The following is a 222401-nucleotide window of genomic DNA, read 5'->3' on the forward strand; positions in this document are numbered from 1 at the left end:
GGGTGGAGAAGCAGATGGGCGCTTCTCCTGTGTGCCCTGGCCAGGAATCGAACCCGAGACCCCCCCGCATGCCAGGCTGACTCTCCACCACTGAGCCAACCAGCTAGGGCATGATTAATATTTTTAATTGAAAACATTAATGTCCAATGAGGAACATCTGTGTTAGGTTGATTCCCCCAAAGTATTTACATCTAAATTTTCTTAATTTGAAACTTTTTAAAACCAGTATTAAAAAATTCCAAACGAATCAGTATTAAAAAAAATTAATGCATATTTATTTAAAAGACTAAGCATGTGGGTGAAGAACCCATTCCCCCTGTACCTGAGCTGTCTTGGGGCTTTTTTTCCCCCCTTAGAATCTGATAAATGAGTCTAAGCCCAAACTGAACCCTTTGCTAGGACTCCAGTCCAGTTCTTCTGGGCACACAAGAAGAGCGCTGCTCCCAGCCCTCAAACCCCATTTTAGAAGGTCTTGGCAGAGGGTTGAGGCAAGAACTCAGTCAAAGAAAGAAAGAGCCAAGCCTTGGTGCCAGAGGATGTACTGAGTTCATCAGAACAGGACACCTTGAGAGCAAAATTGGAAGGAGGAACATTATTACATCCTGTGGCATGTTGGGGTTCAGGCACTTGCCTCTACCCTAATGTACCTCTAAGTGGCCGCTACACACAGAAAAGAACACTTCCCTTCTCTCAGCACCTACAATTTCAGTCCCTGAGAGTAAGAGCAACTATGCTTCTCATTGCTGTGGGATCTTGGTCAGATTATTTAGTTCAACTGGGCCTAATTTTCTCATCTCTAAAATGGGGGTGATGATAATATCTATCTCTGAGGGCTGCTTCAAGAATTAAATGAGATCTTGTCTGCAAAGACAAGATCTGTTAGCTGGTTATCTATGGCATACACTTAGGGGCTAATGTTTTATTATGGGTGTGAGGATCAATAAATATACTTGTAGCAGGTTTTCAGGATGTAAATTGTGTGAGGTTCTTAGGTGAGGGGAATGAAATGTTCTTGGCATCAAAAGAAGTTTCTAGTGCAATCCCAATGGGAAGGTGAAGACCTCGAAACAGCATTTACCCTCTGCTAGGGGTGGAAAAGGAAATGGGCCACCATAATTAGAGATTGTGGTTAGAATTTTTTAGTTCTGAGGGCTGGGGGTGGGGAGGGCTATTGACCCTTATAGTAAGAACAAAGAAAACAGAAGCTGAATTTGTGTGGAGAGAAAAGACTGTGGAGGGCAGAGAGAGTAGGAAGGGGATAAGGTCCTTGGGGAAAGTGGGGCCTCTTCATTGGGTACAGCCCTGAGCAGTCAGTGGCCCTGGGAAGGCTGGAGTCAGCAAAGCAGCAAACATCACTAGAATTTCTTCTGGGTGAAGGGACTAGAAAGTGCAAGGGGCTTATGTGGGAATAGACTTACTTTTACAAAATTGGAATCATCAGGCGCTAAGTTGGACTGGCACTGAAAAATCAGTTCCTTCCCTTAATGTGAATCAGGCCCTGCCCAGCACATGTCCTCACATGAGAACTCGGGACACACATAAACTCCTAAGTGGTGACTCTTAAATTTAATCAGCTCAAGATCACCTGAGGTGGTCCTGGGAAAGGGTTTGTGAAGAATGCAGACTTTCCAGTAAGATTCTCACTTACTAAGTCTGGGGTGGAGCCAGGAATCTGCATTTATAGCAGTCACACTGAGATTAGGATACCAACGAAACCTCTGATTACTCCCAAAAACACTGGCAGTGGCCACCCATTAATAGGTAGCAAGTTAATTAAAGGGGTAGAGACCAGCATCTTAAAAATAATAACAAAGCCCTGGCCAGTTGGCTCAGCGGTAGAGCGTCGGCCCCGGCATGTGGAAGTCCTGGGTTTGATTCCTGGCCAGGGCACACAGGAGAAGTGCCTATCTGCTTCTCCATCCTTCCCCCTCTCCTCTCTCTCTCTCTCTCTCTCTCTCTCTCTCTCTTCCCCTGCTGCAGCCAAGGTTCCATCAGAGCAAAGCTGACCCCGGCACTGAGGGCGGCTGTATGGCCTCTGCCTCAGGCGCTGAAATGGCTCTGGTTGCAACAGAGCGATGCCCCAGCTGGACAGAGCATCGCCCCCTGGTGAGCATGCCGGGTGGATCCTGGCTGGGCGCATGTGGGAGTCTGTCTGACTGCCTCCCCACTTCTAACTTTGGAAAAATACAAAAAAATAAAATAAAATAAAATAAAATGTTAAAAAAAATAACAGAAAGAAAAAATAGAAAAATTGTTCCCTGGCCAGTTAGCTCAGTTGGTTAGAGTGTCATCCCAATACATCAAGGTTGTGGGTTCAATTCCTTATTAGGAAAAATACAAGAGTCACCAAGGAATAAGTGGAACTATAAGTAGATGTTTCTCTCCCTTCCTCTTTCTCTAAAATCAATTTTTAAAAAATTGTTCATACTAAGGGTTTTTGTTTGTTGAGTTAAATATATTACATATACAGGTATAAGCAGTGGAGATTGAATGTATTTATTCTTGAGGGTTATGGTCAAAAAGTTTGAATACTGCTGCTCTAAAGTGACCTTGGAGCACTGGTGGGCTTGGGGAGGGCTGGACATGAACTTTAGGGCTTGCCTAAGCAGGACACGCTGAGCTGAAGACAGAGAACAATGGACACTTTCATCCATTCAGACATTACATTTTAGTCATTCAGTAGATTTATTGAGCACCTACCTATGTCCTGGGTTGTATTTAAGACAATGGAAATACAACCATAAAGAAAAACAAAGTCTATTCTTCTGGACAAATAAAACAAATGGAAATGTAACATAATGTCAGTAAGTGATAAAAACTAGGAGAAAGACTCAGGCAGACCAGGAAAGGGAGCTGGATGGAGGCACTGATCTAAAAAGGCTGATGTCCGTGGTCTCTCTGAGGAGTGGTACAGGCACTGTGCCCCGGGTAAACACAGCAAGCACACCTGGACGCTCTCTTGGGGAAGGAGCCTTCCAGACACAGACCAGCCAGGGCAAAACGTCTTTTTATGCCATGAACTCTAATCCCCCCTCACCAAAAAACTGTGTCCAATTTACATTCTGAAAAAGGTGCTACAGGTATATTTACACACTTTCACATATGATAAAATAGTCATTAGCCCCTTACCATGTGACATAGGTGGGAATGTACTTTTTTATAAAATTGGGATTATCTGTAAATTCTGCTCTATAACCTGCCTTTCCACTTGCTCATTTATGACATTTGATTTTGGACTTTTTTAAAAAACTTTTTTGGTGGTAAGCATTTGGGAAAGTCTAATGGAAAAAAAGAGACTGTGTTTCCCCGGCTTTTACTGTTCCTCAGGCTTGCTCTTCAACCTTCAACCGCAGACCCAGCCCTTATCTGCCTGCCTGGCGGAAGCCCTGCTCGGTCGCTGACCCCGCCTCACCCCGTTCCCACGCCTCCTTCCTCTTCAGACCCTGATCCAACCAACGTCTCTAGTGTCAGGGCTGGAAGTCATCTGACTGGGGTTTGCATGGTTTCCAGGAGTGGCAAGAAGACTGTCAGTGCTGTGGCTTCTTTTCTCCTGTGACAGCACAACCGGCATAGACTGTCACCTAAGAACTTGGCAGCCTGCCAGTGCAGACAAACTCAGACCACATGGGTCCCGTATGCAGTGCAGGCCCCCAAGGAGAGAGAGTCCTTTCTGCTCTGGCCGGACCAGCCCAGCCCGAATGAGATCAGATCTCGTCTCCAGAGGGCTCCTAGGACCAGTACAATTCAGAGGACAGACAATACCAAACTGGGCAAGTCCAAGAGAGAAAAACCAGTTCAGGCAGTAGAGAGCCATGAACTAGGATTTTATTTATATAAGGCAGAATTAGAGGCATTGGTAGTGTTAAGTTGAGGGGATGAAATGTGAGGGGGAAGAAAGAGGTACGTGAAATTATATTGCTTACACCCATAGCATTCTATCTTGTATTTTAATTGGCTGTCCATGACTGTCTTTCGCTTTCATTCTTTATTCAAAAACACTCAATGAGGATGTACTATGTGCTAGACCTGTGCTGTCTAATGCCATAGCCACTAGCCATATGTGGCTACTTATATTTAAAGTTAAAATTAAGTACAATTTAAAATTCAGTTCTTCCATTGTACTAGTCACATTTCAGATGTACAACAGGCACATGTGGCTTGGCGCTAGCATATCGGACAGAGCAGATATAGAACAGTTCCATCATAGTAGAATGTTCTATAGCACTTCTGTGCTAGCCCCTGTGTTAGATACCAGCAATAAATACAAATGTAAATAAGACTCAGTCACTACCCACATGGAGCTCACAGGCACATGAGAGAGACAAGTAAATGAAAAATCATACTACAGTATGTTGGGGAAAGTGTGGAAGGGCTTTGGAAACATAAAGGAAGGCTAGCTAATTCAGTCTGGGGGAGAAAGAGAGAGGGTGAAGTTACAAATGACTCCTAGAGCCTTGCCATAGTTGATTGGTCAATGGTAGTGCCCCTGCCCTCAGAAGGAAAAGAGGAAGAACAGGTTTGGGGGGAAGATAATGTTTCCAGTGTGAGTCATGTCAAGGATGAGGTGTCTTTTACACGGCCAGGTGGAGATGGGTAGAAAGCAGGTGGATATACAGGTTTGGGAAAACTCTGGCTGGAGATACACGTTTGGAAGTCTCAGGTGCCTTAAACCTAAAGCATACTGGGGGGTGGGAGTAGTAGGGTGTTATATCCCTAGAGCTGAAGTATCTTGAGGGCAGGGATCTGGTTAATTGTTGCTGTACTGAACCTAGCCCAGTGCCCTAGGGCAAAGCAATCAGCCTCTTCTAGTTGAAGGTTGCCAGGCTGTTATGGGAAAAAGGAACTAAGTTTGTAGGGAGAACACTCAGCTCTGAACTAAGATGAGTGTTGCAGGTAGCATGGGGGGGGGGGTTAGATCTCAGCTTTTGCGAGGAGGAAGTCTAACAAGGAGCCACTGACTCAGAAAGTAATGAGTGCATCATCAAGTGTTAACAAGGGCTGGCCCTGGCTGGTTGGCTCAGCGGTAGAGCATCGGCCTGGCGTGCGGGGGACCCGGGTTCGATTCCCGGCCAGGGCACATAGGAGAAGCGCCTATTTGCTTCTCCACCTCCACCCCCTCCTTCCTCTCTGTCTCTCTCTTCCCCTCCCACAGCCAAGGCTCCGATGGCCCGGGCGCTGGGGATGGGTCCTTGGCCTCTGCCCCAGGCGCTAGAGTGGCTCTGGTCGCGGCAGAGCGATGCCCTGGAGGGGCAGAGCATCGCCCCCTGGTGGGCGTGCCGGGTGGATCCCGGTCGGGCGCATGCGGGAGTCTGTCTGACTGTCTCTCCCCGTTTCCAGCTTCAGAAAAATACAAAAAACAAACAAACAAAAAAAAAACCAAGTGTTAACAAGGGCAAGAGGAACCCCAAGGAGTATGCTGTGGGAAGATAGATCCAATAGCCAACCTTGATGTAAAGCCAGAAGCCACGGCCAGGGCCACCATCAAAGCAGCCTCCCGGCCCATGCAGGTTCGCATTGGATTCGGACAGTCGGTAAAGAAACAGCGGAGCCAAAAACTGATGGGCCATAGTCTTTAATCCTAGCTTGCACCTGGCGAGCAAGTAAAAAACATACACTGGGCTCCAAAACCCAATCACATTCAGTGCTCACAAAGCCACTGACTTATCCGAGTTTCCTAGAATCAAAGGTTTCTAGCTCACCAGACTTATTCACCTCTGTTCCCCATCTCCTTCCTTATCCCAAATACAAACTCTACACAAACTGGCATCTCACTCAGCACTCTGCCATCTTGGCTGCTTCTCCTGGCCTCCTCCACGTGGCCTTTCTCTGCTCTCCTCTGATCTCTCTTCTAATGATAATCTCAGGAAGCAAGAGCCAGGTCCCGTTCTGCCCCCATTTTATAGTGTAGCTTCACAACCTTTAATCCAATATACAGAATAGGGAAGTCTCTAATACAAGGTCACTTCTCTGAGGCATGATTGGATTGTACCGCCCCACATCAAAAAGGGTGGGAAAGGCTTAATCCCAAAACCAAGCCCCAGGCTACAACAATCCTGCCTGCCCCCAACACACATTAATATCACCTGGGCGAAGGCCTCCTTGTGTCGTCTTTAACAAAGTGAGCATAATACATTTTATCTGCCCAACACTTGATATTCTCTAAAGAAGAATTTCCCTCCCTCAACTGTTTCCATAGGCACCTAACTTTCAGAAATTTCACAAATCTTCATTGAAGGCAGTTCTGTTGGGAGATCTGCACTGCAGGAGGCACCTACTATAGCGCAAAAGATATGTTGGCTAGAATCTCTATGTTCGTTCGTTCATTCATTTATTCTTTCATTCATTCATTCAACAAGCCCTTACTGTACACCAAGCCCTGTGCTATGCACTAGGAATACATACATGAATGGACTCTAGTCTGAAAGCAATGCTATTGCAGCTGCAAAAACTTTGGTGGCTTCTGTGAGTTTCCAGAACGGTCTCATCATTGGATTGCAAGAAGGCACTGAGGGATCTCTTTGCTATGGTGGTGGGCCATGAAGGTTTGATGAAAGAAAGAGTGAAAGGATGGCGGTCGCCAGTTCGAAACCCTAGGCTTGCCAGGTCAAGGCACATATAGGAGTTGATGCTTCCTGCTCCTCCCCCTTTCTCTTTCTCTTTCCTTTCTAAAATAAAATAAAATAATTAATAAATAAAGTCTCAAAAAGAAAAAGAAAGAGTGAAAGGAATAGGGGAATGAGGGAGCTGGGGAAATTTCCAAAGGAGGGCTCTCTGCTTGGGTGGAATCAGGGAAAACTCCAAAAAAATAAAGCAACATCTCTACATGGGCGAATAACAGTGTAAAAGGTGACATTTATTAAGGGTTTTCTCCGTGACTATTCCGGTGGTACCTACCTACTTTCCCTGCATTATATAGATTCTTTGACACCGTGGTCTTGGACATATCTGTCCTCAGGAACCTCACCAACCCGTTGTTACAGTAAGAAAGCAGAGCCGGGCGCTCTCGGCTGGGCCGCTGGGAGACATCAGGCAAGCGGAACGACGGATCAGCAGCCCGCGAGGGCGCCCGGAGGCTTTTCTCCAGAACTCTCACTCTAGCGACGCGCACCTCGTTGCTAGGGGCGGAGGCACAGGAGGCTGTGGAGTTCCGAGGTTGCGGACGCCCTCCGTCTCGGCGCCCCCGCCAGCCTTACCTCCCGGCTGGGCAGCCTGCCGATCGGTATGGAGCCCGAGGTCGGGGAAGAAGGAGCTCTGAGGGCGGGCGGAGAACTGGAGCCTCGCGCTCTCCGGACCGCAGACGCCCACCTGGCCGAAGCGAGAAGAGCGTTCCTAGGGTTGGGCTTGGGTTGGGTGGCGCTGGAATTCTATCTTGGACGTCCCTAGTCCCTTTTCACTCACAAGCGCACATCAAGGATAAGCTTTGGCCGTCCACATAGGCTCGGCGAGGGCCATTTGTGGTGTGAAGAGCCAGGAAGGAAAAACTGCACGCAGATTGTCCTCAAAGCTTGGGGCAACCTTGGGATTCTGGCCTAGTACTGAATCCCTGTGTGACTCTGGGCAAGATTCTCTTATTTCCTGCCTCAGTTTCTCTTTTTGTACTACGTATTAGAAGATTGAATCAAACCACCTCTCACACGCTTCTACCGTGATTTTGTGTTTGACCTCTGGTTTACATGCCTTGGTCTCCCAGAGTGTAGGTTAGATGTGTGCAGAGGGAGGACGATATGAAATCATCATTTACATAAACAGTGGACCAAGAGTCTAGGGAAATAAGGTCTGGTTCTCCAGCTCTGCCTCTGTTTGACCTTTAGCAAGACACAACCCTTGAAGTCCCGGTTTCTTCATGGAAAATAATAGTTGAATACATGCTAGAGTCGATCAAGAAACAAGGCACTGGAGAGCTAAAAGAGACTTATCTGAGTTATGTGTTAGGGTGGCCATTGGGTATCTCAGCACCCTTGGAAAGATAATTAGGAAAGAAATGAATTCTGAGATCCATTTTAGGCCCAGTTCCATCAGGAACCAACAAGGACATCCAGAGCCATAACTGAGTTTATGGCTTTCCCAAATTCTTGCCATCTTTTCTGGACCTGAAATTGGAAGGGGTGGGGTAAGTTGTTGGGCAATTTTAAAGGACCTTATATTGTTGGGTCCTTTCCCAGACTCACTCTTCACTTTAGTATGCCTTTGATTCATTCATTGATTCATTGATTCATTCAACAGATATTTGCCTTGCATCCATTCTAGGTTATGATTAAAGCACAGATACAAAAATGAACAAGACACTAACCCTTCTCTCAAGTGTATTACATGTTCACAATATAAACAGTGGAAGATAACTGAATAATACTTCCATTTAGATTAGTCAACTCATAATTAAAGCATAGACATTATCTAAGTGCATATACTTTGTTTTTGAGATTTTAAGTTGCCTTGGTATATAATGTAATAAATTCTTAGCCTTCGTGTGATCAATCACTCTGGTCAGAGGACAAAATTGACTTCAGTTTAATATCCTGCAGATGCATATATCCATTTGTGTCTGTCCTCTGAGTATATTTATGTATGTCTAATATGTGTTTTAAGAGCGGTAGTAATAAGGGTGACTTTTCTACTTTCAGTATTGCTATCAATCATGTTAATAGTCATCATTTACTATCAACAGTTTGCCAGGCTGAATTGAGGGCTTTATGTGCACTACCTTTCGTAGTGATACAGTATAATATGCTGATCAGGAGCAAGGTCTCTGGAGTCAGACAACCTGGATTCAAGTTTCAGCTCTGCCACTTATTTGTTAACATGGGCAAGTTATTAACATCTCTGTGCCTTACTTTTCTCATCTGCAAAATTCCAGAGGTTTGTGGAATAGAGTAAATGAGTTAATAAATATAAAGCACTTGAAATAGTCCTTGGAACATCTTAAGTGCTATTTTCAATCTTCACAGAAGCCTAGTTGTAAAGTTATTATCCCATTTTACACATAGGAAACTGAGACTTAGAGAAGTTCAACAAATTGCCCAAGGCCACAGCAGAACTGTAATTCAGACCTCGTGCTAAAAAACAAGCCAATGCACTCAATCAAAGGTTTTATTTTGTGCTGCTCTTAATTCTTAGAATAAGCTACACTGTCAATCGATCATTAGAATTTTTTTTTTTGTATTTTTCTGAAGTTGGAAATGGGGAGGCAGTCAGACAGACTCCCGCATGCACCCAACCGGGATCCACCCGGCACGCCCACCAGAGGGCGATGCTCTGCCCATCTGAGGCATTGCTCTGTTGCAACCAGAGCCATTCTAGAGCCTGAGGCAGAGGCCATGGAGCCATCCTCAGCGCCCGGGCCAACTTTGCTCCAATGGAGCCTTGGCTGTGGGAGGGGAAGAGAGAGACAGAGAGGAAGGAGAGGGGGAGGGGTGGAGAAGCAGATGGGTGCTTCTCCTGTGTGCCCTGGCCGGGAATCGAACCCAGGACTCCTGCACGCCAGGCCGATGCTCTACCACTGAGCCAACCAGCCAGGGCCCCATCATTAGAATTTTTAAATTTGAATCCTTAGAATAGAGTTGTTAAAATGCAATAAAACTGGTTTCTTCTTTGTAGATGTTTATAATGAAAAATCTGGGCTAGAAGTCAATTGCTTCTCAGTCTTTTGGCTAAGGTGAAGCGTGGATTAAAAGTCAAGAGGTCTACCTAGTTATAATTTTGAGTAAATGATGTTTGTGTCCTCATTCTCCAGATCTTTAAATAAAGGGTTGTTATGTGACTTTTGAAAGCTCTTTCAGTGGTGGACTGGGATGCAGAGGACCCAGGTTCAAAACCCCGAGGTCGCCAGCTTGAGTGTGGGCTCATCTGGCTTGAGTGTGGGCTCACCAGCTTGAGTGCAGGGTTGCTGGCTTGAAAAAGGGGTCACTTGCTCTGCTGTAGCCCCTCAGTCAAGGCACATATGAGAAAGCAATCAATGAACAACTAAGGTGCCGCAACAAAGAATTGATACTCCTCATCTCTCTGCTTTCCTGTCCCTATCTGTCCCTCTCTCTGTCTCTCTCTGTTTCTGTCACAAAAGAAGAAGAAAAAAGAAAAGCCCTTTCATTTAAAATTCTATGGATTTTACTTATTAAGATATTTTTAACAGGAGACATTGCCTTTCTAATAAAAACAGTAAGCTCTGAGGTAAGCAGTTACCTCTGAAGATTTTTTTTTTTTTAACAGAGTCAAAGAGAGAGATAGACAGGGACAGACAGACAGGAACGGAGAGATGAGAAGCATCAATCATTAGTTTTTCGTTGTGCATTGCGACACCTTAGTTGTTCATTGATTGCTTTCTCATATGTGCCTTGACCGCGGGCCTTCAGCAGACCGAGTAACCCCTTGCTCGAGTCAGGGACCTTGGGTCCAAGCTGGGGAGCTTTTGCTCAAACCAGATGAGCCCGCGCTCAAGCTGGCAACCTCGGGGTCTCGAACCTGGGTCCTTCCACATCACAGTCCGAAGCTCTATCCACTGCGCCACGGCCTGGTCAGGCTGAAGATTTTTTTTTTAATTTGTTTTCTTTTAATTTATTGATTTTAGCCAGAGAGGAAGGGAGAGGAAGACAGGAATATCAATCTGTTCCTGTATGTGCCCTGACTGGGGATCCAACTGGCAACCTCAGTGCTTCAGGCCAATGCTCTTATCAGTGGAGCTATCCAGCCAGGGCTAGTCAGGCTGAAGATTTTTGATGAACAGAAGTACTATGGGTAAAATAAAAATATGATATTTAATGGTGCATTTAAATATATCCTATTTTGCATATTTAAATAGATGTATAATTAACATTGTGGCATATTTTCCCTAAAATTCTTGGAATTTTGTAAGATCTCTTTCTTTGTGAGGGAAGACTACACTTAACAATCGCTTTAATTAACAAGGTCCTTAATTTATCTTTCAGTGCAAAGATAGGCTGAGACAGAGAAGAGATTAACTTAAGTGTCTTTTCACTAATTACAGAGATTAGGGAGTGGATGCCTGAACTGGTTTCCAAAGGATGAACATGACAAAGCATTGAAGACCGCAGTGCACCAAGAAGATCCTATTGGTTTGGGGTAAGTAATTCTGAAAGTTATCTTTTCCTTAGAATGTTCCAAGAGTATGCTTTAGGCGGGAAGTATGGCCCTCTGAAGATACCAGTTAAGAATCTAATCAGTTTTAAGCAGAGCCAGTCCATTTATAGCATCTGCAGTTTCCAGTGACCTAGATCTATGAATGGCATCTGTCCTTAGTTTGATGACAATGTTGAAAAATGGGTTAGGCTGACAGATAGGACACCCTGAAACATATCAACCTACAAACAATACAACATCCCAAGCTTTTTGCAAGCTAGCCTGAAATTTTTCCTGTCAGCACATCTTGGGCTTATTATAGAAAACTTGAGACGATCTGACCTAGAAGGGACCTTAGATTAGTTACTTCACAAATGTTTTGTCATACTGTGCAAGCCACTTAAGATACAGAGATGAATATGACAGTCTTTCCTCTTAGGGAGCACATAGTCTTCCAAAAATCATTTAGTCTGATGCCACATTTTATAGATAGGGGAGGGGGTTGAGGCACAGAGTGGGGGATGGAGGAACAGGGACACAGTGAATTGAGGTGGGGGTGGAGGGTAGTGTGCCACACACACTTTCCACTGCATTGTGCTTCTATACTGGTTACCAACTCTTTTCAGAAGGTCAATAATGGCAGCTTCTCAAAATGTAGGCTAACATTCTTCTGGAAAACTATTTGTTAATGGTAAGGAGATGATTGAGAATATTTGCTGAGTGTCAGCTGTTGTCTTACTATAGATTCTTTTTCCTAGAACAAGGCTAGTTGTGCCCATAAGAAACCTATCCCCCAGAACTTCTTTAAGCAGAACCCTAGAAGAGATGGGGACTCCCACTGCCCCAATGACTTCCCTTTACGCCCTGGCGTCTCAGGCAACAGCTAGTTGCAGGGGACAATAGAGTAGCTGAGATTAGCCCCCAGTCACATACCTTTAGTCCCAGCAGATGTCCACAGTGGTTACACTTTCTGTTTTCTCTTTTTCCCCCCTGTTTAACCACTGTAGGACCTACACAAGTTAGGGTTTAGGAGGTGTTTCCTGAATGAATGTGTAGATGAACACCTGTCTTTCTCTTTAGTTGTCGGGGATAATATCATACAACTAAATCTTGAAAACATTTAATAATATTTTCTTCTAATATAGTAGTATCCATTATTGATTTAAAAAATTTTTTTTTTAATTTTTAAATTAAAAAAAATTTTTTTTTTAATTTTTTTTTATTTTATTTATTCATTTTAGAGAGGAGAGAGCGAGGGAGAGAGAGAGACAGAGAGGGGGGGAAGGAGCTGGAAGCATCAACTCCCATATGTGCCTTGACCAGGCAAGCCCAGGGTTTCGAACCAGTGACCTCAGCATTTCCAGGTTGATGCTTTATCCACTGTGCCACCACAGGTCAGGCTCCATTATTGATTTTAAATCCTAGGTATAAGTTCTAGGTCAGTGGTTCTCAAACTTTTTGGCCTCAGGACTCCCTTTAACTCTTGAAGTTTATTAGGGGCCAAAAGAGCTTTTGTATTAGTTTTGTTTTGTTTTGTTTTTATCTGCTAATGCTTGACTGTAGGGTGAATTCACAGGGTCAAAAGAGTGAGGCCGGGAAAGGAGGAAAAGCAGAAGCATGCAATTAGTCTTTTTCAAAAGGATACTCTTCTTCTCCCACAGCCAAGGCTCCATTGGAGCAAAGTTGGCCCCAGCACTGAGGATGGCTCCGTGGCCTCCACCCCAGGCACTAGAATAGCTCTGGTTGTCACCGAACAATATCCTAGATTAGTGGTAGTCAACCTGGTCTCTACTGCCCACTAGTGGGCATTCCAGCTTTCATGGTGGGTGGTAGCAGAGCAACCAAAGTATAAATAAAAAGATAGATTTAACTATAGTAAGTTGTTTTAGAAAGATTTATTCTGCCAAACTAGGCAAAAATCCGACATAAAGTACTTGGTAAGTAATTATTATTATATGCTTTAACTTGCTGTAACTCTGCTTTATAAATTTTATAAAGTTCCTTCCCTACTTTATAAATCATCATTACTGTGGAACCGGTGGGCGATTAGAAAATTTTACAGCTAACAGAGATTCAAAAGTGGGCAGTAGGTATAAAAAGGTTGACTATCCCTGCCCTAGATGGTCAGAGCATCGCCCCCTGGTGGGCATGCCAGGTGGATTCTGGTCAGGCACTTGTGGGAGTCTGTCTCTCTGCCTCCCTGCTTCTCACTTCAGAAAAATACAGAAAAAAAAAAAAAAAAGAAGAAGAAGAAGAAGAAGAAGAAGGCTCTGTTTCTATGTGACCACTGTGGGAAATGAATAAGCTTTCTCTACCCTCAAGGTTCTTTGGCTGGCCTCATAATCAAATAGACATGATGCAGGTTATTAAGAGAAAATAACCAAATTTAGTACATACATATGTGTGGAAACACTGCATACATGAGAGAGTGAGAGACCCCATGTGCATAAGAGGTTCAGAGATAGAAAGGAGGATTGAGGGATATAAGACATCCTGAGCTAGAGATGAGATAATGCACCTTGGGGATAATGACCTCAAAAGGTCATTAACGGATGATAAAGAGAGCAGATTATTTTTTTTAGTGAGAAAAAGACAGTTGGGCAGACAGACAGGGACAGATAGGAAGGGCGAGAGATAAGAAATATCAACTCATAGTTGTGGCACCTTAGTTATTCATTGATGGCTTTCTTATATGTACCTTGACTGGGGGCTGCAGCAGACCGAGTGACCCCTTGCTCAAGCCAGAGACAATGAGCTCAAGTCAGCGACCATGGGATCGTGTCCTACACTCAAGCTGGTGAACCTGTGCTCAAGCCAGATGAGCCCATGCTCAAGCTGGCAACATCGGGGTTTCAAACCTGGGTCCTCAGCATCTCAGGCCAATGCTCTATCTACTGCACCACCACCTGGTCAGGCAAGAGCAGATGTTTAGTAAAAAAAAGTTTGCCCTGCTTGACCTGTGGTGGCACAGTGGATAAAGTGTTGGCCTGGAATGCTGAGGTTGCTGGTTCAAAACCCTGGGCTTGCCTGGTCAAGGCACATATGGGATGATGCTTCCTGCTCCTTCCCCCTTCTCTTTCTCTCTCTCTCTTCCATAAAATGAATAAAATCTTTAAAATTTTTTTTAAAATAATAGATTTTTTAAAATAAAAGCTTGCCCTGACGTGTAGGTGGGTCACAAATGTGATTGCTGATACTATGTTACTATAGGCAAAGCCCCTGATTCAAGTGCTAGGTCAGGGATCGGGAACCTTTTTGGCTGAGAGAGCCATGAACACCACATATTTTAAAATGTAATTTCGTGAGAGCCATACAACGACCTGTGTGCGTTACGCATTATCCAATAAAAATTTGGTGTTGTCCCGGAGGACAGCTGTGATTGGCTCCAGCCACCCGAAACCATGAACATGAGCGGTTGGAAATGAATGGATTGTAATACATGAGAATGTTTTATATTTTTTATTTATTTATTTATTTATTTTTTTTTTACAGTGACAGAGAGAGAGTCAGAGAGGGATAGACAGGGACAGACAGGAACAGAGAGAGATGAGAAGCATCAATCATCAGTTTTTCGCTGCAAGACCTCAGTTGTTCATTGATTGCTTTCTCATATGTGCCTTGACCATGGGCCTTCAGCAGACCGAGTAACCCCTTGCTCGAGCCAGCGACCTTGGGTCCAAGCTGGTGACCTTTTGCTCAAACCAGATGAGCCCGTGCTCAAGCTGGCGACCTTGGGATCTCGAACCTGGGTCCTCTGCATCCCAGTCCGACTCTCTATCCACTATGCCACCGCCTGGTCTGGCTGTTTTATATTTTTAACATTATTATTATTTTTATTAAAGATTTGTCTGTGAGCCAGATGCAGCCATCAAAAGAGCCACATCTGGCTTGCAAGTCATAGGTTCCCGACCCCTGTGCTAGGTAGTTAAGGAGGATGGTACAGAAGTGTTTCTTGAGCCTGAAGCTTAAATTGCCTGTAGCTCAAAACAGTCCACATCCCACAGAAGCACTTCTTGGGGTGGCTCATTCTGAACCCCCACGCCATACTGCCATCATTGTGCCTAACAAAACCAATGGTATGTCTTGGTCCTCTTACTGAACAGGGAACGCAACTTGTCGCAGCCACAAGGGATGCTGCTCCCCGGGCGCCACCTGAGACGGGCTCCTCCTGAGACTCTGTGTGGGTACCGTGCCGTGATGGGAAAACTTCAGAGCAGATTCAAACACAGCACTTACAGATACAGGTACCACCATCCTGCCTTGGCATCCCAGGTTTTATCATGCCCCGTTGAAATTCTCCACTGAAGAAAGGGAAGGCCCAGGCGAGTATCCATGACCTTCCCCAAACTGTCAGTTTGCCGTTTTCTTTTGGATGAGAAAGAGTCAGCTTAGTAGCTAGTGTCTGCAGCCATGCAGAGAGGGGCCCGACGTCTTCTGAATAATCTCTAGAGTGAGTATGGCCTCCTGGCATCTGGCTTTAGGATTCCCTTTTACCAGATTCAGTCATTCGGAGCTTCTACAGAGCTACCACTTCTGGTAATGTCCGTGCGTCCGTTTTTCCTTCTTTCTCCTCCGCCTGGCCTGAATTGCTACCTCCCCCACTCTCTTCTTCCCCTTGCTCCCCTGTGCACTCCCATTCCACTGGGCCTCCCTTCTCTGCCCTCTCTTTAGCAGGCCCGATGCAATTACAGAAGAGAGAATTCAAACTAGAGCCTCTCAAGACTATAGCCCTGCTCATGTGGATGCCGTGTCTGTTGTTGCCGCTCTGAACTCAGACCTTTGTGTCTCCGGAGGAAAAGATAAGGTGGGGTTTGCCGTGTTCCCCAGGGCACCAGCTTCCAGCAGAGAAGGGAAGATGTCTGGCCAGTGAGTGCTGGTGTCTCACCTCGGGCAGCAATGTTGAGTAGTGTAAATAACGGTTTAAGAAGGAGAAAGACTCAGTTGAAATCCCTTCTCTGCCACTCCCTCTTACTTTGAGCAAGTCTTAATTCTTTTCAGCTTCATTCTCTTTATCTATCATATTAAATGGGGATAATAATGCCAACCTCACAGGGCAGTTGTGAGGATTAAATGGTAAAATCCTCAGTACTATGCCACCCACATGCTCTTTATAAATGACGAGTGTTCTTATTCCAGCCAATCCATTTGTATGCCAGCACACAGACACACCAAAAGGAGCCGGCTAGTCCCTTCCTTTGTGTTGCTCTTTTGCCAGAATCTCCATGTTGGTATGGATTGTGCTTCCTCTCACTGTCACCGGAAGCTGGCTGTTTTCTCTCCCTTATACTTGGTTCAATCAATAGCACTCACAGCTAGGATATTGGTAGCAAAAATATTGGTTCTTTTGTGGTAAATAATGCCTCTGATTTTCAATAGCCTTTTAGATTCTTCAAACTCCATTTCACACTGTATTTCACTGACTTTCAGATGTACACATTTTCACATTTTAACACCTCTGAAGTCAGTATGAATTTAAAAATTGATAATAAAGCATAATTTAATTGGCAGCATTTAGTCTTAAAATCTATATCATCTTAGACACATGAAATTTTATTTGTACGAGCTTCCCCTGTGAGGGGTAGAGGAGCAAGGATTAGCATCTCCACTTTGAAGATTAAAAACTGGGCTTTAGGTCAACTACTAACATGCTTTTTACTCTAGCAATGAACTAGAGACTGGGCCAGAGAATGCTTTTAAAATCTTGTTTAGGGGGAAGGAATGATTACAACAAAATATTTCTTTTTAAGATTTTATTTATTGATTTTAAAGCAAGAGGACACAGAAAGAGAAATGGGGGTGGGGAACGGGAAACATCAACTCTTAGTAGTTGCTTCTCATATGTGCCTTGACCAGGCAACACTGGGGTTTCGAACCAGCAACCTCAGCATTCCAGGTTGGTGCTTTATCCACTGTGCCACCACAGGTCAGGCACAACAAAATATTAAGTATATACCTGGTAAAAAAGATGGAAAGAAAAGTTTAACAATCATTTTTACTGACAGGTGGGACATGAATGAGGTTTTTTTGAATTTAAAAAAATGCAGTTTTTTTTCACAATTATACTTAATGCTACTGAACTAAATACTTACAAATGATTAAGAAAATGATAAATTTTAAAAAATTAAAAAAGAAAATGATAGAGTTAGGGGGAAAAATCTATCCTAATAGATTTTTCTATTCCTATCCTATGTGGAACTCTCTTTCAGCATCTACGACCAGACCTCAACCTGAATCAATTCCCATTCAGGAGTGTTATTCCAAACCCATCAGTGAGGTTCAGGGGTGGCCTCGGAGCTGGGGAGAGACAGGGACCCATCAGGAGGAAAGACAGAAACTCAAACTAGGGGGACACGAGGAGGGACAGAATAGAACCTTACTGCTTGATGCAAGTCCCTTGACAGAGAGAGAGAATTAGGTAGAGAATGAAGTAAAGTCTTGTTTCATTCAGTTAAATGAATATTCAGCCAAACTAAAGTATGCTACTGACTCTCCGCAGACAGTCGTGGCCTATAACTGGAAGACCGGAAACGTGGTGAAAAGGTTCAAAGGACACGAACGTGAAATCACCAAGGTAAAACCGTCAAATGATTATTATCATGGAAGGAATTTGAAACCGAATAAAGGAATACCTAATAGCGCTAGATAGTGAGAGTGATTGAATATTCAGTCTCAAAGGAAAATGCAAGGGCTTGGTATTTGATGCTGAAGTCCAACTCCAGGAAAGCAGTGCGGAGCATTCACTTAGCTACTGGTCCGGTATATTCGACATAATTTTTCTTTTGTTATTAAGCCCTGAATAGCTCAGGGGGTAGATAGAGAGTAACTCTCCCTGACCGATCCTAACTCAACAGGATATTCATTGAAAGCTTCCTGTATGTTTACTATAGCTAGAAAAACAACAAAATCTCCATGCTCAGGAATTTTCTAGTCTAGTTGGGAGATTTTTTTTTTAAAAGCCAACAATAGTTGCCTGACCAGGTGGTGGCGCAGTTGATAGAGCGTTGGGCTGGGATGCAGAGGACCCAGGTTTGAGACCCCCAGGTCACCAGCTTGAGCGCGAGCTCATCGGTTTTGAGCAAGGCTTACTAGCTTGAACCCAAGGTTGCTGGCTCGAGCAAGGGGTCACTCGGTCTGCTGTAGCCCCCCGGTCAAGGCACATATGAGAAATCAATCAATGAACTAAGGAACTGCAACGAAGAATTGATGTTTCTCATCTCGCTCCCTTCCTGTCTGTTTGTCCCTCTCTCTGACTCTGTCTCTGCCACAAATAAATAAATAAATAAATAAAAACCAACAATAGTTAATAAACATTAATTTGTTAAATAGCTTCACAGAGTAGAGTGAGTTTCCAGCAAAATGATAGAGAATGCCAATTTATAATAACTCCCCTCTCTGAAGTCTACCTAAGTGAACCAAAAATTAGGACACAAACTATCATAATGAAACTCAGCACCAGCCGTAATCGCATAGCACAGAACAGGATTATTTACCTGCCAGATACAGTGCATTTTGAACCAGACTGAGAGAGAGTATCAGGCTCTAACACACTTATCCTCAGGTCTTTTCCCCACTTTAAAGTCCAACCAATCAAGCACATCAGAGTTTTATTTATTTATACATATTTATTCTGTGTGTCTGTGTGGTTTTTTTCTTTTTTCTTTTTTCTTTTTTTTTGAGCAGATAGCCTGTATTCACAAATCAAACCAGTTCTTCAGCGCCTCTCGGGACCGGATGGTCATGATGTGGGACTTGCATGGTTCCTCACAACCAAGACAGCGTTTCTCGGGCCACGCCATGGTGGTCACTGGATTGGCCGTGAGTCCAGGTAAATAAAGCAGAGCTCCTCCCGGTGCTGCTGTACTTTCTGAAAACCCTATTCCAAGTCCATCTCATGGACAATCTTTTTGCCATTGTTTCCAAAGACTCGTCACAGCTGTGCACTGGCTCTCGGGACAACACCCTACTTCTGTGGGATGTGGGCACCGGACAGTGTCTGGAGAGAGCTTCAGTCTCCAGGAACCTGGTACGAACTCAAACTTGCTACGGAGCAGGGCAGCAGAAGGGAGGATGGGGTGAGGCAAAGGGCCTGGGCAAGAATCAGGAGACAGGCGTTGGCCAGATGCTCAGTTTAGAGCGTCGTCCGGACATGCTGAGGTTGCAGGTTCAATCCGGGTCAGGGCACGTACAAGAATCAACCAATGAATGCATAAATTAGTTCAACAACAAATCAATGTTTCTTTCTCTGTCTCCCTTTCTCTAAACACCGATAAATAAAAATTTAGAAAAGAAAAAAAAGAAAAGACCAGGAGACGCACGACCAGGTATAGAGGCCTGGGTTCTCGTTACTGCTCACTGCTAACTCGGCCTCAGCCGCAAGCCTCTCAGGGTTATCGGATTAGATGGTCTCGTAAGGTCTTCTGCACCAGAGAACAATACCACTGGTTTATATGGGAATCTTAAATCTTTCTTCAAAACACAGTTATTTTATTTTTCCTGTGGGTCAGACACTGTGCTTAGAGCAGGATTTGTGATAAGGACACAGTCTCTATCCTCCAGGATCTCACAGCTCATGTTCTGTGTTCTGTATATATAACATTATGCAGAGAAATAGGTGTTACATATTGTTTTCTGTATAATTTCTGTTTAGGGAGACCAGAGTTTTCCAGTAGCAGACTGGTATTTAAACTCACAGCCTTTGGGATCAGTCATTTCTGGGTTCAAATTATCGATCCATCATGTTTTAGCTATGTTGTCCCAACAAATTTACTTAGTCTCGGTGTCTTCATTTATAAAATAGGGAGAATTATATTACCTGACATGGTAGATGTTCCTTTAGTGGTCATCAAATGTCAACCATAGTTACTGGTACCTTTTCCAGTTTTGTTTTTTGGTTTGTTTGTTTTAATTATTTTTTTTTATTTTTTATTTTTCTGAAGTGAGAAGCAGGGAGGCAGAGAGACAGACTCCCCTGCATGCACCTGACCGGGATCCACCTGGCATGCCCACTAGGGGGCGATGCTCTGCCCATCTGGGGCATTGCTCTGTTGCAACTGGAGCCATTCTAGCGCCTGAGGTGGAGACCACGGAGACATCCTCAGTGCCTGGGTCAACTTTGCTCCAATGGAGCCTTGGCTGCAGGAGGGGAAGAGGAAGATAGAGAGGAAGGAGAGGGGGAAGGGTGGAGAACAAATGGGTGCTTCTCCTGTGTGCCCTGGCCAGGAATCGAACCCGGGACTTACACATGCCAGGCCTACACTTGACCACTGAGATAGCTGGCCAGGGCCTCTTTTCCAATTTTGAAGACAACTGTCGTGGCAAGATGTGCTTTCCCTATGCCTTCCATGTTTGGGGAGGTTCCTGGAAAAAAAAGAAAATACTGTTGTTTTGGGTTGTTTTGAAAAGTCCTGCATGCCTGTCCACCCGGAGGCCATAGGGATACAGTGAAAGGGGAGCACTTCCCGAACCCTCTGTGGCCTAGACTAGGGTTTCAGTGGTCCCACTTTGGGACAGGGGCTGCTCCTCTTCGCTGCCGCAGGCCAGCAGCTTTTTTTAAAACCATGTGCTTGGGGTTCAGGCATTCTAAGAGCACCTGCATGCATTTGGGTACTCACAACTGGCCCAGCTGCTACCACTGGCGCTGCTAACCTAGGGGATGTCGGGAAAGCGTGACTGGTGGGTATCTGCAAAACAGACTCCCTTCCTCTAAGTCCGATCTCCTAGTTCGGCGTCCGTGAGAAGAGGTGCAGAGATGCTTTTTTAGCGCAGTTACAGGAATTCCAGCAAATGAATGACTTGGTATGGAGACGTTTTGAAAATTACACTTCTTCCAGGTCACTCACCTGTGCTGGGTCCCCAGAGAACCATACGTACTGCAGACTTCTGAAGATAAAACCATCAGGTGGGCTTACTGAGCAGCAGTGAAGGTGTTTCTGGTGAAGGTTTGTGGCTCCCGTGCTCACACGATTCCATTCCCACTCTGCTTCTCCGCATCCCCAGGGCCATCTGCCCCTCTGTCCCTCTCTGGTGCTGGGCCCTCTCTGATCTGGCCCCACTGAGTCATCTGGGTAGAGGGTGGATGCCACTCAGGCCAGGAGAAAACTCCCCTGTTCTGATTGGTCAAAGCAGCGGATTGTGCCCACCCCCGCTGTGTGAGCTATGTGAAAGCCTTCAGATTGACCTCAGGACCTGTCACGTGCTCCTGCCGCCCCTTCACACTGCCTGGCTCTGCTTGCTACCCTGCCCAGTTCCTCACGTTCTCAACCACCCAGCCCTCGGGGGAAGCCCTCCCTGGAAAAGCAGGCTCAGAGACTATCAGGGGAGTCAAATGAAGTAAATTGTTCTGAGAGTAGGGAGTGTGACTAGTGGATTTCAGAAGAGATTCTACTTAGAAAATGGTAGGAATGAGACAAGAAGTAAAGTAAAAACCACTCTCTACTGAACCCCGTGGCCCAGGTTGACCAAGGCGTATAAATCTTTTGTGTCTGAATCTGGAAAGATGACCGCTCCTCTCTACACTATCATAAGTTCCTTAAAAAAATTCTTTTTTTAAATCACAGGCACAGAAATATTCTCTTGTCCCAAAAGGCTAGATTAACAAATTAACTTGTACAATTAAGATGCTTGGTCTAAATTTCTATTAACTAGATCTCAAAATAGAAAGCACTCAGACGTCACATTGTTATTTCCTGCCAGCTTTGGAGTCTCTGTGATCTGGTTCGCGCTGCTGCTTTTCGGTATATTATGACTCCATGCTGACTGGCTAAAGTGGCAAAGACCCTAGACGTTTATATTTGCAGGTGGTTACAGATGTATTTCAGATACATTTACTATAAACTCATTTTTACTATAATGTCTTTCAGATTATGGGACAGTCGGGGGCTGCAGATGGCTCATACATTTCCTACAAAACAACACGTTCAGACCTACTGCGAGGTCAGTGAGGACGGACACACGTGCATCTCCTGCAGCAACGGCTTCGGAGGAGAAGGCTGTGAAGCCACGGTGAGGGATCAGGTGGGGTCCAGTGGTCTGGTTGCTGATGACCCAGACCCTCTGGCCTCATGCCTGTACTGGGCTACACAGCAGGTCTACTAATGGCTTGGGCCTATTCCAAGTACATTCTGTAAGGCATCCTTTGCATTCCAGATGCTTCTTTCAAGAAACACCCATTAGCCTAGGGCAGGGGTCCCCAAACTACGGCCCGCGGGCCACATGCGGCCCCCTTAGGCCATTTATCCAGCCCCCGCCGCACTTCTGGAAGGGTACCTCTTTCATTAGTGGTCAGTGAGAGGAGCATAGTTCCCATTGAAATATTGGTCAGTTTGTTGATTTAAATTTACTTGTTCTTTATTTTAAATATTGTATTTGTTCCCGTTTTGTTTTTTTACTTTAAAATAAGATATGTGGCCTGACCTGTGGTGGCGCAGTGGATAAAGCGTCGACCTGGAAATGCTGAGATCGCCGGTTCAAAACCCTGGGCTTGCCTGGTCAAGGCACATATGGGAGTTGATGCTTCCAGCTCCTCCCCCCTTCTCTCTGTCTCTCTCTCCTCTCTCTCCCTCTCTGTCTCTCTCTCTCTCCCTCTCTCTCTCCTCTCTAAAAAAAAAAAATGAATAAAAAAGTTTGGGGACCCCTGGCCTAGGGCTTTCTAAATTGGTCTAGGAATGAGGAATGGGATGAGAGTCAAGATAGGAAGGTGTGATATTCTAGAACTGGCCTGATGTCCATCCTCCCAGCAGAGCTTAGAAAGGGGAAGGAGTGTTTGAAGGACCAAGTGCTGCTCATTGCACATGTGGTCATAGTAAAGGAAGTGCAAGCTCTTTAGGAAGTTTGGAGCTCCAGTGTTTGTCAAAGGTCCACCCATCCCTTACCCAAGCTTTTCTTGCAATTAATTTTGGGATAGGATTCTCCAAAGGACTTTGGATTCCTAATTGCGGAATGTCAGTTAAATGGGTTATCTAGTTTCCAAATAGAGCAATTACAGCTCCCACTTTATCAAACATTGCTTATGTGCGAGGCACTGGGCTGAGCACATGACATGCATTATTTAATTTAATCCTTAAAACAACCACGTGAGGTAAAGCACTATTATATTTCCCATTTTACAGATGAGGAAATAGAGACATGGCGAGTTGAAATTTCTTGTACAAGACTACACCTCTAGTAAGTGCTGGGTTGAGCTTTTAAGTCCCAGGCTATTAATGTAGCATCTCTTCTCCAAGCTAAGCATTTCCAGCTCCTACAACTGTTCCCTCGATGACATGGTGTCCAGTGACTTCATTATTTTTTGGACACAATTCAGTGTGCTCACCTAGCTGAACATTATTCTCTGCGTGTGGTCTGATCTGTATCAGCAAGAGTAGATAGAACTGGCAGGACTGGCACCTCCCTGGCTGGAGACTAATCTTCATATACCAAGGTTTAGTGACTACGCACTAAATCAGAAAGTCTGTGCCTGTCTGTACTTATGAGAAGGTGCCCCTAGCCCTGGGGGCCCACAGGACCCACAGATACCCAGGGACTGTCATAGAAAGGAGGTCACTTCCTGCTGTCTCCTCATGCTGTAGGACTTGGGGCTTCACTACCCTACCCATGGTGTTAGGAAGGCAGCGATCCTCCTGGCACATCCTTAACCGGGGTTGTGTGAGGTATAGCTGAGGATTAAAATCACCAGGTGGGTGGATGGGATGGATGAAGATAAGGGGTAGCTATATAAGTAGGTAAGTGGAGGGAACACGTGGGTCACGAGAGGGCGGGGCAGAGAGATCAAAGAATGAAACTGGAGAAACGTGGACGTATGGCTAGCCTATGTCATTACTTTGCAGTTGTGGGACCTAAGGCAGACGCGGAACCAAATATGTGAGTACAAGGGGCACTTCCAGACTGTTGCATCCTGTGTCTTTCTACCGAGAGCATTGTCCTTGATGCCTGTGATTGCTACCTCATCGCATGACTGCAAGGTGAAGATGTGGAACCAAGATACTGGAGGTAAGGCATGTGCTGTTGGTGCTTCTGAAAGATGCGTGAAGTCCTGAAGGCTTCTTAGAACTTTCTTTCCATTGCTCAGCACAGCCATGCATGTCGTGCCACTGTTTAGCCCCTCGTGGTTAAGACACGACACCAACACCAGATGCCAGAATCTCTGTTCAGCCTTTGGCTGAAGGCCATTACCACAGAACTCCTTGTACCATATGGTACAGACTCATTCTTGAGAGTTTACATATATTTGGCTTTTGTATTTTTTTTACTTGAAATTCCTTTAACTTGTGGTGCTCAAAATGTCTGGAAAAGAACCAAAATAGTCATTGTAAAATATATTTTTCAAGGACTACAGTGAGAGCCTCCACTCTTGGTGGAGTAAGGATGGTTTCAGACGGACTCCACCCTGTTTTGACTCTGCAGCTAAGGTCTGAAATCGCCCTCAGGTCATGGCTCCTCAAAGCAGCGGAGAGAAAGATGTTTTAGGGAGCGCTGATCCCCTCCTGTATGGCCAGTAGCCACGGCCACCATCACAGCTGCCTGGCCCATGCAGATTCACATTAGATTCGGACAGACAGTAATGAAACAACAGAGCCAAGAACTGGTGTGCCATTACCTTTTAATCCTAGCTTGCACCCAGCGGGTGAGAAATACACACAGTGGGAAAACACTTCCCTTTCCATTCAGGGCTCCCAAAGCTACTGACTTATCCGAGTTTCCTAGAATCAAAGGTTTCTAGCTCACCAGCCTTATTCACCTCTGTTCCCCATCTCCTTCTCTCTGCACAAACTGGCTTCTCCTTCAGCACTGCCATCTTGGCTGTTTCTCCTCTCCTCCATGTGGCCTTTCTCTGTTCTCCTTCAGCATGGGCTGTTAAACATTCAGTAATATTGAATATGGTCATAGTGGGAGTATTTAAACCACAAAACTTGGCAAGTGCTATGAATAAAGGCTGTTTTTTTTCATTCCAGGAAGCTGATTTACCAGCTTCCCACTGCCTCCATGATATTCTATCCTGGACACAGGATTCTGTAGACACAGAAATAGCATTCATTTAGAGAACCTCAAACCAAATCCCTCCTACAGTAATCTTCCAGAAATTCCGGCCCCAGCAGCGAAGGGAGGGTCGCTCCTTCTGAGAAGAGAGGTGAGATCATTATCAAGTGGCATGCAGGCTAAACCTCCGTAGCAAGGACAGCCCTGCTGTGCCCTCATCTGCAGTCACCCTCTCTAGTCACCCAGGTGGGACGTTAGTGGGAGGTGGGGAAGCAGCTTTTTGGACTCAGTGAACATAAACTTGAGACCAGGGGGCACAAGATCTGAAGTGCTGCCCTGCCCCCCAGATGTGTGCCTGTAGTTCTGGGAAGGTTCGGCATGCAGGTGGAAGCCCCAGACCGCCCGTCAGGTCCCCCGTTATCCTTGTCTTGATGGTTAGCAAGACCGTGGGAGGCCAGCCACTGAAAGCCAGTCTCCCCGTCTGTTTCCCCCTGCCCTGCCCTGCCCTGCCCTGCCCTGCTTTGTTCCAGGGCAGGTAACCGAGGGCAGCTCTTGAACACGTCCTTGCTGGTGCTGTCTGAACATATTGCTAGGCGGTAGACACCCATCCTGTGTGGTCTGTGTGCCATTCTCAATAGTTGAAGCCTAAGCTTACACCCCAGTTCTGACTTCCCCACTAGTGCATGTTCCTCTGAAGCACATGCTGCCTTTCTTGTCCCGGTCAGATGCATATAGCACGTGCGTTATTTTAATTAGGTGGATTTTTTTAAAGACATTGTATTTCATGATATTGCACTCTTGGCTGATGCTGCTGGTTTTCTGCTTCCTCCCCCAGCCTGCCTGTTCACCTTGTGTTTGGATGGATCAGGACCGTTGACTTCCCTGGCCGTTGGTGACACCATCTCCTTACTGTGCGCAAGTTTCAGCAGAGGAATTCACTTGCTCAGAGTGGACTACAGCCGAGGGCTGGAGCTGCGGGAAGTGGCAGTATTCTGAGGCCAAGAGACGTGGGCTGGACAATATCAAGCCGTGGTTCTCTTTCCCCGGTGTGGCTTTGTGTTCTTTCGTGTTCTCTTCAGGGCAGGGCGGGGTGGGGCCGCTGTTCTTTGCTTAGTTGACTTAGAAGGTATATCAGGGTTAGAAGTCAGTTTAAGGCCAGAGGTTCAAAATCAGGTGCAGAGTTTAGAAACATGGACTAAACATAAGATTCTCCATCTAAGTTAAATTCAGCTGCAAGTTTTAATGAGCTCTTGGGACTGCTTTTCAAAAAAACGTCTATGGCTCAATGTGGCAACCTGTAGGCCTTTGTGATAGGCCTCAATGTGGCAACCTGTAGGCCTTTGTGATAGGCCTCTGTGAGTCAGGTCACAGGCTCAGTCTATCGAACTGACCTTTTCCATGTCTCCATAAAAGGAAAAAGAGCAAGGAGGAGAGAAACTCTGTTTGCTTGTCTCAGAATTATCTACACGGGAAAGAACAGGGCAGTGCCGCAGAGGAAAGAGATTGTGGACACGAGATTAAGCCGCCGTCCGGCTCCTTGGCAATGTGAAGAGAGCGGTCGGGGCAGGGAAGCCAAGGCCGTGGCTTCTACTCAGAGTGATGGCGGGAAGGGCGGCCGTCCCTGCTAGTTCTTGCACCTTCTGGTACCTAGACAGGTGCAGCATTTGCATGAAAAAAGACTCAGGGTGGCTTGAAGAGGCTGACAACTCCAAGGACCTTGCCCAGCATTATAGGACCAAGGTCCTTGGACCCAAACTGGTTCTGTGGATAAGAAAATGGAGAGGTTGTGAGATTAAGGCTTGAAAAAATTTCTTATTTGTGCATTTTAATATTTTTATTTAGAGTTATGTAAACTCTTTCTAGGGCCTGGCCAGAGTGAGGCAAAGGGAATGTTTGTAGTGACAACAGAATATACAGAAAAAAGTAGAGGCAGGGACTCAACTGTGCGCTGACCACTGAGCCCCCCGTAGTGAGGGGGCAGGATGCTCAGGTCTGCCTGTGGGGCCCCCAGGACATCAGTCCCACCTGGTGCTCACAGCCCATCTCCTCCTGGGAAGGTCGGGTTCCTCCTGCCGACAGGCACCCCCACACCCGAGAATCCGCTTCTGATGAGTCCCAGTCAAAGAGAGGTTTTGTGTTGCTGTTCTCTGGCCCCTGTCTGCCCCTGGTGCTCAGGCTGAGAGCCATCTTCCTGTCTCCCTCCTCCACCCTAAGGGCAGCTCCCCCAAACTGTCTTCATGCACTGGGAAGATAATCTTGAGCTACTGCAAAGCGTCAAACCCGAGCTTGAATCTCCACTTCTCCATGTAGCTGGATGATATTGGGCAAGTGAGAAAGATCTGAGTTTCTTCACTTTTTAGATGGGGCCACAATCATATGTTCCCCACAGGGCTGTTCTGAGAACTGAACAGAAGTATATTAAATGCCAAGCAAGGTAGTAGGTGCTTATCAACGGTAGCCACTGTTTTTATTGCCCTCCATCTAGACTGAATGTTCTCTTTTCTACCAAAATATTTATCAGTCTTTCATCCTTTTTTTTTTTTTTTTTTTTGGTGTGTGTGTGTGAGAGAGAGAGACAGAGAGAGGAACAGACAGGGACAGCAGGAAGGGAGAGAGATGAGAAGCATCAATTCTTTGTTGCGGCACCTTAGTTGTTCATTGACTGCTTTCTCATATGTGCTTTGACTGGGCGGGTGGGGATTACACCCGAGCCAGTGACCCCTTGCTCAAGTCAGTGACCATGGGATCACATCTATGATCCCACACTGAATCCAGTGACCCTGAGCCCAAGCTGGTGAGTCCACGCTCAAGCCAGTGAGCCCGCACTCAAGCCGGTGACCTCTGAGTTTTGAACCTGGGTCCTCTGCGTCCCAGGCTGATGCTCTACCCACTGTGCCACCACCTGGTCAGGTCATTCCTTCACCCATTTCTTTAGATCTTATTTTCTAAGTCTTTAGACATTGTTCAGCTTCCCCTTTGATTCCTTAAGTTATGGGTCTGGGCACTCTGGAAGGACAAAGAGGTGGTGAGTGTGGAAGCTGCTTCATTGAGCACCTACAGAAGGCTGAATACGTTCACTCTGATTCTTATTGTTATTCCCATTTCACAGATGAGGAAGCTGAGGCCAGGGACACCCAGTCCTTTGCCTAAGGTTACAACCCACAGGTAGGAAGGGGAAGAACTGAAATTTGAACCTGTGTCAGCCTGACTCAAAGCCAGATTACTTCCTCTCTCTCCCATTGCCTTTGTATGATGTCACAAAGCTCACTTTAGAAGTGTATAGACAGGCCCTGGCCGGTTGGCTCAGTGGTAGAGCGTCGGCCTGGCGTGCAGGAGTCCCGGGTTCGATTCCCAGCCAGGGCACACAGGAGAGGCGCCCGTCTGCTTCTCCACCCCTCCCCCTCTCCTTCCTCTCTGTCTCTCTCTCCCCCTCCCGCAGCCAAGGCTCCATTGGAGCAAGGATGGCCCGGGCGCTGGGGATGGCTCCTTGGCCTCTGCCCCAGACGCTGGAGTGGCTCTGGTAGCGACAGAGCGACACCCCGGAGGGGCAGAGCATTGCCCCCTGGTGGGCAGAGCGTCGCCCCCTGGTGGGCATGCTGGGTGGATCCCAGTAGGGCGCATGCAGGAGTCTGTCTGACTGTCTCTCCCCATTTCCAGCTTCAGAAAAATACAAAAAATACAAAAAAAAAAAAGAAGTGTATAGACAGACCATACGTTGTTTGTATATTTCTGGGCCTGTTATTAACACTTTGGCTCCAAGCAGTAGACAGGTATCTCAGGGAAAGTTCTAGAGCACCTATAGCTGACCCTTTCTTCTAGAAGGAAGGCAGGCAGTAAGGAGCAGGTTGGGAAGGGGTCCCAAGGAAGGGAAAAGGCTGCTGATGGGGAACATACCTGTGAGAACATAGTACAGAAATCAAATTGGTTCCCTAAACTCTACCTGTGTGCTTGATGTATAAATTCCTTACCTGTACATTTTAATAGAAAATAGTTCAATAAATGTAAATGTTAGTAGAAATTTTTAGTGTTATATGCCCTAACCAGGTATTCTTGGCACCTAAGAGACAGGCCACTAAAATGCATTCCCTCGTTCTTTGAACACTTCATTCCAGGGGCTGCCCCTCTAAATCGCATTAAGGAATTTTCCAAAGGCCTTTTTTCCAGGAAAGTGTATAATAAGTTCTTAGAATCTGGATAAATATATATTTAAATTTTAAATTAATTTGTATCTTTATTTATGAATTTATCATTTAAATATATTTATATATTTAAGGAAAGGAATGGTGATTATTAATGGCCTTCATTTTGATACAGGAAACACAAGTATAAAACTCAGTGTTTTTAACCTCTTAACACAGTTTTTAAGTGTTTTTAACCTCTTAAAAACTGGTGTTTTTAACCTCTTAACACTGAGAAGAGGGAACTTAGGTCTCTGAGGAGCCCTTGAAAACATAGTTATTAAAGAACAGCTTCATCATTAAAAAAATGACGGATGGCTTGTTGTTTCCTGAAATGAGCACTTGTGTTTGGCACAGGCTGCCCAGCTGAGAGTGCATTCCCGGTGAGGCATGGCCGCGAGCATGAGGTCTTGTCAGTGGGTGTTGAGTGGAAGTGACAACGTCCACCTTACTCTCTTAGAAGAAACATATTTGTCCAGGATTACCGCTGGAGGTCCCTTCCCACTGGCTGGAATGCACACTGCCCATAACAGCTCAACTGTTAGATGAGGACAAGATGCCGAACCAGCCGGACAGAAGGAACCTGAGTCCCGAATAACCTCCAGGAGCCGAGCTGTTCCAACGCCCGACCAGCGGGACTGGGACTCGATCTGAAGAGAAACCGGAGCATGGACTGGAGTCCCGAATAACCTCCAGGAGCCGAGCTGTTCCAACGCCCGACCAGCGGGACCGGGACTCGATCTGAAGAGAAACCGGAGCATGGACTGGAGTCCCGAATAACCTCCAGGAGCCAAGCTGTTCCAACGGCCCGACCAGCGGGACTGGGACTCGATCTGAAGAGAAACCGGAGCATGGACTGGAGTCCCGAATAACCTCCAGGAGCCGAGCTGTTCCAACGCCCGACCAGGGGGACTAGGACTCGAAAGAGAAATGAACTTCATTCTTTTTGAGTCATTACATACTTCTTTAAACTTTTAATTCAAGTCTGCAATCATAAACCACTTCAGACACCTGAAGTTTATAGCTTGCTGAATTTTTATAAATGGAACACTAGTAACCAGTACCTAGATGAAGCACAGTATATCCGGGGACCTAGACGGCCTCCCTCAGACTCCCCTGCAGGCCTAGCTGCCAAGGAATTTCTAACTAACTGGTTTCGTCTTCTGTTCTACTTTCTATACACGGACTCATACTGTACTGGAGTAGATGCAGAATGTGGCCACAGGTTTCTCCCACGCCTGTATGTCTGACCCTGTGCAATGTGACCTTTTCTCATCAACAAGTAGGACCTATTTCCCCACCCCTTGAATCTGCCCGGTCTTTTGACTTGGTTTGACTGATAGAACACAGGGGAAGGAATGCTGGGCACCTCGTGAGGCGGGGGCTTCAGAGGCCTTGCAGCTTCACGTTCACCCTGTTGCAGTGCTGCTCTGAGATCTCTGTGTCAGGAAGGTGACCTAGGCAACGTGCAGAAGAACCAAGCACCACCAGGTATGTGAGTGAGGCCACCTTGGACCTTCCAAGCCCACCAGATCTGCATCAAACTTCTGCCACAGGTGAAGGTGAAATCAGAAAAGAAACCACAGCTATTCTACACAATCATGAAAAATAATCTTTTTTTATTATTATTTATTTTATTTTATTTTTTTAGTGAGAGAGACAGGAAGGAGAGATATGAGAAGCATCAACTTGTAGTTGTGGCACCTTAGTTGTTTATTGATTGCTTTCTCATATGTGCCTTGACTAGGGCTCCAGCGACCCCTTGCTCAAGCCAGCAACCTTTGGGCTCAAGCCAGTGACCATAGGGACAGGTCTGATCCCATGCTTAAACTGGCAACACCATGCTCAAACCGGATGAGCCCACACTCAAGCCAACAACCTTGGGGTTTTGAACCTGGATCCTCAGTGTCCCAGGTTGACACTCTATCCACTGAGCCACCACCTGGTCAGGCAAATAATCATTGTTCTGAGACACAAACTCTGAGGGTAGTTTGTTACACAGCAATAGATGGAATAGTATATGCTTTTATTTTGGTCAGGCTTCCTTTGCTCAACGTGTTTGTGAGATTGATTCATACTGCTGCATGTAGTGGAGTATTATTCCTTCTCATTGCTGTATAGTATTTGAATGTGGGACAATATTATAATTTATCCATTTCCCTACTGATGGGCTAGTTTCTAGTTCGGGGCCATTACAAACAGTGCTGCTATGAACATTCTAATAATATGTTATTGGTGAACATATTCATGTAATAGGCAGCCTAGAGAATATTACCTCTGATCTGCAGAGAAGGAAAGCGACTTGCCAAAGATCACATAGCATGTGGCAGAGCCCAGGTGGGAGCCTAGGTTTTTGGGCATGCAGACTGGTTCTTCTCACAAAAGCCTTCTACTTCCAATGGTGTTGTCCTGGTGGTGGTAGACACAAAAGCTGAGGCGAGGGGGCAGGTAGGAGGTATTTGTGGCTATGGAATAAGTGACTTAGGTTAAACATCACAGACAGAAGGAAAGTTCAGTCCATTCCTAGCTGTTATCTCCCCAAGGTCAGGAGCACAGCATCCTGCTTAGTCAAAGTCTTGCACACAGCAGATTAAAAAGTCAGATTTGGGGCAATGGCGTTTGGTGTCAGCTAGTACTGTGTGTCCACATATTGGAGTCTCTCAGTCTATCTAGAAATAGCCTTTCGAAAACTGGCCAACTTCACATGACTGATAAGCATGCAGACATCTAAAATGAGGCTGCACAGAATGTTGTCTTTAATTGACCCTAAGTGAAAAGCACAGGTAATAAAACAGCACCATCGGCATCGTCCCATCTTGGTAAAATGTCTGCACATACTTCTCTACAGTTATAGATAAAGGTCTGGAAGAATAGAGCAAAAATGTTAACAGTGATATCTCTGGGTATTAACCTTAAAGATCAATTTCTTTTCTACTTTATGCTTTTATTTTATTTTATTTTTTTGCAATGAGGATGGATCAGTTTCACTTTTATAAATTTACTTTTAAAAAAATAGATAATAAAAAAATAGATAATGCATTCACAAAGTCCCAATCACACGTGCAAAAGGTTATGTAGTAGTCTCTCTCTTATTCATGTCTGCCTACCAGCTGGCTCCCCCTAGAGGTAACCAGTGTTACCAGCATCTAGGGGATCCTTTCTGATTCGTTTTATGCGTGTACAAGCAAATGCATACGTTTATTTCCTTTATCACTTTTACAATCAAAGAGCAAGATTTTTGTGGAAAAAAAATTCTAAAATTTTCAATTACAGTGGATATTCAATATTATATTAGTTTCGGGTTTATAGCATAGAAGACTACTTTCATTTTGAAGAAAATGTTGTAGAAGACTGATGTAGAAAGATAAATTAAAGCCTGACCAGGCAGTGGCGCAGTGGATAAAGCGTCGAACTGGGATGTGGAGGACCCAGGCTCAAGACCTGAGGTCGCCCGCCAGCTTGAGCACGGGCTCATCTGGTTTGAGCAAAGCTCACCAGCTTGAACCCAGGGTCGCTGGCTCAAGCAAGGGGTCACTTGGTCTGCTGAAGGCCCATGGTCAAGGCACATATGAGAAATCAATCAATGAACAACTAAGCCGCAGTGAAGAATTGATGTTTCTCATCTCTCTCCCTTCCTGTCTGTCTGTCCCTATCTGTCCCTCTCTCTGACTCTCTCTGTCTCTGCCACAAAAAATAAAAATTAAAAAAAGAAAAAAATAACTGAACCAAATGGTATGTTAAAATATTTAATAAAATACCATATTAAAAAAAAAAGTACAGCCTGACCAGGCGGTGGCACAGTGGATAGAGCATCAGACTGGGATGTGGAGGACCCAGGTTCGAGACCTCAAGGTTGCCAGTTTGAGCGCGGGTTCATCTGGTTTGAGCAAAGCTCACCAGCTTGGACCCGAGGTCGCTGACTTGAGCAAGGGGTTACTCGGTCTGCTGTAGCCCCACGGTCAAGGCACATATGAGAAGGCAATCAATGAACAACTAACGTGCCACAATGAAAAAAAAATTGATGCTTCTCATCTCTCTTCCTTCTTGTCTGTCTGTCCCTATCTGTCCCTCTTTCTGACTCTCTCTGTATCTGTCAATAAAACCCCAAATAAAACAAAAACCAACCAAACAAAAACCCCCAAAAAGCTGCAAAACAGTACAGAGTATGATATATATATTTAGAGAGAGACAGATAGAGACAGAGAGAGGAACAGACAGGAAGAGAGAGAAATGAGAAGCATCAATTTTTTTTAAGACTTTATTTATTCATTTTAGAGAGGAGAGAAAGAGGAGAGAGAGAGAGAGAGAGAGAGAGAAAAGAGGGGAGGAGCAGGAAGCATCAATTCCTATATGTGCCTTGACCAGGTAATCCCAGGGTTTTGAACCAGCGACCTCAGCATTCCAGGTCAATGCTTTATCCACTGCGCCACCACAGGTCAGGCGAGAAGCATCAATTCTTCAGTGTGGCACCTTAGTTGTTCATTGATTGCTTTCTCATATGTGCCTTGACCAGGGGCTCCAGCCAAGCCACTGACCCCTTGCTCAAGCCAGTGACCTTGGGCTTCAAGCCAGTGAAAATGGGGTCATGTCTATGATCTCACGCTCAAGCCAGAGACCTTGGGGTTTTGAACCTGGGTCCTCAGCGTCCCAAGGTCAATGCTCTATCACTGCCCCACCACCTGGTCAGGCATAGAATGACATTTTTTATATTGAAAATACTGTAGGTATAAGTAAAAGACTGCGAGGCTGTTTCCCAAATGTGTTAGCGGTTATCTCTCAATGTAGGATTTTGGGTGATGGACGCTGGCACCAGGCTCCCTGATTCAAATCCCAGTCTGCCACTTCCGAGCCCTGTGACCTTCGGCACGCGACTTAATCTTTCTGAGTCTTAGTGTCTTTATCGTTAAAATGGAGGTGATGCCCTGGCTGGATAGCTTGGTTGGTTGGTGCATCATCCCAAAGTACTGGTTGCTGGTTTGATCCCCGGTCAGGGCTCATGCAGGAACAGAGCTATGTTCCCCCTACCCCACTGAAATCAATAAAAATTTAAAAAATAAATAAAATAAAATAGAGATGATCATGATGAGGGTGATAACAATGAGGATGATGATAATTGCACCTACCCGTACAGTTGAGTTGTCAGGGATAAGTTATAAAATTCAGGAAGAGCCCTTAGCATGGTGCCTGCCATTGTTCCTGTGTCAGTCATTATTGTATACAGCCGAGTTTCCTAATTGTCCTATATTGGGCATGCATTACAATAGAAGTTCAATAATAAACTCCCACAAGAGAAGGGAAACTATAGGGATAGAGACAGGAGCACAGATGAGAGAGAGTGGCCACAGAGGAGAGAAGAGTGAGACCCCCGAGGGGCAGAAATGAGACCCTGCAGCCCGAGAGAGGAGGTAGGTCTCCAGCTTTCTGATTTTGGCCTCTAGAACAGTGGTCCCCAACCCGCGGGCCGCAGACTGGTACTGGTCCATGGACCATTTGGTACCGGTCCACAGAGAAAGAATAAATAACTTATGTTATTTCCGTTTTATTTATATTTAAGTCTAAACGATGTTTTATTTTTAAAAAATGATCAGATTCCCTCTGTTACATCCGTCTAAGACTCACTCTTGATGCTTGTCTCAGTCATGTGATACATTTATCCGTCTCACCCTAAAGGCCAGTCCGTGAAGATATTTTCTGACATTACACCGGTCCGTGGCCCAAAAGAGGTTGGGGATCACTGCTCTAGAACACCTGTGAGAGGGCTCTTCCTTTGCCGGTGTTGCCTGCTGAGCATTACAAGAGCAGAGGTGGACCTTGGCCCAGGAGCCTTCTCTCTTGGTATTTGGAGATGGCCTTTGAGGTCTTCCGTGAAACTCCCTGGACCTTCCTGTACAAACAGCCTTCAGTCAACACTTTGCCATTCTCTTCTTGGTAGGGCTCATGTGGAGAAAGGGTTTAGAATAAAGGTGAGAATTCCCCTGGTTGTGCCTGAACCAACACACACCAAGGACTTTCATAGTGTCAATTCTAGCCACCTTGATGTAGCTAAATGTCTAGGGGATTGAAAGAGATGCTTCATTCACAGTCCATCTGGAGAAGGAGATGTCCAATTCCAGTTTTGTGTTTCTAAACATATCAGGTAGCACGTGCAGGAAGCATTTTATCCTTCAGACTTCAGCTGGGGCCTGTCCTCTGCAGACACAGCATGGGGACAGCAGGGGAGAAGGCTGCCCAGTGCTCAGACAGGCTGTCCTCAGATGAAGGCAGGGGGAAGAAAGCATAGGACCGGGAGGTGGAGGCTGTGGAGGCCCTGGGTTTCAGCCTCAGCTCAGACATTTTGTGTTGATGTTAGCTGGGGTCAAGCCTTTTTTTTTTTTTTTTTTTACAGAGACAGAGAGAGTCAGAGAGAGGGATAGATAGGGACAGACAGACAGGAACGAAGAGATGAGAAGCATCAATCATTAGTTTTTCCTTGCGCCTTGTGACACCTTAGTTATTCATTGATTGCTTTCTCATATGTGCCCTGACCGTGGGCCTTCAGCAGACCGAGCAACCCCTTGCTCGAGTCAGCAACCTTGGGTCCAAGCTGGTGAGCCTTCTGCTCAAACCAGATGAGCCCGTGCTCAAGCTGGCGACCTCGGGGTCTCGAACCTGGATCCTTGGCATCCCAGTCCGACGCTCTATCCACTGCGCCACTGCTGGTCAGGCAGCTGGGGTCAAGTCTTGATTTCACCAAAATCCGATTGCTCCTCATAGAACCCCTTGAGTTGATCTGGCAATAACCATGCCAGCTGTGACCTGTTTAATGAGATGAAGTATGTGAACTTTTTATTTAAAAGAATATCTAGATCTGGTAGTTCCTGCTAAGTCTGAGGTGAACAAGGGCTGGGAAATAAAGCCCAATCAGAGTTTCTAACAATTCAACTGACACATTCTAGAAATAAAATAGTTCCTAACCCTTATCTACATTCTAAAATCCCCACACTCTGCAAAATTTTTCTTTCTTTCTTTCTCTTTCTTTCTTTCTTTCTTTCTTTTCTTTCTTTCTTTCTTCTTTCTTTCTCTCTCTCTCTCTCTCCCTTTCTTTCTTTCTTTCTTTCTTTCTCTTTCTTTTTTCTTTTTTTTCAGAGACAGAGAGTCAGAGAGAGGGACAGATAGGTATAGACAGATAGGAAGGGAAAGAGATGAAAAGCATCAATTCCTCCTTGAAGCTCCTTAGTTGTTCGTTGATTGCTTTCTCATATGTGCCTTGGCGGGGGGGGGGGGGGGGCTACAGTAGAGCGAGTGACCCCAGCGACATTGGGCTTCAAGCCAGTGACCTTTGGGCTCAAGCCAGAGACCATGGGGTCATGTCTATGATCCCACGCTCAAGCCAGCAGCCCTATGCTCAAGCTGGTGAATCTGAGCTCAAGCGGGATGAGCCCACACTCAAGCTGGTCACCTCGGGGCTTCTAACCGGGTCCTCTGTGTCCCAGTTGTACATTCTATCCACTGCACCACCTCCTGGTCAGGCTGGTGTTAATATTTATAATAGATTGCAGAATATTCATGCATTTGATTGCAGGTTGCTATTCCAAATCCCACTGGGAGAGTTACTTGATACATGATAAATACAAATTACCTTTCTAAAGTATGAAAAATTCTGAAACGCACCTGGCCCTAAGGGTTTTGCTTAAGGGATCGTGGCCTTGTAACTGAAACAATTTCAGACTCCGCATAAAGCAGATGCAGGGTGCCCACTCCCAGGGTGGGAGTCGCCCAGCCCTGTCTAGGGTCTCTTCTTCCTGCTGTCAGGTCTTTGTGAAGTCTTTACGAATCTGAAGACAAATGCAATCAGTACCAGTCAAGGACCATCTATTGGGAATATTTCTCCTAAATCAGTGCTCCTCACATTTTAATGTGTTTCTAAATCTCCTAGGGCAGGGGTCCCCAAACTACGGCCTGCGGGCTGCGTGCAGCCCCCTGAGGCCATTAATCTGGCCCCCGCCGCACTTCCGGAAGGGGCACCTCTTTCATTAGTGGTCAGTGAGAGGAGCACATTGACCATCTCACTAGCCAAAAGCAGGCCCATAGTTCCCATTGAAATACTGGTCAGTTTGTTGATTTAAATTAACTTGTTCTTTATTTTATTTTTATTATTATTATTTTTTTTTTTCCCAAAGCTGGAAATGGGGAAGCAGTCAGACAGACTCCTGCATGTGCCTGACCGGGATCCACTTGGCACGCCCACCAGGGGGCGATGCTCTGCCCATCTGGGGCGTTGCTCTGTTGCAACCAGAGCCATTCCAACGCCTGAGGCAGAGGCCATGGAGCCATCCTCAGCACCCGGGCCAACTTTGCTCCAATGGAGCCTTGGCTGCGGGAGGGGAAGAGAGAGACAGAGAGGAAGGAGAGGGGGAGGGGTGGAGAAGCAGATGGGCGCTTCTCCTGTGTGTCCTGGCCAGGAATCAAACCCAGGACTCCTGCATGCCAGGCTGACGCTCTACCACTGAGCCAACCGGCAGGGCCTATTATTATTATTTTTTATGGAGACAGAGAGTCAGAGAGAGGGATAGACAGGGACAGACAGACAGGAACAGAGAGATGAGAAGCATCAATCATTAGTTTTTCATTGTGCATTGCGACACCTTAGTTCTTCATTGATTGCTTTCTCATATGTGCCTTGACTGTGGGCCTTCAGCAGACTGAGTAACCCTTTGCTTGAGCCAGCGACCTTGGGTCCAAGCTGGTGAGCTTTTGCTCAAACCAAATGAGCCCGCGCTCAAGCTGACGACCTCGGGATCTCGAACCTGGGTCCTCGGCATCCCAGTCCGACGCTGTATCCACTGCACCACCGCCTGGTCAGGCTTGTTCTTTATTTTAAATATTGTATTTGTTCCCGTTTTGTTTTTTTTACTTTAAAATAAGATATGTGCAGTGTGCATAGGGATTTGTTCATAGTTTTTTTTATAGTCCGGCCCTCCAACGGTCTGAGGGACAGTGAACTGGCTCCCTGTGTAAAAAGTTCGGGGCCCCTCTCCTAGGGATTCTGTAAAAATGCAGATTCTGACTTAGTAGGTCTGGAGTGGGCCTTTGTTTCTAACACCCTCCCGGTGATGGCTGTGCTGCTGGGACTGCCCTACCTTCTGGAAAGGACTGAAGCAGGTTCTGAGTGATGACAATGTGGTGCCCCACGGGGAGAGTTGCCCCTGCCCTCGGAGGGGCTGCTTGCTAAACACGATCATCACCTGACCCAAATCTGACTGTCTTTTCTCCATCCTCCACTGCCTCTGCTGCCTCTTCTGCCCTAGACCCCCAGACGGGTTCAACCACTCTGCGCCTCCACTCCAGTCCTTGGATGGGCCCCGCCAAGTCTCATGACTCTCCCATCACCAGGTTCCAAGGTACTGCTCAGATGAGAAGCTTTTCTTGCTGGCTGACCTCACCCTCCAAGCATGAACTAAATTAATTCAACTCTGAAATTCCTGAGATGCCTCATTATCTCTCCTGGGTATTTCCTCAGAAAAAATTTCCATTATTTGCAAAGTATTCCTTGCCCCCACCACCTAGAGTCCTAGACATTAGTGACTCGCACAGCGGCCATGGCTTGTTTGACCAGTGCTTGCAATGCCCTAATTCCTTACACACTTTCCCTGCTTGCTTTTTAAATTCTAGATTCCCTGGTTGCAGAAAACTCACATTTACTCACTTTTCAAGAGAATTTTCCCCTTACAAAAATAATACATATTTATCAATGGAAATTTTAAAAATATAGATAAGAAGACAATGACAACACCAGTAAGCTCCTCACCCAGGGATAACCATTCTAACATTTGTCTTATGACCTTTCAGTCTTTATTTATATATATATGAACTTTGTTTTACAACATGTGGCTCATACTATATGACATTATTTTACAAACTTTGTTTCCCCCTCCATATACAGTATATTGTAACTATTTTCACAAGTCATTATTACTTTTTTTTAAACTTTAAAAAAAAATTTTTTTTAACTTTTTATTTTTAAATTGTATTTATTTATTTATTTATTTTTTTACAGAGGCAGAGAGTGAGTCAGAGAGAGGGATAGACAGGGACAGACAGACAGGAACAGAGAGAGATGAGAAGCATCAATCTTTAGTTTTTCATTGTGCGTTGCAACACCTTAGTTGTTCATTGATTGCTTTCTCATATGTGCCTTGACCATGGGCCTTCAGCAGACCTAGTAACCCCTTGCTGGAGCCAGCGATCTTGGGTTCAAGCTGATGGGCTTTTGCTCAAACCAGATGAGCCTGTGCTCAAGCTGGCGACCTCGGGGTCTCGAACCTGGGTCCTCTGCATCCCAGTCCGACGCTCTATCCACTGCGCCACCGCCTGGTCAGGCTAATTTTTTTTTTTAATTTATTTTTTACAGAGACAGAGAGTGAGTCAGAGAGAAGGACAGACAGGAATGAAGAGAGATGAGAAGCATCAATCATTAGTTTTTCATTGCGCATTGCAACACCTTAGGTGTTCATTGATTGCCTTCTCAAATGTGCCTTGACTGTGGGCCTTCAGCAGACCGAGTAACCCCTTGCTGGAGCCAGCAACCTTGGGTTCAAGCTGGTGGGCTTTTGCTCAAACCAGATGAGCCCGTGCTCAAGCTGGCGACCTCGGGGTCTCGAACCTGGGTCCTCTGCATCCCAGTCCGACGCTCTATTCACTGTGCCACCGCCTGGTCAGGCCACAAGTCATTATTTTTAAATGATTACATAATTCCACATAATTGATGTGCTATAGTTGGGCTTTTACATTTTTTCAATCATTTGTGGTTAAAATAGAACTACAATGAACATCCACACTTAACAAAAGAGCCCTGGCTGGTTGGCTCAGTGGTAGAGCGTCGGCCTGGCATGCAGGAATCCTGGGTTCGATTCCCGGCCAGGGCACACAGGAGAAGCGCCCATCTGCTTCTCCACCCCTCCCCCTCTCCTTCCTCTCTGTCTCTCTCTTCCCCTCCCGCAGCCAAGGCTCCATTGGAGCAAAGTTGGCCTGGGCACTGAGGATGGCTCTGTGGCCTCTGCCTCAGGCGCTAGAATGGCTCTGGTCGCAACAGAGTGACGCCCCAGATGGGCAGAGCATCGCCCCCTAGTGGGCGTGCCAGGTGGATCCCGATCGGGCGCATTCAGGAGTCTGTCTGACTGTCTCCCCGTTTCCAACTTCAGAAAAATACAAAAAAAAAAAAAAAGAGAGAAAAAAAAGACAGGCATGTTCCGATTCTGACACCAATTTCAATGTGTCAAATATCAATAGCATCAAGCAATTCTCCAACACCAAAGGGGTGTCTTGTAATTCAATTTGATTCAATTCTGACACCACCTACCTGGAGATGGTGTCAGTACCCACAGGTTAATGGTTCAGTCCCACAAGACAGCTCCTTCCCACACACACTTCAGACACCAATTGAAAGTTCAGGTTGTCACCTCTGCTGTCATATGACCAACTGGCTATAAATCAGATGTTCCCACAACCCCCTGTTTGGGTTTGATTAATTTGCTAGAGCAGCTCATGGGCTCAGAGAAACATTTATAATAAGTTTACCAGCTTATTATAAAAGATACAAAGGATACAGATGAAGAGCCACCTGGTAGAGACGCACATGGCAGATGTGTGGGAAGGACATTCCACGCTCCCATACTTTTGAGTTTTTTTTAAATTATTTTTATTTATTTATTCATTTTAGAGGAGAGAGAGAGAGATTGAGAGAGAGAGAGAGAGAGAGAAGGGGGGAGGAGCAGGAAGCTTCAACTCCCATATGTGCCTTGACCGGGCAAGCCCAGGGTTTTGAACCAACAACCTCAGCATTCCAGGTCAACGCTTTATCCACTGCACCACCACAGGTCAGGCACTTCCGAGTTTTTGTGGAGTCCTCACTATACAGGCATGCTAGTCTTGTTTTGTTTTGGGGAAGCAGCAAACATTATACTCAGTGTCTGATATCTGTCTTTGCCTATAATTTATTTAGTACAAGTTCATTATGGGAAATATAATTCTTTTTTTTTCCTTTATGTGAGAGTAGAGGAGATACAGAGACAGACTCCTGCATGCGCCTGGAACAGGATCCACTCGTAAACCCCTGTCTGGGGCTGATGCTTGCAACCGAGCTATTCTTAGTGCCTGAGGTAGAGATTTGGCAGAGCCATCCTCAGTGCCTGGGAGATACGCTTGAATGAATCAAGCCATGACTGTGGGAGGGGAAGAGAGAGAGAGAAAGAAGGGGGAAAAGGGGGGGGGTGGAGAAGCAGATGGTCGCTTCTCCTGTGTGCCCTGACTAGAAATCGAACCCAGACATCCACACGCCGGCTTGATGCTCTATCACTGAGCCAACCGACCAGGGTGGAAATTATAATTTCACAAGTCGATAGCATACAGGATAATATTTCTTAAGAAGTCGAATAAAGAAATAACATACTCAAAACAAATAGATTAATGACACTGTTGTTCCAGGCAAGGGGAAGTGAAGGAAGGAATAAAATTCAAATTTAATATGAGGTGTACCTTTTTATACAAATAAGTGAGTCAGCCTGACCTGTGGTGGCTCAGTGGACAGAGCATTGATCTGGAACACTGAGGTCGGTGGCTTGAAACCCCGGGCTTGCCCGGTCAAGGCACATACAACAAGCAAGCAATGAACAACTAAAGTGAGGCAACTATGAGTTGATATTTCTCGCTCCCCACCCCTCTTTTCTCTGTAAAATCAATAAATAAAATACTAAAACAAAATAAGTAGGCGAGTCAGTGACCAACCGAAGAGCTGACTTCCAGCAGCCAGCACAGAAGTTCCCCATGCTAGAGCGCTCTGCTAGGGAATGAGAGGCGGTGTTGGTGGAAAGGCTGCTCTTTCGAGGGCTCCTGCCCTGCTTCTCACACTGTCTTTATCACCACTGTCCGCCAGGACTGCCTCACCAGGACTCCAGCGAGTGCCTGAGGGTCTTCAGAGAGTTTTTTAGCAGTGTTTTTCAAGTGCTGGTCTGAGGCTCTTTCTTCAGAGAGTTAGAGAATAGTTGCCTCACCCAAACCAAAACTCTAAAGCGCTCCTTACAAACTGGGTGTCTACAGTCTCAGTGTCCCCTTGCCACTTACTTCTCTGCCTGTACTTATCAGTAAGCCCCCAGCAGTCTGTCCCCTGATGGGATGCTGGTTGCTTATCAACAGCCGCTGTAGAATGATGACATCCTGGCGTGACTTATTTCATCCCATAACAAAGCAATTCTTTTTCTTTGTCATAAACAAGTGGATTAAAACAACTTAAGTCATAAACGAGTGAAATAATTATTTGAAATAATTTTAAACCTATACACAACTCTAGCAAGTCTGGATTCTGAGCAAGGACTTGACTCTGACTCACAAGTCTGACTTGATTGAGAACCTAGGCTCTTCATGCTTATGCTTAAATACCACTCTCTTCCCCTGACTCTTTTTCTAGAAAAAGTTGGGTTGTTTGCCTTTTTCTTAATAGCCTGCAGGAGCTCTTAGTGTTTTGGTTGTAGGGGCTCAGAGTAGGGAAGTCTCTATCTGAGTTGAGAGGTAGAAGTGGCGTCAGAGATACCCACTGTCCCTTCAAGGTGGTCAGCGTATAGAGGTCAGGTGCACCTGAGTTGATGGCAGGCCACCAACCCAAATCAGGAGGAGGCCTGCAGGATGAGTAGACTCCAACCCACTGAGAAAAACCAGGAGTGACTCATAGGAGGAAGATGAAACCAAAGCTTCCCGGTTTCCCCTGTGACCAGACGGTCCAAAGTCATCAGAAGGAAGAGAAAACCTGAAATAGAGAGAGCTGGCCAGGAGCTGCCTGAACGCTCATGCAAATGAGACCCGCCCAGCACTGCCTGGAAACCAGGCCAGGAGCAGCCAGAGCACATGCTGCAGAGTCACATTCGGGAAAGGAGGAGGAGGAGGAGGCTCTGAGGAGCAGGTAAGGAGCCAGAGAGGGTCTTGGAGGAGGTCTGGGTCAAAGTGCCCCAGAGTCCCAAGGGACAGCCCAGTCCAGGTGAACAGTGGCCTGGGAGGCGGAGTGCCTGGGATCAGCTTCCAAGCTCAGCGGTTCTTTAGTTGTGAAGCCTTGGGCAAGACACTTCACCATTCTGAGCCTTGGGTCCCCGCTTAATCAAATGGGTATGAAAATATTACACTGTGTATTGAGCACCTGCCGTGCCTTGCTGGGCAAGTTGCAGACATTATCTCTTCCTCACAGGAGCCCTGTAAGGTGGGATTGTTAGCCTACTTTACAGAGGAAAATGAAGCTCAGAGGGATTAAGCTATTAGACCAAGATTTCACAGCAAAAAAGTCTCATTTCAAAACCTGCACTTTCTACTCCCCATCCTGCCTTCTTCACAGGGTGGTTTTAAAGAACCAAATGGCCTTATGCAAATGGAAAAACACTGTAAAAGGCATTATACCATCTAGATGTGAGTCGCCACACTTGGATCCTAGCAAGGACTGGGGCTCTGTGTGAACCGTGAAGAGCTATACAAATGCTCTCTCAAGGTTGACATCGTTGGGATGATGCTACAGACACAGACAATAGCTGGCAAACTGACTTGGTCACAGGTGGAGGTGATGACTTTGCGGTCCTGTCTAGCACTTGCTGAGATGTCCTGGCTTAGGGGTGAGTGGTGGGTGAATACTTGGCTAGAGTCTCTCCTGAAGAGAGGCTGGACTCTGACCAGCTAATCTTGAAACAACAGTGGGTGTCTGAGAGCACCCCAAGATAAGGGTCAAGATGCTGATGTAACAGTGATTGTCTCTCCTCTGCACAGCTTGGCCATGGCACTTAGAAATGTAGGTCAGCTTTGGGGGAACTGGAGATCCTTACCAGTAGTAGTACAAGTCTACTGCAGTAGAGGTAGAATTTTCAGATAAGATAATTAAAAGAAACAAACATGTATAATCTTACTGTCAGAAGTAACCATGGTTGACATTTTAGTGTTTGTTATTCCAGACATTTTTGCTATTGTACACATATATTGGAATATATTCTAACGTGGTTTTTATTACTGGTTCTTTTCACTTAATGATATAACCTGAATGTATTTCCATATTAATAGGTGTTTCATCACATCATCTTATCACATCATTTTTAAAAGCTGCAGAAAGTCTCTTTATATGGATGGAGCAGAATTTATTTAAACCCATGTCTCACTATTAGATAATTAGGTAGTTTTCAATTTTTCACAATCAGAGCAGTGCTTTGATAGGTATTTCTGTAATCAAATCTTTGCACAGGTCCTTCCTTGATTATTTCCTAGGCGCAGATTCCCAGTAAGCAAACTGCTGAATCAAGGCTATGTACATTTTAAGGCAAGTTGTAGACATTATCTGCAGATAAGTATTAAGGGTCTGTTTCTGACACACTCTGAAATTTGGGAGCTCCTCAAAGCATAAAATTTTTATAGTCTTGAAGTTGGCCTTGACCTTTCCTCTCTCTCAAATATAATGCCAACCACCTGATCCGTAGTCTTCCCCGGGTGCCAGCATCTAAGAGCTTCATGCTACTGTTAGCTTCCTTTTCAGAAGAAGAAAATGGGAAGTTAAGCAATTCAATCGGAATCACGGCCCTAACAAGCAGTGGATCTGGGTGATGAGCCTTGACAATGTGGTTCCAGAAACTCTGCTGTCCACTGTTTCTCGGGAAGTGCTTTGAACTCCCTTGCCGAAGCTACCTTCTACCCCAGCCCTTTGATCTTCTTCGCCGTTGCCTGACCTACGTCAGGCACCACCGTCCCAGCCTGGACCACGGCTGGGTCCCTCACTGGGCTTCCATTTCCACTCTGTCCCTTTCAGGGTGTCCTGTGCTCTGTTTAAAAATAGAAACAGGCTCAGGTCACCCTCCCTCGACTAGCTTCCACCTGGAGGCAGGGGGGGCCTGCCTCCTCCCCCTCTGGCTTCGTCCCGAGCCACTTCCCACTCCAGCTCCACCGGTCGCACCTCAGTCACCTGGCCTCATTTCACTACCTCGGTCTGGCAGAACTTTCCTCCTTAGGGCTTTGTGGCACATGCTGTTCCCTTGACCCGGGATGTTCTCCCTCCACTCTGCACAGCCGGACTCCTCTTCCCTAGGTCCTTGCTTTCATGTCACCTCCCAGAGGAGCCTTCCCAGTGCTCTCGGCTGAAGTGGCCACCCCCCCACCCAGCCCCTTTTCCTTTTGGTCCTTTATAACATTCATTCCAATTATAGATTTATTTATGGCCCTGTCCTCATTAACTATCTCTTTCTTGCTAGACTGGTCATGCAAAGGTCATGAGATCCAAGGCCAGGTCCATGTTGTTCACTATGACCCGATGCCTCGCACAGTGCCTGGCCTCTGGTGAGTACTCAGTAGCTCAGTAGCTGTTTGTAGAATGGGTGGACGGTCCACAGAAGAAGGCGTCCATCGGGCAGCGTCCTTGGTGACTATCCCAGCTTTGTCAGCTGTTCGTCCTCCCGCAGCTCTTCGCTTCCGCTCCCCTGGTGGAGCAGTGACAGAGGTCTGGAAGAAAACCAGGAAGCCGTGAGAGTGCAAGCAGGTTTCGCTTCAGGTATCAACTCAGTCGGGGTAGATGATGTCATATCAAGGGCACACGGGAGAGTCACTGTCCCCAAGTCCCCCCTGCACAGTTCTCAGGTTCTTACCACAAGAGACTCATGGCCATGAGAACTCTCCTGAGAAAAGACCAACACTGTCAAGTTAATAAGACACACCCAGCAGGTGAAGAGCTTTTGACTCCCTCGCGGAAGCAACCTTCTACCCCCAGCCCTTTGATCTTCTTCGCCATGGATGAGCATTCTGCCTTTATGACAACACATGGTGGTGGACTGGAAGTCCCAGCTGGGTGACCTTGGGTCACAGTCACTTCTTACCTTCCATCTGCAAAATGTGTGGCTGGGACAGAGAAGTGGTTTAAAATTTTTTTTTTCTCAGCAGCTCGCTTCTTCAACTTATTTAAATAATCAAATACGAGAAAAGCTAAGTGTTTCTGGTTGAAATGGAGAAGCAGGGCTGGAGCCTTCCCTCCTCTTTCCTGATTCCCCGTTATAAGTCCCCAAGGGTTGAGGTGGCCTATAAGCGCTCAGCACTCAGTGCCTGCCAGGATGCCGTCTGTGTTCTGGTGGCATCTTCTTGGGCACATGCGATGATCAGAAGGGGACCCGAGAGGACTTACTGAATCTGATATCTCAGATTTTAGGCTGGGTAGGTAGGTAAATTTTACAGCAACTGAAGTGCAGGGTAGGCAGACCCTTTATGCAAGAAGGAGGTTTCAGCCATTTTAGAAAAGAATGAGGGCCCAGGAGAGAGGAAGCCCAGAAGTATCACCCTCCCCACAAGTTAGAAAAAGTAAACCCTACCTTTCCAGCCAGTGATCCTTGATCTTGAAGGGACTGCCCATATACTTGCCTTCCAGGGCTGGTTGCTTGCCAAGCCCTGGGGGAAGTCTGATCCCCCCCCCCCCCCCCCCACGCACACATGTGGGCTTTGCTGCAGGCAGGTGTGCTCAAGAGGTTGCAACCCAGGCCACCTGGCAGCTCCAGGTGCTGTGTGTGTTGCCATGGAGATGGGCCCTGGGGTTGGTGCTGAGAAGGCAGTCTCCCAAAGCTTTGTGGATTCAGGAGAAGGAGAGACTGGAGCCTCCTGTTCTTCAGGGTAGATTGTTGACCATTCTAGTGTCAACTGAAGCCAGGTGGGTGCCCTGGGGGTTTTCTGGGACAAAGGGAGGGAGGAGGAGCCAGGGGAGACCAAGCTTTAGGAGGAGGCTCTGGAAGGGCTCATCTGAGGGCCTGTGCAGAGGAGCCTCCAAGCCTCCAGGTGGAGGGGGAAAGCCTTGGCTGGGGCTCCTTTGCCAGGTCAACATGGTGCCCCGCACAGAGACTGGACAGATGGGCTCCTAGCCCAATGAGAGGAGGGCAAAGGGCCTGGCATCTCTTCCTGGCGGAGGGACAGCCTGGGGAACTCACACAGCCTGTGTCTGCACTAGGCGGGGATTTGAGGCAGCAGGGAAGGAAGTAGTCGTCCTCCAGCACAAACCACTCACTGTGGCTTCCGGCCCTCTCCTGGGGTCTGGGAAGCCAACGGCAGTTATGTGAAGCATAAGGAGCATTTTTCTCATTTCCAAGCTGGGGTGCAGTCTCCTCCAGTGGCAGCTCCCCAATAGTGGGGCAGCTCGGGCCTTCACCCTGATACACGGGATACTACAGGAGCACCAGACAATACTTTGGCCCAGGACTGAGTGTTCTGAAACAAATTGCTTCATCTTTTTGAACTTAAGTTTTTTCTTCTGTGAAATGTGGGTGATAATGTTATAAAGTATTGCACCCCAGATTCTGAAAGTCACCATACTGCATTCCATCGGGTTTATGTAGAGACACCCAGTCCAGATGAATTTTGAGTTTTGTTGAAGGAGGAGATTTATTAAATATGCTGGCCACATACGGCTGTCATGGGGCAGCAGACCCAAATCGTATGCAAACCAAAAATATTTCAGGGGCTGTTTATACACCCTTGATCACACACAGGTGGGTGGATAGCGGACATCATGGCACAAGCTGACAACATTTGTTTAGGGGATACACAGAAACATTAAGACTTTCAAGGTAACACAATCAAAGATGTTTACAAATCTTTCAGGGTTCATCTTTCCTCACTAGCCTAGAGGTATTTTACTCTCAAGATTCCAGGAAGGGGGAGGAACTACAATCAATGTAAGGTGGTATGTAAATTCTGCCTCCTATTGAAAAAGAAGGTTCTAGGTCAGGGGTCTCAAACTCAACTCAGCATGTGGGCCGCAGAGCAAGATCACAGCCGTTCGGCGGGCCACACTAGGTCTACAAAAGGCAACTGTTACGCAACACTTTTCTCACTGCAGTTGAAAACAAACAAAAAAAATCAGTACAACAAGCACAATTGTACATGCAGTTTACTCAGTGTCACAAAACAACCAGAAACTGTAGTTCGCATCACAACTGCTGTTAACTAAGCTAATATCTAGCTAGGATGCTAGAGAAATGAAAAATACAAGTAGGCCCCTAGGCTTACTTAATTTTATCCAAAATATTTTGAACTTCGTGGATTAGTCTGCGGGCCGCACAAAATTGTTCGGCGGGCCACATGCGGCCTGCGGGCCGCGAGTTTGAGACCCCTGTTCTAGGTTAACCTTTATTTTAGATTTAAAACTAAGTTTCTTGCAAGCCAGAAACTTCTACATTCTTCTCCCTATCCCCCCAAAGGAAGGATGGGGCAGAAAAGCCTAACCTTTTCTCCTAGAATATCAATATTAATTTTCAGCTTTTTGGTACCTTACAATAAGACCTTTGAACAAACCCAGAACACAGCCTAGGACCAAGCACAGGGACAGAGATTAATAAATGTTTCTTTGCTCCCTTCCCTTCCCTTCCTGCCAGGACATCTCTTGTGAGGCCTCTAAGGATGGCCGAGCAGCAGGGCCAGGAGCACGAGTGCCCTGTCTGCTGGAACCCTTTCAACAACACATTCCACACGCCTAAAATGCTCGACTGCTGCCACTCGTTCTGTGTGGAATGCCTGGCTCATCTCAGCCTGGTGACTCCAGCCCGGCGCAAACTGCTGTGCCCACTCTGTCGCCAGCCCACTGTGCTAGCCTCTGGGCAGCCTGTCACTGACTTGCCCACAAATACTGCTGTGCTCTCCCTGCTCCGCCTGGAGCCCCACCACGTCATCTTGGAAGGCCATCAGCTCTGTCTCAAGGACCAACCTAAGAGCCGTTACTTGCTGCGCCAGCCCTGGGTCTATACACTGGACCTCGGCCCTGAGCCCGGGAGCCAGACCGAGGCCCCCCAGGCCATGGCCCCTGCCACCACACCTCTGCCCGTCCCCATCTCCAGCCACTACTCTCGCAGGGAGTGTTGCCACAACCCTCAGTCCCGGATGTTTACCTACCTGATAGCTGTCATCCTCAGCGTCACTCTGTTGCTCATCTTCTCCATCTTTTGGACCAATCAGTTCTTTTGGAGTGTGGGGTGAGCACTTGTTCCAGACAAGGAACCAAGCCTATCCCAGCTGCTACTGGGTGTGGGGACTGCGGAGCCGCACGTGTGGTTGTCTTCCTTTGAAGTATTGTTCCTTTTCACAATCCACGGATCAGTGAGGCCATGTTTGCTTCTGGAAGAGTCCTACTGTAATGAGAACCTCTGAAAGCTAAGGGGCTGGGAAGAGATGTGAGGCCTCTGGGTGTGAACCATGGGGTCATGAGGGGCAGAGAAGCAGATCTGTGGGTACAGAGCTAGGGAGCAAGTTGTGCCAAAGGCCTGGACAGCTGTCTCTGGGAACCTGACTAGCCCAAACAAGCAGCTGCATTTCTCACTGGAGCTGCTTCGAACTCGTCCACTTTCTGTGTTGCTAAATTTTTGGAATGAGAGCTTCAATTCTGTGAGCAAATGTGTCTCTCCCCCCTTGCAGTTTTATCTTGCCACCAGTCCCAGTAAAAACGGTCCGCATTCATTCACCCACTTATTCAACCACTGTTTATTTGGATGGTGCTGTGTCAGAACTCAGGCTAAGAGAAAGGTAGGAGTGTGTGTGTGCTGCACATGCGCACAGCAGAGAGCTTTACTAGCAGGTGGAGCATGCTCACACAGCTGCTTCTGTTGCATGGCTGCCCCTTGTGCGTAGGTGGTTTATGGAGTGTTAAGCATCTTTAAGTTTAAAGGTGAAAGCAGGGCCTCACCAGATGGTGGCGCAGTGGATAGAGCATCAGACTGGGACACAGAGGACCCAGATTTTAAACCGAGGTCACCAGTTTAAGCATGGGCTCATCTGGCTTAAGCTAGGCTCACCAGCTTGAGCCCACGGTCGCTGGTTTGAGCAAAAGGTCACTCGGTCTGCTGGAGCCCCCTGGTCAAGGCACATATGAGAAAGCAATCAATGAACAACTAAGGTGTCGCAACGAAGAATTGGTGCTTCTCATCTCTCTCCCTGTGTCCCCCCCCCCCCCCCCACACACACACACTTTGAAAGCAGGCAGGGACACTGGATCAAAAGAAATCTGGGATTTGGAGGAAAAGGATTTTTATTCCTCCTGGTAGGTGCAGAGAACCTGGCGAGAAGACTGAATGCAGGGTGGAGCAAACCTCCTTCCACCAAGCACTGAAATTCTGGCAAGCAGAAAGGCAGCCCTGGATAGAGGGAGCCTCAGCTCCCATTGCGTGCTGTGCAGGACAGGGATGCTGGTCTTCATTTTCCTGGCTGAGTCTAGGAACCTAAGAAACCAAGGTAGAATTTGGATGCTTGGGCTGCAGCTTGACTACAAGTTGCTACTTTTGCTCTAAACATTGTGAGTTTAATGGAATTGGCTTCTATAAACTCTTCAGGTTCTTAAGGTACAAGATATTCCAATTAGCCAAGATATATATTTCACATTTAGTAAAGCCACATGGTCTTAAGATGTAAAGAAAAAGTGACAAAAAAGTTCTCCATTACAAAATTGTAGTCACCAACATATCCCGCCAGGGGACTAGTACCTACCTCTCCATTTGTGCCATCAAAGATAATTACACCAAAGCTGGGACTCATGCTCTCCCCACTGACTCCTTTACACATCCTTGCTCCTTAACCTGTGGCGGGTAAGTTATGCAATGAGCTTACCATGTTCTCAGAGCCAAGACGAACAGGGCGAGATGCTGAGGGGGAAGTTCAGGAAGAAACACTTGCCTCTGCACTACGGCCTACTGCTCCCAAGTTAAGTGAACTTCATCCCCATTCAGAGGAAACAGACTCCACAAGCTTAGCTACCTTGTTCAAGGTCACCCAGTACGTTGTGGAGGACTTTTAGTAAGAATAGGACTTACATACTTGAAATGGCTTATATGCCATCCAAATAAGAAACGGCATTGACTTGAATTTTTTGGATAGAGAAACATTAGAGTCTCTTATTCTCACATTCAGTAGTTCTAACCTGGGGACAGTGTCATCCTCCTATAGGATATCTGGAAATATCTCGGTGTATCTTTGGTATACCAATAAAGTGGGTGGGTTGTGCTTCTGGCTCTTAGTACTCCAGAGGTCAAACAAGCTACAGTGCTACAGTTCCACACAACAAAATATCATCCCTCTCAAAATGCAAATAGTTTTCCTGTTGAATAACACTGTAGGCTTCTCACAGAAACATGAGGTAGAGGTGGGGAAAGTATTAATTCCCTCTGACATGAAGTCAGAGGAAGAGATGCAATTAACTTGTCAAAGGGCAGTATAAAAAGTGGGGTGGTTAAAAAGCTACGTACAGGTTATGCTGGCTGGAATCTTTTTGTCTGGTTAGTGTTGCCAACATACTCAATACAACCCTATGAAATTTCTCCGTAAGGTCAGACACAGACCGGGATTCACTAACATCTTTTAACAGGTCACTCTACTTCTTTGAGCTTCAGTTTTGCTGTAAAAGGAAATAACTAAGTTCTAAGATTCAGAGCATTAAATGAGATGTCTGAATGTGCCTGGCACAATGTCTGCCAGAGTGTCCTGTTACGTGGTTATATGCACCTACCTCACCACTATCCTCAAATGCCACACTTGGTTTATGCTTCTCAGCTCACTGCTTTCTTACATTTGCAGTGAGGAAATGTATATTCCACAAGACACGTTTGGCCAAACTTCGACAAAATGTTTTCACCCAGTTGCTACCTCTAAATCTCTTGGATCCATACCCCCAAAGCCAAGGTTAACGGGACAGTAAAATTTAAATTTGAAAAACTAAAAATCTTAACACATTATATGCACAAGTCCAAACTGCATGCTAATACACTAATGTTCACTCTGAGTTTACACATTCTACAAAGGTAAATAATGAAAGTAATTTCTTTTACAGACAATATAAAGGAGATAGTGACCCTTAATATTTAAACAGCAGTGAAGTTCCCAGCTGAGAGCAGAGCTGAGAATTTAGAAGCTTAACAGGTGCACAGGATATGCAAGATTTGGTTATAACTGAAATCAGATTAAACAAAATACTTAAGCTACCTATCACATAATCACAGCCTGAAGCATAGTTAGGCCACTCTCAGCCCCTCTGGAATAGCAAGTAAAACATGTACTTAACACTTCAAGAAGCCATCATGTAAACCAGTGGTAGTCAACCTGGTCCCTACTGCCCACTAATGGACGTTACAGCTTTCATGGTGGGCGGTAGCAGAGCAACCAAAGTATAAATAAAAAGATAGATTTAACTATAGTAAGTTGTTTTTTTTTTGTATTTTTCTGAAGCTGGAAACGGGGAGAGACAGTCAGACAGACTCCCGCATGCGCCCGACCGGGATCCACCCGGCACGCCCACCAGGGGCGACGCTCTGTCCACCAGGACCACTCTAGTGCCTGGGGCAGAGGCCAAGGAGCCATCCCCAGCGCCCGGGCCATCTTTGCTCCAATGGAGCCTTGGCTGTGGGAGGGGAAGAGAGAGACAGAGAGGAAGGAGGGGCGGGGTAGAGAAGCAAATGGGCGCTTCTCCTATGTGCCCTGGCCGGGAATCGAACCCGGGTCCCCCACAAGCCAGGCCGACACTCTACCGTTGAGCCAACCGGCCAGGGCCTATAGTAAGTTGTTTATAAAGATTTATTCTGCCAAACTTAGCGAATATCTGATATAAAGTACTTGGTAAGTAATTATTACTATATGCTTTAACTTGCTGTTAACTCTGCTTTATAAATTTTATAAAGTTCCTTCTCTACTTTATAAATCACCAATACTGTGGAACTGGTGGGCAGTTAGAAAAGTTTACTACTAACAGAGGTACAAAAGTGGGTGGTAGGTATAAAAAGGTTGACTACCCTGACGTAAACCTTCCTTGAATTCTCCATATACAATCTTTTCTTCTTCCAAATTCCTGTGTTTTTTTGTATGAATTTACTGTGCACTTTCAGAGTTCAGTGGTTGTATACTTGGGGTAGAAAAGGCTGAAGGTAACTGCTGGATAGCCAATGAATAAGAATTAGAGTCCAGAAATAGTGCACTGGTAGTCTGGCCCACATGCAAGAGCCCTCTATTTTAAAATTATTAACAGAGTGCTTACAAGGAGACAGAAACTGGAGTGATCATATCTGAGCTGTGTTACATTCAAACCAAAGACAAGGACCTTAATGGGCCAAAGGCTGGAATTCAGAAAAGATTTAACTATGCAAAACAATTCTTTGAAGGATAGTTTTCCCAATAAGATTTACTCTGTAGCAAGTATATAATAAACAACAAAAGAAATTTATGTTTAGGAATACCCACCAGGGATTTTTTCCCCCAGAATTATCTCAACATGAAGGGCATATCCTTTTTTTTTTTTTTTTACAGAGATAGAGAGTCAGTGAGAGGGATAGACAGGGACAGAGAGGAATGGAGAGAGACGAGAAGCATCAATCATAGGTTTTCCATTGCGCGTTGCAACACCTTAGTTGTTCATTGATTGCTTTCTCATATGTGCCTTGACCGCGGGCCTTCAGCAGACCGAGTAACCCCTTGCTTGAGCCAGCAACCTTGGGCTCAAGCTGGTGAGCTTTTTTTTTTGCTCAAACCAGATGAGCCCGTGCTTAAGCTGGCGACCTCGGCGTCTTGAACCTGGATCTTCCGCATCCCAGTCCGGTGCTCTATCCACTGCGCCACCACCTGGTCAGGCTGAGGGCATATCTTTTAAAAAACCAATAGAAAGGAGGTTGCATAATAGAGACATCATGTTAGCTTTCCAAAAATTTCATTGAATCTTGACACAATGACCTAGTTTTGGGGTTAACACGAAGGATGTCAAACTTCAAACAGAATTGGAAGACATTTTCCAACAAGGCAAATGTTCAGTTGAGCTTCCTGATGCTCCCTGATGCAGGTAGCATTCCAAGTGACCCCAACAGGAAGAGGCAAAATCTTCTTCACCGCATAAGCCCGAGCATGGCTGTGGGCCTTCCTCTTCATCTGCCATTCTCACGGTAGGGCAAGGGCAAAGCTCCTGCTCTGTGGGCATCTTAACTGGTGCGTGGTGAGGCGTGCCTCTTTACTCAAGGGCTTCCGGACTGCTGTGCAGCTGCCTACCCTCTGGGCCACGTGTAGTCCTGAAGCGGGTACCACGGAATGGAAAACCAAGTTTCAAGAATTAAAAATGGAGCCTGCCAAAATCCTGAGTGCTGTGAGGAAGGCAACAGGGTATTTAAACAAAAATCAATAAAAACAATTGTCTACTTAGTTACTGGCAGGGCTTGAAGATGAAATAAAAATTCAGCCACAAAAGGGTTTCACCAACACCCAAGAACTGGGCTGCCTGCCTGGAGTGGGGGCTGACATGAAAATCCAATCTACTGAGAGTGTAAACATGGTAATTGGCAACAAACATGATAGAACAAAACATGCCCATTAATCCTTTTTGAAAATGGCTCTTAAGGGAGAGCTGGAGGTTTGAGTCCTTTTACTGTGGTTCTGCCTATTCAGCCATCCAGAGCTTGAAGGTCCTGTCATACGAGCAAGTAGCTATAAGCTGCCCATCTGAAGAAATGTCTAGGCCCATCACTTTGCCTTCATGGCCAGCCAGAGTCTTCAGTGGGGACCAGCCCGGGTGGGTCCAGATCTTGGCTGTGTTATCATAGGCACCAGTGAGCAAGAAATTCCCATGGATAGCTATAAGAGATAAAAGGGAAGTTGCGTGAGGAATTCAAGTATTCAAGAAGAACTTGAGAACATAACAGCGCAAAAATCTTCTAGAACATACTATTTCAAAAAAGAAGGTTTTCAGGAAAACCCACAACACGGTCTGATCTATATTCCTACTAGGCCTCCAGGAGAAAGGGACAACTACAAGGCAGACTTAGGGAAACAAATAACATTATTAAGGTCTTCTGGTTCTTTCAACAACCGTTCAGAATATTATGACGGATTCAGGGCTTAGGATTTTCATGGAGAAAAGAATGCAGAAAAGCATTCATGAAGTCTTTCCTTCCTAGCAACAAGCAGCACGCTGTGCCAGTCTGTCTGAGTGTAGGGCAGAGGGAAGGGAACTCTAATCCCAGTTCTCTCCTGTTCCACCTCCAGGTTCCACGAACGTGGGACCTGCACTGCGTGAGAAAGCGCACTCCTTCTTATGCTTACGCTCGAACTTGACACCAGTCACTAAGTTATGATGGGCAGGGATGGTGTAGATGCAACGCCGCTGTCGAAGGTCCCACACTTTGCAGGTGTTGTCCCCACTGCCAGTTGCAATGTGGTAGCTGTGGGTCAGATGTAGAATCAAAATGAGAAACAAAGGGTACTTCCTGACCAAGAACCCTCTCCACCTCTCATTTAATCAGCTTATTTTACCCATTAGGGGAGAAATTTATTCCATAGATTTCCTTCAGGTGCCCTTCTAGGAACATTATACAACGTCCTGTGCGCAGGTCCCAAACTCGACCAAATGCGTCCAGTCCCCTGAAAAAAGAATTTACAAATAAACATTCTGAATGAAGTTCTCTATGGAAGCAGCCATCCATAAGAGTTAGATTACTGAGCTGTGTGGAGCAAGTCTTACCCAGTGCCAGCCAAAGAGCCATCTTGATGGAAGGCAATGTCATATACACCCATGCTGTGGCCTTCCTGATGCAGGATCTCCTCTTGAGCTTCTAAGTCCCATAAGCGCCATGAGCGGTCATAACTAAAAAAACAAACTTACAATTAACCAGTAGATAATTTATTCAGTTTCTACAATGTGCAAGGTACTATTAGTTATAACTTCAGTTATGCTTCTGAAGCTATTCATATAATCATGTTCATAAGAAATTATTTTCTGGCATAAACACTGTCTCGATAACTAAGCATATCCGTGTTGGTTGCTAACTGGGAAACCATGACTTCCTGTAAACCTATTTCAGTGGCTATTTTAAGAACAGAAATCCATAAGAATAGCCCAGCAAAAATTCTGTTGCCTTTTTTCTTTCTCAATTGCATTGTTATGTTCTTTCATTCACTGAACACTGATATATTTACTGGGCCCTAAACTGGATGTTGGGGATACAAAAATCAATCAGAGACAAATCAATGGAGTAGAATAGAAAGGGACCCATGCTTATATTGTCAAATGATTTTCAATGAGGGTGCCAAGTGATTTCAACAGAAAAGGAAAGTCTCTCCAATTAATGGTGGTACAACTGTCTATGTCAGGGGTAGTCAACCTTTTTATACCTACCACCCACTTTTGTATCTCTGTTAGTAGTAAAATTTTCTAACCGCCCACCGGTTCTACAGTAATAATGATTTATAAAATAGGGAAGTAAATTTACTTTATAAAATTTATAAAGGAGAGTTACAGCAAGTTAAAGCATATAATAATAATTACTTAGCAAGTAATTTATGTCAAATTTTCGCTAAGTTTAGCAGAATAAATCTTTATAAAACTTACTATAGTTAAATCTATCTTTTTATTTATACTTTGGTTGCTCCGCTACTGCCCACCATGAAAGCTGTGGGCGGTAGGGACCAGGTTGACTAGCACTGGTCTATAAGGATGAACATAAAAACAGGAAAAAAAAAAATTTAAAAATGAGTCAAGCACCTGGAGACTACACTAAAGAGAATATATAAATGGTCAATAAACACATGACAAAGTACTCAACAACGACAGTCATTAAGGTAACAAAAATGAAACCCATGAGGTTTCACCATACATTTGCTAGATTGGGCAGAATGACAGGACGGACAAAAGCAAATGCTGGCAAGGAGGTGCAGCAATCAGAATTCTGGGAACATAAAATGGCACAACCACTTGAAAAGGGTGTGTGTGTGTGTGTGTGTGTGTGTGAGAGAGAGAGAGAGAGAGAGAGAGGAGGGGAGACAGAGAGAGGAGGGGAGCTAGAGAGACAGACTCCTGCATGCTCCATGACTGGGATCCACCCTGCAAACCCCGTCTGGGGCCAATGCTCTGCCCATCTGGGGCCATGCTGGCAACCGAGCTATTTTTAACGCTTGAGGTGGAGGCTCCATGGAGTCATACTCAGCACCTGGGGCTGATGGGCTCAAACCAATGGAGCCATAGCTGCGGAAGAGGGAGGGGGAGAGAAGCAGATGGTCACCTCTCCTGTGTGCTCTGACTGGGAACTAAACCAGGACTTCCACACGCCAGGTCTAAGCTCTACCGCTGAGCCAACCAGCCAGGGCCTTGAAAATTTTGAAAAGTTAAATATACATCTACCCTATGACATTTACATTCCTAAGTATTTATTTAAGAGAAAGGAAAGAAAAATGTGTCCACTAAAAGTCTTATCCAAGAGTATTTATGGCAGCTTTCTTCCGACTAGCCAAAACCTGACACCAGCCCAACTGTGTATCACCAGGAAAACGAACTGTGGCAAGTGATGCAACTGATTACTCCTCAGCAATAAAAAGAAACTGTTGATTAATGCAAACATGAATGAATCCTCTAAACATTTGCTGAAAGAAGCCAGACACAAATGAGCGCACACACTAGGAACAGACAACTTGTGGCAACAGAGGTCAGAGCAGTGGCCGCTCCGGAATGGAGAGGTGACTGGGAGAGGGCACGAGGGGACGCTGTGGGGTGGTGGAAAGGTACCTGCCAGGGAGGTGGGTCAAGTGAGCATATGCAGCTGTCAACACTGATTACACTGTGCACTTAAATCCATTCCAGTGCATGTAAACTTATCTCAGTTTAATAGTTCTTTAACAAATTCCGGCCTCATTAAACTCACAAAACCATAAAGGAAGACTGATTTGTAGAGAGATAACACAATGTGTATCAACTGCCCCCCAGAAAACAAAACAACCCTCCCCAACAACAAATACACAAACAAAAACACATATACTTCTAGTATTGGTCAAGAAAGAGAACAAAGAGTAAAACTTCTAGTTTCTGGACAACTAGCAACTTTCAGATTAACTGCAATTTAAGAGCAAATGCACTTAACCCTAACCATATAATATACTCTATTCAGATTGATTCACTGCTGTCCAAGAAAATCCTTCTTGAAGATCTCTCTTCTAAAAACTTACCTGGCAGTTAACCATGAAGGCTTAACCAGATGTTAGAAGCCTATGCAGTGTGAACAGGAAGGCTTACCAGGTGGTCCCCAAGAAACGTCCGGACGGGTGCCACATTACGCGGGCCACACGCACTGTATGGCCCTCGATATCTGCCACTGGTTCGTCACTGAAAAGGAATCAAATATATTTAAGTATACTGTTTTATACTCCTGTAAATAAATATTCATTGACTCTATTAACTGTTGTACACAGATGCACCAATTGTGTACAGCTCAAGGAGCCAAATTGTAAATAAACTTGTAATTTGCTAAAACTTTAGGGCTAACAATAATTTAAGTCACTTGCCAAGGTTTTAAAAGATTTGAGACTATTTCATGTACCCACAGGGCAAAACTGGCCATAGCACTTCAAGAAACACTCTTTCAGCCCTGGCCGGTTGGCTCAGCGGTAGAGCGTCGGCCTGGCATGCGGGGGACCCGGGTTCGATTCCCGGCCAGGGCACACAGGAGAAGCGCCCATTTACTTCTCCACCCCCCCCCTCCTTCCTCTCTGTCTCTCTCTTCCCCTCCCGCAGCCAAGGCTCCATTGGAGCAAAGATGGCCCGGGCGCTGGGGATGGCTCTTTGGCCTCTGCCCCAGGCACTAGAGTGGCTCTGGTCGTGGCAGAGCATCGCCCCCTGGTGGGCAGAGTGTCCCCCCTGGTGGGTGTGCCGGGTGGATCCCAGTTGGGCGCATGCGGGAGTCTGTCTGTCTCTCCCCGTTTCCAGCTTCAGAAAAAAAAAAAAATTAAAAAAAAGAAGAAAAAAAAAGAAACACTCTTTCTACTTCAATTCACTATGTTAATAAACACTTAAGACTATACCACTTAGAATTTAAGAAAATAAAAGATAAGCAAAAATCTCTCTCTGCACCAACGTAGTACTGAGAGTCTAGAAAGAAAACATACTTTGATAGAAATGTCAGGCTACAAAACAAACAAAAAAATTCAAGGAAAAAAACCCAAGCAGTTTTGGTGCAAGTGGATTATAGCTAAATCTTAACCCTCAGCTTGTTCAAGGATCCACATGGAAAAAGAAACTCCTAAATAGAGGCTTAGTTTCCTTTTGGTAGCCTTTAAATTCTACTACCCAGTAAGCACAGATAGATCTGAAACACCAGCCAGGAAAATAAACAAGAACCCTAAAGAGGGCAATTAAAAAGGGAACTTTGTCAGTGTGCAGACAGAACCAATCAAAGCCCCAGTGGAACAAATACTACTATTACCAAAGCCAATTAAAACATGCTGTGCTTGCAGGTAAGATCACGTCTGGTCAAGGGTGGAGACACTAATTAGCTCTTTACAAAAGCCTGGAATAAAAGCCTCTTGTGCTTCCCCAAAGAAAGAGAACTAAACAGTTGAATTCAGAAGTCAACAAAGTGCTTCCAAAATTTTCTTAAAAAACAATATTCATAAACAATATTAAAAAAACTGCTGTAATTGGAAAATATGGTCTCGGTCAAGGAGGAAGCCACGGGGAGGAGACATCACTTCCCCAGCAACACCTCCCCTGCAGTGGTGCGCTAAGAGCCAACCTGCCGCCAGAAGATGACCTTGCATCAGTCTACCAAACAGTGCATTTCTCCAACGTCAATCTATTGCACAGGAGGTAAAATGGATCTTTCCAGAATAACTGGAGCCAGGAAAAAGGGACCATGACATTAGAGGCAAAAATAAAGGTCTCAAGTTAACAAATAAGAAAAAGTCAGAGACAACTCCTTTGGTGAGAAAGGTGTAAGAAAAATCCTTTATTCTATTTTCATAACACATTTCCTTGACTCTTAAGAGTATCCCTGGGGTTCTATGTCAGATTTTCAGGTCCCAAAGGCCAGCCAATCAACTATTCATTTTAGTGAGCACAGTATGGAGAGAACAGTGATATTCACCTGTCAAGGCTCCAAAGTTTCACAGAACCATCCGCAGCACAAGAGGCCAGGTTGACATCTTTTTGGTCCAAGGAGACAGTGGATTTCGGATGGAATACAATTGCTCCTACGTTTGTGTTATGGCCTGAAGGAGTGTAAGAGATGAAAGTTCAAGGTTCTGCCCCCCTGTAACTTATGTGTATGTGCAGACTATCGTGACTAATTCAGGCGCATACTGTATTAGGGAACACATGATATATACAGAGAGTATTAAAATAACTAACTCTTTTTTTAAAAATATTTTTTAAGATTTTATTTATTTATTCATTTGAGGGGAGAAGGCAGGAAGCATCAACTCCCATATGTGCCCTGACCAGGCAAGCCCAGGGTTTCCAACCAGCGACCTCAGCATTCCATGTTGATGCTTTAACCACTATAGGACAGACTCAACTATTCAACTCTTGAAAAAATAAACTATTTTTATTTAAAGTAATATTTAAATCACATTAAAAATATATATATATATTTTTTAGTTTAGAGGTTGTAAAACGCCAGAATGAGGCTGGACATGAGAGAAAAGTATGTGCATGAAGTCATTATCTTCCCGCCTTGTGGTCAGAGAAACCAAACCCAGTCAAAACAAGTCAAGAATCTTGAATATACTGGGTCTGAGTGTAATGCAGAGTTTCAGAGTTTTACTGGTCAATAGAGTTCACACTACGAATGACAGATTTCTAGAGTTAGATTCTACAAAGATTCTAACTCACCTCGAAGAGTGTGAAGGAGGTTGCAATCAGGAACAGACCAGAGCTTGCAAAGCCCACTCCTATCAAATACAAAGGAAAGCATCTCAGCCAGGGTTGGTCTGGGAAGGAAAAGGTACCTTGGTAACATCACCAAAGGACAATCTCTTCTCACCCCCCATAATCTTTAAAGTGGCAGGAAGAAAAATAAAAAGAAAAGGCTTAGCATTTGATTTGTTATAGAAGAAAGTTCAATCTAGGTCTCATGCAACCAGAGGCTTCTATTCGACTATCATCACACACACGCTGCTATTCTCCTGAACTTCTGGATCAGTTTGTGAAGAAAGGTAGGACAAGTTAAACTATCCAATAATAATAACATTAATAATGATACTATTCCCTTAAATAGGAATAGGATGAATAGCATTTTGCTGCTTACAAAGTACTTAACATATTTTAGACTTCCTTTTTCTATTAAAATTATTTTTCCTATTTTTGTATCGATTCAGCAGATGAGTTGTTACCGATGCCTCAGCAGATCCCGACTACCATGGTCACTGCCCTGCTTCTAGTTTAACATTTAAAAAAAGGCTTATTTCAGAAAATTTCCAACCATTTATTTTTATATCTATCATCTCAAATGATCCTTATTAGCAGACTTGTGAGGTACATAAATTAGAAATGATAACTTCTGCTTTATAATGATGGTAACTGAGGCTTGGTGAGGTGGAAATATTGGTGTCGGTCCTTGGCTTTCTGTTGAATCACTGTCTCGACTTCTGCCTGCTCAATGGAGTTCCTGTACATCTAATGTAAGGAAGTTTCCCCTCTTACTACCTAGTGAGAAATGTCCCCCCAAAACTAAATAGAACAAAACAACAGTTATCATATCCTTAGAGCAGGGGTCTCAAACTCGCGGCCCGCGGGCCTCATGCGGCCCGCCGAACAATTTTGTGCAGCCCACAGACTGTTTTCAACTGCAGTGAGAAAAGTGTTGCGTAACAGTTGCCTTTTGTAGACCTAGTGCGGCCCGCCGAACGGCTGTGATCTTGCTCTGCGGCTCACATGCTGAGTTGAGTTTGAGACCCCTGCCTTAGAGTCTTCTGCAAATATGGTGGTAAATAGAAAATAAAATAAAGATAAAAATAATGATTCATATCTACTTAGTCCTTACACACAGCAGGCACTAGCAAGGTAAAATGTCTTATAAACATCATCTCACTCTACTTTACAGACAAATAAGCTGAATCTACAGAGATTAAGTATCTTGCTTAAGGCACATAACTGAAGAAGAAAAGCTACACTGGGGTGTGGATACTTATGACATGTTCAAAAATACTCGTGTCAAGAACATGGCAGATGTCACATGTCATGATCTCTGGGATCCTTTGTGAACAATCAGAACTGTTCACAGAGACTTTACTGTATAATGCACAGGTAGGGCAGGAGCATCTCTTGCTTGCTGTGATCATGAGAAGCAGAGAAAGGGAATATAGAAATAGATACCTAAGACATGCCGAGTTTTTCCCTGAACCTGTTCCCTATTTAGGAAAAAAAGTCACTGTAAAATGTAACTTACCAACAAGCTGTGGCCAGCATTTTGGAATTGGGACTAAAATGACAGTAGGAGATAGGTCGATCATCCCCAATTTGACTGCAGAAATTATTCAAAGACTTAAAAGCAAGCAAACAAACAAACAATCATTAATAGGCTAATCCAAGAGTTGGCTTTTCCAGTATAAAAAAGCAACTTTATAGTTTTAATACAACCCAAGAGTCTTTTATACTTTTTTATCTGTTAGGAGACATTTATATTGAAGAATGAATGGGTCAAAGCTTATCTGAAACCCCAGCAAACTGTCTTCCAGTCTTAGCATTGCTAGCTTCTGTGTCAGTTAAATATAAAGAAAACCGTGCAGAGATTTACAGTACAGCTCTGACATACTAAAAGGAAGAATCAAAGAGCAGAACCATAGACTTCTGCTGAATACAAACTATAGAAGGTTCCTGCCACCTAAACTGATGGCTTCTCCCAAATGGCAACAGTGCAAGCAGGAAGTAATAATTAGAGCTGCCTTTAGTCTCCCAGAGGTGGGCCAAGAGAGGAAATCTAATAAATATCTAAGAACCTTTAAGATACTGGAAAATTGCTAAGAGCATCTTACCCGGAGAGATTTGTGCAGCTCCTGCATCTGGGAGGTCCTAGTTGTCTCAGGAATCTCTTTATGGAGACGGGCCTCTTCCAAGCGTTTCACTGCCCTGTGACACATAAACACTATTACTGTCATGAGCAAGTGGGTTTTAGACAAGGGGTCTACACAAGTATCTCACCACTCAATTTCATTTAACTACTGACTTTATATTTAGCTGACACATTCTTCGATATAAATGTCTCCTAACAGATATAAAGCAGATCCTCAGTTCCTGAGAGGAAACAAGAAAAAATATGCTTCTTTCTCCTTCCAGAGCAGTGGTAGTCAACCTGGTCCCTACCGCCCACTAGTGGGCGTTCCAGCTTTCATGGTGGGCAGTAGCAGAGCAACCAAAGTATAAACAAAACGATAGATTTAACTATAGTAAGTTGTTTTATAAAGATTTATTCTGAGGCCCTGGCTGGTTGGCTCAGTGGTAGAGGGTCGGCCTGGTGTGTGGAAGCCTGGGTTTGATTCCCGGCCGGGGCACACAGGAGAAGTGCCCATCTGCTTCTCCTCCCCTCCCCCTCTCTTTCCTCTCTGTCTTTCTCTTCCCCTCCCGCAGCCAAGGCTCCATTGGAGCCAAGATGGCCTGGGCGCTGGGGCCTCTGCCTCAGGTGCTAGTCTGGCTCTGGTCGCAACAGAGCATCGCCCCCTGGTGGGCATGCCGGGTGGATCCCAGTCGGGCGCATGCGGGAGTCTGTCTGACTGCCTCTCCGTTTCCAGCTTCGGAAAAATACAAAAAAAAAAAAAAAAAAAAAAAGATTTATTCTGCCAAACAGCAAAAATCCGACATAAAGTACTTGGTAAGTAATTATTATTATTATATGCTTTAACTTGCTGTAACTCTGCTTTATAAATTTTATAAAGTAAAGTTACTTCCCTACTTTATAAATCACCATTACTGTGGAATCGGTGGGCAGTTAGAAAATTTTACTACTAAAAAAAAAAAAGAAAATTTTACTACTAACAGAGATACAAAAGTGGGCGGTAGGTATAAAAAGGTTGACTACCCCTGTTCTAGAGGCTCTCCTTACCTGGGCAGTGAATAATTAGCTATCCACAGTCTAGCAACCCTCAGGCTGTTTGGTCCTTCATGGTACCAGGTTTGCTGATACTGAAAGTTAAATTAAGAGCAAAATATTAAGTCTGAAGCATCCCTGTCCCCACTCATACCTGTCAATTCCCTATTTTAACTGACCAGAAAATAGGGTGAATTAGTTCATTAACAGGATAAAACCGGGCATATGTGCTTTCTACTGCATTTCTTTCTGCGAGGTCTTATTAGATGGTTTCAGGTTCCTTGTTAAAAGTTACACCAGGAATGCTATGGTTCTTTCCTGAATGGGAAACTCACTGGTCTCCACTTACACCGACACAGGAACCACAGACTATTTATTGCTAACACTACTCCTGAACAGTGAGCCTTCAACTCCTCTCCCCCAATCCGAGCACAGCAAACCACTGAAAACAGAAACTGAGGAAACTACTCCCTCATCTCCTTCATGCTTATGTTACAAAGGTAAAGACGTATTTTACCTCTTCTTTTGACTTCTTAGATTTCTCATCGTCCTTTTTGGTCTTTTTTAAGGCGTCAGTCCCGACCACTGAGAGGATATTTCTTAACCTGTAACAAAAAAGATTGAAATTTAAACAGAGTTGAGATGAGATTTTGCAAAGTACATTTAAGAAGGGAGCAAGCTTACTCTATTCTTACCATTCAAACTCTAAGGTGTCATACCTAAACTTCCAATGTGATTGTGTTCAGTCTTCTTTAAGATACCCTAAGTCAGTGGTCCCCAACCCCCGGGCCACAGACCAGTACCAGTCCTCAGAGAAAGAATAAATAACTTACATTATTTCCATTTTATTTATATTTAAGTCTGAACGATGTTTTATTTTTAAAAAATGACCAGATTCCCTCTGTTACATTCGTCTAAGACTTACTCTTGATGCTTGTCTCGGTCACATGATACATTTATCCGTCCCACCCTAAAAGCTGGTCCATGAAAATATTTTCTGACATTAAACTGGTCCGTGGCCCAAAGAAGGTTGGGGACCACTGCCCTAAGTGGAACTATAAGTAACTACCTTATTCAACTTGGAGTTATAGCCCCAACACAGTTACCACTTGGTCTGTGAAAACAGCCAACCCTCCCTCAATGCCACAGGCACGAAGTGTACAATAATGGCTATGAAACAGCTTTTGATTTGAAGCAGCACAGTCCTGGGGGGTGGGGTGAAAGACAGCAAACAGCAGGGAACTATAACACATTGTATTAAGTGTTAATACAGTAGTAATATAGAATGCTAAGGGGACCTATAAAAGAAGTACCTAACCTAGGCTTGGAAGGAGGGTTGGGGAAGGCTTCACAGAGGCGGCGCGACCTAACCTGAGTTCTCATTTAGCCAAGTCAGCAGGTCAAGAATGTGAGAACATTGCTAAGGCACAGGGTTCAACAAACGTAAAGGTCTGAAAGTAAGAAAAATACGTGGAGCTCGGAATCACAAACAGTTCAGTATGACTAGAGCATGGAGTAGAAGAAAAGTGGTCTTCTTCCCTTGTCATTCAAACAGGCCCAACACTGCTGCTTATGTTTAGAGAATACAAGATAATATCAAAGGTTTTAAAATGATTAAATACACAAACTATGCAAACCAAGAAAAAAGATGATGATGGGGAGAGAGGACAGTGAATAGAAAGACAAAAGGAGGGCCGCATAAGTGCATATGACTAGCCTGTCACTGAGAGACTTTGTAACTTTAAAATCACAAGAGGAGCATTATCTGAGGACAGTGCTCCTTCTCAATAACATCCAAAAAACACTTATTATTATGTTTTATGTTGCCGACAAGGAATGTGTTTATCTAAATTTTCAAAGTTCAACTGCAAATGTTTACCCAACTCAAAACTTGACATTGGGGAGGGAATATAGGGAACATGTTAACAACCTCTTCAAAGTTTATAGAGAAAAATTAGTAGTGCAATAAAAATTGGCCTAAGACTCAAATTATGGGTTAAACTATATAAACACAACTTAAGATATTCTGTTAACAGTATCTAAGACATTCTATTCAAGTTTTTGCTATAGATACCAACTGAAATTTATAACTAGAACCTTGTGATTAAAAAAGAAAAAGAGTAGGCTCTGGCTGGGTTGCTCAGTGGATAATGCATCATTCCAGTGCACGGAGGTCACAGGTTCAATCCTCAGTCAGGGCACGTATGAGAAGCAATCAATGAGCGCATAAACTTAATGAAACAATGAGTTGACGCTTCTCTCTCTCTCCTGCCCACTCCATTCTCCCCTCCTTTCCTCCTCTCTTTCCCCCACAATGGAAGAAAAGAAATAGATATTCAGAAAGGGAACCTTTCTCTTCTTTCAGCAGGACCTTCTCCAAAAAGTGTGATGGGCTCCCCCAAGGCTCTCAGGCAAGCCTTGACCTCTGAGTCGTCCGTGGAAACATTGATCTGCCGGGCTCGCTTCCTTCTTTCAAACTCCGCTAACACTTCAGCCTGTCGCTCACTGATGTGCTCTTCAATTTCAAACACTTCCCCTGTAAAAAAGAACAGGTAACATCAGCATAATCATCAGATCTTCAAACAGGGAAAAAAGAAATAATTTCTTACAATTGGAGTCTGTCTGTACCCCTAGCAAAAGTTAACTGTCTGCCTGACCAGGCGGTGGCGCAGTGGATAGAGCGTTGGACTGGGATGTGGAGGACCCAAGTTCAAAACCCCGATGTTGTCAGCTTGAGCACAGGCTCATCTGCTTTGAGCAACTCACCAGCTTGAGCCCAAGGTCGCTGGCTTGAGCAAGTGGTCACTTGTTCCGCTGTAGCCCCCCCCCCCCCCCTTCAAGGCACATATGAGAAAGCAATCAATGAACAACTAAGGTGTTGCAACAAAAAATTGATGCTTCTCATTTCTTCATTTCTCTCTCCCTTCTGGTCTGTCTGTCCCTCTCTCTGTCACACACACACAAAAAAAACACCAAAAAACTTCTGCACTAAAATAAATACAGACTCACAATTTGCATCTTACCAGAGGTTATGTTAATATTTCCTGCTTCAATTCCTGCTTTAAGTCCTTCTTTTCCCAAAATCCCAGACTCTCCTTTGGCCAGACGCTCCCTCTCTTTCTCTTCCAAACTTCCATAGTAGATGTGCGGTTTCTTCACAACAGGAGCGACTAAGTCATCAGGTGCCTTAGTTTTGGTTGCCTGCTAAATCAGAAACCTGGATTAACCTAAGGCTTCAACTTTAGCAATTTACTAGGCTTCCTCAAAGGATAAAGCTCATCTTGAGCTTCGGTTGTAGATGTGTCCTCACTGATGTAGAGTGGGAAGGGGATGTTCCAGTATCTCATAGAGGAAAAAGTTGATAAAAAGTACTTAATTTCTCTTGGTGTCTTTTCTACCAAAGGTTTGCTTCGGAACATGTTTAACTCATTCGATTGGGAGTGCATTCTCTTCTTGGGTTTTATGACACTTCCAGGGTGATCGCTCATCACAAGGGAAATATAAAGAATAACCGAAATAACCAACTCGATGTTAAAGGGGAACAAGTTACAAAGATACTGGTTTCTACACTTCAAACGTTTTCAGACACGAGGCAGTACAAATGAAGTTAGGAGGCCTCGCTACAATGAAGAGGTCTCATACAGACATAAATCTTGGCCAGGACACTACTCCCTTTCAGAGCTCCGTTTTTGGACCAGTCAGAAGAAGTATTTATTCGCGGCTGCACGAGAGGTGCAAACGAGCTTAAGCACATGAAAGCGCTTAAGAATCAGGAAAACGAATTACCAGTTAAGACAAAATCTCGCAGTCTTCCTCCTCGGCCCTCCACTGCCTCAGCCCGACCCTAACGGTCCCATTCTGCAAGGACCCCGAAACCCCTCCGCGCTCCCTGCCAGGGTGAGCTGAGATCTGTACCGTGGAGGAAGCTCGGGAGGAAGCCATGCTGGGCTCCGGGGCCGCGAAACCTTAGCGACAGCCGCGCTCTACGTTTCAGACAATCCACCGCGCGCCCTGAAAAGCGGAATTGCGTCACCAACCGGAAGTGGTCCGAGCAGGACGCAGCGTCCAGGGCGGCGACGGGACGGAAATCGTAGTAAGAAAGAAGCACGACGGGAATCGTAGTAAGAAAGAAGGAAATACTGTGGGCACGTCCTGAGGTGTGACCCCTAGAGCCTACGAGAAAGGTACACAAAGGTCAAGGTTTTATAAGAGAGAGAGAGAGAGAGAGAGAGGAGAGAGAAGGAGAGAGAGAGAGAGAGAGAGGGAGGGAGGGAGAGAGAGAGAGAGAGAGAGAGAGAGAGAGGGAGAGGGAGAGATTGGCTCAGAGCAGTCTGGGAAGTGTAGTCCAGATGGCTTAGCCGGAGATTCTCGGTGGGCCCTGAGGTTCCGGGAAGTGACTGAGCTGGCTTGAAAAGAGGTAGGTGCGTCGCGCGGCTTGGGGCTGAACTCTGGAGCAAATCGAGGGCTTCCGGGGCCGTGCCTCCCTGCCCTACTAGTGGCTTTACGTTGTCCTGGAGCGGGGAACCATGTTGCTATGGAAACCCTTGTCCAGGACCGGTGAGTGGTGCGTTGGGGCTGCCTGCGCTCCAGAGCTGTTTCCGCTGTTGGGAAGTTCTTTCCCGGAGCTGCTTTTGAGCTGGGTGAATTTGGGCGGCAGCGAGAGGTTAAGCTCGAGAGCCTTCTCGCGCCAAAATAAAAGAAAGACCCGGAGGAGGAACCACGGCCTCCTTTGGCTGTTGTCCTTAGCCCAGTCTTTGTATCAGAATCAGAGTGATGTGATGGATGTGAGGCGTCAGGTGCATGCAAACATCTCTGCGTGGTCCTCTGTCCCGCTGGGAGCTGGGGCATGAGAGATGAAAAGGACAAGGTTTTTGTCCTCATGTCGGGTAGAGATGCTCAAAATAGTGGTGTTTCCGAGTTGAACAGGAGTGTTTCCTGTCCCTCTCCACAAGGACAGTTACAATAATAATGGCTGTTATTTATTGAGCGTTTACTAAATGACAGATTATATTCCAGGAACTTAGTCTGCATGACGTCATCCAGTCCATACAATGACGGGGTGTCGCTATGGATATTAAGATATAGTGAAAGATGAAGCTAATTGTTCAAGATAAGCAGTGGATGGTATTAGAACCTCTGTCTCTGCCTCTTTCCCTCCAGAGCAAGCTAAGGTCACCAACTTTTTTTTACAATGAAAAGGACAAAAATAAATTAAGGAAAACAATATTGTAAATAAAAGAAGCATTTTATTCATTTCAACAATAATGCACTATAATATGATAAGTGCATAATAAAAACATCTGTAATATTTTATATTGTAATTATGCTTACATGCCTATTAATTTTTTAATAATAATTGTAAGAAAAAAGTACTCATTTATCTAAATGAGTACTTTTCCATTGAATGAATATTTTTTGTCAATGTATCATTTTGTAACAATATATTGGAAATATCTGAACAAGAAATATCCTTCGTATTGAATTTTACGGCAAGTGCTGCAGCTAGAGTATCAACATTCAGTCTTGATTTCTCACTTTTCCAAAAATCATTAGCAATTGAGAAAAACTCTTTCAACTGCTTCATTAGTTCCAGGGCAACACAATGTAAATTGAACAAGAATAAATAAATTTTCACATGGAATATGTTCATTTTTGAAATGGCTGAATATTTCCACCCATCTTTTATCAATGTCGATGTGTTAATTTTCCCATTGTATTAATTTTTCAGAATTTAAATATACATTCAGTCTTCTAATTTCTTCAGAGACAATTGTCGTCTATTTTGATGTCTGGCATTTCTTTAGATAAAAACTAATGACAAGATTCAATATCTGTCCAATATACTTGCGATGAAGTAAAAAACACCATTGAAAACGGTTATTTCCCATGATGTTTGTTTCAGACCATTCTTCTATATATTGAAAACATGTCTGGTAAAAATTCTGCACTTCTTTGATAAACTTCTGTTATGCCCAGATTTGATTCCTCTAAGAAGAAATTTTTCTTCAAAATGAGATTTATATTGAAGGATACAGTCATTCAAAATAAGACTAACTTCTGTAGCTGAAATGTGTTCACCTTTAATCTTTTGAATCGTTTTGTGAAAAATAGATGCTTGATTATGTACAAAATACATTAATATCTCAGATATTTTATTATTGAAAAACGATTCCAGCCCTGGCCAGTTGGCTCAGCAGTAGAGCGTCGGCCTGGTGTGCAGGAGTCTGGGGTTCGATTCCCGGCCAGGGCACACAGGAGAAGCGCCCATCTGCTTCTCCACCCTTTCTCCTCTCCTTCCTCTCTGTCTCTCTCTTCCCCTCCCGCAGCCGAGGCTCCATTGGAGCAAAGATGGCCCAGGCGCTGGGGATGGCTCTGTGGCCTCTGCCTCAGGCACTAGAATGGCTCTGGATGCAACAGAGCGACGCCCCAGATGGGCAGAACATCGCCCCCTGGTGGGCGTGCCTGGTGGATCCCGTTTGGGCGCATGCGGGAGTCTGTCTGACTGCCTCCCCGTTTCCAGCTTCGGAAAAAAGAAAAAAAGAAAAACGATTCCAGGATTTTAGGACATTTGTCTAAACTTAAAAACTATCAAAGGAGAGGCTCAAATAATTGTAGAACATGATGTATAGCAGGTGTTAGAGCAAGCCATCCAACCTTGAATATCCTAAAAGTTTTTTGTATTCAACATTTGCTTCTTCACAAAATTGTTTTAAAGTAGCAACACGAACGGTAAAATGACTAAAATGCAAATAAGTTATTATTCTACATCAGTAGTAGTGGCACGTGACGCTGTGTTGATTGCATTTGACAAAATATGTGCATTATAACCTATTCCTAGTATATATTTTCTTTTGGAGTAACTTTTTTAATTTTGTGACAGAGACAGAGAGGGACAGATAGGGACAGACAGGAAGGGAGAGAGATGAGAAGCATCAATTCTTTATTGCAGCTCCTTAGTTATTCCTTGATTTCTATTTTTATTTTATTTATTCATTTTAGAGAGGAGAGAGAGAGGGAGAGAGAGAGAAGAGAGAGACAAGGGGGAAGGAGCTGGAAGCATCAACTCCCATATGTGCCTTGACCAGGCAAGCCCAGGGTTTCGAACCGGCAACCTCAGCATTTCCAGGTCGACGCTTTATCCACTGCGCCACCACAGGTCAGGCCTATTCCTTGATTTCTTTCTCATATGTGCCTTGACCAGAGGGCTACAGCAGACCAGTGACCCCTTGCTCAAGCTTGTGACCTTGGGCTCAAGCTGATGAGCCTTGCTCAAACCAGATGAGCCCGCACTCAAGCTGGCGACTTCAGGGTCTCGAACCTGGTTCCTTCACATCCCAGTCCGGTGCTCTATCCAGTGCGCCACCACCTGGTCAGGCTGAAGTAACTCTTGTAATTTTAAATACACATTATTCACCCCTTTGCGTCTTCGCCCACCAAAATTTGTATTTGTATTATCAACTGTTAGTTCAACAACTTTATATTTCAAATTGTTTTTATTTATTACTCTGTATAAATGGTTTGACAAAATTTCAGAAGTTTCGCCCCCATTGGATTCTAAATTTAAAATTTTTACTTGAATGCCCTTGGTAACATTAAAATATCTTACTATTATTGGATACAATTTAAATTTCATTATGATTTGATGCATCAGGTAAAATCATTACAAATGCTGCAGTTTCCAAGTCCTCTGTAAGTATTTGATCACAAATTTTTAAATACTGATTTCAAAATAGCCTTGCATTTTCTCTTGGCACATGAAAATTTTGCTTTGTGAAACTTTTTCAATAATTTAGTTGTACAATCCGTACTACAAAAACTTTCTGAATTATGGTATGAAATGCAAATATTCCCGCCATTGCAGCGAACTGTTTTTCATCTTCAGAATAATTTGAAGTTTTAAAATACTTGTTACTTTACAACTGGAAACTGATGTATCTAATGATTGCTTATGTTTGTTGGTGGTCAAGTGTTTTGTTATCGCTGCTCTGCCCCAAACTGCAATACAAATTCTCTGCTGCAAATATTGCAGAAAACAATGGTATCTTTCTTTGATATAAGGAATGGAAATTCCTTTTTCAATTTATCATTGAAGTAGCATTTTCTCTTTTTTGATTTTTCCATCCCTTAAGTGAATTTTAAAGTTAAAAATAATGGTGAGGTCCCCGGTTCGAAACCTTGGGCTTGCCTGGTCAAGGCACATATGGGAGTTGATGCTTCCGGCTCCTCTCTCTGTCTCTCTCTCCTTTCTCTCTCTCTTTCTCCCTCTCTCCTCTCTAAAAATGAATAAATTTAAAAAAAATTAAAAAATGAAATATAGAGCTACACGAATGATGCAAGCACGTTTAGGAACTGAAAATGTTACATCATGGTAGGCAAATTATCCGGAAGCTAAATTAACAAAACAATATCAAACAAAACCACTAATTTGGAGTGGTATTTGGGTGTATTTATCATTTTCTTATTAAAAAACGTCTGTTTTATGCAACTATTTAATTAAAATGTGTTATTAATAGGTATGGTTTGAAGTTAGATTTCCACTTTAAAACTCGAATTTTGGGAAATACTTGTAAATCAAATTATACGTATTTGGAAATTATTAAATAGATAATGAATTAATAAAATGAATTGTGCTTACCTGTCTGTGATTGAATATTCACTGAGAAAGAAATAATTACGAGTCTACAATGTTGTATGTGCCGTGTCGTGTTTCATTAAGAAGTACACAAAGCCATTTGCGCGTTTGGTATATCGCGCACTCTCTTAAGGTCTCCTGTGAGGAGCGCATGCATCTCATAATCATGTCTCGCTGGATTGTACTGATCCTTGACAAATCGTCATGTCAAATACAAATACGTCACGTCACACGCAGTGGATCAACTCTGCATTGATCGAATACGGACATTTACAGATTAGTCTTCCAATATCAAAAAGGAGGACATGTAGGAGGACACTTTTCGAGAGGATGAAACTTAAAACAGAAGGATTGTCCTTCCCTACAGGAGGACAATTAGTCACCTTAAGAGCAAGCACTTTTACCCATAACTCTATACTGCCCCCTAGTGGAAAGCTTTTCACAGTTTGCAGAAAAGTGAAGACAGTGTAAAGCAATCTTTTCCTTTTAAGCATTTCTCCCCAGAGCTTTGGCTTCCTCTACTATTTATCTGCATTGGAATCAAGATAGTATCTCATTTAATCCAAAGCAGTTTGAAGTGTGATGTGCTGGTATTTAGTGATAATATCACCTTTATCTATCCCAATTTTCATGGGAAGGAGAAACATTTCTTCTTTGTATCAGTATTTCACAATACCTAGCTACATCTTAGACACATGTAATAATAATTTATATTCATAAGTAAAGGAGCTTTCACTTACTCATATTCATTTAATCCTCACTGTGTAACCTATGTATAATTTTTATAGGAGGCTGACATTTAAAAAAAAATTATGGATTTTAGAGAGAGGAAGGGAGAAAGCAAGAGAGATAGGAATATCAATCAATCTGCTCCTGTATGTGCCCTGACCGGGAATCAAACGGACAACTTCTGTGCTCTGGGATAATTCACTAACCAGTTGAACATCTGGCCAGGGCGGGAGGCTGACATTAAGCAAACTGAACAGCTTCAACTTCATCTGTAAAATAGGGATAATTTTGCTACTGTTGCAGGGATTTCGTGTTAACCTAAAAGTGTGAAGAGGAGAATGGGAAAGAATAGCACAGTGTTCACGGAAAAGTCATTTCCCTTTCCTTGGATCTCTGGTTTCGTCAACAACAGAACATTTACTGCCTGAGTATTACAGACACACTCCCGTGGCTGCTCTGGAGGACTTAAAGATGTTGCCATCAATAGATTTTAAACTGAGAGGGAGTTTTATTTTTTTCTTCAAAAAATGTTTTTTGTTGGTAAAAGATTACCTTGGATTTTCAGACTGGATTGTTCTCTTGAGGCCCTTAGCGTCCTTATTCTCTCTGCCTAGAATGCCCTTAATCCTCGTTCTCTGCTTGCCTTTCACAAGTCAACCAAGACATCATCTCCTCCAGGAAGTCCTCCATGTCCCTATCTACCCCACTCTCAACCTAGAGTGGACTGGGCCTGTGCGATGCCATTGCATTACCCTCCTCAACATTCCTAGGACATGATGTTTTCTGTTTACGTGTTTGTTTTCTCCACAGACTGTGACTGTGCCTTTTAACTTGGCAGCTGGAGCACAAGAAGTGTTTGTTTAATGAATGACCTATCTATTTAGGACTATTTAGACCCGGAGGATACCACTGTGAATTGGTGAGTTAGAGGGAGTTTTCAAGAGATTTAGTAAACTGATTTTAGTATTCAGGAATGATCACATATCTCTCATAATTCTCATGTAGAGTTGATAAAATTTAGTGGCTTTTATATTCTCATATTAACATTAATGAATTAAGATGTGATGTTTTAACATTATTCTTTTAGCTAGAAAATGTTTTTGAATGTGACTGGAGCACGAGATTAAAGTGACTGTTGCCTAGAATTCTGTTTTATAGGCAGCCTTCTATTTTAAGTTCATGAGAAGAGTTTTTGGAATTACAGAGCTGTGGATCTCCATCATATAATAAAAAACATAAGGCTCAGATACTTAAAGACTTAGAAGTCTGTGTGTGAATCCAAATCAGTCTTTTGCTTCGCCATTCAGTTTAGCATGCATGCTTACACATTGATCTTACATTTGCAGCTGAGATTTATCCCCTCCAGTTTTTCTTCCTCTCTGTCGTTTTTAACAGCTAATAGTTTTATTGAGTCTGGCTGTTAGTGTTGATTCCATTATGCTGCGACGAAAACCAACCCGCCTGGAACTGAAGCTTGATGACATTGAGGAGTTTGAGAGCATTCGAAAGGACTTGGAGGTAAGGGTACAATTTCAAACCCTTAGGAATATTTGAAACAATAACTAACTTTTGAACTCCAGACTTCATATATCAACAGCTTATTTGGATGCTTTTCAGGCATCTCTGATTTAATGAATTGGTTTCCTGTGGCTGCTGTAACGAATTACCAAAGATTTGGTGGTTTAAGGCAAAAGAAATTTATTCTTTCATAGTTCTATAGGCCATAAGTCTGAAATCTGTCTCACTGCACCAAAACCAGTGTGTCAGCAGGGCCCTGCTCCCTCCAGAGGCCCTAGGGGAGAATCTATTCCTGATTTTCCGGCTTCTGGTGGTCACTGGCATTGTTTGGCTTGTGGCTGCATCATTCAAAGTTCTGCCTCTGTGATCACACTGCCTTTGCCTCTTCTGTCTGGGAAATCCCCCTTTGCCCTCTGACAAGGTTACATGCGATGGCATTTAGGACTTACTCAGTTAATCCAGGATAATGTTTTCATCTCAGGATTCTTAATTTAATCACATCTGCAGAGTTCCTTTTTTTGAACATTTCACTACAATTTTTTATTCATTTATTTTTTTACAGAGACAGAGAGAGAGTCAGAGTGAGGGATAGACAGGGACGGACAGACAGGAATGGAGAGATGAGAAGCATCAATCATTAGTTTTTCGTTGTGCATTGCGACACCTTAGTTGCTCATTGATTGCTTTCTCATATGTGCCTTGACCTTCAGGCCTTCAGCAGACCAAGTAACCCCTTGCTCGAGCCAGCGATCTTGGGTCCAAGCTGGTGGGCTTTTGCTCAAACCAGATGAGCCCATGCTCAAGCTGGTGACCTCGGGGTCTTGAACCTGGGTCCTTCCCCATCCCAGTCCGACGCTCTATCCACTGCGCCACCGCTTGGTCAGGCGAGATCCTTTTTTCATATAAGACAACGTTTACAGATTCCTGGGATTTGGACCTGTTAACTTTGGGTTTTATTATTCAGCTCACTATACTTAATAGGTTAAAATAGAAAACATTTTTTAAAAATAATTGATATGAGAGAGAGAGAGGAAGGGAGAGAAAGGGAGGAGAGAGATAAGAGGCATCAACTCATAGTTGCTTCACTTTAGTTGTTCATTGATTGCTTTCTCATATGTGCCTTGACTGCGGGGCTCCAGCCGAGCTAGTGAACCCCTGCTTAAGCCAGAGGCCTTGGGCTCAAGCCATCGACCTTGGAATCATGTCGATGATCCCACACTCAAGCCAGAGACCCCATTCTCAAGCTAGCATGCCCACGCACAAGCTGACGACCTCGGGGTTTTAGTCAGGGACCTCAGCATCCCAGGTCGATGCTCTATCCACTGCACCACCCCCATTTGGCCACAAAAACTCTTGATTTCCTCTTCAAGCCAATTCCATAGTGTTCCCCATCTCAGTATCTGCATTTGCTCAAAAGGAGTCACTCTTGAGTTGTCCCTTTCCCTTACCCTTTATATACAATCTGTCCATAAACCCTTTGATACTACTTCCAGAATATTCTAGATTCTATCTGTATCTTTTCATCTCTACTGTTACAACTCTGGTCTGAGAAACCATCATATCTCTCTCTCTCTCTCTCTCTTTTTCTCTCTCTCCAGTTTCAGTAGCATCCTAAGTGCTCTTTCTACTTCCATTTTTGTCTCGTCAATCCATTCTCCATCAGGTATCTAGAATGATCTTTTTTTTTTTTTAGTGAGAGGAGGGGAAGCAGAGATAGACCTCCCGCATGCATCCGACTGGGATCCACCTGGCAAGTCCTGTCTAGGACCAATGTTCTGCCCATCTGGGGCCCTTGCTCGTTGCAGCTGGAGCCATTTTTTAGCACTTGAGGCAGAGGCCATGGAGCCGTATTCAGCACCCGGGGCCAACTTGCTCTAATCAAGCCCTGGCTGTAGGAGGGGAGGAGAAGCGAGAAAGGGAGGAGTGGAGAAGCAGATGGGCGCTTCTCCTGTGTACCCTGACTGGGAATTGAACCTGGGACTTTTATACTCCAGGCCCATGCTCTACCGCTGAGCCAACTGGCCAGGGCTTAGAATGATCTTTAAAAAATGTTAAGATCATGTTATTTCCTTGCTTAAAACTCTTCAATGGCCCTGGCCGGTTGGCTCAGTGGTAGAGCGTTGCCCTGGTGTTCAGGAGTCCCGGGTTTGATTCCTGGCCAGGGCACAAAGGAGAAGCACCCATCTGCTTCTCCACCCCTCCCCCTCTCCTTCCTTTCTGTCTCTCTTCCCCTCCCGCAGCCAAGGTTCCATTGGAGCAAAGTTGGCCCGGGTGCTGAGAATGGCTTTATGGCCTCTGCCTCAGGCGCTAGAATGGCTCTGGTAGCAGCAGAGCGACGCCCCATATGGGCAGAGCATCGCCCCCTGGTGGGCGTGCTGGGTGGATCCTGGTTGGACGCATGCGGGAATCTGACTGCCTCCCCATTTCCAACTTCAGAAAAATACAACCCCCCCCAAAAACAAACAAACAAACAAACTCTTCAATGGTTTGCTGCACTGAAAATAAAATCTTAATTCTTTTTTCTTTTCTTTTTTTTTTTTTTTTGAGACAGAGTCAGAAAGAGGCACAGATAGGGACAGACAGGAAGAGAAAGAGATGAGAAGCATCAATTCTTTGTTGCAGCACCTTAGTTTCTCATTGATTGCTTTCTCATATGTACCTTGAAGGGGGGCTACAGCAGACCGAGTGACCCCTTGCTCAAGCCAGCGACCCTGGGCTCAAGCTGGTGAGCTTTGCTCAAACCAGATGAGCCTGTGCTCAAGCTAGCGACCTTGTGGTTTCGAACCTGGGTCCTCTGTGTCCCAGTCTGATGCTGTATCCACTGTGCCACTGCCTGGTCAGGCAATATCTTAACTCTTTATGGCCTGTAAGATTTTGTATGTTCTGGCCCCTCTCAGGTTCACTTCCTGCCACTTGTTGCCTTGCCTTCTGCCCCCCAGACACACTGGCATTCTTATATTTCTTTCTTACATTTCCCTGAACATGCAAAACCATTCATCACTCATGGCCTTTGCACAGATTTCCCTCTGGAGCGCTCCCCATTTCTTCATGTCTCCATTTAAATGTCACTCCCTCAGTCTGAGCAGCCTCCCTGACCCTGTCCACCTTAGGTGTGTCATTCCTATCCATGCTGCCTCCATCTTATTAGGGTCTCTCAGAGCACTTTATTCTTTGATTTTTATAGCATTTATTGTAAGTCATGATGATTTGTTTGTTTATTGTAAAACCATTTACATTAGGAACCTTGATGTAGAAATCATGTTTGTCTGTTTCACCATTGAGTTCCCAGAACCTAGTACATAGTTGGAGCCTGATATGTATTTTTAAGTGCAGCCTTATCCTATAGTCCCAGATGTGCATTAATAAGACTTGAAGTCTTCAGTGGCTTTTGGAATGAAGTCCAGATTCCTTAGGGTGGCATGCAAGGCCCTTGCTCATCTCTCCACTTTATCTTTCACTGCTGTGTTATCTTTATTTAACTTTACTCTGCGTCTGTGCACCCTCTGTTCCCTTTACCTGAAGTGCTCTTTGTCTTTCTTTGTCAGGCTAACTCCTACTCATCTTTTGACTCGGCTCCTCCCAGAAGTCTTTTTGACTACCTGCCCCAGCTGGACTAGTTTCAACTTCTTCCTCTTGTGCTGACCTCTCTCATAGGTCCTGTCAGTCTCTGTTGTAATTGACTGTTTTTCTGTTTTCCTCCACCAGGCCATATGCTTCTTGAAGTCAGGAATGAGTACACTCTTTTCTGCATCAGTCCCCTGCAATACCTGGCTCAATTGAGGTGCTCGATACAAGTCTATTTTCATTTGTTGTCCTTGGTAGATACTTTTGTACTATATGGCAGAGGTCATTATATCTTGTACACATCCACGAACATGATGGCTTTACCATGTATTTTATATGCTTTGTTTTTTTAACACATGAAAACTTATTTCTGAGTTTTAGATTACATTAAGGAATTATTGGTAACTGTGTTAAGTGTAATAATGGCATGACATAGGCTGATCACCAGCCGGCCTGTTTGTTCTCAGATACTTCCTCTGACCTTGCCCTTCTCTGATCTGTATCTCAGGGGCTCAGCCCAGGCCTGTGTATGCTTCTCATTAAGCTTTCTTTTCCTTCTTCCACATCCCGGAGATTTAGTGTTCTCTAAGCATTATAATTTTTTTGCTTTTTAAAAGCTCATGTTGATAGTGCCCTTCCTTTTAAGGATCAACTTTAAGTATGGTTTCAATTTCAGTTACAATGAGTCTCATAAAGTGCTAGCATACTGAACTTTGACTCTGCAGAGTCAGCTTACCATTGAGTTAGTCTTTCTACTAAAGGCAGTATCCAGTGGGCTTGCCCTGTTCTAGAGCAACTTAGGGGTAGATAGTTTTGCCCTGAACTAAAATGAAACCAGAAGAAAACAGATAGTTCATTTGTTATTGAAATTAGTTTGATTACCGTTTGATGACTAGATTCTGAAACAGTGTTTGTTCACGGGCGGGGTGTGTGTGTGTGTGTGTGTGTGTGTCCAGGGGGGGCTATTAAATGATTTTATTCCATTTGGATATTCTCAGAGTTTTTCATGGCTTATAAAATTATAGCATCCTTTGCCTCTTAAAATTTGTGGTCATACAGTTATTTGGGCAGAACTTTCTAATGGTACTTATTGGTAATGTAGACTAGAAAGTAACACAGGGAAATCATATTCATCTCTACATACAGGGTGGGGCAAAAGTAGGTGTCAGTTGTTCATATGGAAAGTAATACAATAATTAGTAAATAATATGTGTACTCACGACTGTAAACCTACTTTTGTTACATCCTGTACGGTGTGTGTATGTAGTAATACCTTATTTGGTTCACTTTAGTATGTGGACAATGGCTTTTTTTAATTTAGAAAATTAAATTTAATGGGGTGACTTTGGTCAATAAGAGTACATAGGTTTCAGGTAAACATTTTTATAGCTTTGAACTGTTGATTGCATTGTGTGCCCATCATCCAAAGGCAAATCATTTTCCATCACATTGGCATTTAAAGGTTCAGCAGTAAGTGGCGAGGTATGGAAGCAACCCAGTGATTAGAGTGAGCCACTCTTCTGGTAAGAAAGTCTAGATAAAACATACACCTGTTCTCTCACAGAAAGTCATCATCAGCTGTTATCCTTACAGTTATGTAGTGGTAGTTAGTTAGGGCATCTCTTTGAAAATGGTCAAACTGAGACCTAGACTTTGTGAATTCTGTAGTCACTTGTGATTTAAGAGCCAAACCTTTTCTCTGAAAACAAAGTGAAACCCCCCAAGCCTTATGATGAGATAGCGCAGAATCTTCTATTCCTGTTACACTTAATCTGTTCTTTTGTGGTGGTTATTGCTTAATCAGTCACTTTATTTTTCCCTCTGTAATCTTGAATTTATTGAAAAACCCTTCTCTCTCCCTTTTCTGACAACTCTTGACTGTCTTCTGATTGCAGTTCCTGCTCTGAACCTTCACTCCGTGCTCCTCACCTCTTTGTGTCTCCTTGGCAGTATGGGCTTTCCTCTGTCATAGCTCAGATCACCCTGTGTTTGAATTGTCTCTTCACCTGTTTTCTCGGGGGGAGTGTGACATCCTGAAGGTGTGATATCTTTTGTCTTTATACAGTAGTCCTCCCTTATCGGTGGGGGATATGTTCTGGGACTCCCACTGGATTCCTGAAGGTGGGGATGGTACTGAACCCTATCTATACTATTTTTCTTCTTATACGTACATACCTGTGACAGTTTAATTTACCAATTAGGCACAGTAAGAGACTAACAACAATTAATAATAAAGTAGGACAATTACAACAATATACTGTAGTAAAAGGTAGATAAGTGTGGTCTCTCTCAAAGTATCTTATTGTACTGCACTCACTCTTCTCACAGTGATGTGAGATGGGAGAATGATTACGTGATGAGATGAAGTGAGAAGAATGACAAGGCATTGTGACAAGTATTAGACTGTAAGGGTGCTGAAGACATGCACAGTGATACTGCAGCAGTCATTCTGACAATTGAGATGGTGACTAAGTGACTAACAGGCAGCTACCATGTACAAGGTGGAACTGCTGGTCAAAGGGATAATTCATGTTCCAGGTCAGTATGCAATTTAAAACTTATAAATTATTTATTTCTGGAATTGCCCCTTTAATATTTTTGGACCTTGGTTGACCATGGATAATTGAAACCTCAGAAAGCAAAACTGTGGGTAAGGGAGACTGCTGTACGCATTTGTATTCCTAACCATCCAAACCTGGGTTTCAGTTTATTGTTCTGTCGACCCTAACCCTATCTTTTACCTTATGCCAACCAAGTACACGGTGGGTGCCAAATAAATATTTGCTCATGGAAAGAATATGGCCTTAATCCTAAAACTTTTATATTTTCAGACCCGTAAGAAACAAAAGGAAGATGTGGATGTTATAGGAGGCAGTGATGGAGAAGGTGCCATAGGGCTCAACAGTGACCCCAAGAACCGGGAACAGATGATTAATGATCGGATTGGTTATAAACCCCAAGCCAAGCCCAACAATCGTTCATCTCAATTTGGAAGTTTTGAATTTTAGAGGTCAATTATTTTTGCTTGCCAGAGCCTGGAATGGTGTAGAACGGTGGCAGAAGTAGTATACAAATAAGACTAGGGAAATGAGTACTTGCAATCAAGCAGAATGTTTTACCTCCTGCAGAGAGATCCTTCTGCTTGGCGATTACTGGTGCTTAACTTTCACTCGAGAGCTGAAATCCAAACTAGTTTGTCTGGAAAATTTGACTCTATAAAACATGTCTGATTTTTGTTTTTAAAAATAAATGTATTTTCGGAAAAGTATGAGACATCCTTAATGAAGTATAATAGCGCTATTAATCCCCAGACTTGAAAAGGTAATTGCTACAGAGGTGACATTATTCTTCTCGTCTTTATTAAAAGATCCTAAGCACAGAACACTTCCAGTTCATCCCTGTCACTGACTTTCATTTAACTCATTCATTCAGCAAGTATTTATTGGGTGCCCACTATGTGCCAGGCACCATTCTAGGCATCTGGTAACATCAGTGAACAAAATTAACAAAGATCCCTGCCCTCGTGGAGATGAAATTTTAGTGATTCTGTGTAAACCTGATTTCCCGTTCTGAACCTTTCCTATGGAACCCCCTCTCCAGCCCCTCTGCAATCATGAGGCTTGGCAGGAGATTCCTCCTTTCCAAACTAAGCACGTCCACTTAGTAAATGGAGTTCTTGTCAGGCAGCTTTCCTTTGGACCAGGCCTCATTCATCCTGAGCACAGGAACAAGCAGGGATTGCGTATTCCACCCCCTGGGGCTTCACAGGAAGCTGGAGTGATCAGCTGGTGAGGAGGGAAAGGAGCATAAAACCAAAGTAGACCTCATGAAGGCTTTCCTGCCCACTCCCATGTGTAGAGTTCCACTCGTAAGGAGTGAATTTTCTGTTCCACTTATTGGATCATATAGCAAGGAGTTAAGATCATGGTCTGGGAACCATGGATTTATCATTATTGGTTGAAACTAAGTGGTGGGTGTTGCTGAGAGGGGTTCTCAATATTTTTCTCTCTACTTTTGTGTGTGTTTGGGGAAATCCTCTAATTAAAAGGATTGTAAATATCATGGATTGTGGACTGAAGTGTCTTGAGCTGAAATTCCAGCACAATCACTTTCTTCTTGTTATCTGGAGCCAATGATTTCAATTTTGTGAGCCTTTGTCTTCATATCAATATGATGGAAATAGTATCTATCTTATAGGACCATTGTGGAAATTGAATGAAATGGTGACATGAGTTTAGCACCATGACTGGCCCGTAGTAAGAGCTGGATAAATGTCATTTTTGCTAGTATTACTGTTTTATCTTTTTAGTATCATTTTGTGAGTTCCTTAGAGCACGTGCTATATAACTTATTGAGCTTTATATTCTTTTATCTAATAACAAATATTAAGCTCCTCCAAGGTCCAGGCATTTTCTAGGAGTTAGTGATATAGCAGTGAACAAAGTAGACAAAAAATAAATTTCTGCCTTTATGAAGATTATATTTTGGTGGGAGTTGACAGGAAATAAAAAAAAAAAAAAAAATATATATATATACTTACTATGGCTTGAATGCCTGTTATATATTGGGGCTTTATACATACTGTTCCTAATTCAAATAGATAGGTACTAGTATTGCCTTCTAATAAATTTTTATTTTTAATAATCGAGAAAACTAAGGCTTAGGGATTATTAAAATAACTTGCTGAAGGTCCCATTTTCTAGTAAGTGGTGGAGCCAGGATTCAAACCCAGTTATGCTTGACTCCAAAGTCCATGCTTATCATACTACACTGTGAGGTTAGAAATGGCGCTGAATGGCAAGATGGCCATCTGCGGGCCAGTAGGAAGGGTGCATAATACCAGCATCCTGGCATTACTAAAGGGACAGGCCAGGCCAGTGCTCATCTCGAGATTCAAGAGTGAAGTTCCTAGAGGCCCAACTCGACCTCTTGCCCAACCACATAAATATAGGGAAGGAATTGTGATACAAATTAGCTTTTAAATTCTGGAATCCTTGGTATACTGAGATGTTTGCAGCTTTGCGAAGACCCTGTCTCCTTTGTTCACGTAGATCTTCTGTTATCTTAGCTTGTCATTTTAAGTTGAGTAGGAGGAGAATGCTATGAAAACAAAGGGATCATGCCACCTCAAGACTGACATCTTAAATACTATGATAATGGTCAAGACTCGGTGCACAAGGATGAGACCACTTATTCTGGTCTCACTCTGGGTAAACACATGCGTAGAATCACAAAATCAAAATATTTATTTTGTTCTTTTGTACATGACACTGTTAAAACGTTCCTACTACAGCAATACTGCTCTCCAGGAGCTTACAGTCTAAAACAGGCAACATTAATTGTAGACCCAGTGATTAAGGCATTGTATCAAATGCAGACTTTGTATCTTTAGATGTATTTTCTAAAAGAAGCAGCTGGAGAGGGCAGGATCAAAAGTTAGTGACATGAAAGTGTACCCCCTGCCCCTCCCCTTCCAGCTCCTAACCCTTTGTGGCTAGAACTCAGGACCAGTGCCCCACAGCCTAAAAGGGAATTCCAGACCATCCTACCATAGTAGTGAAGAAACTTGAATCTCTAATTCCCTGGTGGACACAGAGGATTCCCTGTTTGTCACCACTGAGGGACAGTGTTCCTCCAGCATAGACTGGAGAGACCAACTAAGATTCTATAATTGCAGTCGATACTATGTAGCCCTTTACCCAACCTTATAGAAATTCCAGTGGGACAGTGCTCCTTGAAATGTGCTTAAAGGTCTACCAAGTAATACACTTCTGGTTGGTATCTATTGTCACTGCATAGTAATGTCCACTGCATCAGGAGGGCTAGGGAAACTTAATGAACTAGATATATGGAATAAAAGACATGATCTTTTAGCTATGAAAGACAGGGAAATTGACAGCAAAATAGGGGCCAAAGAATGGGATACAGGTTTCTAGCTGATTTGAACAGGGAAGGAGGAAAAGAGAAATTTGGGTCCAAAAGGAACAAAGAAGTCAGGCACTAATTCCAAATGAACCAGGGATACAGAAATGAAAATCAACAGGATCACTGTATATATGTATCACAATCCAAGTGCTCAAGAAAGAATACGCTTGATTCTTGTTTTCCCTCCTTCACTAGCTTCTTGCTTTGGCAACCTAGTCTAAGAATTGCTGGAATTCAGGTTTTCAGGAGATTCTATCTTGACTACCTAAAAACCAGTCCCAAATGATGTTTCTCTCTGGGAGTTTCAAATTCACACTTTGTCTTAACTGGCCTTGATTTTTTTTTTTTATCTTAATGATAAGCTCCTGTTCCTAAAGGGTATTTTATAGCAGTTCATGCCGTTTTCTAGAGAGCACCAGGGTCACTACTATCGTTCTTACTTTATTTCTCAAGGTGTATTATTCCTTGGCTTCTGAGACAAGAACAGGCTATTTACACCTTAACGTGGGACTATGTCAGTACCTGTCATTCACTCTGCTCATGCTAAATATCAGCATTGCAAGGGGTTGGAATGAGAGAAAAGCATAAAACTCTAAATGTTGGTTCTTAGGTTTTAACCTCAATCCAGTAGGCTCATAACCCTCTCTTGGTTCAAAGCCGTGGACGTACACATTCCTTGCTCCAATATTTAACTGTACCCACAGAGAAAGTACAAACTTCATAACCGCCACAGAGGCCAACAGGATAGCTGTGTTTTGTCTCTTCTGCCCTGAGGCACAACTGGAGTCTAGCACCAAGGAGGGCAGGATTTAATAGACCAGCATAGAAGACTTCACTTTATAGAGGTAGTTTGGACTGGGAACAAAGCTGCAGCATAGACTAACAACTGAATAGATAAAAACCCAATGTGATTCTTCATTGAGAAAAGAGGTTTTGGCCTCTTGTGATCTAATTAAGCCCCCGAGAGTAACAAAGATGGTCAGGTCACTTAGAGAATGAGGATCGTCCTGGTGTGGGCATAGATGTTGTGGGCTAAGGAATATCTGGCCATAAGCAGACCACACCCTAAGCCTCTCCAAAGACAGGGCTAGACTTTTGTCCTTCTGGCCTATGACTGGCTAATTTACATTGCAGATCAAAGGTCTATCTCAACCTTCAAGCTATTTCCAAGAAACTACAGCTCTTTAAAAATAAGGACTAGTGAGTTCATACATGCTGATAAAAGTTACTTTGGCTACAGCCCTTTGTGCCTGTGTGTTTGGGCACACATACACACAGTTGGAGCTGAATAAATGTTTGTGGAATGATTAAGTATTGACCAGCAGCATTTATTACACAAGTGAAGCCCAGACATACCACCTGCCAGTCAGTAATTCAAATTCCCATGCTCACCCTATCGGGTTTAAAGCAGAGATTCTCAAACTATGGTCCCCTGACTATCAGAAGAAGCATCACAACTTGTTAAAACTTGTTAGAAATGCCAATTGTTCTGGGTCCAGGCCCAGCAATCGTTGTTTTTAACAAGCTCTTGCGATGATTCTAATGCATGCTAAAGTTTGAAAGCCGCTGGTTTACAGGCAGACACACATAAACAGTAATGGGAGATAATGATTCAAACTTGCTTCATTCAGTTGTGACAAACCAAGGTACCAAGTCAAAGTAAAATGTCAATGGTTTTATTTTAAAATATCTATTTCTATTTTCTCAAATTGATTGTCACCTTTTTTTTTGACAAGTTCATTCTAATCAAAAATGTTAAGTGGCAACACAATAGATGAGTAAGTCACCCAAGAATGCGTACTTCTACAAGCTCCAGACCTGTATTTAGTCTCAAACCACCGTCTGTCCACATCACACCTGGTGAAAGGCACAATGTATTTCCCCTCATTGAGTCCAAAGACTGGAACTTAACTTATTTTTTAATGTTAAAGTTTGGGTTCTGGCTTTAGTTGGGCAAGAATTTCCCTCAGCTGCTATAAATCCTAGCTGAAGTTAATCCTTTTCCACCACGGATCCAGGAAAAACCCACTAAATTCACAGATTGTCTGTTAAAAATAAAAACAGAAGACTAAGAATAAAGCAGGTGATCAAGTCATTGAACAGGAACCTACCTGGATTAGACAAGAACATGTAACTTGGATCTAAGATAATGGTGGAGGAGAAGACATCTCATGGGTGGCTTCAACCTCAAGAGAAATGGGAATCTCAGCACAGGAAAAAGAACAGCCAGGGGGTTATCACTATAGATCTGGGACTCTAAGTTAAACCTCTGCTGAGCAGGTGCGTGTGTAAGGAGATAAGGAGCAAGAAGGGAAGATTGGAGTAGGAATCATGTCTTCCAGTCTGGAACTGCTTCCCACTGCAATCGATAAGGCCACACCATGGAGTTTGACGTTAATGGCAATGCTCTGTGATGTCCACCACCACTGCCTTCTTCCAGCTGAAGAGAAAGTATCCTGTGCCGGCCCCCGCTGCTACAGCAATGCAGAGGTACCCATTGTAGGTCATGAAGATGAGCATGAGGAAGTAGCTGATGACCACCTGGATGATATGCAGCACTGTTTGCAGGAGGTGAGGAAAGCTCAGCATCTGCTGCCTGCAGAGTAAACAGGGAAACAACAATCAAAGACCCCTGGGAGTGTTCAGGCAGCTCTGCGGAGCAGGAGAAAGGGGGACAGTTGTCATGAAAGTTTAAACTGGACTCCCTCACAGCCACCCCGGGGGCTCATGGGTACTTGTGTGTATGCTGTTTATTGGTCCCTGGAAATGAAACATGATAGGGTGGTCAGGTTTATAAGCAATGCCTCATTATGGTTATATGTCAGCAGGAGGAACCCTCTTTTGAAGTTGGGGAGAGGAAGGAAGGCCTAATTCCCTGACTTACCTCCACCTTGGATCCTTAAGCCTAAACCCTCCCATGCTTATTTGCCTGAACATTTTTAGGCCTTCTACCTTTTTGCAAAGTTCACATTCTAAGAAAATGGAAATAGAATTGCAATGTAATAGAAAGTACTTAATTAGGGATCAGGAGAGCTGGTTACTTATTTCTTCTGTCACTGACTAGTTCTGTCACCTTAGGTGGGTCACAACCTGTTTGGGCCTCAGTGAGCTCATCAGTATAATGGGAATAAATAATACTGTGCTTACTTAAGAGTAGGATATTAGTCTATAGGACTGCTTGAACTCCAATTTAGTTTTCAGACCTACATTTTTATTAAGACTGAAGCTCAAAAAGCATTTGTCTATCTGTGGGAAAAACCAATAATTATCCAAAAAATTTCTTAGATGAAATACAGACATTTTTGTAGTCTTATATTGTAAGCAAAAAGAGATTAGAGTTGGCTCTGACCAGATAGCTCATTTGGTTAGAGTAGGGGTCCCCAAACTTTTTACACAGGGGGCCAGTTCACTGTCCCTCAGACCGTTGGAGGGCCGGACTATAAAAAAAACTATGAACAAATCCCTATGCACACTGCACATATCTTATTTTAAAGTAAAAAAACAAAATGGGAACAAATACAATATTTAAAATAAAGAACAAGTGGCCCTGGCTGGTTGGCTCAGCGGTAGAGCGTCGGCCCGGCGTGCAGGAGTCCTGGGTTCGATTCCCGGCCAGGGCACACAGGAGAGGCACCCATTTGCTTCTCCACCCTTCCCCCTCTCCTCCTTCTCTGTCTCTCTTTTCCCCTCCTGCAGCGAGGCTCCATTGGAGCAAAGATGGCCCGGGTGCTGGGGATGGCTCTGTGGCCTCTGCCTCAGGCACTAGAATGGCTCTGGACATAACAGAGCGACGTCCCAGAGGGGCAAAGCATCGCCCCCTGGTGGGCATGCCGGGTGGATCCCAGTCGGGTGCATGCGGGAGTCTGTCTGACTGCCTCCCCGTTTCCAGCTTCGGAAAAATGAAAAGAAAAAAAAAAAAAAAAGAACAAGTAAATTTAAATCAACAAATTGACCAGTATTTCAATGGGAACTATGGGCCTGCTTTTGGCTAATGAGATGGTCAATGTCCGGTTCCATATTTGTCACTGCTAGCCGTAACAAGTGATATGACGCGCTTCCGGAGCCGTGACGCGTGCGTCCCACATTACCGGAAGTAGTACTGTATGTGAGCGACACCGTGCTTTGGGGCGTCCTGTGTTTGATGCATCCTGTGCTCCTCTCACTCACCACCAATGAAAGAGGTGCCCCTTCCGGAAGTGCGGCGGGGGCCGGATTAATGGCCTCAGAGGGCCGCATGCCTCCCTCTGGCCATAGTTTGGGGTCCCCTGGGTTAGAGCATCGTCCTGAAGTGCAGAGATTGCCGGTTCAATCCCGGGTTAGGGCACATACAGGAACAGATGTTCCTGTCTGTCTCTTTCTTCTCCTTTCCCCCTTCCTCTCTTGCTAAAATCAATAAATAAAAATTAGAAAAAAATCAGACTAGAGCTGGGCAGGTACAGCTTTGTAGAGAAAGGAATCTACTGGATCCTGTCATTCTTCTACACCCTGAATTATTTTGGCAAATATTTTACAATATGGATTCCTTACTTTCTTCCAAAGTACCAATACTTACAACTCAGAACAACTGTTCATGTTTGCAGAAGGGTTCTTATCATTCCTCCTCTGGTCTGCTCATGATCCACAACTATAAGCCTCCAAAGACAATTTTGATCAAGGTCATACAGAATCACTAACTCATGAAGAGGGATGTTACAAATAAAATGGTTGCTTTGCTGCTTAGCTAACCCAGCTCTCCAGAAGTTCTATCTGGATCTGCTCATCTTCTTACCCAACAGTTTTGTGTGTCTCCATAAGAATGGTTCCATTTGGTCCTGGGACAGGCATGGAATTGTAGCGAATGCTGACTTGAGACTTGCGCAGCAGGCTCTCTCGGGCTATCTTGAGTCCTTCATAGAACACTGCTAGTAAAAACACTCCCACAAAAGCTCCGGCCATTTCTAAGTAGGGAAGGAAAAAGATAGTGGTACTGTAAAACATTGCAAAGTAATCAGCTGGCATGCTATCCAAGCTAGAAAGACAACGTAGAAAAGGTACTACTCTCAATTTCTGAATATGTTATGCAAAAGGAGAAGAAAACAACTTATTTATACGTGCTGATTCTATTTCTTGAACAGTCATTTCAATTCTTAGTCTTTCAAACTTGGAAGCACTGGTAATGCTAGGAATGTATTCAAACTTCTGATTTAACATTCTACCGGAATTAACTACTCTTCTTCCCAAATTGATTTTGTGGATCCAAAGATATAACCGCACCTAAAGCAGGCCAACTGACTATTCAGCTTGTGCAATTTGAACTTATGGTACACCAATTCAACATTATAAACACAAAGAAATGGGTGGTTACCCAAAATCTAAGGAGTGACACTAAGATGGGCCATACCAAGCCATCAGAAATGATGCAGAGCACAGTTTTGTGCACTAGAAAGAACACTGGGCTAGGCAGGACTAGAAGGTCTGGGTCCCTGCCCTGGCTCTGACATAGTTATTCTATCTGATTTAGGACTAATCATTTCACTATTTAAAGCTTAATTTATTTTAAAATGGTAGCAATGTACTAGGTCAATAGCTTTTAACCTAGAGTTATTTTGTGGTATGTGTATATTAAATGCTTATGTCATTTTAACTTGACTATAGTCTTATATTCATGACCACTAACATCAAACAAGGAAATACTCTGGAAAAGGATGAAAGGAAACAGACTACCAAAGACTCCTATGTTGTATCTAAATTATTTTTTTAGAAACTCTAAAATAAGCATTGTGTATCCTTACCTAGGAAGCAAGCCAGTCATGGATCATAACCATAATGATTCAGTAATTACAACAGAATGAGATGCTGGGTTTCCAGATTTTCGCCACCTTCACACACCACCTGATGGCTTACTCACCTCCAGCTGTATTGATCACCAGGCCAGAAAACAATAGTTTCACATCGTTAAAGCCAAAATAGAAGGTCATGCTCTGTCAGAAAAACAAAACAAGTTAATTAGAGAAGACTGGAGATTCTAAATGAGAATTCCAAGTAAAGAAGTTTAGAACACTTAAAAGTAGCAGGTAGAAATGAGAGATACTCAATGCCGTGGGAGGTTTTCTCTGTCAGTTTAGCATTACTACTGCAGGTACTCTCCTTTGTCCTCACCATCAACTTTTGTCTTTCTTTTCGACATAAAGCATAAAAGACCAGAACTTAATTCAGAAAAGGGTCAATTTTCAAAGAAAGGAGGAAACAGAAGGGCACTGGAAATACCGTTTCTGGTGTGGCTCTGTAACAGCCTGCCACATGATCCTGGACAAATCATTTGACTTATCTGTGTCTACCTTAGCTTTTTCTCGTCACTAAATTGACCTTTAAAAATAGCCTTCTAATCCCTGGCCAGGTAGCTCAGTTGAACAGAGCATCATCCTGACATGTTGAGGTTATGAGTTCCATCCCTGGTGAGGGCATATACAAGAATCATCCAGCCCTGGCCTGTTGGCTTAGTGGTAGAATGTCAGCCCGGCGAGTGGAAGTCCCGGGTTCAATTCCCGGCCAGGGCACACAGGAGAAGCACTTCTCTACCCTTCCCCCTCTCCTTTCTCTTTATCTCTCTCTTCCCCTCCTGTTGCCAAGGCTCCAGTGGAGCAAAGTTGGCCTGGGTGCTGAGGATGACTCCATGGCCTCTGCCTCAGGTGCTAGAATGGCTCCGGTTGCAATGGAAAAATGCCCCAGATGGGCACAGCATCACCTCCTGGTGGGCATGCCAGGTGGATCCCGGTCAGGCACATGTAGGAGTCTGTCTCTGCCTCCCTGCTTCTCACTTCAGAGAAAAAAAGAAATCATCCAATGACAACATGAATGAGTGGATCAACAAAATCGATGTTTCTCTTTCTCTCTGTGTCTCTCTTCCTTCCTCTCTCTCTAAAAATCATTATATAAATTAAAAACAAAACCTCCTACCGATCTTATAATTCAGTTATTCCTCTTACCCGTGTGTGTGAACAGGCCCAGGATGCCTCTCCCATGGCACTCACCATCATCATCATGTTGCCATCTCCCCCGCCATGGGAGTGGGAGGCTGAAGTGGCTGGGTGGTGGTGAGAAGGTGGCACGGTGGCACTGCTGTGGTCCACAGAATTCATCCCCATATGGTGGGAATGGTTCATTTTTCCAGGAAAACTTGAGTCAGCAGAAGGGTTCTAAGAAAAAAGATTATATATAACTGAAGGATATAAAAATCTTGATTCTCGATACTCAGTTCTATGTGGGATTTCATCCAGTGAATGAATGTTCCCCTAGGCATCTTTACTCAGAATTATTTTTTATAATCTAGAGATGGAAAGAGGAGTAACTGTGCTGATAGGGAACTTCCTTGGAGATTGTGGCAGAAGGGATTTGTACCACGAGTTTCAGAAACCTAACCCTTATTTTCAATGTATGTTCAGAATTAAATATGAGGTAGCCCTATCCATATAGCTCAGTTGGTTCACACTGTCCGGAAGTGCAGAGGTTGCCGGTTCAATCCCCGGTCAGGGCACGTACAGGAACAGATAGATGTTCCTGTCGTGCACTCTCTCTCCCTCTCTAAAGAATCAATAAATAAAAAATTAAAAAATATATGAAATAAGGAAAAGTAGTTTTTTGGGGGTGAAGGAAACACAATTTTTGTAATGATGGACAAATTGATGCCATTAATGAAATTTAACTGCTCTTGAGCTTTCTAATCAAAATGTCAGTAGACGAGGCAAGCACTTCAGATAATTCACCTAATTGGATGGCCTGTGTTCAATCAGGATATTAAGAATACATTTTCACATGTAGAACAACCAGCCTTCAGCTAATTAAATTTGAAGAAAAGGTCTAGTGCTGCCCTAGGCAAGCAGTGTGCTCAGAATTTATATACAATTTCAATCCCAGTCAGGCATTAGAGTTACGAACACTGAAAACAAGGTATAAATTGGTTATTCTATATTAAATTAAGACTAGATGATGGCATATTCAGCCTTCTATTTTTACTACCACATTGCTCCTTTATTGCAAAGGTCCATCTGGGACATAAACTAAGGAGCAAAAACTCCTGCAGCGGGGGTGGGGCTGGGGTGTGGGAAGCTAGAAACTGAGGATGGCAGAGAGGAAGGTGGTGTTGATGGATTCCCTTTTTGTGTCCCTCAACTCCAGCTGGCGGGGGAAAGAGTGCATGAGAAATTCCAAGTAGGCAGTCCCATTCATGAGCCTGAATGTGCCTCTCATTATCCATCCACTCAATCAATAAATATTTATAAAGCTTCTAGTAAGTGCCAAACTCTGAGCTAGGTGCTAGTAATTTAACAGTGAATAAGACAAAGAAGGTACCTGATAGAGAAACAAGTAAACAGAACAATTTCATGGCGTGATTAGTACTATGAAGGAAATAAACAGGGTAATATGATAGTATTACTAAGAAGTAAAGAAAGGCGCACACACACACACACACAGCTAGTGCTCGACTTACAACCACGATTGGTTCCGACAGACAAGTCATAACACAATTTGGTCGTAAGTTGAGGAGGCTATATGTACAGTACTGTGAAATGATGTTATAAAAATCTCTAAATCATATTTTATCATAATTTTCTTTCATTATTATATATCATAATTTTCTTTGTTCGTTTTATGACATTTGTATCATCTCTACACCATTTTGTTTATTATTTTTACATTCATCAGGTTTAAGTAAGACACTGCATTACCAGTACAACTGGTTTAATATTTGCAAAGATAATTTCCTCTTGGTAGACATCTTGGGAGGGGTTTGATGAAAAATATCAAAGACATAAGACCCAAATTGCTGTACTGAGTCTGGGATAACAGTTGAAATGGTGCACGCAGAGATGGTAGTGCTGCTGGAAGCTGGTCTGCACTGTTGTACACCCAGCTGGGCAACGCCTGTGCTGTCAGACGCGGAGCAGTCATGGCTAGTGATTGTGGTCGTAAAGTCGAATGGTCGTAAGTCGATCAATGTGTGTGTGTGTGTGTATACTTATATATATATATTTTTAAAATCTCTGAACTTTTTATTGGCCTTTGCCCCCCAAGGGGTCTCCATTTCTGCTACCTTAAAACCTCAGAACTTTGGTGTTGTTGACCTCAGACACCACTTTGCTGTCCATAGTCCTGTGGGTGATGGTCTTTTGGATGGATAGCATGGAGTTGCTGCTGTCCAGGACATCACCAGGATCCAAGCCCTCCCTTTCTTTCAGTAGACAGAGGCAGCAATCTTGGCCTCCAGCTGGACCTTGATGTTCAGCAGGGCCTCAGACTCCAGGGCCTGGCACTGCCCCTCTGCCCAGGTCTGGGCCAGCTCTGATTCCAGGTGAAGCAGGATCCCATCGAGCTGCTCCATCTGCAGGGCATAGCATATCTCCACCTCCCTCAGGCTGTTCTCCGAGCTGGCCTTCAGATTCTCACTGAGCCCAGGCCGAAGTGCCATATATATGGGGATAACTCATCTCCTAAAGCGATCGAACATACCTAACCCATTCTCTTTAGAAGAGAAATTCTGCTTATAGGAGTTAAACTGGCAGTCGGTTAGTGCTAGTCTGTTTCCTTCGATAGCTTGGATCTAAGAAGATCCAAGCTTAGCTTTTCCAGAATTAAAATGGGTACTAAAGTAAGGATAAACCAAAGAACAGCAATACAGTGATACTGTTTCTTGTCTAAATTTGTAATCTGACAAAAAAAATTAATCTGAAGAAAATGGTTTATTCATGAGCTGTGCTGTTTTGTCTTTGGTTTATTCAAGTTTCTCTAAACTCCACAACCAACTTCAACTACTTGCCCCTCAAGAACTGTTTCCTCTAATTTATTTCCACCCTACTATCTTGAAGAACTGGGCTCAAGATCCACAAAGCAACTGTACTACAGTTTTATGAAATCAAATGTTTTGATTTGTAAAGCAATTACAATGAATGGAACTTGTGTAAAGTTAGTAATGATGAGTGGAACCTTAGCAAAGTTTATTTACTGATTCACTGGATTGCTGGTTTTAGGGCAATCTATGTGCATATATTAATTCCTGGTGAATACTCCTGTTCTTCTTTAAAACCTCCATAGTTCACTTATCCTTATTCTTCCACTTCATCAAATTTAAAAATTATTTTCTAGAAGAATAGTAACAAAAATATTGGAATACATAGTTCAAGAATAGAACTGAAAAAAACTTTAGGATTCTTAACTTGCAATCTATGATAAAATCTACCTACAATATTTTAGTTACCAAATTTCTATAACTAGGTGGAAAGATTAGGAATACTGTATTTCCATTTCCATTTTTGCCCATTTGGGCAAACTAGTTTTCTCTAAAAGAATCTAAAGGGGACATTTACCTTATCTTTAGCTGGGTACTTAAAGTTGGCTATATGCCAACCTGTTTCTATTGTCCTTAATACTATTATATATGGGAAATGAAATGGCACATTTGACATTGAATGTCATACAGCTTTGCATTTCTTTCTGCTTTCCCCAGTTTAATAAGTATGGCACAGTATTTATACAAATAATTTTGAAAACATCCTTGTATTCAAGAATCTATTGTATTTTTCACTCCATAAGACACACCTGACCGCCTGACCAGGCGGTGGCGCAGTGGATAGAGCATCAGACTGGGATGCTGAGGATCCAGGTTCGAGACCCCAAGGTGGCCAGTTTGAGCGTGGGCTCATCTGGTTTGAGCAAAGCTCACCAGCTTGGACCCAAGGTCGCTGGCTTGAGCAAGGGGTTACTCGGTCTGCTGAAGGCCCACAGTCAAGGCACATATGAGAAAGCAATAAATGAACAATTAAGGTGTTGCAAAGAAAAACTGATGATTGATGCTTCTCATCTCTCTCCATTCCTGTCCGTCTGTCCCTATCTATCTTTCTCTATGACTCTCTGTGTCTGTTAAAAAAAAAAAAAAAAAAAAAAGGACACACCTGACCATAAGACGCACCTAGGTTTTTAAGGAGGAAAATGAGAAAAAAAATATTCTGAACCAAATGGTGTGTTAAAATATTTAATAAAATATACCACAATAATATTTCAACAATGTAAACAGCAGTATTAACAACCATTAGCACTGTTATTAACAAGTGAGAAGAGACTTTAATGTTCAAATACTATTCTAGTAGTCTGGGAACCCACAGCAACTAAAAAAATGAACATTTGCTCCATAAAATGCATGGGCGTTTCCCCCTCCACTTTTTTTGGGAAAAAGTGCGTCTTACGGAGAGAAAAATACGGTAATTCTTTCTCAGTTTACTTCTGAGGATCACCAAAAAAGAAGTTTCCTCTATTCCTACCCACCTCCAACCCCCCCAACACAGACAAATTGAAAGCTTAGCTAGAGGGCCAAATTCTTTGTAAAATCTAGCATTTCTAGCAAAATAAACATAAATTAATGGGCAGAATTAGGAAATAAGCGAGAAGGCTAACTTCTGATGGCTATTCTGAGTCTTTGTGCTGACCTTACTTCTAATAGGTTTAGTTTAAACTTTTTATTTTCCTGGCATTGCATAATGATGGATAAGAAACAGTAATCCATAGAGACTATGGAGATTAGCCCTCACAGAAAGATTACAGACATGGTCATACTCTGCCACATGATCCCTCTTCTCTGGCTCAGGCAAATGTAATCTAGAGCTTCAGACAATTCTTTTGGAGACTGCCTACAGTCTTTCCTGACTTCCATGATAAGGAAGATAAAAAAGAAAGTTTTTATTTTTAAAACGATTAGGATCATGTTCCTTATTAGATCTTCGAAAACATTAAACAAGGAGAAATCTATCTAGTTGGGCTTTTGCTTTCTGCAGTCATTATGACTGGTGACATAAGTAAGCTTTCAGCAAGGACAGATGTGGCAAGTTCAAGGTCAAAGATAGTAAACTACCATAAACAGGGATTCATGCTTATGTACTATGTTCACATGATCAAGCAACCAGTTTAAATAAACTAATCCTGTCTTTTAATACCCTGTATGGGGCCAATAGATATTCTGAGAAATGGGAACAGGAAGTACAATTTGATGAATATATATAGGAGAAAGATCCTTCCCCTTGAAGGCTGTGCTGCTGCTCCTTAGGCCCTGGCCTCACATTCCTATTCCAAATTGACTGGTAGAAGCTCTATGGAAATGTTAAAAGGTCTTCTAAGAAGAAGTAGGAAAAAAAGGAGTAAAAATATGAATAATAAATACCTATCTATCAACAATGGAATCTAAAAGACAAAATAAATGAATAAGCAGAACAGAAACAGACTCGTAGATACAGAGAATGTTTTAATGGAAAGCAGATGGGGGGATGGGTGAAAAAGGTGAATGGGATTAAGAAGTACAAATTGGTTGTTACAGAATAATCATGGGGGCCCTGGCTGGTTGACTCAGTGGTAGAGTGTCAGCCTGGTGTGTGGACGTCCTGGGTTGAATTCCCGGTCAGGGCACACAAGAGAAGTGCTCATCTGCTTCTCCCCACCCCTTGCTTCTCTCTCTCTCTCTCTTGCCCTCCTGCAGCCATGGCTCAATCGAAGTGAGTTGGTCCTGGGCGCTGAGGATGGCTCCACGGCTTCCACCTTAGGCACTGAGAAGAGCTCTGTTGCTAAGCAATGGAACAACACCCCAGATGGGCAGAGCATCACCCCCTAGTAGGCTTGCCCAGTGGATCCCGGTTGGGGGGGCATGTGGGAGTCTGCCTCTCTGCCTCCCTTCCTCTTACTGAATTAAAAAAACAAAATAAAAATAAGAATAGTAATGGGAATGTAAAGTACAGCCTAGGGAATATAGTCAATTATATTCTAATAACTATGTATGGTGTCAGGTGTGAGACTTATCAGGATGATCACTTAGTGCTGTGATGGAGAAGCTTTTTATAAAAACCGCCCACTTTTGCAGTGCTGGTCAACCTGGTCCCTGGGAGGGACCAGGTTGACCAGCACTGCAAAAGTGGGCGGTTTTTTTTTTTAAATTTTATTTTTATTTTTTATTTATTCATTTTAGAGAAGAGAGAGAGAGAGAGAAGAGAGGAGGAGCTGGAAGCATCAACTCCCATATGTGCCTTGACCAGGCAAGCCCAGGGTTTCGAACCGGCGACCTCAGCATTTCCAGGTCGACGCTTTATCCACTGTGCCACCACAGGTCAGGCCGAGTGGGCGGTTTTTATAAAAAGGTTTGCCATCATGGACTTAGTGAGTTATGTAATGTCTAGCCACAGGGGTGTATACCTGAAACAAATATAACATATGTCTACTGTAATTGAAAATGAAAAATAATTTAAAAAATAAATACAGTTAAAAAAAAATAAACTTGGCCTGACCTGTGGTGGCGCAGTGGATAAAGCGTCGACCTGGAAATGCTGAGGTCGCCGGTTCGAAACCCTGGGCTAGCCTGGTCAAGGCACATATGGGAGTTGATGTTTCCTGCTCCTCCCCCCTTCTCTCTCTCTCTTGGTCTTTCTCTCCTCTCTCTCTCTCTCTCTCCCTCTCTCTCTCCTTTCTAAAAAAAAAATAAAAAAATAAAAAAAAAATAAAAAAAAAAGAACTTAACTCTTAAAAAAAAAAAAACAACTCTACGGATATAACCATGTAACCCTTTGGATATTTTAGCTTCCTTTCCTTGGCCTGTGTCCTTAGTTTTACCAATTTCATTCCCAAAGGGTATTAGTAATCAAAGTTGAAACAGCTCTAAGCCAGAATTGGCAAAAACTTAGGATTCTGAAAGTTCTGCCATATCAATGCACTAAAAACAGTAAGTGAAGTGATGCAGTAGAAGTAGAGAGAAACCAGGTCAATAAGAAAAAAAAATGTAAAATACCGTAAAATTGCACACATACACACAATTTTCCACAAATTAAGTCTGGAAGGTGATGGAAGTTGTTAGGGCACAAACTACAAATACAGTTTATATACCTAAAACAAATATAACGTATGTCTACTGTAATTGAAATTGGTAAAATTAAGGACACAGGCCAAGGAAAGGAAGCTAAAATATCCAAAGGGTTACATGGTTATATCCATAGAGTTTATTTTTTTAACTGTATTTATTTTTTAATTATTTTTTATTTTCAATTACAGTAGACATATGTTATCTTTGTTTTAGGTATACTGTTTATAAATACAGGTTTATAAATACAGTCTGAATGCAGGAATGAAGGAGAATAACTGCCAGAACAACAACAAATGCTTAGATTTTATCCTTTTAAAAATTCTTCAATAGCCTGACCAGGCGGTGGCGCAGTGGATAGAGCGTCGGACTGGGATGGGGAAGGACCAGGTTCGAGACCCCGAGGTCGCCAGCTTGAGAGCGGGCTCATCTGGTTTGAGCAAAAGCTCACCAGCTTGAGCCCAAGGTCTCTGGCTCTAGCAACGGGTTACTCGGTCTGCTGAAGGCCCATGGTCAAGGCACATATGAGAAAGCAATCAATGAACAACTAAGGTGTTACAACGTGCAACGAAAAACTAATGATTGATGCTTCTCATCTCTCTGTTCCTGTCTGTCTGTCCCTGACTATCCCTCTCTCTGACTCTCTGTCTCTGAAAAAAAAAAAAATCTTAAAAATTCTTCAATAAACAAAGGCTACTGTTTGCCCTTCTAACTTTTTACCTTTATTGATAATAAAAATAACTCTAAGTGATCATCTACAACAAATTCTCACTGCTTTTCTTCATACTGATAGAACTGCAAAGGACTTAGTGATTATTTGCAGATTTCAATATTTTCTCTTTCTTTATCAAAATGAGCTTTTATAATGGAAAGAAACCAAACTATGCATAGTCTGCATACTCAGCAGAGTCTGTGTAGCTGAATTGCTCATTCATCAGATTAACTGGCTGCATCAAAAGTAACCAATTTCCAGAGACATAAAGGGGAAAAGCACTTCAAACAATTACACTTAAAATTTAGAGAGCCTCCATTTATGAGTAGCCAATGATCTAGGCAAACAAGAAATGCTGCATGTACTGACAAATTTTTAGAAGAACAAAGAGCAGCTATGAATTAGTGGAAGGCTCTTTTACTCAGGCTCTTACTTCACTAAGAATATCTATTTTAGTTAGAAGGATGATAATTCAGGAGCTGTCCTGAGGATATTACTCTGTCTATGGAAGACAGAAAGCAAACCTGTGATTCAATTCTAATCAACACTGTGTTTCCAGATATTGGTTCATGGTCACCCCCTTCTATCATAAATTTCATCTATCCACATCTCCACTTCACCTTACTAAGCTGCTCAGGCTGAGCACAGGAGATGAGAAACCTGTTGGGGCAAGACAGATCCTAAAGGAATTGATTACAAGGAGAATTATACAGCTGCGGAGGGCTATCATTTTCAAGAGAAAGCATGCTAAAGACAAACTTAATTTTTTCTTTCTTTTCTTTTTTTTTTGACAAACTTAATTTTTTAAATGAGCACTGTCCAATTTCTGGATCACCTATGCCTTCTAGGCAAACATGAGTGGACAATAATATTACCATACAACAAAACATAAAGGACAGAGAACTAGTTTAACTGTGAAAGAGAAGCAGGTGATAAATATTATACTGGGCAAGGCATTTTATATGTTAGAGCTTCCTTTTCCTTAACTGTATAAAATGATTAGTAAAGTCCCACCCTGAGCTAAAACTTAATTCTACATTGTTTTCAGTTTAGGGTCAGAACAGAATGTTTTTCTATCCCTATCCTTACTATTGGATTGTAAATTCTGTGAGAACCCTGTCTTATTTATCTATGAATCTCCTAGATTTTCTAATACTTATACATAGTCATAGACAATAAGTGTTTGCTGAAATAAGTTACTTCCTCTGCATTTTCCCTGTGGCAAACTTAGACATAAAAAAGAAATTAATTCCTTAATCCGATAATGATACACTGGGTATATTTTAGTGAGTTGGAAATGCTATATAATAATACATGATAGCCTGACCAGGTGGTGGCACAGTGGATATAGTGTTGACCTGGGATGCTGAGGACCCAGGTTTAAAACCCTGAGGTCGCTGGCTTGAGCATGGGCTCACCACCTTGAGTGTGGGGTCACCAGCTTGAATGTAGGATCATAGACATGACCCCATGGTCACTGGCTTGAACTCAAAGGTTGCTGGCTTGGAGCCCAAGGTTGCTGGCTTGAGCAAGGGGTCACTGACTCAGCTGGAGGCCCCTAGTCAAGGACATATGAGAAGCAATTAATGAACAACTAAAGTGCTACAACTATGAGTTGATACTCCTTATCTTTCTCCCTTCTTGTCCATCTGGTCTCTCTCACTAAAAATAATAATATGTGATAGATGCACATAGAAATTATTCAACAGCTCTATATCAAGAAGTAGCAAAATGTAGTTGACATAACAGTAACAAGACAAACTCATTTCACAGAAGCCTAGAGTATAAAACCACAAAGCTGCCCTGGCCAGTTTGCTCAGTGGATAGAATGCTGGCCCAGCGTAAGGATGTCCTGGGTTTGATTCCCAGTTAGGGCACACGTGAGAAGCAATCATATGCTTCTCTTCCCCTCTCTCTACCTCTTCTCTCTCCCTTCCTCTCTCGCCAGTGGTTCAGTTGGTCTGAGTGTTGGCCTCAGGCGCTGAAGATAGCTCAGTTGATTTGAGCATAGGCCCCAGACGGGGTTGTGGGTGGATCCTGGTTGAGGCACATGTGGGAGTCTGTCTATCTCCCCTCCTGTCACTTAAAAAAAAAAAAAAAAAGCCTGGCCTGTGGTGGCGCAGTGGATAAAGCATCGACCTGGAAATGCTGAGGTTGCCGGTTCAAAACCCTGGGCTTGCCTGGTCAGGGCACATATGGGAGTTGATGCTTCCAGCTCCTCCCCCCTGTCTCTCTCTCCTCTCTCTGTCTCTCTCTCTCCTCTCTAAAATGAATAAATAAAAAAAATAAAAATTAAAAAAAAAAAAAAGAAACCACAAAGCTCTTTGGAGAATCTAATATTTACATATTTTGGCCTAATTTGCCTTTGTAAATATTTTTGTGCAATATTTCTTTTGTGACAAATATGAAGAAACTAAACAAAACTCATCCATGTTTCTAAAAGTAGAGGAAAAGAAGACAGTACACTGTTTGCTATTGACCTTTAAGTGGTCTGAAATGCCAAATCCAGATCCTTTATACAAATTAAGTCTCTAGGGCACTAAATATCTTAAGTGCCACATAAAAGGACAGTAGAGAAAACAGAACTGTAGGATAAAATGAACTTTAAAATGTTTTTATTCTGTACATCTACCAAATGAGTAATTGTATGGAACTTGAACAAATGACATGGTATGAAATAATGCTATTTCCCCCCTGTAAATCCAACTCTATTATCTTGTTTTTTTCCTCACAGTATTTTTTCTTGGTTCAGAGGAGCCAAGGCACAGAGGGCTTAAGCAACCTCTTTTTTTTTTTTCTGTATTTTTCCTTAGTTGGAAACGGGGAGACAGTCAGACCGACTCCTGCATGCGCCCGACTGGGATCTACCCGGCATGCCCACCAGGGGGCGATGCTCTGCCCATCTGGGGCGTTGCTCTGTTGCAACCAGAGCCATTCTAGCACCTGAGGAGAGGCCATAGAGCCATCCTCAGGGCCCGGGCCAACTTTGCTCCAATGGAACCTTGGCTGCAGGAAGAGAAGAGACAGAGAGGAAGGAGAGGGGGAAGGGTGGAGAAGCAGATGGGCGCTTCTCCTGTGTGCCCTGGCCGGTAATCGAACCCGGGACTCCTGCACGCCAGGCCGACGCTCTACCACTGAGCCAACTGGCCAGGGCCTTTAAGCAACCTCTTCAATGTTATTCTAGAAAGCTATGGGGATGCCCTGGCTAGAACCTAGGTATCCCCATTCCTGGCTTAGGGCTTATTCTCTATTAAACCTGCCTTACTGTTAACCCAATGTCGCAATTTTGTCTCCATAAATGTCACAATGTTGGTCACTTTTCCTAATCCCAAGTAAATTAGAAAATTCACCCAACCTGCCTCTGGTTTTCACCTCAGCAGTTCTATTACAAACACAGGTTTGCCTAACAGTATCCCTGCCCTCTGTTCATCCTATATGATACATCAGTGACAAATTAATCTACCTACGGCATAGCTCTACTTATCTGCTCGAAAAATTCCACTGTGTACTAACCTTCCCACTGTCTATTAACCTCCTTGTTCTAAAAGCACAAATCTGTAAAACACAGGGCCCAACCTACCTTTCTGCCTACATGTACTTTGTGTTCCAGCCAAGTAAGTCTAGTTGCTAAAGTTTCTACTGTTCCTAGGACATATCTCACACTTCTCTGTCTGGTATCTTGGCTCACACTGTTTCTTCATTCTGGAATGCCCAGCCTTACAATCTCTAATACAACAAATCCTCCTCATCTTTCAAGGTCTAGTTCTAAGACCTCTGAACATCCATATCACTTTTTGCCTTTCCTAATAACTCCAGCTGGGACCTGTCTCACAAAATACCCTGAAATGTTTTTATGATCTTTTCAATCTGTGCCTATTTCTTTCATCATGCTGATAGAACAGTATTGAGAAAAGGTTGGAGAAAGAGTTGAATGGAGATACTGCTCCAAAATTCCTTCTCCCTGTCATGAACTGCAGATATTTAATGAACTTCTCTTGGATACTTCTTGACCCAGCTAAGGAGAGAAGTCTGGCTCCACCCATTAGGTCTGGGAAGATGTGGATGAGCCATTTCTTCATCTATATGTACATAGACTGAAATGGAGACTGAGTGCCCTGTCTCTTATTTGTGGGACATGGAAATCTCACTAAGAATTCGAAGGACCTAGAGTCATTACACAGAGCTCCTCAGTTATATACAAATTCTATAATAACTATTCAGGCACCCATAGGGATTTCTCAGGCTAATGTTGCTCCCTTCCAGAAATACAAGGAAGCAAACCCTCTTTTCAGCTGAGCCAAGTACAGGAATCTGAATCTTGCTATTTAATGGTGATGATGTTGACAATAGAACCAGTACTCCAAGCTAAACTAGCATTTGTCCTCCAGATACTACTTGCAAGTATTTCTCAAGCTTTAATTTGCAATTTAGGCTGTACTCCCAGAAACTAATTTCTGTTTGCAAAGAGAAACCTAACCACCTTCACATCCAACTTCCGACATTGATACATTTATTTTATGCTCACTACCTGGCATTTATGTCTCTTCCATTACAGAATTAGTTTTCCAACCTTATCTCAATCTAATCCTCTTCACATTCAAATATTCCACTGAAACAGATCTACTTGCTTTTCCTTAATAAATTCAGCACTTTCACACTTATATGCCTCTTTGGCTTGTGTCCTTTCCTGTAATTCCTTCCCCTCTCCCCCACCTCTTTCTGTATATACGTGCAAATCCTGCCATTACTTATTCAATATTGATCATGTATGTAAAGTGTCTCAGAATTAGGATAAAGTTAAAACACGGCCCTTGCTCTTTTGAGTTTACAGTCTAGCTCAGTTTTTTGTTTTTTTTTTAGTATGAGAGAGAGACATACAGACAGGCTGGAAGGGAGAGAAATGAGGAGCATCAATTCTTCATTGCGGCACCTTAGTTGTTCATTGATTGCTTTCTCATATGTGCCTTGACTGAGGGCTAGAGCAGAGTGAGTGACCCTTTGCTCAAGCCAGTGACTTTGGACTCACACCAGCGACCTTGGGCTTTGAGCCAGAGACTTCTGGGCTCAAACCAGTGACCATGGGGTCGTGTTAGCTCATTCTTTAAGGCTTGGTTAAAATGCTACCTTTTCCATGGGTTTTCCTTGAATTCTTGACAGAAAAAAATCTCTCTTTTCTGAATTTCTCTAGCAATATTTTCTTATGGAAATTCTTATTTAGTCCTTAAAATACAAGATAAAAAGTGCCATATATACACAGCAAGTTCTTCGAGGGCAAGTATCTAATTTCTAACTTCTTATAACATCTGGAAGAACACTCAACAAATATTCATTCAAAAAAGTATTTAATCTTATCAAATCCACCAAGGTTTCAATATTTACTTATAGAGAGTCAGGTGCAAAGAGACAAGGTTCTTGCCTTTGCAGAGCTTAATCTTAGGATAAAACTCTCATTAAATATGTAAAGTAAATATGTGTGGGAATATATAATTACAAATTGTAGTAAGTGGAAGGAAGTAAATGCAGTATTATGGTAGAGAATAACAGCAAAAGAACTAATTTGTATGGAGTGGGGCAGGTAAAGAGAGAGAGAGAAAGCCCTAAGGAGTTAACATTTAAACAGACAGGTGCATTATTGGAGTTAGGTAAAAAGGCAGGGAGCAGCATCCCTAAGGTAAGAAAAAAACCAATGGCATTAAGGCCAGTATGAATAGAACACATTTAGAGGCTTAAGAGAGGCCAATGAGATTGAAGCAATTAAGTCTTTAAAGATCGTCTTCAGGAGACTAAATTTTATTCCAAGGGCAAATGGAAGCTACTTATGGACAACAAGCAGGGAAGTGATGTGATTAGCTTACATTTTAATACAGTTTGGCTGCTGTGTAGCATAACTGGCCTTTATCTCTTTTTCCCTAATAATACTTCCTGCTCCAGTTCTTCTATGAGGCATTCACAGAAGGAAAAAACAAACAAACAAAAAAAAAAAACAGAGCCACAGGCTATAATCCTTTAATTTGCCAGAATCCAGAAAGACATTAGTTAAAACTTTAGGATTAGGAGAAGCTTCTACAATAACTTCTGGGTTATAAAATGGTTTGAAGGGCAAAACTGAGGTATTCTACAAGAAATATCCTAGACTGTAAGAGCTTCTAAAGTCATATCCCACCCTTTGTAGGTGAGAGTTAAATTGACAGAATATTGTTAAAAGCATGAGTTTGGAATGAGATTGTATTAAGTCCTGGCTCTGCTAATATCCAGTGTCCTGGTGACATTTCCTATAAAAGTTCCATGGATCTTTAGTAGATACTATGTACAGAAGGTGCTAATGGGACCGTGCCCAGATTTTAACAGCACCTGGGTAAATGATTCAAATTTGGTAGTTGCTCAATAAAAAAAAATGATGAAAGTAGACTAAGCTCCCTGCAGAACATGGACAGCAAACTATAAGACACACAGCAAATGCTCAGTAGATTTTTATTAAGTTATACAACCTGTACTACACATGGAAACCTTCCACAGTGATATCAACAGACCCCACTTATCATTCATACCTCCTCCAAATATTAGCAATAAATCTAGAATTTACATAATTCCATTTTTTAATGCCCCATTTTAGGTACAGTGGAGAACTCTACACTGAATCGAAGACCTGGATTCTGGTCCATCCAACTCCATAACTTTGTATTCTTTTGGGCAAAACACCTATGTCAGAGTTTCTCAATCCTGGCATTATTGACATTTGGGGCCGAATAATTCTTTGTTGTATGAGCTAGCCTGTACACTGTAGGATGTTTAACAATATCCCTGGTTTTTTACTCACTAAATGCCAGTAGCACCATCCCAGTTGTGACCACCAACATTGTCTACAGACATTGCAAAAAGTCCACTGGGGGGAAAAATGACCCCACCTCATTGAGAACCACTTTTGATCTCTGAGTCTCGTCCAAACTCAAGGAGACATGGAGAAAATATCTGTTCTATTCTCCTTCAGGGTTGTTCTATCATTAAAATAGCATAATGAATGGAAAGAAATGCTGACAGAAAAAAAGACCACATGACATATGTAAAAGCCTTAAGTACTCTGAGTAATTATTATTATCATTATGCTCTTTGAGTACTCAATAATGAGGCTGAAGAAAACAACTCATCTCTTGTTTACAGAATGCATTGTAAGGTGTAGGTTAAGGCTACATGCAATCTAATATATATATATATATATATATATATATATATATTTTTTTTTTTTTTTTTAATTGAGTGAGTGGAGGGCAGGCAGAGAGACAGACTCCCACATGTGCTCCTATCAGGATCCACCTGGTAAGCCCTCTAGGGGACATTGCTCTGTTGCTCAGCAACTAAGCTCTTTTTAGTGCCTGATGTTGAGGCCATGAGGCATCCTCAGCGCCAAGGGCTAATTTGCTCCAATGGAGCCATGGCTGCAGGAGGAGATGGGGGGGAGGAGAGAGGGAGAGAGGGAGAGAAGTGAAAGGGGGAGGGATAGACAAGAAGATAGGCACTTCTCCTGGGTATTCAATATACGTATATCTGTTTATTGAGTGAGTCTAAGTCTGGGTCCAGTAGTAACTTCATTTACTTTTGTGGCATACTCTCAGTTTTTCTGTTGAGCTACAATAATGTAGTATGTTTCCAAACCTAACTGTACTTGAAAGGCCTGGATTAAACAAGAATGACTATTCACTGCACTGATAGAAAACTGAGGTACAGAAGGTTAACTGACTAGCCAACGTCACGTGGCAGTCAGTCTAGTGTCACTGTGCAATTACAATCCCGATTCTGACTTCAGTCAAGTCCAGTGCTCTTTCTATTACTTGTATCATGGTACTTTCATCCAACCATCTTGCATCCCTGTCTCTTACCATGAAATTAGCTATTTTGCTTTTTGGGGGCGCCCCCACCAAATAAAACTGAAGTAAGGATCAGTTGTAGTTTTGGGAGAGGCTTAGAAAGAAATGTATACCTGTTTCTATTGGGAGGCACAAATGGATATTCCCAACATTTGGGGTCAGTCAACATCAAGTTATCTAAGTGCTCCCTGTCAAGTCTATGAAGTCCTTGCCCATTATGTTGTCTAGGAGGAGCTAAATCTAGTTGTTACCTACCCCAGAGTAGTTGGTCTTGCAATGTTGTATACCATGTTAAAGCATACAATCTGAGCTAAAACTGTTAACCTGCAGTCTTCTTGGCTGCTTCACCCTGAGGTGGCTCTAAGTAAGTGAGAATGTACTTCCATATAACTGAGTGTGAGGACACACTTCAGGATTTTGTTTAAATTTACAAAAGTCCCCAGTGAGATTCTGCTATATTTCTTCAGTGTCAGAAACAGAACTTTTAAAGAATGACTCATAAAAATCTATTTTATTCCTCTAAAATACCAGCTCATATCTGATTATTATGCCACTGTATGTTCTTTTTTTTTTTTTTTTTTTTGTTTGTTTGTTTTTTTTTTTTAAATTTATTTTTATTTATTTATTCATTTTAGAGGAGAGAAAGAGAGAGAGAGAGAGAGAGAGAGAGAGAACGAAGGGGGGAGGAGCTGGGAGCATCAACTCCCATATGTGCCTTGACCGGGCAAGCCCAGGGTTTTGAACCGGCAACCTCAGCATTCCAGGTCGAGGCTTGATCCACTGCGCCACCACAGGTCAGGCTGTATGAACTTTCAAATGCTGAATGTTGTCACAAAATGTCATCATTCCCAACCATTGATTCAATAGTCTTCTGGAAAATTCTCAGGCAACATATGAGTTGAAGCCTACCTTAACCTTTACCATTACTAACTACTGTTTGAAAGAACATAAAACTGGAAATCAGAAAATTTTGGTTCTATCCTGTTTTTCCCCAAAACACTAGGTAATTTAATCTTTATGGTCACAGCTTCTTTAGTGAAGAGAAAGAGTAATTAATCTTTGGGACCTACTTCAGTTAGAAAAATTTAAGTGTGTACAACTACAACATTGTTTCAATGAGAAACAAATGCGTACTTGTCTTTTCTAAACGCATTCTGAATATTAGTTGATATTACTTAAGCCATTCTAACATTTCAGTGGCTTAACACTTACTTATCAAACACATTTGAGAACATACTGTTCATATCACTTCCTAAAAATTTCTAAATTACCAACCTTAAATAATTATCTCTACTAAGAGATACCTTCCAAAAGCCCTCCTGGTTCTGGGACTCAGATTGCTGCCTGTCATCAGCTATGCCATCTCTGGAACTCAGAACAAGTTGCTAAACTTTTGTGGGGCTAATACATACACATAAACTTAGGATTATAAAACCTCACATTTGACTATGCATTATAAAAAAAACATATGAAAGTGACTGACACATTAATAACATACACTGTAAATAATAAATGTTAATTACTTTCCTCCCAATTCAAGGGCTTCTCAAAGTGTGGTTCAAGGATCAGACCTGAATCGGAATCATTTGAGATGTCTGGCTACAAGTAAAAGTTATGGACCCCATTCCAGACTACTGAATCTCTTCTCAGGTATGGGGCCTAAGAATCTAGATATTTATCAAGCTTTGTAGGCAACTCTTATGCACTCAAAAATGTGAGAACCCCAATTCTGAATTATAAAGATATATAACATAGATATGTAGTATAAAGAAGTTAAAAATTGGATTTTTAACAAGCACTTAAAGGGAAAGGAAAAACATCAAAATTCAATCATGCTCTAAAATGAAACATTTCGATATTCCAAAAGGGCACAGAGCTAGCTTAGCCTCACTTAAGTTAACACATACTACCACCTAATAGTCAAAGAACCTTTTGGACTAATACTGAATTACCAATGGCTCATCTTTGGGATTTGAGAGAGTTTTTTTCACCCACTGTGTGAATAAAATCTCTTGAGTTCCAGGTGAAGGGGAAATTATCTATTTTCTGGAGTGTTATTTTTCTAGATTAGTTGTAAAATATAGGAGCTGAACTACCAGAAAGATAAACCTCAAACAGGAATGCACTTCTTTGTATGAAGAAACTGTTGGATGTTATTTCCCCACATGATTCATGAAATTAAGATTTGTTCAGTTTAGCACTCTAGGGTCTGTCCCTAACTATCAATTCCTGCTTTTCTGAGATTGGGAGTTCAGGATGAGATCCTGAGGTCACCAAAATCAAACAAACACGAGGACGAAGCTGTGGACAGAAAAGATACTTCCCATTTCTTTTTTATGGTGACTCTTCTAGTATACAGGGAGCTATATTCATTCTCTAACTGGTAAAACTGTACCTACTGGTTGTGGGCCCTTGAGCAAATTACTTAATATCTCTGTGCCTCAGTTCTAAAATCAGGATAATAAAAGTAGCCTGCCTGCCTCATAGGATTGTTCTAAGGATTATTATGAGTTCACTTAGGTGATATTATAGTGGTCAAGAGGGTATAAAAAAGTTCCCTCTAAAATAGGGACAATAGCACCTACTTCATGACAGTGTGCACCTAAACACTTAGCACAGGACCTAAGCACAGTAAACCCTTGATAAATGTTAATTATTGTTACTTTTTTTGTTTGTTTGTTTCTTTAATTGGAAACGGGGAGAGACAGTCAGACAGACTCCCGCATGCGCCCGACCGGGATCCACCCGGCACGCCCACCAGGGGCAACGCTCTGCCCACCATGGGGCGATGCTCTGCCCCTCCGGGGCGTCGCTCTGCCGCGACCAGAGCCACTCTAGCGCCTGGTGCAGAGGCCAAGGAGCCATCCCCAGCGCCCGGGCCATCTTTGCTCCAATGGAGCCTCGGCTGCGGGAGGGGAAGAGAGAGACAGAGAGGAAGGAGGGGGTGGGGGTGGAGAAGCAGATGGGCGCTTCTCCTGTGTGCCCTGGTTGGGAATCGAACCCGGGTCCCCCGCACGCCAGGCCAACCGGCCAGGGCCGATTATTGTTACTTTTAATCTACTGTTCTTTCTAAACTTGGCATAGGTAAAATCCCTCAAGTCCTTTGATTTGTCCTTCAGCCGTTATGCCATAGCTAACCTTTCTTTCTAACCTCGCTGTCCTCAATTTGGAAGTTCTGAGGGTCTGCCAGTGAATCCTATCCACCTAACTGCACAGGCAGGAACGTCCTTCACATATGTTGTATCAGGTGGTCAGCAATTTGCTTCCAATCTGCATCTATTTTCTTTGCAAAATTTCAGTTTCAGACTTCTTTCTCTCTCTTTTCTAATTATAAAAGATGCTTTTTATGGGGGGGGGGGTGTTTCCCCATACAAAGCAATTCTCCAACACCAGCTGGGTGTCTACAATTCAATGCAATTCTGACACTATCTACCCTGAGATAGCATCAGATTCCAGAGGTGGAGGGCTTAGACAAAAATGACCCCCACTTCAGATGGGATTCATAACCCCAGGTTGTTACCCTTGCTCCTGACCAACTGGCTACAAAATCAGAGGTTCCCATGACCCTCTCTCCTTGGGTTTTATTAATTTGCTAGAGTGACTTAAGGAACTCAGGAAACCCACTTACTCACTAGATTACCAATTTATTACAAAGGATATTAAAGTATACAAATCAACAGCCAGATGAAGGAAGAGATATATAGGGCGAGGTCCCAAACAAAGACGTTAAGAGATACCTTTATTGCGCTCTTCCTGTGGAAATCCCAAGGATTTTGGGAGCTCTGTGCCAAAAATGGTATGAAGACCATATATTTTTATTATAAATCACAATATCATACTTTTCCCTATTTATATTGCTATAGTCATTTCATTAGGGTTTTGCAAAGGAAAAGGGATGTGCTCAAAATGCCAGCTTGAAAAGGAACCATGTTTCATTATATTGTTTTTGCCCATCTTATATTTTCTGCATTTTAGTTTCTTAAGAGTAGCTAAGAGGTAGTAATTTTACCCCTAATTCCAGGCCATAACCTGGCACCATGTACCTGGTGGTATTTCTGAAATCATAATAAACTCTGAAACTCTTTACATGAGTAGTTTCTAGAAAGTTTATGGGCCTTTTACAAGTTGCCTAAATAACAGGTAGAAGAAAAGCCTAGTGAAGCATCTAGTTTGAGCTACTCAGCAGTAATTTTCCCTGGGAATCTGGCATTTAAGAAAGCTTATATTTGGAAAGGAGGGGCCTACCTGGGTGAGCTGAATGTTAATTAAGCCCTATAATTGTATCATCATAGTCCACCAGTAGGCCTGGTTATCTCCTATCCCACAGTTTATCAGAGCTATCCCACAGAGAGTCTATGAGTGTTTAAAGCATGGCCCATAGACAAGTTTCTTTATTCTAAAATAAAAAAGTCAACACTAATTAAATATTCTCTTCTACATATACATTTTTAATCCAGAGTTTAGATTAATCTAATATACACTATGATCCTTATGACTTCATACACATAAGGTGAGATATATGGGAACAAAAAGATACATGTTTATTTTTAGTTGCATATTCCTAGGTTATTCCTACCAAGTATGTCTAGCTCCATAACTATCACTAGTGTGGAGCTAAATAAACAAGGTTCCAAATTTGTAACTGCAGCACGAAGACTGGCAATGAGAGTCAGAAGAATAAATATGCATGCAAACATTTACTTAAACATACAGAGAGACACATACTCCTCTTCAAGATAATTTACCTGGCCCTTTTCCCCTTCCTGAATCATATTAGGTGTGCACAGGATGGGAGGGTTGGAAGGTATGCCATGCATGCTGTACAGGGAAAAGGATACTTTGCTACCTAAGTGAGTAGCAAAGTAGAGGCTGGTCACTGTGAGATCAACCCAAACTCAGTTCAACAAGTATTTATTATGTTCCCTATATATATCTCAGGGGCTACAGGGAATTTGGAGATGAAGAAGATAGAGACTTTGGATGAAACCTGCCATTTACAGAGCAAATTTCACAAATGGCTCAAGGCACACAGAGAGAAAATGATGGGGGTAAGAAAGTGGGGGAAGGAAGATTAGCAGGTATGGTCAAAAAGATATGAGGGAATAATATTAATTCTGATCTGTTTATGTTCCCTAGTTCCTCAAAAAGACAAGTGATTGTTGGCCCTGGCCGGTTGGCTCAGCGGTAGAGCGTCGGCCTAGCGTGCGGAGGACCCGGGTTCGATTCCTGGCCAGGGCACACAGGAGAAGCGCCCATTTGCTTCTCCACCCCTCCGCCGCGCTTTCCCTCTCTGTCTCTCTCTTCCCCTCCTGCAGCCAAGGCTCCATTGGAGCAAAGATGGCCCGGGCGCTGGGGATGGCTCTGTGGCCTCTGCCCCAGGCGCTAGAGTGGCTCTGGTCGCAACATGGCGACGCCCAGGATGGGCAGAGCATCGCCCCCTGGTGGGCAGAGCGTTGCCCCTGGTGGGCGTGCCGGGTGGATCCCGGTTGGGCGCATGCGGGAGTCTGTCTGACTGTCTCTCCCTGTTTCCAGCTTCAGAAAAAAAAAAAAAAAAAGACAAGTGATTGTTATGGTATCACCTATTTCACAAAATTATCACACATTCCACAATCATCAAAAAACCAGGGAAGCCAGTAAGAAACACATGTAAACAGACATATTAGTTAAGCTCTCTTTGTTTATTTATCTCCCCATTTTCCTTCCCCATGTGGACTGTAATAACCCTTATCTTCCAAACCCTCTATGTGGTAAGTACTGGTAAAAGTAGTTGGGAGGCAGTACTTTTTTTATCCTGAGTTAGAAATTAGCTTCAGTAATATCACACTGAACAGAATAAGAAAAATCTATAGGATCACGATGGAGGTGATTTTGTCAACTTTGCAATTCAACATAATTTTGATGAGGTTGCCAATACTTTGCCTTTATTTAAGATGTAGTCTCTGAATAATAATAAAAATGAAGATATTTTCAAGAAAATGATACCTTCTCAACTCTTTCACTGTTCATTAAAATCTCATAGACTATCTGAACTAGCATAGTCGTTAATTATCAGTCTGATGAGCATACCCTTTGAGCCAGCAATTCCAATTACCCCCATCATTTTCTCTCTGTGTGCCTTGAGCCATTTGTGAAATTTGCTCTGTAAATGGCAGGTTTCATCCAAAGTCTCTATCTTCTTCATCTCCAAATTCCCTGTAGCCCCTGAGATATATATAGGGAACATAATAAATACTTGTTGAACTGAGTTTGGGTTGATCTCACAGTGACCTAGCCTGTAGTTTGCTACTCACTTAGGTAATGTATCTTTTTCCCTGTACAGCATGCATGGCATACCTTCCACTTCTAAATATCTACTTACACACATATGAAATGTTATATGAACAAAGCTATTTGTTGCAGGACTGTCTGTAAAAGCAGAAAATTGAAAATATAACCTAAATGTTTATTGATAGGACACTAACAGAATATCGTATGTCCATAAACAAGAATGACAAAGCTCTTTATATACTGATATAGAATGATCTCCAAGATGTATTCTGAGATGAATAAAGCAGGTATACTACATGCTAGCATTAGTTAAAAAAATTTAAAGGGAAAAAGTATATACATATTGTTTGTAAACACCTATACTACCTCTGGGGATGGGGCAACATTGAAGATTCCTAGGAAGGAAACTGTTCACGTGTGAGTTATTTATTTCACTAAATATCCTTGTGTACCTTTTGAATTCTGCACCATGTGAATATAATCCCTACTTTTAAAAATTACATTTTTAAGTCCAACTCCTTTATTTTACAGATGGAGAAACTGAGGCCTGTGCTATTGAATAATGATGTTATTATACTCTTCAGTCAACTGAGCCATAATGTTTGCTTTTCACATAAGGCATCTGTAACACTAGACTAATCACTTTCTCCAGCCCTCCCATTTCTCCAGCAGGTTTGCTGGGAAGCAGCTAAGCAGGAGGGGTTTCTGAACTTTACATATCCTGTTTTAGTGGCAAATAACACTAAAAGCTCCTGTTTCTCTTGCCCACTCTCACCTTTCTGTACAAAGGAGATCAAGTGTACAAGTATATTGTCCTCAAAGGCTTTAGAAAAACTCTTATTTGCCTTGTCCGAATAGGACAACTCAAATTTGATATGTCAAACAAACAAACTGAGAAGGTCTTTTAGTTATGCAATGATAGAAGGGCCTAAGTCCAATGGGGAGTGGATCTCCCAGCTACTATACTCCATTGCTCTTGATACCTTTGTTGTTGACTAAGCCACATATTGGAACAAAAGCAATCACGAGATGTACCCTTTCAAATTCCTCTTACTGGATCCTTTTGTAATCTTGACACATTTCCAGTGTGTTAACCATGAGTACCTTATTATGATTTAGATCAAGTTTTCTGAGAGTTTTATAGACGGTGTGTGATAAGTATGGAGAAAACACTGGATTAGGTAGGTAAAAGAGACTCTGAGCTACAGATACAAGTTTACCCTTATTAGCCATGTGACATTAAACCAATTACCTAAACCCAACAAGTACTAGTTCCTTTATTGCAAAGTGGATATAAAAGTACCTACCCTGCGAATCTGCAGGTTTGTGAGGATCAAATAAAATGTCACAATATTAAGATATAGTAAGTATGAAATAGTATCAATAATAGCTTACTTACTCATTAGATGACAAAATTAATCTCTGAAAGGAGATGTCCATGTCACACATAGGGATCACTTTTAGGTCACATGTAAAGTGTACAGCCTCTTATAGTTTGACTTAAAGAATACTAGCTAATCAGATACATATATACAGTTGACTCTTGAACAATGCAGGGGTTACAGGCACCAACCCCTGCACAGTCAAAAATCCGTGTATAACTTCTGATATCCCCAAAACTTTACAGTCGTTCCTCGGTATCTGCAGGGGATTGACTCCAGAAACCCTTGAGGATAGCAAAATCCATGGACGCTGATGTGACTTATATAAAATGGTGTAGAACAATGTATACAGTCAGCCCTCCTCATCTGGGAAAAGACTGTTTTCCATCAGCGGTTGGTTGAATCCATGGATGCAAAGCTTGAGGATACAGAGGAATGACTATATTTATTGAAAATATCCACATATAAGTGGACTCATGCAGTTCAAACCCAAACCTATGTTATTCAAGGGTCAACCATATTGTCAAAGCACTGCTTTAACTGCTTTCTTGTTATGATCAAAGGCAGGCAAAGGTACCTCTTGATTAAACTTTTCTTAAGTAATATCGGATTTAAATCAACTATTGTTGGTTTGCCTGTAAAGAATACTGGGAATTAACTTGGTGTGAGGCAGATACTAGAAAACATTTTAACTGTCCCCCGCCCTTTTTTTTTTTGACAGAGACAGAGAGAGAGAGAGACAGAGAGAGGAACAGACAGATTGGAAGGGAGAGAGATGAGAAGTATCATTTCTTTGTTGCAGCACCTTAGTTTCTCAGTGATTGCTTTCTCATATGTGCCTTGATCGGGGGGCAACAGCAGACCGAGTGACCCCTTGCTCAAGCCAGCGACCTTAGGTTTAAGCTGGTGAGCCTTGCTCAAACCAGATGAGCCCGCGCTCAAACTGGCGACCTTAGGGTCTCGAACCTGGGTCCTCCGTGTCCCAGTCCGATGTTCTACCCACTGCGCCACCGCCTGGTCAGTCTTAACTGTTCCTTTCTTAATTCTCCCTCCCTTTATTTAATAAAGGATGATTTAATGAAAATGACAAAAGTTGTTCAATACCTCAGATAGAAGCTGCATGGTGTGGTAGAAAAGTACTGGGCTAGGAATCAGAAGACCTGGGCTTGGATCTGGCTCTTGGGGCTTATTATTTATGTGAGCCCGAGGAATTCAATCTCCTCATTCATTCATTCAAATTTACAGTATACATATTGAGTAAAAGTACTGTGATTAACCCAATCCTCAAGAAGCTCAGTCTGATGGAGGGATACATACAAATAATTAAAATACAATAGAAGATGTACTAAGGTATAGATTATGCACAGGTTGTCTGGGAGTTGATAAAAAGCCATCAGGAAAGGTAGGAAATAGGAACAGGGGTCTGAGGGTATATAGTTAGCAGCATTCTTTTGCCTTTCATTTCCTAAGTTGAATGACTATGTTCTAGGTGCTCTAAATTGCTTCAAAATTATTAAAACACTCAGCACGGTTAAATAATAATTCTATTATTTATTTAGGGAAAGACAGCCTGGCTAAAAAAGGTCCTCTAGTATTTCACTGGTTGCTCGAGTTTTGCTCTCTGAGTTCCCTCCAAATCATTCATGTTTACTTTTGCAATGCAGGTTTCCATCTCATTATGCTGTATTGCACAATGTCCTCAGCCTACAAAAGCAGGTTGTATACAAAAGCCTAGGGCCTTTGTGTAAAGGAAAAGAGGTAGGGTGGACCCTTCTCAACCCTTTCCTTCTCTGCAGGGCTTTGCATTCCTAAGGATGGGCCCCTCCTCTGCTTGGGGATGTTACCTAAATTATGAAATATTACTCAAAGCAATGGAACTTCAAAAGCATTTCCTTCCCAGTCCCTTCTATAACATTTCTTTTGGCATAAACTGCTCATTTTAATGTATTAAGTATCAGATTCTTGATGACTTCTCATACTTAAGTCATAAAATACAGAAAACTTTTGATTTTTAGAATGAGTTTATTATGCTAAGAGCTTCATGTGTAAATGGAGGCATCAGCAACTGGCCCTCTTGCCTCCCTTCCTTTTCCCCAATCATGCCTGGCTTGCCAATTTAAATGGCAGAGTTATCTTGGTGCCACCTGGTCACTGACTTATCTGACATCTTCCACTAGTTGAAGTCATCTTGCCACTGTAAACCCTTGCTTCTCCAGTGATAATTATATCATATTTTTCTCTTTTGTAGCCGTTCTGGTGAGGAAGGTACAAAGAAGAATCAACAGCAGTCAAATTGGAACAAAAACGAGGAATAGACTTAAGGATCAGAGAGTCTTAAGAATATGGTATAAATTGTTACCTTGAGAGCAGTCATTTAATTTCATTCACATTCAGTCAAGAACCTTTAATTTTCTCAATTCAAAATTGATCCCAACAAAAAACTGGATTGAGGTTTTTAACAGATGAATACCAGGGTCCCAAGTAGTGTTTACCATGCCAGATCTCCTTCCATCTTTACAACTCCACATTCTAAGGACTATTAGAAAAATGAAGTAGCTACTCACATGAGTGGGGAAACTTTTACTTTCACTTCATACACTCCTAAACTACTTGAAATTTTTTTTTTTTACATTACTGTGCCATTTAGATTTTAAAAAATCCATTTCCTATGCAGGTAAGTACAAACTTATCACCTTGGCCTTCAACGTATTGATAAATATGGCCCTGATCTCCGTTTCAATTTTAATTCACTACTTCCCTATGCGTACTGTTGTCTTGTGCTCTTAGCATACTATCCCACAGAACCCTTTTAACAAACTTTACTGATAACACACCAGCAAGACTATTTTCCAATTCACAGGAGCAACACTTTTCTGGTCTCCCTTTCAGTGAAGTTGTGTGCCAATAAAGGCTATCAGTTGTATTCGTTCACAAACCAATGTATGCCAGCATGCTATTATAAATATATAATTTAGTAAAGTATTGTGTAAAAACAACGAACTATAAATGAGAAGAGAAAAATAACAGCAGCCGCTAAAATTAACTGGGCACTTACGATCTGCTGGTACTATTCTAAGTGCTTTACATGAATTAACTCAGATAATCTTTGCAGGTACCCCAGGAACTAGACTAGTATTGTCTCTATTTTAAGAGGAGGAAACAGAGCAACTGGCCTAAGGCCTACACAACTAATAAATGGCGAAATAATTTGGCTCCAGTGCTTACGAATGTAGTAGTTGTTTCTATGAAAACCAAGATGGCAATGACTAGGCGGTGGTGCAGTGGATAGGGCATCAGACTGGGATGCCGAGGACCCAGGTTCGAGACCCCAAGGTCGCCAGCTTGAGCACGGGCTCATCTGGTTTGAGCAAAAGCTCACCAGCTTGGACCCGAGGTCGCTGGCTTGAGCAAGGGGTTACTCGGTCTGCTGAAGGCTTGCAGTCAAGGCACATATGAGAAAGCAATCAATGAACAACTAAGATGTTGCAATGCGCAGCAAAAAACTAATGATTGATGCTTCTTATCTCTCAGTTCCTGTTTGTCTGTCCCTGTCTATCCCTCTCTCTGTCTCTGTTAAAAAAAAAAAAAAAAAAAGCCAAGTTGAAAGCTTCGGAAGACTAGATAAAGATGATACAACCATTCAACGCTACCTTGCACGTGAAAGTAACCCTAGATAATATGTAAAGAAATTATGCAAGGGGTCCCGGGTTCAATTCCCGGCCAGGGCACACAGGAGAAGCGCCCATCTGCTTCTCCACCCCTCCCCCTCTCCTTCCTCTCTGTCTCTCTCTTCCCCTCCCGAAGCTGAGGCTCCATTGGAGCAAAGATGGCCCGGGCGCTGGGGATGGCTCCTTGGCCTCTGCCCCAGGCGCTAGAGTGGCTCTGGTCTCAACAGAGCGACGCCCCAGAGGGGCAGAGCGTCGCCCCCTGGTGGGCGTGCCAGGTGGATCCCGGTCGGGCGCATGCGGAGTCTGTCTGACTGTCTCTCTCCGTTTCCAGCTTCGGAAAAATACAAAAATTAGCCCCACCGTGTTCCAATAAAACTTTATTTATAGAAACAGGCAGCAGCTAATCTAAGATTTGGCCCTCATGCTGCAGTCTGCAGATCCCTGAGACTCCCCAAGAAAAGACTTATGTTAAAAGAATGGCAAAAACGTGTTGATGTTTTAAGTTAAGAAGAATGTTTAAGGTCTGTGTGTAAATAGCATCTGTATGATTCCCTGTTTTAACTTACTTTTTCAGTTACCTAACTATTCACCCCAACTGTATCACATAAGAGGGCAATTCTTATCTTGTAAGAATTTTCAGCCTTCTTTTATGCATTTTTCCTTTTGCTAAAGACCCCTCAATCTGGGAAGCCTTACTTTCTCAGTTCCACTTGTTATCCCATTCACCTCAAAGCCCATTATCTAACTCCACAACCTCTTCCAAACTAGATATGATCATTTCTACCTTTGAAATTCTGCAATAATTAATTTCTACTTATGGGACTTACTTTGCTATTTCGTCTATTATGGTTAATTGTATACTTCAATCATCCCCACTACTCAACTATTAATGACTAACTCACTTTTCCATCTTTGGTAACACCCAGCACAGTGCCTTACACATAGCAGGTTTTCAGATATTTTCTGAATTGTGTTCTACCATTCTCTGTTTTCACTGACTGACCACAAAGAACTTGATACGATCCCCCCAAACCTGTATTCAATTGATATCTCTATTACCACACTTATGATCTAACTTTGTAAATTATTAATTTTAAAATGCAATCACCAGCATGGATTAGTATGGGTATACCTATATATAAAAATTATCATCTCGTTAGCAAAATTACTGATTTTGAAAGGAACTGTTAAAGCTTCTGCTTCATGGTTAATATTCCGGGGGGGGGGTGGTGTCAATACATTTCATAAGTACATCTAAAAGCTGTGTGTAAACAAATATGCTTAATTCAAACTTGAGATCAGGGTTGAGCCTTACTTACTTTCTGCATCCTCAGCAATACTTAATAGATGTCTGGATCTAATCCACTCCTTCTACAAAGTGTTTAGGGAGCCTGGTCCACGCTCAGAGTGAGTTAGAAAGGCTTGGGATGGAAATTCAGGTTTTCTGGTTCCTAGTCCAATATTCTAATTCAGAATGGCAGTGGCTTTGTAGATGTAGCAATTCTGCAGTTCAAAGACTAAGGAAGCCTCACCACTATCTTCCACTTCCTTGTACCACCGATCAGACCAGCAACTGTGTTCCCACGATAGTGATCTGGGCAGGCATATTTGTGGTGTTCCTATCACCAGAAAGATTGATCCAGATTTTAGGATTCCTGCCTATCTAAAAAAAAGGTTACTTAAACATTCTAGATAAAAACAGCTCCACTCAAGAATGCAAGATAAATGCTCAAATGATTGTTTAGTGTTTTTTAAAAGCACTACTCCTATGTTTGGTACCAAAATGCCAATGACCAGTAAATACTGGGAGAGGGGTTAATTCTTTTTATTTCCTGAGAAGTAACAAGGTTCACATTCTAAACAGAGCTACTATAAAGGGCTCCTGTTCTAGTACTTAGATTCCAGTTGCATCATTGCTTTAACACAATCAACCTTCACTGCTCTAAACATCTTAATCTGTAAAATAAACACAGGAAGCAGACAACAGCCCTACACAGCAGTCCAAGAAAGAAATATGTTACTAACAAAAATCAGAGTGACATATCATATTTCTAGTTACCTTCCTTCCCTCTTTCTCTTCCTTGAGAGCTTTAAACAGCAGTCAAATCAACTTCAATTAACAAAAGAGACTAAGCGATCCAGACAGTTCACAGCTAGTACAGCATTTTTATCTTTCTGGAAGCTACCTATAGCAAAGGCAAGAGCCACTGCTGGCCTCTTTGGGTCAAATGGAAAAGAAAATCCTAAGAGAAATAAAGGAACAAAAGTGTATACCATCACTTAACCTAATAAAGAATTAATAAGAACCTACAGGGACAAGAAGGCATAGTGTTCATGGCACAGGGGACACCAAGATGAATAAAACAATCCCGGTCCTTGAGGAGCTTCCGATTCAGAAGTACACAAATTATAATAAAAAGCTTAAGAAGGGAAGTGTCAACAGGTCCTAAGTTCTCTGGGAAGATCCCGATCACGTCACATCAATTCTGTGCTGACATATGAAAACATTCAGGTAAAGCAGCAGTTCTCAACCTGTGGGTCGCGACTCCGGCGGGGGTCGAATGGCTTTAGGCGACCCCTGTGTTTTGGTCGTTCGACCCCCGCCGGGGTCGCGACTCACAGGTTGAGAACCGCTGAGGTAAAGGAACACCTGTCGTACTGACTTGACTGAGAGAAGCCTGGTGTGAAAGAATCCCGGTGAGATCTGTGGAAATGGACGTTATAGGGGGACATGATCTCCTTATCCCCGCCTCAGCCAAGCCAGGCCTCTCTGGAAATGGGAACTGGAGACAAAGTCGGCAACAACTGATGTAGAACTAGATCTGAGGCGGGAAGACTTAGCAAAACCCAGGCCAAGGTTGGGGCTGGGGATAGGCAGTTCCTCAAGTCTCCTCCTTTCCACCACCCAGCCCCCGTATATCCCAGCTCTCCTGCACGTCACCTGCGTAAGCGGACTCTAGAGAGGGCACTTTCTTCATATGCAGCCCGAGTCTGGCACTAACCACTCAGGGAGGGCACGCCGTGCTGCAGGTCTGATGAGGTCCTTGCATCAGCTCACTACGTCCTGAATCGAAAGACCAGGGATCCAACCCTGGTAGCGTCTGCCCTTTACGCCGCGTGACCTGACACTAGTCATTCAAATGCTTAGTTCTTTCTTTCTCACCTGTAAATTCTGGGGTTATGAGGAGAATGGGATTACAGTCGATGGCCTCGGAGGTCTAGAAGCTTCTGGACCGGCCGGCACACAAAAGCAGTGGACAAATAGCGCGTTGAGTAGTGAGGTCGGTCACAGGGGACAAGCGGTAGGGGCATCAGGCACGTTTCAGAGATGGGGATACTGAGGCACCGAACACCTTGCCTCAAGGTCACTCCATTTCCGTCACTGTCGGGACCGGGCCGAAAGCTTAGATGTCCAGACTGCCAATCCCGGGCCCTTTCTCCTTTCGCCGAGCTCAGAAGAGTGGCATGCAGAGTCCTTGTCCCGGAGGGGAAAGGACTGTGCTCGTGCCAGGGCTGAGAGAGAGGCGAAGGAGGTCTTACCTTCCCAGATCGAGTCCCGCCACCGGCGCCTCCCTTTCAGAACCTTAACCCGTCACACCCTCACGACTCTTCAGAAGCCCCCTCCACTTCTGACCGGCTCGACGTGTACACGACCGCCGCAGAGACCGCCGATTCCCGCCCCTGCCCCGCCCCCTGCCTCATTGGCCAATCCCTGCGCAGGACTTTCGAGCTCCGGCGGATTTCACCGCCTCTGAGGGCTGAAGGAGCCTTACGTCACGCGGCGCGCGTGCCCCCGAGGTCCTCCCATTTGCTTTGCCCCGCCTCCTCAGAGCCTAGTGTCCCCTCTCCTCAGAGTAACCGTGCGAGAGTTCGTCCTGCCGGAAAGTAGCACTACTCTGCGGCATTTCACGACGTGGGCGATATAGGCCCTGGAAACGCTCCGACTTCCCGGCGGCTGCCTTGGCGAGAGACAGCACAATGTTCGGTGCCGGCGACGAAGACGACATCGACTTCCTCTTACCTGTCGGCGGGTGAGTGACTGTGAAGCGTGGTACAGAGGGCGTGGCTGAGGGAGCCGGGCAAATGGAGGGGTTGCTTTTTTTTATCAGAACTCTACCGAACTTCCGGGTCCAGACATTCCCATGCTTTATATACAGGTCTTAGAATCCTGGCAGGGCTCGAAACTGCTGAGTTTGTCCACCTGCATTCTGGCCCTGGCATCTCCCCTGGCACAAGTATGACCCTGGGGTTCGCCTTTTGCTTTCTGGGTCACAGTTTCTCCTGTGAAATGGGAGTGATTGCTAATGAGAATACAGGCTTCAGAGTTTTTATAGGAGCCGCCTGCGGCCAGTATAAGACTTCTGCTCTCGGTGGACAAAGCTGGGACACTTAAGAATGAGCATTGGTGAGTCAGCTCTGGCATCCTTCAAGCACCACCTTTTTGGTGCTTTGTCTTCTTCCACAGCCCCACAGAAAAAAATGCTTTCTCTTCCTTATTCCCACAGCGAGGTGTGATTACTTCTCTCCTTGTACACCAAACCTATTACATTAGGAGTTCTGACAGAACAGGGACCTTTTCTGTTATCTCTGCCTAGTGCTTAGCACAGTACCCGGCATATAGTTGAGTGCCCAGGAGGTGCCAGTTGAATGAATAATAGTTGTGAAATTGCACTCTAAAGCTTAAAATCAATCCAGGAGACTGGTGGCTATCCCCGCCCCTAGTCAGTATATGGACTAACTAGCCTGGAGAACCGTTCTACCAGCTGCAGCTCTTTGTCTCTTCTAGTAATTAGTTTAGCCATTTCCCCTGTGTTTTGTCTGTGCCTAGCATGACCCCCTTCAGACTTGTGAGCTGCCAAGTTCTGATCCTTGAAGAGCTTTTCTCTGAACATCTGTTTAACAAATTTAAGAATGTATTGAATGATGCTGAGTACACGAGCATATACCATACCCTTCATTCTACTAAATGCTAAGAGGTTGCATTGATGATTAAGCTGCTATGCCTGCACTCAAATTGCTTCCAGCCCTGGTGGAGATTCAATACATAAAATGACACTGGCTTTCTTTTGACTTACACTGTGACTAGGTCTGTATTACCTATCCTTAAGTCCTCTTTTCAATCTCACCCACCCCCACTTTAGGTGGCCTTTGTCCACTTAGTTCCACTTTGGTTTTTTTCAGTTGCTCAGTTATTTTAGAGTTAAGCTGTGCTTTGGTTCATTTTTTTCCCTGTCCCACCCAAAACATTCACTGAAATGTCCACACAATACAACTTGCTGCTGTTGACTATGTATTAAGCCTTTTGGGCCCTGGCCAGTTGGCTCAGCGGTGGAGCGTCGGCCTGGCGTGCGGGGGACCCGGGTTCGATTCCTGGCCAGGGCACATAGGAGAAGCGCCCATTTGCTTCTCCAGCCCCCCTCCTTCCTCTCTGTCTCTCTCTTCCCCTCCCGCAGCCAAGGCTCCATTGGAGCAAAGATGGCCTGGGCGCTGGGGATGGCTCCTCGGCCTCTGCCCCAGGCGCTGGAGTGGCTCTGGTCGTGGCAGAGCATCGCCCCTGGTGGGCGTGCCGGGTGGATCCCGGTCGGGCGCATGCGGGAGTCTGTCTGACTGTCTCTCCCTGTTTCCAGCTTCAGAAAAAAAAAGAAAAAAAAAAAAAAGCCTTTTGAATTAATGGTTTTTTTTTGTTGTTGTTTTTTTTACAGAGCCAGAGAGAGAGTCAGAAAGAGGGGATAGATAGAGACAGACAGGAATGGAGAGAGATGAGAAGCATCAATCATCAGTTTTTCATTGGGACACCTTAGTTCATTGATTGCTTTCTCATATGTGCCTTGACCATGGGCCTTCAGTAGACTGAAGTAACCCCTTGCTCAAGCCAGCGACCTTGGGTCCAAGCTGGCGAGCTTTGCTCAAACCAGATGAGCCCGTGCTCAAGCTGGTGACCTTGGGGTCTTGAACCTGGGTCCTCTGCATCCCATTCCGACGCTCTATCCACTGCACCACCGCCTGTTCAGGCAGGGCTTTTTTTTTTTTAGAGATTTTATTTATTCATTTTTGAGAGTGGGGAGAGAGAGAAAAAAAGAGAGAGAAGGAGGGAGGAGCGGGAAGCATCAACTCCCATATGTGCCTTGTCTAGGCCGGCCAGGGATTTCCAACTGGTGACCTCAGCGTTTCAGGTCAATGCTTTATCTGCTGCAACACCACAGGTCAGGCTGGGGCATTCCACTTTCATGCAACAAGCAGTCCACTGCTGACTGAAAATTACAGCATAAGAAATGGCAGTCATGTGCTCTTTTCCAGATTCCTGGCTTGAAATAAGTTGCTGGTGGCTCAGCTATGCTGCTTTCCCAAATAGGCTCATAGGAGCCGAAACACTTTCGTTCCAGGCATGTGACTGTGCTTTTAAACAAAGATAACAGCTAATTGAATGATAAAAGTAGATACTGTCTTTTTTTCTTCTTCTTTTTTTTTTTTTTATTCAGTGAGAGGAGGGGAGGTAGAGAGACAGACTCCCACATTTGCCCCAACTGGGTTCCACCTGGCAAGCCCACTAGGGGGCAATGCTTGCAACCAAGCTATTTTTAGCACCTGACGTGGAGGCCTTGAAGCCATCCTCAGTGCCCAGGGCCAGCTTGCTCCAGTTGAGCCATGGCTACGGGAGGAAAAGAGAGAGAGAGAGAGAAAGAAGTGAGAACAGAAGGAGTAGAGAAGCAGATGGGCGCTTTTCCTGTGTGCCCTGACTGGGAATTGAACCCAGGATATCCACACACCAGGCTGACGCTCTACCACTGAGCCAACTGGCCAGGGCCGATACGTTATTTTTGATTCTAGTAATAACCAGAAAAACCAAATCAGACTTAAGATTGAGGGTATAGAAAGTTTCACCAACATTCTCTGATTCAGCTATTCCTCCTTTGATTTCCCTAAGGAAGTAGACTATATGACAGTAAGCTTTTTACTTCTTCTTTTATGAGTGTAATTTATTGTAATTATATGTGCTTATTAATCTTAAGTATCTTGACTTAAGAAGTGTATGACTTACTTGATTCCATTTAGGATATTCAAGCCTAACAAAAAAAGGAATATTAGTGCCTAAGATGGCTATCTAAATGACTCATAATCTGTGTTCCACGTTTCCAGGCCTCTGATAGTCCATGGTTAACCTAGAAGTAGTAATCAGGGAGTTTGCTTTTTTTGGTCATTGCCTATTCTTGCTAATGTGTACATTTAAGAACACTTTAGAAATAGAAAAATGTGGCCCTGGCCGTTTGACTCAGTGGTAGAGTGTGGGCCTGGAAGTCCTGGGTTCGATTCCGAATCAGGGCACACAGGAGAATTGACCATCTGCTTCTTCACCCTTTCCCCTTCTCTCTGTCAGGATTCCTCTTTCTCTCTCTCCCTCTCCCGCAGCCATGGTTTATTTGAGCAAGTTGGCCCTGGGTGTTGGGGATGATACCATGGCCTCGTCTCAGGAGCTAGAATAGCTTGGTTGCTGAGTAACAGAGCAGTGGCCCCAGATGGGCAGAGCACTGCCCTCTAGTGAGCTTGCTGGGTGGATTCTGGTCTGGGCACGTGCAGGAGTCTTGTCTCTCTGCCTCCTCTCCTCTCCTCTCAAAAAAAAAAAAAGGAGTAAAAAAATATAATCATTTATAAAATGCTTATGTGTAGAATTTATTTTAAAATATTAGTAGAAAATAGAATTAATCTGAAAGATAGTTGGGTTGATACGGCTTTTGGATTGATTTTGCAGTCAGTCATTAACTGGCTGGCCTTTTGAGCCTCTGGAAATATTGTTTATCTATGACACTTGTTTTTTTCCCATGAAAAAACCCGTACCTGCAGAATTAAAACAGCAAATCCTAGTAGTTTACTGAAGCTAACAAGAACTTTACTTTCTTATCAACTATCTGTATACTTACTATTATATTGTAAGTAGGATCTGAACTTTGAAATTTTTTTACTATGTTAAAGGCATTGCCCAGCTCTCTCAGAATCTTATTCTTTCAGGGAATCTGCCCATATTGCCCTGGCTAAAAGGAGAAATCTTGGTCTCTTCTAAATTTTATTAGCATTTGTTAATGTCTTATTTAGGCTAGCACTGCCCTCTCATTTAGTTTTTAGTCCTTTTAAGTAGGCATTGTTGGCCCCATTTATAGGAAACTGAAAGAAAGCTAATAGTATACTACCTTGAGACTACAAGGTAGTAGTTTCAAGTCATATTTCATTTATTTTGCCAATTGCTGTTACATATTATTCATTAAATTATTGGGGGAAAAGGCCAAAAAAGTTGTGGGAAGTTTTAATATTTACTTCACCTAAACTACGGACGCCTTTGGAGAAGAGGAGCTCAGAGCTAGACTAGACTTTTTTGTTATTGAGCCTATTACATACCATAAGCAAAATATACAGTCAAGTGGTGATTAAAATAAATAATCAGTTACCGTGTTATATGATAAATGATTGAATAACTTTTATTAATCATTGTGGAGTATAACTCCATACAATAACTCCCTGTTATATGTCTTATAGTTTGTAATTATTTATTATATAATATCTATTTTTCCTGTTAAGAGTGTATAAGCTCCTTGAAAATAGAACGCGGTTTTGCTCACCAGTGTATACCCAGCACTCAACACAGTGTCTGACACATATTGTGTGAATGAAGTATAGAGTTCACACATATTGTGTGAATGAAGTAAGAGCTCCTAGGAAGATTAACCTTGACTTTGAGAGTAGGGGCAGCTTTTAGGGGAAAGAGGAACAGAAAGAACATTTCAGGCAGAAGGAACAGCATGTCCAAAGGCTGGAGATCAGAAAGATCTTGCCTTATTTAAGAAACTAAACTTGCCTCAGGGTGGCTATCACACACAGTTGCAGGAGAAATGGCCAGGTAGGAAGCTGGGGAAATAGAAGAGGTTAGGTCTTGAAGGGCCTCATAAAGCTATCTTGTGGGGTTTGGATTTTTGGTAATATTGAGGTGTCCTTGAAGGTTTTCAGGAGGAAGGAGACTTGGTCAGTATTTTTTTTGAAAGATTACTGTGGGTGCAGTGGGGAGAATGGATAAGAAGCAGGCATACCCAAGGCAGGGAGATGAGTCAGGAGGTTGTTGTAATACCTCTAGCTAGGTAGTTGTGATGGCCTGTAACAGGGAAGTGGCAGCAAGGGTGGGGAGAAGTAAATGGGTTTGAGCAATGTGTAACAAGTAAAATTAAGTGGACTCAGGAATTGGTTACGAACACCAAGGAAAAGAAGCCAAGGATGATCCCCAGATTTCATTTCCATTGTGGATGTTTGCAGAGATGAGGAGTAGTGTGCGTACTCTTTGTTGGAAACTGATGAAGAAAGGTTGCAGGTAACCTCTTCTGCCCCACGTGGAACGCCTCAAAAACTCTGCCTGCACTGAGGAGGTACTGCCTAGTGTTTTAGCGAGGAGGAAGAGCTGCTTTATACTTCTTTTACCTTGATGGGTTAGATATATGGTTAAATAGCAAATTTCTTCTAACTATGTAAAATAGTAGACCTGAAAATGTTATCCTTAGAAAGTCCTGCTTACAATGTTGGTATTTGGCTGACATCTGGGAACTTCATTGGTAAATAGTTCCCCACAGTGATATAAAGCTTTCCGTAAGTGATAAAATTGGCTCACTTGTCTAAACCGTTTGTACAAACAAAATGATTCATGAACTTTGCCTTCCTTCTAGAATTCTAAAATTTTGTTAGACGCTAGAGGGGTCCTACTTATCAGCCCCCAGAGACTCAAAGCCTGGGGAATTAAGTCTCTTATGGGCTTCCCTGGTGGCCCACACTTCACATACGTTGGTACAGCTCATTGCTGGAAGGGTTAAACATGTCCTGTGTCACTCCACTAGGAGAGGACTCTTGGAAGCTTGCTCCTGGTTTCCTCTGGACTTTTCGCTCCCTGGTTTCGCTCCTGGCGCCTCAGTGCGCCTTTTCCCTTTGCTGATGTAGCTGTGTATCTTTTTGTTGTAGCAGAGTTTAGTCATGAGTACAGCCACATGCCGCGTCTAGGAGTCTTTCTAGCAAATCACTGAACCTGGTGGTGGTCTGGGACCCCACACAAAATGCCGTTCACCGAGAGAGGAAGCACAAGAGTAGGACCAGGTTGTGCTGGGGCAGTAGAGATCAGAAGATAGGAGTTCTGGTTTGGACATGTTGCATTTGTGTTGCCTGTGGAATATCTGTGTTGTCTGGCACTCAGGAGCAAATTCCGGGCTGAGGATACAGATTTGAGCCTCATCAGCATTTGGGTAGCACTTGATACCAAGGTAAATAGTAGATGACAAGGGGTGAGAGTATAAAGTCTTGGGAGCGTGGACATTTATAGATTGAGCAAAGGAAGAAGAGTCTAAAAAGTTAAATGAGGATTCAGAGAGACAGAAAGACAAGAAAGGGATCCCTTTAGCATTTCTCAATGTCTTATTTGGGCCAGTTCCTTTTCCCAACCCACAGGTGTCCCCACAGAAGTCAAGGGAAGATTTTGTTTGAAGAACAAAATAGTTGATAGTGTAAAAAGGCAGTATGAAGACCAAATTAGATAAGGACTGGTAACTTATGCTTCGTGACAAAGAGGTTGTTGGTGACCTCAAGCAAGAGCAGTTTCAATGGGTTGGTTAAGACACGTGACTCATTGCAAGGGATGATACAAAAATGGTTTTGCCTGTTAGATGAAATTGTAGATGGCATATGTTTTAAGGAGTTACTTCGTAGTACAGTTTTATTTGAATTTAATAAACTAGTAAAAAGCAGGATACTGTGACTTGCTAAAGGCAAGAATTTACAGTGTGAAGAGACTAGAGAGAGCATCTGGACCAGTCTCCTCGACTTACAGATGCAGGACTGAGGTCTAGAGAGAAGAAATGCTTTATTAAAGACTTACGGACGGGTCAGGTCAGCTGATGCTGTTGCAACCAGAAATACAGTCTTGATTTCAAAGACCTTAGATTCCACTTCCAGCATTGAATGGTGGGATATATAGTCAAGGAGGTATCCATTCAAGGTTGGATGTGAGCAGCATTTGTGATGAATGATACCAGGTTTGAGATATGTCTAATGAAATGTTATTTTCATTTTCTACTGACAGTGCCAGATTGGCCTCTCTCTTTGGACGGGATGAGATAGCTGCCGGCCATGGAAATGAATTCTTCCAGTACACAGCTCCAAAGCAGCCTAAGAAAGGCCAGGGAACAGCAGCAACAGGTAAGGTAAGAGGTTAGGATTGAACTCTACCAACTTAGCTGTAAGGATAAATAGTCTTCCAAAAGTGATATGCCAGGTTGTTCATCCTTGGTCAGTCTGGCCAAGCTCACTACCAATGGTGCATGCTTCTAAGAATTTGAATTCTGTCAGCAAGAGAGTGCCCTTTGTTGGAAACTGATGAAGGAAAGATGCAGGTAAGTTCTTCTGCCCATGTGGACATCACTCTCAAAAACTCTACCAAGGGCCACCTGAGGAGGGTACTGTCCTGTGTTTTAGCGAGAATAAAGAGCTGCTTTTCAATTTTTTCACCTTGATGGGTTAGTGGTATGATGACAGTGAATTTTTCCCAATTAGACAATGGTGCTCAGTGCTGTATCCCCTGTACCCTTTGTCATGATAGACACAGAAGAAAATTTAGTGAACATTTGTTGAATGAAGGGAGAGAAGGGGGACTAATATTTGTAAAATGCCAGCTATGTGTCTGGTCAGGTGCTTTACATATTTAATTTTCTCAATTCTATGAAATAGATGAGACTACCACCATTTATAGTCTCAGGTTTAGAGACTTGATTGGGGTCACACAGCATTAAGTGACAGAGTTGAAATTTGAATCCTGATCTGATTTACCCCAAAGGTTTTCTTCCCCCTACACTTGGCTGTCTTTGTGTAAGAACCTGAAGAGTAGCGAGGCACTTAGAGAAACAGCCCTGAGCTCCCAGCACCGAAAGGGATGAGGGACATTAAATTAAATATTTATTGAACGAAGATAAAAAGTATTATGTGCCTTTTACATGCTAGGCACAGTTCTGGCACTGAGGATGTTGTTAGTGTATTTAGAGTTGAATGATTGCAGTGTTTACCATATGACCCATAAAATCTAAGATATTTACTGTGTGACCTTTTACAGACAATACTTGCTGACTTACCTGTCACTTTTGGCAGCTTTGCTGTGGATTGCCAGTCCTGTTCTCCAAACCATAACCTAACCAGATTTCTAGTAGAAGGCTATGCCTTTACATTTCCTCTGGCATATCTCTGTCAGCCGTGTGCTTCTGACTCAAAGTGGTTGCATTGGTGGATATAGATAAAAATAAACAACCTAAGGTCCCACCCATAGAAGTAACTTGATTTTTTAAAAATCAGGAAACAACTATGAGTTAATTATACTTTCAAAGAAGAATTATAAAGGTATTTGAACTTAAAAATTACCTATACAGTCTTATGTAGGCATTTACAAATAAAAAGTAAAGTAACAATATAGGAGACCTTTCTATTCAAGTGATATTTATATAAGAAGTCTGTGGGGAAGATGGCTGCAGCATAGTTCTTGAATCTTTTCAGATCTCAATGTAAAAACTGAGCAACAAGATATAAAAAACCTATGGATAATATAGCAAAACCAATTGAAGAGATATCCTTATAAATCAGGTGTGGACAAACCACTAACAACCACAAAGCTGCATGAAGTATCAGCGTTTACGTGGGAGCAAACGGGCACAGTGGAGAATATCTGAGTCTGAGAATGGGAGAACCAGTGAGTGTTCATGGGTAATACAACAGGTCACGCTGAAAGTGGAAAGGGTTTTGCCCACTAATGTGGGCGAGTACAAGGTGTTGCTGAATGGGACTGGAAGTACTAGAGCACTCTTGCTCCTATGAACTTGTGAAACTCGCCCGTTATGGTGACCTTCCAGGACAGGTCCCCGCACTGAGAAGAACCTGCTGGGAGTGGAATGAAAACGGAGGAGGATAGAGATAGTAGAAGTGAAGGAGAGAAGATCCAGATAAGAATAAGGATAGAAGTAGAGTCAGAAAGTCTCAGGGGGAAGCTGCCCTATTTTTGAACTTTATACAAAAAGTACAGAAGAAGGAGCTCTATGAAGTTAGGAAAACCACTCTGAACCTTCTAAGACTTCAGGAAAGCAAATCTCACATAAAAGTGACAATAGAAAAGTCTCAGAGTCAAGCTCCATACAAGGTTATAAGAGCAAAGAGAGCAAGGAACAGAACAATATCACTACAGACAGTGAGAGTTCTCTTCTGTGAGAATGTTTCTTACCAAAAAGATCAAAACTACAGCCACTTATTAACATTAAGGAAATAGCATAAGATAGGAGATGAGAGCATAAATGAGAATTGGAAAATCTTAAGTAGGTGACGGGACTTAGGCAAGAATTAGAGATGTCAGAAAAATAATTTCAGAAATGAAGACTAAACTAAAAAAAGAATGAACAAACACAGCAAATTATGCCTCAAAAGAAATAGAAGGTTAACAGGAGGAAACTTTTAAAGTAAAGAAAAGGTTTCAAAAGAAAGTGATGAATATTGAAGATAGCAAGGACCAGCAAGCATAGTGGGTGGGGGAATGGAAATACTCACCTCCGAAAAGCAGTGGAAAAGAACAGACACCCAAAACAAGAAAACTTTCCTCAAACAAGAAAAAAATGCAACTACTGCCATTAAATAAAAGTCCTTGTGAGTTGGGAATTCAAGAATCTATACAGTGTTGACTTCGGAGAGGAGGAAATGCAAAGCCTGTGGGAAGATCACATGAATGTGAGCATCTGACTCACTTATCCCTCTAGCAAATCCACAACCACCTTCCATTTCCAGGGCATTGGGGAAGGAAATAAGAGTGTACAGGGAGAAGGTGGATGCCAGGCTGATCTCGGGGAGATAGTAATTTTTCTCAGTGCTTTAGACTCATCCTGATACCCTATCTCTGGCTTAGCTACTATTTTCTTGTCATACACTGCTTATGAGGAGAAGAGTTTTATTATAGTATTACGTATAGCTGGAAAGTGCTAATCGAATTAAAAACTAGTGGTAGGTTTTACTAAGTAGTAAGGAAAACATGGACACCAGACTAGGAAAATAAGCAAACAACGTAAATGGACAGTGTATTAAAATAAAGCAAAGCAAATGGCTAATATAAATTGATAGAAAATGTTAAATTTCTGCTGCTCTGTAATCAATAAATGGAAACGAAAGCAACAGTGAGTTGGCACTCCCCTTTCCCTACCGCCTCCCTCCCATTGGTAAAGATTTGAAAAGGTAATTTCCTCTTTCTGGCAGGGAGGCAAAGCTAGTGGACTCTTACTGCAGGTGGGAATGTTAACTGGTCTGGCATTTCTCAAGAGCATTTGGTCAGGATGTAACAAAACCTTAAATATTTTTATACTCCTTTACTCCACAGTTCTGTTTTTAAAAATTACTTCTAAGAAGGTAATTAGAGGTACACACTAAAATGTGCATTTTAAGGATTTATAAATAGAGAAAATTTGGAGACAGCCCAAAGAAATATCAAACAGTAGGAAATTGGATACATGTTGGTAGAGTCAGAACGTAGTATTTTAAATAGCCACTAAAAAACATTTCTAGGACTATTTGTCTTTGTTTTGGTCACTGTTTTGAAGAATAAAAGGAAATGCTTATACTAAGTGAGAAAAGGAGGTTTTCAAATATAACATTAATTTTGCTTCAAAAAGAAAGCTGCAGAAGGGCCCTGGCCAGTAGGCTCAGCAGTAGAGCGTCGGCCCGGTGTGTGGCAGTCCTGGGTTCGATTCCAGTCAGAGCACACAGGAGAAGTGGCCATCTACTTCTCTACCCTTCCCCCTCTCTCTTTCCTCTCTCTCTCTCTCTCTCTTCCCCTCCTGCAGCCAAGACTCTGTTGGAGCAAAGTTGGCCCAGGCACTAAGGATGGCTCCATGGTGTCTGCCTCAGGCACTAGAATGGCTCCGGTCACAGTGGAGCAATGCCCCAGAGGGGCAGAGCATCGCCCCCTGGTGGGCATGCCGGGTGTATCTCAGTCGGGTGCATGTGGGAGTCTGACTGCCTCCCCGCTTGTAACTTCAGAAAAGTACAAAAAAAAAAAAAAAAGATAAAGCTGCAGAGTTTCTCTGTGTAAAAACAGGACTAGGAATAAATGCAACAAATTATTAATGTTTATTTTTGGGTGGTAAGATTACAGGTCATTTTTATTTGTGTGTTTCTGTATTTGCTAAATTCTCTACAGTGTTCATGTACTCTACAATCTGAAAAAATGTGTCAGTACAAAATTAAAAAACAAAATTCAACTGAGTAAATTTTAAAAGATCTCACTGACTTTATTCAACAATTCTTGAATCAGGCAGCATCTAATCTAGCAAATGGGAATGAGCTCCAAGGAGCTGTAAATAATGACATTTTTTTCTTCCCTTTTTTTTTTAGGTGAGAGGAGGGGAGATAGTGAGGCAGACTTACACATGTACCCCAACCAGGATCTACCTGGCAATCCCATCTGGGACTGATGCTTGAGTACCAAGCTCTTTTTAGGACCTGAGGTTGATGCACTCCAACAGAGCTATCCTCAGCGCCTGCAGGGCCATGCTCGAACCAGTTGAGCCACTGGCTGTGGGAGGGGAAGAGGGAGAGAAGAAGGATTTGGGGAGAGGAGAAGCAGATGGCTGCTTCTCCTGTGTGCCCTGACTGGGGATCGAACCTGGGACATCCATATGCCAGACTGATGCTCTATCCACTGAACCACTGGCCAGCGCCAAAAGATTTTGTTATAAGCAGAAGGGAGCAGGAACAAAGAAGTTATATTAGGCAGAAAGGCAGGTTGGTTATCTCAAGATTACTTTCTTAGGGGTTGAGAGAGGTCTGTCAGTCAGATTACCTAATTAGTGCTGTTCAGGCAATTCCTGATTGACTGGTTTAAGCTTCCATTTCTGGAAGAGCCACAATTATAATTAAGTTTCAGTTTGCTGACGTGAGCTTAACCTAAGTGACATGACAGGGTAGGGCAAAAGTAGGTTTTACAGTTCTTTGTATGGGAAAGAAGACAATAATTAATAAATAATAGAAAGAATACAATAATTAATAAATAATAGTAGTACAAGACTGAACCCTATGTTTAATATACAACTGTAAACCTTTTGCCCTATTTTGGGACTATTGTCTTGTTTTTATCAATCCAAAATAAAAAAATAAATCAAACAAGGATGATTTGGAAATAAGTTCCTGGTTGCCTTTGTCCACTCTTATATTCTCACTACTCTTCCATCAACACATTCATGTGGTGAGTGTAAATATGCAAGTTACTCTAAATATACTATTTTGAAACACTAGACTGTGCTACTGTGAAAGGTCAGTAATGGCTGTGATCTGAATATCATAAATTTTCTACTCCAGAAGGGAAGGGGGAATAACTTTATTTTTATTTGTGATAGCTATTGGAAGGGGAAAAGAAAGTAGATGGAGTACGACCTTGTTTTTCAGATAATGTATCTTGTCTGGCCCAAAGACTTGTTTGGAATGGAGTCGGAGTCCTGGGTTCTAGTCCTAGGCTTGCTAGTATTCTGTAAGGGTCATGGATACTTACAGCCTCAAGTTCCTCATCCCCAGATGAGGTCATAAGACTCTTTTATGGATCAAATGAGGATAATGGTCATGAAAGCGTTTTAGCAATAACTATGATATAAGGCATAAAGAAGAATTTGAAGCAGCTTTAATGGTTAAAAAATCAGTCTCAAGCAAGAAATGAATGACAACTTTGTTTTCATCTTCAGGAAATCAGGCGACACCAAAACCAGCACCCACCTCAGCAGGCACTTCCGTGGTGTTATTTGCATCAGCAGTTCATGCATATAGATAGTAAGTAGTTAAGAAGGAATGGGTGGGTTAAGCTCCTATCTTTTCTCAGTAAGCCTCTAGGTTCATTGCAAAATGGCTACTTAGCCTTTTCGAAGAAAAAGTATCAATAATGAGTTTTACAACTTCTCATAAAACTTTTTTTTTTTTTTGTATTTTTCTGAAGCTGGAAACGGAGAGACAGTCAGACAGACTCCCGCATGCGCCCGACCAGGATCCACCTGGCACGCCCACCAGGGGCGATGCTCTGCCGAGACCAGAGCCACTCTAGCACCTGGGGCAGAGGCCAAGGAGCCATCCCCAGCGCCCGGGCCATCTTTGCTCCAATGGAGCCTTGGCTGCGGGAGGGGAAGAGAGAGAGAGAGGAAGGGGGGGGGGGGGGGAGAAGCAAATGGGCGCTTCTCCTGTGTGCCCTGGCCAGGAATCAAACCCGGATCCCCCGCATGCCAGGCCGATGCTCTACCGCCGAGCCAACCGGCCAGGGCCTTCTCATAAAACTTTGAAGAGCCATTATCTTGTCTTCTCCCTCTCTCTCTCTCTCTCTCTCTCTCTCTCTCTCGCTAGAGTGCTTGTACTCACAACTGCCTTTCCAAGTACTTAGAGAAAGCCACTCTATTGTGATAAGAATAGATTTTTCAAGATCAAGAAGTTTTTAACAAGCTTTAAATTATAAACTGCTCACTTCCATTCTTTTCTAGAGGTTGCATGACTAGTATTATTATTATTATTTTTTTACAAAGAGAGAGTCAGAGAGCGGGATGAATAGGGACAGACAGACAGGAACAGAGAGAGATGAGAAGCATCAATCATCAGTTTTTCGTTGTGATACCTTAATTGTTCATTGATTGCTCTCTCATATGAGCCTTGACTGTGGGCCTTCAGTAGACTGAGTAACCCCTTGCTCAAGCCAGCGAGCTTGGGTCCAAGACGGTGAGCTTTGCTCAAACCAGATGAGCCCGCACTCAAGCTGGCGACCTCGGGGTCTGGAACTTGGGTCCTCTGCATCCCAGTCCGACGCTCTTTCCACTGCGCCACTGCTTGGTCAGGCGATTTTCCACTTTTATATGGCAGGAGTCTGGTTCTGCTTAGTTTAGGAAGTATTAATACTTACTCTTTTGTTTTGCTTTTTGTCTCTGCAGCACAAATGGTCAATATGTAAAGCAGGGCAAGTTTGGTGCTGCAGTCCTGGGAAACCACACAGCCAGAGAGGTGAGATTGCCACCGCGTCTCGCGTATATTCCGGTGCCCCATAGCATACTGATGTCCTGGTTTTCTTCCGCGCTTGCCCAGTGTCTCGCATATCCAAGGATTAGAATGATTGTTTTGAATGTAAATTTTTAACATTAGGCATGTAGTAACATTTATGATCACATTTTGCTTACTATTGTGCATTAAAACAAATCCAGCCAACTCAAAATCTTTAAGTTTGACCTTTATGATATGAACCTAGCTTAAGAATATGGAGTTTTAGAGTAAGCCATTTACCAAGAACATCCCTTTGTTAGGAAATGAACAATACTTAGTGTACGACTTAGAGCAGTATGTCTTGGTCCCTGCATTCATGACCAGTGTTTATCCTTTGAAAATTTGATAATGAGATGGACAGCTGGTCACACAGTAAAGTATTGATTTGGGTCGTAAAGAAGCTGTGGCTAGAAGCCCCAACACTGATTTACTTGTGTGGGTTGTATCTAGTTTCAAATTCTGCTCTAGAAGGTTTTGAACATTGTTGAAATAAGCATAAGAAATTACAGACTTTCAGAGGTCCAGAGAGCATGGATTCTATACTCCTCAGAGACTCTGAGACACACAGATAAGATGGACCTGTTCAGGGTAACTAATATAATAGGCAACATTCATTTGTATTAAAAACAAAAACTTAATTATGAAAATTTGGAAACATAAAAATAGTAGGACTAGAATAATGAACTCCTAGATACATTACTAGGCTCTTAACAGTTATTAATCTGGTTTTGCCTTAAACCCAGCCAGTCTTCCTTCTTTCCCCACTCGGATTATTTTTAATCTCCAGCATGCAATTTTAGCTGTAAATATTTTTGTATATATCTCTAAAGGCAAAAGATTTTTTAAACGTTACCATTATGTCATTATCATGCCTAAAAACCTCCCACAATAATTCTTTGAAGTCATTCCCTACCAGCTAATATTCAGATATCTCTGATTTCTTTCCCTCCCTCCCTCCCTCCCTCCCTCCCTCCCTCCCTCCTTCCTTCTTTCATTTTAATCAGGATATGACAAGGTTTATATATTGCAGTTGGTTACTGTGTCCCTTAAATTTGTTTTATCTTTCCATCGGGAGGTAAATAAAGTGTGGTTGTTTCTTATTTCATTAGCAGTCGTCAGTGATTATTATTTAGATCTAGTAATTCATTAGGGGTTGCCATTTGGATCATAAAAATCTGATATTGGGATTTTACCACCCTTCACTACCAGATAGGATGTAGTAGGTTGCGACAGATAACATTCCTACTGTAATAATTATTTTAAAAAGGAGATAAATTGTAAAAATTATATTTTAAAATTCATTGGAGAACTGTGGAAATGCAGAGGACTAGATGAATGAAAATATCAGAGAGGGATGAGCCAATGAGTTGAGTGTTTTCTTCCCTTGAGACTTTTGCTGGTGCCTAAGAGTAGACTAAGAATCAAGTGTGGCCCAACCACTAAGACTGCTGGGGACAAGGACATTGGCAAAAACTAGAGGAGCTCCGAAACACAAGATGGCTCTTTCTCCCTAGACCATTGCTGAGTTCTGGAACAGTGTGGGAGTCCAGGTGCTATGCCAGAAAGGTAGAGGGAAACTTCTGCAATCTTGTGCATAGGAGATGAAGTTATACTACAGGGGTCGGGAACCTATGGTCCACAAGCCAGATATGGCTCTTTTGATGGCTGCATCTGGCTCACAGACAAATCTTTAATAAAAAAAATAATGTTAAAAATATAAAACATTCTCATGTATTACAATCTATTCATTTCCTACTGCGCATGTTCATGGTTGTGGGTAGCTGGAGCCAATCACAGCTGTCCTCTGGGACAACAACAAATTTTTATTGGATAATGCGTAATGTACACAGGTCATTGTATGGCTCCCAGGGAATTACATTTTAAAATATGTGGCTTTTATGGCTCTCTCAGCCAAAAAGTTTCCCGATCCCTGTTCTACTATGAGATGGGAACCTGTAACAAGAATCAAACAACCTTCCTCCAATACGATTGCTAGATTTTGAACTTCATGGGGAGGAGGTTAAAGAACTCAGCTCAGAATCTCTGGTGGGCAGAATGTTCAGGACTGAGTAGTCAGAGACCTTTAAGGCTCTCAGTCAAAAGCCTAGAAAGATAATGCTTCAGAGTAGTGGCAGCCCACAATGGAGTGACTTTTAATTCATGTGTGATGCTTCCCTGACCAGCTCCTAACTGGATTGCATTAAGGTGATCAGCCCCTCACTCCATCTGCCTAACTAACGTAAGATAAGGAAAGACCTTTCTGGAGCAAGATTGTATATGAGCCGTCCTAGTCTCATCCTCCCCTCTGTGGTTGGATTTTAATAATTTGTTTACCTGTGGTTTTATGTGCGTGTTTGTGTGTGGTTATTATGTGTATGTGTGTAGTAAATATATATGAAACATAAAATTTGACATTTTAACCATAACTTAAATGTAATTCAGTGACATGAATTGCATTCACAATCTTGAGCAACCATCACCACTCTGCATTTCCACTTTTTCATCACCCCAAACAGAAAATCTGTGATCATTGAGCAATAACTCCCCATCTCTCCTTCCCTTTTCCCCTGGTAACCTTAAACTACTTTGTCTATGAGTTTGCCTATTCTAGGTATTTCACATAATTGAAATCATACAATATTTGTGCTTTTGTGTCTGGCTCATTTTATTTCACTTAGCTTCCATTGCGTTTCAAGATTCATCCATGTTGTAGCATGTGTTAGAACTTCATTCTCTTTGATAGCTGATTAATATTTTATATAAAATACATTTTGTTTAGCCATTCATCAGTTGATGGACACTTGGTTGTTTCCACCTGTTAGTTATTATAAATAATGATGCAGTGAACATTGGTATATAAGTGTTTTCAGTTTGTTTGGTACCATATTACATCATGTATAAGGTGCACCTTTTTTCAAAAAATTTGGAGTCTAAAAACTGGGTGCGTTTTATATAGTGGTTGTAGTTTTTTTACTTGCATTTCCCATTTTTTTGCACTTGTTTTTGCGCTCATTGTTGAAGACAGTGATTCATCATCAGACACAGATGAGAACAAGCTAGTGGATGGGAGTTTTGTCAGTGATGAGGAGGTGTATGAATTTTATGATGGATAAAACTTGAGTTCAATAAGGTTTATGTAATACATCTTTTTCAAATTTCGGGCCCCCAAATTAAGATGCATCTTATACATGGGGAAATACGGTATATACTAGGAGTGAAATTGCTGTGTCATAAGGTAATTCTATATTTAGGTTTTTGAGGAAATGCCGAACTGTTTTCACCCAGCTGTACAGTTTTTCTTTCCTATAAGCAATGTATAGGTTCCAAATTTCTTCACTATCTTACCAGTACTTCATTAGTTTCTCGTTTTATTTAACAGCCATTTTAGTAGGTGTGAAGTGGAACCTTACAGTGGTTTTACAGTGGTACCTTGAGATATGAGTACACCAACATATGAATTTTTTTTAAGATATGAGCTGCAACTCGGTCCGTATTTTTGTTCGAGATCTGAGCAAAGTTCCAAGATACGAGTCATAATTCGAGAAGCTGACGCTAGTTGACATGTTGGCGCATGGGTCCAGTATTGGCAACACAACACCAGCATCTCGTTCTTTCTCATGTGTTACCCACAGAATCAAGTCAAATCTTGTGTGCTGTACTCATTCTTGCATCATTTTTTTTTCACCATTTTTTTTTTTTTTTTTTTTGTATTTTTCTGAAGCTGGAAATGGGGAGAGACAGTCAGACAGACTCCCGCATGTGCCCGACCGGGATCCACCCAGCACGCCCACCAGGGGCGACGCTCTGTCCACCAGGAGGCGATGCTCTGCCCCTCCGGGGCATCGCTCTGCCTCGATCATAGCCACTCCAGCGCCTGGGGCAGAGGCCAAGGAGCCACCCCAGCGCCCGGGCCATCTTTGCTCCAATGGAGCCTCGGCTGCAGGAGGGGAAGAGAGAGACAGAGAGGAAGAGGGGGGGTGGAGAAGCAAATTGGCGCTTCTCCTATGTGCCCTGGCCAGGAATCGAACCCGGGTCTCCCCCCCCCCCCCCCCCCCCCCCCCCCCCCCCCGCACACCAGGCCGACGCTCTACCGCTGAGCCAACCAGCCAGGGCTGTTCTTGCATAATTTTTGCATTTTTTACTAACTTCTTTTGTGTGCTAACATGGGGCCGAAGAAAGTGAGTGTAGGCCCTGGCCTGTTGGCTCAGTGGTAGAGTGTCGGCCTGGTGTGCAGGAGTCCCGGGTTTGATATCCGGCCAGGGCACACAGAAGAAGCACCCATCTGCTTCTCCATCCCTTTCCCTCTCCTTCCTCTCTGTCTCTCTCTTCCCCTCCCGCAGCCAAGGCTCCATTGGAGCAAAGTTGGCCCGGGTGCTGGGGGTGGCTCTATGGCCTCTGCCTCAGGCACTAGAATGGCTCTGGTTGCAACAGATCAACACCCCAGATGGGCAGAGCATCTCTCCCTGGTGGACATGCCGGGTGGATCCTGGTTGGGCGCATGCAGGAGTCTGACTGCCTCCCCGTTTCCAACTTCAGAAAAATACAAAAAAAAAAAAAAAAGTGAGTATAAAGGACAGTGGTGAGAAGAAGAAGAGCATGATGTCGATAGAAGTAAAGCAAGAAATAATAGAAAAACATGAGCGTGGTGTCCGAGAGATTGAACTGGCAAGGCTGTACAACCATAATACATCTACAATTTGTACCATCCTTAAGCAAAAGGATGCCATCAAAAGCGCAAATCCAGCGAAAGGAACTACAATTCTGTCCCAGTTAAGGACAAATATCCATGAAGAAATGGAGAAGCTTCTGCTGGTGTGGGTGTGGGTGAAAGAGAAAGAGCTGGCAGGAGATGGAGAATGTAATATGCGAAAAGGCACATATTATTTACGGCGACTTGAAGAAGAAAGAACCATCAACCTCAAAAAAGGCAGCAGAAGATACCTTTAAGGCAAGTTACGGCTGGTTTGAAAATTTCAAGAGATCTGGCATCCACTCAGAGGTGAGGCATGGTGAAGCTGTGAGTGCTGACATTAAGGCAGCTGAGGAGTACATCACACGTATTACTGCACTTATCGCAAAGGAAGGCTACATCCCCCAAGTGTTCAACTGTGACGAAACAGGATTGTTTGGGGAAAAAATGTCCTGGAGTACTTTCATCACCGCAGAGGAGAAGAAGGTGCCAGGCCTTAAACCCATTAAGAACCGTCTGACCCTTGCATTGTGTGCAAATGCTAGCGGTGACTGTAATAAAGCCACTGCTAGTGTATCATTCCAAAAATCCTCGAGCCTTTAAGACTCACAAGATTCTTAAAGAAAAACTTCAGGTTATGTGGCACACCAATGCTAGGGCATAGGTTACGTGGCAGTTTTTTATTGAATGGGTAAATCTCGTCTTTGGTCCTGCAGTGAAGAAATATCTTCAAGAAAATAAACTCCTGATGAAAGCATTACTAATCCTTGATAATGTTCCAGCCCACTGACCTGGTCTTGAAGATGACATTCTCCATGAGTTCAAATTTGTGAAATTCCTCTACCTCTCACCCAGCACGACTTCAGTCTTGCAACCTATGGATCAACAGGTCATTTCCAACTTTAAAAAACTTTACACAAAGCACTTGTTTCACTGCTGCTTTGAGGTGACTGAGAATACAGTTCTATCCCTTTGAGAGTTTTGGAAAGATCACTACAACATCGTGATATGTTTACACATTATTGACTTGGCATGGCAAGAGGTTACAAGAAGAACCTTGAACTTGGCATGGAAAAAGTTATGGCCTGATGTTGCAGACAGGGACTTCGAAGGATTCAAACCAGAGACCAAGACCAAGGCAGAAGCGTTGGAGGAGATTGTGTCCCTCAGAAAGTCGATGCGTCTGGCAGTAGATGAGGGTGACATAAACGAGCTCATTGAGGAACATGAGGAGGAACTCTCAACTGAGGAGTTGAAGGAGCTACAGATGATGCAACATACAGAGCTTCTGCAAGAGATTAGTAGTGAGGAGGAGGTAGAGTCGGAGGAAGTGATTTCTACAAGTGAAATTAAAGACATGCTTGCAATGTGGGAGAAACTTTCAAGTTTCATTGAAAAGAAACACCCAGAAAAAATTTCAACTGGTCCTGCGCAGCACTTTTTAATGACACTTGTTTGTCACATTTCCGTAACATTTTAAAAGGCAGGCAAAAGCAAACCTCTTTGGATAGATTTTTATCCAAAAGTCCTACAAGTGAAAGTGCAGCCAAAAAAGAAAAACAGGCGAAGATTAAATGAAAAATACGTAATGTTAAGCCTAGGTTAAGTTTAAAGTTAAGAAAGTGCATTTTTTTATAATTAAGTTTTTGTGGTTTCATTTTAAGGAAAGAAAGTGCAGTCTTAGTTTTGTTTAAAGTAAGGAAAATGCAGTTTTAGTTTACATTTAGTGTTAAGAAAGTGCAGTTTTAGTTTACGTGTCTACAGTGCCTGCATCCCTTCCTTCCTCCCTCCTCCTCCGCCATTCACCTCCGTTAGCTGCACTTGTCTGTCTCCTAGGTAAGAATACAGTACTGAATAACACTTTTTTCTTTTACTTCATATATTTTGTTATGCATTGGTAAAGTATACATGTGTGTTTCTTAATTAAAAACATGTCTTTTTTCATAATTTGGGGTGGTTTGGGGATGTTTCACAGGGCTGGAACGGATTAAATCTATTTCAGTTATTTTAAACGGGAGAAATTTGTTTGATACACGAGTTGACTGACTTACGAGCTCGGTTACAGAACGAATTAAACTTGTATCTCAAAGTACCACTGTAATTTGTATTTCCCTAGTGACTGATAATGTTGGGCATCTTTTCATGTAACTGTCGGCCATTTATTTCTCTCTTATTCATTCCTCATACAAATGAAAACAACAAAATACATTGCTAATTACAATTAGAGTAAAGCCATAGAAAAGAGATTAAAATGGGTAGTGAGAAGATATAATTTAAAATCCAAGCTTTAAGAGATTAACTGGGTTTTTGTTTTAAAATTTAAAAAAAAAATTGTTTCATTTTATTTATGCCAGGGGTCCCCAAACTACGGCCCGCTGGCCGCATGTGGCCCCCAAGGCCATTTATCTGGCCCCCACCACACTTCCGGAAGGGGCACCTCTTTCATTGGTGGTCAGTGAGAGGAGCATAGTTCCCATTGAAATACTGGTCAGTTTGTTGATTTAAATTTACTTGATCTTTATTTTAAATATTGTATTTGTTCCCGTTTTGTTTTTTTACTTTAAAATAAGATATGTGCAGTGTGCATAGGGATTTGCTCATAGTTTTTTTATAGTCCGGCCCTCCAACGGTCTGAGGGATAGTGAACTGGCCCCCTGTGTAAAAAGTTTGGGGACCCCTGATTTATTCATTCATTGGTTGATTCCTCTGTGTGTCCTGACCAGGGATTGAACCTGCAACCTTGGCATGTCAGAATGACACTAACCAACTGAGCTACCTGACTAGGGCCGGGATTAACTGAGTTTTGAATTTTATGCCTGGATGAGGTACAACCCTTGACATCTTACTGCTGATTTCTGTATTGTCTTTTAACTTCTGTTTTCTCTTTTTTGCCCATTGTGGCTTGAGTACAGTATAGGATTCTTCTCTATATCAGCCAACAACAGCCAGTTACTGTGGCCAGGATTCATCTGAACTTTGAGCTAATGGTAAGACTTCCTATATTAGAATCATTAACTCCCTTGGGATAGGTTTATAGTAGAAATTGGTTTGTGCATACCTGTTGGGAATTAGATCTGCTGCTTCAGCCCTGAATATCTTAACAGAGCCTCTTGGAAAGGTCTCTTAGCTGCCTTCTGGAAATGTGGACTAAGGAAGGTGGGAGAGAAGAAGAGTGTTCCCTGATATCTTTCTTTGGGTCCGCCATAGTTACAGCCCTTCTGTATGAGGTTAAGCAGTCGATTTATCTGCTATGTGGCCTGAGGTTGAGTTATACCAACATTTCTCCTTTCCCCAGGTTCGACCCAATAACTATAGCACCTTTTATGATGACCAGAGACAAAACTGGTCCATCATGTTTGAGTCAGAGAAGGCTGCTGTGGAGTTCAATAAACAGGTAATACCATTTTATTCTTCCTCTGAAATGCCAAACAGTAGTCTATATTCCGTTTGATTTGGGGAAGATACATTAAAAGCCCATAATCTGCTATTCTTTCTTAGTGGCCAAGCATAAAAACAATACCCCACAAAATTTGTCACTTGAGCATATTGTATTTCAGGGAAATAATAGGAATTCTTAATTCAAATTGCTTGAAAATGAGACTTTAAGAGAAAAAAGGCTACGTGTAAACTTAATCCTTTAAAACATTTCCACTTTATAAATTATCTTAAGGAATGAATAAAACTACCTTTTAAAGTGTTTTAAAGGAATTTTTTAAAGGTTATGATATGATCATTGTAGAAAATTTAGAAAAGCATTTAAAAAAAATTACACATACTACCCAAGATAACCAATACTAACACTTTGTTTTTTCACACGTTATATATATGTAGACATATTCCTTTAAGATTTCTGTACCTTCTCAGTGGTAGCATGTTGGCCCAGCATGTGGAAGTTCTGGGTTCGATTCTTGGCCAGGGCACACAGGAGAAGCACACATCTGCTTCTTCACCCTTCCTTCTCTCCTTTGTCTCTCTCTCTCTTTCTCTCTCTCTCTTTCCCTCCTGCAGCCAATGCTCCATTAGAGCAAAGTTGGCCTGGGTGCTGAGGACGGCTCCATGGCCTTCACGTCAGGTGCTAGAGTGGCTCCAGTTGCAATGGAGCATCGCCCCCTGGTGGACATGCCGGGTGGATCGCATGCAGGAGTTGTCTCTCTGCCTCCCTGCTTCTCACTTCAGAAAAATAAAAAAAAATTAAAATAGTTCTATACCTTACTTATTTTGTTTAACAGTGTCTAATGTATCTTTCCCCACATCATGAAAAATTATTTGGAAACATTTTAAAAGCTGAATAATGTTACTTAGTCATTCCCTTGCTTTTAGGCATTTAGATTATTTTCAGTCTTTGAAATAAATGATACTGTCCTAAGCATTTTTGTACATAAGTCTATATTCTGTTTTTTTTACCTGGTTATTTCCTTAAACTAGATTTCTAGAAGTGCAATATTTTGTCAAAGAGTTCAAATATTTTTCGGTTCTGCATACACTTTGCACACTGCTTTTCAGACAGATTGTACTACTTTATATTCCTATCAGTTCTCTTTCTGTACCTGTACCAACATTTGGAATTCTGTGTCTTTTTTTTTTTTAGTCTTATTTGCTTGGTAAAATATGACATCTCATTGTTTTAGTTAGCAGTCATTTGAGTACAGTAATGAAACATTTTTAAAGAAAATGTGTGGCTAAAACTATAGGTGGTGGAGATATTAAATTATGGGAATGCAATACAGTTTTGTAAAGAGCCTTTCCCCCCCTAGTTTATTGTTGTTACCAGACTGAAGGGGTCCATTCGCCTGTATGCCTTAAAGCCCAGTAACCCACAAATAAGAGTTTGCAGCAAAGAAAGTAAGGGTTTATTAGTTGAGGAAGTGGCAACATGCTAGAGTACAGGTGAGCTAGTGCTCAAAGAGCTGGCTTCCTGAGGATTTAGGGGATGGATTAAATAGGGGACTATGGAGTTAGGGTTGCCATCTCTACTCATGGTTGGTGCTGGGGTAGCAGGTAGTCGATCATTGCATCTAGTCCTGAGGTCGCCATGGCATCACTACGTCTCACTTCACTGCTTTTCTAGGTCTGGAGCTGAAACAGCACTGAGGCCTAGATGTTATCTTTAGTTTGATTGAAACTCTGGTCAGTAGACCCAACGATTTGTTCCTAGGATTGTTTAATGCTGACTCGAACCTCATTGTTCTGATGGCTTAATGATTAAGGGAGTGGATGTGCAAGGAAGAAGGAGACAGGTGAGCCGAAAGGAAAGAAAGGAGAAAAAAAGGTCATATTGTTATCAGTGACAAGACCTTGATTCTTGTCTTCTTGAGAGAAAGAATTCAATCAAGAGACAAAGTGCAGGCCCTGGCCGATGGCTCAGTAGGTAGAGTGTCGGCCCAGCATATGGACATCCCAAGTTTGATTCCTGGTCAGGGCACACAGGAGAAGCGACCATCTGCTTCTCTCTCTATCCTCTCCCTTTTCTGCCCCCCCCCCCCCCCCCCAGCCAGTGCTCAGTTGGTTCCAGCATAGCCACAGATGCTGAGGATAGCTCCATTGGAGTGTATCAATCTCAGGCACTAAAAATAGCTTGGTGCTTAAGCACTAGCTCCAGATGGGGTTGCCAGGTAGATCTTGGTCAGGGTGCATATGGGAGTCTGACTCACTATCTTCCCTCCTCTGACCTAAAAAAGAGAGAGAGAGACACACACACACACAAAGTGTAGTAAGTAAAGGAAAAATTTATTGACTGTGCAGAAAGAAAGAGAAAAGGGGACCTCGGGGACGAGCTGCTGCTGCCCACTGCTTTTCTGGTTGCAAGTCTCAAGGGGTTCCTTAGAGATTAGAACAGCAGTTCTCAACCTGTGGGTCGTGACCCCGGCAGGGGTCGAAATATTTCCGATGGCCTTAGGCGACCTCTGTGTTTTGGTCGTTCGACTCCCGCCAGGGTCGCGACCCACAGGTTGAGAACCACCGGATTAGAAGAAAGAGAGAGGCAAGGAAAAAGTGCCTGGGAGGAAGAAGGGAGGAGGAAGACCTGGGCATTCTCCTGAGAGGGAGAGGGTGCTGGGTCTTCTATCCTAAGGTCTTTATAAAGGGTGGAGATCGTAGGGTAGATCCCAGGGGAGGATCTTAGAATATTTATTAGTTTTCCAGGTATGTCCTTTCAGGTCTTAGTCTCCACTGATTGGCCAGTGCCAGGGCTGGAGGTCATTAGTCCTGAGGTCAGCCCATGACATCCTTGTCTGGTTTTGCTGCTTTTCTGGGCCTGGAGCTGACATACAGCTGAGACCTAGATGTTATCTCTAGGGCTTAATGCTTAAAGGAGTGGTCATGAAAGGGCTTGTATGGGAGTCGTATGAGGCTATTCTCCTGCCCCTTCTTCCTGCCCCTTCTTTGTCCTCTAAGGGGGTCTAAAACCATATGACTAGCGATATGCCAGGGGAAGAAAAATCAGGGGAGGGTCCAAACTGCACGACCAGTGCCATGAAAGGTCAGGGGGTTTAAACTGCATGACTGGCCAAGGGAGGAAAGGCCATCCTGGGGCAGCTCCTTATTTTCCTAGTTTGTCAGCTGCTAGGCACCTGGGGCTTTCTGCCCTGGTGAGCTCCTGTACCTGGCCTGTAGTCTTTGCTCTGCTCATGTCTGTCTTAACTGTCCACCACAATACTAAAGAAATGAAGTCTCTGCACCATTGCGTTGTTTAAAAATGTTGCCTGTATTTTTCCTAAAAGCTCCCTTTCAAAGGTCGCAGGATACAAAATTAACATACAGAAGTCCATAGCCTTTCTCTATGCCAACAATGAAATATTAGAAAACGAACTCAAAAAAATAATCCCCTTCACGATTGCAACAAAAAAAATAAAATACCTAGGAATAAACATAACAAAGAATGTAAAGGACCTATATAATGAAAATTACAAAGCATTGTTAAGAGAAATCGAAAAAGATACAATGAGATGGAAAAATATTCCTTGTTCTTGGATAGGAAGAATAAATATAATCAAAATGGCCATATTACCCAAAGCAATATACAAATTTAATGCAATTCCCATCAAAATCCCTATGGGTTTTTTTAAAGAAATGGAACAAAAAATCATCAGATTTATATGGAACTATAAAAAACCCCGAATAGCCAAAACAATCCTAAGGAAAAAGAATGAAGCTGGGGGCATTACAATACCTGACTTTAAACTATATTATAGGGCCACAATAATCAAAACAGCATGGTATTGGCAGAAAAATAGACACTCAGACCAATGGAACAGAATAGAAAGCCCAGAAATAAAACCACATATATATGGTCAGATAATCTTTGATAAAGGGGCCAACAACACACAATGGAGAAAAGAAAGCCTCTTCAACAAATGGTGTTGGGAAAACTGGAAAGCCACATGCAAAAGAATGAAACTCGACTACAGCCTGTCCCCGTGTACTAAAATTAATTCAAAATGGATCAAAGACCTAAATATAAGACCTGAAACAATAAAGTACATAGAAGAAGACATAGGTACTAAACTCATGGACCTGGGTTTTAAAGAACATTTTATGAATTTGACTCCAATGGCAAGAGAAGTGAAGGCAAAGATAAATGAATGGGACTACATCAGAATAAAAAGTTTTTGCTCAGCAAGAGAAACTGATATAAAAATAAACAGACAGCCAACTAAATGGGAAATGATATTTTCAAACAACAGCTCAGATAAGGGCCTAATTTCCAAAATTTACAAAGAACTCATAAAACTCAACAACAAACAAACAAACAATCCAATAAAAAAATGGGAAGAAGACATGAATAGACACTTCTCCCAGGAAGAGATACAAATGGCCAACAGATATATGAAAAAATGCTCAGCTTCATTAGTTATTAGGGAAATGCAAATCAAAACTACAATGAGATACCACCTCACCCCTGTTAGATTAGCTATGATCAACAAGACGGGTAATAGCAAATGTTGGAGAGGCTGTGGAGAAAAAGGAACCCTCATTCACTGTTGGTGGGACTGTAAAGTAGTACAACCATTATGGAGGAAAGTATGGTGGTTCCTCAAAAAACTGCAAATAGAACTACCTTATGACCCAGCAATCCCTCTACTGGGTATATACCCCAAAACCTCAGAAACATTGATACGTGAAGACACATGTAGCCCCATGTTCATTGCAGCACTGTTCACAGTGGCCAAGACATGGAAACAACCAAAAAGCCCTTCAATAGAAGACTGGATAAAGAAGATGTGGCACATATACACTATGGAATACTACTCAGCCATAAGAAACGATGACATCAGATCATTTACAGCAAAATGGTGGGATCTTGATAACATTATAAGGAGTGAAATAAGTAAATCAGAAAAAAACAAGAACTACATGATTCCATACATTGGTGGAACATAAAAATGAGACTAAGAGACATGGACAAGAGTGTGGTGGTTACCAGGGGTGGGGGGAGGGAGAACAGGGGGAGAGTTAGGGGGAGGGGGAGGGGCACAGAGAACTAGATAGAGGGTGGCGAAGGACAATCTGACTTTGGGCGAGGGGTATGCAACATAATTTAATGACAAAATAACCTAGACATGTTTTCTTTGAATATATGTACCCTGATTTATTAATGTCATCCCATTACCATTAATAAAAATTTATTTAAAAAAAAAAAAAAAAAAAAAAAAAAAAGCTCCCTTTCTTGCCTCGGTTCCCAAATACTGAGGCAGGAAATCAGTATGGTAATGATAGCTAACATTTATATATACTTACTTTTAATTTCCAGGCACTGTGCCTGGTACTCTACTTGTATTCAATCTTTATAACTACCCTCGTTATAAACTATGCATAGTTTTTATCTCCATTTTACAAAAAAACCTCTATGAAATAAGGTTCACAGAGATTAAGTTATTTGGCTAAGAACACAAGTTAATAAGTGGCAATAAACCCAGATCTGTGCTCAGACAGTCTGACTCCAAAGCCATAGTCTTAGACATTTTGATTCCTGGCAAGATGACTGACTTTGGAGTGGTTCACTTCTAAACATGTTATCTGTTTTGTTAGTGGACGCCACTGTTTGGAAAAGCGCATTAGTGAACATGGATGGAGTGAGTACTTACTGAGCTTAAACTAAGCTTATGCTGCTGCAATTTTGTCTCACAGGTGTGCATTGCCAAGTGCAACAGCACCTCTTCCCTGGAGGCAGTGCTCTCGCAGGACCTTATTGTAACAGAGGGCCCTGCTGTGGAAGTGGGAGATTCTTTGGAAGTGGCCTATACCAGCTGGCTCTTCCAGAATCATGTCCTGGGCCCGGTAAGAAAATGTACCCTGTAAGTTCTGTAATTTAAACCGCATGAGGGCTATTCAGATGTAAGGTAGTAAGTATTACTGTGAATTGCTGCTGTTGGCAAATAGAAATCTTTTAGGAGCCCTGCTGTACTCCCTATTACTCCTTTCGGAGCATAGTCATGAAATGCAAACATAAAATCCTCTCAGTGCCGCTATGACTCTTCTGTTAGAGAAAACGGAAACCAATTTCCCAAGTGTTATTCTTGGTAAATTGCTCACGTGTATGTCTTGTTCTCCCCAGTTTTCAACTTGCATATATCTTATTGCAGGGGTCGGGAACCTTTCTGGCTGAGAGAGCCATGAATGCCACATATTTTAAAATGTAACTCTATGAGAGCCATACAACGACCCATGTACGTTACACATTATCCAATAAAAATTTGGTGTTGTCCCGGAGGACAGCTGTGATTGGCTCCAGCCACCCACAACCATGAACATGAGCGGTAGGAAATGAATGGATTGTAATACATGAGAATGTTTTATATTTTTAACGTTATTATAATTTTTTTTTTTTTTTTTTTTGTATTTTTCTGAAGCTGGAAACGGGGAGAGACAGTCAGACAGACTCCCGCATGTGCCGGACTGGGATCCACCCAGCTCGCCCACCAGGGGGCGACGCTCTGCCCACCAGGGGGCGATGCTCTGCCCCTCCGGGGCGTCGCTCTGCCGCGATCAGAGCCACTCTGGCCCCTGGGGCAGAGGCCAAGGAGCCATCCCCAGCGCCCAGGCCATCTTCGCTCCAATGGAGCCTCGCTGCGGGAGGGGAAGAGAGAGACAGAGAGGAAGGAGAGGGGGAGGGGTGGAGAAGCAGATGGGCGCTTCTTCTGTGTGCCCTGGCTGGGAATCGAACCTGGGACCTCTGCACGCCAGGCCGACGCTCTACCACTGAGCCAACCGGCCAGGGCCCGTTATTATTATTTTTATTAAAGATTTGTCTGCGAGCCAGATGCAGCCATCAAAAGAGCCACATCTGGCTCGCGAGCCATAGGTTCCCGACCCCTGTCTTACAGGGTTAGGTTTTAAAACTTCTTTTTAGACCTTCCAGTTATTTGTTTTTCTTATAGGCAATACTATATATATAGGTTGGGCTTATTGTCTTTTAATATTATTAAGCCCTCAAAAGCAGTGTGGTATGATAGAAAGAACTTGAAACTGTAAGTCAAAAAAAGTGGATTCAAGTCCTAATTTTATCCTAACTTAACCTTGTCAAGTCATTTAAGCTTTTAAATTTTTCCCCCATTGGTGGATGGAGTTTAGGGTTAGTGGCAGGATTGGTGTCAGCATTAAATGAGATAATTTATTTGACAGTTCTGTATAGATGGAAAACACTTTTAATAAGTGAAGTTACTTTTTTTCTAAACCTGGAAAATCCCTGCCCCGGAGATATTCTATGTGATAACACTCGATAGCATGACGTGGTCCTGTCTTTTCAGGTCTCTTAAGAACTATTTACCTAGTATATCTGACATTCCCTATTCCAGAAAAATGGTGCTGGTATATAGTAAGTTGCATATTATAATGATTATTATTATTTTTGGAATTGGTTAACTTCATTTATCACTTACTTTGATTAAATTGCAGGTTTTTGACTCCACTGCTAACAAAGATAAGCTGCTTCGCCTGAAATTAGGATCAGGAAAAGTCATCAAGGTAAAGGCTTACCTGTTGCAGTAGACTTAGTTTAGATTAACTTTGTGAAATCTCTAACCTGGATATCTCCTGAGAGTCTGGAAAGTCTTGGCCAAAAAGTAAGGAAAAATGTGTTATGTTATCTGCACTTGGGAGGTTTTTACTTATGAGACAATATACAGTATTCTCCCCTTATCCTTCGTTCTGCTTTCCATGGTTTCAGTTTCCCATGGTTATTAACCATGGTCTGAAAATATTAAGTGAAAAATTTCAGAAATAAACAATTCATGAGTTTTAAGTTGCTTGCTGGTCTGAGAAACGTGATGAAGGCTCTCTCTGTCCTGCCCTGACGTGACTCATCCCTGCTCCAGCATGTCCACACTGTCAGCACTACCTGCCCGGTAGCCACTTAGTCGCCATCTGGATTATCTGTTGCAGTATCGCCCGGCTTGTTTTTAAGGAACCTATATTTTACTTAATGGCCCAAAGCCGCTTATGTAACTTTTATTATAACATATTGCCGTAACCATTCTATTTTATTATAGTTATTGTTGGTAATCTCTTACTCTGCCTAGTTTATAAATTAAACTTTATCATAGGTATGTACATATAGGAAAAAGCATATGGGTTCAGTACTATTTGTGGTGGTAGGCGTCTGCTCGGGTCTTGGATCATTTCCCCCATGGATAGGCGAGGGCAATACACTATTGAGGATGGATACGTTTCTTTTCTTTGTTTCATACCCTTTCTTTCTTATCCTGTGACTCTGAGGAAATTACTAAATTTTTTCTACAGCCTAATAGGGAAAAAAGTGAAACTGTTTCTTCAGAAATTTATCATATGGGTTGATTCTTATCTAGCTGGGATGATTTGAATCAGCATTTCCCAATTACTGTGGGAGGCAACTGTGACATAGGAGTTGGAGCATTGGGGTTGAAGTCCAAGGACCTGGGTTTACCTTGTGAATTTTTTCTTTATCAGCTGAGCAAGAGTGTTATAACAGAGTATTTTACACATATGGGGAGTTGTTGTGTCAGGATATGCTGATGCATTAGAAAATACTCATTCATCCTTGGGGCAAAAGTTTTTCTCCATAGTATTTATGATTCCTTCCCCAGAATCTTTGGGAGATGTTTTCCTATAGATCTTAGCAATTAAGGCATGACCTTGAAGCTAGATAGATCTGGTGTGGTATGTTGGCTTAACAACTTACTGTTTGATCTTGGGCCAGTTATTTAACTTCCCAAAGCCTCAGTTTTCTCATATGTAAAATGAAGATAATGCTGCTAACCTTATAAGGTTCTGGGGATTAAACAACATAATGCAAGTAAGGCATTTGCCAGAGTACTTGGAAAAATATGTTTAATAAATAACTTTCATTTCTCTCTTTATACCATTCTTCTATTCCTCCCAATTTCTCTTATTATCTGAGATAAGTATATTTTATCCATCTCTGGAGATACTGGCTTTTACAAGTAAATTTAGAAGCAGTGTTTTAGATATTCTTTTTTTATTTATTTTTATTTTTTGGTAATAGGAGGGGAAGCAGAGACAGACTCCCGAATGAGCCCCAACTAGTATTCACCCGGCAAACCCACTAGGGGCGATATTCTGCCCATCTGGGGCCCTTGCTCCTTTGCAACTGGAGCCATTTTTTAGTGCCTGAGGTGGAGGTCGTGGAGCCATCCTCAGCGCCCGGGGCCAGCTTGCTCTAATAGAGCCTTGGCTGCAGGAGGGGAGGAGAAGCTAGAGGGGGAGGGGTGGAGAAGCAGATGGGCGCTTCTCCTGTGTGCCCTGACCGGGAATCAAACCCAGGACTTCCACACACTGGGGCCAATGCTCTACCACTGAGCCAACAGGCCAAGGCTCTAGATATTTTTATAACCAGTGGGGATGCGGGGGATTAGTTGAACTTGAGCTCTCTCCAGAGGTCTAAACCTGAAAGTATGAATGAGTGAAACCTGAAGATTCTATACTTCATTTTTTTTTTTTTTTTGCGGTTGGTGTCTGATGAGCTTTCCCCTTCTCTGATTCCTAAAGGGCTGGGAGGATGGAATGCTGGGCATGAAGAAAGGAGGGAAGCGGTTACTTCTCATCCCTCCGGCCTGCGCTACAGGCTCTGAAGGGGCAATAGGGTGGACCCAGTCAACGGACTCGATCCTGGTGTTCGAGGTGGAGATTAGGCGGGTGAGTGACTTTGTGCTGTGCTGTGTTGGTGCCTCCTCTTTGCTAGTTAAGTAAAATGAATATAAATATGTTTGAAAACCACATTCTAAAGACTTTTTTTAAGACCAAGGTTTATATATCCTTCCTGGCAGTTTATTCCGAGTCTAGGAGAGGTCTGGACTGAGCAAATCACTTCTCTGCACTAACCTTTTTATTTTGTCTTTAAAATAGTGATTTGTATTCACTGTACATACTTTTTGACTTAAGTAATTTCATGGCTACAAATTTACCTTATCAATTTATTCTCATAAGTATGTAAAAATACCTATATATCCATAGATATGTAGAAATAGATTTAGTTTCCTCTGCCACATTGTTTGTAATAGTAAAAAACTGGAAACAACAAAATGTCCATTATTAAGAGACCAGTTAAGTTGTGGACTTTTTTTTTTTAAAGATTTTACTTACTGATTTTACAGAGATAGGGATGGGAAGCGAGAAGTTTCAACTCATATTTGCTTTACTTTAGTTGTTCATTGCTTGCTTGTCATATGTATCTTGACCGGGCAAGCCCAGGGCTTTGAACGAGCGAACTCAGTGTTCTAAGTTGATGCTCTATCCACTGCCCCACCACAGGCTAGGGTGTGGACTTTTTTATTTAATGATTGATTTTAGAGAGAGAGAGAGAGGAGAGGTGAGAAAGAGAGGGTGGGGGGAGTGGAGCATACATTTGGTATTCCGCTTAGTTGTGCAAGCATTGGTTGTTTCCTGTATGTGCCGTGACAGGAGATCAAACCTGCAACTTTGTGTCAACCTGGAACACTGAGGTCGCTGGTTCAAAGCCCTGGGCTTGCTCAGTCAAGACACATATGACAAGCAAGCAATGAACAACTAAAATGAGGCAGCTATGAGTTGATACTCCATCCCACTATAAAACCAATAAATAAATAAATAAATAAATAAATAAATATATATATATATATATATATATATATATATATATATATTTTTTTTGTATTTTTTTGAAGCTGGAAATGGGGATAGACAGTCAGACAGACTCCCGCATGCGCCCAACCGGGATCCACCCGGCACGCCCACCAGGGGGCGACGCTCTGCCCACCAGGGGGCGATGCTCTGCCCCTCCGGGGCGTCGCTCTGTCGCGACCAGAGCCACTCTAGTGCCTGGGGCAGAGGCCAAGGAGCCATCCCCAGTGCCCGGGCCATCTTTGCTCCAATGGAGCCTCACTGCGGGAGGGTAAGAGAGAGACAGAGAGAAGGAGAAGGGGAGGGATGGAGAAGCAGATGGGCGCTACCCCTGTGTGCCCTGGCCGGGAATCGAACCCGGGACTTCTGCACACCAGGCCGACGCTCTACCACTGAGCCAACCGGCCAGGGCCAAACCAATAAATATTTTTTTTTTTTTGTATTTTTCTGAAGCTGGAAACGGGGAGAGACAGTCAGACAGACTCCCGCATGCGCCCGACCGGGATCCACCCGGCACACCCACCAGGGGCGATGCTCTGCCCACCAGGGGGCGATGCTCTGCCCCTCTGGGGCGTCGCCCTGCCGCGACCAGAGCCACTCCAGCGCCTGGGGCAGAGACCAAGGAGCCATCCCCAGCGCCCGGGCCATCCTTGCTCCAATGGAGCCTTGGCTGCGGGAAGGGAAGAGAGAGACAGAGAGGAGGGAGGGGGTGGGGGGTGGAGAAGCAAATGGGCGCTTCTCCTATGTGCCCTGGCCGGAATCAAACCCAGGTCCCCCGCATGCCAGGCTGACGCTCTACCGCTGAGCAAACCGGCCAGGGCCTAAATATTTTTAAAGTCTTTAAAAAAACCCTTCAACGTTGGTGTTTTGGGACGATGCTTTGACTGAGCCACTGGCCAGGGTCAAGTTGTGGACTTTTATGTAGTTCGTAAAGAATATCAAGAATCTAATTTTTTTAAATCTTCTTTTCCAAGTGAGAGGAGGGGGAGATACAAAGACAGACTCTCGCATGCACTGTGACCAGGATCTACCTGTCAACCCCCGTCTGGGGCTGATGCTCTGCTCATCTGGGGTCATGCTCACAACTGAGCTATTTTCGGCACCTCAGGTGGAGGCTCCACAGAGCCATCCTCAGCGCCCAGTGCTGATACACTTGAACCAGTTGAGCCATGGCTGCGGGAGGGCAAGAGAGAGAGGAGAGGGAGAGAGAAGGGGGAGAAGTGGAGAAGCAGATGGTCACTTCTCCTATGTGCCCTGACCAGGAATTGAACATAGAACATCCACATGCTGATGGTCTGCCACTGAGCCAACTAGCCAGGGCTTCAGAATCAACTTCCTGAAAGAAGGAAGTTGCAAAACAGTATGGATAGTATGGTCTTGTGTGTGTGTGTGTGTGCGCGCGCGCGCGCGTGTGTGTGCATGTGTGTGTGTGTGTGTGCGCGCGCGCGCGTGTGTGTGCGTGCGTGTGTGTGTGTGTGTGTGTGTGTGTGTATTGTGTGTGATAGACAGAAATAACTTAATATTCGACAGGTAGGAATTGGTGAAATAAGTTTTGTATTAGCATAGATATTTATGACTTCTGTTCCCTGAATTCTTTGGAGATTTTTTTTCTTAGATAGTGGAAGTTAAGGGCATGACCCTTGAAGTTAGACATATTTTTCAGCAGTTAAAAGTGATGTTGTAGATCATTAATTTAGTAACTTGGAAATATGTTAATATGTCAGTGAGTAAGCAAAACAGTATGGCCCCATTTTTGTAAACATACACACACACAGATAAAATAAATGTGAAATACTGCATCCAGAATTCTAACAATTTAATTGCTTAGTGGTTGAATTGCCGGTTATTCTTACTTTTTTTCTTGCTTATTTGCATTTTCTGATTTGCCTACAGTGAACAGATAATGACTTGTGTAATGAGGAATAAGTAAAATGCAAGAATGAAGAGGGAAGAGTACCTTTTTGGTGACCTGTTTCACCTGTGGGTTCTTTCCCTAGGTGAAGTTTGCCAGAGATTCCGGCTCTGATGGGCACAGTGTTAGTTCCCGGGACTCCGCGGCCCCGTCTCCCACGCCTGGCGCTGACAGCCTCCCTGCTGATCCTATTGTGTCACCACCCACCTCGGTGCCTTTCAGGTCGGGGTCAGATACTGGAGTTGTATCATGCTCTGCTGTTGTCCATAAAAATTATTCTTAGAGGGGTTCAGAAATAGGGATATAGTTGAAAACCAAAAAACAAATGTTTAAATAACTATTAAAAATGGGATGAGGAAAATGGGGAAAGTACTTGCATCAGATTTTTCTGACAAAGGATTAATATTCATAGTCTGGAAAAGCACTAACTCGGCTATATAAGAATGCCTAGCAAACCTTGGAATAAAATTGGACAAAAGGATAATCACAAAATAGATACCCAAGAAAAAAATATAAATAAAGAACATTTGGATGGAAAGTTTTCCATCTTTTTTAGCTTTCAGAGATTAACCAAACTAAAAAGTTAAAATTCTATTTTATTATTAAATTGGTCAACATTTTCAAAAACAATTTGCTTATTCTGTATAATCTGGACTAGTGTTGATGGAATTGTTTTCATCCCAGGGTATGTTTTGCTTGCTTTCAGGGAGCCAGCTCTTCGAACCAAATCTAACTCCCTCAGTGAACAGCTGACAGTCAATGCCGTGAGTATGAGTCTGTCTCCCTCATCCCCAATTTGCTGTCGAGTGTTCATGTGTAGGATAGATATATAAAAAAATGCCGGGAACCGTAGATTTAGCTAGACGTCAATGCTACTTTGTTCCCTTCCTCTTCCTTGGGAGTCAGTATAAGTTTGCCTGGGCTTCTGTACATAGACAGACCTGTGTTCAAATCTTTCTTATAATCATGTGGCCTTGAGAAAATTATCTAACTTCTCTGATCCTCAGCTTCTGTATTATTAAAATGGAAATAATTCTCACAGTCCTCTTATAGTTCTTGTAAGAATTAAAGATGTTTGTAAAACACTTAAGCTCAGAGCTTGCTTAGAGTATATCTTCAGTACCTCTCAAGAGATTTTTATGAGGGCTAAATGAAATAATGCCTATGGAGTTTTTAGTATTCTGTCTGGCATATTGTAAAAGCCCATAACATTAGCTTAATTATTATTGTAATCACACTACGTATCTTTATACTTTTATTCTCTCAGGACTTCTGCACTAATTCGCCAGCTATTTGACTTTGACAGGACACTGGGCCTCTGTGTTTCCCCAAGTGTAAGGTTAGGTCTGCATATGGTTGTAGTAAAATTTGGATTTGAATGTCTTCTGGAGGATGCACACTGCAGTTTGCTGCTGCCCTGCCTGGTTTGTGATGGCTTCTGAGTTTGCTACATGTAGATGAAGTCAGTGGTGGGATTCAAATACTTTAACAACCGGTTCTCTGCCCTAATGACCGTTCTAAATACAGGGGGTCCTCAGGTTATGACAATCTTGACATATAATGTTTCGAGTTTACAACACTCACTCCTATAAAAACTTTAAAAAATTGAGACGTGAGTGTTTTGGCTCTTGCCATTAACATTATACTTAGAGACTATGTGGGTGAACTGGTTGCTCAGTGGAAGAATATTTAGTACAGTGTACAGTTTATTTGTATCTTTTACCTTTTTCTGTGGCTTAGTTGTGTTTTTATGTTCTAGCTTATTATTTTACAACTGTGTTAAGATAGATAAGTGACTTAGGCTAGGGTATGTTTCGACCACCAAAATTCGGGTTACGTCACTGTCATAGGAATGGAAGTGTGTAATAAACACAAGGACCCCCTTATAGAAAAACGATACACTGAAAGGTAGTTTATTATTTCATGTGTTTAATACTTAAATAAAAATAAAAGAGGTACACAAAAGTAGATTATTATGAGAGTTTTAAAATATTAATGAAAAAATATTAAATAATACCTGACAAAAAACAATAAAACTGTTATTTAAGATGTTTTCACATTGCTTCTTGATTGGCGTCCTCACTTGCAATTTTTTTCACCTGTGGATGGAATGAACGTTATTACAGGAGCTTAGAATACACTGTTGTGCAGACGAATGTTAAAAAAGAGTAAGGAATGTGAATTTGTGATTTCCACATTGGGCAGCTGCCCAAGGGCCCACCTTAGAACCCTGATTACAAGTGCCATTTTAACAAGTGGTTCTCAGAACTCAACAAAAAATTAGGTATCGGTTCTGCCGAACCGGGGCGAACCAGCTGAATCCACCACAAGATGAGATGGTAGATAAAGTACTTCAAAAGAACAGTGGCCTTCACCCTCCACATTGGGAAACAGGATGATTTTGTGGAGTGAAATTGATAAGTAATTTCTCTCTAGTTCTAGTTTACTCTTTTATATTCAGCCAAAAGCAGGACTTATTGAGCAAATAATTGATTCAATGTGTGTAAAAAGTGATCCTCTATGCTTCTCACTTCAGAAAAAATAAGAAAAAAAAAGCGATCCCTTAAACCCAGAAGGCTAAGCCAAAGAATCAGAAGAAAATTGAAAAACAGAATTTCAGAACTTCGAGTGGCCACAAAAAATTACCCAGTCCCAAATCTGTTGTGCTCTCTAGACACAGCGACTTTCGCCACCTATTCCTAAGTTTCATAATTTCTGGAACACTGGCGGTCTCCTCAGCCTTTTTTTTTTTTTAAAGCTTAGTTTTATTTTATTTATTTATTTATTTGTATTTTTCTGAAGTTGGAAACGGGGAGGCAGTCAGACAGACTCCCGCATGCGCCCAACCAGGATCCACCTGGCATCCCACCAGGGGGCGATGCTCTGCCCATCTGGGGTGTTGCTCTGTTGCGACCAGAGCCATTCTAGCGCCTGAGGCAGAGGCCATAGAGCCACCCCCAGCGCCCGAGCCAACTTTGCTCCAGTGGAGCCTTGGCTGCAGGAGGGGAAGAGAGAGACAGAGAGGAAGGAGAGGGGGAGGGGTGGAGAAGCAAATGGGTGCTTCTCCTGTGTGCCCTGGCCGGGAATCGAACCCGGGACTCCCGCACGCCAGGCCGACGCTCTACCACTGAGCCAACCGGCCAGGGCCCTCCTCAGCCTTTTTTTTTTCTTAACCATCTTTCTCTTATTTTATATTAAAAAATTTTTTTGAATAGATAATTATACACTTATAGTATAGTTAGCAAAACATTATAACAAGATATACATTGGGAAGACTCAGTCCCAGCCCTGTCCCTACTGACCTTATTTCATCTCTGTCCCCTTAGGTAACCGCTTTCATTAGTTTCTTATATAGATTTTTCCAGTGTTTCTTTATGCAGATGCAAGCAGACAGGAGTGTATATTTTATTTCTCCCCTCTTTCCCCCAAAATAGCATATTATATATATTATCTACCTTCCTTTTTACATGTTATAAATAACAATATCTTTTCATATTAGTGTATACAAAATTTCCTCTTCCTTATTTTTTCTCTAGATCATAGTATTCTGTGTGGAGACCTCCTTGATGGGTCCAACTTTTTTTGATTATACATCTCCATCAGTTACAAAAAAAATGAACACACTCTCCTAGTCTGTGACTATTTACAAATTAGATAATGAAGTACTGTCAATCCCTGTAAACAGGTTTACTGTCTTGTTGCTGTGGCTTTAAAATAATTTAAAAATAGCAGTTATAAGCATTTCTTTCTGTGCTCAATAGATCATCTTGTACACCCTCAGAGGTATGTACTCTCCGCTCTGAAGGTTGTACTTTGAACCAGTTAATGGATACAGATGCTTCTAGCACAGGGGCTAGTGTGTGGTCTGTGTGACTACACTAGTGTGTAATGTGTAGTCTGCGCCAAGTCAGAGTTAAATGAACCTGATCTTAGAACAAAGAGCTCCTGTTTTCTTCTGTCCCCAAATCTCTTCTGAATATTCATCTACTGAAATTTCTTCCAGGCTTTTGAGGAGCACTCTCATTTAAAATGCCTCCCTTCTTTAATCTGTACTTTAGTTTTTCTTCTGTAAAACGAGAATATTTATGTGTGGTGGGGAGACTTGGTTAAAATGAAGTATTACATATGAAACCACTTTGTGCAATCCAGACATGTAGGGAATTATTTTTACTGTTATGTATAACCCGTGTATGTGTTGCTTTCTTTCTTATTTTTTTCTTTTCCATGTAGATATTTCTAGGCCAGACAGTGTTCTCATTTTCTATAAGAAATGGTTTCAAATAGGTATGGCAGGGTGACTTTTGAATATGATGTAAGAGCCAAAAGTCCAGAGGTGACTGAAGATAATGAGCCTTGATTGCAGTGATTTTTATGGCTTTCCTGTCTTTTTAGAATCCTGATACAGTCAAGGCCAAGTTGATCTCTCGGATGGCTAAAATGGGCCAGCCCATGCTGCCCATCGTTCCACCACAGCTGGATTCCACTGACTCAGAGATTGAAGTATGTTCCCTGGCTGTCTTAGAGTGACTTGCGCAAAAGTTGCTATCTTCTTTTCCTTTGGTTGAAATTATTGCTTTTTCTGCTTCTAACCTAGAATCGTTATTTAGAAAGTTTATATTCAAAATGATACAAGTTGGTATTGGTAATACGTGTTTCTACTCTGATTAGCACTTCCTCTGAGAAATGGAAGTAATTTCATATATCTACTACATGAACGGGCAGTGTTGAGTAGGTAATTTAGCCTTCCATTAGAAAGTCTATTGCCAGTAAAAATCACCCTTTGGGCCACATGGTGCCCAACTTATAAAAGATGCTTGACTTGTATTTGTTGATTGAATATTTAGGTCCTCTTGGGAAATGTTGGTCTTCCCACTGATGTTACCTGTAACTAAAGATCACAGTGCTGTGTCTTTTGGCATTAAATGTGGTTTGATTTTTTTTGGAAGTTCAGGAATTTTTTCGCAACCAAATGTTTTTTCCTTTATGTTTAGAATGCTTTCCCACTCTCAGATATAAACATCACATGTGTTTTTAAGAAATATTTTATATTTACATCTAAAATTTTAATCAATTTTAAAATTGTGTGTTACGAAATAACTTAATTCTAACTTAATTCTTTTCTGGTTGTTTAGTTCTTTATTGAATAAGCCATCTTTTTTCAATTGAAATGCTTAATAGAGATTGGATTTTTTTGGATTCTTTCACTTGGATGTACAACATAGCAAAGGTCATACTCAGAAAAATTATCCAAGATAGCTTTATTTTTCACAATTTTGTTTTATATTTTTCTTTTGGAATGCTCTAAATCAATTTAACATTTAAAGGAAGATGAGAGTTCTGTGGCCTGTGGTTAGTAGGAATGATTTTTATCTGGTTTCTGGAAATGAAATTTGGATGAGATTTTGTTCTTATTGAAAATTTTAAGTGCTACTTATTCTTTGTAGAATAAATTATAAAGAAAGAAGAAACATTTAATAAAAAGGGCATTCTTCTATATGTATTACTGTGTAACTTAATGTCATATCATGAACATTTATGTTAAAACAATAAGGTAAAAAAATAAAGCAAAGCATTATTATTTTTTAAAGTAACCCAGTGCTTATTATACTGGTTTATCATAATTCCATTCACTCTATTGTTAGACATTTAGGTTAATTTAGAGCTGTTGTGATGGAAAAGTGGGATGCTTTTCCAGAAATGCATAATACATTTCTGAGAATGTGAGAAACAAGAGGAAGTGTTTCTGAGATTTCAGAATGTCTGAGATCTCAGCCCTTGAACTGTATGTAACATAGTAGATCATAGTCACTGAATATTATGCCTTGGGTTTTTCTTTCCCTTCTATAAATCAGGGAGATGTTTCTGAGATAACTTTGTTCAGAGTTACAGTAAAAAACGTTGCTTTGATTTCTGTGAAAAGAAAGAATGGGGGAAAGCAGTCTAAAACGGTATTATTCCAAAACATGGTAATGAGGTGCAGTAAAACCTACTCTCTCTGATCTTCATTGAGTGCCTTGAGGGCTGTGGAAATTATGTGGCAGAAAAAAAAAAAAGAGAGATTGGATTATTTCCTGGCTTTCCTCGCAAGAGACCTCTCTTCTGTGGGAACAGACTAGGTCAGTCTTACGATCACTGCTGTTTTGGTAAATGGTACATTCTGGAGAGCCGTCACTTCAGCTGCTTCAGATAATAAAACTAACAGGAAATTATATTACTTATTTGATGTGATTTACAGGGAGATGAGATCTTACTGTATTACACATAATAGAGTGCTTTGTCCCCACACCCAGAACTCATGCCTTCCTGCTTGCTCTTCCTTCCTCTTCTTTGCCTAGGAGCCCTGTGCTGTAAGCAGGTTTAGGGTAGACAGTCAGCCTTAGTTATCAGTTGAGGGTGCGTGTATGCTGACCAGAATCCTGTTGCCTGTTTCAGGAAGGGAGTGCTCTCCGAGGAGCTGGGCAACCCGTGCCGACTCCATCCATCCAGCCCTCTCTTCAGCCCGCCCAGCCAGGGCTCCCACAGGCGACCGCACATGGTAAGGAACCTCTCTGAGGTGCTGTGGCTTTGAATTGGGTCAACAGCAAAGTTATCATCACTATTGTTGTTTTTTACTTAAGTGAGAAGCGGGAGGCAGAGAGACAGACCTGCATACGCCCTGACTGGGATCCTCCCGGCAAGCCCTCTGTGGGGCGGTGCTCATCTGGGGCTGTTGCTCCTTGTTCAGCAACTGAGCTATTTTAGTGCCTGAGGCAAGGCCAAGGAACCATCCTCAGTGCCCAGGGCCCAGTTTGCTCCAATTGAGCCATGGCTGTGGGAGGAAAAGAGAGAGAGAGAGAGAGAGAAAGAGAGAAGGGAGAGGGGAAGGGGTGGAGAAGCAGATTGTTGTTTCTCCTTTGTGCCCTGACCAGGAATCGAACCTGGGACATCCACACACTGGACTGATGCTCTGCCTCTAAGCCAACCAGCCAAGGCCTCATCGCTATTCCTTAAATTGTTAGGCTGTATTGTTTTAGTACTAAGAACTGGACTAGAGTGTAAAACTTGTCAGTTTGTCCCTAAGGTAGGGCATTTTCAGACCTGGAGATGGATTTGGTCTGCTTGCTGTGTTGCACTGTCAGTTTTTAGAAACCCACACTCAGCTGATGAGAATCACCCTCTGTGTAATTCTGTGCTTCCTGTCAGCTGATGGGATTATCTCTGTGGGTCAGAGGCCCTCGCGAACACCCACTTTTGTTCACTGGCCCACTGCTGAGACTCCAGTAGAGCTGGTTTTAGGAGAGTAGGTGAGGAAAGTGGTCAGGTCTGAAGCCTGCCAGCGTGTAAGGTGCTCCTCTGGACTCGTACGAGCAAGGGTGGGTAACAGTGAACACCTCTTGCTTTGTCGCAGCGCCTCCGCCGTCTGTCTCTGGGCTCCAGGCACCCTCTGCTGCCTTAATGCGAGTTGCAGCTCTCGATTCCCACTCTGCTGTACCCGGCAATTCCCAGTCCTTTCAGGTAACGTTTTAAAACCGTATCGTTTGTAAGCTCTAATTTATTTTGGTTCTAGTCAGTCTCTTCTCTTCTTCCTGCACAATTTGTATAGTAGCTCCCTTCAGAGATAATATTCCCCTTCCTGAACCACCAGGTTTTCATTCCTAACCCAGCCAAAGGATCACATGCCTGTGGGTTGTTGTACAGATTAAATACAAGAACGAAGTCTGCACACAGTCAAGGCCCAGTCCGTGCTTGTTTTCTTTCCTTTTCACACGTCTAGTTGAGGGATATATATTTGTGTCTTCTCTGTTCTTTTTTTTTCAAACAGTTGGTAGACTAAGCTTCTGCATGTACTCAGCACAGTGGTGGTAGGTTGAAGGTGGAGGCTGCATAGAAAATACAGCTGACCTCTGATGTCTAGCTGTCCTCTAGAAGTGACCCCTTAGAGTGGGTTTTCTCAGTTTTCACAGAAGGCAGTGGTAGCAGCCCGTCTGCCTCTGCTGACTGCCAGGAGAGTGGACGCTTTCTCCTGCCCCTGTACATTTGATGGATAAGACGCACTCCCAATGATAATGGGCTCTCACTTCCTTGGTGATTCTTAAGGAAGGGGTGGGAATGATGGAGGGCGGGCTGTGTTCCACTGGGACGGAGTGTATGGATATTGAAAAAAGTCCCACTCGCCCCCTTTCCCCTCCCTGATGGAGAATTACCATCCTATAGACTAAGGTATTTTTTAATGTATAATAGTGGGTAGTTATATCTGTTCCTGGATATGAGCTGCATTTCTTTAATTCAAGGAAGAATAGCCATCATCATTACAATGGCAGCTGCTGTTTGTTGGGCATTTACTCTGTGCCAGGCACTAGACCGAGCGCTGTTAGGGACTTTACCTGTGCATCACTTCATTTAGTCCACACCACAACCCTGAGAGTGGTGCTGTCATTTTAATTTTCTAGTTGAGGTGACTGAGGCTCAGAGGGAGGTAGTTGCTCTGGGCTCCCCAGATAAGCAGTAGAATCTAGAAGGGGAGAGGCATGGAACCTGGCGGGTTTGGTTCAGCATCTCAGAGAACACCTCTCCTTTACCTCAATGGGAACTAATCAGAGTCGTTGTTTTAAAATTTCTAAGACCATCAGCAGGCCCGATGGCTGGGGAATGAATTCCTACTTAATTAAATCATGTCACCAGGGGACTGGGGAGTACCCGAGACACCCTCCCTCACTTTCCGGGTAGGACTTCAGTGACCAGGTAACAAAGCTAATGCTCCTGTTCCAATTCTTTTTTTTTTTTTTTTTTTTTTTTTTTAAAGGGACAGAGAGAGTCAGAGAGAGGGATAGATAGGGACAGACAGGAATGGAGAGAGATAAGAAGCATCAATCTTTAGTTTTTCGTTGAGACTCCTTAGTTGTTGTTCATTGATTGCTTTCTCATATGTGCCTTGACCGTGGGCCTTCAGCAGACCAAGTAACCCCTTGCTCGAGCCAGCGATCTTGGGTCCAAGCTGGGGAGGGTTTTTTTTTTGCTCAAGCTAGATGAGCCCGCGCTCAAGCTGGCGACCTCGGGGTCTCGAACCTGGGTCCTTCCGCATCCCAGTCCAACACTCTATCCACTGCACCACCGCCTGGTCAGGCCTGCTCCAGTTCTTAATACCAATCCTGGTTGCATTCATCTCCAGCTTAGTAAGTTTGAGTCTCCTTCTAGCGTGTTCACTTTATTCCATTAAAAATAAATTAAGCAAAAAAGATGCAAACGTTTTGTAAACCAGATGTAACTCGGTGTTTTCCCAGCCCTATGCAGGTATGGCCGCCTACGCTTATCCCCCGGCCTCAGCCGTCACCTCCCAGCTGCAGCCCATGCGGCCCTTGTACCCAGCACCGCTGTCTCAGTCTCCCCATTTCCAAGGTAGGGAGTGAGCCCTTCAGTTTCTCGTCTTCTGTTCTTGCTGTGTGCCTCCTTCCTCCTTTCCTTTTTTCATGTTTACACCAAAAAAAAAATCTCTGCCCTTTTTAAAATAAATCCTTTTAAATAGCTTTCTTGATATATCATTTACATACCATACAGTTCACTCATTTTTAGTGTATAAATTATCCATGATTTTTATTTTTTTTTGTAGTGTGAGATAGAGATGAGAAGTATCAGCTTATAGTTGCATCACTTTAGTTGTTCATTGATTGCTTCTCATATGTGCCTTAACTCAGGGGCTCAAGATGAGCCAGTGACCCCTTGCTCAAGCCAGCGACCTTGGGGTCATGTCTGTGATCCCACGCTCAAGCTAGCTACCCCTTGCTCAAGCCAGCAACCCTGGGCTTCAAGCCAGCAACCATAGGATCATGTTGATGATCCCATGCTCAGACCCTGCAGTCAAGCTGGCAAGCCTGCCCACAAGCTTGATGAGCCTTCGCTCAAGCCGGCGACCTCAGGGTTTCGAACCTGGGACCACAGTGTCCCAGGTCGACCCTCTATCCACTGTGCTACCACCAGTCGGAGCATTCAGTGATAATTAGTAAGTTTTCAGAGTTGTCCAACCATCACCACAATTTAGTATTAAAACATTTCCATTATTCCCCCCAAAACCCTCATCCTAATTCCTGGGTTTTCTGGCCTTTATTCCCCACCAGCACTGTTTTAATTCCTTTGTCAGAGTGGCTCTCTAGAGTTTATGCAAGATAGTAAAAGATTGGAGGGAACTGGGATAAAGCATGATGACTGTTTGTAGGTGTTAAATATCTCAAACAAAAGCTGATTTGTTAAAAATTTTAAATGAAAATAATACACTTTTATTCAAAAGTCAAACAACACAAAAGGATGTAAAATGAAAAGTACTGTATTCCATGATTAAAACCTCAAGACCATGGAAAACTGTTATTAACATTTACTTGGCTAACTTTTCAGGTAGCTTGTATGCATGTACAAGTGTGGTTGTCTTGTGTATAATATAAAACAAAATAAAATGTAAACAGTTGAAATGGTGTCCTACCTTCCTGTTCTGTAGCTTTTCTTTTGCGTAATAATCACCTTTGGTATTAGGATAGTGGTAGGAGGAAGCAAGTGTATCCTACAACATAATTTATGGGTTTCCCAGATACAGTCTTTGTCCAGAAGCCCTGCCACTTCTCCGCCTAGGAAACCATGAAATCTGTCATTTCTTCTGTATAGTGTTCCCTGATTATACCATCCCCTCTTCTGCTCCTCCCAGAGACAAGATTGTATATATGTGTCACCAAAGAGTTAGTTTTGCTTTTCTCTGTGTCCCTTTTGTATCTTGTACATGGTCCATTTTTTTGCACTTAAAACACTTATTGTAGTGATCTATTTACTTATGAGTTTCCTCCCACCAGACTATGAACTTGTCCTGCCAAGGGCAGGAACCGTGTTTTACTCATTGCTGTATTGCTGGTACAATGCCTGGCACCCAGTTGGATGAATGGAGAAGCAGTCTGAGCTCCTAGTACTATGGAAGACCAAAGTGGGCATCCTTGTGCCCTGGGACCCAACTGTATCCCTGAATGCATTTTGCAGGAGCATAGCTTAGTTATTGTTATCTTTGAAGCCCTTTGGCTTCTGTGTGTTTTACATCTTCTGAAGTATGAATCACATTTCTTTATTTTGCTGAGAGAGCTGTTGGCTGTTTCTCATACAGTATCGTCTGCTCCAGTTTTGTAAGTTTCTTTTTGACTTATTTCTGTCAGGCTCTGGTGATATGGCTTCATTTCTCATGACTGAAACCCGACAGCATAACACTGAAATTCGAATGGCAGTCAGCAAAGTGGCTGATAAGATGGATCATCTCATGACTAAGGTGACTGAGTCAGGGGGGGCTGTGTTCAAAGTGGATGCAAATAGGGCACAAATAGAGAGCAACCAGGGCTGTCTGTAACTCTTCCTTGGTTTCCTGTATTCGTGGTAGTTAGTAGTTATTTCCCTAAAAGGATAGTTGTCATTTTGGGATCTAGTTAGCAGAAGAAAACTCTTAGCTTACACGAAAGATTATCTCAGAAACTCATTAGTCCCCTCAAAAAAGTTATTCTATCTTGGGTACATTATATTTCTCCATTTAAAAGTTCCTCACAAAGTTTTTTTGCACTCCTTTGCTAGGTTGAAGAGTTACAGAAGCAGAGTGCTGGCAATCCCCTGCTCATGCCTAGCATGTCGGTTACGATGGAAACAAGGATGATCATGAGCAACATCCAGCGAATTATTCAGGTGAGGGTGCTCGGGAACAGAGCTCAGCCTGAAGGTCTTGCCCTGCTCCCTCCCCAGATGTACTACCCTCTCAGACCACACCCTGGAAATAGAGAGCATGTGATGAATGCTACACTGAGGTGGGAAATTCTGGAAAATCCATTATGGCTTAGTTCGGTCCAAGTGACATCACTGTCTACTCAGGACGAAACATTTCTTTTTGACCTTATTTCAGAATTTCACTTCATTTTATAGCCATTTATATTTAATCTGTTGGGTATAGTGATTTGTATCCATCAAGTATAATTTGATAAGTTGTTCTAAGTATTATATCTGTATGGACCTAAGTTCTAGTTTTTTGACTCAAAATATGTAACAATGTCCCTGTCCAAGTTGACTCCCTTTGATCTGGACCCTTTCTCCTAAAAACTTAAGTTATACATTATACATTTTGAATTTAGGAAAATGAAAGATTGAAGCAGGAGGTCCTTGAGAAGAGCAGTCGGATAGAGGAACAGAACGACAAGATCAGTGAGCTGATCGAACGGAATCAGAGGTGATGACAGGTCCGGGTGCCAGCCGGGGTGGACACCGGGTTTAATTTGTAAACGTGCTTGTTTCGGGCAGTTTTACCTGTGTTGCTTCTCTCTGCTTCCTGCCTGTCGTGTGAATTGTTGCTTATTTTCTGAGAGGCACTTCAGTAGAAAGAGCTCCCAGTAGGCTGTGATGTAAGGCAGGCTGTGTTGGAACCCCAGCTCCGCTCCTCATTTGTTACCCGGCTTTGGGCATTTTATTTATTCCTTCTGGCCCTGGTTCCCTTATCTCTAAAAGTGGTTGGTGTTAGTACTTAAAAAACTGGTATCAACTCTTCTCTCTTCTCTGTAGGCTGATTCTGTTTGATCAGTCAGAACTTGACTGATTTCCATATAAAATCCAAGCATTTTGTAATTCTTTTAGATCCTTCTGAAGATTTGGGGAGGGCTGTCACAGGTCCATGTCATAGCATATAGTGTTTCACTTAAATCATTCTCGCATATTTCATCTTCTCCAGTGTCTCGCCTCCCACGTGGAAGAGGGGCAGAAGTGGCTTTCTTTTCTTCCCTCCTTGCAGCCCTCTTGCTGCTCCGATCTCTTTCCTTCTCAATCCCTCTCACCACACACCCTTTCAGTTCCTCTCCTCTTCATTATGCAAGTTCAGAGCAGTTCACCTCCAGCTCTGATTCCTGTCTCTAAAGTTGATCACTGCAGCTCTAAGGCACAAAAGGCCTTCAGATTGTTTTTCATGAAGGTAGATAGTATAGAGCAATGTTGTGAGGACTGACTGCATTCGGTTACATGTGGAACACATTTGGTGCTTATTAAATGTTTTCTTTTTCCCTGTTAATTTCATAGGTATGTTGAGCAGAGTAACCTGATGATGGAGAAGAGGAACAGCTCACTTCAGACAGCCACAGAAAACACACAGGCAAGAGTATTGCATGCTGAGCAAGAGAAGGTAAAGTAACTGGGGAGGGAAAAGCCCAGGTCAGGATGTGTAGCGCTAAGGAGTGTCCTGTGTACGTACTTATCAATCTGCTTTTCAGCATAATTTTTCTGCCATTTGGAAGAGATCTAGAAATTTTTCCATAGATTTTAAAATGTGCATCGTCCAGATGTTTGTTACATAATGTATTTTGTAAAAAGTTGAATCAGGAACAGTCACCAATTCTAATAATTTAAGATAAGAATTATATAGCCTGACCAGGCAGTGGCACAGTGGATATAGAGTATCAGCCTGGGACACTGAGGACCCAGGTTCGAAACCTAAGGTCGCCGGCTTGAGTGTGGGCTCACCAGCTTGATTGTGGGGTTGCTGGCTTGAGCATGGGGTCATAGACATGCCCCCATGGTTGCTGGCTTGAAGCCCAAAGTTGCTGGCTTGAGAAAGGGGTCACTGGCTCGGCTGGCACCCCCGGCCGTGGTCAAGGCACATATGAAAAAGCAACCAATGAACAACTAAGGTGCTGCAACTATGAGTTGATGCTTCTCATCTCTCTTCCTTCCTGTCTGTCTGTCTGTCCCTCTACCCTTTCACAAAAAGAAGACAAGAATTATACAGCTTATTGCAAACTAAATTTATTCTGTTGACAAAAATCAATAGAAAATTTCTATTCCGTGTGACAAATGTTTTTGGTGAAATTTAAGATTGTTTAGTTTGCTCCTTCATCCGTGTCTGCCAAAGCACTGTGTCTGCGATGTCTGTCTCGGAAGTAGTGCTGGCTGACTCCAGTCAGTTCAGAGTCAGGAAGTTCAACCTGTTCTGGAGTAGCTGTGAGGGAGACCCAGTGGGTCTTGGGGTGGGAGCCACTGATTCTGAAGCCGGTCTTGTCCGTGCGGCAGTGACACTGTTTCTCCACCACGGATTCCTTCTTGTTGGGGCTACCACTTCTCATCTGGGAGATCGCAGCCCCCCTTTCTTCTGCTCTTTTCTCAGAGGGTTAACAAATAGTTCACACTTTGCGTTTGAATTCTTCTTAAAAACATGAAAAATTGAATGGAATGCACTCCTAACTTGTGGAGTTGACTCACTTTCTCATATTCTGGTAATGATGATGATTTCTTATGTCTCATGCTTTTGTTCTTTGTTCTTTTAGGCATAGTTTCCAGGCAAGTGATAGCTCTGATCCCGTTTCCTCAGATAAACCTTGCCCTGTGCTGCCCTGTCCCATCCCAGTTTTTTCCCGTTGTTACTTTTCACCACCTTTGTGTGGCTGACCTAATGCCCAGGTCACTTCACAGCCTGGGACGCTGGTGTCATTGAACAGCGCTGGAGTCACTTCACCTCTCCCCACTCTTTACTGTGTCTCCTTCCTCTACTTTTATTTTCTCTTTCCTTTCCTTTTTCTTCTTCTTTTTTTTAATAATTTTATTTTTTTAATGGGGCGACATCAATAAATCAGGATACATATATTCAAAGATAACAAGTCCAGGTTATCTTGTCGTTCAGTTATGTTGCATACCCATCACCCAAAGTCAGATTGTCCTCTGTCACCTTCTATCTAGTTTTCTCTGTGCCCCTCTCCCTCCTCCTTTCCCTCTCCCTCTCCCCCTCTTCTTTTTTTTAAATCCTTAGACCTTGCTACCCAGATACAGTGTTCGGTCTCACAGTTCAGGTCTAAATAGTTACTGTTACTTGATCAGTGGTTTCCAAACACTGATCTGGCTGTCTCAGAATCACTTGAAGAGCTTGTTTAAAAATACATATTCTTAAACCTCCCCTTGAGATGCTAATCAGTATATTTTTAGGCAGGGTTTGAATCTTAACTTTGAAAAAACTGCCCTTAATTCTGATACACAGTCAGGTAAGGAGTCACCTCTCTTATTAGTGATTTCTTTTGTCACAATCTGGTGGTGGCAGATGGATACCTTTGATTTTGGTAAGTTTACCATATGATTCTCATGTTGAGTATTAGTGTGTGTGTGTGTGTGTGTGTGTGTGTGTGTATGTATGTGTCCCCTAATACAGCTTTATTTACAAAAACAGGCAACAGGTCAATTTGGCCTGCAGGTTATAGATTGCCAACCCCTGAATTAGCCTATTAATTCACCAAATACTTCATATTGATTCCTTCCCAAAATGCCTGGCACAGTGCATAGACACTGGTAGATACTCTATTTATGATAGCTAACATCTGTCAAACACCCACGAGTCACCATGCTTTACACAAACCTATTTGAAGGCATCTCCTGGGTTGCCTGTCATTTCTTGATGAATCAGGTGCCAGGTACCATGTTTTACTTGGTCACCTTTATTTTAGTGAGACTTTTCAAGGCTCAACTCTCCCATTTCCACTTTCTTACTTAGCAGTCTCCCTGTTAGATCTCTCCTCCTAAAGGAGATAATCAAGGTCCTTTCATCAGCCCTGGAGACAGTGTTCTGCTTTCAAACACAGTTCAGAAAGTTACGGTTAAGTATTCAATGAATATTTGGTAAATGAAGTTAATTATTGTTTTCTATGAGAGTATTAATATTTCCACATAAAACCATGGGATAGTGGTTAAAACAGGAAGGGCTATGGCCCTGGTCTATGGCTTAGTGGTAGAGCGTCAGCCTGGGGTATGGATGTCCTGGGTTCAATTCCTGGTCAGGGCACACAGGAGAAGTGACCATCTGTTTACCTCTCCCTCCCTGCAGGAGGGGAAGAAGTGCCTAACCCAGGTTTGAAACCTGAGGTGGCCAGCTTTGAGCACAGGCTCATCTGGTTTGAGCAAGGCTCACCAACTTGAGCCCAAGGTTGCTGGCTCCCCCCTCCCCCCTTCTTCCCTTCCTGCAGCCAGTGGCTTGATTGGTTCTAGCATTGCCTTGGGTGCTGAGGATAGCTTGGTTGGTACTTGCAAGTCAGCCTCTGGTGCTAAAAGTAGTTTCGTACTCGAACATTGGCCCCAGACAGGGTTGTTGAGTGGATCCCGGTCAGGGTGCATATGGGAATCTGTCTCACTGTCTCCCCTCTGCTGACGTAAAACAAAATAAAACAAAACTATTTTGTGCTATTAGAGTTTGTTTATCCTTTTTACTTTACAAAAGAGCGAACTGAAGCCCAGAGTGCGTACAAGGCTTGCCCAGGTCTCACTTCTAGTCAGCTGTGTTCTTTTTCCTTTGCCAAATGCCATTTCTTTTGGTACCATTTTTCTCCCCCTGATTTGAATGCTTTTTTTCACTTGTTTTTCTGAATTTTTGGTGCTTCCTGTCATTGCTGCTTTTCCCAGCTCCCAAGTCAACAGCAGAATTGGATCCAGGGTGGGAACAAAGGAGATATCCCATCTATTGTGTAGGTTTTTGATGTTTTCCCTTCTCACCTAATATTGCAAACCCTTACTGTAAAAAAATTATAATCATAGCCTGACCAGGCGGTGGCGCAGTGGATGGAGTGTTGGACTGGGACACAGAATACCCAGGTTCGAAACCCTGAGGTCACCAGCTTGAGCACAGGCTCATCTGGTTTGAGCAAGGCTCATCAGCTTGAGCCCAAGGTCACTGGCTTGAGCAAGGCTCATCAGCTTGAGCCCAAGGTCACTGGCTTGAGCAAGGCTCATCAGCTTGAGCCCAAGGTCACTGGCTTGAGCAAGGGATCACTCGCTCTGCTATAGCCCCCCAGTCAAGGCACATATGAAAAAGCAATCAATGAACAACTAAGGTGCCACAACGAAGAATTGATGCTTCTCGTCCTTCTCCCTTCCTGTCTGTCTCTATCTTTCCCTCTCTCTGTCTCTCTTTGTCTCTGTCACATACACACAAAAAATTATAATTATACACACACATGTATGCGTCCATACTTTCTTTCTGATAACAAAAGTTGCATCTGTTCATTCTAGAAAATACAAATAAGTAAGCATAAAATATAACTTGCCCATGATCTTCCACTCAAAGAAAACCATTAATGTATTTTCTCTGTGCATGTATGTGTGTATTTGGGTGAGAATATTACTTTTGATTCTTCTAATAAGCCTTTCTATATGGTCCTGAGATGAAAAGAGCTTTTGAGTGACTTTCCACCCTGCTTGTCCTTTGGTTAGAGGGTGATCGTTGATCCCACTGCCTCCCCTGCCGTGGTCTTAGCTGCTATGTGGCTTTCAATCTGATATTAGTGAACTCTCAAGCCACAGATAGATGCAAAGCTCTCTGAGCATGGTTTAAATAAGTAAAGAGTTTAAAGCTGTGGTGGGCACAGTGACTTCCAAAAGGAAGACAAGTGATAAGAAGGAAGTAGATAGCTGTAAAAATGCATGTAGAGCATAACAGTGTAAGAGCAGTAACGACTGTAGCAGTATATAGCGGTAATAGCAGCATAGCAAGGTAACAGTGCAGGAGAGATGGTTCAGGCCCATAATGACACTGTTGTCTACAGGTCCAGACTAGTCACCAGAAGAGCAAACTTACTGCCTTTCCTGTTACCTGACTTCTAATTTTTATAGGAGCACATCAGTTCAGGTGAAATTAATGTGGCATTTGTCATTTGTTTACCATGCCCTTTTATTGACGTTCTTTTAATCATCATCATCACCCTTAATACTCAGAATATCATTAGAGGTTTCCCAGGGTAGTCATTTTGGTTTCATATTTTGCTTCTGTTTGGCTAGTACAGAGCACCATTAATATACATTGAGCAGTCAGAAAAGTTGAAGCAGTCTTCTCTTTCTCTCTCTCTTAAAAAAGATTCTTTTTATTCTGGCAATTTCAGGTAGCATTTTTAAAAACTTTTTTTATTGAATTCATTGACATTGGTTAATAAAAATGTATAGGTTTCAGGTGTACAATTCTATAATCCATCATCTGTAGATTGTGTTATGTGTTCACCATTCACCAGCACAAGGAGGCTTTCCTTTCTTTTATTAGCCCCTTCTTTCCCTACGAGCCCCCGAGGTAGTAACTCTCATAGCACTGGTCTTTACATTATAGTACTATAGAAGTACAGCAGGGAAATGGCCCACTCAGAAGTTAATTGCCATAGGACACATTCAGTTTAAATTTTAAAATGTCTTTCTTATTATTAGAACAGTTAGAGAATGGCAAGAATACTGTTTCTCATGTATCAGATTGGTAACATTTACCAATAGGTTGTATCCCATGTCACTAATATTCTTTGATAACACCATTCTTTTTTTCTTTTAAAGATTTTATTTATTGTCTGACCTGTGGTGGTACAGTGAATAGAGTGTTGACCTGGAATGCTCAGGTCCCAGGTTCAAAACCCTGCTTGCCTGGTCAAGGCACATACGACAAGCAAGCAATGAACAACTAAACTGAAGCAACTGTGAATTGATATTCTTTGCTCCCCTTTCTCTCCTCTCTCTGTAATCAATAAATAAAATCTTTAAAGAAAAAGATTTTATTTATTGCTACTAGAGAAAGGAGAGAGAGGGGGGGGGCAGGGAGGAGCAAGAATCAGTTGCTTTGCCTATGTGCCTTGACTGGGCAAGTCCAGGGTTTTGAACTGGCGACCTCAGCATTCAAGGTTGATGCTATATCCCTGCGCCACCATAGGTCAGGTGACAACACCATTCTTAATAGTTGCATAGAGGATAGGTGTATCATAATTTGCTTAATTAAGCCCCATTTTTTAGCATTTTGTTTTTTCATTCTTTTGCAACTATACAGGGGTCGGCAAAAGTAGGTTTACAGCTACAATACAAACAAGAAATATAATAATTTGTGTGTGTGTGTGTGTGTGTGTGTGTGTGACAGAGACATAGAGAGGGACAGATAGGGACAGAGAGACAGGAAGAGAGAGAGATGAGAAGCATCAGTTCTTCATTGCAGCACCTTAGTTGTTCATTGATTGCCTTCTCATACGTGCCTCGACCAGGGGGTGGGGGTCTATCTACAGCAGAGCGAGTGACCCTTTGCTCAAGCCAGCAACCTCGGGCCTGGCCTGTGGTGGCGCAGTGGATAAATCGTCGACCCGGAATGCTGAGGTCGCTGGTTCAAAACCCTGGGCTTGCCTGGTCAAGGCACATATGGGAGTTGATGCTTCCTGCTCCTCCCCACTTTCTCTCTCTCCCTCTCTCTCTCTCTCCTCTCTAAAATGAATAAATAAATTTAAAAAAATAAAAAAAAATTTAAAAAAAGCCAGCAACCTCGGGCTCAAGCCAGCGGCCTTTGGGCTCAAGCCAGCGACCCCTGGGTTCAAGCCAGCAACCATGGGGTCATGTCTATGATCCCATACTCAAGCCAGTGACCCTATGCTCAAGCTGGTGAGCCCGCGCTCGAGCCAGAGACCTCAGGGTTTCGAACCAGGGTCTTCTGCGTCCCAGTTCAATGCTCTATCCACTGTGCCACTGCCTGGTCAGGCAGTAATACAATAATTATTAAGTGATACAAGAATATAAACTTTCATATACTCACAACTGTAAATCTGTTTTTGCCAACTCCGGTATACAATGCTATATCAAACATCCTTGTAGCAATATTTTTGTAATCTTGCATAATATTTTCTAAGAACAAATTGCTACAAGGGAGTTCCTGGGTCAGAGACTTTGTACATTTTTTGAAGGCTTGATTTTGGTTTAATACAGGTTGAAGTGGGGGTTAGCTCCTTTCCTACCAGTTCAGTCAGCATGGAGGATGTGAGATTGGGTCATCACTTAGGAGACAAAGAACACCCATGGTTAAAGTGATGTCATACTTTGTTACTATTCAGGCCAAGGTGACGGAAGAGTTGGCAGCAGCCACGGCACAGGTCTCTCACCTGCAGCTGAAAGTGACTGCTCTCCAAAAGAAAGAAACAGAGCTGCAGGTGCAGCTGACAGAAAGCTCCAAGGAGTCGGACCTGCTCAGGGGCCAGCTCAGCAAGCTGCAGGCTGAGATCTCAGGTATGTCCTGGTGGACAGCGCTAGGACCGAGACTCGTTCTTTCTTCTCAGCACAGTGCGGATAATGCTCGTGAAGTTTATGAAGACTGAGCCAAAAGTTAAGGTGCCCAGCATAAACCACCATGATGGTCTGATATAAAGGACAGCAAAAGAACTATTTGACCGTGGCTGGTTGGCTCAATGGTAGAGCATCACCCAGCGTGTGGAAGTCCTGGTCCAATTCCCAGTCAGGGCACACAGGAGAAATGACCATCTGCTTTTCCACCCCTCCCTGTCCTGTTTCTCTCTTTCTCTCTTCTCCTCCTGCAGCCATGGCTTGATTGGTTTGAGCTAGTTGGCCTCGGGCACTGAGGATGGCTCCATGGCCTCCGCCTCAGGCACTAAAACAATGGCTTGGTTGCTAAGCAGCGGAGCAATGGCTTCAGATGGGCAGAGCATTGCTCCCTAGTGGGCTTACTGGGTGGATCCTGGTGGGGATGCATGGAGGATTCTTATCTCTCTGCCTCCCCTCCTCTTACTAAAAAAAAAAAAGAAAAAAAAAGAACTGAGTATGCATTTAGAGTTGATCAGTGGCCACAGTTTCGCTTCGTTTGGAAGTTGGAGTTCCTGTAACTCAGGACACAGTGGAAATTTATGAAACAGGTGCTTCCTGTTCTGGTTGCCTCTTTTGTAGAGAACAGATTGCAGCTCTCAAGGCCCCTCCAACTTGGCTTATTTCCTATTATGTTGCTTAATTCACCCGGACTCTGGATGGACTAGCCAGCCTGCTGCTGCTGTTCAGCACTTTGTAGTTCTTGTCTTGCTTCTTGTCGTGCTGTTGTTTGGATTTGCTGTGCCCACCATCATCAATATTTGTCTCCATTTTTTCCCCCAAATCTGCCTCTTTCAAAAGCTTTGCTTGTTTTTTTTGTATATTTGATTTTTCTTAAAATGTTTTCTCTCAGACATTTTTAAGACCACTGTCACATGTTGCCTTTGATCAGCCCTGTTTATATGTATGTCTTCTCGAGAATGCAAGCCCCTGGAGGGCGAGGGTGATGTCTTGCTCATTTTTGTAAAGTCCTTTCCTCCAAACCAGTGTTAATTCAGGGCCTGGCACAAAGGTGGTTCTTGAATAGAAGGTTTGGGAAGACCACCAGCATGTTGCTTCATCACAGGAGGGTATAGGAAAAGTGAGAGGCACGGACGGCAGCAGTGGGGCTGCTGGAGCAGCAGCACAGCTCACTGCCCGATAGAGAGCTAAAGACACTGGTGGCAGTTGGCCCAATGATATCTGAAGATAAATCCCTTTCTTTTAGAGCACATCCTGGTTGCACATGAGAGATAGACTTAGATTGGAATGTCATACAGATAGCTTCTTTTCTGCTTTTGTCATGCCCTATGACAATTATCTGAAGAGTGCCTACGGTCTCAACAGTTTTCCCAACAAAATAAATGTTGATGCATTACATTTTAAGAGATACTCCAAATAGCTTTATTTGAGATGGGATGTTTTGAAAGCAAACTCTTGGTAGAATGTCCTAGCTACCAAGAAACTTGAGAAGATCTTACCTAGGCAGTGAGAGAAAGGGCTGGACCAGTACCAAATGGATCTGTCCAGTGTGCTCAGATGGTGACTGAAATGAAAGTGTGGGAATGATATATTTTTCAGGTGGTCTCTGACTGCTTGGAACTTTCCCATTTTGTACGTATGGAAAGTGACATGCATACAGAGGTAAATATGTTAGTGAGGGGGCCAGTTTATGGCTTGATGAACCTGTTGCTGTCAGTGAGGTGGTACCGGGAGAATGGAGGGGAAGGGATTGTGTGGTGGGGTTGGGGGCTCACAACACAGCTTTGCCGAAGCTCCTGGGATGCTGTAGAGCCTGCTCTGGCTCTGGTTCTGCAGCTAAGTCTCTGCTGTTACATCCCAGAGCTCCAGGAAAACTCTGAGCAGGCGCAGTCCAAATTCAAGAGTGAAAAGCAAAGTCGCAAGCAACTGGAGCTCAAGGTGACAGCGCTGGAGGAAGAGCTGACTGACCTTCGCGCTGAGAAGGAGTCTCTGGAGAAGGTGAGATTTACAACTGAAGTTTCTCTGTTCAACCCAAGTGGCCAGGATTAGCTGCTTAATACACATTTTTACATTCCTTTTACAGATTATAATAATATACAAATAAGACAGAAAAGTATAAAATAAGTTATCTTTTCTCCTGTCTCACCTCATGCGTTAGAGGTAACAGCTGTAACCAAAGTGTGGCTGGCCTTCCAGATTACTTTGTGTGTCAGAAACATACACACTCACTTAGGCATACACATGGCTACGCTGATACCATTTTAACAACAATGGGATCATACTGAATTCTTTTTCACAATATTGTGGACATTGTACTGATAACAATGAGAACTTTCTCATTATTTTTAACTGCTGCATAGTAGTCTCCTACGAGGCTGTACTATAATTTACTTAACTATTCACCTATGTTTCTGTTTTCTCACTAATTCAAGCATTGCTGCTTTGGACATCCTTGTACTATATAACTATTTTTGCAGGTTTATTTGAGCATCCTCATAAAATGGAATGTTTGAATTAGAACTGCTGGGCCCTGGCTGGTTGGCTCAGTGGTAGAGCGACAGCTGGCGTATGGATGTCCTGGGTTCAAACCCCAAACCCCAAACCCCAGTCAGGGCACACAGGAGAAGCGACCACCTGCTTCTCTCCCCCACCACTTCCCCTTCTCTCTCTCTTCTCCTCCCACAGCCAGTGGCTCAATTGGTTTGAGCATGGGTCCTGGCGCTAAAAATAGCTCAGTTGATTTGCTGGAGTCTCACTATCTCCCCTCTTCTCACTTAAAAAAAAGAAAGAATTGCTGGGTGGTAGGAAATGCTACACATCTCAGTTTCTTAAAACAATGTTGCCAGGTTGTTCTAAAGCAGAGTGTGCCAGTTTATAGTCTCAGCACTGTGTGAGCAACCCTGTCCCTCTGTACTCCTTCTCAATCTGCACAACCAAGTTTTCTACTCTTTATAGTCTGATAGGTGATATGTGCTATCTTGCTTTAATATGTATTTTTCTTAGTAAAGTTTTCATAGATTTAATACTTGTTTGTATTTCTTCTACAAATTCTCTTTTTAATGTCCTTTGCCTTCTTTCCTATTGTAGTATCATTTTGTTTTGTTTTTTTGTTTTTTTTATTTTTTAATTGTTGTAAATGTAGGTTAGTTTACATTTTTCTATATTACAAATGATTCTGTAATGAAGATTTTCACATGTAAGTCTTTTTTTTTTTTTTTTTTGTATTTTTCTGAAGCTGGAAACAGGGAGAGACAGTCAGACAGACTCCCGCATGCGCCCGACCGGGATCCACCCGGTACGCCCACCAGGGGCAACGCTCTGCCCACCAGGGGGCGATGCTCTGCCCCTCCGGGGCGTCGCTCTGTCGTGACCAGAGCCACTCTAGCGCCTGGAGCAGAGGCCAAGGAGCCATTACCAGCGCCCGGGCCATCTTTGCTCCAATGGAGCCTCGGCTGCGGGAGGGGAAGAGAGAGACAGAGAGGAAGGAGAGGGGCAGGGGTGGAGAAGCAAATGGGCGCTTCTCCTGTGTGCCCTGTCCGGGAATCGAACCTGGGACTTCTGCACGCCAGGCCGACGCTCTACCACTGAGCCAACCGGCCAGGGCCTGTAGTATCATTTTGATTTGTAAACATTACTAAAGGCGTTAATTTCTTGCCATAGGTGACACATATATTTTCCTAGTTTGTGGTTTTTAAACTTATTTTTATAATACGTTTTGTTATGTTAAAATTTTAATATCAGAGTAATTTCAGCCCTGTTGAACAAAGTGGGAACATTTCTTTTTCTGTTTGCTGGAATGGTTTCAATGTAAAAAGAACAACCTGGGCCCTGGCTGGTTGGCTCAGTGGTAGAGCGTCGGCCTGGCGTGCAGAAGTCCCGGGTTCGATTCCCGGCCAGAGCACACAGGAGAGGTGCCTATCTGCTTCTCCACCCCTCCCCCTCTCCTTCCTCTCTGGTTCTCTCTTCCCCTCCCGCAGCTAAGGCTCCATTGGAGCAAAGATGACCCGGGCGCGCTGGGGATGGCTCTGTGGCCTCTGCCTCAGGCGCTAGAGTGGCTCTGGTCACAACATAGCGATGCCCAGGATGGGCAGAGCATCGCCCCCTGGTGGGCAGAGCGTAGCCCCTGGTGGGCGTGCCGGGTGGATCCTGGTCGGGTGCATGTGGGAGTCTGTCTGGCTGTTTCTCCCCGTTCCCTTTTCCAGCTTCGGAAAAATACAAAAAAAAAAAAAGAACAACCCGTTTCTGAGGTTTCAGTAAAATCTCTAGTAAAGCCCTTTGGCCCAGTGCCTTTTTGGGGATAAATCTTAGGCTACATTTTGAGTTTCTTCCAAGGTTTTTATCAGTTTTTTAAACCATTCTGATTTTTTGAGCTGTTTTCAGTTCATTGTTATAGATCAGGGGTAGTCAGCATTTTTATACCTACTGCCCACTTTTGTATCTCTGTTAGTAGTAAAATTTTCTAACTGCCCACCGGTTCCACAGTAATGGTGATTTATAAAGTAGGGAAGTAACTTTACTGTATAAAATTTATAAAGCAGAGTTACAGCAAGTTAAAGCATATAATAATAATTACTTACCAAGTACTTTATGTTGGATTTTCGCTAAGTTTGGCAGAATAAGTCTTTATAAAATACTTTACTATAGTTAAATCTGTCTTTTTATTTATACTTTGGTGGCTCCAGTACTGCCCACCATGAAAGCTGGAATGCCCACAAGTGAGTGATAGGGACCAGGTTGACTACCACTGTTATAGATCCTTGTATCACAGTCTTTATGAACATGATATATTGCTTCCTAAGATAAATTATAATTTGTGGGATTTCTGGGTGTGTGAATTTTGAAAGTCTTCACAGGATTACCATATATAGAGAGTATACCCATTTATTACCCATTTATTTTCCTGCCAGCAGGGTGTGAAAGTATCCACTTCACTCTTAAGATATTCCCCACCTCTTAATAGAAGGGTAGTTAAAACTCTTCTTGTTTTCCTCCTTGTCACAATTTTTCTCATGCAGTAGCCAAGAATGTTATATACATATAGGGGAAAATTAAAGTAACAATGCATTGTTTCCAGAAGGGAAGTAAGGACCCAGTGAGGTCAGTCACCCCCCCCCCCCCCCTCCATTCGTTCTCTGTTAAACAGCCAGAGCTGATGATGGTTCTCTTGTTCCTAAGAACCTCTCAGAAAGGAAAAAGAAGTCGGCTCAAGAGCGCTGTCAGGCTGAGGAGGAGATGGATGAAATTCGCAAGTCATACCAGGAGGAACTGGACAAACTTCGGCAGCTCTTGAAAAAGGCTCGGGTGTCCACAGACCAAGCAGCTGCAGAGCAGGTAATGGGAAACTGAGCCCCGTAGAAATAAAAGGAAGGCATGAAGGACTTAGAATAGTTTCTAGTTTCTTTAAGCATGAAGTCTGTTTGGCATACTCACAACTGTAAACCTACTTTTACCTACCCTGTGTATGCAGAAGAGGCAGGAATGAAGTGGATAATCTTCTTTCCGGTTTTAAAACTTAGTGGAGGCACTGGCCCTTAGTGGAGAGTAGCTCAGTTGGTTAGAGTGTTGTCCTGAAACACCAAGGTTGTGGGTTCAGTCCCTGGTCAGGGCACATGTGGGAAGTGATCAGTGAATGCACAGCTAAGGCACAACTAGGTGGAACAATAAATGAGTGCTTCTCTGTCTCTCCCCTCTTCCTCTCTCTGTCTTTCTAAAAGTAGTAAAAAAAAAAAAAAAAAAGTAAATTTAAATATAAGCAAAACATGGGGAAAGAAGGGATTTTGTTTAGGTAGCCAGACAAGAAGCCAGGGAGAGTGACAGGACACAGCCATATCTCTAGTTCATCTGACAATGACCTTTCTCCTCACATGCTAATAAATGCAAATGCATATTTGTTGGCCCATTTAATTAGAGCAAATGAATGCCCTCAGTTTGGTTACCTCTGAGAATTTGACAAAATTAAGTTTCCTCTGACCCTATAACCTTTAGGGCCTGGACCCTGAAAAGTATGATCACATTATGGCCCTGCCTTCTAGGAACTTACCTAAGACAGTCACACCTTTATCGGGTTCGAGTACCTTTTGGAGTCCTGACAACTAACGACATCTTCCTACTTATCTTAAAAAAAGTACATACACTTTCAAAGTAACCAAGATCTTCCAAACAGTTATTCCCTGTGAAGCTGGGCTGTCAGTTTCTTCTTTTTTGCCTTATAAAAGATGAGCTTCTTTAGATGCAGCTGGACCTCCATGATATGGTGATTACATTTTCTTGGCAGCTCTCTCTAGTACAGACTGAGCTGCAGAGCCACTGGGAAGCGAAATGTGAACACCTGTTGGCCTCTGCCAAGGACGAGCACCTACAACAATATCAGGAGGCGTGTGCCCAGAGAGATGCCAGCCAGCAGAAGCTGCTCCAGCTTCAGGACAAGGTGGGTGTTTCCTGGGGCTGGGCAACTGGCAGCCCCAGTTCATTTGAGGCAGGCAGGCTGAGTCTTAATGGTTCTTTTGAATCTAAAGATGTTAACAGCTTGAAAACAAAATCACACTTGTTCAACTCCCTACAGTAATCTTCCATGTATTTATTTGGATGGCAGCACTAGGATTCTGGAACATGTTTTCCATTACTATTTGAGCCTTCTTATATTAAGCAAGTAGTTTTTGAGTGCCAGTTGTGTTGTAGACACTGTTAGGGAAAGGATTTACGGAGAACTCTGTCCTCAAGAATCTCACAGTCAAGAAAGGGAGACGAGAGGGCAACAGAGGTGAACAGCAAGTTCTGTGAGGCCTAGGAAAGGAAGAGCCGAGGACAGGGAGCTTTGGTAAGGTGAAGAGGCAGCAGAACATTCTGGGAAGAGGCATTGAGATAGGATGGAGCATGGGTGTGGTGGGATCGGCTTGGCATGAAAACGAGACAGATAGGAGATGACTTAGGGTCGTGGTATGCAAGTCCCCATATCTGGAGGTCAGTTTCTTAACATATTCAGTTGAAAATCTTTGACTCAAAGATGGTGAATCAGGCAGTCTTGCAGGTGAATAGGTAGCTTCTAATGTTCAGTGTTTATAAGTTTATGTGGCTAGAGTTGTAACCCTCTTTTTTTTTTTCTTTTCATTCTTGACCTGATTAGGAACAAGGCAAGTGACCTTGTTGGGAAAGAGGAGGTGAAGTTTTGAGTTGAGATTGAGTGATGAGGAAATAGATGCTGCGCGTCAGCAGGCCTGGGGTGGAGGTGAAGGTGGAGGTGGAGGTGGAGGGTGTGGACATCACAGTACTCCGTGAGGCTGACACGCAATCCCGAGGATGGTCTCCTGTGGCGATTTCTGACTTGCGCCTGGTAGTTCGGGTCCCAAGCCCGCTGCCACGGTCTGTGTGTTTTGCAGTGTTCAGCCCTCCAGGCCCAAGTCACAGCCCTGATGGAGCAAAATGAGCAGCACATCAAGGATCTGGAAAATAAGTCCCAAATGTCTGGGGTTGAAGTCGCTGCTACTGACTCATCGGAGAAGGTGAGCTGGTAATTTGAAGAAACAAATTACATCATACCAAGCATTAAGAAAGAATGTGGCTTATTGTTTTTGTGGGTAGCTTTTGTTTCTAACTTTAGGGATGCATCACTTGTCTGACTTTAAGTACAGATTAACCCTGGGAACCTGTCACTTTGGTTGGTGGTAGTCCCTAAGAGCCCTATCCTGAAGTTTTGACAAATATAAGATGCACCTCTAAATCACAGGAGAGGCGTGACCCTGCCACTAATCCTGGTTGCCCACGGCAGCTCATGGTCACGGTGGGAGGGAGCTTACGGTAAACGTCGTCAGCTGTCCTGGGCCATAGTTGACCTGTCCTTGGTAGCCCTTCCATCATGTGCAGCTTGTTATTTGGCATTGTCCTCTCCACAGTGACTGCGTCCAGTGTCTGAGTTCATGGCCAGCTGTGTCCTGCTGTCGAGTTCTCAGAAAGCTTCATTTTATTTAGCCTTCTAAAACCCCGTCTGGAATTCACATGTGTTCCCTTTTCACTTGTTTTGGGCAGCGTACATTTTGATACTGTTTTTCTCTCCTCACATCTTCCCTCAGGTCAAGAAGATCATGAACCAGGTGTTCCAGTCCTTGCGGGGAGAGTTTGAGCTGGAGGAATCTTACAATGGCAGGACCATTCTGGGGACCATCATGAATACCATCAAGGTACAGCCAGCTGTGATTGCTATACTGTAATGCTATTTTGTTTCTTAAGTACCTTCTAAGGGGTTGTGAATAAAAGATTGTACAAGTCCGTTCATCAGTAATTCGGGTGCATGGAATGATTTAGCTGGACGGACACTGGCAGCCTCCTGTGAGAGGAGGAAGCAGAAGCATTTGAACTGGACGACCAGTTGTGTTAATAAGGGTTGAAGAACTAGATGTGCTGCTGGTTACCTCTCAGTGAACATCTCATCCTTGGCTTTTGAACAGATGGTGACTCTTCAGCTGCTAAACCAACATGAGCAAGAGAAGGGAGAGAGCAGCAGTGAAGAAGAGGAAGAAGAAAAGGAAGAAGAGCGACCTCGGAGACTTTCCCAGGATCATTCGGTCTCAGCCAGTTCTGGGCCGTCTCAAACACCCTTGAGTAGGGAGAGGCAGGAGTCCCCCATGGTGCCATCAGAGCAGGTGGTCAAGGAAGCTGACCCATTGCCTCCGCAGGCCTTCCCCACCCAGGAGGAGGTACAGAGAGGGGAAAGGGAGCCCAGAGAAGCAGAGGCGCTCTCACAGCTAGGAGATGATTCCCTCCCACCCAAACTGGCTGGCATCCCCTCCCAGAGAGCTCTTGGGCCTCCGACTTCAATTCCTCCCAAGCCTCCAGGCCTTGTAACTGTGGACTCTGAGTGTGAGGAGACACTTACTGCTAGCCCACTGGGAAATGCCTGTGCTGAGGAGCAAGAAAGCTCCACAAGACTGTCTGTGACTTCAGACCCTAAGAAGGGGCACCCATTGCCCTTGGAGCCTGAAAGTCCAGGAGAGCCTCAGCCTCCAGAGCTCAAGAAAGAGGAAGGTGTCATTAGTTCTCCTGGTCCCTCCAAGGAGCTGGCAAGCACAAAGCCAGGTTCTACAGCTGCAGGAACAGCACTCGGACCCAACCACTCTGCTCAGAATTCCAGGTATATCCCCTTGAGCAGAGTTTCGGGGACAAGGTGGCTGTAAGGTGTCTCTGGTTTTTCCAGGGCTGGCAGCTCATCCCTCAGAGACTGACTGATGGACTAATTCACTAATTTATTTGTGCATTCATACATGTACTTACTCAGTGATACGTACTATAGAAGGCTCTGTAGGCACTGTGATAGTTTGGTAGGCAAAACAGATTTGATTCTTGAGTTAAGGACCTTACAGTCTAGTGGGGACTGTCATAAATTTACTATAAAACTATGGTAAGTACTAAAAGCGAAAAAAGAAAGAAACAGTATGTACATAAAAAATAAAGGGGGAATTATTCTACTTTAGATAGGGTGGTTAGGGATGGATTCTAAGAAAGTACCATTTAAACTGAGAGCCGAAGGATGGAAAGGGGACTTCCATGCCAAGAATGGGAGGAAGAGATTGCAGAAGGTGAAACAACACATGCCAAGGGCCTGTGGTCAGAGGGGATAGGACAATCAAGGAACTAAAAGAAGGTACAGTAGTAGGCAGAGAGGAGAGAGTGTTAAGCTGATGTTGGAAAACTAGGTAGGGGCCAAGTTGTGAGATTTTCTGTCACTGTTAGAGGTTTGGAATTTTAAGTACAGTGAAAAGCTATTAAAGAGATTTAAGCAGAGGAGTGACATGGGCTGAGTTATCAGTTTTAGAAGATCTCTCTGCCTATAGGTTGTGGAGGGAGTCAGTCGCGTGTTAGGAGGCCAGTGTGTGAAGCACCCTGGGTAGTTACTGCAGCTGTACAATCTTACCCCAGAGCTGATGGTCACTTTGGTCTGGAACAGGAACATTTTCTGTGACTTGATTTTCTTGATTTTTCTTTCAGTTTTTCTGGGGATGAAGATGATGAACTATTTAAAGGGGCAACTCTGAAAGTTCCAAAGGCCAAAGCACAGTCTGAGGAGGAAGATGAAGATGAGGTGGTAAGGAGATGTCAGGCACTGCCAAGTCCTCACGCCACTAGCTGGGGGCCCTTCCCCGCTGGCTCTGAGAAGAGAAGTGGAGTCTGTTGGTGGCCCACTCCCTGGGCGCTGTGTGCAGGGCCCTGTGGGAGCGGGCTGGGGGCTGGGCGGGGGCAGCTCAGTAAGCATAATGGGGGTGGTCATATACCACTGTATTCTTGAAAAAGGACCATGATTTCTGTCCACGCAGGAATGATTTTTACTGTAAACGAAGAAAGTTGGGCTGATTAGTCTTACATTAGAATACATAGGAAAAGACTTGGAAGATTGTCTAGTGTGGCATCCTTAATCACAAAGAGACTGAGGCTCAAATGGATGGTTTACCTAAAGCCCGATAATGACGTAATGGCAGAGCTAGGACTAATCTCTGAAGCTCCTGCTATGACCACCTGCTCCTGAGCATTTTCTGCTTCCGCAGCCTGCTTTCCAACCTGCCTGGCTCTGTCCTCACAAGATCCCTGGGCGGAAGTGGGTTCAGTGCGGATGGCATAGCCTGAATTTACAGAGCTCCAGAGAGAAGGGGAGGGACTGGTTGAGTCTGGAGCAGAGCCCCGACCTTGCATCTGCTGTCCCCACTGCACATTCCTGGCCGTCACTAGGATGTTTTGACTGCTGTGATGGGAATGTCACTGGAGTGAAATGTGAGTGTGGGACGCAGATCAGCTTCAGGCTTAGTCTGTCCCAGGGACAGAAATAAGAGGTGAATGGGAGCAAATTTTCTCCCCTCACATATCAGCCAGAGTGGGTGTTGCCTTTTGCCAAAACCCTGGATAAATGGCTGTGACTGAGCCGGGATCCAGCTCCCGGGAGCCAGAACCCTTCCCCCGTGCCTGTGTTTTCTGGGGAAGGTGCCTCAGTTCCTCCCATTAACCCTTCTTCCTGAGGATTAAATTTTAATTTGAGAATAAGGAATATGAATTCTGTACTTAAAAAAAAGAACCAAAAAAAAAAAAAAGACAACTGAGTATTCCAAGTGACTGTCTAAAATATGATTGGAATACGTTATTAATCCAACTGTGTTATATTATAAGAAGTATATTATTAATATAGCTACTAATACCATCAAGTTAATGTCTGCCTTTCGAGTATGCTGAAAACTACTTCACATTCTCATTTAATCTACTAATCCAGTGAGGTCAGCACTTTTATCCCATTTTATAGAAAAGAGGACTGAGGCCCAGGAAGATTAACATGTCCAAGGTTATATAGCCTGGTAAATATAGAGCCAGAAATTAAGCTGGAACAAAACCGAGCTGTGAGCCACATTTTAAACTCTCGTACTGCTAGTTTAGAGAACACTTGATTGATGCTCAGAGAGAGGTACAAGGCCCATTAGTCAGTGGTGGGGATGGTATTAGCCCATGGACTTCTGACCACATCACTCTTCCGTCCATTTGGCTGGCCCTGTGAAGGCAGATCCTGGGCCAGAGTAGCTCACCGGAGCAGAAAGTACCCTGGTGGAGAATCCTCAGTTTGGGCCTGTCTCCAGTGTCAGTCCCTGCCCCCATGGGACCTGGTCCCTGCCAGCCCAGAAGAAAAAGGCCAGGAGCTCAAGTACTGAGCAGCGGGGGAGTCTCTCCATGTCCCATTAATCCCCCTACCCCCTACCTGGTCAGAGAGCATGAGGGAGGGGCCAGGGAGACCAGGGGCGTGGGAGGCTGTGGCCCCGTGTTCTTTCTTCGTCTCTTGGGATTCTCTTCTTGCTAATGTGGCCAAGTCTCTAAATTCAAATCGCTCAAATGATGAGGCATGTTCCGAGCCAGACAGGCCACCTTCGGCCACATCATTTTTCAAATGTGATTGTATTCTTCCCAACCTCCCTTCATCCTCCTGCCTCCTCTCTTCCCCTGGGGCCATTCTACTTCTGTTTTTCTCCCTCTCCCATCTCCCCTCCGAGCCTTCTTTCTCCACACGAAATATGTAAGTTACCGCATGAGAGGAAACCTGTCAGATCAGTACATGTGCTTCACAAATAAATGACAAAACTAGCGAAACCAAACAAAGTTGGTCTTCTTGTCTCTGTTGAAACGTGCCTTCCTTCTCTGCCTGCTCGTCTTGGCTTTATCTGGAGCCTGAGTTTGCTGTTAGTCCTTTTAGTCAAACCTTCACCAGGCACCTTTCCATCCTGGAGCCGGAACCGAGGTTGGCTCATGTCATGAAGTCCGTCTTGTGCAGGAACAAGTGAGAACTGACTGCTCTTTCCTGTCTTGTCAGAGCATGAAGGGACGCCCGCCCCCAACCCCCCTTTATGGCGATGATGATGATGACGATGACATTGACTGGCTGGGATGAAGACCCAGAAACTGATGCAGAGGCTCTTCCACTGGCCCCTCCTAAGCATGAGTTTGCGCCAGCCCTGGGTCTGGGTGAGGCCCGGGCAGGTGAAGGTGAGCATCCTGAGGACAGTAGCTCAGATACCCGAGTCAGCCATCCTCTGAGCGCCGCCTGGCTGGGTGAAAAGGCCTGTGGGCCTCCTTCAGAACGCTGGGGTTGTCCGTAGCTGTCCCGGTCCTACCTACAGTCCTGTTTGGAGGAAGGGCTGGTGCTCCAGTCAGTCACCTGCAGGAGACCTGTCCTCTTCCTAGCTTTTATTCTCTTCACTAACTGTGACTGCTGCGGGGAGCCCCCCTCTGCCTTCCAAAGCTCAACTGTGCCCCAGCTGCAGGACCGGTCACTTGGGGTGAGGTCTTCCTGGTAGAACTGAGGTTGGGTCACACCATCTAAACCCCAGTTCAGGGAACAGCCTTGCCTGCAGTCCTGGCACATTGTTTTTTCTCTGCCTTAAGTCTTTGAAGTTAACAAAAATAAAATGTCTGTAATGAAACTTGACTGAAGGTCTTGGGAAGAAACTGAATTTGGCTCTAACGGCTGTCTGTGCTCCTCTGGGAATCGAAGAGGTATAACAAATCTGAGTCCATTAACATGCATAAAACCGTCTGCCATATTCCCTTTGGTACCTAACCCTGAAACAGAATCACCACTCTGCCATCCCCGCTCATCCCGGCTGCGTTAAGGCTTAGGGCAACGTGGTTATATGAGGACCAGTTTTGTCCGCCAGCCTGGGAAGCCATGTAGAGAAGGTGGGAGGGTCCCCACGTTCCAACCCTCACGGCACCTGAGAGAGTCTTCACTTTGAGAGCAGCTTCCGTTCCCTCTGAGCTTGGAGAAGAAAACAGCAGTGAGAAAATAATTCTTCAAAGATCTTCCAAACACCATGCAACCAGTATTTAAAAAGAATAATTTAAATAAAAATGTTCCTGATTTTAACCGTTTATAAGATAGGAACCCAAGTTCCACCTGACCTAGCCTGACCACCTTTGCTGACAGCTTGGAGCCTGCCTCCCATCTGTGGCGCTGGAGGCAGTGACAACTATCGTTTACTAGATGTTTTATCTAAAGACAAATTGGCACTGTTACTGAGCACTGTATAAGACTGTCCCATCTCCACCTACCCTTGCAGGAGACCCTTTTATCCCCGCTTACAGAGGCAGCCAGGCTCTGCCACTTATTAGGGTGACTTTATTTAACTTTTCTGCGCCTCCCCTTAACACAGGACAAAAATCTCAACCTTGTTGTGAGGAGTAAATGAGTTAAAAATGTACGGTGCTAAGAACACTGCCTGGCAAATAAGCACTATATACGTGTTTATTAAGTTAAAAATTGTGTTGAAACGCCTACTGAGTCTTAACCATGTAATCAACCTCTCTAGAGCACAGATTTTTTTTAAAGCCCTATGTACTTAGAAAAGCCTTAAATATATTATGTAAGTCAAGAGACTATCCAACTGAAGAGGTGCGGAACACCTGGGGAGGGGTGCCGTAGCTGGTCAGGACATACAAATGGATGCGTGGGGTCCCATCACCGAGACCACACTGGACGTTCGAGAGCTGACACCTGGTGTGCCATTCAGCAGCAGCCTTCCAATTCCCCACAGGTGGGGGAGTGTTCTGACGGCATCTCATAGGGTACTTGGTTACAGCTGCTGCTTCCTGTCGAGTCAAATGTGGTTTGGATGTATTTTTGCTTCTGCCCTCAGGCAAAGAAGGTGCTAATAACTGCCAACACAGGTATTTATAGCCCACATGAACAAAAGAATGACCCTTGACTAGGCTGGTATTTTGGGGCGCCTACCTGTGGGCAGTGTTTTGGGGCTGGGTTTCCCTGAGCACAGAGTGGTCTGCAGAGCAGACGGACAGACTCAGTCCTTAGCCCTACAAGCAGCACTGCGTGCTCCACTCGCCCACTGAGCTCCTGTAGCTGCTGTAAGTGTGCTTGCTGTTTGAATGAGGAGAGACAGAAGAAGGGTCACACACTATTTAAAAATATGTATTTATTAAGATGTGCTTGTTTTTTAGTTCCCAAAGTGGAAGACCATCTTTCGCCTAGCCCACGCAGTGCCGGAGCGCAGACATTACAGTACACAGCAGTGGTTTTCTCTCCCTGGGTCTCTTCTGTGAATTGAAGGGACCCAAATATCTGAGTCCCACCTCACTCTACAGGTGTAATGCTTTGGTTTGTTGCATCTTCAGTCAATACCCACTCCCCCCCCTCCCCCGGTTTGCTCAGTATTTTAAGCAAATGAACCATGTTTGTTATGGGTGAGCAGTAAGTAATAAATAAAAAACATTGTTCAATGCAGTTCTCTGTTCTGCATAAAAGGATCAGGATAATAGGAGGCATTGAGGCCATGAAGAGCTCCCCAGACACCTGGAGCCATGAGCCTGTCTCCTGCAAGCAGTGCAGACTGATGGGAGCCTCCGTCACAGTCCTGCCTCTCTGCCCTCAATCTCCTGTCACTTACTCTCTCCCCAAGAAAGGGAAACAGGCCCCAGCGAATGCTGCCATCCATCATGAACAAAATGAAATTTCATTAAAAATTTTGTGTTAATGTGCAAAATTGCCAACCAGGAGTTCAGTGGGAAAGTAGGAAAAAACTGTGTCAGTGTGATGCACAGAAGAGACCATCTTCACGTGTTCCAAAGGCAGCGTGGTGAGAAAAGGAGCCAGCTGGTCTCCTCCCCCCCAAAGGTGGAAGCGGTCAGGACGTCCCATGGAAGCTGCTCCTCTAGGTAAGGCACAAATCAGGAGAACAAAGCGCATCCAGGTTCCTGCCCTTCACCGGAACCCATCTCCCTGTCATGGCGATCTTTGGAAATTTTTAAGTTTTGAGTCAAAGAGAAGTCATCATGGGCTCGGCAATCCTGCCCCCAAGTTCAGTTCTCTCCACTCCTGCTGGTCACAACGGCCTTCTAAGGCACAACAGGACTAGGCCTGGGCACATGGGCAGGCTGAGGAGAGGTAGCTGTGACTCCGGGGACCAAAGTGGCTTTAACTGAGTTTCTGGGAGTGGGGAGTGAGGCGAGGAACACCCACCAGAAGGAAAAGGAGGCTTGAGCCTGGAAGTACACTGTCTGGAAGAGGGAGCTCAGCGCTCCGCAGCCCTCAGTGCCTGCGCAGCCCTCGCCAGCTAAACTATGCTGAGGCAGGGGTAGGCTAGGTAGTAGCCCACAGCTGAGCCCAGGACCACGCCAAGGAAGATCCAGGTGTTGTAGGACATTACAGTCAGCATTAGGAAGTAGCCAATGACCACCTGAGTGACATGGATTAGAGACTGTCCAAAGTGACACAACCACCATCTAGATAAAAAGGAGAGGCAAGTTAATGCTGGTAACGAGCTGACAGCTAGGAGTTGCCGTCAGGAAGTAGGAAGAGCAGCAGAGTTACAGAACCAGCTTATTTATAATTTGTATGCTTAACCCAGGAGAGATTCCTTTTTAAAGAGACGTATCACAAACCACTGATAGGGGTGAAGGGCTTCTTTCTACAAGAGCCTAGGACAATTCTTCTCTACTTAACTCTGAGCTTCCTGGTATCTTAGGCAAAAAGGGAAAATGAGACAGGTAATCTATCATCTCTGATAGAGATAATACAAAGTCATCAGTAAGGCAGATTTTTTCCCCTGGATCTACTGTGGGAGACAATATTACAGTGGAAGAACGTGGACTTCAGTGATAGATCAAGTCCTAGTTCTGTGTCTTAGCACAAATTTCCTTATCGGTAAAAATAAGAATTAACTCTTGTAGGACAAGACACCCCTGGAAGGAGCAGGCAGGCTCCATACACATAGCTGGAGTTGCACAGAGGGCAGAACTGGGACCCCAAATGGTTGCCCTATCAGAATGGGAAGGGGAGAAAGAGCAGGAGGGAAGAGGGTGCCTGCCCCCCACCAACGTGGATACATTGCTGAGAGCAATTTCTTAGCGTTTGTGTAGGGTCAGCCATAGATCCCACCCTGGGTTTAGAAGCCTCAGTGACCTAAGGGAGCCTAATGAGGTTTAGGGGAGGGCTGGGTAGACACCCCTGTTACTGAGGACCTGAGCTCCCAAGTGGCTGTTCATAGCGGAGCTCTGGCCTGGGCGCTCTAGTGCATCTCACTGTTTACTAACTGAGCCCTTTGACAAGTCCTGGTCCTTCCTTGCGTTAATGCCCGCTGGGCCCAGCCTACCTCTTAAGGTAAATGCGAGGATGTTGCCCATTCCCCATCTCATGTTTGTTACCTGAGGCGGGGTCTGCTGACTGGGGGTGACTCTGAGCTTGAAGAACTCTGGTCTGTCTCGAGCTGCTGGCTGGTGGAGATGGACATACTCATCAGAGCCTGGTGGAGCAGCTTGGCTTTGCCAAACTTGATGCTTTCATACAACACAGCCAGGAGCAGGACCACCAACACCGAAAGGGCCATGCCTGTCAAAGGAATGAGCTGCAGAGACCTGGCCAGGCGGGCACTGCTCCCCTTCCCGCAGCTTCCCAGGGGACCTGTCAGGTGGCAGGAAAGCACCTGCACCCGTTCCCTCTGAACCATCCCATCTACCTCTCTGCAGCTTCTTCCCCACCCTTTCCGAGCTCCGGGCTTCCTCACTGTCTCCTCTCTTCCCCACCCTCTGTGAGCTCCGGGCTTCCTCACTGTCTCCTCTCTTCCCCACCCTCTGTGAGCTCCGGGCTTCCTCACTGTCTCCTCTCTTCCCCACCCTCTCCGAGCTCCGGGCTTCCTCACTGTCTCCTCTCTTCCCCACCCTCTGTGAGCTCCGGGCTTCCTCACTGTCTCCTCTCTTCCCCACCCTCTGTGAGCTCCGGGCTTCCTCACTGTCTCCTCTCTTCCCCACCCTCTCCGAGCTCCGGGCTTCCTCACTGTCTCCTCTCTTCCCCACCCTCTCTGAGCTCCGGGCTTCCTCACTGTCTCCTCTCTTCCCCACCCTCTGTGAGCTCCGGGCTTCCTCACTGTCTCCTCTCTTCCCCACCCTCTGTGAGCTCCGGGCTTCCTCACTGTCTCCTCTCTTCCCCACCCTCTGTGAGCTCCGGGCTTCCTCACTGTCTCCTCTCTTCCCCACCCTCTGTGAGCTCCGGGCTTCCTCACTGTCTCCTCTCTTCCCCACCCTCTCTGAGCTCCGGGCTTCCTCACTGTCTCCTCTCTTCCCCACCCTCTGTGAGCTCCGGGCTTCCTCACTGTCTCCTCTCTCCGGGCTTCCTCACTGTCTCCCCCCCCTCCAGCCCTTCCTTGGTAGAGCTGGCCCATGGGAGTGTGGCCTGGGAAAGCCAGGACCGAGGGTGAAGATGAAGAGGCCCTACACCCCCAGCGGCTTCCCCAGCAGGCGGCCCAGATCTGTCAGGCCCGCTTGTTAAGGAAAGAGTGTGGCTAGCAAGGCCCTGTTGACATGTGAACACAGAAAAATCTGAACAGGAGGAGACAGCAACGGAGTCGTCTTTATGTCAGCAAATCGGGATACAGGAGGTGTTTGTTTACTCACCTAATTTTTTAAAGTTTCTACAGTGTGTATTACTTTCATAATAATGAGGGGAAAACATTATTTTACCAAAAATGTTAAGTGTTCTCTAGAGCTCTGTAAAATTAACTGCTAATTGCTACTTCTGTTGCACAAGTGGAGGGACACTAAATGGTCCTGCTACAGTATTTTATTGTGCTCCCAGGAGGAAATCATCTGCAAAAGAGGCAGGTTTTAAAAATATAAAGTTACAAGTATCTTTACTTTACCATGCATGCACATGGTATCACTTCAAACAGTGCCAAGGGTATGCAGTGAAAAGTAAGCCTTCCCAGTCTGGTTCCCTCCCTCGAGCAGCCTCTGTTAGCAATACCCTGCCTGAATAGCCTTCTAGGGATACGCATTTTACAGTGAAATAATACAATAATGAAAAAGTAATAATACAAGCATAAACTCTGTGTTTCACATGTAACTTTAAACCTACTTTTGCCCTGCCCCGTGTATATAAGCCTGTCTGAACGACAGTGTCCTATTTGTGCATGTTCTTCTGTGTCTAATGTCATCCAGTTGGGTTCCCCTCAGTTCCCATGGACCTACTTTATTTCTGTGGCTTCATAGCATCTGTGATAGAGTATATTTTCCAAAGATGGCCCCCTTACTGTATCCAAACCCTCATGCCATCAAGTGATGGGTGTCCATGTTCCCTCACCCTTAACCTGGAAAGAAGTTTGTAACTGCCTCCATCAATAAGGGTAGAAGGCTGCTCTGTGACTTCCAAGGCTAGGTCTCAAAAACTCCATGCACTTCCCCCTTGTTTTCCTGGGATACTGATTTGCTCTGGGATCCCAGCCACCTTGCCTGCCACAAAGAAGCCCAGGATATAGGAGCCACCACATACAGGTGCTCAGCTGACATTCCCCTGCTCTGGTTCTTGCTACTAACTAGCATCAGTTAGGAGCCTGAGGGAATCTTCAAGGTGACTGCAGTTCCCACCACGGACTACTCATGATTGTTAGACTTTGAGTGAGTATACTTAGCTGAGCCCAGTCAACTCAGAGCCTTGAGAAAGGATGATAAAATGACTGCTATTGTCTTAAGCCACTAGATTCCTGGAATGGTAACCCATTGTAGGGATGACCATAATTAATTTGATCAGGACCTGCAGTGATGGGCGTTCGGGCCGTTTCTAGTCAATCGTTAAGATTCAGTTATTGAGCCTGGCCTGTGGTGGCGCAGTGGATGGAGCATCGACCTGAAACCCTGAGGTCGCCAGTTTGAAACCTCAGGCTTGCTTGGTCAGGGCACATGTGGGAGTTGATGCTTCCTGCTCCCCACCCATCTCTCTGCCTTCTTTCTCTCCTCTCTAAATAAAATATTTCTTTAAAAAAAGATTCAGTTATTGAAGCCTTGGCTTCAATATAATCCCAATATACTAAGGTTGCAGGTTCCACCCTGGATCAGAGCACATACGAGGAACAACCTGTGAATGCAGAGAAAAGTGGAACAACAAATCGTTTCTCTCTCCCTCAGTCCCTCTCTCTCTAAAATCAATCAAAATAATAATAAATTTTTTCCACTCCAAAGTGACGGGGTTTTTTTTTTTGTTGTTTTTTTTTTGTATTTTTCTGAAGCTGGAAATGGGGAGAGACAGTCAGACAGACTCCCGCATGCGCCCGACCAGGATTCACCCAGCACGCCCACCAGGGGCGACGGTCTGCCCACCAGGGGGCGATGCTCTGCCCCTCTGGGGCGTCGCTCTGAGGCGACCAGAGCCACTCTAGCGCCTGGGGCAGAGGCCAAGGAGCCATCCCCAGCGCCCGGGCCATCTTTGCTCCAATGGAGCCTTGGCTGCGGGAAGGGAAGAGAGAGACAGAGAGGAAGGAGGGGGCGGGGTGGAGAAGCAAATGGGCGCTTCTCCTATGTGTCCTGGCCGGGAATCGAACCCGGGTCCCCCGCACGCCAGGCCGATGCTCTACCACTGAGCCAACCGGCCAGGGCCCAAAGTGACTTTTTTTATTGATTTTAATTTATTGTGTTTACATAGATTTTAGTGTCGTCCCAGATGCATCCCCCCTCCCCCGTATTCCACTCAACATCTCCCTTGCTCCCCTCCCCATAGCGCCCTCCCTTAAAAAGATTCAATTATTTAAGATGACATACAACTCCATCATGAATTAGTGCCCAACTCTGCCTTTTCAAACCAAAGAAATACCCTTCTCTTTCTGATTGGTGTCTCCAAGGCTGCAGCAGCTGCTCTGGGTTTCTGAGCTGATGCTGGACAGTGAACCCTGGATGAGGGGCGCTAGGAGGCACCAGAAGGCCTTTATCCAGTGCTGGCTCTGACGTTTACTCCTTACTCTGTGTGTGACCCTGGCTAAGTCTCTTCCCCTCTGTGGCTTCAGTTCCTCCCCTGTAATAGAGGGGAAAGCTGGCCTCTCTCTGGGCCTTTGTAAAGATCAGTGAGACAATGGAGCTCTTTGCAATCTAAAGGACAAATGGAATCATAAATGAAAAGTTCCCGCCCTGGCCAGTTGGCTCAGCGGTAGAGCGTCAGCCTGGTGTGCGGGGGACCCGGGTTCGATTCCTGGCCAGGGCACATAGGAGAAGCGCCCATTTGCTTCTCCACACCCCCCCCTCCTTCCTCTCTGTCTCTCTCTTCCCCTCCCGCAGCCAAGGCTCCATTGGAGCAAAGATGGCCCGGGCGCTGGGGATGGCTCCTTGGCCTCTGCCCCAGGTGCCAGAGTGGCTCTGGTTGCGGCAGAGCATCGCCCCCTGGTGGGCAGAGCGTCGCCCCTGGTGGGCGTGCTGGGTGATCCCGGTTGGGCGCATGCAGGAGTCTGTCTGACTGTCTCTCCCCGTTTCCATCTTCAGAAAAAAAAAAAAAAAAAAAAGTTCCCACTCAATGTTTATGCAGGAGGAGTCAGGCTCATTGAAATGTCCACAGAGCACACCCATCAATAGAACCCCGGTTCCCCATTGCCTGTAGCTAGAAGGCTTTCCAATTCTTACCTGCAGGACTGTGGACACTCCAGAAATCAAACAGAAGCACCACCTTATCTGAGAAGACGAAATGCATCTGAAAGAGATGGGAGTCTGGATCACAGGTGGCTTTGGCAGTGGAAGCTGTGGTCCTTAATGCTCTCAAGCATCCTCTCTAAAGACCCAGAAAAATGGAATCACTGGATTTAAGTGCTGGAAGGCACAGTAATAGTCATCAGGGCCAACTGTGGCCAGACCGGCAGGGACTCACCCAAGGTCCTGCAGTGGGTCAGCAACAGAGCTACAATAGAGCTGGCCCTCGTCCAGGTAGAAGTGAGGTGTGGGGGGTGTCCATCCTCTCTGGGCCAGCCAGGCCACAGTGCTCTCAGATCAGGCTGAGATGTCCCTTCGGGGCCCTCCATACCCAACGGAGAAACACTAGACTGAGGAACAACTGCTTCTTCTTCCCAGGGCCATACCATTCTGCTCCTGTGGTACGTATCATGGAGGCGCCCAGGGGCAGCTGTCCTCAATCTGTACTCCACATCTGTTCATTGGCTCACTAACCAACTGCTCAGCCCAATCCTGTGGCCAGCATTATGGACAAAGATTAATGGCTCTGCGCTCCCTGAGCTCACAGCCTTACAGAACCAGTGAAGGTAGCAGCAATGAACATGCCGTGCCTGAGTGCTCTTTCCAAAGAGCACCTGGTCCACCCTCTGTCCTAGGCAGCACCAAGGGCTGTTCTTACATTCTCTCATTTCAAACAGTATTCTGCATGAGTGACAGGGACAATTAGGCCCAGCTCACAGAAAGGAGAAATGGGGTGACTAAGGTCAGAAAAGCTATAAGTAATTTGCTGAAGCTATTAAGTTGGCAGAGCTGGGATTCAAACCTGGGTCTAGTTGGAAGTCAAGCACGGTGCATTCTAGCACTGTGCTGCCTGTGCTATGGGATGGGAACTGGATGGCAATTGTAAATGGCCACACCAGGCTTAAGGACCGTGTCTGACAAATGAAAACCAGACAGATCAATTAGGTTCACCCTGTCAGGGAAGGGGAGGCCAGAAGCTTCAGCCTTGCGGACACCGTCATTGTCCATCCTGCTAGGGAGACCCGGGCTGAGTCAGGCCTTTGTCTTCTAAAGCAATGGCCAAATGTTAGAACTCTCAAACTCAGAGCTACAACAATCCTTCCTCAGAGAGGTTTTTCCTTTTCCTTTTTAAATTGAGATATAATTGACATATATTCTTTTCAGGTATACTTAATGATTTGATGTACATATTTTTTTGCAAAATAATCACCACAATAAGTTTAAATAATATTCATCATCACCACACATAGGTACCATTTTTTTTTTCTTGTGATGATAACTTTTAAGATCTTATTATTTATTTTCTCAGAGAGTTTTTAGTCCCCTTTTTTCACCCAGGGAACACTGGCAAATATACTCTTCCTTAGAACTCCACTATATAAAACACAGGAATCCTGGTGTAGAGGGGAGAGAGGTCTGAGCTTTGCTGAGACTCAATGTGAAAAACATCTGTTGGGGAAAAGGAATCCCAAGAGGGGAAGGGATTTGTTCAAGAACTTATAACATGGCCCTAGCCGGTTGGCTCAGTGGTAGAGTGTCGGCCTGGCGTGCGGAAGTCCCGGGTTTGATTCCCGGCCAGGGCACACAGGAGAAGCGCCCATCTGCTCCTCCACCCCTCCTTCCTCTCTGTCTCTCTCTTCCCCTCCCGCAGCACAGCCGAGGCTCCATTGGAGCAAAGATGGCCTGGGCGCTGGGGATGGCTCCATGGCCTCTGCTTCAGGCACTAGAGTGGCTCTGGTCGCAACAGAGCGACGCCTGGGATGGGCAGAGCATCGCCCCCTGGTGGGCATGCCGGGTGGATACCGGTGGGGCGCATGCAGGAGTCTGTCTGACTGCCTCCCCGTTTCCAACTTCAGAAAAATACAAAAAACAAACAAACAAAAAAAACTTATAACAAGCCTGACCAGGCAGTGGCGCAGTGGATAGAGCATCGGACTGGGATGAGAAGGAGCCAGGTTTGAGACCCCGAGGTCACCAGCTTGAGCGCGGGCTCATCTGGTTTGAGCAAAGCTCACCAGCTTGGACCCAAGGTTGCTGGCTCGAGCAAGGGGTTACTCTGTCTGCTGTAGCCCCCCCCGGTCAAGGCACATACGAGAAAGCAATCAATGAACAATTAATGTGTCGCAACGAAAGACTAATGATTGATGCTTCTCATCTCTCTCTGTCCCCGTCTATCCCTCTCTCTGACTCTCTGTCTCTATAAAAAAAAAAAAAAAAAAGAAGAACTTATAACCTTAGGTCAGTCTTTTAAAAATCAAGTTGAAGAGTTTTAAAATCAAGCTAGCCTTTTATCCCTCTAATATGAAAGTAGTTCAGCGTAATAAGCTGAAACAGTACGAAAAATAAAATAAAAATACTTTTGAGTTCTATGCGGAGATACCCCTTGTTAAGATTTCAGAGTATCTGTTGACTTGGCAAAGTGTTCAGAAAAGATATGCAAAAACAAACAGGTACAAATAATCCCATGAAACTCCATTTATGCTGGAGTTGTGCTATTCAACTTAGCAGAAGCCTGAGCATCATCTCTGCGGTGAGGTCTGCAGAAGCCCCTAGTGTAATCTACAGTGGGGCGTGGAAGAAGGTGTGGCAACACTACCCATTCTCTGAGTTCACTCGATTAAGGAGTTGGCATGACTGGAATGAATGTCCCCAATGGCTAATTAATCAGTGAGGGTCCCTGACTGGGTTCCTTCTATGATCCTTGGGCCTGAGCCAGTGATGGCAGGTGCCACAAACCGCTTATTATAGACCCGAATACCCACAAAACAGTAAAATTAATTCAACCAACAAATATTTACTTTTGTGCTAGGCATACAGATGCCGGAGATATAGCGATGAGTGGGCCCCCTTGGCCCTCATGAAGGGGGGCCTAGCAGCCTCTTAGGGGGAGAAGGAAGTGAACAGTTCATTACAACTGGGTGTGTGCTGTTACCAAGGGGGAGGCACAGGACAGACACCTAACCCAGCCAGGGAGGCAGGTAGCGAGGATATCTAAAGCAGGAAGAGCAGGAGGCAGTCAGGGGAGACAAACAGTCCAGTATGTTCCAAGCTGGAAGTGCCCATCCAACCTCACCTGGGAGTGAAGAGCTTGGGAGGGACAAAGCCTCAACCTACTCTAGCCTTTTTTTTTGTATTTTTTTTTTCTGAAGCTGGAAACGGGGAGAGACAGTCAGACAGACTCCCGCATGCGCCCGACTGGGATCCACCTGGCACGCCCACCAGGGGCGACGCTCTGCCCACCAGGGGGCCATGCTCTGCCCCTCCGGGCGTCGCTCTGCCGCGACCAGAGCCACTCCAGCGCCCGGGGCAGAGGCCAAGGAGCCATCCCCAGCGCCCGGGCCATCCTTGCTCCAGTGGAGCCTTGGCTGCGGGAGGGGAAGAGAGAGACAGAGAGGAAGGAGGGGTGGGGGTGGAGAAGCAAATGGGCGCCTCTCCTATGTGCCCTGGCCGGGAATCGAACCCGGGTCCCCCGCACGCCAGGCCGACGCTCTATCGCTGAGCCAACCGGCCAGGGCCTACTCTAGCCTTTTCAATGGAGAAAAAGTTTCAAATCATCACCCTCTGACTTGGGGCTGGAGTGTTAAAGAACCTGCGGTCAGATATGCAAGGGGCAGGGCCCTAATCTTGTTTTCCAGGCAGGATGAATCTCAGCCACCAGCAGCTGAGTTTAACTTTTATCTGCAGTTGTGTTCAGAGCCTCTCCCTGGGTAGGAAGGGGCTATGGTGAAGGAGAGAGCCATCAGCAGACTTGCTTTCATCTTCATTTTCTCGTTTGGGAATACTTACATTTGGGGGAAAGCACCCTCATTTATAAACCAAAGAGTTTAGGGGGAGGTTAAGATTCCTGTCCTGCCTAGGACTGACTGGGGAATTTTTCACAGGCCCTTCTCATCTATTTCCCCTTTTAGAGGACCAGCAGGAGGTAGGGTAGGGCGTTTGTATTGCCTTCCTGTATCTTAAATTCTATGACATTCTTCATGTCGGAAGAAAATTATGATTTTTCCCCTCCCAAACCAAAGTCTTTTACGCTGTCATCCTCTCCAGCCAAGTGAACTCTACCGAGAAAAATAGTTGATCTGAAACGCTATTTCTCAGCCAAGTGTAGGGAGGATGAAAAGTAGCTGGGTCAGGTTGTTGTCCCTCCCTCTTCCCCAAAATAATCACACCACGAACTTGCCCAGGCTGGGAACCTGCCCGAGAGTGTGCGCGCCCTGTGCCAGGCTGAAGTTCCCTTATTCTGGGAGCCTTCCCGGAGGCTCCCAAAGCACTGCGCCCTGGGCAGGACTTCGCGGACCTGCCCCTCTTCACCTACCGCGCACCCACCCGGCGCTCCATGACTGCTCGTCCTGCCGGACTGACACCCAGCAGGAGGGACAAATAAAAAGAAGACCCCAAAGCCACCGCCAGCCCTACCTCTCGCGTCTCCCCAACCCTGTTTTCGCTGTGGACAATGCTTCCAACACATCCCCTTCACCAACTCTCGGCCACGGCGGCGGGCACTTCGGGGTGCCCAGAGCTGCTGCTCGAGGGGGCCCGCCCGTCCGTCGGCCCCTCGTCTCCTTCTCTCCGCGGTGCCCAGACTCACCTCCATGGTGAGCGCGCTGGGTGTGCGCCGGGATCAGATCTGCCCGCTTGGGTCTCCTGATTTCGAGTCTGTCCAGCTGCCGCCGCGATCCCGACCCGGGCCTGGCGGTCACGTGGTCGGGGCGAGGCGGGCGCGCGGGCGGCTGGGAGTTGTGGTTCCCACGGCGCACCCACTGGCCCGATGCGCACCCGCTGGCCCGCACCCACCGCGAAGCCCCAGGCCCCCACGGGGTGCGCCGCGGGGCCAGACTGGCGAGCACAGCGTGGCTGCCTCCTGCTTTCGTGTGGCCCGTTACTGTTCTGCACTTGGCTTGCTTTCGCAATTATCATAAAATGTTTATTGCTCCTTGTAATAAATCATGAGAAGTTGAACTCGTGTTGAGTTGAAAACAGAAAAGTTCATCCTATGGAGATAATAGTAACAAACCAGGAGTAAATTTATATTTATTTAGTAATCCTTTGCCAGTCATCCTATGAGGAAAGGGGCTATTCAGAGGAAACTTACCAAAGACAGTACTAGCCTGGAGGTTGTAACCTCAGTTCAAATCCTAAACCAACAAGTGTTGGCAATGGGACCTCAGACAAAAGGTTAACACGGCGGGGAGCTTTCCCCAGAGAGAGAGAGAGAGAGAGAAACATTGATTTGTTGTCCCACTTTTTAATGAATTCACTGATTGATTTTACATGTGCCCTGACCAGAATGGAACCTGCCACCTAAGCGCTTGGGGACGATGCTCCCACTGGGCTACCCAGCTGGGGCCCAAATGGCTTCACATTTAAGCCTCAGTTTCCTGTTCAGTAAAATAAAAATAACAGAATCTATATCGGAGGGAGTTTGTAAAACTTAAATGAAGACTTGTTCCTTGAATTCATAGCACACAGGCAGGCCAGGCGGGCGCAGGGCACCTTGAGTCCGGTGGTGTGGGTCATGCTGGAGAGAATCCCTGCGGTGGTGTCTGTCACCCGATAATAACTGGACTAATACCGCTGACAAACATGAATTAGGAGTGGTTTTGTAATGAAATGTCCAATTCTTTATTAGATTTTTCTGAAATACTGCCTCTTTCCTGCTCTGGATGAGAATGGAGCAGCTTGTCCATGACTGAGAAAGGAGGACCTGAAACCGCCTGACTTGGCCTCCATTAATGATGTCTCTCCCTTTGAACCCCTCTAATGACTAGGGGAGAGAAAGAAAGTTCCAGAGCCCAGGTCTTGGTGGTCAGTAAGATGTTAAATCTGGTGCTGAAAATTCTTGGCAATTTTTCCAATAAAGTAATTTCTGGTGAAATATGTAAAAAGGACTTTGTTGAAAATTAAAAAAAAAAAAAAAATCAGCACAGAACTTGTCAGTGAGAGCTTGCTCAAAAATGGTAGCCATTGTCATCATTAAGTAGCAAATACTTTCATTCTGTGAGAGGAAAGCTACCGCAGTATATCAAGCCCCTTTGCTCAGGGTCACACAACTTCTAAGAATCTCAATTTGAGCCTGACCAGGAGGTGGCACAGTGGATAGAGTGTTCGACTGGGATATGGAGGACCCAGGTTCGAGACCCCTAGCTCAAGCCTGAGCGTGGGCTCATCTGGTTTGAGCAAAGCTCACCAGCTTGGACCCAAGGTCGCTGACTCGAGCAAGTGGTTACTCGGTCTGCTGAAGGCCCTCAGTCAAGGCACATATGAGAAAGCAATCAATGAACAACTAAGGTGCCACAACGAAAAACTGAAAATTGATGCTTCTTATCTCTCTCAGTTCCTGTCTGTCTGTCCCTGTCTATCCCTCTTTCTGACTCTGTCTCTGTAAAAAAGAATCTCAATTTGAAAGCTAGTGGGTGTTTCCTGTTAGATTAGCTATTATCAACAAAACAGCAAGACAGGTAACAACAAGTATTGGAGAGGCTGTGGAGAAAAAGGAACCCTCATTCACTGTTGGTGGGAATGTAAAGTAGTACAACCATTATGAAAGAAAGTATGGTGCTTCCTCAAAACATTAAGAATTTCCATATGACCCAGCTAGGAGTAAGAAGACTTGACCTTCATATCAGCAGGCTCCTGTGCACCCCCTAATCCCCTACCTTTGGCTAAAGGGTTTTCAACACAGCTTTATTCATTTGACTGCTTTTGTTGGCTTTGTCACAATCTGATGACCTTCACACTTCCTCATGTGTGTAATGGTTTTAACACTTAGCCCTAAAGTTCTGAAGTGGCCCTGTTCTTTCTAAGCCCCCAGAGACTCCTCTCCTCCTGCTCCCAGGCAGAGAACTGGGTGCCAACCACATACTCCCTGCTCGTGAATCACACCGCAGCCAGCCAAGCCTTGGTCCGTGGCAATAGATTATTTCCGGGTTTTGTATTTTGACAATCCTTGGCCGGCCCTTCTACTCAGAAACAATGAAGAGTGGGCCTTTGTCCCACCCCCTGAGTCTGCAGGCAGGAAATTTGGTGCTGCCTTGGGCAAGGGGCCCTTTAAAATGGGGCACTCTGCTCATTCATGGTCAGTTGGTGGAAAGGAAATCCAAACAGTCATTTCTCTTTCTGAGATGCTCAGTAGAGGAACTTGCGGTCTCGTGAAAAGACCACATGCATGAAGTGTCATTCTTGCAGAATATTTGGCCTTGATGTACAAATAAGGCTGTGTGACCCCCAAGGATGTCAGTATCCCTCTCTGGGCCGCAGTGAAGAGTTTCCAGAATGGATGACTTCTAACTGCACCTTTACATGCCGATGAGCTGCAGCTATAAGTGAGTTTGAAGTTGGAGTTGAACACTTAATGGCTAAGACTTTTTGCATGTTTTCCATGTAGCTCCCTTCATCTGAACTCCTAGATTCTTCCACAAACCTCAATTATCTTATATTAATGGCTATGAGTAGCACTGTGTATCTGCTGTGTGTGGCACAGGGGGCGTGTACCCATTTGAGGTTCGTCAGAATATGAAGACAGAGCATAAGGTGTATATGGTGGACTTTGGCTGGTGAGGCTGGAGAAAGTGGGAGCCAGGCCATGGACAACTTCTACAGCAGAGGCGGATTTAACAGCAGGAGCACCAGGCACGTGCCCTGGGCCCCGACTTCTGAAAGGCCCTGCAAAACCCCAACTTTACACTTTTTTTCTAATGGTACCAAGTTTGGTTTCATATGTGCAATTTTAACATTAATAGTACATAATATTTTTTATTTATTTAAAAATATGGTTAACATATATTTTTGTTTTCCCTGTATCTTTTTTTTAAGGGTCCCAATATTTTCTTCTGTGCCCGAGGCCTCAACTGACCTTAATCTGCCTCTTCTCTACAAGGATAGTTTCTGCTAGGAAGGGGGTTGGAACCTGCAACGATATAAATCCATCGCATCTTCTCCCAACCAAGTACTAACCAGGCCCAACCCGCTTAGCTTCCGAGATCAGACAAGATTGGATGCGTTCAGGTGGTATGTTCGTAGACTGAATACATTGGATCTTAAGTTCAACTCCTTAAACACTAGGCCATTCTGGTTCCTGGCCCAAAGGCTGTGTTCAAAGTCAGGAATTAATATTGGGGGGAAAAAAGAGCCACCAAAGGGTTTTTTAAAATTTTTTATTTATTTATTCATTTTTAGAGAGGAGAGGGAGAGAGAGAGAGAGAGAGAGAGAGAGGAGAGACAGAGAGAGAGAAGGGGGGGAGGAGCAGAAAGCATCAACTCCCACATGTGCCTTGACCAGGCAAGCCCAGGGTTTCAAACCAGCTACCTCAGCATTTCCAGGTCGATGCTTTATCCACTGCGCCACCACAGGTCAGGCCCAAAGGGTTTTAAATGTAGTTTTTTTTCTCCTTTTCTTTCCTGAGTAGCACTCTCTGGGTGAGGCCTCCTCTGACCGCGCTATTTAAAGGTGCAGTCCCTTTAGTATCCCTTGTCCTGCCTACCCTGCTTTATTGGTCTTCCATAGTACTTACCACCTGGTAGTGTATTATTTAACCCGATTACTCATTATTCCTTTCTTGTTATTCAAGTGGAAGCTCAAGGGAATTTTGTGTTTTTGTTCAGGGAGGCACCCCCAACCCCTCAAATAGTCCATGTCCCAAAGCAGCCTGGTAATAAACCTGTGTTATTATATAACACTGTCACATGAATGAATGAATGAATGAATGAATGAATCCTATGCTCTGTGCTTCACTGCTTCAGAGGAAGGAAGTGTTAGAAACAGAAGCAGCCTTCCAGACCAGATGTTTTGTTTTTCAGGAGAGTTGCGAGTTGTGGCCGGTTTGGGGTGGTTTGCGGGAGAAGTGAGACAATGATTTAGGCAGAAGCACGAGGGAAAGCAGGGCGGCCCTTCTGCCCTCCTCTCAACGGAAGAGGGAGCCAGAACTGTGGGGCCCTGGGCCAGGGGCCCAGAGCCAGCTTTCGGCAGGGTCTCCAGGGGAGGGCCCCAAGAGGAATGGTGGCAGGTGGGGCTGAGCAGACAGGACAGAGGCACCCTGCCAGCATGGGGAAGGAACAGCTGAGACGCCAGGAGGCCTTGTAGCCTGGGACAAAGATAGCAAACCTAATGTGACCCTGACTCCTAAACTCGCGAGAGACCACCAATCATACAGATACACATACAACCCACTTGGAGTTTTTTTTAAAAAAATGAGCATTCTTTCAGGAAGCCCTGGTCTTGAGTTATGAGGTCTTGGGAAGACTTAAACAGAGGACAGGTAGATGGGTGACAAGATCCCAGGAGGGCACCTTACCCTTCAGCCCTCTCACTTTTCATTCTCTGGGCTGAGAATATTTCCCCCTGATGGCCGCAGGGAGCTTAGACCAGTCTGACTTCTCTTGTGTGAACATCAAGCTGGGGCCATGTAGGAAAATGGCTGGGAATTAGACTGTGGTCCTGAGACAAGTCTTTTGTGCGGACTTGGGAATGCCAAGTCCTGCGGGGGCAGAACGCTGCCCTTGCAAGCGCTGGTAAGATTGTTTAAAGGAAAACAGTTGATCCCTATGGCCTTTTCCTTACACACCTGAGACATTAGTTAATTACTCTTCTATGCACTTGAACCCAGGCTCTGCTAATTTGCTTAATGAGCAAAGAGACCAATAAATATGATGAGGTTGCAGTGATCTGGGCTCTCAGTCCTAGAGGCTGGGAGTCCCCTGTACCCATCTTTTCTGTATGTGTGTCTTGTGTATGTTTTTCTTAAGTCCTGCAGCGCTTCCTTTTGTGCATGCCCATAGCTGAGCTGGTCTCGGCAGGGCCACAGCCACAATTCCTCTTTGTTCTCAAATGCTCTTACTGTGTCCCTGGATTCTTGCAGCAATCCAGAGGCCAGATGGCAGGACATGGCCACCCCAGAGAGAGGGTAGGACTCACCTGGGTTTTACAGCGAGTCAGACTTGGGCCTCTCAACTTGCACCTGTCTCCGGACTGTGGCCAATCCCGGGTGGCTGGGTGCAGCTGTCACAGCCTCATACTAGTGTGTGTGGGATGCAAGATGACATCCCCAACTGCAGAGGGGGAAGTTTCCCTGGGGAGGCCCAGGCATTTCACTCAAATGTACCTGAGACATTTCCTGAGAGAACCCCAAAACAGAGCCTTGAGATCTCATACCTCACTTGTATGGCAGTCTTAGAAACATAACTTCTTTGACATAGTTCCCACTGAGAGGTCGGGTTTCTGGGTTTTTTTTGCGGGCCAACCTTAGTGACTCACCTACAACCAACAGAATGCAGGAGAAGCGAAGCTACATAGCTTCTGAAGGCTATAAAATAAAGTTTTGCAAGATGAAAAGAGTTCTGGACATTGGTTGCACAACCATGTGCATGTACTTAGCACTTCTGAACTGTACACTTAAAAACAGTTCAGATGGTAAGTTTTGTCATTGTATTTTACCACAGTTCTTCTTTTAAATCAAGCACCATTTATACAATGGAATATTATTTGTCAATAAAAAGGAATGAAGCCACTAAGTAAAGCACATTATTGTATAACCATTATGCTGTGCATCAATTAATACAGAATAATATTGAATATTATCTGTCATTGAAAAAATAATTTAATTTACAAAAGGAAAATAAAGGGACGAAGTATTGATATATGTTACAATATGTTTGAACCTTAACGGCATTACGCTAAGTGAGAGAAGCCAGCGGCACAGGCCACATAGGATACGACTGCATGGATGTGAAAAGCCAGAATAGGCACAACGACTAAGGCAGAAAACAGACCACTGGTTGCCAGGGGCTGGAGGGAGGGAGCAATGGGCAGGGGGTTATTCTTGAGCAGTGAAAAGGTTTTGAAATTCTGGTAGTCCCCCCTTCTCTGCACTTCTGCTTTCCACAGTTTGTTTTCCATGGTCAACAGTGGTCTGAAAACATTAAATAAAAAAATTTCAAAGGTAAACAACTGATGTTTTAAATCAAGTGCCATTCTGAGTAGCATGATGAAATCTCGCTCAATCCCATTCCTTCCTGTCTAGGATGTGAACCATCCCTTTGTCCAGCATGTGCAGGCTTCCCGACCAGCAGAGGTTAGTAGCCCTCTTAGTTATCAGCTGACCATCGAGGTACCGCAGTGCTTATGTGCCAGTCACCCTTAGTTTACTTCACAACGGCCCCAGAGCACAAGAGCAGTGAGGCGGGCGATTCAGATATGCCAAAGAGAAGCCGTTAGTGCTTCCTTTATGTGGAAAAGGTATGAATGTACAGAGAAAACACAGTACACATAGGCTTCAGTCCCGTTCACGGTTTCAGGTGTTCACTGGTGTCTCAGAACAGATCCTCTGTGAATAAGGAGGGACTATCCCGTAGATAGTGGTGATGGTGTCACAATTCTGTGACTGCACTAACATCAGACTCTTTAAAAGGAAGAAATTTACAGTATGTGAATTATATCTTCATAAAGTTATTTTTTGAAAAGGCAATGAAGTCCACCTTGTTCACTAGTCTCTCACTTTCAGGGCTCTGAGTTGCCAGGTATTACAAAATCTGAATTCTCTGAAACCACCATTTTGTGAGGGGTACCCGGCCACATGGAGAGGCTACAGGTAAGTGCTCCAATCGGTAGCCGGTAGCCCATTGCTCCCCCAGCCAGCAGCAACTGCCCACCCGGGGAATGAAGCAATCTTTGCGGTCCATCTCAGTTGATTTGTCAGCTGCCAACTTCTTAGGGTTGCTGTCACCTGTTTCCTAGTTCTCAGGGAGCCAGGACTATGCTGCTACTCTTCCTCCCCATGGGGGACCTCTCCCGCTGCATCCCCCAGGCTTCTGCTCCCCTACGTTCTGTGAGAGAGACCCAACGAATGCTGGGTGCACTGAAGTGCCCCTGAACTTCGCATCCACTCCCTCCAGTGGCTCTGCCTGGGCCACCAGCCTGCCTGCCATTGGGGGTATATTACTTCCCTATGGCTGCTACAACAAATTGCCACACATTTGGTGGCTTAAAACAATACATATTTATTCTTTTAGCAGTTCTGGAGGTCAAAAGTCTGAAATCATTTTCACTGGGATGAAAGCAAGGTGTCGCCACTCCTTCCGGAGACTCCAGGGCAGAGCTGCTTCCTTGTCCTTTTCAGCCTCTGGAGCATCATTCCTGGGCTTTCAGGCACCTTCCTCTGTCACGAAAGCCCTCTGCATAGCATCTTGAGATCTCACATGGTCTTCTCTCTACTGTGTCGGGTCTCTTTCTGTCTCTCTTTTTAAGGATCCTTGTGATGACCTGTAGGGACAGTCCAGATAATCCAGGAGGCTCTCCCCACCTCAAGATCCTTACAAAAGTCTCCTTGGCCATGTAAGTTAACATTCGCGGGTCCCAGGTACTGGGACATGGATATTTTTTTTTTTCTTCTGAAGCTGGAAACGGGGAGAGATAGTCAGACAGACTCCCGCATACGCCCGAACGCCCAGAACGCCCACCAGGGGCGACGCTCTGCCCACCAGGGGGCGATGCTCTGCCCCTCCGGGGGGTCGCTCTGCCGCGACCAGAGCCACTCTAGCGCCTGGGGCAGAGGCCAAGGAGCCATCCCCAGCGCCCGGGCCATCTTTGCTCCAATGGAACCTTGGCTGTGGGAGGGGAAGAGAGAGACAGAGAGGAAGGGGGGAGGTGGGGGTGGAGAAGCAAATGGGCGCTTCTCCTATGTGCCCTGGCCGGGAATCAAACCGGGGTCCCCCACACGCCAGGCCGACGCTCTACCGCTGAGCCAACCGGCCAGGGCCCGGACATGGATATTTTTAAGGGCCATTCTTCAGCTTTTCATAAGGAGCATGGACATTTACAACTTTTCCATCTAAGAGGGCCTTTAGCCAAAGCAGAGTAAGCAGCAGGACTACAGACAGATGAGAAAGAATAGTTTGTTCAGGCCTCACTGGGAAGGGAAGGTCTCTGTAGACCCATTCATTCTTGAAGCCAGGATTGAGGAAGGTAACACCTCTAGGAATTCCTAGGCACAGGTTCCCTGCCCAGCTTCATGGAGACTCAAGGACTTGAGCTGTCTTGATAAGCTCCTCCCACACCTGCATGAGGTGGTCCACTCCAGCTGCAAGGACTTCCAGGTCCTGCCCTCCTTCCTCCGGCAGGGAGACTGAGGAGCTCTGCAGGGTTCCCATCACAGCTACTTTGGGCTGTAAAGGCCAGCCCCTCAGACTGGCCCACAGTTGCAGGATAAAATAGTTTTGAAAATCAGAGTTGTTTGCACCCTATTCAGCTGATGACAGCAGATTCAAAAATGGCTTTAAAAAAAAATTTTAATGTTTCCCTGGTCAGATAGCTTGGTTGGTTAAAGCATCATCACAATATGCAGAGGTTACAGGTTCAATCTCCAGGCAGGGCACACACAGGGACAGATTGATGTTTCTATCTCTCTCTCTCTCCCTTCCTCTCTCTCTCCCTTCCTCTCTCAATAAAAAAAAATTTTTTTAAATGTAATGTTGTGTGATAAAACACACATAACCTAAAATTTACTATCTTTACCATTTTTAAGGGTTAGGTACATTCACATTGTTATGCAACCAACCTCCAGAAGAGTCTTTCGTCTTGCAGAACCGAAACTGCGCTCGTTAAACAACTCCTCATCCTTCTCCATGCAGTTCCTGGTAACAACCACCATTCTACTTTCTGTTTCTCTGAACCTGACTTCCCTAGATACACCAGACCAGTTGGATCATACAGTAGGTGTCTTTTTGTGACTATTTCATGGAGCATAATGTTCTAAAGATTTATCCAGCTTGGATGTTGTCAGAATGTTCCTCCTTTTTAAGACTGAATAATATTCTATTATATGTATTTGCCACCTTTTGTTGGTCTGTTCATCTGTTTGTTACTGAACTTGAAGGGTTCCCCACTTGGGGTGCTCTATTCAAACACGAGACTTGGTTGGTGCAGAGGGATTCAGACCCAACACTCTGCCTCCTGGGCAGGAGGCTTAGCCATGGCTTATGGACCCCATTTGGTCAATTCCATGATTTCTTCTCTTCACTCGGCCACATCCTTCCCCTGAGTTCCTGTCGACTCACCTGCAAAATACTGTGTTTAATTTTAACATTTAACAAGAAATAACATTTTAGAACTGCCCAGACCTTGAGACCCTTGTCCTGTCTACTATGTTGATGGGTCCTGGGGTTGTTTCCACCTTTTATCTAGTGTGAATAGTGCTGCTTTGTGAATAGTGTGCTGTTGTGAATGGCACTGCTTTGAATACGGGTGTACAAACACAAATGTCTTTTAAAGGTGAGTGCTTATCAAGACTCTGGACCCTGCTCTGCCGGTTCTTAAGCAAGGCTGAACTGACCCCTTCCTTCTGTAAAGAATGCTGCTTGCAGTGTCCTGAATGTGTCCCTAAACATCGCAACCTGATCCGGACTGCACATTATTTCCTAATCTTAGGGGAAGATTAGGCAAAGCAGGTTTCAGCCTGTGTATGGAAATAGTCCTCTACAGAAGTTTTTTCTGCCCTTGGTAAGAAAGAAATTGATTTTCATCCCTAGTGACCTTAAGCCAAATGTTTACTTTGTTGATATCCACTTGCTTATTTACTAGGTATATTTTGGCTCCTAATATATCATAAATCAAATGATCGCTTGATACTGGAGGCAGGACCCAACTGGAAAAAACTGTTCTTACTTGTTTACCTACCCTTTGAAGTGTGCTTAAGCATTCATTTGAACCAGACGAATTGCTGACATTTGAAGTTTTCGGCCTATAAAAACGGCAATGTCATACGGGTAGTCCGATAGCTGAGCTGATAGCAGGTAAACCTCCTTCCCTCCGGGGCTGAGGGGGATGGGAGGCAATGAGAGGAAAACCACCTGACACCATCGCCTTGGGGGAAACAAAGGCTCTTCTGCTCTGATAGTGAAAGTTGTTTCTCCGGTTGGGGATGGGGTGTGGGGCTCTGTAAGAATCTGAGCTTTTGTCACAGTCTGAGGTGGCAGTGATTAGTATACATAACATAACTGATGAATGTGTGCACCCATCAGGATAATAGCTTTGAGACGCAGCCCTATTCCTTCGGTTTTCTGTGGATGGTGAAGAATCTATGGCCCAGGAGGGACTCGTTCATGTCATGCCTGTTTTGAGCAGCCTCCGTGCGAGGAGGGAGCATGCCCAGACCTCGACTCTGCAGCTACTCATCAGGACTGGGGTCGGAAGGGCTGGGCACTTCTGTCTTCTTCTTTGGGGTTGGTATTCCCCACATATAAGCTCTTCTCTTTCAAGGGACTAGTGTTGGGAATACTTAATTCAACAAAGGAAATAGTAAATTTGTCAGGAAATAGTTGAAGTTGGTCCACAGGTGTCACATCACAAAGGTGACAGGCAAAACCAAAGAATCAGATGATAAGCAGTTGATACTTTATTTGTTCACTCAACAGACACTCTGCATTGTTTGGGTCCCAATGCAGGACAAGGAACCACATGGAGGTTTAGACATCAGGGAGGTTTTTTTTTTTTGCTGAGTACCCATCGTCCAGGCATCTTCACCAAACATGCCAATTATCCCTTTCTGAGCACTGATAAGTGATCAGCCGGGAGAGGTCAGAGTCATGGATGAGGGGCCACCTGTATGTGGACGTGGATGTGAGTGTGGTGAGTGTGTATACCTGCTAAAGTATGTGTGAGTGAGTGCATGTGTAACTGTGACTATGACTGTATTGTGAGACGGGGTGAGTGGTGAGTCAATTTGTGTGAGCTAGTATACGAGTTGAGAATGTGGATAAATATTGGAATGGTGTGTGTGTGTGTGTGTGTGTGTGTGTGTGTGTAGGTACATGTAGTTCTCTGTGAGGGTGGCACTTTAAATGAAGGAGGAAGAAGGAATTGGTGAATGCTCACTGTTGGCCATGAGAAAGCCCTGGAGATAAACCTGGGACATGAGTGCTACAGGGTTAATGGCCAGTTCACATCCCTTGTCCCTTACTTGGCAAACCCGTTCCAGCACTGCTTCTGGTGGGAGCCAGAGTTGATTACGATGTCTTTCTAGACCCAGGGCCAGCCTGTCTGAGTTCCTGCTCTCAGACCAGCTCTTGAGAGTCCCCTTCCCTATAGAAACGGGGGCCTCTATAGACTGTCTCTGCAGGTCCCTACTTGGTTTGTGGAAGGATAGATGGAGTTGTCACCTTCCAGAAAGTAACTCATGTTGCTTTTGTAGAAAATGAATCGAGCACAAAAACCAGGTAAAGAGGTCACCTGGCCTGTTTCTGTAGTCACTGAGAGATAGCTGTTTTTGGAAAACTCTATCAGAGCTCTAGGGAATTTGAAGGAGTATGTCTTTTTTAAAAAAAAAAAAAATCCAGTGGGATAAATAGCAGTGGATGTCCCCTTCCCCAGCCGGGACCAAGACCCAGGAGGCCTGACTCCAGACTGTGCTAGTGGCTCCCAGCATATATTAAGGATGGCAGTTATAGCAATAATGATATCTAACAGTTACCGCTCATTTACTTTGTACCTGATTCTTCACGCGGCTTATCTTTTCTGATCAGCACAATAACTCATGTCATGGGTGCCAGGATGATCCCATTTAGAGAGGCCAAGTAGCCTGCTCAGAGCACACAGCTGGTAGAGAACAGACTCCAAGCTGATTTCAGAGGCCCCCTCCTAAGGGTAAGCAAAATGGCCTTCTTTGGGCGCATATCAAGGTGCTCAGTGAGCAAGGATTATAGATTGGTTGATGAAAGGAGCTGTTCCCTGTAATTGACTACTCTCCCTTCTCAGCCTGTCAAATTCCAGAGCTCAGTTTTCCTGACCCACATTGAGGCACTGCATTGTCTTATGAATACTTTTTTGAACAATATTTGATACTATTTTCTCATTCTTATCTTAAGGATTCTTGACCTCCTTCCTATATGCCATTGTGGGCTCCTCCAGGAAGGGCCTGTGTTTTATTTACATCTCTATTTCCGATCCCCTTCTTATAGATATTTTCAGACATATGGTAGGTGCTCCATAAGAGATGAGTTGACTGAATGGCAAAGAGTCAAGGATCATAACTGAAAAGTCCCCAAAGTAACTACATAATTAATACATTTGTATAACCACTTACGTACCTATGGAACTATATATGCAGATCAATCTGTGTGAGTGAATGGGAAAAACACATTTTTTTCAAAGCAACTCTTACCCTTCCCTCAATTTTAACAATGAGGTATAATTTAATAAGGCATTATTTATTTACTTACTTAGCGAAGTATAATGTACACTTTGGTGAGTTTTGACAAATGTGGACACCTGTAAAAACATCACCCCAAGCAAAATGCACATTTTTACATTATCCTAGAACGTTACTTCGTTGCCTTTTTTAGTGGGGGGGGGGGGTGGTTTCCACCACCCTTCTTGTTCTCTACAGCAACAGTTCTGATTTTTTATCATGGGAGTTTATTTTGTCTGCTCTAGAACATCATCTCAATGGGATCATATAGTCTATACACGTTAGTGTCTGGCTCCTTTTGGTAGATCTAACGTCTCTGAGTTTTATTCATGTCTGTAGCTCATTCTTTTTATTGCTGAGTAGTGTCCCACCATGTGGTTAAATTGTTTCCTGTCACTATACATTCGGATTATGTCCAGCTACAGTGAGCTCTCATGAGCAAGTGATTTTGTGGACTCATGCTTTCCTTTTTCTCAGGTAAATACCTACGAGTGGAATTGCTGTGTCAGGCTATTTTCTTTGATACCTGCAGGACCTCTGTAACTGTTAGGGGAAAAAAGTTTTTTTTTTCCAGAAATGTGACTACTTAAAATGGCACGTTGTTATCACAGGACCCAGGGAATTTCCCAGAACACAAATGGTCTGGGCGTGTTGAGGGGCTCCATCCCAGCACACAAGGCAGTGAGTGGTTCAGGGCTCAGAGTGGGCATAGAAAAAGGGAGAACCAGGAGGAGTATGACCTTCACACAGAACTGTATGAAGTATCTCTGAGGGTTTACGGTTTGAGCAAAGCAATACAAGACTCTAAGTTCCCTTGGTTGGTGCAGTCCTTCGGAGTAAGGACTCAGACAGGACTAAACAGGGACTCAGAGACTGTAGTTGGGGTCTTGGCTAAGCCATGTCCTAGCTGGGTGACCCTAGGTAAAGCTGCACAACCATTGCTGCATCTCAGCTTCTAGCTGGCAAAGTGGAGACATACACCACGTGAGAAGGAAACAGACATTCTCTGTCTCCTGCGCACGGATGCTGTGAGGATGAGCTAAGATGAAATCTGCACCTTGAGAAACCGGAAGGTGCCGTGCGGCCTGAACTAACCCCATGTGGAGAGAGGCAGGCGCACAGACAGAGCTTGTTTTGTGCCCTGGTGACTGGCACGGATTGTCGTGAGTCTTCAGCTGCCCTTCTTTCAAGGGGACTTCGGGCAAGGTCAGACCCAAGTGACAATACATCTCTTTGTCATCTGCCAGCTGGGCCTGGGTGTCCTTCCTCCTTGTGTTCATCTCGTTATTTCTTTACACCCACAGGAGCGTCATTCTGCCAATCACAGCCACGCCCCCACCCTCTGCACAATGTGTCCTCAGCGCTTTTGAGCCTCACTAATCTTTCTCACCCAACTCATTCTCGGTCCACCCCTGGGGATAACAAGAAGGCGGATATTTTATTAAAAGTCTTTTTGGGACACTTCCAGCCAAAGTCGTCGTGAATAAATCTCAAATGGAAATAAGAGTTGAGTGCAGGCAGCATTGTAGACAAGCTGCCAATGAAGAGCTTACCTCCAAGTGCCCACAACCACCTTATGAGCTAGGCACTATTATTATCCTCAGTTTACAGGTGAGGAAACTGAGGCACAGTTTAAAGGGAAGAACACAGAGCTAGGAGTCTTGGAATACGAGGGTTCCACTGTTGTCACTAACATGACTATTCCTGGTTCCCCTGTCTTGAACCTCGGTTTCCCTATCAGTGAAATGACAGGGAGACTATCTTCCTTTAATCTTTGCCATCTTTTCAGCACTAACATCCAGTGAGTCTGTGTTTGACCTTGGGTGATTATATAGCCTCGCTGAAACTGTTTGCTCATCTGTACAATGGGGCGAACCATCACCACCTGGCTAGTCCTGCCCTCAGGGCTATCGTGACAGCATTCTGTGAGGAGGGAATTATGCTGAGATGCTGTGTGTGTCTTTGCTGTCTCCTCAAAGTCCCCAAGCCCATAGGAAATGGAAGGAACTCTGGAATCTCCTGTCTTTCAGAGTCTGGTTCACTTTGTGCCCACAACATTGAGTCCCCTCACTGTTGCTGTGTAGTGTGTTTTTTTTTTTTTTTTTTTTGTATTTTTCTGAAGCTGGAAATGGGGAGAGACAGTCAGACAGACTCCCACATGCGCCTGACCGGGATCCACCCAGCACGCCCACCAGGGGCCACGCTCTGCCCACCAGGGGGCAATGCTCTGCCCCTCCGGGGCGTCGCTCTGCTGCGACCAGAGCCACTCTAGTGCCTGGGGCAGAGGCCAAGGAGCCATCCCCAGCGCCTGGGTCATCTTTGCTCCAATGGAGCCTTGGCTGCGGGAGGGGAAGAAAGAGACAGAGAGGAAGGAGGGGGGCGTGGAGAAGCAAATGGGTGCTTCTCCTATGTGCCCTGGCCAGGAATCGAACCCGGGTCCCCCGCACGCCAGGCCGACCCTCTACTGCTGAACCAACCGGCCAGGGCCTGCTGTGTAGTTTTCATTCAACAACATGGTGCGAGCGGCAGAAATCCTTACAGAAAAACATAAAGTTTTGACTAGTTTCTTTAAAAGGAAGTTATATGGGAGCATCTTTTGTTTGTTTGTTTGTTTCTATCTACAGTATTGCTCAGTAGAAAAATAACTGTCTAATCTGTACTAATGTAAAGAGAGAGAGAGAAAACTGTCCTTGTTAAATATCTCCTGCCTAGGATGCTCATTTTGGTCCAGGTAACACAGGACCATGTGAGATGAATAATCTTACAGAGACTGTGCCTTTGTCTTATAAATTCTCCTGCTGAGGAGTGTGATTTCTAGAGTGTGGTCAGAGGACCAGCAGCAACAACATCACTTGGGGACTTGTTAAACATGCAAATTTCGGGTGCCAGCCCAGATATTACTGGGTCAGAGCAGCGGGGGCGGGCCACACAGTCTGTGTGTCAATGAGCCGTCGAGCCCTCGCCAGGGAACGTCCATTACAGCAGGTGATAAGCAGCCTAAGACAAAGTTCTGGACTGAGTCATTTTATTATTTTTAAAAGTTTCAGCATAAATTAATTTTTGTGTTTATATTAATTAATATTGGTTTTAGAAAAAAACCCCAGCCATGTTTCTTGTTTGTATACATTTTACCCACACTCAAGGTCTGAATTAAATAATTAAACCCATAGAAGGGAACTCAAGCATCTCAATCATCCCTGTCACTGAAACAATACGACCAATATTTTCTTATTTCAATACTTTTATTTTTTTTAATAGCAGTTTAAGGTTCAGAGCAAAAATGAGGGAAGATACATCAATTTCCCATATACCTCTCCCCTCCCACACATGTATAACCTTCCCTATTATCAACACCCCCCCCCCCCCCCCCGAGTGGTAGATTTGTTAAAATTGATGACCTTATTATACTGGTGTGTTATAGTCACCCAGAATCCATAGCTTACTTCATGGTTCACTTTTGGTTATATATTCTGTGGCTTAGAAACTTGTTTTAATCATAATATTTTGTGAGGGTAAATGATATGCCCCTTTCATAACTTAAAAGAAATATAAAGTGTCTTATTACAGATTTAAAAAATTTATAAGCATATATTTAATAATATGCACAACTTTTTACTACTCTATTACATATGTACATAGTAATATATTAGAGGTATATGTACAAATTTTCCTGATACGGGTATAATGAAGATGAAGAATTCTTATTCTTTATATATATGTAAAGAGATTTATTCATGTATGTAGTTCATTATATATATATATATTTTTTAATTTTTATTTTTTGCTAGAGAGACAGAGAGAAGGACAGATAGGGACAGACAGACAGGAAGGTAGAGAGATGAGAAGCATCAATTCTTTGTTGTAGCACCTTAGTTGTTCATTGATTGCTTTCTTGTGCCTTGACCAGGGGCTCCAGCCGAGCCAATGACCCCCTGCTCAAGCCAGCAACCTTGGCTCAAGCCAGCAACCCTGTGCACAAGCTGGTGAACCCACGTTCAAGCTGGTGACATTAGGGTTTCAAACCTGGATCCTCTGCATCCCAGTCTGATGTTCTCTCCACTGCGCCACCGCCTGGTCAGGCAAAGGCGAAGGATTCTGAGGGTTTGGGTAGCATCTGAATATTCATTTACAGAGGTAGGCCCCTTTGTACTTGATTCAAGTTCAACCTCAACCGTGTGCAGATGCTGCTCTTGGGCCCACCAGAGGGAGGAGATTATGGCTCATGTATAATCTCCTGGCCTCAGTTTCCTCCCATCCTCCATGAAATGGGAAAGAAAATAATGGTCTGTAATCTGCGCTAGGTTCAACTCTGACTCTGCCACTTGGCAACTGTGAACCCTGAGCAAGTCCCTTCCCTACTCTGAGCCGCACAGGTCCCAAAGCATCTGAGCCACAGAGGAGAGAATGCCAAGTGCACGCGGAGGTCACACCTGCTCTTCAGCACCTGCGCTTGCATTGTGCTGGCCTGTTTTCCAGACAGCCATGACGTTTCACAGCACAGTGTAGTAGCTAAGGAAGGAGACACTGGAGAGGAGTCGCTGGCTGGATGCAGCCCTGCCTGTCACTAGCATTGTGACCTTGGAAAGGAGCGTAGCTCGCTTGTGTTCCTAGTTTCCTCTTCTAACATGGGTTCTCTCAGAGGGTCATTGTGAGGAGTAAATAACAGGAAAGGCATCAAATTGTGCTTGGCGGATATAACCAAAGCTGTTTGAGGTCAGGAGAAGGGCAGGACAAGAGAGGTGGTCCTAATAGTGACAGCGCTTCTTTCCTGTCTTTGTAGCAACACAAGAAGAGAGAGAAGACAGTTGGAAGTTCTCAGGAAAGACAATTGGAAATTCTCAGGAAAGAATGGATCATGACTCCAGGGAAACAGGTATGGCCAAGCAGGCACCAGTGGGGACAGAGCTATTATCCAAATGCCACAGACCCAGAGCTACCAAAGGATCCCCTTGCTCCAGCCATCACCGCTGCACCTGGGACAGATCTTCTGTCCTTGGAGAGCTCCTCTGACAGGTCCTACCACAGCACAGGACTAACTAACCTTCTCTGGGGAGAGGTGAGCATTCTCCTCTGTGACTGCAGCTGTCCCTCTTCCTGGCTAGCCCACGGAACTCCAGCGCATCCTGGCCTTGGACGTGAGTGGGAGAATCATCTTTGAGGGGCTGTGAAAGCAAGACTTAGGGAGGGATAATGGGTGTCATGTAGGCAGGGACATGGGGCCTGGGACCCCTGACATATTCACCTGTCCCCGATATACTCCGGGATGTTCCTGTCTCCTGCACACTCCGGAACAAACCTTCGTTTGAAAGTCAGATCACGGAGAAGTTACAGCAGATCTCTGCTCTGGGACGTGACAGAGCAGCAGAGAAGCTGACAGTCTGTGTGTGGGGTGCAAGGGAAGAGTCAGCTCCGTCTTTGTCACCTTACAGCCATGGGGTCGTCAGTGGCACTGCCTCCAGCCTGCACTGCACCCACGAACCCCTCACTTTCCATTTCATCACCTCCAAGATAAGGGACTCTGTCGCTCACCCATTTTTACCACTAGATCTCATACCAGTCAGGGACCACCTGTCTCGCCCCCCCCCCCATTTGCGTTTTTCTTTTTACTCCTAGACTACAGATTACGAAACCCACTCTCATGCACACCCCTACTTTATCTTGGGGCCCCCTCTCCTCACTATATGCTATTCTCTCTCATTATCCAACATCTCACAGCGATGTCCCCATCTCAGGGAGTCCACGGGTTAAGCGGGCCAGATGGCCACAAGAGTCCCTCCCACTGGGGAGACTAGCAAGCAGGTCAAGAGTTTATCACCAGTTCAAGAGGAAGGGACCCCAGGAGACCCTCAGCAGGAGAAGATCATAGAAGGGAGGCAGCACTGGGGACCTCCTACCTCAGGGGGAGGAGCCCCCTGCCCAGGACAGGAGATTCGCAGAGAACCCTGAAAACAAGGAGCCCAGTGCCTGTCACGTGCTCCACTAAAGCGCACAAAGTACAAGGGGGGTTCCCCTTCCCGAGATGTCAGAAGAAGTCCGACAGGAAAAGTTAACTGAAGTCAAGAAAAAGTTGAGAGAATTTCTACAGCAGCGAGGCATTAGTGTTCCCACGGGAGCTAAGAAGAGAAAGATGAAAAGTGGCCCTACCCTGAGAGCCACTTCTGACGGTTGTCACAGAGCTCATGCAAGAGAGGGTGGATGTGAAGGAACGGGCTGGGGAGCGGGAGCATCGCTGCATTCAGCTGTCTGCGGAGGCGGACACAACTGGAGAATAATTCATTATCACCATTTACCAGAACCAGGGGGCGCTGTGGAAGGAGCGCCACCGGGAAGAGGAGAACATTAGCCGGCTGGCTGAGGACAAGACGGAAATGAAGGAGAAGCCCCAGGCGCTGCGGGAGCTGGTCGTACGCCTGAGCGGGTGCAAGCCTAGTGAATTCTATGTATGGCAAGGTCCTGGGGCTGCCCGCAGCCCTGCTGGCGCCCAGTACACCCTCTACCCCCCAGGCAACTGGAGCTGCTCAAACCCAGGTGATCTTCGTGAGGGGAGCCTCGCTGCCAATGGGGAGCCGGCCGCTTACACTTGAGAACTCTGCCGCACAGCAGATCCTGCAGCGTGTGAGACTCGGGGCCCCTGGGAGCTCTCGGCTCGAGCAAGACCCCTTGCAGCAGCTCCTTCTACCAGGCTGAGAGCAATGCCGGGTGATGGTCATGGTGATCTAATAACCTGACACTACCCTGCAGACGTGGGGCGGGGGCTCTGTCCCTGCCAAGTCCTTGCTGCCCCCGTCCCTGCCACTCGTATTATTATTATTATACTACAAGAATAAATTTATTTTTTGATAGCCTAAGACAGAGGAAGGTGGCGGGGACGGGGTGGATTCGACCTCTATTTGTTTTAGTTTATTTCGGAATAAATGGATTTAGACATTAAAAAAAAAAAATTCAAGGAGGCTGTCAGGTCTCGAGTATTTCTTTGGTTCCCGTGAGGGGGCGCGCGGCGACCGTTTTTAAACCGTAGGCGCGGAGCTTCGTTCGCTGCCCCCCAGCGGCCAACAGAGGGCGCCCGACTCTCGCGGGCACCAACTGGCGTCTCAGCGGATGCGGGAAACGCTCGCGTCCTGCGTTCGGACGGCGTGGGTCTGCTTCCCGCAGAGCCTGGTTTGCGTCTGCCTTGAGCGCGGAGGGGACACCACTCAGGCCTCTCGACCCCGGGGGGCTGCGGAAATAGTGAGTAAAAAGCTGCCTTTCGCGCCCTGACTGCCCAGCCCAGCAGAGATC

General features: G+C 44.0%; 8 protein-coding genes and 1 long non-coding RNA gene across 26 annotated transcripts; 5 read left to right on the plus strand and 4 right to left on the minus strand.

Moving 5' to 3' along the window:
* The first annotated feature begins 7126 nt into the window (after positions 1–7126).
* WDR31 (WD repeat domain 31) lies at positions 7127–27576 on the plus strand. 2 transcript variants are annotated; one of them, XM_066367383.1, is made up of 11 exons: positions 7127–7219; positions 10979–11073; positions 15174–15314; positions 15745–15874; positions 17567–17641; positions 18751–18895; positions 18993–19093; positions 20901–20968; positions 21930–22071; positions 23895–24057; positions 25880–27576. In XM_066367383.1, exons 3-11 carry the CDS (start codon positions 15202–15204, stop codon positions 26038–26040), a joined length of 1098 nt encoding a protein of 365 aa, XP_066223480.1. In that variant the 5' UTR covers positions 7127–7219; positions 10979–11073; positions 15174–15201; the 3' UTR covers positions 26041–27576. The 2 variants fall into 2 exon arrangements, with proteins under 2 accessions (XP_066223480.1, XP_066223479.1); XM_066367382.1 differs by having other exon boundaries at positions 15742–15874; positions 25880–27572.
* On the minus strand, positions 26126–29371 carry LOC136394350 (uncharacterized). 2 transcript variants are annotated; one of them, XR_010749185.1, is made up of 3 exons: positions 28759–29261; positions 26375–28334; positions 26126–26339 (listed from the first exon to the last, which is right to left on the minus strand). It is a non-coding gene; the product is annotated as an uncharacterized lncRNA (long non-coding RNA). The 2 variants fall into 2 exon arrangements; XR_010749184.1 differs by having other exon boundaries at positions 26126–28334; positions 28759–29371.
* Positions 29372–42969: 13598 nt separating this feature from the next.
* On the plus strand, positions 42970–49692 carry RNF183 (ring finger protein 183). Of its 8 annotated transcripts, none has more exons than XM_066367387.1 (5): positions 42970–43152; positions 45461–45545; positions 45668–45756; positions 46140–46409; positions 48614–49692. In XM_066367387.1, exon 5 carries the CDS (start codon positions 48639–48641, stop codon positions 49209–49211), a length of 573 nt encoding a protein of 190 aa, XP_066223484.1. In that variant the 5' UTR covers positions 42970–43152; positions 45461–45545; positions 45668–45756; positions 46140–46409; positions 48614–48638; the 3' UTR covers positions 49212–49692. The 8 variants fall into 8 exon arrangements, with proteins under 8 accessions (XP_066223484.1, XP_066223485.1, XP_066223483.1 ...); XM_066367388.1 differs by having other exon boundaries at positions 46143–46409; XM_066367386.1 differs by lacking the exon at positions 46140–46409.
* A 3002-nt stretch (positions 49693–52694) lies between these two features.
* On the minus strand, positions 52695–68078 carry PRPF4 (pre-mRNA splicing tri-snRNP complex factor PRPF4). Of its 2 annotated transcripts, none has more exons than XM_066367394.1 (14): positions 67946–68059; positions 67054–67234; positions 66380–66566; positions 64548–64635; positions 64046–64125; positions 62982–63075; positions 62396–62490; positions 60841–60899; positions 60095–60218; positions 58249–58338; positions 55708–55830; positions 55500–55607; positions 55290–55408; positions 52695–54821 (listed from the first exon to the last, which is right to left on the minus strand). In XM_066367394.1, exons 1-14 carry the CDS (start codon positions 67970–67972, stop codon positions 54628–54630), a joined length of 1569 nt encoding a protein of 522 aa, XP_066223491.1. In that variant the 5' UTR covers positions 67973–68059; the 3' UTR covers positions 52695–54627. The 2 variants fall into 2 exon arrangements, with proteins under 2 accessions (XP_066223491.1, XP_066223492.1); XM_066367395.1 differs by having other exon boundaries at positions 52696–54821; positions 67054–67231; positions 67946–68078.
* Positions 68079–68130: 52 nt separating this feature from the next.
* Positions 68131–81755, plus strand: CDC26 (cell division cycle 26). Of its 3 annotated transcripts, none has more exons than XM_066365613.1 (4): positions 68131–68214; positions 74202–74310; positions 74787–74909; positions 81305–81755. In XM_066365613.1, the coding sequence occupies exons 3-4, from the start codon at positions 74829–74831 to the stop codon at positions 81479–81481; spliced, it is 258 nt and encodes an 85-aa protein (XP_066221710.1). In that variant the 5' UTR covers positions 68131–68214; positions 74202–74310; positions 74787–74828; the 3' UTR covers positions 81482–81755. The 3 variants fall into 3 exon arrangements, with proteins under 3 accessions (XP_066221710.1, XP_066221708.1, XP_066221709.1); XM_066365611.1 differs by lacking the exon at positions 68131–68214 and adding an exon at positions 68303–68447; XM_066365612.1 differs by lacking the exon at positions 68131–68214 and adding an exon at positions 68452–68587.
* A 1941-nt stretch (positions 81756–83696) lies between these two features.
* On the minus strand, positions 83697–121842 carry SLC31A1 (solute carrier family 31 member 1). Its single transcript, XM_066367405.1, has 5 exons — positions 121691–121842; positions 91409–91573; positions 90286–90358; positions 89167–89335; positions 83697–86994 (listed from the first exon to the last, which is right to left on the minus strand). The coding sequence occupies exons 2-5, from the start codon at positions 91538–91540 to the stop codon at positions 86793–86795; spliced, it is 576 nt and encodes a 191-aa protein (XP_066223502.1). The 5' UTR covers positions 91541–91573; positions 121691–121842; the 3' UTR covers positions 83697–86792.
* A 133-nt stretch (positions 121843–121975) lies between these two features.
* FKBP15 (FKBP prolyl isomerase family member 15) lies at positions 121976–189931 on the plus strand. Of its 5 annotated transcripts, none has more exons than XM_066367398.1 (28): positions 121979–122181; positions 129249–129364; positions 134914–134998; positions 136135–136204; positions 143843–143917; positions 144226–144324; positions 150057–150206; positions 151824–151892; positions 153912–154058; positions 157019–157155; positions 157640–157697; positions 161326–161433; positions 163366–163468; positions 164321–164427; positions 166194–166308; positions 168096–168205; positions 168502–168609; positions 169050–169144; positions 169981–170059; positions 176772–176937; positions 178850–178986; positions 182164–182319; positions 183263–183415; positions 184365–184487; positions 185055–185162; positions 185430–186112; positions 186967–187063; positions 189317–189931. In XM_066367398.1, the coding sequence occupies exons 1-28, from the start codon at positions 122129–122131 to the stop codon at positions 189392–189394; spliced, it is 3585 nt and encodes a 1194-aa protein (XP_066223495.1). In that variant the 5' UTR covers positions 121979–122128; the 3' UTR covers positions 189395–189931. The 5 variants fall into 5 exon arrangements, with proteins under 5 accessions (XP_066223493.1, XP_066223495.1, XP_066223494.1 ...); XM_066367397.1 differs by having other exon boundaries at positions 121980–122181; positions 169981–170083; positions 176766–176937; XM_066367396.1 differs by lacking the exon at positions 189317–189931 and having other exon boundaries at positions 121976–122181; positions 169981–170083; positions 176766–176937; positions 186967–189090.
* A 1485-nt stretch (positions 189932–191416) lies between these two features.
* Positions 191417–202649, minus strand: SLC31A2 (solute carrier family 31 member 2). 2 transcript variants are annotated; one of them, XM_066367406.1, is made up of 4 exons: positions 202538–202649; positions 197890–197956; positions 193660–193843; positions 191417–192738 (listed from the first exon to the last, which is right to left on the minus strand). In XM_066367406.1, exons 1-4 carry the CDS (start codon positions 202541–202543, stop codon positions 192570–192572), a joined length of 426 nt encoding a protein of 141 aa, XP_066223503.1. In that variant the 5' UTR covers positions 202544–202649; the 3' UTR covers positions 191417–192569. The 2 variants fall into 2 exon arrangements, with proteins under 2 accessions (XP_066223503.1, XP_066223504.1); XM_066367407.1 differs by lacking the exon at positions 202538–202649 and adding an exon at positions 202366–202509.
* A 2496-nt stretch (positions 202650–205145) lies between these two features.
* Positions 205146–222016, plus strand: LOC136392930 (golgin subfamily A member 2-like). Its single transcript, XM_066365614.1, has 3 exons — positions 205146–205271; positions 219904–219996; positions 221417–222016. Exons 2-3 carry the CDS (start codon positions 219979–219981, stop codon positions 221705–221707), a joined length of 309 nt encoding a protein of 102 aa, XP_066221711.1. The 5' UTR covers positions 205146–205271; positions 219904–219978; the 3' UTR covers positions 221708–222016.
* Positions 222017–222401: the final 385 nt, after the last annotated feature.

The sequence above is a fragment of the Saccopteryx leptura genome, chromosome 2 (genome assembly GCF_036850995.1).
Source record: "Saccopteryx leptura isolate mSacLep1 chromosome 2, mSacLep1_pri_phased_curated, whole genome shotgun sequence".
Lineage (NCBI taxonomy): Eukaryota > Metazoa > Chordata > Mammalia > Chiroptera > Emballonuridae > Saccopteryx > Saccopteryx leptura.

Excerpts from the sequence above, each read along its gene's own strand:
- WDR31 (XM_066367382.1), top strand. The coding sequence starts at position 15,202 with ATGCTGCTCCCCGGGCGCCACCTGAGACGGGCTCCTCCTGAGACTCTG. Across the intron at positions 19,094-20,900 it reads CTTCAGTCTCCAGGAACCTG|GTCACTCACCTGTGCTGGGT; the intron begins GTACGAACTCAA and ends CACTTCTTCCAG. Across the intron at positions 20,969-21,929 it reads TCTGAAGATAAAACCATCAG|ATTATGGGACAGTCGGGGGC; the intron begins GTGGGCTTACTG and ends AATGTCTTTCAG.
- RNF183 (XM_066367384.1), top strand. The coding sequence starts at position 43,741 with ATGATGCTACAGACACAGACAATAGCTGGCAAACTGACTTGGTCACAG. Across the intron at positions 43,847-45,460 it reads TGAGATGTCCTGGCTTAGGG|ACTGGTCATGCAAAGGTCAT; the intron begins GTGAGTGGTGGG and ends CTTTCTTGCTAG. Across the intron at positions 45,546-48,613 it reads CGCACAGTGCCTGGCCTCTG|GACATCTCTTGTGAGGCCTC; the intron begins GTGAGTACTCAG and ends CCTTCCTGCCAG.
- PRPF4 (XM_066367394.1), bottom strand. The coding sequence starts at position 67,972 with ATGGCTTCCTCCCGAGCTTCCTCCACG. Across the intron at positions 60,219-60,840 it reads CCTCCTTCACACTCTTCGAG|GCCATAACACAAACGTAGGA; the intron begins GTGAGTTAGAAT and ends ACACTCCTTCAG. Across the intron at positions 55,409-55,499 it reads ATAAATTTCTCCCCTAATGG|CTACCACATTGCAACTGGCA; the intron begins GTAAAATAAGCT and ends TCTGACCCACAG.
- CDC26 (XM_066365613.1), top strand. The coding sequence starts at position 74,829 with ATGCTGCGACGAAAACCAACCCGCCTGGAACTGAAGCTTGATGACATT. Across the intron at positions 74,910-81,304 it reads GCATTCGAAAGGACTTGGAG|ACCCGTAAGAAACAAAAGGA; the intron begins GTAAGGGTACAA and ends TTATATTTTCAG.
- SLC31A1 (XM_066367405.1), bottom strand. The coding sequence starts at position 91,540 with ATGAACCATTCCCACCATATGGGGATGAATTCTGTGGACCACAGCAGT. Across the intron at positions 90,359-91,408 it reads ATGGCAACATGATGATGATG|AGCATGACCTTCTATTTTGG; the intron begins GTGAGTGCCATG and ends TTTTTCTGACAG. Across the intron at positions 86,995-89,166 it reads GAGACACACAAAACTGTTGG|GCAGCAGATGCTGAGCTTTC; the intron begins GTAAGAAGATGA and ends TTTACTCTGCAG.
- FKBP15 (XM_066367396.1), top strand. The coding sequence starts at position 122,129 with ATGTTCGGTGCCGGCGACGAAGACGACATCGACTTCCTCTTACCTGTC. Across the intron at positions 136,205-143,842 it reads GAAACCACACAGCCAGAGAG|TATAGGATTCTTCTCTATAT; the intron begins GTGAGATTGCCA and ends GCTTGAGTACAG. Across the intron at positions 143,918-144,225 it reads ATCTGAACTTTGAGCTAATG|GTTCGACCCAATAACTATAG; the intron begins GTAAGACTTCCT and ends TCCTTTCCCCAG.
- SLC31A2 (XM_066367406.1), bottom strand. Across the intron at positions 193,844-197,889 it reads GAGTGTCCACAGTCCTGCAG|GCATGGCCCTTTCGGTGTTG; the intron begins GTAAGAATTGGA and ends TTCCTTTGACAG. Across the intron at positions 192,739-193,659 it reads GTCAGCAGACCCCGCCTCAG|ATGGTGGTTGTGTCACTTTG; the intron begins GTAACAAACATG and ends CTTTTTATCTAG.